We start from the raw sequence: 288358 nt of genomic DNA on the forward strand, positions 1-288358 counted from the left end.
ATGTGGCTGTAGACATGTTGACATGCAGTCCATGATGACCTATCCTGTGTAAAGAGAACATTCATATTTTTTTGCATCCCCTTTTGAGGAGCCTACGGTGGTCAGATTGATTCAGACAAACTAAAAGGGGTGCTAGAATGCACCAAGAATAAAGCTATTCAATATTTTCAATGTATCTATTTACGTTGTCCACACAGTGAAGAGGTTTGTGCACAGAGGCTTCCATAAAGATGGAATGGCAATACTGACCCCTTGTTAAAATTATATATAAAACAAAAAAATAATGACTATGAAATATGTTGCTCTGTATGCCTTTTAACTTTACCACATAGGAAGAAACTTAATTTTCTGATTTTTTTTCATAACAATCTTATTTGAGGGTGCAATGTAATCCTGATAACAAAGGTGCTTCAGCAAAGGTGCCCTAATCACAGATTCCATATTTTGTAGTCCAATACGTTGATTCATCATGGGATTTTACTTCTAGGAGAGTTGGGGTTAACACATACAAAGTCGCTCAACTATTGCCAAGCACTGACTATTGCCTCTGACAAAAAGCTACGCCCATCATCTTTGCAAATATTTGCTAAAATTGCTTTGACTACGTTTCGAGACAACAACAGTGGTAACCGACCAGTCTTTGCAATACATGTTAATTTCAGGATATACAGAATTGCCACCATTTTAGTGTTGTCTGATAATTGCAAGTCATCTTAAGTCCATGAGCTTTGCTAGAGTTCAGTGATTCTCTTATTTGCTAGTTATCAATCAATCAATCGCTCAATCAATCAATCAGTATTTATATAGTGCGGCTTATCACCCCCGGGGGGGTATCCAGGCACAGAGGTACGGTGGGTCTGAGTCGAAGAGCCAGGTCTTGAGTCCCTTTCTGAAGTCGGCGAGTGAAGGCGAGGTTCAGAGGAGGAGTGAGAGGTCGTTGCAGGACCTGGTGGCGAGGTAGGAGAAAAAAGGACCTCCACTGCGGTTCCACTAGATGCGGGTAACGTAAGCGAGGGCGAGGGAGGTGGATCGGAGTTGTCTGGTCGGCTGGTGGAATGTCAGGCAGTGGTTGATGTAGGAGGGTCTGGCATTGTGGAAGGCTGTAGGCGAGAGCCAGCAGGTTGAAATGGCATCTCTTCTGGACGCGCAGCCAGTGGAGGCTTCTGAGGTGGGGGATGATCCTGCTCTGTTTGGAGAGGTTGGTTATGGTGTTCTCGATGGTCTGTAGTTGCTTGAAGAGATGGGTGGTGGTTATGGCGTAGAGTGAATTTCCATAGTCCAGTTGGCTAATGATGAGGGCTTGAGTCACCATTCTCCTGGTGCTGACCGGGATCCACCTGAAAATCGTACAAAGCATGCAGAGGGTATGAAAGCAGGAGGAGGCTACTACGTTCACCTGGTGCTTCATGGAGAGATTACTGTCCAGGACTTTGCTGAGGTTGTGGGCGTAGTTGGGGGGAGGATGTATAGAGAAGAGAAATGAGGGAAATTATTTGTGGGACAAAGCCAAACCATTTTAAAGTATGAAAAATAAAAGACCAGTGAATGTGATCAAAGGCCTTCTCGGTGTGCTGAGTAATAGCTGCTAAAGGATCCTGTGAATGTTGAGATTGGAAAGCACGTAAAAAACGTAAGCGTGTTTATCAGTTATATAACCTCCTTTGAAAAATAAACATTGTTCTTTGCCAAGTAATTTAGGTGAAAGGGATTCCGGATGAAGAGCTAAAGTTTTAGAAAATATTTTATAATAGACATTGACAAGGGAAATGGGCCTGTAATTTTTGTGTTGATGTAAATCCCTGCCTTCCCTTGGAATGATACAAATAAGAGTGTCTGAAAAGGAGCTAGATGATTTACCTGTTTGGAGGAAGGATGTGATAAGAAGAGATAGTTGAGTAAGGAGCAATTTGGAGAAATGAATGAAAACTTCAGCAGTGAAACCATCGGGTCCTGGAGCTTTGTCCGATTTAAGGGAAGATAGAGCAGTGCAAAATTCAATTCAATTCACGGCTATATCTTTTTCTCACACTGTAAGATCTAGTGTTGTGTCAAAATATTTGTGTGACTTAGAGAAATAACTAGTAATGTCAGAGTCGGAGGTAGTGTGCGCAGGGGTGTATAATGTTTTGTAAAATTGTGCAAATTGTTCTAACATTTATGCATCTTTGTATAATAATTTAGGGCTGGGATATATGATAGTCAATATTGTTTCTATTCTTTTTAATTTTATGGTAATTGGCTGACAATTTGTCTGATCTGTTTTGGCCGCCATAATACTTGGCACTGGATTTAAGAAGAAAGGAAGACGTGATTTCAGGGAAGAATTTAGTAAACTGAAGTTTGGTGTTGATGAGTTTTTAGAGGCAACCTTTCAATTTAGAGGTGTAATAGAAGTATTGTAAGTGGCAGATATGATGAAGAATTTTAGTATTTTATTTCAGAGAAAGTTTTTTCTTTTTATAAACAAATCTGATAACAAAATCATGGGTGGAGGCTTTAAAAACATCCAAAATGAAGTGAACACCAAGCTCGTCAGTACAATTCAATTCAAAGAATTCATGGGAGAGTGATAGAAAAGCAGAAGTGAAAGATGTATCTAAAAGTAATGCATTATTGAATCTCCACCTATTAGACATAGCATTGTTGGATAAAATATCCAGATGAATAGAAACAGGAGCATGATTAGAAATTGGTACATTTTATGATACGGAGTGTGAAATAAATATCATACCAAAATTGGCTATCTGGACTGGCAGGACCATGGAGATATAAGACAGAGACTGGAACATTATTAATCAAAAAACAAGAGAGTAACCATCTCCCCTTAGAATCAAATTACTGTGAGATTAAATGTACAGTAAGCGATTTATGGCATAACGTGACAACACCATTTTTCTTGCCATTTCCTGGTGAAAAGAAAACATTACCGACCCACACTCTCTACAGTTTTATAGATTCGGTTTCTGTAAGGTGCATTTCTTAGATAAGAGCAATATCAGAACTGAGATCTGATAAATGGGCCAAAACCCGTTGACATTTAGTTGGTGAACCCTAACCCTTATCATTCCAAGATTCAATTTTTAATGACATCCAATAAAGAAATTGAAAAAGGTTATTGTAGCATGTAGGAGAAACATGTAAGGGGGACCAAGTAGGAAGCAACAGAAGACAAAAAAGGAAAGAGAAGGGAATAAGGGAAAGGCAAGAATATCTTAAAACGAGGAAGAGAAGTAGACAAAGAGAGAGAAAGGGTAGTGAATAGACTGAGGATCTCAGAAAGACAAAAGAATGAAGAAATAAAATGAAAGATGTGAGAGAGAACATACCTAAACACATTTTGATGATGGAGGAAGAGGCTCTGGGGAATTCGCAAAATAATGATTGGGAAAAAAATACCTGCAAAGAGAAATGGAAGGTAAGTATAATTAAACAATTTAGAAATAGATACTAAAGTGAAGGGAAATGACTAACGTAACATCAGATGTATAATAAACACAATAAAAACTTTAAGAAAGGGGAACAAGTTACAACAGTTATAAAACAGATAACATATCATGTCTTGGCAGATTTAGAAGTGTCCATAAACTCAACATTGTGCTCTTGAAGAAAAGTCCTCAGATGGGATGGGTCATCATAGGTATAAGTTTTGTTATAAGTGACCTTGATACAGGCCAAAATGGGCTCCAAGGGATCAAAGTGCAGGTCTCATGGAAAGACATTCTTTACATCTGTCTGCTGTATTTTTAGCGTGATCCAGGGAAAAGTATAAGTTATTGCCAGACCATAAAACCTGTTTCTTAGATCGAGCACCTGACAAAACTTTAAGTAGGTCTGCTTATTCAAGAAAGTAGAAACAATTTGAAGCCTTTTGGAGATGTATGTTCTGTGAGGTACATGTCCAAGTCTATTGGCACATTGTATATTTAAAGGAGATGATTCCAACATATGCAGCAGTTTAGGAAGAAATGTTTTGAAAAATGAGAGATGGTCTGAGGCCTCCGTTCCTTCTGGCAGACCGTAAATACGTAAGTTATTCCAGCGATTTCTATTTTATAAATCTTCAACTTGTTTTTGAAGCAAGGAAATCTGTGATTGAAGATGAGGGATTGTATGGACTGTACTAGCTCATTCAGAAAATTGTAGTACATCTGACACCATCCTTTCCTCCAATTTAGACCACTCATCATTGAGACTTTGAAGTTTCTTATTAGTTTTCTCTATGTAAGGGTTAAATGTTCTAATCTTTTACAAAATAAGATCCATTGAGACTGAAGAAGTTGGTTTAGTGGGGGAGGGGTGTCTTTTTTAACCTTTTAGTCACAGCTTTTACTGCTGCATGCTGAGGAATGAGGAATGATGCCACCTGAGGATGTAGCTGAGCAAGAACCTTGAATGGTTAAGGAAGTTGCATTCTCCATCGCAGAGTGTGATGACCGAGGCGAGAATGAAGTATGAGGTGGCTGAGAAAAGCCAGATAATGTTTAGAGTGAAGATGAAGTCCTTTTATTCTGTTTATACAACGGTTAGCATTACACAATGACACACTGACTGAATAAAGAATGACAATACTTGTAAATGCTGAAAAACAACGAGTTAAAACCCTTTTTATGGTCAAAATGAAGGCAGAAACTTTTTCTTCACAAGCTGCAGCCTTAAAGTTGAGCTAAATTGGAGGCTTACTGTTGCTCATGGAAAGAAAATCCTGAAGTGATATGTTAGGAGATGCTGAAGAGGCAAATTTACTTGCAAATGCTGAGAGACAACAAGTCTCTAATCAATATCCTTCATGGAACTGCACCACGCCTACCTGATGACTGTGAAGTTTGAGTAGTCACCGAGGGTTTCTGCTATCTGGGAATCTTCATCACCAGAGATCCAGATGGTTTTTATGCGCACAATCTTGAGCCACTGCTCGGATACTTGCGAGGGAATGTTCAACACTGAAGAGCCTTGCCTCTGTCCCTATTAGGGAAAGCTGCCCTATTCAACATGATGGCCCTCCCCCGCTTTCTGTATGCACCTCAGAACACACCTTACCCTGCCCCGCTGTCCTACTTCCAAGCAATAGACACTGCAACCCGTACGGTTCTCTGGGATGTGGGCCTCCCTCGAATAGCACTTCAGAAACTTACAAGGGGCTGGTGCATTGGAGGGATAGCTCTCCCCGATCTACAAAAGTATTACTGGGCACACAACTTATCGCCATTAACCACTGGGTTTATCTCCTGGAGGTTGAACCTGCTTACAAGATGGATAGGAGAAACATGTTACCTGGAGGCTACCTTAGGGCCATCTATGGAGGACCACCCAATATACTCCTCCCCAGCACTACTGTGGTCACACTTACCCTTTGACCCACTGCACTGAATGCCAATGGCTGGCAGTGCAAGATCACGCAAGCCACTCCCTTGTGGGATAATGCACAGTTGGGCACCCTGACCTTGCAGGGGGGCTTTGATTAACCTGTCTAAGGTGGGAGACCTGTGGAAACAGGGTGAGATACTCACATTCGCAGAGTTACAAAGAGCATACCAATTGGCAACCACTGAGACCTCCCGATATTTATTAATACGTTATGCCCTACAAAAGGTATTGCCAAGGGGCGAAAATCTCCCTGAATCCTCCCCACTTGAAGATAGGCTGTTGGATGATTACATGTCCAAAAGTAGAATATTGCTCACCTACAGACAATTGTTACATAACTCCCCTGACACTTTACCCAACTTGCGAGAGAATTGGGAGTGTGACTTTGAGAGCCTAGAGGATGATGAGTGGCCTGAGGCATTAGCGTTCCCCACGGAGGTGGCTATAACATGAGGGTTTCACCTGATACAGCTCAAAATTCTCCATAGATGCTATTATGCAGGTACAATGTTGGTTAATATGTCACTGTGCCCCAAGAAATGTGGTGAGGAGGGAACCATTTTTTATATGATAAGGAGCTGCCTGGCACTCCAGCAATATTGGGAAGCAGTGATTGCCTGTCTCCACAGTGTTTGTGGGAGTGACATGGTACCATCAGCGAAATAGTGCCTCCTAAATATCTGGGACAAAACTGATCTCACCCATGTGGACCGCCTCTTGGGTTGATGGTGGCTAAACGTGATATAGCACAATTGTGGAGGGCTAAAATAACACTGCACCTGAGCAATTGGAAGAGAGACATGGACTGGTATGTGCAGGCTGAGAGACTGGTCTATGAAAGCTGGGTTTTTTCGAACAAATGGACTAAAATATGGCAGAAATTGAATGCATATTGGGGGGGGAGCTATGTGCTCCTATCACGGGTACCAATCGAGAGGCTTTGTATCAAGGATGTCTGGACTTTGCCACTGCCCTGTGAATTGTTGGGTGGGGAGACTGGGTGTTAATGGGTTTCTAAGAACAGTTGGGAATTTGTTATTGTATGCCTGTTTTACTACTAATATATGCTGCTTAATGTCACCCCAATTCTCTTTGTTTTATATGCAATAAACAGATCTTCTAAAAACAAAATGCTGAGAGACATCAAGTTTAAACCTACGTGGTGTCCATGTTAAAGGCAGGAATATTTTCCTCACAAACATTCCATTACAACCTTTGAAATAAACTAATTTGCACGCACAATGCTATTTATGGACAGAAAAACCTGAATTGATATGGAAGGAGGCGTTTAGGAGGAAACTTAATGAGATATACTGAAAAAAGGCTGATTTTAAACTTCTGTTCTGAGAATACTAAATGCACTAAGTGGCACCACATTCCATTCCATTCCATCCTTTCTCTCTGAAGACAAGCGCTGTAAACAAGGGAAGCGTGTTGTGAGAATAAATAATGAAGCGCGTCCACAAATGACAGCAAAAGTCAGTCTAGAAATGATCCCGCTCCTCACATCGCCCCTAGAGTAGAAAACGGCAAGCGGTTTCGGAGAAAACCGCCTTCACTGCAAAAAGGTCTCCCGTTTCTCCACAGAGAGCTAGGGGGACACCATTATCTTCATTGGGCACAAGCCATGCCCCACCTTCACTAGGTATGCTTGACCAATTTATATAGACTAAATTTTGAGGGCAAAGTTATTCTGTGTCCTGCTGGAGAAGGCAACATGAAATGTTGACAGTAACTTACTATGGGCTGGAGACATGAATTGTGTGTTGGACATTCAATTGGAAAGGCACTCCCTCCCCTCTGAGATGCAACCAAACCATCCCTAGAAGAAAGACATGACAGGTGTTTATCCAACTGACTTCTGGAGAGCACTCCACTGGAGGAGAACGCCTACTGCTGCCCTTCTCCCACTACTGACACATGTAGAATACTAGACTGTTTCTTTATTAGAAAAGAAAAATACCAAACATGTAGTGGGATAGCTTACATGGCACTATACAGGATGATCACTTACAGCTGATGGTCACATATAGCAGTGCTAGACCTAGAGCTAAACCCTCTATGTGGAGTGGAGGACAGAGGCGTTGACGGACTTTGCATTTCTGGGTCTTGTGAGGGCTCAGGCAAGTGAACAGATGTGATCTTCGGGAGGTAGGATTTCAATCGATCAACAAACACTTCCAATACTTAGGACTACAGGTTTACCATAGTTCTGAAGTGGAATATGCTTTAAATAATGGCAAAACTCTAACTAGGCGTGGATCAGCTATCATTTCTGGAACACTCTTCTATTATCAATCATGGATAGAGTATCGCTTGTCAAAATGGTGCTCCAGCCCAGGTGTTTGTATAAAATTCAAGGGAATACATATCTGTTTTCACAGCATGTTTTTAAGAAATTGAAGGAACTGATGCTAAACTGTGTTTACATTCGAATGGGATCATAAGGGATAGAGTTCCCGGATTTGGAATGATATTGCATAGCACCACAGTTCCAACATGCTGTGCATTGGCATGATGCAGAGTATAATTGTGAAAAAACATTTTTATATGGGACACATGATAACCAACCCATACCAAACTTCCTAATGATGGGTGAAAATATGCCAACCGAATCCCCCTATGGAATACAACAGGCTGGGAAGATATGGGAAAGAAAAATCACAAAGGTACTTAATCGGTCACCATTTGAAAACAATATGCAAATAAGTTTACGCTCGTTCAGCCAAGTAATGTAAAACATGGCACTAAGGATTTGGAGGTCAAGTGAATGTTTGATACCATCTGACCTTTACCCAAAAGGCATATTTATTGTATACCAAGAGCCTCAATAAATGATTAGCATTGGGACGGGACAATTCCTGCAATATGCAAAGAAGTCATAAACTGCCAGAGTGATTTGGCCCACCATTGAGGAGGGTTCTGAGCCCACACACATTATAACAACATTGCTGAGTCTACTGTAACAATTTCGGCCAATTAAAACATTTCATTATGATAATGAAACTGTTATTCTCATCAGTATCATTATGTGTAGTCTATTTTTTTATTTTTTTTATTTCAGTAGTGCAACATATATGTCTTCTATTGAACCATTAAGGGAGGACAACCATACATTATATATCTCAAGACAATTCATCAAACTCATTAAAAAAGTAAGGCATAAATACATTGAATCAGATCAAATGCTATGAATCTCTGAACTCAATAATTTAAAGTATTAAAATAGTCTGTTAGAATATTCATTTTTTGGGAACAAGGCACATTTCCTCTGGTGTCTAATTTTTCAATCCTAAAATAGTGAAAAACCCAGATAACAATATACTTTTCCTGCTCAAAGGTCAACTCCTGTATACCCGCCATCAAGAAGGTCCTGTCAATTGTACTCTATGGACAGGGAAGGTAAGGACCAGCTTTAGGTCAATGCAACTGGTGCAGCCACAACTGGTGATGATCTGGAGGCACTGTGTTTAAAAATAACTTATGGGTTTAAAAACACCCTCTGCAGACTCCTTTGTGCGTGCAGCGGTTTTCAGGCAATACTTACAATGTTAATATAACTCTGCGATTAACGTAACTGCTGGTGAGAGATTGGAGTTTTTCCTAGTGGATTCTAAAGTAACACAGAAAGTTAATCTTTCTGCTGCAAAGAACGAGTACCATGCAGATCACAGAACGGAGTGTGGGTGAACTATGAGTAATTTGATAAAAAAATTACATGTATGTCAGAGAGGGACTATGGAGAGGTGAGGGGCAGTATTGTAGGGTGTCAGTGAAGGAGGCGCCTGGTGCAAATATCTTTTTTGGCACCCCCCAATGACTTCCTCCTTCACAGATCCCCTCACTACCACCCTTCAACAGTGCCCATCATCTCAGATATATATTTCATCTTTTTTATAGCCCTGCTCATAGCTCACACACACTTAGTTCTGTGATCTGCATGGTGCACGTACTTTGCAGCGGGCACATTACTCTTCTCTGCTACTTTATAATAAGTCAAAACTACCACTAGACAAAACTCCTATATTTCCCCAGCAGTAACATTGAAAGTAGAGTTATCTTGACATTTGTGTTGTTGCCTGAAAACTGCTGGACACACAAGGAACTCTGCAGCAGATGCTTTTATACCCGTATGTTATTTTGAACACCCCCCTCGGACCCCCACATCAGTGGTCGCACCTCCCTTAAGACAGCCGTGTTCAAGTTATGAGTACTTTATTTTTAGTATTCAACGTCATGTAAACAATGATCTTGGTGCATCCTCATTCTTTTTTTGACAAGTATTTTTTTGTTTAAACATGCAACCACGATTAGTTGCACTACAGATTTCTCAGCATAACACGCAAAGATGAAATGTACTGACATTCAAACAACTCAAAGCAGAGAAAAGCATTTTTTGTAACCACACAGGTGCCTTCAAACCAGGTTACGGGCCTATATAGGAAAGTTGAGGGAGTGGAGATATTTCAGAACTTAAGACTTAAAATAGAAAGAGTAGTTAAACTCCCTCCACCAACAACAATAATTGCTCTCATGCGCACTATTCTCCAGCGTCATGCAGGAATGTAATTCTACCAGTTATAGCAAAGCTCACAAAATGCTACTAAGGCTGGGTGCAAGCAGGGACGGACTGGCCGTAGTGGGCATTGGACGTTTTCTCGGGGGCTTGAAGAGTGGGGGCCGGTTCAGGAGCAGTGGGGGCCGGTTTTGTTACTGGGGCTGGTCTTGCAGCAGTGCTGCAATATTGGCCTCCTGTAACAAAAGCAGCAGTGCTGGGGGCAGGTTTAGTTTAGCAGCAGAGCTTCATGCTAGCCCCCTTGTCCACCCCCTGACACCCCACCCCTCCCCCCATCAGGGGCCGGTCCTTTAGAATTTCCAGGACTGCTTAGTGTTCTCAGTCCAGCCCTGGGCACTAGGCGGTAACCTCAATATCAGCCCTTTTCCGTTGGCTGAACAAACCACAAGCAGCGATGGGACAGGAAAAACTATGCATTTTTTCCCTCTATGTCCCAAGGATATCAACTCTTGTGAGTCTCGCCTCCTATATACAGTGGTATGGTTCACATAGACTGCATCCGCGCACCTCCAGGAACCAAGCTCTTTTTTTTCCCGCTGCAAATAGTGCCACGCGAGTGCGATCTCCAGATTCACCAAATTCATTATCAGTAATTTTTGGACACGTTGCCAGCTGAGTCATTCTGAGGAAGCTGGACGAACTATACAACATCAGTTGGGAGTAAAAGAAGGTCCTCCTATAGCCGAAGCCACCAGGGGATTCTGGGCTGTTTGCCTAATTTCTTTATCATTGGGAGAAGAGAGCTCAATAGACTCCTGATGTGGGAGGCCTTTGCAACATTCTCGAAGAATTTAATGAAGCGAGGAAACTTCTTGTAACTTCAGGATGAGTTTATTGCACACCCACCAGACAGTCCACACCAGCAGCGGACGCTACAGTTGACACTCATCATCTGAGGTCTACGCATTCCGCAGCTGACATGCCCAACATTCCCAAAAGGAACTAACCATTAAAGGGCAAGTTACAACACATCTTCCCCTTACAATGTAAAAGAATAGAGAAGGATGAAAAGGAAAAAAAAGGAAAGGGTGAAGGCAGATAAATAGTAAGGGAGGACAGTGTGTATGAGAACAAAAGAAGTACAATGGAAAACATAAGAAGGTACACAGTTAAAGGTAACATCATTACTCAAGAACAGAATCTTGGAGATGCGAATGTGGCCTCCTAGCTCTGATGGTGCGACTAGGAGAGTCAACTTGAGCCTTACCATCACAACTCCAAAAATATCCAGCACAACTCTGGAAGTGTCCAGTCTGAGACTGAAAACCCACACTACCATCCACATTCCCACATTTAGAAAGGCGGGACATGCTCCAAACATCACCACCAGAGGGCATGACAACATTTTTCATGACTTTAATGATGCCCTTGGGACCAAAGAATTTGGTCTCACCTTTGGGAGAACACACCGCCTTCTTTACAAAAACAAAATCAACCACCTTCCAATCACACTTATGTGCTCTGATTTTGGCATCAAACCTTTGTTTGTAACCCTCTTGATACCTTCTGACTCTCCAATCGTTCACGGAATTGTTACTGTCCTTAACACTCAATCACACAGGGCTGAGTTTAGAACCAGCTGCTCTGCCCCTAAGTTTTTTTAAACGGAGAGCAACCTGTAACACTGTTGGGAGTGTTCCTGTGTGCCCATAATGTTTTTCTAAGGACACACCTAAGAGGGGGCCTTGTTTCAACAGCAGTTTGGGCACAGGCTCTTACGAGCCTGTTCATGCTCTCCACTAGGCCATTGGCTTGAAGTGAGTAAAGAGCCGTACAATGATGGGTGATGCAAAGATCTTTCAGGATATCTGTCATCTCCTGAGAGGTGAATTGCACCCCGTTGTCAGACTATTAAAGGGCAAGTTACAACAGAATTCTACATTGGTCTCTATATAGCTGCATAATTGATGTTACAACACAATCCTCTAAGTTTTTGTGACTCTTAGAATCAGCCTGAGCTTCTATTACCACCATTTATATTCTGGTAAATCAACCTCAGTTTTCATGATACGCCATAGATTCCATCCCTTCCACCCTCCATGAAGGTGTCTTGGTTTTTTATTCTCTGTAAAGTGTAATGCATATCTTCCATGAGTGTCAGTAGTATGAGTATGTCAGTATTCTTCACTTCACAATTCCACAATATATTGTCAGGGTATGTAAACGAGTAGCTAAGAACCGTAAATCTGTACGTAACTATACATAGTTACCTTGATGATCTAGCAGTTGTTGATACTGTGGAGTCGATATTTTGTAGGCCAAACTAAAAAACATGATATTAAGGTAGAACACCTGCTTGCCTCAGAGAGGTCACGGAGGTCTTATGTGCTGCCCTTGGTTTTCCTGGGGTACAGAGATCTCAGCATAACGAAATGACACCTGTCTTTCACAGCCCTCTGTTATATTTCATTGTAGTTTCAGGGATGTTAGAGTGATAATGTCGGGAGGATAAGAGGGGGCAGGGAGCACCTATTGTAGGGAATGTATGACGTTACAACGCATACATTTACAATGCATGCACTTACAACGCAGTTTTTACATCGCAACATCCTTTACAATGCATACATTTACATCGCATGCCACTACAATGAATTTTTTAAAACTACATTTACAACGCATTCCATTACATCGCATTATACCTTTACAACGCATACCATTACAACGCATACCATTACATTGCATTTAAGGTAAGTGTTGAATAGTGTAGGGGTAAAAATTACTATTCTAACTTCAGGGGGTGCAACAGCAGGGTAAGGGTTGGATAGTGTATGGGCAAAAAGTATTATTCTAACTCTAGGGGTGCAACAGTGGGGTAAGTGTTGGATAGTTAGAGGTAGTGAATACTTTTACGTACCTAGGATTACATATATCTAGTGAGAATAGATGGCGCCAGCATATTGAGATTGCTACACTTAGACATAGGCAATTGTCCGGTGCCATTAGCTCAGAGCATGGAAAATCTTTGACCAAACCAGTAAAACCTGTACTCCAGGTTTACGAAGCGAAGGCTCTAGGCTCTGCACTTTATGGGGCAGAGCTATGGGGCTTCGAGAAGGTGGCTGCACTTCAAACCTCGGAAAACAAATTTCTTCGGGCAATAACCGGTGTCCCTAAAAGTACTCCGTTGTTGCCCCTCAAATGCGATCTGGGTAGAAGAGCAGTCACAGATTTGGCTAGGCTCCGTCCAATTTTGTATTGGCGAAGGCTATGGACGACACCTGTGCTCTTCCATTATGCTGAGGGGTTCCTAGATATTATTAGAACAGACGTATTCCACAAAATTGGGTGGCTTAAATCACTTAAGATAACTTTGACTGAGCTTGGTATTTGCTCGCTCTGGGAAGATCCTGTGGGAGCAACCTACCCATCCAAAAGTACCCTGAAAGAAATTTATTGGGAGATGGTAGCTTCCCGGTATTGGAGTAGTTCTAGCGCTGGATCTATGGCTGGAGGATTTTTAGAAGCCAAGATGTATCCTTGCCTGGAACCTTACTGGGATATTATAACTAGACCAGGCGAAAGAAAGCTCCTTTTCCAACTAAGAGCAGGTGCACTTTCCCTCAGTCACTTGACAGCTAAATGAGAAGGTGGATCTTGTGATAGCTGCCCTGTATGTGGCACCACTAAAGAAACAATTGGTCATTTTTTATTTTCTTGTAAAGTTTATCTGGTCCCAAGACGCATTTGGTTGTCTCCGATGTGCAAAAATCTGGGGACTACTAGTAGTATTGTTGCCCTGCGTATTATACGCACCAGCACTTTGACATGGATTTCAATAGCTCCTGCGAAGTATCTTGGATGGGCATGGTCGATTAGACAGAGACTGCTAGTCTCTTGACTATTCTCTGTTACGATACTTTGTCTATACCTCTAACTTGCACCTTTTTCTTTTAAACAAGTATTTTTAATCAAGATAATCTTAAACTTTTTATCTTTTTAACTGTCTAACAGATACTGTATGTTAGTTTTAAATTAGAACTGTCAATCAAGTTAGAAATTCCAAAAAGTATGTCTTGTATTCTGATAACACTTGGTTGTTATATCTAATTCTATTTTAAAATGTTGTATGAATTTTAAATTTTTTTTTTGTTATATGTACTCTGCTTTTATGATTGAAATTTTGAATAAAGCATACTTTGACTTGACTTGGATAGTGTAAAGGTACTATGCGTTGTAATGGTATGTGTTGTAATGACATGCAATGTAATGGCTGCGTTGTAGTGACATGCGTTGTAAAGGATGTTGCGATGTAATGACTGTGTTGCAAATGTAGTGCGATGTAATGAAATAATAAGTGCTAGGTGAGCAGGGGCAACCCTGTCGGGTACCCCTGAACACCCTAAGCTCCTCCGATTCCACCCCAAGACCCGAACAGTGGCAGCTGGTTTCCTGTATAAAGCCTGAACAGCCTTCAAAAAATCAAGAGGGAATCGCTTCCAAATAAGTACCGACCATAAATAATCCCAGGAGACCCTGTCGAATGCCTTCTCGGCATCCAACAGGGCCACTCCCATCTGAGAGTCTGTTGCCTGTGCCCAATCGAATAAGGATATGACACGTCTTATATGGTCGGTAGTGCCTCTACCAGCAATAAAGCCGTGCTGGCGTATTGAGACTATTGAGATAATAATTTTGGCAATTCTCCTAGCAAGTAATTTTGAATAGATCTTGCTATCGGAGTTAATGAAATATATAGGTCGGTATGACCCAAGCTGCCTCCCATCCTTCCCCTTCTTCTTAAAAACCACTATCGTGGTTTTAGACCACGAATCCGGGGGGTTACCTTCAAAGGTATGCTGAAATAGAGACAATAGCTCTGCCCCCAGCTCCGCCCTAAATGTGATATAGAACTCCAATGGGATCTTATCAGGACCCATCGCCTTACCTCGCGGAAGTGAAAGGAGAGCCACCTCCACTTCTTCCCATGTGATCGTCTCCGATAAGATATCTTTTTGTGCTTCTGCTAGAGAAGAGGTCGCAATCCCTGCTAAATAGCTATACGCCTTATCCGTATCCTCGTTAGAGTACAAATCCTCATAAAAAACCTTAAAGGCATTCCGCACCCCGTGAGGAGACTCCTGAACTATTCCCTGAATATCTTTGATTTTAATAATATTAGTTTGTATCTCTTTTTGGCGCAGTCAATTAGCAAGAACTCTGCCAGCCTGCTCGCCATACTCATAACACTCTTTTTTATGGAGCAGAAATTTAGCGGCAACCTCATCTGCAAACTGCTGATAAACTAAGGATCTTTTAATAGCAAGCTCTCTCAATACCAGAGTCAGATCCACTCCCTCTTTTATTTTTTTATCCAGCTCACATTCCACAATACTAAGGTCCAGGATGCGCTTTTCCATGATCTTCTTCATAGTTTTGCATTTTTGCGCCGCAAAGCTCAGGGTCTCCCCCCTGAGTCCCACCTTAAACGCATTCCAAACCACCCCTTCTGGGGCAGACTCACTATTACTCTGGAAAAATCCGGGCAGCCAATCCCTAATATGGTTACAATACTCCAAATCTAGCAATAATTTCCTATCAAAAGTCCAGTTAAAAACGTGTGGAGTAGGTTTTTCAAACTCAATCTCTAAAACTAAGGGATTATGGTCAGAGATAAACCTCAGCAGAGTAAATGTGGACACCCTTTCCAACATAGAGTAAGAAGCAAGAAAATAATCCAATCGAACCAATTTTTTATGGGGAGCTGAGAAAAAACGTATAGCCTGCCTGACCGGCATTAAGCCGGCTCAAGACTTCAAAAAATCCTTGATCCAGAACCAATCTATGGACCCTTTTATAAACTCGTGACTTCCTTCCGTAATAAGCCTGACTAAAGGTGACATCAAAATCCCCATCCAGATGTATGTTTAAATCCCCACAAATTATAAGAGGTTGAGGCCAAAGAGACAATTCTAGATTAATCTTATCAAAAAGTTCTGGGTCATCCAAGTTTGGACCATACAGAGTACAAATAGTAAACGCCTTTTTATTATTAGAAATGGCTTCTATAATGGCCCACCATCCCCACTTATCCTCATTACATTTCCTGGATGTTACTACTCCCTTCTTGCAGAGAATAGCAACACCCCTAGTATTGACAGACTGCCGTGAACATGCAAGCAGATCCATGCCCAGCGCTTTAAGCCAGCCCCTATTTGACCACGAAATATGTGTCTCTTGCAAACAGAGAAGATCCCAGGATAGAGCCTGAATTACCTTAGCCAAAACCTGTCTCTTATTTGGATTATTCAAACCTCTTATATTAAGAGTACAGACTACCAACTTGTTCATTTATATAAATAAGTCTGCCATTTCGAGTAAACCCCCACCCCTCCTCAAGTGCCTTCCCCCACTTGCACTTGCCTTTCCTCGCAGAATTGAAATCACATAGAAGGAATAGGATACTACAGTTGGATTTCGAGTTACCTCTGTAAACAAAAAAAACCTCCACACCAACACATAGAGAAATCATACAGTGCTGAATTTTTCACCCCCAAAACCCCCCTTCGCCTCCCCTCCCAGAACAACCAACCCCCACCCCGGCCAGCCCCCCCTCCCCCACCCAAACCCACCCTGCCAACCCCATGAAGCAATGGGACCATTGTTCCTTACGATGTAGAGTCAGATACCCAGCCCCCCTCCCCTCGTCTCCAAAAGATCAATGCTACCTAAATACAGCTTTCTGTAAAGACTCAAAAAAAAAAACTGTGTTACTAATCTTTCCAATGGATTGCCTAAATAAACATCAGAGCCCAGAAAGAAAAAAAAAAAAGAAGCCTACTTATCATCTTGTAAATACATTTGCTAGTTACAAGAAAAAAAAAAAGATTCGGGGCTCAAATCCAGTCTATGCACCAGCGAACAAGGCTTTAGAATCACAGTCATAAAGTCTGCAAAAATTCCTTAGCTGGCGCTTCAGCAAAAAACATGAGTTCGACCCTTTACAATAATCTTCAATTTGGCCGGATTCTGAAGATAAACCTGGGCCCCTTTTGCCTGGAACTGGGGGATTAACTGCCTTAGTCTCCAACGAAGACTAACAGTGGACTGACAGAAGTCCGGTCTAACAAAAAAATCACAACCCTTCGCATGCCCCTTCTTAGTCTGGCATGCCAGATCAAAAAGTGCCTCGCGGGCCAGAAAATTATTTAATGAAATGAGAATTGCACGTGGAAGAGGAGCAGACTGACCCACAGCCTTTCTCTGATTAGCTGGAAAACGATGAGCCCTCTGTACCTCTGTCTGCTAATCCCACTGTGAGAGCTCAGGTAAAGCCTCGCCCAGCAATTCCACTACAAACTTGCGGGGGTCAGAGCCCTCTTTACCTTCAGGAACCCCCAAAATTCTAAGATTATTACGTCTTGAGCGATTCTCTAAGTCAGACAATTTCCACTGCAAGTCATCGCGATGTGCTTTCAGAGAGACTGTGATTTCTTTCTGTGTAACAAGATCATCCTCCAGAGCAGAAATCCGGGTCTCAGCTTCATTAATTCTATTAGAGATATCAGCACACGTCTTCACCACCCACCGTATTGAATTTAGCAATTTTTTAGATGCATTCTGTGTGCGTATGCTCTCAGCCTGAGTTTCTGCCCTATGTGCCACAATTAAATCATAAATTGTTGCCAATGTTATCTCTCCATTATCACTCCTGATAGCACTGACAGGTACAGATGACTGAGAGACTAAAGGGGGAGCCATTGTATTTGGCAAGTTCTGATAATCCCAGGAAAGTGATGCATCTGACGCTGGCGGGCTTACTTCTTCCGCCAAGTTCGTGCCACTAGATACATTCTCCAGAACCCTACCAGCTAATGCCATCGAGATCTTTGCCTCATCATCCTCTTCATCTCCCTCATCGCCAGAGCTCACTCCCACAACCCAGTCTTTTACAAGGCTCTCGGCTGAGGAATGGTCTGACAAGGAGAAGAAGTCATCGGCATTAGATACTTTATCTGGTAGCTCACATAGCTATGGATAAATCTGGTCACCAGCAGCCACAGATGTCATAACGGCGCCAGCCCCTTCATTTTCGGCCATAACCATAAAGGCATAATCAGGTAAAGCAATACCATTGACGACAGCACCCGCTAGAATAACACTGGGCTGCGCCCTTGTAGTTTCCAAGGGAACTTCAACTCCCAGAGTGCCCCTGGATACGGACACAATTACAGGCTCACCACTCTGCGAAACTTCAGAATGAGGAAGAGTCATAATATAAGTACTGCCTTCTGTTACCCCCATCATTTCACTCACCCCACTGTCAGCAGGGATTGGATTTTCGATGCACCCCTGTATTGTGTCCTCCGTGTGTATAGAGAAGGGCCGTGCGCACTGAGTGTCTGAAGCATTGCCACCGTAAAGAGCCCGCGCTTCAGCCTCCTCCTGGCATTTCTTTTTATTAACTCTCGGCTTGAACATTGCCGGTACAGCCTGGGTTGCGGCTTTGAGTACTCCAGCACCGACAACCGCTGGCACCTGGTCCGCTGCAACCGGTACGAGAGCTGAGGAAGGTCGATTACACCTCTGGGCATCTTCACCAACACGCGGTGTTTTGCCTTGTAGAGCGGCAGTAGCGAGTCGAGTTTTGACCGGAGTCCCAGTCAGAGATGCAGCCGCCTTTGGTCTCAGTGAGCGAGCTGCAGCTTTGGACGCCATAGCACAGGCTCCGTACTTCCCGTACCCGAGCACCTGAAGATAGCTGCCGTCGGAGGCCGAGTGCCACAACCGATAAGGGTGCTCAGGTAGTAATAGTATCCGCCAAAGCATCAGAGTTTTATTCCGTTTCGTTTCGTTCTCCTAAGTAGACCTAGGCTGGTCGCAGCATCCCTTTAACAGAGTCGAGGAGAGGAGCAACCTGCTCAACCGGCCATCAGCGTGGCCGCCATCTTGCTTCTCATTGCTCTTTATATTGAGCCGCTAATCTTTAAATTGGAACACGACTCACTGATTATTCCAGTAAAACCCCAGTTATATGATGTTAAAGTATTGGCGTATGCTGATGATTTAGCAGTTCTCAAAAGGGATGTGACCAGGGCCCTAGGAAGAATAGAGATCTTGACTAAGCAATTTGCTGGGTTCTCAGGCTATTAAGTGAACTTAGCTAAAACTCAGATCCTACATTCAGAGAGGGGTTGTCCGGCTGATGGCAAAATAGTTGCTGAGGCTGTATATCTGGGTATAAATATCTCTGCGAAAGTACAAGAGATTCCTGTTTTAAATGCTGATCCTATTATTACAGCCTCTAATAAAACTTTGGAGAAATTAGACCATCTGCATCTGTCCCTTTTTGGAAGAAGCAATGTTATTAAAATGCTAATCTTCCCGAAATTTCTATATTTGTTTCGAGCTATTCCGCTATTGTTTCCTAATTCTTTATTTTTAAGAATAGAAAGGATGTGCTCTCGGTTTTTATAGAGCTATAAAAGGTCGAGAAGAGCCTTGAAGTGGCTCTACTTACCTAGAATTCGTGGGGGGTGGTCTATCCATAATTTTCGTCTTTATTGTTATATATCACTGTTTCAGCATATGGGTGTTTCATTCTTTGGAGAAAGAGCTGCTCTGCCGAGCTATTACAAGAAAAACAGATTTAAAATACTGTTGGCTGCGTATTTGGTTTGGAAAAAGATCTGTGTGATGTTAAAGATAAGGGATTTCAATCGATATACCCCTATTGGTTTGATGGGGGCTTTTTCCCCAGTCCTTCAGGATTCTGTCACGCGGAAGTGGCGTGCGGCCGGCATTAGGACTATTGGGGATCTCTATGAACATACCAAATCATGTTGTATGCTTTATTGAGGGAGAAATTCGATCTCGACAGGGGTGACTTCTTTAAATATTTACAGCTGCGGAGCTTCTTAGATAAAGCTATTATAAGGGGTACCTATTCATTCGAGGGGATATGTATTCTCGAGATAATAAGGGGCAGATGCAAGCTGGCGCAATTGTATCGCGAAGTTACTCGGGGACAGCACGACGACCTTTTAATTCAGGAACAAAAATGGGACAACAGGTTAGGGATCCCGAATATAGACTTACAGGAGTCTCTGGAAATGGCTAATTCTATACTGTTGACTGTAAGTCTCAAGAGTCAGTGCTACATGGCGACTTTTGATCTGTATTACATTCCTGCTAAGATCGCAAGATGAAGACTGGAAGGGGGGATAAATGCTCTCGGTGTGGAGAGGTGGCAGCGGATGCTGCACATATGTTTTTTCTATGCCCGTCTTTAGCCCCCTTCCTGTACGACCTACAGCATTTTTTTGAATTTTTCTTTAGAAATACCGGTAGTTCTTAATGTGGGTCTTGTTCTGTTTGGTACTGTATTTGGTATAACAACTAGTAAACGGGCAGTATCACAGAAGGGTTTTTTATTTTTATGTATGGCTGTGATGCGTCTCTGTATAACTTCGTTGTGGTTGAGCCTGGATCCACCTCTTTTCTCTGTATGGAGAGCTAGGATTCTCGCTCTGTATAATATGGAAATGGCTCTTTATAAACTGAAAGGCCATAGGAGAAAGACACTTTGTAAGCAATTATGGGCCCCAATAACAGGCTGGCTGTGATCAAAGGCTATAGCCAAATAACTGGATTTTAATGATTTCTTTTTGCTCTGTTTGCTGGCTCGTCCTTTCTGTGTTTGTTTCTGTATTGCAGAATGATTTGTTTGGAAAATGATAATATTGAAATCTGTCATTTGCAGAATAATAATAAAAAAATAAAATTAAAAAAATAATAATAATAAGTGCTGAGACAAGTAAATAATCAATATTTAATAATGCACCTTCATAAACAGAGCATAATTTGCCACATCCCTCACATGACACAATACCCAAAATGCTTTATGATTGCAATCACCAAAACACCTGTCGCAGATGACACTGCGAAAAACATGCTACCCTATTAATATTCTCCAATTCAACCTTTTGAACTGCACCACCAGATGACCTTCATCAGACTTCCAATATCTGAACCCCCTCTTTACTGCATGTAAGATTCTCCAACTTCTAGGTCTACTTATCCACTAAATAGGCCCTAATTAGTACTAACACTAATTTGCCATTTTCCACCAAAAACTGTAAATGCTCCTAATTAATTAAGAAGGGTTGATGGGCAAGGAAGGGAGAGTCCTGAACTTTAACACTCAGTCAAGACCATTTAGAAGGCTTTTAAAGTTCTCAATATTTGTAGATTTATTCAAATAATAGTATAATTACTGAAAGTAAAAGTTAGTTAATCAATGGAATTAACATAAAACCAAAATCATAATAATACAAAGTGACATGCCTTTAAGAAATTAAGCAAACACAGCGCAGCTGGTAAATAATCAAATTAGTAGTAAATAGTAAATAGGTCTAAATACAAAAAGGATCACAAAGATCTAGCTGCATGCAGAAAATCCTAAAAGCAAAAAATAAGCTATCTAGTTATTCCCCAAAAAGCTCATCTTTTATAAACTTCTGCCGCAAATGGTAGCATGATTTCACTTAGAAAGGCAGCACTAAAAATGTTACTTGCATAGCACCAATTACATTATTAGCTTAAAGACAACACATATTTGCACATTATTTTCATTGGCTCTTAAACACATAATTTGTTACACAGAACAAAATGTGCATTTTATTAATGCAAAAACATGAGAAACCAAAGAACTGCTTCTGCACGTTTAAAATAGCGACATGGCAATGGGCACTTAGCTCACAGCCTTGCAATGTTGCAACACAGGTACATGCCTTCCCGAGGAAGCTAGAGATAAATTACATTTGCACACAAGGACAGAGACCATGGTTTACAGCTGAATTCCGATAATTTAATGAAAACAAATAAAACACATGAATGCTTGCAGCTTGTGCACAGCAAATAAACATGCACTCTTCTGCAATGTAATAAACACTCTTGTTAATGCGACCTAGCTATGCTAACTAAACCAAACATATTTGACGCACTGTTTACCATTTGTTTGTATTCTACAATGCTATGGTGTATTTGTTAAGAGTTGATCTTTAGCACCTCTACACTATCTCCCTGAGTAGCCTGTTACTGCTCGCCATCGCTGAAACCACTGAAGGGTTTGTACCTGGCCCAGTATGCAGAGCCATAGGATGGGTCCAAGTATAGTGTTCCAAGAATGTCTCCAATATTTATAAACACAATGTGATGACCCCAATTTATCAGAGGCAAAAAGCCTCATCCCCTATGATTGAGGCTCAGTATACCCTACTTGATCCTTGGACCGAGAAATGAGACTGGCAGCAATATAGGTAAAACATTTATCATTTAAAGTTCAATTTGAGCTCAGGAATAGGGAAGAAAGTGACTAACGATTTCAAATATCAGTAATAAAGAACACACAGTATTAAAGATTGAACATGACTGCTTCTCATGACTATGAAATACTTCCCCACTACAGTCTGTTGCAAAGATGAATCCTTAATTTACACAATCCTAAAATCAAGTTTAAGGCCATTAGGTCCACTTTTTCTTTAAATGACTCAATGCCTAATTCCAAATGAAGAGCGTCCATCACTCATCTTTTTGGAAGTGCTAATGCTTTCTTCCATCACCTTCCCTCAAGTTTCAAATGGTTGAGGTAGGATTCTAGCATCATTGCAGCATAGCCATATAGAGCAGTTAGGGAATGTCTTTTCCCGGTTGCACTGCTGCAAAAGATTTGCCAATGTCTTGAGCAAGAGAGATTTTGATTAGTGACAATGACCAAATATTTATTTTGCTACACTACCAGTAGTAGCTCTCCATCAACATTACATTACAGTGAAGTCCAGTTTCCCTAACTACAACAGTCAGGATTTTGCAATTGTTAGCAATTAATAAAGTTGCAAAGTATGTCAAGATGATACAAATGTGGCTGTAGACATGTTGACATGCAGTCCATGATGACCTATCCTGTGTAAAGAGAACATTCATATTTTTCTGCATCCCCTTTTGAGGAGCCTACGGTGGTCAGATTGATTCAGACAAACTAAAAGGGGTGCTAGAATGCACCAAGAATAAAGCTATTCAATATTTTCAATTTATCTATTTACGTTGTCCACACAGTAAAGAGGTTTGTGCACAGAGGCTTCCTTAAGATGGAATGGCAATACAGACCCCTTGTTAAAATTATATATAAAACAACAAAATAATGACTATGAAATATGTTGCTGTGTATGCCTTTTAACTTTACCACATAGGAAGAAACTTAATTTTCTGATTTCTTTTCATAACAATCTTATTTGAGGGTGCAATGTAATCCTGATAACAAAGGTGCTTCAGCAAAGGTGCCCTAATCACAGATTCCATATTTTGTAGTCCAATACGTTGATTCATCATGGGATTTTATTTCTTGGAGAGTTGGGGTTAACACATACAAAGTCGCTCAACTATTGCCAAGCACTGACTATTGCCTCTGACAAAAAGCTACGCCCATCATCTTTGCAAATATTTGCTAAAATTGCTTTGACTACGTTTCGAGGCAACAACAGTGGTAACCGACCAGTCTTTGCAATACATGTTAATTTCAGGATATACAGAATTGCCACCATTTTAGTGTTGTCTGATAATTGCAAGTCATCTTAAGTCCATGAGCTTTGCTAGAGTTCAGTGATTCTCTTATTTGCTAGTTATCAATCAATCAATCGATCAATCAATCAATCAGTATTTATATAGTGCGGCTTATCACCCCCGGGGGGGTATCCAGGCACAGAGGTATGGTGGGTCTGAGTCAAAGAGCCAGGTCTTGAGTCCCTTTCTGAAGTCGGCGAGTGAAGGCGAGGTTCAGAGGAGGAGTGAGAGGTCGTTGCAGGACCTGGTGGCGAGGTAGGAGAAAAAAGGACCTCCACTGCGGTTCCACTAGATGCGGGTAACGTAAGCGAGGGCGAGGGAGGTGGATCGGAGTTGTCTGGTCGGCTGGTGGAATGTCAGGCAGTGGTTGATGTAGGAGGGTCTGGCATTGTGGAAGGCTGCAGGCGAGAGCCAGCAGGTTGAAATGGCATCTCTTCTGGACGCGCAGCCAGTGGAGGCTTCTGAGGTGGGGGATGATCCTGGTCTGTTTGGAGAGGTTGGTTATGGGGTTCTCGATGGTCTGTAGTTGCTTGAAGAGATGGGTGGTGGTTATGGCGTAGAGTGAATTTCCATAGTCCAGTTGGCTAATGATGAGGGCTTGAGTCACCATTCTCCTGGTGCTGACGGGGATCCACCTGAAAATCGTACAAAGCATGCAGAGGGTATGAAAGCAGGAGGAGGCTACTACGTTCACCTGGTGCTTCATGGAGAGATTACTGTCCAGGACTTTGCTGAGGTTGTGGGCGTAGTTGGGGGGAGGATCTATAGAGAAGAGAAATGAGGGAAATTATTTGTGGGACAAAGCCAAACCATTTTAAAGTATGAAAAATAAAAGACCAGTGAATGTGATCAAAGGCCTTCTCGGTGTGCTGAGTAATAGCTGCTAAAGGATCCTGTGAATGTTGAGATTGGAAAGCACGTAAAAAACGTAAGCGTGTTTATCAGTTATATAACCTCCTTTGAAAAATAAACATTGTTCTTTGCCAAGTAATTTAGGTGAAAGGGATTCCGGATGAAGAGCTAAAGTTTTAGAAAATATTTGATAATAGACATTGACAAGGGAAATGGGCCTGTAATTTTTGTGTTGATGTAAATCCCTGCCTTCCCTTGGAATGATACAAATAAGAGTGTCTGAAAAGGAGCTAGATGATTTACCTGTTTGGAGGAAGGATGTGATAAGAAGAGATAGTTGAGTAAGGAGCAATTTGGAGAAATTAATGAAAACTTCAGCAGTGAAACCATCGGGTCCTGGAGCTTTGTCCGATTTAAGGGAAGATAGAGCAGTGCAAAATTCAATTCAATTCACGGCTATATCTTTTTCTCACACTGTAAGATCTAGTGTTGTGTCAAAATATTTGTGTGACTTAGAGAAATAACTAGTAATGTCAGAGTCGGAGGTAGTGTGCGCAGGGGTGTATAATGTTTTGTAAAATTGTGCAAATTGTTCTAACATTTATGCATCTTTGTGTAATAATTTAGGGCTGGGATATATGATAGTCAATATTGTTTCTCTTCTTTTTAATTTTATGGTAATTGGCTGACAATTTGTCTGACCTGTTTTGGCCGCCATAAATACTTGGCACTGGATTTAAGAAGAAAGGAAGACGTGATTTCAGGGAAGAATTTAGTAAACTGAAGTTTGGTGTTGATGAGTTTTTAGAGGCAACCTTTCAATTTAGAGGTGTAATAGAAGTATTGTAAGTGGTAGATATGATGAAGAATTTTAGTATTTTATTTTAGAGAAAGTTTTTTCTTTTTATAAACAAATCTGATAACAAAATCATGGGTGGAGGCTTTAAAAACATCCAAAATGAAGTGAACACCAAGCTCGTCAGTACAATTCAATTCAAAGAATTCATGGGAGAGTGATAGAAAAGCAGAAGTGAAAGATGTATCTAAAAGTAATGCATTATTGAATCTCCACCTATTAGACATAGCATTGTTGGATAAAATATCCAGATGAATAGAAACAGGAGCATGATTAGAAATTGGTACATTTTATGATACGGAGTGTGAAATAAATATCATACCAAAATTGGCTATCTGGACTGGCAGGACCATGGAGATATAAGACAGAGATTGGAACATTATTAATCAAAAAACAAGAGAGTAACCATCTCCCCTTAGAATCAAATTACTGTGAGGTTAAATGTACATTAAGCGATTTATGGCATAACGTGACAACACCATTTTTCTTGCCATTTCCTGGTGAAAAGAAAACATTACCCACCCACACTCTCTACAGTTTTATAGATTTGGTTTCTGTAAGGTGCATATCTTGGATAAGAGCACTATCAGAATTGAGATCTGATAAATGGGTCAAAACCCGTTGACATTTAGTTGGTGAACCCTAACCCTTATCATTCCAAGATTCAATTTTTAATGACATCCAATAAAGAAATTGAAAAAGGTTATTGAAGCATGTAGGAGAAACATGTAAGGGGGACCAAGTAGGAAGCAACAGAAGACAAAAAAGGAAAGAGAAGAGAATAAGGGAAAGGCAAGAATATCTCAAAACGAGGAAGAGAAGTAGACAAAGAGAGAGAAAGGGTAGTGAATAAACTGAGGATCTCAGAAAGACAAAAGAATGAAGAAATAAAATGAAAGATGTGAGAGAGAACATACCTAAACACATTTTGATGATGGAGGAAAAGGCTCTGGGGAATTCGCAAAATAATGATTGGGAAAAAAAATACCTGTAAAGAGAAATGGAAGGTAAGTATAATTAAACAATTTAGAAATAGATACTAAAGTGAAGGGAAATGACTAACGTAACATCAGGTGTATAATAAACACAAAAAAAGCTTTAAGAAAGGGGAACAAGTTACAACAGTTATAAAACAGATAACATATCATGTCTTGGCAGATTTAGAAGTGTCCATAAACTCAACATTGCGCTCTTGAAGAAAAGTCCTCAGATGGGATGGGTCATCATAGGTATAAGTTTTGTTATAAGTGACCTTGATACAGGCCAAAATGGGCTCCAAGGGATCAAAGTGCAGGTCTCATGGAAAGACATTCTTTACATCTGTCTGCTGTATTTTTAGCGTGATCCAGGGAAAAGTATAAGTTATTGCCAGACCATAAAACCTGTTTCTTAGATCGAGCACCTGACAAAACTTTAAGTTGGTCTGCTTATTCAAGAAAGTAGAAACAATTTGAAGCCTTTTGGAGATGTATGCTCTGTGAGGTACATGTCCAAGTCTATTGGCACATTGTATATTTAAAGGAGATGATTCCAACATATGCAGCAGTTTAGGAAGAAATGTTTTGAAAAATGAGAGATGGTCTGAGGCGTCCGTTCCTTCTGGCAGACCGTAAATACGTAAGTTATTCCAGCGATTTCTATTTTATAAATCTTCAACTTGTTTTTGAAGCAAGGAAATCTGTGATTGAAGATGAGGGATTGTATGGACTGTACTAGCTCGTTCAGAAAATTGTAGTACATCTGACACCATCCTTTCCTCCAATTTAGACCACTCATCATTGAGACTTTGAAGTTTCTTATTAGTTTTCTCTATGTAAGGGTTAAATGTTCTAATCTTTTACAAAATAAGATCCATTGAGACTGAAGAAGTTGGTTTAGTGGGGGAGGGGTGTCTTTTTTAACCTTTTAGTCAAAGCTTTTACTGCTGCATGCTGAGGAATGAGGAATGATGCCACCTGAGGATGAAGCTGAGGAAGAACCTTGAATGGTTAAGGAAGTTGCATTCTCCATCGCAGAGTGTGATGACCGAGGAGAGAATGAAGTATGAGGTGGCTGAGAAAAGCCAGATAATGTTTAGAGTGAAGATGAAGTCCTTTTATTCTGTTTATACAACGGTTAGCATTACACAATGACACACTGACTGAATAAAGAATGACAATACTTGTAAATGCTGAAAAACAACGAGTTAAAACCCTTTTTATGGTCAAAATGAAGGCAGAAACTTTTTCTTCACAAGCTGCAGCCTTAAAGTTGAGCTAAATTGGAGGCTTACTGTTGTTTATGGAAAGAAAATCCTGAAGTGATATGTTAGGAGATGCTGAAGAGGTGAATTTACTTGCAAATGCTGAGAGACAACAAGTCTCTAATCACTATCCTTCATGGAACTGCACCACGCCTACCTGATGACTGTGAAGTTTGAGTAGTCACCGAGGGTTTCTGCTATCTGGGAATCTTCATCACCAGAGATCCAGATAGTTTTTATGCGCTCAATCTTGAGCCACTGCTCGGATACTTGCGAGGGAATGTTCAACACTGAAGAGCCTTGCCTCTGTCCCTATTAGGGAAAGCTGCCCTATTCAACATGATGGCCCTCCCCCGCTTTCTGTATGCACCTCAGAACATACCTTACCCTGCCCCGCTGTCCTACTTCCAAGCAATAGACACTGCAACCCGTACGGTTCTCTGGGATGTGGGCCTCCCTCGAATAGCACTTCAGAAACTTACAAGGGGCTGGTGCAATGGAGGGATAGCTCTCCCCGATCTACAAAAGTATTACTGGGCACACAACTTATCGCCATTAACCACTGGGTCTATCTCCTGGAGGTTGAACCTGCTTACAAGATGGATAGGAGAAACATGTTACCTGGAGGCTACCTTAGGGCCATCTATGGAGGACCACCCAATATACTCCTCCCCAGCACTACTGTGGTCACACTTACCCTTTGACCCACTGCACTGAATGCCAATGGCTGGCAGCGCAAGATCACGCAAGCCACTCCCTTGTGGGATAATGCACAGTTGGGCACCCTGACCTTGATTAACCTGTCTAAGGTGGGAGACCTGTGGAAACAGGGTGAGATACTCACATTCGCAGAGTTACAAAGAGAATACCAATTGGCAACCACTGAGACCTCCCGATATTTATTAATACGCTATGCCCTACAAAAGGTATTGCCAAGGGGCGAAAATCTCCCTGAATCCTCCCCACTTGAAGATAGGCTGTTGGATGATTACATGTCCAAAAGGAGAATATTGCTTACCTACAGACAATTGTTACATAACTCCCCTGACACTTTACCCAACTTGCGAGAGAGTTGGGAGTGTGACTTTGAGAGCCTAGAGGATGATGAGTGGCCTGAGGCATTAGCATTCCCCACGGAGGTGGCTATAAGATGAGGGTTTCACCTGATACAGCTCAAAATTCTCCATAGATACTATTATGCAGGTACAATGTTGGTTAATATGACACTGTGCCCCAAGAAATGTGGTGAGGAGGGAACCATTTTTTATATGATAAGGAGCTGCCTGGCACTCCAGCAATATTGGGAAGCAGTGATTGCCTGTCTCCACAGTGTTTGTGGGAGTGACATGGTACCATCAGCGAAATAGTGCCTCCTAAATATCTGGGACAAAATTGATCTCACCCATGTGGACCGCCTCTTGGGTTGATGGTGGCTAAACGTGATATAGCACAACTGTGGAGGGCTAAAATAGCACTGCACCTGAGCAATTGGAAGAGAGACATGGACTGGTATGTGCAGGCTCAGAGACTGGTCTATGAAAGCTGGGTTTTTTCGAACAAATGGACTAAAATATGGCAGAAATGGAATGCATATTGGGGGGGGAGCTATGTGCTCCTATCATGGGTACCAATCGAGAGGCTTTGTATCAAGGATGTCTGGACTTTGCCACTGCCCTGTGAATTGTTGGGTGGGGAGACTGGGTGTTAATGGGTTTCTAAGAACAGTTGGGAATTTGTTATTGTATGCCTGTTTTACTACTAATATATGCTGCTTAATGTCACCCCAATTCTCTTTGTTTTATATGCAATAAACAGATCTTCTAAAAACAAAATGCTGAGAGACATCAAGTTTAAACCTACGTGGTGTCCATGTTAAAGGCAGGAATATTTTCCTCACAAACATTCCATTACAACCTTTGAAATAAACTAATTTGCACGCACAATGCTATTTATGGACAGAAAAACCTGAAGTGATATGGAAGGAGGCGTTAAGGAGGAAACTTAATGAGATATATTGAAAAAAGGCTGATTTTAAACTTCTGTTCTGAGAATACTAAATGCACTAACTGGCACCACATTCCATTCCATTCCATCCTTTCTCTCTGAAGACAAGCGCTGTGAACAAGGGAAGCGTGTTGTGAGAATAAATAATGAAGCGCGTCCACAAACGACAGCAAAAGTCAGTCTAGAAATGATCCCGCTCCTCACATCGCCCCTAGTGTAGAAAACGGCAAGCGGTTTCGGAGAAAACCGCCTTCACTGCAAAAAGGTCTCCCGTTTCTCCACAGAGAGCTAGGGGGACACCATTATCTTCATTGGGCACAAGCCATGCCCCACCTTCAGGAGGTATGCTTGACCAATTTATATAGACTAAATTTTGAGGGCAAAGTTATTCTGTGTCCTGCTGGAGAAGGCAACATGAAATGTTGACAGTAACTTACTATGGGCTGGAAACATGAATTGTGTGCTGGACATTCAATTGGAAAGGCACTCCCTCCCCTCTGAGATGCAACCAAACCATCCCTAGAAGAAAGACATGACAGGTGTTTATCCAACTGACTTCTGGAGAGCACTCCACTGGAAGAGAACACCTACTGCTGCCGTTCTCCCACTACTGACACATGTAGAATACTAGACTGTTTCTTTATTAGAAAAGAAAAATACCAAACATGTAGTGGGATAGCTTACATGGCACTATACAGGATGATCACTTACAGCTGATGGTCACATATAGCAGTGCTAGACCTAGAGCTAAACCCTCTATGTGGAGTGGAGGACAGAGGCGTTGACTGACTTTGCATTTCTGGGTCTTGTGAGGGCTCAGGCAAGTGAACAGATGTGATCTTCGGGAGGTAAGATTTCAATCGATCAACAAACACTTCCAATACTTAGGACTACAGGTTTACCATAGTTCTGAAGTGGAATATGCTTTAAATAATGGCAAAACTCTAACTAGGCGTGGATCAGCTATCATTTCTGGAACACTCTTCTATTACCAATCATGGATAGAGTATCGCTTGTCAAAATGGGTCTCCAGCCCAGGTGTTTGTATAAAATTCAAGGGAATACATATCTGTTTTCACAGCATGTTTTTAAGAAATTGAACGAACTGATGCTAAGCTGTGTTTAAATTCGAATGGTATCATAAGGGATAGAGTTCCTGGATTTGGAATGATATTGCATAGCACCACAGTTCCAATATGCTGTGCATTGGCATGATGCAGAGTATAATTGTGAAAAAACATTTTTATATGGGACACATGATAACCAACCCATACCAAACTTCTTAATGATGGGTGAAAATATGCCAACCGAATCCCCCTATGTAATACAACAGGCTGGGAAGATATGGGAAAGAAAAATCACAAAGGTACTTAATCGGTCACCATTTGAAAACAATATGCAAATAAGTTTACGCAAGTAATGTAAAACATGGCACTAAGGATTTGGAGGTCAAGTGAATGTTTGATACCATCTGACCTGTACCCAAAAGGCATATTTATTGTATACCAAGAGCCTCAATAAATGATTAGCATTGGGACGGGACAATTCCTGCAATATGCAAAGAAGTCATAAACTGCCAGAGTGATTTGGCCCACCATTGAGGAGGGTTCTGAGCCCACACACATTATAATAACATTGCTGAGTCTACTGTAACAATTTCGGCCAATTAAAACATTTCATTATGATAATGAAACTGTTATTCTCATCAGTATCATTATGTGTAGTCTATTTTTTAATTTTTTTTATTTCCGTAGTGCAGCATATATGTCTTCTATTGAACCATTAAGGGAGGACAACCATACATTATATATCTCAAGACAATTCATCAAACTCATTAAAAAAGTAAGGCATAAATACATTGAATATGATCAAATGCTATGAATCTCTGAACTCAATAATTTAAAGTATTTAAATAGTCTGTTAGAATATTCATTTTTTTGGGAACAAGGCACATTTCCTCTGGTGTCTAATTTTTCAATCCTAAAGTAGTGAATAATCCAGATAACAATATACTTTTCCTGCTCAAAGGTCAACTCCTGTATACCCGCCATCATAGAAGGTCCTGTCAATTGTACTCTATGGACAGGGAAGGTAAGGACCAGCTTTAGGTCAATGCAACTGGTGCAGCCACACCTGGTGATGATCTGGAGGCACTGTGTTTAAAAATAACTTATGGGTTTAAAAACACCCTTTGCAGACTCCTTTGTGCGTGCAGCGGTTTTCAGGCAATACTTACAATGTTAATATAACTCTGCGATTAACGTAACTGCTGGTGAGAGATTGGAGTTTTTCCTAGTGGATTCTAAAGTAACACAGAAAGTTAATGTTTCTGCTGCAAAGAGCCTGTACCATGCAGATCACAGAACGGGGTGTGGGTGAACTATGAGTAATTCGATAAAAAAAATCACATGTATGTCAGAGAGGGACTATGGAGAGGCGAGAGGCAGTATTGTAGGGTGTCAGTGAAGGAGGCGCCTGGTGCAAATATCTTTTTTGGCACCCCCCAATGATTTCCTCCTTCACAGATCCCCTCACTACCACCCTTCAACTGTGCCCATCATCTCAGATATATATTTCATCTTTTTTATAGCCCTGCTCATAGCTCACACACACTTAGTTCTGTGATCTGCATGGTGCACGTACTTTGCAGCGGGCACATTACTCTTCTGTGCTACTTTATAATAAGTCAAAACTACCACTAGACAAAACTCCTATATTTCCCCAGCAGTAACATTGAAAGCAGAGTAATCTTGAAATTTGTGTTGTTGCCTGAAAACTGCTGGACACACAAGGAACTCTGCAGCAGATGCTTTTATACCCGTATGTTATTTTGAACACCTCCCTCGGACTCCCACATCAGTGGTCGCACCTCCCTTAAGACAGCCGTGTACAAGTTATGAGTACTTTATTTTTAGTATTCAACGTCATGTAAACAATGATCTTGGTTCATCCTCATTCTTTTTTTGACAAGTATTTTTTTGTTTAAACATGCAACCACGATTAGTTGCACTACAGATTTCTCAGCATAACGTGCAAAGATGAAATGTACTGACATTCAAACAACTCAAAGCAGTGAAAAGCATTTTTTGTAACCACACAGGTGCCTTCAAACCAGGTTACGGGCCAATATAGGAAATTTGAGGGAGTGGAGATATTTCAGAACATAAGACTTAAAATAGAAAGAGTAGTTAAACTCCCTCCACCAACAACAATAATTGCTCTCATGCGCACCATTCTCCAGCGTCATGCAGGAATGTAATTCTACCAGTTATAGCAAAGCTCACAAAATGCTACTAAGGCTGGGTGCAAGCAGGGACGGACTGGCCGTAGTGGGCATTGGGCGTTTTCTCGGGGGCTTGAAGAGTGGGGGCCGGTTCAGGAGCAGTGGGGGACGGTTTTGTTACTGGGGCTGGTCTTGCAGCAGTGCTGCAATATTGGCCTCCTGTAACAAAAGCAGCAGTGCTGGGGGCAGGTTTAGTTTAGCAGCAGAGCTTCATGCTAGCCCCCTTGTCCACCCCCGACACCCCACCCCTCCCCCATCAGGGGCCGGTCCTTTAGAATTTCCAGGACTGCTTAGTGTTCTCAGTCCAGCCCTGGGCACTAGGCGGTAACCTCAATATCAGCCCTTTTCCGTTGGCTGAACAAACCACAAGCAGCGATGGGACAGGAAAAACTATGCATTTTTTCCCTCTATGTCCCAAGGATATCAACTCTTGTGAGTCTCGCCTCCTATATACAGTGGTATGGCTCACATAGACTGCATCCGCGAACCTCCCGGAACCAAGCTCTTTTTTCCCCCGGTGCAAATAGTGCCACGCGAGTGCGATCTCCAGATTCACCAAATTCATCATCAGTAATTTTTGAACACGTTGCCAGCTGAGTCATTCTGAGGAAGCTGAACGAACTATACAACATCAGTTGGGAGTAAAAGAAGATCCTCCTATCGCCGAAGCCACCAGGGGATTCTGGGCTGTTTGCCTAATTTCTTTATCATTGGGAGAAGAGAGCTCAATAGACTCCTGATGTGGGAGGCCTTTGCAACATTCTCGAAGAATTTATTGAAGCGAGGAAACTTCTTGTAACTTCAGGATGAGTTTATTGCACACCCACCAGACAGTCCACACCAGCAGCGGACGCTACAGTTGACACTCATCATCTGAGGTCTACGCATTCCGCAGCTGACATGCCCAACATTCCCAAAAGGAACTAACCATTAAAGGGCAAGTTACAACACATCTTCCCTTTACAATGTAAAAGAATAGAGAAGGGTGAAAAGGAAAAAAAAAGGAAAGGGTGAAGGCAGATAAATAGTAAGGGAGGACAGTGTGTATGAGAACAAAAGAAGTACAATGGAAAACATAAGAAGGTACACAGTTAAAGGTAACATCATTACTCAAGAACAGAATCTTGGAGATGCGAAGGTGGCCTCCTAGCTCTGATGGTGCGACTAGGAGAGTCAACTTGAGCCTTACCATCACAACTCCAAAAATATCCAGCACAACTCTGGGAGTGTCCAGTCTGAGACTGAAAACCCACACTACCATCCACATTCCCACATTTAGAAAGGCGGGACATGCTCCAAACATCACCACCAGAGAGCATGACAACATTTTTCATGACTTTAATGATGCCCTTGGGACCAAAGAATTTGGTCTCACCTTTGGGAGACCACACCGCCTTCTTCACGAAAACAAAATCAACCACCTTCCAATCACACTTATGTCCCCTTGATTTTGGCATCAAACCTTTGTTTGTAACCCTCTTGATACCTTCTGACTCTCCAATCGTTCAGGGAATTGTTACTGTCCTTAACACTCAATCACGCAGGGCTGAGTTTAGAACCAGCTGCTCTGCCCCTAAGTTTTTTTAAACGGAGAGCAACCTGTAACACTGTTGGGAGTGTTTCTGTGTGCCCATAATGTTTCTCTAAGGACACACCTAAGAGGGGACCTTGTTTCAACAGCAGTTTGGGCACAGGCTCTTACGAGCCTGTTCATGCTCTCCACTAGGCCATTGGCTTGAAGTGAGTAAAGAGCTGTACGATGATGGGTGATGCAAAGATCTTTCAGGATATCTGTCTTCTCCTGAGAGGTGAATTGCACCCCGTTGTCAGACTATTAAAGGGCAAGTTACAACAGAATTCTACATTGGTCTCTATCTAGCTGCATAATTGATGTTACAACACAATCCTCTATTTTTGTGACTCTTAGAATCAGCCTGAGCTTCTATTACCACCATTTCTATTCTGGTAAATCAACCTCAGTTTTCATGATACGCCATAGATTCCATCCCTTCCACCCTCCATGAAGGTGTCTTGGTTTTTTATTCTCTGTAAAGTGTAATGCATATCTTCCATGAGTGTCAGTAGTATGAGTATGTCAGTATTCTTCACTTCACAATTCCACAATATATTGTCAGGGTATGTAAACGAGTAGCTAAGAACCCTAAATCTGTACGTAACTATACATAGTTACCTTGATGATCTAGCAGTTGTTGATACTGTGGAGTCGATATTTTGTAGGCCAAACTAAAAAACATGATATTAAGGTAGAACACCTGCTTGCCTCAGAGAGGTCACGGAGGTCTTATGTGCTGCCCTTGGTTTTCCTGGGGTACAGAGATCTCAGCATAACGAAATGACACCTGTCTTTCACAGCCCTCTGTTATATTTCATTGTAGTTTCAGGGATGTTAGAGTGATAATGTCGGGAGGATAAGAGGGGGCAGGGAGCACCTATTGTAGGGAATGTATGTCGTTACAACGCATACATTTACAATGCATGCATTTACAATGCAGTTTTTACATCGCAACATCCTTTACAATGCATACATTTACATCACATGCCACTACAATTAATTTTTTTAAACTACATTTACAACGCATTCCATTACATCGCATTATACCTTTACAACGCATACCATTACAACGCATACCATTACATTGCATTTAAGGTAAGTGTTGAATAGTGTAGGGGTAAAAATTACTATTCTAACTCCAGGGGGTGCAACAGTAGTATAAGTGTTGGATAGTGTAGGGGTAAAAATTACTATTCTAACTCCAGGGGGTGCAACAGTAGGATAAGTGTTGGATAGTGTAGGGGTAAAAATTACTATTCTAACTTCAGGGGGTGCAACAGCAGGGTAAGGGTTGGATAGTGTAAAGGTACTATGCGTTGTAATGGTATGTGTTGTAATGACATGCAATGTAATGGCTGCGTTGTAGTGACATGCGTTGTAAAGGATGTTGCGATGTAATGACTGTGTTGTAAATGTAGTGCGATGTAATGAATGCATTGTAAAGGTTGTTTCCCATTGTAGGTGCCAGCTGTAATGTGTCACAGCAGCTGCCTGAGTTTCTCATATTCTGTGTTATATCTGAGGGGCGGTCATAGAATGGCATAACCCTAATGTCCCTTCCTACAACAGTGTCTGTCCCCACTCCTCATGTTATGTTATGTTAAAGGCATTTGTTATAGTGCAATACAACTCTTACCCGAAGGTGTATCTCGGCGCTTGGCAACCAAAACAGCAAGTGCAGTTAGACCAGTTAAAAACCCCACATTTTTAGAATTCTTTTCATTTTGATGGATATTGGCACACCCAGATTTGCAAAGGAAGCTTGCTCCAGTGAAATGGGGCAAGATATGAAAAAAATCTGCCACCGAATTCGGAAGTGCGGAGACAATGGGTCTTTAGTACAGCTTGATTTACTGATCTAAGCAAATGCGTAGGCTCGTATTGACTGAGTCTAACATGCAAGTAAGTAGGAAGCTATTTAGTTACTGCCTTATGGGTCAGCAGAACAGTTTAAAAATGTCACGTTTACTAATTGGTAGCCAGTGAAGGTCTTTCAGAATGGCAGCAGAGGATGAACGAGAAGGGAGTTTAATTAATAAGGCTGCTGTATTCTGCACCACCTGGACCTTAGCCAGCAATGAAACGTTAGCTGTTATTAGTAGTGCATTCCTAGAGTCCAAGTGACTCGTAAACAGTGAGCCACGGAAAGGTTTCCTAAGTAAACACATGGTGGCAAATCAGGTGCCACAGGTTGAGCTGACTTGGTCCTTTATAGTAAGTGTCTGGTCCAACTTGACGCCAAGATTTTTAACCATCTATTTTGGGCAAGGGGCATGGCCTAATTGACCAGGCCATCAGCCCTCTGGGTGTTACTGCTGCAGTGAGCACTAAGGAATCTATCTTGGGTCTGGTATTCCAGAGGTCTCAGTGTTGGTCCATGCCCTCATGTCAAGGTAAAAGCAAGAACTCTACAGCAGCTGTCAGTATCAGATGAAAAGCGAGGCATCTTTGCATCTACACCTCTACCACTCATTCTGTTGAGGGGGTTTAAACACTCCTTTGGTAACCTCAGCAGGTAAAAACAACTTGCTACATACTCTCACGAGGCACTGTTTTACCCAAATTGCAATTTTACACCTGAGGCTATCTTGGCTTTGAGACAAGAAAATATGCTTTACCATATTGATAGGTAATGTAGATTTGTATGGCACAGCTAATTACCCATGAGTTTTTCCAGGTTCTGGAGGTGGTGTGTAGGTGTGGGACTAAGGTGTTGGGTTTCTGGCCTGGATAAATTAGTGTAAGAGTCCGGTCTTCAGCTTCTTGCAGAATTCAACAAGTGAGGAAGAGGAGGTTGTTCCAGGTCTTGGGTGTGATGCAAGAGAATGCTTGACCTCCCATTCTGCTCTTATGTATGAGGGTAGTGTGTGAGAGTGAGAGTGTGGCTGAGCACAGGTGTCTGGGGGTTGATGGACGGGCAGGTGGTTGTTCAGGTATGCTGGTCCGATGTTGTGCAGTGCTTTGTATGTGTGCTTTAGGAGTTTGAACTGGCTACATTTGTGGATGGGGAGCCAGTGGAGCTCTCTGAGCTGTGGTGAGATGTGGGTGTGTCATGGAAGGTTAAGGATGAATCTCGCTGTGGTGTTCTGGATGTTCTGAGGGCAGTAGAAGAGGTCGCTGGAAATCCCAGCGTAGAGTGCGTTGCATGAATCTAATCTGCAATTGATGAGAGCTTATGTGATGGTGCCGCTGGTGTTCAAGAGTAGCCATTTGAATAGCTTGCAGAGCATAGGAAGAATGCAGAAGCATGAGGAGCTGACCATGTTGCCCTGCACTGTCATGTTGAGCTTGTCATCCATGATGATTCCTAGGTTTCTAGTGTTGTCGGTCAGAATAGGTGTTAGTACCACACTGAAGACCACCAGGTGGAGACCCATTGAGAGCTCTGGTCCCCAAATATCACCATTTCCATTTTGTTAGAGTTTAGTTTCATGCAGTTAGACCTCATGCTGCTATGTTGTCAATGCAGTTGGAGAAGTTGGTTCTGGTTGTAGTGAATCGGTCTGTCAGAGTGAGGATAAGTTGGGTGTCATCAGCATAGGATATGATGATGATGCCTTTGGCTTTGATGATGTTGGTTAGCGGGTCATGTAGGGTTGGGCTGAGAGATGGACCCTGAGGGACTCCGCAGATCATTTCCTTGGATTCTGATGTTTACATTGGTAGTCTGACTCACTGTGTTCTTCCTGTCAGGAAGGAGCCTATCCAGTAGAGGGCCGATCCTTGGATGCATAATTCTGTCAATCTTCTGACAAGGTTGTGGTGGGACTGAATCGAAGAGTGTGGAGAGGTCAAGTAGGATGAGGGTTGCAGTCTCTCCCAGGTCGAGCATTGTGTAGATGTGATCTGTGGCTGTGATGAGTGCTGTTTCTGTTCTGTGGTTGCTCTAAAATCCTGATTGGGTGTGGTCCAGTAGGTTATGGTGTTTGATGTGGCTGGAGAGTTGTCTGTTGTTGGCCTTCTCCATCGTTTTGGATGAGTAAGGGAACAAAGAGATGAGACGGAAGTTGACAGATGGATTTTTGAGGAGGTTGTTGACTGCTGCATGTTTCCAGACTTCTGGGAAGGTGGCATATTTGATGGAGGTGTTGATGATGTGGAGAGTGTGCTGCTGATTGGTGCTCCTCCCATGTTGTAGATGTGGTGAGGTCATAAGTCTGTAGGTGCCCCAGAGTGCAGCATTTTCAGGATCGCTGCAGTGTCTTCTTCAGTGAGATTTTTCCATTCCCTCAGGTGTTAGTCTCAGTTTGTTGTGGTCAGGTTGGTGATGAGATCTTTGGGGTCTGATTGTTGTTCGAATTTGCTGTATATCTCTTCTATTTTGCTGTGGAAGACGTTTTATATCTTGTCTCAGACTTCTGTGAAGGGGTGATGGTGTTGGCTGCGACCTCAGAGGTGGTGAACCCTTTGATGGCTGTGAAGATCTCCTTGTAGCTGTTGGAGCTCGCTTCTATTGTTTCAGTTAGTGCTCTTCTTTTGGTGTCTCTCAGAAGTTGGTGGTAGCATCTAAGTGCGGCCTTGTAGTGGTTCTGGCATCGGCATCGTGGCTGATTCTCAATGTTCTTTCTAGCTGCTTGCAGTAGTGTTTAGACTGTTGGAAGTCCGCTATGTACCAGTTGGCTTGTTTGTTCCATTTTTCTTTTTATGTTTCTTTTGATGGATGCGAGGAAGTTTAAGCAGTTCTTGATCCATTCGTTGAAGTTGGTGATGTCATTGTCGAGGTTGTTGGTGGTGTTGGGTTAGTGTACTTTGTTCCAGCTCCCACTTAAAGTAGTGGTATTCCAGCACAGCCTAGGGGTAAGTCAAGTACCACACATGGCCCCTTGCAGATACTGCATCACACTTCCATTGAAAATACTAGAGGCAGCTGCACCCTATAAGAAAAAATGCTAAATAAATAATATTAATTAGTTGGTTGTTGGAAACGGCGCTGTTGCTGGCCATCTATACAGCCTTCCTGCCGCCGCCGCAGCTACTCTACCTCGCGGCCGCAGAGTGCAGGACTACAGCCCCCAGGAGCCTTAGCGGCGGAAGTCCGCTTTCGTAACTAACGCGCACGGAGGCGCATAAATTTGAACTTAGCCCCGGCAGAGCGGGTGACTCCAGAACCTTGTGACATCTTGCCATAACTGTGTTTCTCTGCATACCTGTCCCAGGCGCTGTTGCTGGCCATCCATACAGCCTTCCTGCCGCCGCCGCAGTTACTCTACCTCGCGGCCGCAGAGTGCAGGACTACAGCCCCCAGGAGCCTTAGCGGCGGAAGTCCGCTTTCGTAAATAACGCGCACGGAGGCGCATAAATTTGAACTTAGCCCCCGCGTCTCGGGACGCGCGGGCGGCGCCGGGAGAAGCCCGGGACAAGGGCGGGACCGTTTGTGGCCGTTGGTGGCCGGAGGAGGCTGGGCTGGGCCATCTCTCCAGGCCCTGTTTCCTCGCGCTCTATTTCTATTAGGCATTGCATCATTGGATTAACTGTACAAAGTGGGCATTGGCATACAAGTTCTGAGTAACTATATAGTGATTTGTTGATTGGTAGTTACTGATTTGCCGTTTATCCGTTGGCTGTGCAGTAGGTATGGTACTGTGATTAAGCATTATTCGGTTGTCTATTATAACAGGAATTGCAAAATGGGAAAGCGTACTACCCAAAAATCTTCACTTGTACAAAACCAAAACGTGGCCACTCCCCAACTCCCTAGTTTGACAGCGATAGACCGTATGTTGCAAAAAACCATTGGTGTTGTGGCTAATGCCATTGAAACCACGGAACGTCGCTTGTCACTTCCTATGGGTTGCCATCCCCCACTCCCTATCCCTGATATGTCAATGCTTACCACTAACTCCCAGGATTCTACCCTGCTACCGTCCTTTGCTTTGCTCCCAAGGATCCGTCAGACCCTAGATACTGAAGATGGGTCCCCTTTGGATAAGAATGTGTCCCTTGATACCTCTCCCCTATCCTCCCATGCAAGGTTATCCCAGACACCAATTATCTTATTATCCCATTTGGGTGACTCTCAACCCCCTAATAACTGCCCAAAGTCATTAAATTCGACTCGGATATCTGAGGGTGACCAAAGCATATGCTCGCCTCATGTAATTACTCGAGGCCAATCTGCTAGGCTCAGGTCTGAACCATCCTTTAGGGAAAAACACTTTGAGTTAAAACCTAGTGGTGATAGGGTACATGAAAAGAAAGGAAAGCAGTATAGATCTAAAAAGCGCAATATAGCTCTTGAAATCTCTGGTGTTAGCCATCCATCTGATGCTTCTATCATTATATCGGAAACTGATGGTATCACCCTTGGAGATCCGCTTTTACATAGACCAGAAGCCCTGGTGGAGAAATCCCCGGTGCAAACTAGCTGTGGAACAACTAACGTTGCTATTACATTATCGCAGAGTGGAAATCTAAACCAGGAAAACCTATCAAACCGCGTTCAAGAGATTCCTCTCATTGACTGCATTGAACGGACCATGAAGTCCCTTTTACTTCCGGTCAATGAGAGGCTTAAGGTTCTATCAACAAGGTTGGATAGGCTTGAACAAGACATCCTTGATAATTTTTTCTCCTTAAAACATTAATTAAGTTGCACACAAAGAACAACAGTTCTCCTTCTGCTGAACAAAAGTTGCAAGATTCATTACCAACACCTATTGCTGCCACCTTGAATAATATTGCCCCCTCTGGGAGCATGGGTAATGGCAATCCTTCAGCATCTAATATGAAAAAAGGGAGTAAAATGAGTAAATGCCTGGTAACGAAAGGAAGCGAGGTGTTAAGAGCTAGCGGAACCCCTCAATCCAAGGTTGCTATTAACACCCCTAGCAATGGAGTAATCCTTGAAAGTAAGGGAGCTAGTTCGGCCACACTCCCACAAATTCCGGGAGAGAAAATTACTCTTAGGAATGCGATGGAAATAAGAGCAGAAACGACTAATAGCCTGGATAAGATCGATAACGAACAACCTAATTTACCCAATATCGACCTACCCTTAGCTAGTATGCCCTATGTGGTAGTCTTGGTAGGTGTCCCCCAGTTGTCATCTGGCAGAACAGAATCATACTCTGAACTGAAAAACAAAACCACCCACTATCTGAATAATAGTAGACCCTTACCGAGAGAGATAGATGGGAAGGTTTTGTTTGTTAGAAGAGTTAGTTGGGTAGGCAACAGAATCAAGGACGTTCAGGGCGACTGTATCTTAGTTAATTTTCGTGATACACGAGCCGTGAAGTACATTTGCAACTATCATTATGAGTCTACCGGCAGTAAAATCAGAATAGCCAGTTTGGAATATTTCTATCCTCGCCAAATGCTTCATCCCCAATGGCCAAATCAGGGTCTCAAATTCTGGGGTCGATCTATAAATGAGTATTGCCCTTATGCTCCACTTAATTATGGTAATAGGGGGGAACTTTTTGGTCATGAATTAGGGTTTTGACGCACTCATCACTATCCATTGTGCCTACTAACTAACTCTCTGATTGACCATCTGCCCCTTGGGGTCCCCTTAATGGCCAAAGGAAGTACTCTGGACCTGGAAAAATCTTTCCAGCATATCTCCGTCTTTGATCAATCTAAAGAATTGACCAAACCTTCTGGAGATCAACTGGATTCACCAATAAGTTGCACACCTTCTACCATGGAATCATTCAAAATCATTAGTTGGAATTTGGCAGGCTTAAATAGGAAATTTGGCTTGCCTGAATGGAATTCCCTGGTAGAAGAACATAAGATCTGTATATTCCAAGAGACCTGGAGTTTGAAGCCCCTCCATAGAGTTGGGTACGTCACCTTTTTTCTGCCTGCAACATCCCCAAGTACAGGGAGGGGACGCCCCTCTGGGGGCCTTCTTATATGGGTGAGTATCGCGCTTGAAGTCATATCACCCAAAAACAGACCAATTGTCCAGATATTTTAAGAATCCTGCTGAGAGGCCCTAATAGGGGGTGAGCCCTTGAGCTATTTAATGTTTATGCAAGGGGCACAAAAAACGGTTCTCCTCCCCCCACAATAACTATTCTTGAAAATGAGCTTAGAGCCTGCAATGACGGGGTTCAAGTTCTGGTTGCGGGAGATTTCAATTGCTCTTATGAACCCCTTGCGACCGAGGACATTTTGGATTCGGTGGAAGATGACATAAAAAGGGGTATTCCAATACTGGCTATACAACCGATTAAAAAGTGGTCCCAAAGGGTGATACAGCTAAACGCATTGACTATGGAGTTCGGGTTAAGAGCTGTTAACGGCCGAACTATCTCGGACCCCATGGGTGCGGATACCTATAATAGGGTGAACCATACTTCACGGATCGATTACATTCTTCTTAATTTTACACTTTGGAGGTCGGTCCATGATATGGTGGTCTTATCCACTATTGAAAGTGACCATAACCCGCTGTCTTTAACCCTTAATAATCTGTGGCCAAGTAAAATAAATAGAATCATCCATAAGCCTGCCCCCAATGTTTGCCTATCTAATTGCGGGAGGCGTTTAAAGTGGAATAAAATAGCTCTTGATGAAGCCAAGCTTAACATTATAGATGAGAACTTATTGGCATCGCAATCAAAGCTAGATGCTATTACACAAACTCCTTTTGCATTTGGTGGGGCAACAACCGTCTTTGAAGAAACAATCAAAATCATAGGAGAACTATTCTTAGAACAAACGTGTGGGCGTAAGCCAATAATAATTTGAACACAAGTTGGTCGCACACTGCTCGTCACACCAGCAAGTTGCCCCAAAGGACTGTGGTGAATGTAGTGGCGACGGCGGGTACGCCTATGCCACGATGTGTAAAAAGAAAAAAGTATGTGTTGCATTTAGCCATCCCTGGACACGTGTTTCGAGGTAGTTGCCTCTCGTCAGCAGGGAGCAGGACAATGTAAAGGGGTGCCGAGTGGACTGCCAAAATGTAATTAAAACAGGTCAAATACCTATCATGGCGCGCAGGGCTCACATGACTGGTTTACACCTGCATGTAGACAGGCAAAAATAGCATTAATTAAGGCAATTAAAGGCAAGTCACAACCTTTGATACAGCTTGCTAGAAAGGACTATAAACGGCTCATAGCTAATGCTAAAAAGGATTGGGAGGATGAGTACTGGCATACCCTAAAAGAGGCCAGTTCGGGCAAAGATGCCAGACGATTTTGGGATACAATTAGAGCCAGGAATAGACCTGATAGTAATCATATTACTTGTAGTATTACCAGCCAAGTCTGGTTTACCCACTTCTCCCAATTGTATACCCGCCAACAAGAATCTAGCGTTGTAGCTATATTTGATCACTCTATTTTGGAGGGTGAAACTACGGAACCTGATTTTACAATTAAGGAAGTGGAGTGTGCTATCAGTGCTATCCTGCCCCAAAAAGCAGCTGGTCGTGATGGCATCCCTGGCGACCTACTTCGTCATGACATCCCAAAGTGGGGGAAGTTTATTCACTCCCTGCTTGTTGCTATTCACAAGGGTGCAGCAATCCCTGAGTCATGAAAGGGAGCAGAGGTTGTCCCCATTTTTAAAAAAGGTTTAAGGGACGATCCCTCTAACTACCGTCCCATAAGCCTACTGGATACAACCCAGAAGGTTGTTGGGAAGGTCATATTGGGGAGGATCTTACAATGGATCGAAGAAAATGGTATCCTCTCCGATTACCAAGCAGGGTTTAGAGCTGGTAGGGGTACGATAGAGCAAGTATTCAGACTAATGTTGATTTACTGGAAGGTTGTGGTCATAGGCAAAGGCAGTCTTTATCTCGCTTTCATCGACCTGAAGACTGCCTTTGACTTTGTGCCTAGGGAGATCCTATGGGAAGTCCTTTTTAAAATGGGCCTCCCACGCTATATTCTCTCGATGTTGGTGAAGCTCCATGAAGGCAATTTTGCCCAAATTAGATGGGGAACACAGGGCGAAAAAACAAACAGAATCCCGGTAGACAGAGGAGTCCGCCAGGGATGTGTTCTTGCTCCCACCCTTTTCTCCTTGTATGTTAATGGTGTGGTTGAGCACCTGCTAAAAGACCCTTCAGATGAACCATCCCTGGCGGGCGAACATGTTCCCACCCTCCTCTTTGCGGATGACACGCTCCTGTTGTCTAAGTCCCCAATGGGCCTCCAGAAGCTCCTTAATAACTTTCAGGCTTTTTGTATGGAGCGGGGTTTGGTCATTAACACCGACAAAACCAAATATTTGGTGATGAATCCCCCCAAAAAACTTGCTCGTCCCCCTGTGCTGAATTCGGTACCCTTGTGTAGGGAGAGGGTATTTGATTACTTAGGCATACGTATATCGCACACTATGCAGTGGACCCACCATCTAGCCAAATTGCTTTTAACTCATAAGAGGGTAATTGGGGCTCTTTTAAGAGAACAGCGTCTCTGTACAATAAGACCAATAGCCCCTGTCATTGATATCTACAAGGCAAGAGGAGTTAGCTCTGCCCTTTATGGGGCCGAACTATGGGGCACTTATAATATAGACGAACTGTCAAGGTCGGAAAGGAAATTTTGCAGGTCACTGATGTTACTACCCCAGGGCACGCCAATGCTACCGCTAATGCTTGACTTAGGCTGTCGCCCGATTGGTGATCTTGCTAAATTGCGACCACTGCTTTTATGGGCCCGCCTGTGGCGAGTTCCAGAATTGGCTAAATATGCCAAAGGATTGTCTGAAATTATGTCACTATCGGGTTGGCACAAGATAAAGTGGTTAAGAGATGTAAAAGCTTTACTCGGTGACCTTGGCCTAAGTGAAGCGTGGGTTAGTAGATCCTCTCCCCCAAAGGCAATACTAAAGACCATGTATTGGAATTGGCTCACGTCTCGAACCAATGCCAATCATCTCTTGGGTAAACTTTCGGAGGACTTTTTAAAGTTCAAGGATCTACCTATTTGTGAAAGCTATTTGGATCTTATTGAGAAACCGTTTGACAGAGCTCTTTATCATAAGTTTAGGGTTGGGACTCTCCCATTACGAGCCCTTAAAGCACGCTGGAAACCACCGGCCCAGACAACTGTATTTTGTCCCTTTTGTATTACCAGCCCTGAGACCATAGCACATTTTTTGTTCCAATGTCCAGAGTATATGAAACCTAGGCAAAAGTGGCTCAAAGCATTGTGTCGATTGTTAGGCACTAGGTCCCATATTGAGGCCCTGCGTATTCTAACGTCTGACTCCCGCCCAATATATGCTTGTGGCCTTTCTAAATTTCTATCATGGGCTTGGCATCTCCGAAGTAAAAGGCTTAAATGCATTGTTTTTGGTTTTAACTAATGTTTCGTATTGATCCTTTTTAACCTGTATAGAATGTATGTATTTTTTGCTATAAATCAATGAAATTAGTGATTGTTGTAAAAAAAAAATATATATTCTTTTAATTCTATTTATATTCAGCTTTTATGATATGTTTTTATCGAAATAAAGCCTTTGACTGACTGACAAATATTAATTCAACTTTTAAAATATGTGTGTGTGTGTGTGTTGTTTATTGTTAAAAATAGATATATATAATACCGTACTAATTATTTGTACTATTTTAATATTTCATAATAATCTTAATGTAAAAAACGTTTAAAATTTTAGAAAAATTTCAAATAATTTAAATTAATTCAATATGCAACTTTTAAAAAAATGTAACACATATTAAGAAAAAATAAAACCGTGACTGTGGGTAAGTGTTTTCTCAATTATTCTTTAAGAAATAAAATGTATAAATTAAATAGATGTAATTTAATGAATTAATGTGCTGTAACATTTTATTTTATTAGTTATATGTTAATAATAAATATTTTAAATTATTTGGTATTTATAGTTTATGAAAAAATACTTTTAATATTTTAAATTTTCTACAGGGAGACCACCTCCTACATGTGAAAAGTTACTGCTAGAAACGTCACACTAACAAATCCAGTGTTAGATTCCTCCACCCCCAACCCGAGGGGGTGGAAATACATGTAGCACCACATCACGGTGTAAATTGACAATCGAAAATGGTGAATAGCAAAAAAGTGTAGATTTATACCCAGATGCAGGAGTAGACTTACTCATGAGGAAATTTACATATGTATATTTGTCTTTGTGAATCAGTCCCTAAGTCACCAGTACAAACTTCTGCACTTCAGGCCAGTGAGGAGTTACAACTGCTACCAAAGTTTGAAACTTTGACAATGTATGCCTAAATGGGGCTTATGTGTTAAATAATGCATGGGTGAATGGTGCCCATTCCGTATCCCTCAACACTCCCTGAGGTTTAGTAGTTTCCCAAGACCATGCCATGCCTAAACTATGGGAACATCAGCTGGAAAGCTACTGGAGAATATTAAATACAGATGACATAAAACTACATATAGGGAGCAAGCCACTGGCTGCAAACTATAGTTTCATTGTGCTAAGACACCATGCTTCTAAAACCGCATCTACAACGCTTCCAACAAATCCGTATAATTACAGGTCTTCAAACTCACAGCATGTCTTTATTCCCATTAACTATGCGAGAGCCTTTTGGCCGATCCTGAGAAGAAGATTTCCAACATATTATCTAGCCAGAGATTGTAGAAAAAGCCCTTAATTTAGACAACCCCACAGTCCACAGCTAGGAGCCCTCTTTTGAACTAACCCATAGATTATTGCCAGTCAGAAGCAAGAAACTATTGAGCCCATCTCTTTTAGGTAACCTATCTCTTCTGCTCCCAGATCTAAGTCATAGTACCAGCTATGGTAAACCCCCAACTCACGAACCTATCAATGAGATCTGAAATCATAAGCAATTTCTGTCCAGTCTCCTGTTTCCATACCTCTAAAAATGTTCAGAAAAAACTGATAACCTACCATCTTCTGTAATTCGCTGAAGAAAACCAGATGATAGAGGCCAGTCAGGCAGGTTTTCCCCTGGGCTCCCATTCAGTCCTTGAGGTATTGTCAGTCCTGTATGATCTACCCAGGCAAACTGAGGGACAGAATAGAATCGAGATATTCTGCGTGTACACCTGTGCACGGTAATGCAGAGAGAACCATGAAGTTGTGTACTGCTTTGCCTGCGCTGGACCAAAATACCGATGGGGGGAGATTGCAGGCTTTGGTTGTGGAATCGGAATAGGCTTCTATCCCATCTCTCCCAAGGACAGAGTACGCCCTTCTAGATTATATATTCCAATCCAAAGTACCTTGTGAGGACAAGCCAGCGGAAACAGATATTTGTCTTTTTTGATGTCTTTTGAACCTTGGCCACTACACTGACCCCTTGAATTGAGGTGCCCCCCGCGCACAGACTCCTCTCAAACACTGAGGGGCAGATTTATGTTTCCTGGCGCATCCCTGCAAATCAGCAGGGATGCGCCAGGAAAGATGCGTCACGCAAGTTTACCCTTGCGCCACCACAGATGCACCGCATTTACAATGCAGCGCATCGTGGCGCAAGGCTAAACAGATGCGTGACGCATCTGATGGCATAAGGGCGGCGCATTGCTGGAGTCGTGTCGCAAGCACGATGCAACTCCAGCAATGCTCAGGGGCTGCCCATACCTAACATGCTGCGTCGTGCCTTACGCCTGCTTCAAGCAGGCGCAGGGTTTTGACGCAGTAGCGTTGGAAAAGTGACTCAGTGAAATCTTGTAGATTTCACTGCGTCACTTTTCCGAGGCTTTTTCCGACGGAACGCCCACCCTGCATACATTAAACCTGACGCAGGTTTAATGTAGCGCAGGGCTTTACAACGTGACGCATCTCCCTAGATGCGTCACGTTGTAAATAAGGCGCAACATGGCGCATGGTTTACGCCGCCGCTGCGTCACAGAAGTGACGCAACGGCGGCGTAAATGTCTCACAAGGGGCTTGTAAATCTGCCCCTGAGCTTTCTCTGAGCCTCAATATTATTTCCCACCATTGCTGTCTGTGCGTTTATACCGATTTCCTTCGATCTACACACATTAAATAAACACTTTTTTAGACACAGGCAGGGGTTCCCTTGTAAAGCAGCATGCTTATAAATGTAAATTTCCTTCAGAGGAAATACGTTTTGCAGGCTGTGTGTTCAAGGATGTGATCGCTGGACTCTGGCCCCGAGTTGAAAGAGGAAAGCGGTGCAGTCTCATAACAAAATATAATCCAGCGGCAATAAACACCCTGCAGTGAACAATAAAAGGAATATTTTGGACGGATATGAAGAGTTCTTACAAAGAACCACCTTCTCTCTGACTGCTTTAGTCTTGGGCCGAGTTACACCGCCTCATGAATGTGAGCACTCTAGTTAACCCACCCCTGGGTGTCTCTTTCAGCAAAGCAATAGCTATATTGTTTTCTTGAAGGGCTGTGTTGGTTTTGGGATTTTAGACTGAACATATAGGTAACATATTTAATAAAAGTTTGAGATTTCATTGTAAGCAGCACCAATTGATTTATTTCGTTAGGAGATTTATATAGCATTTTGCAGGTATGACTGTTACTTCATAGCGCTAATATATGAAGCACAATTCATGTTTCCATCAAGCACGCTCAGTAGGTTAATACAGTCTATAGTGTAGAGAACTATACTGCATTTAGAAAAAGTTTTAATGATTTGCGGAAAAAGATAACTTTTTTAAAATCTAGCGCTACATAGTGGATTTAAGCCACACACACTCACCTCAGACACACAAGCACACACACATACAGGCATCAGCACAAGCAGATACTCATGCATGCACAGCATTCTATACAATTGATTTGTTTTACAAATGCAACCTTCTAGCTTTGCTTTAAAAGCACATTCTCAGCCCCCCATCCCATTATTCACAAAGGGGATCCCCACCTAGTTAATATTCATTGGATAGAGATTTTGAGATTCTTTACAAAAGGCGCTGTGGATTTTTGAGAGAGCGGACACTAAGATGGCCAACCCCAGGGACACTGACTAGCTTCCCCAATGCAGGTATGATATGAATACATTTTATATGTTTCAAACAAAGAATCATTTGTGTCTTACCTTAATACAGCATACACCGGACTGCAGGAAGAAAACCTTCAAATTAAAATATGTTTTGAAGGTGTAAGAGTGGTAAATAAGATGAATCTGAGTTCTACAAGCTTATGTTCGCTTGGTTTCTTTGATGATTGTCGTTCTTGGTAGTCATTTGCTATTACATATTGACATATAGCACATAATACCTGACTTCGAAAGTCAGCGCTTTACAGTATAACAACTTTTCTGATGTGGCAAGATAATTAACTTGCCATGCTTATGAGTACCCGGTGTATTTGTAAACAGGTAAACACATTATTGTTCATAATGGGGGGGAGGGGGTCAGAACAGGAACTTGCGTTTATATAGTGATGTTCGGGTCATTGGATGATAAAAGGGACCCTATGATAACCATCAGGCATAAATGATCGGTGCTTGCCAAATTAATGTTATTGTTATTACATTTACGTGATTCATAGGTTGCTCAAGGTAAAATTGAGCTCAGATGAGTTCGATTAAACGTTTTAATTGAATGCAATCAAACATATTGCTTTCAGTCGAAATGAGGGTGAGAAAAATGAAGTACAATTTTCTCTCATCAGTTCTTCTACTTCGCAAAAAGATATCTCCTTAGCATAAGGTGAAAAGGCACCAACCCCTTAATTTGCGCTAAAAATCAGGTGTGAACAACAGACACTCACATTCTATTCATTAGACCTGCTCCAATGCTCTCATAAGATTATCTTGTCAAAGAAATCTCAATTATGTGATGTGAGGTAATCTCTGGCCTTTTGTGGAACAAGTCTGACACGAAATACTGGAAGTTATGCAAGATTACTCCCACATGAAGTAACTTGCCTGGGCCTATCATACACCTTTCATGCACATAGCAAATTAAGAAATCCACCCCTGCACTCAGTCACTCACCCCTCCATTTCTGCCTGAACTTAGTTACTCATCGATTGATTAATCAATTCACTCACTAATCTATCCATTCTGCCTCACTTTGACGCATTGTGTCAAACAACTATACAGACAAACCCGCCAATCAATGAAAAGACGCTTTATTTTGAAAAGCTATACCTTATTTTAGCTATTGGCAATGCATTGATCATTCACATTGACTTTAAAGGGTATGATCTGAAATTAAAAGAATAGAGTTGTTAATACTTCTGGGATGCTGGAAAACAGTTTGAAGAAGCATCGCGTCTGATGTTAATCTAAACTGAAGTAAATTTATTTTGGACAGGTGTGCAGCCCATCAGGGAGGACACTTGAACGCATTACCTCCACGCCCTTTTTGTTCCGGTCACAAGTCATGGGTTAGAGCCATCACATATGGACCACAACACTTTACAAAACACCTGAATATATAAATAAGACTGCAGCCCCCTCCCCCACTAGCACGCAATTAAAAAATTACCTTTGGATAAATACAGATTTGACCAAATACGTGTAAATACGAGGATTTCGTATATTTCTACTTTTAGAGAAAACATTTACGCTTGTAATTCTGACAAGGAATTCGCATTTGAAGTTTGAAATCTTCAAAATACACACATCCTGGATTCAGCTTCCACATGCCATTATTAACCTGCATGTGCTGGTTTTTTTTACAGCAGTGGGGTCTCTGCATTCTTATCAACTGTTCCCATAAAGTCCATGCTTGTTAGCATAGTAGCTTCAGTAATGTATGCCAGTACTGAGTAGGTCTGAATATATCCAGAGGACTTCAAAGGTCTTAACAGACCAAGGGCCATATGTATCAAGCTAAATTGCGTTCGCAAACGCTGAAATTAGTTTTAGTTGTGTGCTATGTAGGTAGGCAAATACCCACTCGCAAAATAAGGAATCACAAAATTGCGATTCCTTATTTTGCGCAAACATTTAGAGAATCGCAATTTGCGATTCCCTACATGCTATGCTAGTAGGCATCGCAAACTGTGATATTGCCTTAAGGAATCGCAAATTACCGCCAACTTCCAGTTGGTGGTAATTTGCAATTTCCTTTAAAAAAGCACTTTTTTGCTAAGTGCCATGTGGCACACATAAACGCACTTAGGGCATGTATGTGCGCCACATGTGCACACATGCACATTTCAGAGGTGCAACAGAATGTCCTTTTGGAACCCTTGAACCCTTGAAATTGCGCGCACAATTTGTGAGTACCTATTGGGTACTCGCATATTGCGCGCACAATTCCCATTCATTCCTATGAACCTCTTGGCCCATAGAAATGAATGGGAAGGGATTTCTTACTTGAGACTCGCAAATTTGTGAGTCTCAATTAAGGAATGCGAGGCAATCACAAAAAAATTGCTAATTTCTATCTACATATCGTTTTGCGATTCTCAAATAACAATTCTCTAAAAATCGCTATTTGAGAATCGCAAATGTATCCTTTGATACATATGCCCCCAAATGTTTTCCATGTGAAGATCAGGGGTGATAGTTTAATATAAAGTATATGATCATTCAGTTTTTTCCATGCAACTATGACAACCACCTATGATTTGAAATGCATTCCGATCATCCTGCAAGCACAGGTGGTAAGCTAGGGTGGAACAGAAATGAGGACAGGGTACCATGTCAGTGCCAGGTGAGGCTGTACAGCGAATGACCAGAGAAGCGTAGAATGAAACCAACCAACTAAGGAGTGGAGGCAATAACAGGTTTAGAATGTAGCAATCAGTGAAGGGTGAATGGCAATAAAAACAGTGATGGGGAGGGTTAAAGCTTTCTCCTTCGTGTCAACCTTTGACCCAGCAGCTACATACTGACTGTATTGATTCAACATCCTTTGAATTGACATCATTAATTTGACTCTGAACCCACAGACTCAAGATACTGTCATGTCATTTTTAGGTCTGGCTTGACAATGAGGCTGTCGCTTGCCTTATGTGATCAACCTAAAAAAGAGCTTTCAGGAGAAGTACAAAGATGGGCTTTGGCTCCGCCCACATGTTGGTGGACAATAGTACATGTTTTGATTGGGCAGAAGTTGTGTGCGTCAACATGCTTTACCTCCATGCAGATGTCATTGTTTTGTTTGTTTAGCCAGTTCATGACCCTGCAGTAGTATGGGTGCCTAGAGAAGGACCACTAACAGGCATGAAGATTCAAGCTTACACTGGGACGGAGCTTGAGCTTTCCGGGGGTCTTGCATGTACCACTGTAATGCTGTTAAAGTGTCTTAGATAAGTAGATAATTGATGGTGTTTATTTCTCTCTGGCAGCAGAACAGTTCCCTTTTCCTTTCCATCATTAACATTAGTTTTCAGAGTTCAGTTCTGTGTTTGAGAGCAGTATGGTATGCCCTAGGATATACGTGGATATCACTGTGCTAATCCTAGGCTTAAAAACTCTGCTAGTAAAACAGACATTTGAGGTGAGCAGATCTGAAGTGTCAGCGGTGTTGTAGAGTGAGCCAAATAAACAAATTGTTCTCCACCTAAACTTGGGAAAAACCTGGGATTTCCTGCTTCCTTTTTTATTTTTCACACTTTATGCAGCACTCTAAACCTGAATGGGCATTGTTTTGATTGATTGATTGATATATATATCCTCTCACAGGGATATATATATACATATATATATCCCACAGCAGTTTCTCCGTGCAGGAGCTCAACACACTTAATCCGGACAGCCTCAGTGTTGCGGGGACGGAGCTCCCTCGCTTCAATACCAGACAAACCTCTCCACCAGAAGAAGTACGCCTAACGCCATGCTTAGCAGGGATGGAGGGCACTTTATTCAAACATTTCACCGCTGCGACAAACAGATTTTCAAATTGACGTGTTTCAACTCCTGTGATGAGTCTTAATCATAGGTTAACAGTCCTTCTGAATTTAAAGTGCCCACATGTTTCAATCGAGTGGTCTGTAATATGTTTGTTGCAGTGGTGAAATGTTTGAATAAAGTGCCCTTCATCCCTGCTAGTGGTACAAAAGGGGGTGGTGACGGACGGAGCATCAGAACAAATCAAACACTCACACCCAGTCAACAGATCTGGGTTTGATCCATCACCGTTCTTTAGCCCACTCTGCCACTCCAGTTCAGACATGGCCATATGCAAATCAGTCTGACCCTGTGCCTCATGGGAACAGTCCAGCCCGAACTGCCAAGCCATGCCTTTCCTGGACCGGAAACAAGCTTTCTAGGACCGGCTTCTGGCATTTCAGCCGTCTTCAGCCAGGCGTGCTTGAATCCAGTGGCAAAGTGAGCAAGGGACTCACGTCTGAGCATGCCCTGCCAACTTATGGCGAACAAAGTGGTACAAAAGGGGGTGGTGACGGACGGAGCATCAGAACAAATCAAACACTCACACCCAGTCAACAGATCTGGGTTTGATCCATCACCGTTCTTTAGCCCACTCTGCCACCCCAGTTCAGACATGGCCATATGCAAATCAGTCTGACCCTGTGCCTCATGGGAACAGTCCAGCCCGAACTGCCAAGCCATGCCTTCCCTGGACCGGAAACAAGCTTCCTAGGACCGGTTTCTGACATTTCAGCCGTCTTCAGCCAGGCTTGCTTGAATCCAGTGGCAAAGTGAGCAAGGAACTCACGTCTGAGCATGCCCTGCCAACTTATGGCGAACAAAGTGGTACACAAGGGGGTGGTGACGGACGGAGCATCAGAACAAATCAAACACGCACACCCAGTCAACAGATCTGGGTTTGATCCATCACCGTTCTTTAGCCCACTCTGCCACCCCAGTTCAGACATGGCCATATGCAAATCAGTCTGACCCTGTGCCTCATGGGAACAGTCCAGCCCGAACTGCCAAGCCATGCCTTCCCTGGACCAGAAACAAGCTTCCTAGGACCGGTTTCTGGCATTTCAGCAGTCTTCAGCCAGGCTTGCTTGAATCCAGTGGCAAAGTGAGCAAGGGACTCACGTCTGAGCATGCCCTGCCAACTTATGGCGAACAAAGTGGTACAAAAGGGGGTGGTGACGGACGGAGCATCAGAACAAATCAAACACGCACACCCAGTCAACAGATCTGGGTTTGATCCATCACCGTTCTTTAGCCCACTCTGCCACCCCGGTTCAGACATGGCCATATGCAAATCAGTCTGACCCTGCTAAGCATCAGTCTTAAATGTGGTGGCCATGCTGGAACTTTAAAACAATGGGAGATTATGTATAACACCTCTGCAAGACGCACTCCTGCTGCTATGATTAGATTCAATATTGTAAGCATGGGCCCGCTGTGCTTAGGCCACAGTATGTTTTTTTTTCTTGTTGTGTTCTTTTAATTCATCTTGCATATGTTGAGTGCATATATTTTATTGTGGTTGTGTGAGAGGGTGAATGCAAGAATGAGTCATTGGATGGATAAAGGACGCACAAGTGCAAAGATGAGTGACAGAGTGCATGTTTGATGAACCTATTGTGTGCCTAAACATGTCAGTGACACAGAAGGCTCTTTCATTGATTCACCAGGGGCCCTATTAAACATAGGGTGCACTTTCCCGGTTTGCACCACAGTGTACCTAGAAACAGGTGCGCTGGGCGCATGCAAGAATAGTGCACCCTATTACATTGAATGCTCTGCCCCCAGGGCAGCCGCAAAGTCATGCTGCTCTGGGGGCTTTGAAGCAGCCGATCTGTATTTCACTGTGCAGGCGGTAACCCGCCCACACTTTTAAGAGGGGAGAGAGATCCCCTTGCACATGGGTGCAGTGATTGACTGCATCTGCCTGTAACAGGATGTCTGGGGGGTCCATAGGACCCTGTTTCCCCCTCTCAAGGCCTGCTATCAGGGGGCGCACTTTCAGTGTACCACCTGACAGCTTCTTTGCCTCTGAGCCCAAGCCTATAATACGGCACATGCACAGAGACAAAGAGATTCCCTCAATTGCATGAGGCCGTGCCCCCATGCAAATGAGGGAACAGCCTAGCTATGTGTGCACCAGCACTATGTGTATTACAGAAAGGGCTGCACAAGCATCTGCCACCCTTTCTGTAATACCAAAGTGCCCTGGGGGTGCTCAAAGTGGACGCACAAGCCCATTGCGCCCCAGAGCACTTTCCATAATACGGCCCAGATCAATTGCCATTACCAATGTTTGTTTTAGAAAGCATTTACATTTCTGAGACAGGATTTGTAAATTTATAAACACTTTTACATCGTATAACCTATCATTAGAGTAAACTAGCCACCCCTTTCTGTAGAGGCCCTGAGCTGCCTGTGTTCAGAAGTAGGGTCAATACAGACACTGGCTCTGCGAAGCTAATAAGTGTTGTTCATCTGTGCATGGATTATGTTCTGAAACCCTCCTCCTTATCAAATACATGTTGTTTGTTCACCGTGGTGCAGTGTTTATTCAAAAACACTAGCCCTGAGTTCATTAACGTGGTGTGAGGTTCAGGACTAGTTAATGTTCTGGACTAATACGGCACAGGAACATTGAATCCACTCCTAATCTCCTGCTGCACAGACCAATTAGGCCACTGATAATGCACGAGTTGCGAACTCCAGTACTCTTACAATTTGCGAGGACATAGTTTGTGCGTTTTGAGGAATAAATAGCAGGCAGTGGCGGCTCCTCCGCTAAGTCGGAATAGTGTCGCTCCACTCCTCAAAAGGAAAATTAAATGATAATAAGATATTGTTTTTATCATTTTATTTTCCCTATTGAAGTCAGTGGCTCTCAGGGCAGGACGGGGCTGGCCAGAGCAGGGAGAGGAGCCAGCCAAGCAGTCCTGTGCACTTTGTATCTTTCCCACGAGGCTTGCTTTACACAGTCTGATGAGGAACATGCAAAGCCTCCCAGTACCCGTCTGAGCGCCGAACCACGGCGCTCAGACCAATCACATTGCTGCATTGCAGCGTTGCGATTGGCTATGGGGAGCCTGGGTGCTTCCTGCTGCTTCCTTTTGCCGGCGGAGACAGGAAAAAGAGGACGGGAGAGAGGCGGTGTCCGGCCGGCCCAGGTAATTGTTTTTTTGTTTTCATTTTGCTACCGCACCCCCTCCTCCCGCCTCACCACTCCTGATCAGTAGCAGCCGCTACTGATTACAGGTCCTTCTAGTGTCCCAGAAAAAGGGAGTATGCATGGTACTGCCTGTCTCACATTGAACCTTCCCAATCAGCCTACCCCATCGAGGCTGGGGCCAGGGCAGTCCAGTCGGCGTGCCCCACATTTCAACAGCTTTCTTATGCAGATCCATCCCTGAAAGTCACGAGCAAGTGATGCTTTCTAGGAGTACCAGCATGCTCCCTGATAAAGCACCAGCATGATCTCTGATATAACAAAAACCTTTGCGAGCCAAGAGGGGTGCATCTAATTTTCACTTATACCCAAAGAATATTTTTGCTGCCTACTGTCATTGTGCCCTAGATGTTACTACTATGGCTATTGTCTTTGATAAATGAAAAGTGCATTAGATATTTCTCTCTGCAGTAATAGGTGATATAGAAGAAGGGTTTATAAGCACTGAGGTGTGTATGGTAACATATTTTGCCTGAAAAACGCTAAAATCTAATTAAAGAACATTCATGGAAAAGTGTTGACAATGATAACAAGCATTGGTAAAGCCAATAGTTCTCACCTACAAGAGAGCTACTGGCTCTGGCAATGTTGTTTTAGCCATGCTGTACACCAGTGGTGTGAAGTGGGGTGGGATAGATTGGAGTGGTGAAGATTGGGGTAGAGTGTAATGGGGTAGATGGGAGTTGAGTACAGTGGGGTAGATTGGGGTAGAGTGGAGTGGGGTGGAAAGGGATAGATTGGAGTAGGGTAGAGTGGGGTAGAAAGAGGTAGACTGGAGCAGGATAGATTGGGGTAGATTGGAGTGGAGTGTGTTGGATTAGAGCGGAGTAGGGTAGATTGGGGTGGAGTGAGGTAGATCGGATTGGGGTAGAGTGGAGTGAGATAGAGTAGAGTGAAGTAGGGTAGATTGGGATGGGGTGGGGTAAATCAGAGTGGGGTAGAGTCGGGTAGATTAGAGTTGGGTAGATTGAGTAGAGTAGATTGTGGCAGATTGTAGTGGGGTAGATTGTGGTGGAGTGGGATAGATTGTAGGGAACAGAGTGGGGTGAATTGGAGGGAAGTGGGTAGATAGGGTGGATTACAGTAGGGTAGGTTGGAAGGGAGTGGAGTGGGGTCAATTGAGGTAGACTGGAGTGGAGTAAAATGGGGTAGATTGGAGTTGGGTAGAGTGGAGTGGGGTAGAGTAGAGTGGGGTGAATAGTTTGGAATGGGGTGGTGTGGAGTAGGGTAGAGTGGAGTGGGGTAGAATGGGGTGGGGTGGTGTAGATTGGAGTGGGGTAGATTAGAGTGGGCAGAGTGGCATATATTAAGTTAAGTAGATTGGGGTAGATTGAGGTGGAGTGGAGTAGATTGGAGTGGGGCTGAGTGGGGTAGATTGGAGTGGGGTACAGTGGGGTTGATTGGGGTGGGGTAGCTTGGGGTAGATTGGAGTGGGGTGGATTGGGATAGAGTGGATTAGATTGGACTGGAGTGGAGTGGGGTAAATTGGAGTGGGGTAGATTGGAGTGAGGTAGATTGGAGTGTGCTAGATTGGAGTGAAGTGGGGTAGATTGGAGGGGAGAGTAGTTTGGATTGAAGTGGCTAGACTTGGGTGGAGTGGAGTAGATCTGGGTAGACTGGAGTGTTGCAGGTAGATTGTAATGAAGTGAAGTGGGGTAGATTGTGGTAGATTGGTGTGGAGTTGGATAGATTGGAGTGAAGTGGGGTAAGTGGTGTGGAGTGGAGGGGTGTAGAGTAGCATATTGTGTTGTGGATTGAATGGCATTGAGTGGCGTGGTGTGGAGTCAAATGGTAGAGTGTCTTAGAGTGGAGGAGCATAGAGGGGACTGGAGCGGTGTAGAATGGAGTAGAGGGTTGCAGAGTAGAAGGGAATAGAGTGGAGTAGAGTGTTGTAGATTGGAGTGGTGTAAAGTGGAGTGGCATGTTGTGGAGTATGCATGGTGTGGTAGCACACTGCCATTACAGACAACACATTTTCAAACGAAATGACCACTACATTTGCACTGACATACAGTTTTACTACGCTCTATCAATAATGTTGGAAATGTCATCACCTAGTGCATTGATCTATTTTGATAGCATTCAAATATTTGTTTCCACCACACTTCAGAACTACAAAATAAATGTGCTTCTTTGTACTGTCCTAATTCTGATATATTCTGAAACATCAGAACAGTTCATTTTTGTTGTGTGCTAGAAAATAATAACATCTTACACTCTCTCCTCTCACATGGGTACTCTGCAGGATTGTCACATACATTCTCTGACTATGAAGCTCCTTCTCAAGACAGAGCCTGACGTTTGACCTTTGTCTTTGAATGCACTGCAAATGTGACAATATATGAACAAGATTTAAAGACCTGTTTACAGAAAGCCAGTACTCTGAATGATATAGTAAACAAGGGATGTTCACAGGAGGGGCGAACTCAATCTTGACAGCCTAAAGCAAATAGTGAACAACTGTGTTACAAAACACAAAGCCAATAGTAAGCAATGTGCCCACAAGAAGTTGTATGCAAAGGCTTCGACCTAAAAAGTTACATCATTAGAATCAACAAATAGTGAATTTAATGTTGTGACCATTTTAGATAGTACTGTCGTACTTGAATTTGAGGTGTAACCCATCATTTTATATAAATACAATAAAACCTTTAATGAACATTAACCAAAACCTATTTTTTTGCTGTTTTTAAGCATACATTCGATACGACCCATGAAATCAGATGAAGCTGAAAATAAATCATAAATTGAGACTGCATTGTGGAACAGAAAACGAAAGCTCAGAATCAGCTATTAAACTGTACCTTTAAAGACATTCCTAAAGTAATCTGTTGAAGCACAGGGAATGTAAAGATAATCTGTGTCTCTCACTTAGTTCCTCAGTCATATTTTGTGGAAAAGATTACATGAATCAGAGTTTACTAGGTGAAGGCAGAGTGTGGGAAGAATTGAGATACGGCATGTGTGCTACTTTAGGCTCCTTATACACGGTACCACTATTTAATTTACAAATAGAAACAGAGAGGATTTCTTTTTATTCCTTTATTACATTTTTTAAATATTTAAATGTATGACCAAATTCCTCAGTTTTCTCCTTAAGATGTCTACTATAACACACAGAAAAGGTACAATTGTTAAACAGGAGTAAACATAATTCTAAGATGTCAATTAAATTACATTTCTAAAAATAACCTGATTGAAATAGTTAAACTTCATTACTTTCCGATTACTGAGTAATGAATACATTTTAACTAATCACAATCATGCCTTGGGCCATAACTAGTTTGAGCCAAGCTGCCTTAGAGAGGGTATCCTCCATAAAGAAAATTCAAAAACAATCTTTGACTTGGGCAACTCTGAGAATGAAGTAATTAGGCCAAAACGTACATCTCCCCACTCGGCACCCTGCATTACTAAAACACATATACTGTAAGTTTATGGTTTCTACGGTATAACCCTAAAATTGAATGGATGATGAGGAAGGCACCATTTTGGGTGATAAATGTGTGCATCACAATGCTGCATCATAGTTGATTACACCAAACACCTTGCTGAGGTTGGCCAGAGATGAGGCCTGTCATGACACATGAAACATGCTAGGGTGGTTCCCCTGCTAAAAAAAACAACCTGGACGTTGCCAAACCAGAGAGTTCCCACCCTATCTCCCTCCTGCCTTGGACCGCCAAGATCTCTGAGACCTACGGGTCCCTGGACGAGGGTCGTACATCGACACTGATTTTATTAGATCTCAGTGCCGCGTTCGATATGGTCTCCCACCAGATCCTGCTGAGGAGGCTGGAAGAGGTGGGCATAATGGGCTCTGCTCTGGAGTGGTTTGCTTCCTTTCTTTCTGAGAGGACCTTCCGGGTAGCTGCCCCTCCCTTTGTTTCCAAAGTCTATGCCACCAAACAGGGGGTGCCGCAGGGCTCACCTTTGAGCCCACCCTCTTCAATTTGTATGTTCATCCACTGGCGACCATGGCCAAGAACAGAGGGTTCACGGTAGTATTGTATGCAGACGATCCTCAGTTGGTAGTCAAACTCTCCGATGACACCACTCGGGACGCTTGTAAGTTTCAGAGCGATCTCGGGGCCATCGCGGTGCGGAGGACTGCCAACTGTCTCCAGCTTAACGCCAGTAAGTGTGAGGTACTGCTGTTAGGGAGAGACTCTGAGCTGTGGAGTGAGCATTGGTGGCCTGACACATTGGGGCTGGCACCTGCCCCTAAACAGGTGGTAAAAAACTTAGGTGTCTGGATCGATACCGCCCTCAGCTTTCAGACCCAAACCAAGAAGGTGGCAGGGACCTGTTTTGGGATACTGCTGGAGCCCAAACCACTGTTAGGTTTCTTTGATCCTCCTATTAGGCAGGTCATCGTCCAGGCTTTGATTTTGCCTGGACTGGACTATGCCAACTTTCTTTATCTGGTGGTTTTAGAAGTCAGAAATTGTCAGACTGCAAAGGGTCCAGAATGCGGCAGCTCGAACTCTCCTTGGCCTACCTAGGAGATGTACCACATCTAGTGCCATTCGTCGCCTTCATTGGTTGCCTGTGGCAAAATGCTTAGAGTTCAAGGCCCTATGTATTACATTTAAAATCCTGAACTTTTCATCCTCATGTTTTCTGGCCAATCTGCGTACATTTTACATCCCTTCCCGCCAACTTCGTTCTATGGGACAGCATCTAGCGATTGTGCCTCGGGTGAAGAGGGTCCGTGCTGGAGGGTGCTCCTTCCGTGTTTTGCCTTTGAAACTTTGGAATGCGCTCCCTACTTCCATCCGCAGTCTAAAGACTTATTTGGCATTCCGTAAAGCTGTCAAAACATTCCTCTTTCCTCCGTTGTAGACTATCTCCCTGCTACAAGCTGTGCAGTTTTCTGCCATCAGCGCCGGGATGCCCCTTTGCCGGGGCAGCCGTGTGCTTTACAAGTCTATATAACATAACAAGAGGGCTATTAGCATTAATGCAAATGTTTAGGAAGAAGAGGCTGCAACCTGGACAATGCAGGCATCCTACACTGAAACCAGAAACAGAAGCTAGTCAGACATGGTGGACCTGTGATGCTACTCTCACGGCTGAGTTAGGCATGCATAAAGATAGATTGTCCAGAGTAATTGGCGTTAGACCGCCCTGTCTTTGCTCACTCCTCCACAACCATGATAAACTGCAACAAAGGAGTAAGGTAGATGAATGAAGACCCAATCAACCCAAATCTGTGTGAGACCAGCAACCATGGGGGGATTTCCAAAGGACAGAAAATGGTTTACTTGGACTTCAGGGAGCAGTCAGAGGTGGCTCATAGAAATGTGAATAGGGTCCTGAAGGGAAAATTATCAAAGATGCCAGGTGAGTAGGCACCTCCTGGGAAATGCTGCAGAGCCCTAGGCCAGGAACAGAAGCTAGTAAATGCGAGTTCCAATTGGTGAGAACAAAATTACTTTCAAGCTGAGAATGCAAGGCCACCATTGAATTAGTGAGGAGCCCCACAAGGTTGCAATGAAAGGCCAGGAATAAGACAATACGAGAAACATCAAGGGGAAGGCAATATGTGGCAAAGCAAGTAAAATGAAAGAGAGCACATAAAAGCCTAAAACAAGAGAAACAGCAGGAAGCAGATAGGGGACCCTTTCATAGCACACCTCAATTTATGAAACTAGAAAAGAAGATTTCCTGATCCCATTCCCATAATGTTACATGAACCAAATAATAGCTTGTGTAAACCGGAAATGCCAAAAAACAGCAAAATCCCTTGAGATACAAAGAAGATCTGAAGATCCAGGTGAAAGGTACAAACAATTTAACCAGAGGACATAATCAAAGATCCCTGCCTACCCATTACAGCAGCCTTTAAGTGGACACACACGGGCCACAGGGTAGGCTGTGAAAAGTTACTCCAGGCTGTTCACTCTTTAAATTGCTGGATGAATGAGGAAAACTGGCCACTCTCAGAAAGTGGGTTATTATTTGGGAGAGGTTTACCACTACCATCTTATTGAACAGAATCTGGTTAGCCTAAAGCATATATATGCTCTGCTCTAACCCTGGCAGCTAAGGCACCAGTTGCATGTTAAGTTCAAACAGTACCAACAATTTTAAAGTCAGGCATATAAAACAATAAAATTGGCAAGTCAATTTAGTAAAGATAAAGACTAAAATTGAATAAGGAGAACCATAGCTATTTTTTTTTTATTTTTAGGCAAAAATGCATCTTGAAAAAGCAAAGCACTACTGAACCCTAATGAAAAATATCTCTTCGTCATTGACTGAGACTTAGGGGTGATTTCAGGCCAACTGTGAAAGAGCTTAAGTTCTTTTTACCTTGGGATTTAGTCACTTTTTTGGAGCTGAAAGTCTTCCAGTGAGGCAAGGCCCAAGACTAAAGCAAATGAGAATTCCTTGAATTTAGATATGGAGTTGTCAAGCTCATCATGAAGCTGCAGTTTTTAAGCCTAAAGCTTTAAGCAGGACAAATCTTATTTTCTTTAGCACTGAGATTGTTTGGCAGCAGGGATACATTTGCCATCTCATCCCAGTCCAAGGTTTTACCTTATGATTTAGACACTTTTTTGTTATCAAAATCCTCCAGTGAGGGAAGGCTCCTTGAGGCCATGTACTCTTTACCAAGTGGTTCAGCTCAATGCATTTTCACCAATACAAAAAAACAGAGCAGGACAAACTTGTTTTCTTACCATCTAGGGGGCATTCTCCCTGAGGACGTTTCAGTACCTTGTTCCAGTTCTCCAGGAGTGTAAACAATGAGTAAGGGCCAAATTTAGAGTTCGGTGAACAGCGCACTCTGTTGTTAACTTGATGGAATACTCTGCTACCAAACTGACTGTCTGCCTAATTTAGAGATGGGAGTACCTTACCTTTTCTTTCAGCAGAGGCTCTGGTGGCTCTTTTGACGGAATGTATCCTCCGATGGCCTGATGGAGCAGGAGCTAAAGGAGGAAGGACAGTGCAACACCCACCAACCTTGCTAAGGTGGACAAAGCAATGAGTTTTTTTTCTGTCCCTCGCCAACAGGTTAAACCCTGGCAGTGAGGGGCAGGAAAAAACATTAATAGCCTCCACACCCTGGGAGAATTCTCCCAGGGTGTGGGGGTCATTATTTTTTAATGTTTATGAACAAACTCCCGCTTTGGGAGTGTGTTTCTGAAAAACAAAAAGTTTGTAAAAGTTTGGCGGTCATACCATCAAACTGAGAGCAGCCATCCACCAAACTTCCAGTATATTGAAAGGAACTGCTGTTACAAGCAGAGGAGGCTTCTAGTCATCAGAACTCTCCACTGCTCCCGCGAAGTCCCATCCTCCAGTTCAACTGGGCCTTTTTGGAGCCAGACGCCCTTCTACTCTTTTGTGTCTGAGGCAGGCAAACAGGAGGCCAACGATTTGATCCTTGGAGAGCAAGTACAGTCCTGCAGTGCCAGCAGGGGTCAGAAATCCCTGAGTCCTTTTCTTCTAGCAGTCTCTTCTTTCTCCAGATGTTATCTTCTGTGCAGTCCTAAGTCCAAGATGTTTAACCCTGGTCTTCAATCTGGAGGGGCTTTGGTTCTCCCCTACCCAATACCCTATTGAGATAAGGTGCCTTCCCCTCTGCCAGAATCAAAAAATAATTTCCCGTCCTGCTGGATTTGGAGCCAAACAGTCTAGGGTTGCCCCAGGAATGTATGGGAGTTGTCCTCGACAGCCCTGCCAAGAAGTACTACAGCCTCGTTGTATTCTGACAACGGTTCCTGTTCTCCCTCATGTGTTTTGCTAGCATTTTCCCAAATTTCCAAAGCACTAATTTCAAAATAAGGATTTTATTTTCACTTAGGCCTGTTCATGAAAATTCCAGGCTTACTTTCACAGTGAAAGCAGGTTTGAGGTAATTTCACTGAGGCATACTATTCTCAAAATGCAGTATGCCCCATTTGTATGCATTAAGCACCCAGCCCATTGGTTTAACAAGGTATACTGTATAATTGTTCCTACTTTAGCAAATGCACTTCGACTGGTATTTGTCACTGCAATGCTTTTAACTGCAGTCCATCCAGAGCTACTGCTCCTTGCGGTAATATATGTTTGTCACTTATGTGGACACATGGCAGCCCACATATGACATTTACCTTCTGTGCAACTGATGCATTTTCAGGGCCATCTACCATGGCTTTATTAGGAAAGCTAAAAAAGTCAATTGGGTCAAACCAATTTTATTGTACCTTTTTCACACACTGGCACTGAATATCAGCGTCACCGTACATAGAGGTCTAATACCAGCAGCAATAGGTCCCTGGAAAAGGCAAAAAGATTAGGGTGACTATGCATAAAAGGCAGACTTTCTATAAACACTATATCAGATAACATGTGGAGTAGAGGGATTATTTAGAACAGCACTTGAAAGAAAAAAGTCAGTTTTAGGGAAAAGCAGTTAAAGCATAGCAAAGGGGCAGACTAATGCTGCATTTAGTGAAGTGCAAATGATGAAGGAAGACAGGGTACTGTCCCATGCAAGCTGCAGACAGGATTAAGCAGTTAAAAACAGGAAACACACTAAGGTCAGGAACTGAACAGCTTGGAAAAATATGAATAAAACAAATTAGTTCTACACTGGTGCAGAGACCTTAAAAACAATTTTTGAAGATAGCACTCATATTAAGGACTAGGGGAAGCCGGTATTCTTCGTGTTTTTGCATGAAAAGTAGTGAGTATCATGGGAGAAGAAGTACCAGATACATTTTTACTTGGCAGGGTGCAGCTCAGATGAGACCCCAGCAAGAGCTACTTAAATTATACTACCTTAAGTTAAAATAAGCATTGTTGTTGGAGCTCACAAAAAAATGGTCAGTACATTACATATTTCAAAATGTATCTATAACCTTCTATCATAAAAGACAAGCAATGCGGTCACTAAAAGACAAGGTAAAGGCTGCAGCCAAATGGTATTGTTGGTAATTCCTATTTAGTCTGCAATTAAAGTGAAAAGAGAAGTCTTACTATTTAAGTCTCTGGGAGACAGAGGAAAAACATGCAATTGCAATGAGAAACTGGTCTTGGTCCTAGAATTTAGGAAAGACACAGAAGAAGATGAGAAGTTAAAGAAGCCCCATCAGCAATGTCAGTAGCCACAATTACATAAAACCTAAAGGCGAATGGACACAGCTTAGGGACATACATGTTGGGCTCAGTGAGTGAGTTGTGACTAGACCCTCATGTCTTTAAAACTAGAAAGTAAAGTGAAAATAATTCACAGCAGGAATTGGGTGCTACATTGAGTGATTGGTGGGTGGGTTAAATAATAAATCCTGACACATACACGAGTATTACAAATAACGATGGGTCGGATTATTTTATTTAATTTGGAGTATTTATAATGCTTGAATATAGCCAGAGGGGTAACAGAGCACTGGACTCAGCAAATCAAATTAAGACAGTAGTGAAGAAATGTAAATAATAGCAAGGAAGTGGAGGTGGTCTAAGAAGATAGGAAGGTTGTGAAGAGGTACGTTTTGAGATGTGCACAATGAGGGGATAAGTCTGAGTGCAAAGGAAGGCCATTACTGGGTCTTCATAAATATAATTGAAAGGTATGAAAAAATAGCTGAAATAAAAGAAGGCAAATAAGACTTGCAAAGGATTCTGAAATTTAAGAAAATGTAAGATGGGGCATGGCATCAAAGTGAGCTAAGAAGGTGACAGCCTTGGGATTTAGTGACATGTTTCCCTTTTTGGGGTATGGGCAATGTCATTGGGACAAATTACTGACAACAGAACACTCACAACGTCTCACCCCCACTGGGCCAAAATGTTTAAGAAATCACCGACTACTGAGCTCAAAAGAAAAGTCAAATGTGACCCTTTTAAAAATATTTGATTTGGACAATGTCAGAAAGCTAAGCCAATTTACAGTACTTACTTTCCTAGACAAAATACGACAGACCTGTGACTCAGGACAACTGCAGGATTAAACTGCTGAATATCATCTCTGCTTGAATTGTTCAGTGATGTTAGTAGCCTCAATGAAAAATTAAACTTCGAAAAAAATATAGAAAACTCCATGACTTTGCTAAGAGTGAATTCAACTTGAATTGCTTCTTGTTTGAATTTCTGTGGATACACTTACAATGTTGTAACATATAATTTAATCATAAACTCCTCAGGCTAAGTGTATTATCAGTCTGTCATGTGTGTATGGTCCATGCCGTAAAAAACCTGAATAAACAAAAAATATTTAGAAAGCCTTCAGTAATACAACATTACTATTTTGCAATGATTTACATAAACCATTGAGTTCCACTGAAAGTCTCTTTGTCAAAGGGCAGTGCAGAGTCACTCTTATAGTAGAGCAAGAGAAACAAAATGGACCAATGTGCCTCCAATAACAATGCAAAACTCTTCTCTAATTTTCTAGCAAACATTTAAAATAAATTCCAACCCCCATGAAGAAATGGTTATCGGAATTTCAAAATGGATATGCATACAGAAATGGAATGTTACTCTTGTCACCCCTCAAAAGGATTAACAAATTGCTTATTCAAAATGTACGCACACCTGTGATTAAGATTATGATCCATTCATAAAAGCAATTGACAGTGTCAGCGGAAATTCTCTGGAAGACTCTTTTGAAGGCGGGGTTAATGTTGAGATACATGAAAGCAGTGAAATATCTTTTTAAAGATATACTATCTTCATAATGAAATGTAAAGCCAGTTTAAGATTTTAAGGTATGCTAAAGGAACTATACTTATAATGACATTTTTCACCAGTCGGTTTTAGGTCTCGCCTACGCAGCGCGCATGCGCTGAAAGGAGGACTTTTAGCTGTCGCACTACTCTTTTTGGAAGCACACACTCGTGCTTGTGGCGGCATCCACCTTGCGGGAGCGTGCAGCGGCACACCACAAGCTCGAGTGTAGTGCTTGAAAATGAGCAGGCTGCGCGCGCACGCACGAGTGTGCTTCAAAGCAGCTGCTGCGGGTGGCGGCGTCGGGAAATTAGCGCGATCCACTTTTCTTCGGGGTGACCAAGTCATTGCACCGCTCTTCCCCGACCCTCTCTATTACCACACTGAAGCTGATTAACAGTTCTTTCTTCACATAACAGTTCAGAAAACTCAGTTACAAAAGGAAAACAAAACAAAAACGTAGACTGGTTTCGACTGGTACCAGTGCAAAATGCGTGCTTAAAACCGAAAAGAGGATCAAAGGCATATTACAGACTTTCGTAGCTTTTGCCACGTATCAGTTATTTTATTTCCGCTTTGTGCTTCTCTGACCCCATGTTGTCAATATTTTGCTACTCTCCCCTGCAAGAGAGCCTTCTATACTGGAATATAGAGTCCCTCTTCCCACTGCTGTCCCCTCATTAGACTGCTGCGGCATGAAATACTTTGACTCAAATATTGTAGTATAGAGTTTGTGCTTGGTTTCAAAATATGATTTTACCACCGCCGAAACTAAGAGATCTGTTTCACGCGTCTTTCTCCTTTCCATCAACCAACCAGAGACAACCTGTATTTTTGTTGTAGGAGAGTAGGATCTGCACTTATGTTGCCCCCACTTTTTTTCTAATGTATACACAGGTTTCTGACTATAGTCTGGCTGGGTCCCTGCTAATCAGGGCCCCAGTCTCACTGATCTCTCTAAACAACTTGGTGTGCATATTAGATGCACTAGTGATTGGATACTGTGGTACCTTATGAGCCCCTAGTATATGGTACCTTAGGTACCTAGGGCATTGGTACTTCACAGGCCTACCAGGGGCTGCAGCATGTATTATGCCACCCCTGGGAAGCATTCACAATCTGACACCACAGGCCTGCTACTGCAGCCTGTGTGAGGTAGTGTTAGCACTCCTCACTGAGGTATAGGTTCCTATATCTCACCATGCACACACATATAAACCTATCAGTCACCCCTCTAGCAGGCCCTAACAATCCTGAGGGCAGGGTGCTTGGTTTACTATGTGAGGGGGTGCTTCTGCCTGAGCAGGACCCCTCTGCAGCTAGCAGAGTCTATTCTCTACTGCTGTTTGTGGATGCGGTTAAACCATATACTCTTAAGTGCATTATAACCTCGCGGTAAATGCTAACTTTGGAATGACTGCATCAAAACATGTTGTGTTTGGTGTCAAACAACTTGGAATCATACACCCACACCAGTAACTGGTGTGGGAGTATGATCCCACCCTTCTAGAGGGGACGACATGTACCCACTGTACTAAACAGTAGAAATCTTCTAGAGCCCTGGCATCACAAAATGGATGCCACCAGCACAGACACCGGGGTGCCCTCCTGCTGCTGACCGAAACTCGCAGTGGAGGAAGCCCAACAAAGGGTATCCTGTCACAGGGAGGTGTTACCACCTCCCAGACAGGATTTAGTGTATTGGAGCTGGGTGGGTGCACTCTTAGAGTGCCTTTGAAGTCCTGCACTGGGGGAGCAGTAGGCTCCTCTGTGCATATGCCAGCTCAAACCGGTTCAGGGGCTACCTGCCCCTGCTCTGGCACGAAACTGGACAAAGGGAAGTGGGTGTAACCACCCACTACCCTGACCCTCCTAGAGGAGTGGTCATAGAGCTAGTCCCTCCCCTATCTTCACTATAAGATACCAAGCATTGCCAATGCAATTCAGATTATACCTGGACGACCCCTACAAAGAAGAATCCTGGCCCTTTGATGTTCCACTATCTCTGGAAGACTGAAGAATCTCCCTTGGAGTCAAGGAGTGACTTCCCTGCTTGGCAGGCACCAGTAACTTGATCAACGGTTGCAAACTTCACCGCTCCCGCCGGAGTCCGAAGTCTCTGCATCCCCTGAAGCAGATTTCCTGACTTCTCGATGGCCATTTTGAGTCTCCAGTGAAGCTGTGGCATCTGGACCCCAAGAGTGACGAGGAACAGCAATACCAGGGAACCGTGCACTGATTTCAAGTGCAAACCCCAAAGAACAATCTACGAACTTGTGCTTTGGACCATCTATAGTCCGAGTCCCTAGCAGGTCTGGTACCGAAAATCAGTGGCCTACCCCATCCCGAGTGACCGTGGGCTCCTGTGGAACTTTTCCTGCAAAGGCGTCTTTGCGGTTGCTTGCCCATTGACTAGTGACTCACCCGAAGACTTTCTCATCAACTTCAAGGGCTCTTCTAGTTGCTCCAGGCCTGCCCTCGCTTACCCTTGCTGGGTAAGTCCATCAGACCTTGCTGGTCTGCATCACTGTCAATCTTCATTCCACACGAGACTTGCAGTTGCCAAAGCTTGTTGGCTCCAATCCAGTTGCCAACACCGTCATCAGCTGCAGACATTGTGGGACCCTCCGAATCCAGCTGCTGGTCATTGTCAATCTCTCCTGGACCTCGTGAGCGAAGAGACAAATCACCATCGACGGCCTGAAACGAGGCGACATCAGTGGTCATCCATCCTGCTGGCCACCGGTCACTGGCAAGTGACTTTGAACACTGTCCCCTCAATTTTCAGGTCCTCTTCAACTTCAATCCATCTCCGGATTCCAGCGGACACCTCTTAAGTCGTCTCAAGCAGCAAGTCTTCAGTGATCTCCATTGAAAACAGCATCGCGACCCGACACCAAAAGACACCTATGCACCCGGCTTCCGTGGGTGAGGTAACTCGTGCACTCCAGTGCCCAAGTGTGTGTTGGCCCTCGAAATACTTACCCTGTAAGTGGCTTGCTTGTTGACTTCTTCGAAGTGCCCTAAAACTTTAAATTACAAACCACGACTTGTGCCATTGAAACCAATAGGAAACCCGCGGCTGTGTTTAGACATTGCACTCGTCTCCAGTGGGCTGATTACTTACCTGCTAACACTGCAGAAGTAAAGCCCCAGCGATTCCCAAGGCCCTAGGCCTTTTCATTTTGCAAGTCGAGTTTGTTAAACCATTTTCTTAGTATATGGTCTGGTACGCCACTAGGGCTACAGCCATATTTGTGCTTAATTTATTGAGAAGTGTTGACATTTGAATGTGTATCTGGGTTATAATCTCATAAAGAGATTAGTAGAGTGTATCTAAGAATAAATACATATATATTTGATATATATACCTGTGTGGTGTCCTTTTCATTTGGTAATTCAAGAGATTATAAGGTAAAACAAGCTGCTTTACATTCCTCAGAGACTTAGCCTGAAGGCTGCTCTCCACAGCTACCACTAGGATAGCTTTCTTTAAAAGGTTGTCTTAAACCTATCTACCATAAGAGTCGAATTGGACTGGTGCAAGGTGGCCACTATACCTAGTGACCAGCATATGCCAGGCCAACTTCTCACATTGGTGGGCAGCGTGTGGGATTCCAGCTTGCCATTGTTTTACCAGAAAATCTCTATTTGAATTACTAACTGAAAACCACTAAAGGTACTCAAGGTACATATAAAGTCAAGCTAGTACCAATAAGTTCTACTGAACTTAGAGCTGTTTGTGAGGGGATAAGCACACCCTTGCTACAGCTCAAGCTAGGTTCAGTAGGCCTCAACTAGTGTAGGTAGTACAACACTGCACAACACTAGTATGTCTCACCAAGGTGGAGCCAGTGGGTCCACCCCATCTCAGTACAAAGATATAGCCTACACTGAACTGAAGGCCTTATGCTTTGACAGACAACTGAGGGTGGGCAGGAGTCCCTCATCACAGCACCTGATAGATCTGTTAGTAGCAGATGACCTGAGACAAGCTCTAGGAGCAAGTGGGTCTGCATCAGGGAATGGGTCAGCCATAGGCTCTGGGTCTGATGATGAAAATCAAGATGACCTGGAGTCTGTGATTGAAGGGCCAGACCCAGAAGGGTCTGAAAGGAACAGAGGAATTCTCCTTAAGAGAGCTGACAAAGTGGCAGAAAGGTCTAGGTCCCCCTCAAGGGACTCTGACCATTCATACCACTCTGGAAGAGAATCTGTTCACCAGAGGAACTCCACCTATCCCAGGGAGTCCTCCTCTGAAAGAAGGTTCAAGATGCTCCAGTATGAGGAAGCTAGGCTTGCCCTCAGAACCAAGCAATTGGCCTTAGATAGGGAAGCCTTCGAGCTCCAAAGAGCTTCTAAGAAGGAGGGGTTAGATACCCCTGGTGGCAGCAACAGTGTCCCTAGAGGCAGAGATTACATTCCAGACCATAGGAACCTGTCCAAGGTTGTTCCTCCCTACCAGAGTGGGGATGATATCCACAAATGGATAACTGCTATGGAGAGGGCCTGTAAAGTTCAACAGGTCCCCCAGACACAGTGGGCAGCAATCTTGTGGCTCTCCTTTTCAGATAAAGGTAGAGACAAGCTCCTCACTGTTAGAGAAGAGGATGCTAATGATTATGAAGCCCTGAAGAGTGCTTTGATAGATGGGTTTGGCTTAACCACTGAACAGTACAGGTTGAAGTTCAGAGACACCCAGAAAGCACAGACTCAGGATTGGACTGACTTTGTTGATTGTGCAACCAAGGCTCTAGAGGGGTGGCTGGTTGGTAGTAGAGTAACTGACTTTAAGGGATTGTATAATCTCATAATGAGAAAACAGATCCTTAATATTTGCCAGAACCAGTTGTTGCATCAGTACCTGGTGGACTCTGATCTGACCTCTCCCCAAGAATTGGGAAAGAAGGCAGACAAATGGGTCAGAACCAGGGTGAGGCAGAACAACCAGAACCAAGGTGGTGACACTAAGAAGCAATATCCTAAAGGCTCAGAGAAAGGTGGGGATAAATCTAAAGATCAGAAATTTTCACAAGGGCCCCAAAAATCTGCAACTGGTGGGGAGTCACAATCTGCAAAGGGAAAAGGCCAAAAGAAGCCCTGGTGCAAATTCTGTAAACAGAAAGGGCACTGGACTTCTGACTGTACAAAGTCCAAAGACCAAACCACCACCACTCCAGCCCCTAAGGCAACTGTTCCCCCTAGTGCAGTCATTGGTGGAGGCAATACTCAGAATAAGGGTGTAGTAGGGTTGACCCTGGGTTCTGATGTGGACTCTGGCCTAGTCAGAGTACCAACACAGGCATTGCTAGTTTGTGAGGAGACCTTGACATGTCCTTCCTAGTGAGCCCCAGTAATCTGGGCAAATACAAACAGCAGCCTATCATAAATGGCAAATAGGCTTTGGCATTTAGGGACACATGTGCTAGTGTCACCATGGTGGCAGAGGACCTAGTGGACCCTACGCAGATCATCCTGGGTGAAATGTACCAGGTAACCAATGCAAGCAACACCAGGACCAACCATAGCCTGGCAGTTGTGAATTTCTCCTGGGGAGGGGTAACTGGCCTCAAAAAGGTAGTAGTCAGTGCAGACCTCCTTGTCGAATGTTTGTTGGGCAATGATCTGGAGACTTCAGCCTGGTCTGAAGTAGAATTATGGACTCATGCTGAGATGTTGGGCATACCTGCAGAGGTATTTGCTGTGACCAGGTCACAAGCCAAAATGCATAAAGCTGAACCAGCTCTGGATCCTGAAACTATGGACCAGGTGCTACCCAAGAGGAGGAGCAGTAGGGTTAAGGCTGGGCCTTCCCCGCTGTCTCAGATCTCAGATTTCCCTCCTGAGGGAGGAGAAGCAGAGCCTGAAGAAGGAACTGCCCCAGAGGAACTTGAGCCTGGTCAGGTTGAGTTCTTGGGGGCAGGGGGACCTTCCAGGGAAGATCTGAGCAAAGAGCAACAGTGCTGCCCCACTCTTGAACCCCTCAGACAGCTGGCTGCTGCTGAGGCTGCTGGGAGTGCTAGTGGGTCCCATAAAGTTTATTGGGATGAGGGGCTCCTATATTCTGAGGCTAGAGATCCTACCCCTGGAGCCACCAGGAGGTTGGTAATTCCTCAGAAGTTTAGGAGGTTCCTCTTGACCCTAGCACATGATATCCCATTGGCAGGACACTTGGGCCAAAACAAGACCTGGGACAGGCTTGTACCACATTTTCATTGGCCACACATGTCTGAAGACACAAAGGAGTTTTGTCGCTCCTGTGTCACTTGTCAAGCCAGTGGCAAGACAGGTGGCACCACAAAGGCCCCCCTGATACCACTACCTGTGGTGGGGGTTCCCTTTGAAAGGGTAGGGATTGACATTGTTGGTCCCCTTGACCCACCAACAGCATCTGAGCACAGATTTATACTGAAGCTATATCCCTCAGGACTACCACAGCTCCTGTGGTAGCAAGAGCCCTCATTGAAGTCTTCTCCAGAGTGGGTTTCCCTAAGGAGGTCATCTCTGACAGAGGTTCTAACTCTATGTCAGGATATCTAACTGCAATGTGGAAGGAGTGTGGTGTAAACTACAAATTCACTACTCCCTATCACCCACAATGCAATGGGTTAGTTGAGAGATTCAACAAAACCCTAAAGGGAATGATTAAAGGACTCCCAGAGAAGCTTAGGCGAAAATGGGACCTTTTACTTCCCTGCCTTCTGTTTGCATACAGGGAGGTTCCTCAGAAGGGGGTTGGCTACAGCCCTTTTGAACTTCTGTTTGGGCATCCTGTTAGAGGACCATTATGTCTGGTGAAGGAGGGATGGGAGTTACCTCTCAAACCTCCCAAACAAGATGTAGAGGACTATGTACTTGGTCTCCGCTCCAGGATGGCAGAGTATATGAAGAAGGCCACTAAAAACCTTGAGGCAAGCCAAGAACTCTAAAAAGCTTGGCATGAGCAAAAGGCTGTTCTGACTGTTTACCAGCCAGGCCAGAAAAGTGTGGGTGTTAGAGCCTGTGGCCCCAGCAGCTCTCCAGGACAAATGGAGTGGCCCCCATACAATTGTTGAAAAGAAGGGAGAGGTCACCTACTTGGTAGATCTCGGCACTCCCAGGAGCCCCCTTAGGGTGCTCCATGTCAACAGACTTAAGGCATATGTGGACAGGGCTGACATGAGCTTGCTCATGGCAACTGATGAGGACCAGGAGGAGGAGAGTGACCCTCTCCCTGACCTGTTCTCACAGAACCCTGATGATGGGTCAGTTGATGGTGTTGCTTTGGCAAGCAGCCTCACTGAACATCAACAAACTGAATGTAGACAAGTGCTACATCAGTTTAGACATATGTTTAGCCTGACCCCAAGTCAGACTTACTGGTGCACCCATGAGGTGGACACTGGAAACAGTCTGCCTGTAAAGAGTAAAATCTACAGGCAACCTGACCATGTCACGGACTGTATCAGGACTGAAGTCCAGAAAATGTTTGAGCTAGGTGTTATTGAGCCCTCAGGTAGCCCTTGGGCTAGCCCAGTAGTCCTTGTCCCAAAACCTCACACCCAGGGTGGTAAGAAAGAGATGAGGTTTTGTGTTGACTACAGGGGCCTCAATGCAGTCACCAGGACTGATGCCTACCCAATACCAAGGGCAGATGAACTAATAGACACTTTGGCCTTAGCCAAGTATCTCAGTACATTTGACCTTACAGCAGGCTATTGGCAAATCAAGTTAGCTGATGATGCCAAGGGTAAATCAGCATTTTTGACCCCTGGTGGGCACTATCACTTTGTGGTAATGCCCTTTGGTTTGAAGAATGCACCTGCCACATTTCAGAGGTTGGTGAATAAAGTTCTGACTGGTATGGAAACATATTGCTCAGCTTATCTTGATGATATTGCTGTCTTTAGTTCCACCTGGCAGGATCGCCTGGTCCACCTCAGGAATGTACTGGAGGCCCTGCAGAAAGCAGGCCTCACTATCAAGGCCACTAAGTGCCAGATAGGGCAGAGTCAGGTTGTGTACCTGGGCCACCTTGTAGGTGGAGGCCAGGTTCAACCATTGCAGAGCAAGATCCAGACCATAATGGAATGGGTAGCTCCAACCACCCAGACACAGGTGAGAGCCTTCTTGGGCCTGACTGGGTATTACAGGAGGTTTGTTAAGGGATATGGATCTATAGTGACCCCCTTAAATGATCTGACCTCCAAGAAAATGCCAAAAAAGGTTCAGTGGACAGCTAGCTGTCAAAAGGCATTTGATGACCTCAAGCAGGCAATGTGCACTGCCCCCATCTTACAGAGTCCAGATTACAAAAATAGGTTCATTGTTCAAACAGATGCTCCAGAGCTGGGTGTGGGAGCTGTACTGTCTCAACTTAATGATGAAGGTCAAGACCAGCCAGTAGCTTTCATAAGCAGAAGGCTGACCCCTAGAGAGAAACGTTGGTCAGCTATTGAGAGGGAGGCTTTTGCTGTGGTGTGGGCCCTGAAGAAGCTGAGGCCATACTTGTTTGGCACTCACTCCATAGTTCAGACTGACCATAAGCCCCTCCTATCGCTCAAACAGATGAAAGGTGAAAATCCTAAACTGCTCAGGTGGTCCATTTCCCTACAGGGGATGGACTATACAGTGGAACATAGACCTGGGACCCAACATGCCAATGCAGATGCACTCTCAAGGTATTTCCACTTAGAACATGAAGACTCAACTGGTCATGGTTAGTTTAATGTCCCTGCGTTTGGGGGGGAGGGTTGTGTAGGAGAGTAGGATCTGCACTTATGTTGCCCCCACTTTTTTTCTGATGTATACACTGGTTTCTGACTATAGTCTGGCTGGGTCCCTGCTAATCAGGGCCCCAGTCTTACTGATCTCTCTAAACAACTTGGTGTACATATTAGATGCACTAGTGATTGGATACTGTGGTACCTTATGAGCCCCTAGTATATGGTACCTTAGGTACCTAGGGCATTGGTACTTCACAGGCCTACCAGGGGCTGCAGCATGTATTATGCTACCCCTGGGAAGCATTCACAATCTGACACCACAGGCCCGCTACTGCAGCCTGTGTGAGGTAGTGTTAGCACTCCTCACTGAGGTATAGGTTCCTATATCTCACCATACGCACACATATAAACCTATCAGTCACCCCTCTAGCAGGCCCTAACAATCCTGAGGGCAGGGTGCTTGGTTTACTATATGAGGGGGTGCTTCTGCCTGAGCAGGACCCCTCTGCAGCTAGCAGAGTCTATTCTCTACTGCTGTTTGTGGATGCGGTTAAACCATATACTCTTAAGTGCATTATAACCTCGCGGTAAATGCTAACTTTGGAATGACTGCATCAAAACATGTCGTGTTTGGTGTCAAACAACTTGGAATCATATGGAGTATGATCCCACCCTTCTAGAGGGGACAACATGTACCCACTGTACTAAACTGTAGAAATCTTCTAGAGCCCTGGCATCACAAAATGGATGCCACCAGCACAGACACTGGGCTGCCCTCCTGCTGCTGACCGAAACTCGCAGTGGAGGAAGCCCAACAAAGGGTATCCTGTCACAGGGAGGTGTTACCACCTTACCACCTCCCAGACAGGATTTAGTGTATTGGAGCTGGTGGGTGCACTCTTAGAGTGCCTTTGAAGTCCTGCACTGGGGGAGCAGTAGGCTCCTCTGTGCATATGCCAGCTCAAACTGGTTCAGGGGCTACCTGCCCCTGCTCTGGTGTGAAACTGGACCAAGGGAAGTGGGTGTAATCACCCACTACCCTGACCCTCCTAGAGGAGTGGTCATAGAGCTAGTCCCTCCCCTATCTTCACTATAAGATACCAAGCATTGCCAATGCAATTCAGATTATACCTGGACGACGCTCTACAAAGAAGAATCCTGGCCCTTCGACGTTCCACTATCTCTGGAAGACTGAAGAATCTCCCTTGGAGTCAAGGAGTGACTCCCCTGCTTGGCAGGCACCAGTAACTTGATCAACGGTTGCAAACTTCACCGCTCCCGCCGGAGTCCGAAGTCCCTGCATCCCCTGAAGCAGATTTCCTGACCTCTCCATGGCCATTTTGAGTCCCCAGCGAAGCTGTGGCATCTGGACCCCACGAGTAACGAGGAACAGCAATACCAGGGAACCGTGCACTGATTTCAAGTGCAAACACTAAACAACGGTCTAGGAATGTGTGCTTTGGACCATCTGTAGTCCAAATCCCTAGCAGGTCTGGTACTGAACATCAGCAGCCTACCCCGTCCCGAGTGACCGTGGGCTCCTGTGGAACTTTTCCTGCAAAGACGTCTTTGCGGTTGCTTGCCCGATGGCTAGTGACTCACCTGAAGACTTTCTCATCAACTTCAAGGGCTCTCCTGTTTGCTCCAGGCCTGCCCTCACTTACCCTCGCTGGGTAAGTCCATCAGACCTTGCTGGTCTGCATCACCGTCAAGCTTCATTCCACACGAGACTTGCAGCTGCCAAGGCTTGTTGGCTCCAATCCGGTTGCCGACACCGTCATCAGCTGCAGATGTTGTGGGACCCTCCGAATCCAGCTGCTGGTCATCGTTGATCTCTCCTGGACCTCGTGAGCGAAGAGACAAATCACCATCCTGCTGGCCACCGGTCACTGGCAAGTGACTTTGAACACTGTCCCCTCAATTTTCAGGTCCTCTTCAACTTCAATCCATCTTCGGATTCCAGCGGACACCTCTTCAGTCATCTCAAGCAGCAAGTCTTCAGTGATCTCCATTGAAAACAGCATCGCGACCCGACACCAAAAGACACCTATGCACCCAGCTTCCGTGGGTGAGGTAACTCGTGCACTCCAGTGCCCAAGTGTGTGTTGGCCCTCGAAATACTTACCCTGTAAGTGGCTTGCTTGTTGACTTCTTCGAAGTGCCCTAAAACTTTAAATTACAAACCGTGACTTGTGCCATTGAAACCAATAGGAACCCCGTGGCTGTGTTTAGACACTGCACGCGTCTCCCGTGGGCTGATTACTTACCTGCTAACACTGCAGAATTAAAGCCCCAGCGATTCCCAAGGCCCTAGGCCTTTTCATTTTGCAAGTCGAGTTTGTTAAACCATTTTCTTAGTATATGGTCTGGTACGCCCCTAGGGCTACAGCCATATTTGTGCTTAATTTATTGAGAAGTGTTGACATTTGAATGTGTATCTGGGTCCTAATCTCATAAAGAGATTAGTAGAGTGTATCTAAGAATAAATACATATATATTTGATATGTATACCTGTGTGGTGTCCTTTTCATTTGATAATTCAAGAGATTATAAGGTAAAACAAGCTGCTTTACATTCCTCAGAGACTTAGCCTGAAGGCTGCTCTCCACAGCTACCACTAGGATAGCTTTCTTTAAAAGGTTGTTTTAAGCCTATCTACCATAAGAGTCGAATTGGACTGGTGCAAGGTGGCCACTATTCCTAGTGACAAGCATATGCCAGGCCAACTTCTCACAGTTGTGACCTCTAATGGCATCCCGCAACGCTCTTGTTTGGCTTTTTCTATTCACCGGCATATTAAAGTGCATCAAATTTGATTAATTTAACGTAAAACAGGCATTTGCCTACATTTCTAGCACAGTTATGCTCCCCTAAACTTGCAGGGATGATTAGCAAGCTTCTCTGTTCTCATTCAGCACATTGAGCACATTGTTTTCCAACGAATAAAGGCTTCTTGGTTATAACCATCTTCACTCATCGCCTATTAGCCCCATCTCTCTGTGCTGCATACACCCAAGCCTCATGTCATGTCTTTATTTTCTTGCTTTAATTTACTGATGTCAGGCAGGATAATGCCAGAACTGCACAAATCCCACTGATTTTACCCCATTTTTACATTAAATCAATCGGTCCCAAAATTTAACATTTTCCTTTTTATTTGCTTCACCTCGACTTCTGGCTGAGGTTAATGGTGCCCGGCATCCTCTCCTTACATGTACTTAATTTTCTTGTATGTGCTGTATGGTTGGTTTATATGCGGGCTAGAGTATGCAAATACGTTGTATTTGATTAACAAACATCTTCTGCAAATAGGTGGGCCGTAATCCCATAATTCCCAGCGTCTGTCTTCTATGAGTGAGGCCAAAATAGCACTTGTAAATTATAGAAAACTTTGACTTACGCACCCATTTGGCTAATAAGGCAAAACGATGGTGCCAGTGAGCAACAAGCATTTGCAATGCAATAGCTGTCGCATGTACTCGAGTTTAAGCTATTGACATTGTAAATGACAATGCCTTTTATTTATGTTTTAAAAACGAAAACAAAAATAAAAGGCATTGTCATTTACAATATCAATAGCTCAAACTTGCGTAAATGTGAGACCTATTGCATTGCAAATGCTTGTTTACTTTGCAGCCAGTCACCCAGTGGATAAGAGAGTGTAGGAGATCTCTCCCTTGCTATTCAAAAATGCAATAAGAAATACAATCTGCACACAGAAGATATGATTATGCTCACATAAGGTCTGACACGTGAAACATCAGTACTGGATCATTTCATCCATGAGTTTAGTTTGGTTATTGGGAAGAAACTCATTTTTAGGTACAGTAATATGCTGAACCAAATCCTCATACTGAATATACAAAAAGCCAAAGATCTACAGGTGATAACACATGTTTGCTATTTTTGCATTTGAGTGACCACAAATCTGAAATATCTCTATTGAGATCATTGTTCAGGTTGCCTGGAGCATACCAACCAATTACTGCAATCTGAGACCAGATTATAACTAATTACAATATTGCACAAACATTTTCTGTTGATACATTTCTTGCATAGATGAATCATGTAGGTGACAAAGGTGCCACTAGAAACAGTAAATAAAACAATTGCTGAACTCTAAAGCATTCCAAACAGTTTTAAATATCCTTGGGAAGAAAAATAGAGATCATTCAGAATATTGGGTTTGGGCATTTCAAAATAGCAAGCTCTGTTTCAGGGTAATTAAACTAAAATATGTTCGTCAGTTAATAAAAGAGCAGACTAAGAGAGAAAAATATTTGATGCTAAAATACATCATATTACATGTTATGTCAAGGGCTATATCTATAAGGTCACCACTTCCTAGTTTTATATCTCTAGGCCCCAAAAAAACCTGTAGCTATTGATTGTTGAATTTCCCAGGTAATGTTGAGCTTTGTAGGGACTCTCGGAGTACAGTGTTACAAAGAGATGGACGCAAGAATCTAATACACGTAAAAGCATTAAGAACCTTCAGAAATGAAGCAGTGATCTAACTATTTGAGAGTCTGATTCACAAAACGTAGTCAGTCTTTGACCCCTGTGGGTTTGCTCCTACAGTTGGAGAACAAATGTTTCCTAACTTCTTCGAGGCATTTGGGATGGCTCAAGTTTCCAGGTATATTTGTGAGCTTATTGAGTAAACTTCATGCCTCCCATATGCGTTGCTACTAACACATGCTTAAATGTACAGATTGCAGCTTTATTCAAATGTGTCTGTCAATGGGACAGAACGAAGACAGTGTAGGAATCTGCATGGCCTGCAGCAACAGCAGAACTAGGCTAGAGCAGGGCCACCTTGAATGCCATCCATGTCGCCAAAGAGTTCAAGGCCCTGCTCTGCAATGCAACATTTCATCAACGATTGACACCCAGATGACACATCCTCAAGAATGGTCCTTTAAGTCTCCTACCACAATTCACCCCTCTCCTCTCCAGAAACCCCAATTTGTGACTCCCACCGGCCCTCTCTCAACACTTCCATCCTTCCCCTTCCATCCTATCATCACAGGAATGTATTCCTCCACTTGCCCCAATTGTTTAACACTGATCCATTGCTATGTTGCTGGGTTTGGGTTATGGCCACAAATATATACATTGATGCCTGCTAGGAGTTCACTAACAGATTCCTGAAAAAAGATACAAATGTGTGTTTGCTTTGAAGGCCCCATTGGCCACCTGCTTGCTTCTATGTTATACAGCTTTCTGCATGGGGGTGGGGGGAATAGGAGCCTGTGGCAGATGTTGTATGGCGTTTCCAGAGCATGCCTTGAAACCTGAGCCTCACACAACTTTCATGGTTCCAGGCTTGCTACAAGTAAAGTTTGTGAATGCCCAATAGTAGGAAATCTACACGTGAACATACGTATACAGTGTTTGTGAATAAGACCCACTGTTGTTCCATTTTTAAGTAGGTTAGTGCGTTCATATAGCTACGATGCATGCACTCTTTTAGAGACATCACTGTGATCAGTACAAATGCTGTTGCACAATAATCTACAGTTAGTTCATGTTGTCCTCAATGTCTCACTGCTCTACATTGCTTGAGTAAATAAGGTTGTAAACTGTAAATGATACAGACGATGGGTGAGTCAGCGCATCAGCTTTAATAACATTACTAAGAATTACTAACATTTTATGCTGGATTTGCATCACAAAAGTGGTTTAAACTGGCACAAAATGTTTATTTCGAATTTACTTTTTAAAAATGTATTTTTTATATAGCGCGAACTCGACCCGAAGGTATTGGAGAGCTGTACATGAGCACCGTATTTACATTACATATTTAGGCACAGGGAGATTAAGTGATTTGCCCAGAATTACAGGATGTGGACGCGACCCCGAGGCTCGAACCCTGGTTTCCAGCACCAAAGTCGGAAGTCTAGCCGACGGACCACATGCTCTCCCCTTGTTTTGCACTGGAAGTTGCCTCAAAGTAATGCAAACCAGCATTTTGCACCACTTGGCATTACTTGGCATCGAGGGGGGGGGGGGGGGCGCGGAGGCAGCATTCATTGGTGGTACATTGACATTCCCATGCACCCACCAATGGCTTTGGACACAAAGCCCTATCTACTAACTGTAGGAAATTTTCCTTTAAGCTGGGTCCTTCTGGATCTTTTGCTTTTTACTGGACCCTATATTTTGTTGTCTGTAGAACTCCGTGCACTTTACCCCTGCTAATCAGGCATAAAGTGCCTGTCCTCCCCTTTCAGCATGATGTAATTGACACACCCCTGATTGGCATAATTACCTTACCTGCAGGTCCCCAGTAAATGGCACAAAGGTAAGCCAGAGACTGTAAATAAATGTCACTAGTGGACTACAGCACCCATTGTGCCATCCACTACAGTGACAGTGCAAACATGACTGTAGGCCTACCATTTGTAGCCTGGTTGCTGAAGTTGTAAATTGCTAATATGATCTGCCAAATAACCCATTTTGACGGGTCAAAACCCTCCTTTTAACTACATATAAGTTACCTCATGCAGGCCTTATCACTCACAAGGCAGGGTGCATGGTATTTGAAAGTAGGACATGTAGAAATATAATGTTAACATGTCCTTACATTGACTGACACCCAAAAGCTATTTTCACTGTGGAAGGCCTAGCTGTCCCATGTAGAAAACCAGAGTACAGATTACAAATCCTAATACTGCATCATGGGAATGGGACTAGCTAGCTTAAGAAATATTAGGGTAAAGTTACTTTTAGAACATTACTTTTACCCTGCCAGAAGTTTCTGGATGCTAACTGTGCATTTGCACCCCCAATTCTGCCAGCCAGTAATTAGAATATGAATTGGTGTGAATGGGTGTGAAATGCTTCCCAGTAGCAAACAGTAGGCTGTTATGAATGGGCAGAGATGATCCTTCTAAACCTGACAGAGTGTGCAGAGTGGGACTGTGAGTATCCTATTTGACATTACAGTGTCAAAATCTGCTGCAATTACAAATCCGGGGTTTACATATAACACGTGGTACACCTACCCTGCCACATGCAAATGTTAACTGACACGTGGTCAGGGCCCTTTCCTTTGTCCCCCCAGCCAGGCAAGCTCCAATCACGGAGGGGCTCTTTTTGACATTACAGTGCCACATCCTGATCGAGTGTCAAATTCTATTAGACAGGCTGGTGGGGTTTTACATAAACACTTGGGAGACACTTCAAGGGAAGAGAACAGGATTCCAAAACTATTCTTGTGTATCCACTGTCTGGTTTCTGGATAAAATCCTGCTTTGCTCTCCCAGCCAATTGCCTAGAAGACTGGTCCTTCTCCCCCTTTTATACCGAGGACAAAGAAGTGGACTCCAAGGGCATCCTGCTAAGGCTATAGAGACACAGCCAGCTATAAGGGGCTTTATCCTGCAATTGCCCAGAAGATCAGTAGCAAAAAAACATGGACTGGACCATGCTGTTGACCTCTGCCAGGCACCCTGTGAGTCTTTAAGTGTCTTCCCCGAGGTTCCGGGGTACTTTAGAAGAGTAATCCTGTGGCACACTTAAAGAACTAAACTGAGAAGGTAAAATCTTTGGCTAGAATGAACAATGTCGATGTATAAAACCTGTGCTCCATCGTGGCCAGCATCAAATTGCATCTAGGTCTCAGTTTACCAAGACCACTTGCGCATTGTGCTTCTGGCGCTATTCCTACTTAGAAATAAAAAAAATCATGTCCCTGGTTACCCATACTGGAGTTTTATCATTTTGGTGTCATTTTGCTCTATTTTTCTAACTCTCTTTGGAATGTTATTGTTTAGCATTTCAACTTTAGTACTGTTTCTGGTCTGCATTAATACTTTCCACATTGCTCCAAGTTAAGGCTGTCTGCTCTTTCTCATAGCATCCAGCGGGGTGAGCCCGGGTTTATTTTGTGAGTTGAGGATTCACTGTGCCAGGGATTGTGATCTTTCCTTGTGGTGGATAGTCCCCCACCCCAAATAATAATACAATTTCTTTCTCTAACAATAATAGCCACAGAGGCGTGGCCATGCCGTCGACTGTAATGGCCACTGGGCTGTGCAGCTCAGTCGTCACCTGCCTGTATCGATAGGCTCCTGACCCTAGATACCGGTGGAACAGCAATGTGCCAGTAGCATCTCATAGCCTAGCACCACTTCAAGATTCTCAGGACAAGGGGGAGAGGCCTAGCCTGCCTCGGAGGCCCGATGGCGACAGGGGCCAAGGAGGGTGAGTCTTGCTTGGCTCTGCATGAACCTACAGCCTTCAATTCACATGGCTTGGTGCCTGCATTGCCCCCCCACTTCCCAGCTCACTAGCTTGCTGACTGCACCATCTTGGGGCAGGTGCTGTGTGTGCAGCCTTGCAGCCTCGGGGTGCGGCTCCGGCTGTGTCGCCCGAACCTGAGCTTGAGGCATGTCATGGTTTGGTTCCAGGTGGCACCACGTCATTACCTGCCTTGGCCTGACCGTGCTACTGGGGGCCTGGTGTCTGTATTTACTCACTGCCAAGACACCATTGGAGCACCTGCAGCCACATTGGGGCATGCCACAGCTATTGTTGTGCTTCATCCACCCTCCACAAATGGCCCAGTGCAGCGGCTGGGGCCCTCGCCCATACCATTGATTCCCACCACGGCGGGGGGGGGGGGGGTGTCCATGAGAGTGAGACTTGCATCCCCTTGACTCTTTGCATGTGGCCTCTGACTCTGCTTTCCACTATGGCTACCGTGCGGTCGCTTTGCTGTGGTCTCACCGCATGCAGGTTGGCTGTGTTTCTTGCCCGGTGCCCCCCACTGGAGCTCAGACCCCTGTGGTGGGCCCTGACATTACCTCTGTTTTGATCTAAAACACCCTGAGATCTTGCTAGCAATCTGCCTTCCTCACTATGTCATTTGCTGACCTGGTGCCGCATGGCTGGGCTGGAGCCATTCCTTCGACGCCACTCCCAGTATTGTTCTTCACACAGTACTGGCGCCTTTGGCCCGCACACCCCTTCCACTCGTTTTTTCTGCGTTGGACACCTCCTGACCCTGGCTTCGATTGCAGGTCTGTTGCCACCTCCTCTGCCATAACCATTGCATCCACGCCATTGGTGCTCCCTTCCTTGCCATTGCTGCCATTTGGGTACGCTCTAAACCTGCTCGCCATCGGTCATGGGCACTCCAAGCAACACAAGCTCACCTTCAACCATGCCAAGATGACTGGACAGTCTGACTCCCTCTCAGATGCTGAGGATGGGTATGGTGCGACTCAGTTCACTGCCCCACAGTGGGGCTCAGCTGCCATCATGGTGGAGCTCTGGACTGGTTTCTGTGCCATCAGTGCCCGTTCAGATACCCTAGCTTTGCGGCTGGACCCCAGCAGAGGTATTGACTTTTAGCAAGCAGTTCGGCTCCACTAAATCTTCCTCATCTTGCTCCACGTCAGAGTGCTCCCCTCTGGATCTCCACGTTTCAGTCAGCACTGACTTCTTCCCTACAGGGCGAACTGCTCTTTGGCTAGTCCAACAATGCTACTGCTCAATTATTGTACCTGCTGGCTGCTCTACTTTGCTAGACGCCTTCTATATTTAGCTTCCAATGACCCTCCTCATGTAACTCTAAATATGTGTACCCGTATGGGGCTTCACTCTTCAATATGGACACTGACTGCCGTTACGTTGCCGGCTCCCTCAGGAGTGTACCATTTTGTACTCATTTGGTTTTTGTTTACTGTTGGGGTATTGCTGAGATTCACTAGGCCTCTAATGCCTAGTGTGGGTGGAGGTGGTTTTTGCTGTTTTATGTGTATATTAGTTTTTGTTTTCTTTTTGTTTCTATAGTATGTTGGGGGAGACCGCTTTTAGCTCCAAACACACGCATCGACTTGTATGACCACTATTTTCATACAGATGGTTAGCAGAACTCATGTTTTTGATGTGGAATATCTGCGGTCTTAACAGTCCGTGGAAAGGTAAACAGGTGTGGTCATATCTCCTTAAACATTACATCAAGTTTGCCTATTTACAGAAAACACACCTCCCTCCCCATTCTTCCCCTACATTTGGTGCTTCCTGGGGGCCCCACAGGTATTTTGGCAGTTACAAGATGTACCCTCGTGGGGTTTGCATACTCCTTCACAAAAATATCCCCTACAGCCATCATAGCAAGATTGCAGATCAGGATGGGCGTTATCTCCTTGTGGCTGGTACATTGTTAGGATGGTGTGTCCTTCTCTTGAATGTCTGTACCCCTAATGTGGACAATCCTCTTTTCTTTCAAGAACTGTCGGCCCTACTTGGTCAAGTTGATGCAGACATAGTCTTCTTGGGAGGTGACGTGAATTGAGCCTTTGGCCCCTCATTGGACACTACTAGCGTTCATTTCCGGCAGCAAACCAGGCTCTTTGCTCATCCCCCGTGATATTATTGACACACATGCTCTTAAAGATGCAGTGTGTCTCCGTCATTCCATTACTCTGGGATACACTTTTTATTCTGCCCCCATACAGTTAGACGCCGAGGTCCGTGTCACCGCTAACGACGAAATTCTCCGTGAATTAGTGCCATACTATACGCATCTTTACACTTTGTGGTGAGATTCTGACGAGACATCGCATTTGGTCTATTTTGAAGAAATAGCTATGCTCTGGCTTACACAGGGGCCACAACACCATTTCCCTCATGATTTCGAATACTGTTGTACCTTCCCCCATAATGGCGCTGTTGGGCAATGTGGCTGATGTCCCGAAGAGTGTCCGTAGGCTCACTGCTATAGCTTTGTTCCCGCCGCGTCCTCCTCCCATTCCACCAGTCAGGACACTTACATATAGCTTGCTTTTTCCTCCGCGCCAATGCTCAATGTTGGTTGTGCCCTATTGTGAGTTTACGAAGCGATGTGTCTTGATGTTTTTTTTTCTTTATATGCAGCACTCTCCAGTATAACGTACCGACTCGGTACTATTTTTTCCTTGAAGCTACACTGTGTGTCTCATGTTGTCCATGTTCAGTGATGGAAAATGATAAATAAAGTGTTAAAGAAAAAACAATAATAGCCACGGTTGTGCACCAAAAAATAATGACTCTTTGAGGTAGGCGTTAAAAAGGAGAAATATTTTTAGTTCTCCAATTTTTTCTGACTTTATATGTGTGCTGCACTGAGCAGCACACATCCAAAGAGAGTTTTTAAAAAAATGTGTCTAGGCATAGTATTTTATGCTGGAAGGATACCTTTACAGTACAAAGCTTATACTAGACATGACACAGAAACATTTTACTTTAAGGATCAAAATTGTATGTGTGGCTCTAGAAAGCCGGATTGTGCGCCAGTACTAGGGAGCGGGACAGCACCATATCTTAGTAGATATGGCGCTGTCTTGCTCTCTCCCTCTCATGCAACAAAGCTTGGCAACTTTGGATGCTGCGTTGCGTTAGTTTTTAAATCAAATCAAATCAGCTTTATTCAATTTTTTCATACAATAAAAATCATAAAAGCACAATTAAAAGAGAAAAGGCACTTCACATTATATTGCATGATAAAAAGTCAAAAAGACAATCAGTGTATTTTCAAAGAAGCAAAAATGACATCACTTAAAAAACTTTACATAGTATTCCTATATCTAATAACAGACTTAAAAAATGAGGAGATAGCCACAATGATCTGTTGATTTTCTAAAAGTTGTAACCTCAAGAGAGCTGTTCTACATTGTTTTAGGCCCAAACTCTTCAGAATAGGGATTAAGAACCTTTTCCCTAGGTAAAGTATAATATTTACAGAATAAGATACAATGCAACGTTGATTGGGTTGAAATATCATCGCACGGACATAGGGGCAGATTTCTCGACCAATCATTGGTTTCTGGGAAGGTAATCATTCTATAAAATGACCCAAAGCGAAAGCGGGTTAAAAGCATACGACAAAAACTACCCTGAGCCTGTATCAAATAAGGTTGTATGCCTAGGCATGTTGTCATCAAGTGATTCTCCATAACTGTTATTTTCTCTCTCTCGATGAACCATCACTTATTCTCCAATTGATTCAAGCAATCTGTTTTCAAGGTTTTTCTAGATATTGTTTACATACTCTTTGGGGTGTCAAAGTATTCAGGATGGCCAATATCATGCGACAGCTTTTTTATGTAGTTTATCCATGGTATGTTAGCCACCCTGTCCGATGAAGACAATCCATGATTACATCCCGATTGAAACCTGTCTCCATGGATACCCACACCTTATGCCACAGTAAGAGGGGGTTAATTCTGATAATGTCAGAAATAAATGGAAGACCAAGTTCCCTGTCACAGCTAAAAGTAGCAGTAGAGCTGAGAACCGCCAACAAATAACGAATGAAAGCATTTTCACAACGTTGAATTTGTTGGACATCTACAAGGGGCCAGATTCCTGCCCCGTATGTCGCTGTTGATATACATTTAGATTTATAAACATCTAATAGCTCCGGCACAGGTGTACAGCCTAGTTTCCTTGAGAAATTAATAAATGCTCCTATTGATCTTGAAAACGTTAATTTTCTTGCCTGCATAGCCGCTATCCAAGAGCCAGTCCTATCAAAATTAATTCCCAAATAGGAGAACCTGTCTGTGTTCCTAGCCAATGCAGTGATTTATTGCGAAGCTCCTCCCAGAATTCGTGCTCTGGTGTATGCATTAAAGGGGCATTGGCCAGAATTAATATATATGGCGTCGTGGCTGGTGGTAAATCAAGATGATTACACACTGGAATCTCTGGGGGTACCCTTATCCCGCTTGGAAGTGCCCCTAATCTGATGTTGGATCCGTTCTTCTCAGCGCAAGACTTGTTATGATCATTATTAACTTGCAATAGATTGCTGGGAGGAATAGGTCTTTTAGGTGGCAATCTAGATGCATCATATATAGTATCTGAATTTGGCGTTTCTGTGGGTCTGGGCCTAGTGGACCCAGTAGAGTGGGTTCCTGCCTGTGGGTTTAATGGTATGCTACTTGGAAGGGTGTCATTACCTTGCGTGCTCACCCCCCCTGTAATAGCTCCATTATTTCCTCTTAGGCTCCCCTCTAGATTCGCCACTCTATCTGTTAACTTTCCCAAAGCTCCAACCATATAGTTATACAATTCATCAATTCTCCTTGAGATTTTTTCTAATACAAGGGTTTGTCCCTCAATTTGCCTATTCACAGTGGGTTTTCCAGCGCTGACAGTGTTTCTGCGTGCAGGTGTTTTTAATTGTTTGCCTGGAATTTTCCTTTTCTTTGATAACAGCTTTTTACTTGGGCTCGCCGGGCTCTTTCCCACAAACTTTGCTGTTTGTGTTCCCTCCACAGCATTCGGGTTCTTGCTGCGTTTCGAGGGTGGTTAGGGGTCTTCCTCTAGGTCACTCTCGTATAAGTGATCTGAAATCACCTTAATACACCCATTGTGAGTGCCCTGATCAAATTGGCCCTCACTTATGGAAGTAGCAGATTCTTTAGCGTGCCCCGTCTCCCTTGGGTGATAGTCTCTTCAACAGCATGAATTTACTCCTCGATGGCCCCTGTAGCACCAGTCAAGTAGGTCAACAGAGATTTTTGCCCTCCTGTTTTTAGGGCTGAGGTGGCTGTATGTCCCTTCTTCCTCTTACTCATTCTGGGCCAGATGTAAGTAAATTCAATTTAGCGAGTCCTCAATAGCGATTTTTACCGAATTGCTATTAAGGACTCGCTAAATTGAATGTAGGTAGGAATCGCTTAAATATTAGCGATTCCTTAAAATTCCTTAATAACGAATCGCAAATTGAGATTTGTTAATAAGGAATACCTACTCAGTCATTCCTATGGTCTAGGAGACCCATAGGAATGAATGGGAAGATATTCACTATTTGCGATTCGGTATTAAGGAATCGCACATAGCGGGAGCTATTTCAAGGGTGCCAGGGTGTCAAAAGGACACCCTGTTGCACCCCTGAAATGTGTATGTGTGCACATGGGGCGCACATACATGGCCTAAAGGCATGAATGTGTGCCACATGGCACTTTCAAAAAAAGCAAAAAAGTGTTTTTTTACAGGAAATCGCTAATTACCACCAACTTGAAGTTGGTGGTAATTAGCGATTCCTTAAGCCTAAAGTGCACTTTCTTTTGTGCTACCTACATTGCTTTTAAGGAATTGCAATATGAGATTCCTTAAATGCAAGAGCAAAATAAGGAATCGCAAATTTTGCGATTCCTTATTTTGCTAGTAGGTTTAAACTCACCTACATTGCTCTCAGCCACATACCGATCGCAAACGCTGAAATTCTGCGAATTTCAGTGTTAGCGATCGGTATTTGGCCACCTACATCCGGCCCTATATTACTTAAACTTAAACAACCACAAGGCTAAAAACTCACAGACTCTCTGACCCACCTTAGAAGGGTTGCCCAGCCCTGCCTCTAACGGTCTATGGTCTTCGCCCGTGCTTCGTCCGTGCGCGTCCCGCGTTGCGGGACTGGCTCTGTGCTGAAGTAGCAAGGTCCAGGGGCTGGGCGGAAGGTGCTGCGTGCTCTCCGGTCTCCCAGGCAGGGACTATCCTTAAAGTGCAGAGTGCAGTATCGGGAACGTTGCAGAGCGGTCTCCCCCCTTCCATGACTGGCTCTGTGCTGAAGTAGCGAGGTCCAGGGGCCGGGCCGAAAGTGCTGCGTGCTCTCCGGTCTCCCAGTCAGGGACTACCCTTAAAGTGCAGAGTGCAGTATCCGGAACGTTGCAGAGCGGTCTGTGAGTTTTTAGTTAATCTTCCCCAAAGTGACTTACCATTGTATGTAGCACTGTTTCTTCTTGCCTGCTGCAACTGCAGTATTTAATTTGAGCCAGCGGCTGCAGGTGGGGCCACCTTCACTAATGATTGGGGACCAGCACTTAGTTTTTTCCCATCAGACTTTGACCTAGAGCAAGAGACAAAAACACAAAAGGATGACAGAGCGAGTAAGAGAAATAGGGAAAAACAGTGCCAAAGAAAGAAAGGAGGTTTGAAAAAAACGAAACCAGGGAGCTGAAGGTGCAGGCACTGTCTGGTGGTGGGTGGAAGAGGCATGGCATGGAATCAAGAGGAAGCTGCCTTGGTATTTGACCCCTCTGACCCCTGCCATTTGACAGCGCCAGTCAAGAGCTTTTCAGCAGAACTTTGGGCCTGGGCACTTATTGTCTTACAAATTAAGCACTGTCATGTGCAGACAGGGCCGGCTTTAGGGCGGTGCGACCAGTGCCACCGCACCGGGTGCTGGCTTCCTGGGGGCCCCTGTTTGAAAGTTCATTATGCTTTTGAAGCACCTGCTGCAGCGATTAATTATCTTTCTGGAGAGAGATCAGCATTTTGTATAGTTGAGGTTTTGACTTCCGTGAAGTTAGTGCAGAGGGTTAATATGCCTGCTGCAAAGAACATGTACCAAGTAGATTACAGAGTGTGTGTGATGTAAACAGATCAGCAGGTTACTGCTTTCAAAAGAGACATTTATTTTTGCTACTTGCAATTTATAACTTAAAGTCCTAATATAGAATAGTGAGCTATTAACTTTCATCCTAGAACTGCATACACACTGCAAAGTATACATTATAGAACATTGATTAATGTTGCAAAAGGGGTTAATTTGGCTAGAAATCGATTCTTATTATTAAAGAAAACTCCCAACTATGCTGTTTTTTTTTTGACTCCGAGTTTGTGCTTCTCCACACCAAGCACTCTTAAACTATACTGCCTACCAGTATGGATGACATGTGACTCCTACACTTTTAGTCCTTTGGATTATGTAAAGTTTCCTATACACTGATTTACACATGTATGATTGATTGTCTCTGTGTAATGTGTGTGTGATGCAAAGTGCTTGGACACCCTACACTGGTATGAGTGGCGCAATATAACTAATTCAATGCATCTGAGAGAGTGTGGTTATGGAGACTTAGTCACTGTTAAAGGGTGCTAGTGAGAGAATCCGTGGTGGAGGTGGTCATTGGGGGGGCGCCAACAAACATTGTCGCACAGGGCGCCACCAGCACTAAAGCTAGCCCTGTGTGCAGATTTTGAGAAAGGGTATTTAACGTATCATTTGGCAACAGCAAACCTTTCTTTTACACAAATAGTGTTGAAACACTTTTACACCCCAACCACACCAGACACTCATAGTAACATCCTAGACAATATTGAAGTCTTCAAAGGTTTTATGTAATTGAACACGTTAGACAGAACATTTCACAACCAGGTGTTTCACAGACGTCTATAATAGCACAGCTGTGCCAGACAGCAGGCAATCAAACCTTTCAAACTGCACACACTACTTAGGGACCAATAACATCATAACCACAGTAGCACACATTGAAAAGGCATTCCATCCACAACCAGCCTGTCTCAGGCAGTCCACATGGGAAGCCGCACTCCAAGCGCACAGACTCTAACATCTGGCGATGAGTCTCAAAGTGACTTAGAGAAAGTATTTTTGGCCAACCCTGCTCTAAATTAGAATCATACATTTGAAGGTCAGGATATTAAGACACTGCCACTCAACCACCAACATAACGACACCACTTATACTCCTTCTTTGACTGATCCCAATGCTGAACTATTAGAGTAACACTATCTCAATAGGGGACCAGTTGGACGTAACATCTCAAGCTCGTAGGGGGAAAAAAGCCCAGAGGCCCGAAAGCGCTATGAAGTTATTGGAATGGCAGACATATGCTATGCAACTGCAGCTAGCATAAACATTTTACGTACTTATATTAAAAATATGTACACGCAGACATCACATGTTTGTAATGATGAGTTTCCGTCTTAAGGAAGCCCCCCCCCCCCATCCCTTTGGTAATAATAACCTTCCTATTTTACAGCTAGAAGTCAGTCATAATTCTCGCACTGCAATGAACAGACATCCCATTGCGCATGTGCAATGATGATACTGAGTTACAGCTGTGTTGCACCAAGTGTGTAATTAGCTGCTCCTCATTACACCCCAACGAGGCTTTAGTAGATGTGCATTGCATTTACATGTGCACAGGATAATCCTAGGTTTTTACAGACATTCTCTAGATAAATCTGTCGAATATATTCAGGGTCAGACATTTTTCTACTGCTCATGCAGGCGCCTGCCTATAAGAACATAGGACCTGATGTACAAAGCGATTTAGCTATTCAAAGCGCTAAACCACTTTTTCGAATGTCCTGACCCCATTTTAAGATTTTCTGAATCACAAAATGGGTTTACACACCCATACCAAATCGTAACGGCCTTGTTAATAGCATTCCCTCCGAACTGAAACTTGGTAAGTACCAATGGTTTGTAACACAATTTCGGGTCGCAAACAATTTATCTTTTACCGACTCTAAAATTGGGGTGGTAACTCATTCGCAAAGGTGAAGAGGTCCCCTTTGGAAATCGGTGGGACTGCTTCAGGGTGAATCGGTAGCGGTTGCTTGCTCTCACTGTAGTTTTCTAAGACGGAAAACATATATTTTACTTTTTAAGGCAACCCTTTAAGGAACAATGGCTGCTTTGAAAACAAGCATTGGCAAAGCCAATAGGTCTCGCAGCGGCTTTGCTTTGGCAGTGCTACGGGAATCAACCACACCCCCCAACTGTGGGGGCAAATAGAAACAAACCTTCCTTCCCTGTCCAGCACAGATGCCGCACCTGTTTCCCAGGTTGTTACGGCTGTGCGGGTCACGGGTGAGCACAGGAGGGGGTCACGGGTGAGCACAGGAGGGGGGAGGGAAGAAGGACAACACGGACAACACGGACAACGGGGGTGGGGGCAGGAACAAAGGGAATGGGGCGGACAAAAAGACAACATGGACCATGGGGGAAGGGGGTGGGAGTAAAGGTAATACTGACAATGGGACGGTAGTCGTATGTCCATTGTAGCCAATCACAGGGAGGGAAGGGGTGGGTCACAGATTGTGACCAGCCTAGTTAATATTAATTAGGCAGGTCGAGTTAATATTAATTAGGCAGGTCACTTTACAACTCCCTGGAATTCGGTATTTTGTGACCTGAGCTATTTGTACTTAAGTCGGTTAGCAAAATAAGATTGCATTCGCAATAATTCACTGCTCAATCTGCGACTTCCTTTTGCCATTGTAATCTTTGCATATCAGGCCCATAGGCCTGCTGCTGCATCAGGGCTGCTTACAGAGCTGAAAGGTCTGTGGATCCCACTGTCCGGCGGCCCACCCAGAGTGTTCCCTTGTGTTTTATATGACGGGTCCAGGCCTAGAGCCCTTTGAGAAAGACATGCTTGCTTTTTTATGTAAACCCAAATTAACCTATTGTGTAGCACTGACAATGAGTCCTCTCTTTGTGTAATCCTGCACATGGGCATTCACAGGGAGCTTGACAAGGTTTCAAGTGTAGAAGAGGAGCTTGGGTCCTATTTATCAAAATATTCTGCCATAAATAAAAGATATGCTGGTAAAGGATAGATGGATGAGGCCCTGTGGACAGATTAGTGAGTAACCAGCCCCTCGGGATGCTAAAGTGACTGGCAATGTCTTTTCAACTGATTGTTGTTCTACAGAGCGAAAGAAAATAGACTAGGCGGCCTGCAGACACGAACTCACACAGAGTATTGTCAGGGCAATTGCAAATCACCAAAATAATGTCAAATCCTTCACAGTGTGTGAGGATTCCAAGGGAGGTGGGAAAATCTGCCATCACTGTTCAGTGTGCGTAGTCATTATTTGCAGTGCCTGGAAGTGGCAAAATATACAGTATGCACTATACTGTATTGCGGATGCATTTATACAGCGCTTTATACTCCTGCCCAGGTGCCAAGGCACATTGTGGCAGCTGCGCAGCTTGCACCACCATGAGGCGGAAGAGTGCTGCATTGAGTGTGTCCTCCGAGAAAGCATTTTGGGAGTGTGACTGAGGAGTAGTGCTCTTATGCTGACTTAGGTCGCAGGGCCTACCTAGACAGGTGACAGAGCTCATACACCTTACAGTGATTTATAGCTGTGCATTATTGTAAGAGTGGGAGTAATTTGCGTGACTTACTTGGGAAGTGTTTTGGTGTCCCGTGTGACAAACCGTGGAAAATACTCCTCATATAGGCTTTTTTTTTTGTACACAGACAGACACTATCTTGAAGACTTGGCAGTATCCAGAGTCTTCCATTTGATAGAATCAGCGTTATCATATATTTGGAACAAAAATCAACATCTTTTCCGTTTGCCACAATATTATAGAAATCGGATTACCATGTTCAGAAATTTGGTTTGCTTTGTAAAAAATCAGTTGTTAGAAATGGGATCTCTGGTTGGCTAGGGCATGCAGCTAAGCCAGGCAGAAACCACCACTCTAGTCAGGGCAAGGGAGTTACACGCTGAAGATAACCCCTGCTCACCCCCTTGGTAGCTTGTCATGAACAGTCAGGCTTATCCCAGAGGCAATGTGTAAAGCGTTTGTGCAACACAAACACACACACAGCAGCAACACACTTGGCACACCACAAAAGAAACTCCACACAAGGGTATATAAAAAATAGCCTTTGTATTATCCAAAACACATTAGATCATAATCACACAATGTACAATGTGCCAACTGGCACTAGGCAATAATTCACAGGGATTTATATACATGGCAGGGCCAATCGGGCCACTGCCAAAACCATTACACAGCCCAAGTAGTAGAAATAAAACACAACCAGTTACTACTGGTACAATAATGACCTCAAGCATTATATCTAGCAACATAAACGCACTATGTCTGCATCACAATAGGCATAAAACACATTAGGTCCAACCTCATAAGTGCCCTTTATAGGCATCACATTAGCATAAACACATTATGCAATAATTCACCAGCATAAACACATTATGCAATAAATCATCCTCCAAAATGACCCCCAGGTCATCTGGCTTTTCACTGGGGCTCCTATGCCCTCTGTCCCAAATGTCAGGGAGTAATGGAGACCTTCCAGATGGCCCCCTGGCGGCCTCGGCAGCGAAAACAAAGTGCGCAGATGCGCTGGGATGGGGGTGCAGCATACCCCTTCCTCAACGAAAGAAATGGCCCCCAAACATTGCAGCTGCCCGGGTTCTCACAGGGCAGCCGGGATCAGCACAAAGAAGAACTGGCACCACTGTGCTGTGAGAGCCCCATGTCGGGACTCAGGGAACCAACCTGGCTACCAACAGGAAATCAACACTGGCACCTTGGTGCCCCAGGGAGCCCCAACATGGCTCCAGGCACTGACAATGTGCCTCGAAGGAGCCCTACCCACCGGGGCTCTTCTGGTGCTGCTCTCGGCGCCAATACTGCGCAAGTAAAGCCCCACTCACTGGGGCTGCTCTGCTGGACTCCTCCGGTCTCCTCCAACGCGGCAGGGGCAGGCACTGACAAAGTGCCTCGGTCTCTCCCCTCTGCAGCCGCCAGACTTCAGCCATATGCGGGGCTCTCTCTTGCTCACGGGAGCCCTGCTCTTCCACAGGCCATCACTTCTGCTTCCTGGCCCCGCCCACAGTCAGGCAGCTTGCCTGGCTTCCGGGTCGGCCGCGCTGCTTCTCCTCTCCTCTGGGCGAATGCGGGTTGGGCTCCCGCTATTACCAGCACAAATCCGGGGTGTGCTCCCACTAAAGAGCACGCAAATGCGGGGTGGGCACCCACTCTCAAATAAACACCAGTGCGGAGTGGGCACCCGCTCCACCTTCCGGGCATGAGCAGCGTGGCATGCGCTCGCTCTCCATGGGCATAAAAATGTGGGGTGGGCTCCCGGCACGACTTCGGGCAATGTGGGGGAATCACCACGATGTGGGCTAGCCTCCCGCTCTTCTCCAGCAGCACGGGGGGGGGGGGAATCCCCACACTGGGGTTCCCTCCCAAATCCTTCGCAGATCAGCGCTGCACGACACCAGCGCTCCTCCTGTCCTGGAACAAGGACACAGTGCTCTCATGACGTCCCAGAGCCAGAGTTGCCCCAAAAAAAAAACAAGGCTGGGCCCAGGCAGGCCAGCACACTGGGCCCTCCAGCAGAGAGGCACTCCCTTGTGGAGGTTCCTCCTGGGGCCCAGCAGCAGCAAGTCCCCAGGCACAATGAAGCACAGGAACAGCACCTTTCATGGGGTCACAACCCCAATATTTATACATCATTTTCCATTGTCTGTGATGGCACAGGGCTTGGGGGAACCAGTTCCAACTGGTTCTGGGGGGTGTTGAAGCACTTTGTGTACAGCGCTCACACCCTCCTTTGTTAGATGGGGGCTCAGTCATCAGGTCACCACGGGGGGGCAGAGCGGGCATTCACCTAGGCAGGCACAGACCTATTCAGGGACTACTCCTCCCACTACTCCAAATGCAGATCCCCTATTCAGCCTAGCGCTGACTCAACCCTGCCCTCCCTTGAGCCACACCCACCTCAACAACCCCTGTCACTCCAAAGCCAGACATGCAATCCACATCATGCAAAAGTTGGTCGCACACTGCTCGTCACACCAGCAAGTTGCCCCAAAGGACTGTGGTAAATGTAGTGGCGACGGCGGGTACGCCTATGCCACGATGTGTAAAAAGAACAGTATGTGTTGCGTTAGCCATCCCTGGACACGTGTTTCGAGGTAGTTGCCTCTCGTCAGCAGGGAGCAGGTCTGTTCTCTTTACACATCGTGGCATAGGCGTACCCGCCATCGCCACTTCATTTACCACAGTCCTTTGGGGCAACTTGCTGGTGTGACGAGCAGTGTGCGACCAATCTGTGTACAAATTATTACGGCTCCCTTGAGCTAACGGGCTGACGAGCCTTGGATCTGCACCTGCGCGCCATGAGAGGTACTTGACCTGTTTTTAATTACATTTTGGCAGTCCACGCGGCACCCCTTTACACTGTCCTACTCCCTGCTGACGAGAGGCAACTACCTCGAAACACGTGTCCAGGGATGGCTAAGTGCAACACATACTGTTCTCTTTACACATCGTGGCATAGGCGTACCCGCCGTCGCCACTTCATTTACCACAGTCCTTTGGGGCAACTTGCTGGTGTGACGAGCAGTGTGCGACCAATCTGTATGCAATCCACATCAGGCAGGCAGAAACATAGCACACAGAAATGCCAACTTCTAGAAGTGGCATTTCTAAAATAGTGATAATAAATCTGCGCACACCACTGCGCAGCATTTATTATTACTATCCAACCATACCAAACTTGACCACACTGCTCCTCTCATATCAGGAATTACCACTGAAACACTTTTCAGGGAATCCCCAATGCATTCCTATGGGAGGGCAGAATGACAGTAGTGAGAAACCAAAATGGCTGTTTGGCTGTTTGTCACTACCAGTACATGTCACACACTTAAGGTACATGTCCTACCTTTTACCTACAATGCACCCTGCCCATAGGGCTTGCTAGGGCCTATCCTAGGGGTGACGGACATGCAGTAACAGAGGGGTCATAGAAATGGCACACACTTTAGGTGCCACGCCACAGCGGCAGTAACACTGCGTGCACAGGCCCTGCAATGGCAGAGGCCTGGGATAGGTTTGCAAGGCTACTTTGGTGGGTGGTCCAATAAGCGCTGCAAGCCCACCAGTAGCATTTAATTTACCAGCCCCGGGTATATGAAATACCACTTTACAAGGGACTGACAGGTAAATTAAATATGCCAAACAGGTGTAGACCAATATTACCATATTTACTAAGCCTGGGCAAAGCACTACGCTACGCTCGCGTAGCTTGCAAAGTTCGCGCTACTTCGCACTACGCGAATTGCACGTAGCAAAGTGCGAACACGCGTAGCGTAGTGTTGCGTAGTGCTGCAGTCATTTTTTGCTTGCTCGTGGTTCTCAACGTCAAGTTGGCGACCGCGAGCAAGCAAAATGACATCCCGGCGAGACTTTTTCCTTGTTCGCGATCAGCAACATCAAGTTGGCGATCGCGAGCATGGAAAATAAACCTCCCGGCGAGATTCCCAACGCGAGGAGGTCAGGTTTCTCATTGCGAGTGGTCGCGTATGCTCGCGACCGCTCGCGATGAGAAACTACCAGTTCACGTTGAGAAAGCTGCCGCTCGAGTAAAAATCTACTCGAGCAGCAGAAAACTACAGCTCGCACTGTGCAAGATGCCATTTTCAATGATTGCACAGTGCCGGTTGCTTGTCCGCACTGTGCTATAATTGAAAACAACATCTGGCACAGTGCGAACAAGGTATTGCGTAGCTCGCGTAGTGCGAAGTGCACTTTGCGTAGCTTCGCGAAGTGCTACTTCGCGAACTACGCCCAGGGTTATATTTACCACAGAGAGCACACGCACTTTACACTGGACAGGAGTGCTAAAGTGCCCAGAGTCCTAAAACCAACAACACCAAATGTACTTAATTTAAATATGCATTTAAGCTATGAAACATACCAGATTCTAACGCTGTTGTACTCAAACTAATTGATCTTAATTATAGGATTGGCTTCCCTAGGAGATAAGAGAAGTATCCATAATTATTTGCAGCATATTCATTATTTGTTGAGAGTCTTTTTGCAGGGTGTGAGAGGAGGCCAAAACAGGGTATCTCTGCTGGGAAGAAATTGTAAGGTAACTAGTTAAGTCGGGCTGACTCAGGAGTGACTATCTGCGTCTGCAAGTACCTGCGGGAGAGCCTCCAAAGTGTGTAAATATGAGTGCTCAGGAGGTACAGACAAAACAGTACTGTGTGCATAGCAAAGAGTTTGCATGCCCTTGAGGAATCCCTATGCGACCTTGGCTCTGATTCTTAATGTGGAACCTAATCCTTTAAGGGCCCTACTGGAGTGTGGATCAGACTCTGGGGATACAAAATCTGGATGGTCTCCCAGGATGGCAGGTATCACTGTCCTTTGATGGCATGTTCCATAACAGTCTCAAGGTTAGGACGAGTACCGAAAGCCCTGTACTGAAATGGCATCATGCCTGGAAAACCAACAACAATGAATAAAAGTGAACAATAATCTTTCATACCCTTCACCGCTAGAACAGGTGGTACTCCAAGTGTCCATTCTATCTTTAACTTTAGGATCTTTGACTAAGCTTCTCAAACATGCCAACACTCCAACATCTCTTATCATCTCTATGCACATGATACAGAGCTCTATCATAAATTCTCTCTCCCCCAGGACACACTTAAGATTCGTTGAAGGTAGCTCTGCATACCACAGTGAGACTAGTGTCAGGACTGAAACGATTCAATCTCATCACCCTCTCCACAGTATCCTGAAAGGGTTTCTTAATGAGACATGGAGTGTATTCATACACATGTAGTCATCTCAGATTGAGGCAATTCTTGACGAAACTGTTAATCCATGAACCTTGAACCAGAGCTATTGAAAAACAAAGAACCATAACTCAATTATTTTCAGAAGTGCCCAATAAATGTGTTACTTGATGCCCCATGCAATATGCAAAGAGTGCTGTTTTGGAACATTCGCAAAGGAACTGAAACATCTTCTGGTCCAATTGTACCTCTACTTGGCAGCGTAAGTCTTTTGAAGGAGAATCAATCATATCATTTTCAAAGTGTATAAGTGTGTATCTTTGTATTTTTGGGCACAACCTATATTTTTGTTTCCATACCTCTTATTGTAGTATCCACTAAACATTGGAATTGTAAATGTAAAACCAACTTGCATTTTTACTTGATGTTTTGAGGTACTATCTGTATACTGAATAAATGAATGAATGAATGAATATAGTAGTTATAAAGCACAGATCCTCGCCAAATTGTCTTCGTGGCACTAATGAATTGAAAGAAAATGGTAGGTTATTGGACAGAAGTAACCTGCCATGGGTGTATCTTGGGAACAGCTCTTGAAAGAACTTTGAGCATTTCCTGTGATACACTCTGTAATAATTGCATAGGGCTTCCAACCTGATGTGCTATCTCCTGTTATGAAAACAAGGAGTGTGCAGTTCCTGTATGGGAATCTAGGTCTACCAGTAGGGTAAGTCAAGGGGAATGTTAATTTTAGGAGCAAGGGCCTTAACATCTCCGGGGGAGTTTCATGCTTCATCATCTGGCAGCTCCTCATTGGGCCAGCCTGCAATGCCCAACTGGCCCCTGGAGGGGGTTCTTTGCTAGAGTGCTTTTTTTTTGCCGGTGTGAAGCGAGAGGTTGAATGACTAGGTGTGAGTAGAATCAGAATGGAGTGTGTATTAAAAATGACTACAGGGATCCAAAGGCTATTTTAATCACTGGGTCCCTTTGTCATGGTTAAAAACGTAGGTTGAACAAGAGACAAATATAATGGTCTATTCTGGCTACAATGAATATGAGTCATGGGTCACAGTCAATGTGCGTCAATGGTCAACATGTGTCATGCCTCTTACTGTCCGAAAGGATCATGATATTTCATCAGGACCATTCAACCTTTTTCTACTTAAACAGGGCTGGACAATGAAAGTGTATACAAACCATGCCATGCATACATTACATAGATATGTAGTATACCTTCTGGGGACTCAGTGGCACAGGGGCCCCCAATCGGACCAATCATGGTGGACACTAGTGGAAATACCGACGGTTAGTAGTCAATGCACGATTCGAGCTGCCGACTGAACCCTCGCTCTGCCAGTGCGGAATTGCGAGGGGTAGTCGGCAGCCTGAATTGATTGAGGGCCCCTGTTCCACTCAGTTTAGAGCAATAATGATCCTAGACAATAACTCAATCAGATCAATGTGTAGAGATGTTGTATTGAATAGACTGAGGTAATTTCCTTCATCAATTTCCCCAATCTGTGTGAATCACAAATAATATCTTTCCTTGTAGTTCAAGTTTCCACTAATATAGTCAATAAGTCAAGCAACAATGATCCCCAAGTGGGTTGGTAGTAACAAGGAAAGGTCGGGCAACTAACCCTGGTGAGCAATGCTATTGGTGTGAGAAGCCGCTCAGGCCCGTCCGCTTCACCACAGGCAAGGCGCGTAGATGTGAAAGTTACTACCACCCCACTTGGGGATGATTGTTGCAGTCCATTGTTATGGATAATATGCGTTTGCTTTCTTCTTTGCATTCGTGTGATGCTTTTTAAGAAAGGGAAAGAAAATAAAGACAAGAACCGCATAAAGCTTACTTGTTTGATTGGGTGGTTCTCTCACATTATCTCTTTTGGGTTATTGATATGATGCACCTCTACGGTTTATATAATTACTTTCAGACTTGTCTGGGATACCCTGGACTTCCCCCTCACAGTACGAGGGGGATCCTGAACCACCCTTCTTGGAGCATGGGCATTCCCATTGGTGGAGCATGGGAACACTCATGCTACACCCATGGAACGCCTCCCAGGTTGAAATGTAACATAACGCAGTGCAAGCGGCTGTGCTGCATTAAATTGCCCCTTGCGTGGCTCTGTCAATATTACTGAAGCCTTTGCCTTGCCCTTGTGTCGCCTTGCGCAATGCAAGGACAATGCAAAGGCTTCATAAATCTGGGCCTTAGAAAATAGACAAGCCCAGGGTAGACAGGTCAGAATAAATTGAATGCTGTTAGAAAGAAGAAATTATTTGTGTTGAGTAGTATGGAAAGGCACAATGACGTAACGTGACAGTGCAAACTAAAAAACTAAACAAAATTTAGAATGTGAAGTGCTGCAACAAACTACGCCAACCTTTATGAAACAATCAATAAAACTAGTACCTCATGAATTCATGTAGCTTGACTGCTGTATGCACTGTGTTCTGTCTGTACTCCTGGATCCAGGAGACAAGGTATTTCAACTACACCCCCATGTCTACATATTCCAATCACTTTCACTCTTGTAACACAGGTGACATATTGTCTTGATGGTACGTTTGTCTTGGCAGATATAGAATGCATCTTAAAGAGGTGTGTTGCAGGTTGTACTTAGTTTGTACTGGTGAACATAACCGACACCAGTTTCTGGCACTGGAACTCTGAATATTATCTTGCGGCAGGCAGCCCCAAAGTCTGGGTCCCGATCCTGTCTGCCCTGTCCCTTGTGTAGATGATGTGACTATGTCAGACTGATCCCTTACTATCATTTTAACAGAATTCGCCAATGACCACGCTCTGTGACATCACTGTGCTCTGCCAGTCTCACCTGGGACAATTCCACTTACCCTGATGGGCTGAGGTATGCGCGATGACACCACGTATGCAACTGTGTGTGTATCCACGAAAACCAACTGACAGCTCCGCTCGACCTGTAGAAGCTCCCTCTGCATGCAGTTGTGCTCTGTCCCACTCAGATGAGTCGCGATCCTGTCTGTGGCTGATGACCAGCTGTTACGGCAGTCGCCGCGGCCGCTTGCCACAGACGGTCAATCTTCTCTACCCCTGATTTACGTTCGACTCGGACTGGCAGGGACTGGGATTGTCCCCACCGGTGCTGTGCGGTGCAGTGGGGACAATCCTAGTCCCTGTCAGTCCGAGTCCAAACCACCAGTTACCAGGGCCGTTTCTAGGCATTTTGCCGCCCTAGGTGAGAATTGAAAAATGCCACCCCCTCCCTTTTACTACCATCACTCTCTCCCCCTATCATCCAGGCTAGAAGAATTAATGCATTAGATATTCCCAAACTCATGTTTTTTGCACCCTCCCCTTTTTGCCGCCCTTGGCAGCCGCCTAGTCTTGCCTAATGGTAGAAACAGCCCAGCCAGTTACCTTACCAGCAGTGCTTAATTTGTAAAAAAACATACGTGCCAGGGCTCTCATCAGGAGGCAACTGCAGCTTTCACCACACACTGCCCCTGATGGTGCTGCCAATGATTGCTGCACGAGGGCCCGAGTGCAGAGCACAGAAGCATCGCGTCCCGAGAGAGACAAGTCCACGGACGAGCGGCATAATGCACACAATGAGACCCCCAAGCGGTTGTAAACGAGAGACGCCAGGTCGCTCAGGTACAAACCAGTTTCAGTCTCTAAGGTTCACTACCGGGGTGGCGAGGCCCGCAATACTGACTGTCTGCATGATCACAGCGGTATTTAGAAATCACCACTGGGACCGTGTAGTGCCATGAGAGTAACTGTACGACTTGACGACACCTTGCTCATCCCCTCCCTCCTCCCCCACCCCCCACTCCCAGGCATCCCCAATAAACATCGGGAATCGTTACCACCGGGCATAACAGCGCAAAAATTAAACGTATTTGCCTGATATTACACACATTAGTGACCATGTCCAAACACGATTTAAAAAAAGTCTAGGCACCCCCCCCGAGTGTGTATCAGAGAAGCTCCACGTCTCCCAATAACTGAGTGTGTATTAGAGAAGTTCCACGTCTCCTAACAACTAGATTTGGTATGCAATGCTTAGATTTATGATTTACTTTCATTTGCAAATATCATCCATAGTAATAGATTCTCATTAGCTCCCGTTTTTAATCATACAGGTACCACAAGTCCTCCCAGATAAAGACGTACCCTGATGAAGACCTTTATTATAAGAAGTGCCAATTAGAAGGTCGAAACGCGTTGGTCATATTTATTTGAGAGGCCAGCCCACAGAACCCAGCACAAACCTTTGTCCTGAACTCGGACACTATAGAGCCCACTCTGTACGGTCCTATACTAGGTTCTATACATTGGGGCGACCTCCTACTGGCACAAAACACTACTGTATTGCGAGGACATCAATGAGAGGAGTCCCCGTACTGCTATCTAAGAAAGGAGTAGGACTATTTTTTGCCTGCAGAACCGCACAGTCTTTGGTGCTTGGCAGCATCATTTTGTTTCATGTTTGTAAACTGTACAGATGTTTGTTTAATGTCAATTTTATAGATGTGTGTCTACTGTAAATATGGTTCACATGTTTTGAGTATGTTTCTCTGTATATACCCTATATACAAAACAAGGCAAGAAGTTAATTGTCTAGCAAGTCCTGCATAGGGATAACACGTCTTGGTGGAAAACAAAAAAAGTCTTTTCGTATTCAGGTACATCCCAGGGATAAATAAAAAATCCAATTGGTGTATAAGAAGATCTAGATCTATGGTGTCAGAGGTATCGTGTTTTGTATACAGTTTAGGATACCCACCTCTGCTCTCCTGAACAGAATCATTCCCCTGTTTTTTATCGGCCAATGATAGTAACAACACAATTAACCATCATACTCCTACATGTGTGACAGTTCAGATTTTTTCAGGCCTCCAATTCTATAAGAATGGTAATTTCTAAATCAGCCAGACAGTGCCACCTTGTGGCAGACTCTCACAAGCACCAGTATTGACAATGAAGTGCCGGTGCCGAGGACCGGAAACCACCTGCTCAAATTAAGCACTGCTTACCAGCTGCTGTGACTTCCCAGTGACTGTCTGCACACAGCACTGTGGCGGACTGCGGCGGTACAGCGCTGGGACTGGTCACGGCGCAAATGCAGCAGCCTCTTGGCTCTGCTGCAGTGTTTCCGGAGAGTTCACTCCACACAATTCCTGCTGTGCCAGCCATATAAATTAAGGTTTCTTTATTCTGTCTTCTTGTATTGACTCCACCCTGGAACCGGTGTTTAATGAGGCCTGCTGGGGAATGTGTAGGCGTTATAGCTACGTGTTCAGTAGTGCTAAACGCGAATTCAGGCATACTTAACGTGAGGAACTCCTGTGTCCGAGATAAGATGCCAGTGTAATGTCTGGGCCTGTTTCCCCATCAGCAGCCTTTCAGATCCTTCGCATCACCCTGCAGGGAACTAATGACTGCTTTGCTGCACGGATACATGGGTAATGTTTACAGCCTGCTGAACATTACACACCCGCTGGCAGATAATCTCTCATGCGATGAATATCAACGTCTTCTGTCACTTTAGATATGTCTCATACTTTTCTTTACAAAACCGCATTTTCATTCAAGTGTTGGATTTTTCATAGGCTCAGCGGTTAGAAGCAGTTTTGACACTAATATTCTTCTTTTCATTGTATATTTTTCAGACACACTTGTAGAAAATTGTTTGCATTCGAGCCTCACTTACATGAATAATAACAGTACACTACAGTCCTGGGCAATTGTGTCTCTTCAAAAGTCCCTTGATTCTGAAACCCTGTTGTTCTTTCTCAAGTGTAATTCTGCAGACCACTCCATTTTTCCCTATCAACCACATCCGTAATGCGAGCAGAGGAGACCACCCTTTCCTCATGGTCTACCTTTTTTTAGTGTTTCATAACAGATGGCCCAAAAGACCTCTCCCTCCACCCATTCATCCCTTGTAGTGTCACCCTGCTGCTCTCTGGTCCACGGAGACCAGATTTATGATACATATACCATAACAAAGTACTGGGTAGATGCAGGTTGGGTACCATCTACTGAGCATATTATGTGGCAGAATGTGTTGCCTTATAACTTTTCTTTGTTGGTTACCACTTTGGAGTAGGCATATGTATTTCTCACTCCTTTTCATCCCTCCACACTGTCTTTCCCTCTTCTTCAGAATCTTCTATATCTATCCCACATTCAGATGGTCTCCATTTTAGGCCTCATCCCTTGACAGAAGACTGTACCATCAGCCATGAACTGAGGGGCACCGCATATTAAAATTATTCCAAGCATGAGTAGAGGGTTCGGCCTGTAAGGAATGTATGATGTTACAACGCATACATTTACAACGCATGCACTTACAACGCAATATATACATCGCAACATCCACTACAACGCATTCCATTACATCGCATGACACTACAACGCATTTTTAAAAACTACCTTTACAACGCATTCCATTACATCGCATACTACCTTTACAACGCATACCATTACAACGCATACTGTTACATTGCATTTAAGGTAAGTATTGGATAGTATAGGGGTAAAAATTACTATTCTAACTCCAGGGGGTGCAACAGTAGGGTAAGTGTTGGATAGTGTAGGGGTTAAAAATTACTATTCTAACTCCAATGGTATGCATTGTAATGGTATGCGTTGTAATGCCTGCGTTGTAGTGACATGCGATGTAGTGTCATGCGTTGTAATGGTATGCGTTGTAATGGTATGCGTTGTAGTGTCATGCGTTGTAAAGGATGTTCCGTTGTAATGCCTGCGTTGTAAGTGTAGTGCGATGTAATAGTTGCGTTGTAAAGGTTGTTTCCCCCTGTAAGGCACTGTGATGGCATTCAGTAAGGTATGTTGTGCCTCTGTGAGGTGTGAGCAGTGGACTGTGCCTTTATGGCCAAGTGTTTGTTCTTAGTATATTATGTGAGAAATAAACCATGGGTCATTGACTGCAAAATTGTGTGCTTGCAGTCATGTGGGTGATATGTGTGTGGCATAGGTCATGTGCTCAATTTAAACATATGCCTTTTTAGCACACTTAATTGAAAATTTCGCTATAAAATCTGTTTTTTTTAGCCTGTCTCTTCATAATGTTCTCACTTGGGGAATCCTTGAATCATACTCACTCACTTTCTTCACTCGCTGCTATCCACCTCTGGGCATTGGCAAATGGTGGACATAGGTGATGTCCATGGTGAAAGTTGAAGGTACCAAAGAGGGAAGGTGATGACAGTCTCCTCAGAAACATTTTGGACATCCGCACTCATTTTTGTAAATTAAGCTCTATTTGTAGGGTTACTGACTGTTGGGTGTGCATTTCCCAGGGTAATGTAATGGGTTTCCCTACTAGGATCCCCTTAAGGCCAAGAGCCAACTAGATTGGCACGCCTTGTACCATTACGAGATTGCCCTCTCTTTCCTGTGAAGCAAAAACTCAGAGCAGTGTGATTGTGCACTGCTGTGAGTGGGTCCCTACACTTAGGGGCCGATTCCGATGACGGACGGACCTATCAGTCAGGAGCCGTAACCGACCAACCTTCTGTCGTCGGTTACGGCCCTGCAAGCACGATGCGACCGAACAGGGTTCGGTCACATTCGTATACTTCACAATGTAAGCATGCATTCCGAGCAGAATGCATGCTTGCATTGTGAAAAGCAGGGGTGCAGTTCATCCCTGCACCCTGTGGCCAGCACCCCATGGTCAAAAACCAAACAGTTCAAAAAGGAGGGTTCAAGGGACAAATTGGCCAGCACCCCATGGTGCCTGCCACCGGGTGCAGGGATCCACAGAGGGGCACCGTAGGTGCCCCAAGGCCGCCATTCGGCAGCCTCGCACCCATGGGGGCCCTACTGGGGGCCCCCAAAGAAAGTTTCTGACTGCCTTTTCATGCCAGAATGATCGGCACGAAAAGGCAGTGAAAAACTGCCATCGTACTCCCTCAGTCACAAAGAGGCGGCCGGGGGAGTACTGAGGGATTTCCGGACGGCGGACGGGCTCTCCGAGCCTGTCGTCCTCAATCTGGGAATCCGAATCGGATTCCTTTCCGACCGAGCCCATCAGAATGGCTCGGTCAGAAAGGAATCCGGCCGACACCTTCCGATTCGATCAGAATCGGCCCCTTAGCAGTTAATCTGTAGTAGGACGTCAAGTCCGCGACTGAATAATCTTACTTGTGTAGCAGTGGTTCTGCAAGGTATGTGGGATGTATGTGTAAACTCTGTCAATAGGTGTGGAGGTTGGAGGGGACAATTGTTAGAATAACCTGAAAAGTACACTCCCTTTTGAAAGAGGGGACATGTGGTAACTTTTCTTAATAAATCGGTGATCTGCTTGGGGGCCCTCCTTTGCATGTTAATCCATCATGAAAAAAGCACCCTATGCATAAGCATGCAAGCACAGATTTGCACCTGTCACATTCATATTGTAGTCGTGGATTTGCATCAGGGAAAAGAATTGTTGTAATAACCAATGTGCACCAGTTTTGCACTGAATGGAATCTACATTTAAGGCCTCTGCTGAAATATTATGTATTGTTCACTTATGAAATAGTTTTTATATTGTTCTTAGCATGGTCCCTTTTGGGCATTTTGTAGAATATTGTGACTATGGTGCCAGTTGGTTGCCCTAACTGCCCAGACGCTGAGTTGTTGGTGGTTGTATTTGTGTCTGAACAGGACAACTCACACTGATAAAGATTGTCACTGTAGTGTAACATGGTGGCTTTTGTATGGCTCCAATGTATCAGCCGGCATTACTTTAGGTGTGTAATCCATTGAGGTGGTTGACCACAACATTGATTTTGTCAGTCGATGGGTCAGGGTTCTTGAGCCTTCTCACTAGAGTTCAAAAGCCTCACCTGATAGCATGGTCTTCCATTCCACTCTGAACCTTTAGTAGTTAGGTATATTTGAGCGTCAGAGTATTGAACTGTGAAATTATGTCAGCCCTTTCTCTCACATGAGTCTTATGAAGCCAACAGATGATCTGGAGGGCAGACTCATCATGATCCCCCTTCTTGAGCACTGTTTCTGCATAATGTCAGTATATTCCTTTTTCAGAAGCCCTATGTAGAGAATGCTAGAGTTATCGAGGTGTTGCGTCAGCACAATTGTTCACGTGACTTAGCTGTGGAATCCATTGAGCAGGTTCATCAGATGTTTATCCATTCACTGCAGCATTAAAAATAGATGGGATGCAAGAAAAGGGAACTACTGGATTGGTTCTCAAATCTGTCCTCCAGTCGACATAGGATGTGCATCCTCCTCATAGACATGTAAATGTAGGTGACATTTATTTGCGATTGTTATATAGTATGCACAAGGCCCAAGTGCATGAGAGTGCTTCACAAAGAGTACAAGAGTGAGAGAATAAAAACAGTACAATCACAATATATAATACAAACTATATCAAGCTGATAAAAGAGACATTGTAAGTTATCATCAAAAAAAGTGTGAAATTATACTGTATAATAATGTAAGAGCTATGTAGAATACAGATGTTGCTTCATTGTATGTGAGTTCAGTGTAGGTAACATAGTCCTAGGGCCAGTCTCAGCTGGTAAAATTAACCTGTATCAGAGAACAAATCCTGCAACAGAGTTCACAAGCCAGAGGATAGTATGGGTGTCTAGAGTAAGGAGGGTGTGAAATGCGTTGAGTAGAAAACATTTTATGTTCTATATGAAAGTAGTCATGGATTTGTAGTGCGAATTGCAAGATGTTGGGAGTTCTAGTCTTTGGGTGATCAAATCTAGGGGGTCCATGTACTCACTGTACCCACCAAACAGCAGGGGCAAGTGGGGGTACCCAGACCATCCTCATGTCGTCTTTATGATACTGGCTTCCTACGAACTTGTTGACTTTGGTTGTTGAGAAACACCTAGGACTTTTGAGCGTAATTGGCAAATCCCATTGTTTTCGGTGGGCTGGTAATATCCGAAGATCTACTGTGTAAAAGGCTTCTGAAAAGTCCCATAGCCGCTGGCCAGTTCTTACTAGAAGGCAGAGAGGAACTGCTCAAGGATAATCATAAATACATGTGGTTCCTATCGAAATGCTATAGTTAGGGTTGGACTGTCCTCTGGGACATTCTGGAAATCCCCGAAGGGCTGGCCTCACAGATCAGTCTATAGCTGGTTTGTTGGCTGTTTGGTGGCCAACTTTTGTTTTGCTGGTGTTTCTCTGATATTACCACAAACATTACCTGCAGCAAGCACAAATGCGTGTAGTCTCCCCTATTTTGCTAAACACTTCTAATGACAGTCTTTAAAAGTTTAAAACTGGACAGATTTGCACGTGTGGAACACTTTTTTTAGCTATCTGATTTGATAAAGGGGGGCCGCGTTTCATTTGTTGCCCGGGGTCTAATTGCTATCCCAGTTCAACCCTGGGTGTGGTGTTAGTGATGAGTTGCTAGGAATCAGCTTCGCTTTCAGTTGGGAGGCGGATGCACTTAAAAGCCTTGTGAAAGCTTGGACACAGTTTTTGCAGCCTGTCTGATTGCTAAGTCTGGGTGTTTGTAAGTGTGCGGTGTGGGTCGTGATGATCTGCGCAGCTGGGATCATTGTGTAGTCAGCCCAAGAGAGATAATGTGGTGTCTAATTGAAAACGTGCCTATTAAAAGCAGAATTCCATGTTCAGTGTGTGGTTCGGCTTTGGGAGCTGCACGCATCCTTGGATTGACGTCTTCTCTGCGAGTTCTGGTGCTTTCCTTTTGTTCTAGTTCTTCCTCGTGTTGGCGTGAGTTGCAAGCATCATATCAAAAGCCTAATGAAAGTATGGATGTTTTTTTCCTTAAATGAAAACACATTTTCGTTTTCTTAAAATTACTTGCATTCTCTAATTTCCAAAGTTGTAATAAATCCTTCCCGGGTCAGAAACTTACTTGGCTTCAAGCCTGTGATTATCTGAAACGGGGCTGAGTTTCCTAGCGGGAACTGAAGTGGCTGCAAAAATGAGCAGTCATAGGAGGAAACCATTAGGGGGTGTGGAATTTCATGACTATTCTTAGGTGTGGTGCGTGAGAAGGACGATACAGATGGAGATTTCCAAGTGGCTGGAGTTCAGCATGGGAAAGAGGAAATGCTTGCATTGTGATTTTTTTCTTCTGTTTCTACATAGAGAATATACTAATAGTTTATGTTTTTATTTGTGTTTCTGCTGAAGTGTTTTGCGCTTTCCCAAAACTGATGAGATGCCACAATAGTACATGATTGGGTTATAAATGATTTACTTCTCCAACTCCAGTCTGTGTATCAGTAGAGAAGGTGTTGGGCTTAAAATCCAACACCAGTCCAACACCGCATTCTCTAAAGCCATTCATTGTAACGACTTGCGTGCTAAAGGAATGCATGGTAACGACGCAGTCATTGGGCCGAAGTGTATGGAACGAACCACAATTGACTCACTATAAGTGTGAACAAGCATTTGCAATGCAACGGTCTCGCCTTTAGGATCTTAAAAGTATTTAGCCATGCAGCACATTATCCTGGGTGTTATATTAACTCTTTTCATTTAGCCTTACACAACTGCTATAACCGGATAAAAAGAGCATTTGTTCTCAGTGGGGCACCATGGAAATGGGTTAAGGTTACTGTTAGTCCCAAACTCCCACGCCCTTAATTGCATTGAACACGCCACTTTGAAAGACCCCCCAGTTTTTTCATCCCACTTAAAGCCCTGCACGTACCTCACCTGGGCTGAGTACAGCACTCATCCTTCTATAGTCAGATATACATCTTCCGACCACCGCCATGACCTTCAGACGCTATGCCCACCCCTCAAACAAGTTAGTACTGCCAGATTGCATGCACTCTCTAGCCTCAGATGGTTGCACCCCATCACATAAGAAGTTGCCCTGGCCCCATGTCAAACGACCACTGCACCATGACAGTATTCCACAACAGCATGGTGCATATCATATGTACATGGTCTCCCATACTGGTGTGTCGATTGCAACCCCCTTCTGCATTATACACATCATTTAGGCTGCACACCCAGCTAAACTTGACTGCACTGTATTCTTAGACACATCAATTGCCCCAAACTCATGTGACGTTCTAGTGCCGTTTGTCCTGTACTGCCAACATACACGTTGACTGCACCCCATCTTGTGCAAGTTGTTGTATCCTTTGCCTCTACTTTTCGTACTCTTCCTTGGAGGAGGATGCCTATACCTCTAGGGTAGGTGAACCACTTGGCTTGTAACACCAGAGCACCCGCTCACCTGGATGGCCGGTCGTCACGGGCTCCACTCTCGTAGTATTCCTGCTCGGCTGTGGTCTCGTCGTCCTCCACTGTCACATCAGCATGTGAGCCGGGGAGGGAGCTGAGGCTACGGCTCTCGCTGGCACCTTCCCTCGGGAATGCATTGACAAGAGCTGCCGCCCAGCGCAGCAGCCAAAAGGTGAGCAGAGTCATCCGCAGCGCGGACCAGCAGCCCAGGGTCACAAAGCATGGGAGCACCTACTAGCTCCCCGAATCCAGGCGTGCGCCCGCCGCCATCAGCGGCACTTGCACAGATGCCACAAGATAGCCATGGAAGAAGGACTAGCCTGTGTCAAGCCTGATGACGTGCCGCAGCCCTTCACCGGTGGGGGGAGCTTGAAATGCAAGATTATCTAAACTAGATGTTCAACGGCAGCATAGCAAACACTGCTATAGGTATGCTAAACAACAGCTGATACTAAGATTGTATGAAAGTGCAAATGTAAAAAAATCATACTTCAAATGGAGGTATAACATTATTGGTTTTTTGCACTGAAAAAGTGAAAATATTTCAATTTTGAATCATGCCGTTTATATCTGAAATTAAAAATAAAGTATTGTTTTCTTATTGTATTTGACACCGTGTGCCTGCAAAACCACTGCTTAAGGTATCATACGCTAAAGAAGTTTTAACTATGTTTTTGTCCTTTGTTTATGTCAGAAGAGGGGCACGTAAGGTATACGCTACCAGCCGAAGCTCCGCCCTCTACACACCTGTGACCGTAGGCGAATGGAAGGCGAGCTACTCGAAACATGCGTTGGATTCAACGTTGATTTTATTCCCGGGGGTCGACTGCTTCTTTTCTATTGGCCAGGCTAGTGGACTGTCAGAAGTTCTCAAACCAATGGTGCCAGAGTGTGCGTGTCATTTAAACATGTCAACATATATTGTTCACAAGATGCGGAGACCAATCACCATGCAGCATTCTTTCTTTAGCTTATCATGGTCGAGATACATGTGAACTTCGAGTGGCAGTCGCAAGTTTTTTCTGCCGCTGCTCCTGGGCACCTCTCTCTCTAGAGTACCGGTGACAAGCGGGCAGGGAGGGGCTCTGAGAAGTTACGAGTGCAGGAGGAGGGTGGGGAGTAGGGACGGAAGACAGGGAAGAAAATAGTGCTGGAGTAAAGGGGCCGATTGCTGTGGAAGGCTACAAATGAGGACATGCTCGTCAGTAGGAGGGACTAACAATGCCTAAAACCAATAGGAAGGCAGCATTTAGGACCTAACCCAATGAAAAAGATGGGCCGGAGAGTGGGAGGAGCTTCCACAAAGCTTCCACACTAAAGTGTATACTGAATGTCTCGGAGAGACAGTGCAAGCACTGTCTAGGCGAGACCTAAAAAGGCCGCTTTATTGAAGACAGGTGCACCTTAAACAACAGAACCTTGGCCTTTGCCTTACAAAACGACATCCAACCATACAACATACATCTACGTATCCACATCCCCCCACCCTTATGTTTTCCCCAAACACAATTGCACTTTATTTAACATACCCAAATTAATCAATAACTTTCGCCCTTTTAAAAACTTTGTAACCTGCTTCTCAACTTATCTAAAGATCTACCTACTCAATCAATAACTGTTAACCCTTAAACCCCGTAACCTCTTCTCTAACTTAGTATAACCTACCTAACCTCCTTACCTACCTGTCCCCAACCAAAAATGAAACAGTAACAAACTGGCCAAAATAGGCAACCAACGCCACTCAGAAATAGTCCTCACTACATTTCTGACCCCCCCTCTAGGCCTTGTCTAGGATAATGCCTGATGTCCAATGCAGCATCTAAAACTTCCTTTATCTGAATCAGATATAACTCCATCCCGAAGCGAGACAAATGTACTCCGTCGTCCCTGAAAAAATGTTAGGCCGAATACTTGTGTTCCGGATAATCATCCGCCACATATTTTAACTCTGGGTGCCAAAACCTGTCTCTTTACAAAACACCCTCATCTCTCGGTTTATTTTCCTCCTAGCTTTATCAATGGTCACTGGCTGCTCAGCCCCTCTCCAATGTCTCCTTGGAATAAACTCATTCCAAACTCCAAAACACCCAGACCATTGACTTTTGATCTCCCTCAAATCCCTCTTCATTTGTTTCAACAGAGACAACCCTTTCCAAACCACCAAATCATTCTTCCCCAAGTGAAGAACCAGTACATCTGGGCAAATGTGACAGCACAGTAACTTCTTTAAAAGAGGGAAAAGCTCGTACCAGCGCATGCCTCCCTTCCCGTGCCAAGTAACTTTGAACAAACCCGGGTCCAAACCCAAATTTACTCCTTTGCCTTTGTTATATTCGTATCTCTCCACCCACTTTACAAAGGAATGCCCAACAATCCAGATAGCGATCGCTTCCGACTCGGGCCCAGCCACTACACCTGAAAAGACACATGCGTGAGAAAAGCTTTACATGCCATCTACTTCCCCAACCCCTCCCCCCTGCTTTATTATAGCGTTTATAACAATCTGATGACCAACGTCCCAGTTGCTTCAACCTCTCTGATCCCCACCCCAAACTTGCTGCGTCTGATGTCACCCCAATCCTAAAAGAAATAGTGCCAAAAGCCTCAGGCACCTCCCCTACTAACTGTAACGCCCGCCTCATCACGCAAAGAAGCTGTGCTGCCGTGACTTCCTGCCCTGATGACCTGTAGAAAACTGGCCCCAACTCCCTCATTGCACCTCCCCGCAAAAGGCACCCCCATCTCACCGGGCAGGTCATCGAATCCCCTCTAGCGCACAGTGTCACTGACCTCCCCATCCCCCTTTGATCTGGCTTCGAGCGCCTCAAGATGATGGATACTGCATCACTCCCTGTTTCGCACCCCTGTACTTCCTCCCACTGCAGCCCTGGGACCCCTTTCCTTCCCAATAGCTCAGACACGCGGAAAGCACCACCGTAAAGCCAAGACATTAAAGCCGAAAACAGTAACACCTCCTGCCAGCCGCAGCACACCTCTGGCAGCACTACTATCAATCTGCCTAATAGCCCAATGGTCACTGGCAGCCTAACCCCCTGTCCTCTACCCGCCTCCCTGGCCCAACCCTCTAACAACCTTTTCCCCAGCTTGCCTGCTGTTGGAGAGTAACCCCACAGTAGCTTGCCCATGAAGGATATCCCTGCCAGCTTAACCACTATGGTAACATTCGACAAACCCTTCCCAATCAAGTCCAAAATGAACTGAACAACGTCCTCTTCCCTGGCCCAAGTCCCACCTCTCCTCTTTGCACCTCCCTGCAAAAACTCCTGCCACGCGAGCACATAGGCCTTCCTCGTGGAAGGTGCTAAAGACCCTACAACCAGCTGCAGTATCCTTTCTCTCCTACGGACCACATCCTGTCGGGCACCGGCGTCCTCTGCGTTTCTGCTTCCATGGCCTGCCCATGGAACCTCTCCCACTGCAAACGAGACCAGGCATGTCATTGTCTACACCCGGTACATGCTTTGCCCTGAACTGAATGTCGTACTGCAAGCAACTCAACATGAATATGCCCAAAAGCTTTAAGACCTGCTCGTCCCTCGCACACTGCCTGTTGACTACCTGCACCACTGCCATGTTGTCCACCCTGAAAGTGACATTTTTGTGCGCAAGGCTCTGCCCACAGAGGGTGACGCGATGACAAGCGGAAACATTTCCAGGAAAACAATACTCCTGCCTCCATTTTTCCATTGATTTGGCCAGTTTTCGGCACACCATTTCCCCTGCCAATACAAGCCGAAATCTCCTGATCCTGCTGTGTCAGAGAATATCCGAGCATTCCAAACCCACTCTTCTGGAGCTGCCATGGGTATCTGTTGGAAATGGCCCTTTTTGCAGGGTTATACCTAAACTTTTTGCTTTTTCCTCCTATTTTTTCCTGACCTGTTTGTGTTGGGTTTAGGACTCTGGGCACTTTACCACTGCTGATCAGTGCTAAAGTGCATATGCTCTCTGTGTAAACTGTGTTATGGATTGATGTTTCCATGACTGGCCTATTTGATTTATGTGTCAGTCCCTAGTAAAGTGCACTGCGTGTGCCAGGGCCCATAAATCAAATGCTGTTGGTGGGCAGCAGCACTGGATTGTGCCACCCACGCAAACAGCCATAAAGGGTAACTCTGGCCTGCCAATGCAGAGTCTGTGCGCAGCCTGGGGCTGTTTTGTCGACTTGGCAAGTGCACACACTTGCCAGTCCCTAAACCTTCCCTTTTCTATATGTGAGTCTCCCCTAAGGTAGGCCCAAGGTACTCCCACGGGCAGGGTGCATTGTATGTGAAAGGTAGGACATGCCCTGGTGTGTGTGGCATGTCCTGATAGTGAATTACAGCCTACTTCGTTTTTCACTATTGCAAGGCTACCTGTTCCCCATAGGCAAGAGTGGGCAGTTTGATTATAACATCCTATAATCCTAACTGACCGAGGGAGCATGGTAGAAACAAGTCGAGTTTAGTATGCCTGAAATCAGAATGATAAAATACATCTTTTAGTGAAGTTGGTGTTAACATTGTGTGTTTGAAAATACCACTTTTAGAAAGTGGGTATTTTCTGACCTAACCATCCAGCCTGCCTCTGTTAACTTGTGTATTGTCTCTCTGGTTTGTGAGTGACAGGGGCTGGGGGAGACTCCATGAGACAGGGTGAGTCAGCACTGGTCTGATTAGACCTATCTGCACATAGATGGGTGTGAGAAGTAGCACCTGGGTCTGAATAGGGCTGTGCCTGCCTTCCACAATGCTGGCTCCACCTCCTGTGGTGCGTCTGAGGACCCTGGCCCACACTGACAAAGGAAGAAGGTCACACTGGCAGGATGTACCCACAACTGGTTTGAACTAGGTCCAGGCCCCTCTGCCTTCAGAGGACAAAGGAATTGCTGGTATAAATATTGGGACCAAAACCCCAAGACTTTAGAACTCGCTGGAATCAAGGAACCTGCCAAGAAGAAGAGCTGGAAGAGCTGTCAGGAGGAGTACTGCCCCTTTCCTGTGTTGTTGCTTTGTTGGGTTGGCCTGCAGCTGCTGCTTCTGCCTTGGGCAGTGAAAGGACTGGACAGAACTTTCTCTACTTGTGCTGAGTATCTCCAAGGGCCTGAAATCGAGCTGGCCTCCTGTTCAGGAGTCTCAGGGACTGCAAAGTCTTCACCAACCTCTGGGTACCGCTCCTGGAACCGTTGTTTCAGTTGCCACAGAGGAGAGGGATCCGCGACCGACTCTGTCAGCAACTCCATCGCTGGCCTTGTGTCCTGAAGGCACCAAAGGCCGCACCGTCCGCACCTTGCACCGCAACCCTGGTCTCACCGATGACGACGACCACCGTCGCCGCCACTGACCCGCTGCTTGCACCATAACCTGCGGACACCTCAGCCCGCACTGCCTCGGTACTGTTACTGAGTCTGTTCACGCTGTTGCTGGCCCGTACCGACGCGGTCAGCTGGAACTGCGAGACTCTGTTGTTTTCAGCATCGCGGTAGGCTCGGACCGAGCTACCGACTCGTACGAACTGTGTTTTCAACGTATTTTTGCAATTTAAAGATAATTTGTGAACTAAGTATTTTTAAAGTACTGCATTGTGGATTTTTGTCGTATTTGGTCTTGTTTTAAGTATATAAAAATATTGGCTATTTTTCTAAACTGGTGTGGTGTCCTTTTGTAGTGCTTACATTGTATTACTGTTGGTTATGTGAAAATGCTTTACACACTGCCTCTAAGACAAACCTGACTGCTTATGCCAAGCTACTAAGGAGGTGAGCAGGGGTTATTTTAGGAGTGTAACTCCCTTATCCTGACTAGGAAGAAGGGTCCCTATTTGGACAAAGATGCAAGCCCTTGCCAACTAGAGACCCCCATTTCTAATAGTATCCCATTCAAATCCTCCAAAAACATGCACAACATTCTTAATAGGGGTGGGCGAAATTTGCGCAGTCTCGCTACGCAAAGCTCCGCGAAACGGTAAAGAATCTCCGCGAGCACGCAGAAATTCCGCGAACATGTGGAATTGCTTGTTCCGCCCATTTGCGATGCTTTTTTCCTTTTCGCGAGTGCTGTTTGCATGCTCCTGGAGAAATATCTCGCGAACACGCATTTTGAAAGTGCGAACAAGCAAACAATTCCGCTAAACTGCGGATCGCGGAATTTTTGGCAATTCTGCGTTCTCCGCGGAATGCAAAATTCCGCAAATTCCACGAGCGGACCGGAATTTGCCACCCAGGCCTAAGTCTTCTTTCGTCCGTGCCGACAACTGCATATGGTTGTGTGGCAGCGTGAGGCCTGCCAGTGACCTGCCCAGCCTCCTGCTAAATGTCCGTCCCGCTCTCACCACCCTACATGCAAAATTAAAATGCCCCAGTAACACTTGGATCATTCTCACTGTCACTTTCCTCCTGGCCAGCATGTCATCTATCAAAAGTCTCATGTGCAATTTCTAATCCTCCAGCAACCTGGCCTCCATGGCCACAGATTCAAGTTCAATCCCCAGAAATGACAAAACCGTGCATGGACCCTGTGTCTTCTCCGGTGCCAAAGGGACACCCAGTGTCTCCATGAGCTTCTGGAAACTGTCCAGCTGCTGCTGGCAGTCCGTCGAATCAGGCCGGCCCACCAGGAAGAAGTCATCAAGATAGTGTGTCACCATATCTTTGCCTGTTTTCCAACAGAAAACCCACTGCAAGAATGAACTGGATTTCTCAAACAGAGCACATGATATGGTGCACCCCATAGGTAACCCTTATCCACAAAAATGTTGCCGTCGACCTGAATGCCCAGCAACTGGAAGTCCTCCGGGTGTACTGGCAAGAGCCGGAAATCGACCTTAATATTGCATTTTGCCATTTCCACCCAGCTTCCTACCTTTTCCACCAGGGACCAAGAGATGGACATCAAGCCATCATGAATGAAATCGTTTACTGACCCCCATTGCGGCCATACAAATGTTGGATCAGGTGATACTGTCCTCGCTCCTTTTTGGGAACCACCCGACTGGGGAAATAATTAAATCCCTAATCGGGCTGATCGCAAATGGCCCTTCCATGCGCCCTTCCCGTACCTCTTTTTGCAATTTCTCTCAAACAACTTTCTTGTGAGCTGCCACTGATTTAAGGTTCTCCGCCCATCCCGCTAACCTCGGTCCCTCGTAACCCAATCTAAAACCCTCTCTGAAACCTGCACTGAGAATCTGCATGTCCTGCCTGTTTGGGTAATGTGCGAGCCAGGCCTCTAAGCAATCCAAGTTAATGGGTGTTTGAGCCTTTGCCCATATAGCCTTGTGCCCCTCTACCACCCCTGCCTCCCATCCCCTGCTGCCCACTGCTGGCATTCTGTTGCTGCTGCCCCTGCCCCCCGGTGTGACCTTGTCCTGCGTATCCTGGCCCGAAGCACTGTACCAGGGGGTGTCTACCCGCGCATTTTGAGCACTCATGCCAAAATCTGCAGTAGTCTCGTGCACACGTGCCCTTGTTGTAATCCCAACAGGCCCCCGAACCACCCCCTGCGGGCCTTTGTGCGTATCCACCCCCCCCCGGGTGGGACGGTTTTGAAAGGGGCAGTAGACCAGCGGCAACCCGCTGGCCATGTAAGATGTCTTTCCAAACTTCACCGCGCCCATGGTCTGCTGGTATAGATCTGAATCGATCTCCCCCCAGTTCGCCTCCGGGTCCCAAGCGATCCTGGCACGAAATTCTTCATCATAGTGTGACCAGGCATAGCCCCCATTCATCAAAAGTGCCCTCCTTACCACATCCATGTATTTAAACAAAGCCACAGACCTATCAGGGTACTTCTCACAGTACACACTTGCAAAAATTGAAAAGGCTGCTGTCCAGTTCTTTATAGTCATTGGTACCCTGGGTCCAGCTCTTCCTCTTTTGATCGCTCCTTGGAGCGGAATTCCCTATGCAGCAACTTCAGCATATCTACATATTCGCCCTTCCATATTTTTTCTTTCGTGCTTAGCATAAGATGAACCCCTCAATGTCTTTGTCACCCCCATGTATGGCAATTTAGGCAATCTGACCTCCTTGTTTTCCTTGCCTTCCATCACCTGCCCTTCGTTTTGGTCACCTATACACTTAGCCACTTCTGCGTCCTTCTGTATCGTTTTTTCCATTGTCCCCCCTGACCTCCCGTCTTTGCCTCTATGACCATTGTCTGCCCTTCAGTACCCACCCCTGTGTCTCTAACATACCTACCCTTGTATAGTTTGACCCGCTATCTCCGTCCTCACCCCTTGCATCCTTCCCTGTGGACACCCTCCGTTTTGTGTTATCTGTACCATCCGCCCTCCTTTCTTACCTGGCGTCAAGGTCGGTGTCCTCACCGGATCCCACAGTGTCGCAGAAGGGTTGAGCCATCCGAGCCATCGTCGCGTACTCCACATCCGGTCTCGCCTCCTGTAACAGACTAGGCCCAACATTACTGGTCCCTCCCTCTGCTTCATTAAGTATCTCCCCTTCTTCCAAATTTGTCTCATCGAAATCTAGTGGTATGTCCTCCCATTCCCCCTCCTCCTCAAATCCCGTTACCCATGTGTGCCTGGCCTCTTCCAACAACCTGTCTATTGTGGCTTCCGCCTTCCGCTTCTGCCCATACTTTGTCACTGCCGCCCTGGAGGGCCCTGCCCCTCCAGGCTGTCGTCCTTTCGTGTCCATGCAAGTGTGTACCACCTGTTTTGTTACCAACTCGCACATCGGGCTGACCTCTGCAGCCTGTCCTTTTATTCTGCCCCTTGCCACCGCTGCCCTAGTGGGAGCCTGCGCCCCACTGGGCTGTCGCCCCGCCGTGACCAATGCAGACCTCTGTTCAACTTTGTCACCGTGGTCCCTCGCTGTGCTCCAGCTGGCCGCCCGGGACCCTGCCTTCACTTCCTCCCTGTAGCGAGGAGCCGCATGCAACTCGCCAGCCATATATGAGCCCCGCGCCTGCTGTACCTGCAACACAAATGGAAGGTCCGGCATGCCGTGGTTAGTGTCCTTGTCTGTCCCTACCTGCCCCTGTTCCGGGCACCACTGTCAATACCCCCCATACCTACAGCCCCTGGCGGTGCCTCTGGGAACCCTCTGCCCCCCACCCTTCCCCCTCTCCTGCCCCGCCCCTGCCAGGCCCTGCTGAGTGACCCCCTCGTTGCTGGGCCCACTCCCCTCCTGACACTACCACCCCAGTACCCCGATCTCTTCCGCACCCTCCATGCCCCCTCGTCTTCCCCCTTGCTCCATTCTAAGAGAGAAACTGGCCTCTTTCCCCCCTGCCGGCCCACTGGGGCCTCCCCTCCTCTACCCCGGTGCCCCTCCCCCTGTGGCCCTTGCACCCAACCCCCCTCCACTGACCACTTGTCCCTCACCCCACAGGGGGCCCTGTCCAACCACCCCCTAATGTCCAGAGCCGCCACCGCTGCCTCTCTGGACCTCCCCCCCTCTTCTGGACCTCCCCCCCCTCTTCCTTCCCTATAGGCACCTGGAGCAACCCAGACGACCCCTCCGAGATGACACCTGCCCCCCTTGCCACTGGGCCTCCCCTCCTCCCACCCAGAAACTGCCTTTGCAGCCCCCCGGCAAACTCTTCTGTCTCCCCACTTCAGTGGCACCTCCCACCGACCCAGGCACCCCAAAACCACAGGCATCCTCAATAACCCTGGTGGCCCCCGAAGCCCAAAGGCCTCGTTCCCCTCATTGCGCTTTCCTTTGCGCACTGCCCCACCCTTCCCCTCCAAAAATTCCAGGGAGGGGCGCTTAATAGCGCTCGTACCCTGTTTTCCCTTTTTGGCGGGGGCCTCTTGCCCCACGGCCCCCCCACGTACCTCTGTGCCCCTTCATTTGCTGCCCCCGCCTCGTGGCGGCGAACATGCGAGAATCGCGGCGGGCACGCCCCCGCCGCACGGCGCTCTCAACAGGGCCTCTTACAAGGTCCATACGACCGGCTTCAGCCATGAGCTGCATGGCCTCCTGGACCCTCGTGTCGTCTCTTGCCTTTACTGTAGTGCAGCCGGGATTCACAAAACAAACTGAAAACACCGTAAACTAACCAAAAACTGACAACAAAACTTTCCCTAACTAACGGAGGTTTCGGCAGCCGTGTCACCTTCCGAAATGGTGACACGGCTCAGAAAAGGCCGTCTATGTACCCCCCACCCTAGCCCAAAAATAGCCCAACAGCGAGCCCAATTGGGCTCGACTGCACCACCCGGCCCAAAAACCCCAGGGGTGCGAGCCTCCCTGACGGTCGGCCGCCCCCCCAAAGCCCCATTGTAGTGCCCAAGTTGTAAAGGCACTACATGGTTTAGACTGTGTGGTAAATTATGTTTTCCTTTTCAGACACAGCACTTTGCATCCCAGGACCTAAAAATTCACTTGTAACATTGTAAGCATTGGCTCAAAGACTATAAGATAAAAAGTTGTGTTTATAAAAAGCTAAGGAATTCTCAAAGTGTCGTTCATGACCTAGGGCCACTTGGAAGCTATGGTTAGCAACCTAGGAAGGAAAAGCAACTACACTGATAATTAATCATTCATTCAATCAAAAGATGTTATATGTACTTGTGGGTTTACAAGAGTGTTATTTATTATGTAGCAGACACACAGCCACCTCTTCTCATTTGTTTGCACAGGTGTGCTAAAGGATTTGGTAAACATTACATACCATGTAGGAGTAGGATTTAAGAGATATGGGGGCAGATTGTCAAAGAAGTCAGGCAAGTCAGCGCAGCAGCCAAAAACGCAGAGTTGTGTGACAGGGAGAGAGTAGGAAAGCACAATATCTACAGAGATCTGGCTCTCTCCTCCCCTCCCCACAGGCGCTGATTTCAGCTGCCGTGTGCCAGACATACACCTTAGCGTCATAGCGCTATGCCTGAGTCTCGTATAGGATTTGTACAGGAGGGGTACCCTTCCTGTACAAAATACTATGCCTGGACAAGTTCAAACACTTTTCCCACTTTGCATGCATGCTGCACAGTGCAGCACGCATGCAAAGTAGGAAAAGAAAGGAGAAATGAAAACATTTCTCCTCTTAACACCTCCTTTCAGATGACGTTAACTTTTGGCGCTAAACCCTGTCTACAATTATTTGTCGATAGGGTTTTGCATCACAAGGCATGGGTGCTTACATGGGAACTCCCATGTACCACCGATTTAACACCCTCTTGGTGCTAATTAATGCAAGGCAATGCTTCGCATTGCTTTGTGTTACTTGTAGGGTACTTTTCAACACAAAACAAGTTTTGCACTGGCATGCAAATTGGTAAAAAAACATTTTGTGCTGGTCAGCGTCTCCTTGTGAGGCGAACCCTGAGCAAAATGTTGAAAAATCTACCTCAATGTTTAAAGCAGAGACTTAGATCTGTTCTTATGTTTCGATACCTTATCAGGGGTATTTCCAAATGCAATTGCAAATCAGTCTTTTTCTTTACTCCAGACAGACAGTATGAATGGAAGAAACCACAAAGGCATTAGTAATCAAACGCTGAAATGTGCGCTACAGATGATGGAAAGATGACATGCAATTACACTCTCTAGGGCATTTTTCTTTTTTAAAGTTCAAAGAGTACCTTAGTTTATAATTCTTTTAGGTGAACAGATGTAGCTCAATAAAATAAAGATATTTTTCCAAAGATGCCACGTAGCTAGTGTGGCAACCCCGGAACTAGTCAATGAATATTCTGCTTTCTCTTTGCTACTTGCTAACTGTGGCCATAAGAAAAACATTTAGAAATATACCTAGCGAGGTTACTTGGAAAGATGGCAAAATTGTGCACAAAAATAACAAGCATTAGCATAGCCAATAGGTCTCGCATTTGGGACCTTATACGTTTTTAGCTATGCAATAGTTGATGTTATTGCACCAAGGATATTGTGCTGCATAACTAAATACTTATAAGGTCCCAAAAGCAAAACCTATTGGCTATGCCAATGCTTGTTGATGGGGGAGGTGAGGGGGAGGCTAAATACGCATGGTGCGGTGCAGGGGAGCCAAGGAACCACTCTGTGCTGGGGAGCTCTGAAAGCATGGTGCCTTGGAAGAAAACTGAAAAAAGTGCTGTGCACACAGGGTTGTGCACAAGGATATATAATATTGGCAAATTATGCTTGTATATGTAGCCTTAACACAATTGATTAATGTGGCTAGCAAACATGTGTATTGCACATGTACACCAATGGTACAGCTTGGTTCCTGCGCTGCAGTTTATTCTTCGTGCAGCAGATTCATTGTATGGGTAGAAATAACGTGCTTTATCTTAAGTGCCAGCCCCATCCCTAAATAAGTGGAGTGCTCAGACCTGCAGAAAGTCTCTACAACCAGAGAAACTACTTTATACACTGATTCATTGTTTTCTATTCTCGCCTGAATTTACCATTGAAAACAAGGAAGCTGTGAAAAAACACTTGTAAAATATTAGGACTATATTTCCAGCCTACTTCATTTTTGTATAAATATATTTTACAACTAATTCCACCACTGATATGGTGGGTGCGGGGGAAGAGGGGTGGCTTAAGAGGGGTAATGGAGGTCCCATTATTTTAGAGGATAAAAAAATCAGCAACAACAAAAACGTACATGTTTGTGTACATAATTAAATGTACACTTATGGAAGGTAAAATAATGAAAAAACTCAACTCGACACTTCGCCACCTACTGGATGAAAGAAGCAAAATGTAATTTCTGATTGCATCGAGAATTTGATACGAAAGTAGGGTCCAACAAGTTGGCCAGGGTATTCCAGTGTCTTAAACCTTCAGACAAACAGCGAAGTTTGCAAGTGTTCTGAAATTTACTACAGGCTGTAAGCAACGGATGCTCGAAGAGCTCTTTCAGTGTGACGCTGCTCTAACACAGGTCTCTTAGGGCAAACCCCGTCCAACTTATGCAAGTCGGCAGCTTTGTCACCTCAGTGAACGTTTTAGTCTGGGACTACAACCCCTTTAAACAAGCCGAGTAATGCAGTTACTAGTGAATACACACGACTGCAGCGCACAGCTTAGGAACATCTTAAACACAAGAAACTGGTAACCCAAGCTATGCAGACCCCCAACAACAATCATAATGCTGACGCAGAGGTCAGCATTCACCGGCATCATCTTGGGTCCGTACAGCATTGATGCGGGCTATGAGACGGTTTGAGTCTCCCTTTCTCCCTGTGATTAATAAAAAAAATCAATATGAATAAATGATAATCATTTGTTAAGAAAATAAAACTGGTAAATGGGAAACAAAATAATAAATGTACTATGCCTACCGCAGTACAGGAAGCAGGAAGTGGGATAAGGGAGGGGGTGGCAAATGGTGTGCACTTTTGCGGCCGCTTTGATGTTCTCAGTGGCCTCGCGGCTCACTGAGAACATCAAAGCAGGCTGCCAAATGGTGCGCGCGCCCGGCGCACATGCACTGTAGTTGACGGCCTGAAAGCACTAGTTTGCACTTTCAAATCCCCCGTTTACAAAAGCTCTCGCGAGAGCAGCGCTAAAGCGCTGGCTCAGGCGAGACCTAAAAATGGACGATTCCATCCAACCCCAAAATAGATAACATACAACAGAACGAAGGATTTGGACAGTGAACAGAAATGTAGAGAACTCGATGACTACTAGTCCACCACATCCTAGTGAATGATTTTACCATTTTTTTTTTTTTTTTTTTTTTTACAGCTCTATAAAGAGCGAAACTGGCCTGAGGGCATAATAGAGCATTACATGAGCACCAGAATGTTATAATTGTTTTAGGCACAGGGGAAATTGAGTGATTTGCCCAAAATCACAGGTTATTGAGCCTAGTTTGTCAGTTTCAATGCAACCAGCTCCATCTGCAAGACACCAAGGGGCATGTTTACAAGGCGGCGATAGAAAATTATCGCCGCTTTTGCGGCCGTTTTCAGCTGAAAAGCGGCGACAATTTCATTGCCTAATTAGCAAGGTCCATTAGCATTAGCGCAAGATTTCTTAACGCCCAGCTTTGCATCTCTAATGAGACTCAAAGTGGGTGTTCCTGACCTGACAGGAGAAATGTCGCTAAGCGACATTTCTCCTATCATCAAGCCCCACACTATGAAGCATTGCGGCAAGAAAAGTAGTGATAACCCATGTTATCGCTACTTTCCTTATGCCTGCTTCTGGACTGACTTAGCCAGGATATCCTATGGAAGGTGGATATCATGGCTAAGTTTGTGGGGCCCTATCAACAAGCTAACGCCACATTTTGTGAGATTATCGCTGGGTTTCCAGCAATAATCTCACGTTAGGCAGTTAGCGCTAGGATTTTTATCGCTTTTGAGCTAAGCATTGCTAATAGCACGCTATCTCAGCGATAAAAATTCACGTTAGCCGGCGATAATTATCCTAGCGCTAAGTGCGCTTAGCGATAATTATCGCCGGTTGTTGCTGATATGCCCCCAAATTCCCTCTCCCCTTTCCCGCTAAAGCAAGGCCAAAAAACAGCCGTGGGTGAAACATTTCATAAAGGTGATGAGACTTATTTTCAGTATGAAAATCTGAAGGTTAATTCAATTACTTAACTTATTAAGCTAGAAGCAAGTCAACAAGTGTGCACTCAGATTGGAACTCATTGCTTAATTTTCAAATGCCCACCATGGACTCCTTATGAGAAGTCTAGTATTGGACAATCCTTTGCTTGAGGCACAACAGCAGCCTTCTCTGCGACTATGACCAATAAACAATGAGTTTGCAAAAAACACCCTCGAGCAAACAAATATGCCAGAAAAACGGGAGCAACATTTCAAGTTTAAATATATTGTTTGCCCAGCAATAGTGTTAAGTGCGTGAGAAACAGAAAGGCACAAGTCACTAAGTTAAGGCAGTAAGTCTAACTAAATATCTGGACATAATCCAAGACTTTTCATTTAAACATTTACCTGTTTACCTATTATTGTGAAAACAAGAGCAAAAGCTGACCAAGAAACGAGCCCGTGGTGTTTGTGAGCTTTGGCGGCCAGGAGTTATATCGAGACACAACTTGGATAGATCTGTTTTGCATCAATAAGGCTTCTTGTTATTTCGTAATGGTCGTAGGTAACTTTTCAGAGTAAGCTATATCACTGATGCAGGTGTACTATTTGTCATATATCATCTGTGACATTGTACCTAGTTCCGTGTGGAACCTTACTATGGGGTATATCAACAACAACCGGCGATAATTATCTCTAAGCGCACTTAGCGCTAGGATAATTATCGCCGGTTAGCGTGAATTTTTATCGCTGAGATAGCGTGCTATTAGCAACGCTTATCTCAATAGCGATAAAAATCCTCACGCTAACAGGCTAACGTGATATTATCGCTGGAAACCCAGCGATAATCTCACGTTACCTTGTTGATAGGGACAGGCAAACTTAGCCATGATATCCTCCTCCCATGGGATATCATGGCTAAGTCAGAAAAATACCAGACGTAAAAAAGCAGCGTTAACCGCGGTTAGCGCTGCTTTTTTTGTCTCTAACAGGGTTAGCGATATTCTTGATAATAGGAGAAATGTCGCTTAGCGACATTTCTCCTATTATTTTACTCTGGAACGCCCCCTTTTCATCTCATTATAGATGCAAGGGGAAGCGTAGAGTAAAAGGGTGCTAACATGCAAATTTGCATGTTAGCACCCTGTTGTTGATAGGGTGCTAGTTTTATCCCTGCTTTTTTGGCTTTTAAAGCCAAAAAAGCAGAGATAAAGCCCTTGTTGATATGCCCCTATGTGTTCTAAGTAGAACCTCCCTATGTAGAGGGGGTTCTAAGTTTGTCAGTTACTTACCAGCTGCTGATGGGTGAGGTGAATAAACCGGTCCAGAGCTTAACCTGTTGAGAGTCAGTATCTTCTTTATGTGGTGAACACCACATTAATTTGGCGACGAGGGTGGTCTCACCTCAACATCAAGTGAAGTCTGCCTCTCCCATCTGCCACCTTGGCAGAGAAGTTGTGTTTAACTCTTCTCCAGCGGGGGTATCATGTTTGGATGAGAAGCTGTTCTCTACACTTCTCCAGCGGCCGATCAAAGTCTGAAGGAGGCGTCTGTTTAAACATAATTACGCCGGTGAGGAGATACGCGAGAGGGGCGTGTGGTGAAACGCATATGCGTTCCACTGCATTTGCGCGTCATCATAGCGCATGCTAGTCGGTACTTGTTTCTTCAGCTTAATGTAGGAGTGCTGGAGCGCGTTTGCGGTTCAGCGGAGGAGCTGTCTACGTGCGTCGATGTGCGTCATCACGCATGGGCGCCATCTTGGAGGACTGAGAAGCTATTGCTTAGTGTTTTTGTGTTTCTGGATGTGCGTCGTTATGCACAGGCGCCATTTTATGAAGTTTGGGAGTTTTTCAAAGGATATCGGTTCAAGCAAGTCATTCTCGCTTGCTGTGTGTTGCCTAACAACGGTGATTCTTAAAAAAGTGGTTCACGCATGCGCTGTAGTGCCTAACAATGGTGACACTCTCTCCTTCACCCAGCTTTGTTTACAGGCCGGTTGTTAATGTGTTTATCTGCGGTGATTGGCACACCCCTGTCGATCTGACGGAGTTCCCTTCCGGTTGGTGTTGAGAACAGTCATCTGCGGTGATTGGCACACCTTTGTTTCTTTTGTACATTCAATGTGCCGGTGTCAAGGAACAGCGGTGATTGGCACACCATAACTATCTCACTGGAACAGTAAGTTCATCTTCTTCACTGGCAACATTTATTTATTTATTTATACATTTATAAAGCGCTTGGTTACACCAGACGGTGTGTCCCCGCGCTAAAGAGATCACCTGAGGGGGTGGAGGAATGTCCGTACGGCTAGTTGCTTCATGAGTGGGTGCCAGGTCTATCTTGGCTACGGTTGTACAAATAGCCAGGTCTTTAATAGCTTGCGAAATCTTCTTTCGCATGGCTCTCTTCTCAATTCTAATGGGAGATTATTCCAACACTTTGCAGCTCGGTACCTAAAAGAGCGCTTCCCCATTCTCGCTCTGACAACTCTTGGTACTGTCACTAGGTCCTTGTCTAGTGATCTCAGGCTACGTCCTGGTGTGTATCTCGTGATTAAAGGTAGGAGGTAGCTAGGACCTTTCCTTTTTAGGATGCGGTGGCAGTGGCACATAGCCTTAAACCTGATTCTTTTTTCCACTGGAAGCCAGTGGAGAGCAATCAATGTTTGTTTAGTGTTGGTTCTTCTTGGCAGGCCCAGGACTAAACGTGCCGCTGCATTTTGTACTTTCTGAAGTTTAGCTAGACCTCGTGCCCAGACATAATACATTGCCATAATCCAATTGGGAGGTTATTACTGCGTGAACAATGGTTTTTCTGGCGTTGGAAGGGAGGAGATCTAGGACCTTTCTCAGAATTTTCATAGCAGAATAGCATTTCCCTGCCACCTTACGGATTTGGCTCTCAAAAGTCAATTTGGAGTCAAACCAGACCCCTAGATTTTTTACTTCTGTTTTGGGGGTCGGTATGTGGCCCAAACAGTCAGGCCACCATGCGGTCAACCAGATTGATGGAGTCTTTCCAACAATCAGCACCTCCGTTTTATTACCGTTCAATTTGAGGCAGTGATTGGACATCCACTGGGCTACCTCTTTTAGGCAATCGGAGAAGCGTGCCGCCGCTAGGTCCTTGTTTTGGGATAGCAGCACAATAAGTTGGGTATCATCTGCATAGGATACAATTGACACCTTGTGTTTCTCTACGCACTCAGCCAGTGGTCCCAGATAAATATTGAATAAGGTGGGACTTAGAATTGACCCCTGAGGTACCCCTTGGGGTAAGGGGATGATCTCTGAAGTGTAGATTTTCTGTGCGACTTGGAAGCCTCGCGAGGAGAGAAACAATGTAAACCAGCATAGAGCCAAATGCCTCACACCACACATCTCTAGCCTATGAAGGAGGAGTTTGTGAGAGACAGTATCAAACGCCGAACTGAGGTCTAGAAGAATCAGTGCGGCTGTCTGTCCATCATCTGCGTGCATTCTCAGGGTTTCAGAGGCCATAAGCAATGCTGACTCAGTTGAATGGGCCCTTCTGAAACCCGATTGTGACGGATGGAGTAGTTCATTCCTGTCTATATGTTCTACCAGCTGGTTATTTATTGCTTTCTCTGCAATTTTCGCCACGAATGGTAGTAGTGAGATGGGGCGAAGGTTTTCTAGTATGGCTAGGTCTAATGATGCTATTTTTTTTAAGAGGCTTAACAATGGCTTGTTTCCATCTGATCGGGACCGTGCCGTTTTGGAATGATCTGGAGATAAGTTCCGATATATATGGCATAATTTCCTTGGCGCCCTCCATTATTATTTCTGGTCGGGCCGGATCTGGGGGGGAGCCAGATTTGATACCTTTTGCTATGGCTGTAAGCTCATCCAATTCAGGGATCTTAAAAGCCTCTAACGTTATTCCCGTAAACATGGTATGGCTTTCAGAGGCAAGCCCTGTACCTTGTTTAGCATCTACCGGGAATGTGTCATATATTTTGATCACTTTTTTTGCGAAGAATTCGGCTATCCTGTTGCAGCTATCCGCAGATAAGGTAGAATCGTCCTTCGTTTCAAGTGTCCTGAGGGATTTTAGTATGGCAAACATTTCTTTCGATGAATTCTTGGCCCCTTCAATTCTTTCTGGGTAGACGGTACATCTTTTTTTTTTGATTAGTGTGTAATATTGTTTTAATTCCTTTTTGTAGTATTCCTTGGCTCTGCTACCATAGTCCTTCCTCCATACTCTCTCTAGCCTTTTACAGGCCTTTTTAGCTGACTTTAGCTCCACATTAAACCAGGGGGCAGTTTGATTTTGTCTCCTTGGGGTCCTAGAGCTCCAAGGTGCTGTCCTATCAAGTGCGTGAGTAATCCATGTTTCTAGTTGGCTATTAGCTAAGTTGATATCTAAATCAAGAGTAGGTCTTTCTTTTAATAGTTCACGGGTGAAGGAGGTAGAGTTAAAATTATTCCATTTCCTGGTCTGATTTTCTTGCTCTGTATTTTTGATATTTCCCTCTGGGAGGGTATCGTGAACTGAATTACGTGATGGTCCGACCATGGAATTGGCCATGGAGTTTCTACCTCTGTCTCCGTGATATTTGAAAAAATAGGGTCTAAGGTATGTCCCCCTTGGTGCGTCGGTGTCTCCACTTTTTGTACTAGGTTATGCGTCCGTAGGTCCCTACGTATCGCGTTAGTCTCTAGATTTAGTTCATTGTCGAAATGTATATTTAGGTCTCCTAGGACTAGGAGATTCTTGTGATGAAGGGCTGGATGTATTAGTTCCTCTTCTAGACTAGTAATGAATTGTGTTTGTGGTCCTGGCGGCCGGTATATCAGAAAGCCTGCAGTGGAGTGATCTTCCGTAGCTGCTAAGGAGAATAAAAGTGCCTCGCAATCTTTAATGTCGGCTTTTTTAATTGTACATTTCAGTGTTGATTTTTAAGTTATAGCGATACCGCCGCCTCTTTGACCAACTCGGTCCTGCCGTGCTATCAGATATTCATTAGGGATGGCATCCAGAGTATCAGGGGTGGAGCCTTCATGAAGCCATGTCTCAGTCAGGAAAAGAGAATCCAAATCTCGTTCTCTTAATAAGTCATGGATTTCAAATTTGTGTTTAGCTAGCGACCTGCAGTTCAATAGCGCTAGGTGTAGCTTTCCTACTGTCTTTTTATTTAGTTGGGGTGTTAGGATCAGTTGACAGTGGCTGCATTTCCATTCTCTGCTGTCAGCGATTATGTTGTGTTTACATAGAGTATTGCAGGGCCTCTCTAGTCTACGTAGTTCATCTGCTGTAAATATGATCCTGCCAATTGGACCAGGGGTTTTGGTCTCTGGGCTCGGTCGTGCGCGGACGGGCGCAGACGGGTTTGCCATTAGCGCGCCTTCGGCGCGTAGGCGGCACGCCCGTTGGGCGCGTCCGCTGCGCCTTCGCGTGCACATCGGTCTAATGAGTAGTCCCGGGTAGGAAGTACCGCCTCCTCAGACCGGAAGTGAATGCTGTTGGGGTTAGGCCTGACCTCCACACAACGGCACACAGCCGGGGTGGACCGGGGCGGGTATTACGAAAAGCGCACCTTCAATTTGCAACACAGGTCAGTGAAACATAGTGCATATCATTTTAAAAATCAAACTTGATTCGCGCCTAAATACAATGTTGGTGTTGTTCACTCAGCATTACTGCACACAAGCGCCTCCGCAATCTCAAAGAATCTCTGGCTGCGCTGCGTGCACATCGGTCTAATGAGGAGTCCTGGGTAGGAAGTCCCGCCTCCTCAGACCGGAAGTGAATGCTGTTGGGGTTAGCCCTGCCCTCCACACAACGGCACACAGCCGGGGTGGACTGGGCAGGGTATTACGAAAAGCGCACCTTCAATTTGCAACACAGGTCAGTGAAACATAGTGCATATAATTTTAAAAATCAAACTTGATTCGCGCCTAAATACAATGTTGGTGTTGTTCACTCAGCGTTACCGCACACAAGCGCCTCCGCAATCTCAAAGAATCTCTCAGTAGAAAGGCAGAGGGCCACAGTTGGGCACAGCGGCCAGCACACAGGGTCCAGTGGCGGTTCCTCCTGGCAGAGTGTCCCAGTTTTTTACGGTGATTAGCTCTCCTCCAGCAGATGCAAGAACAGTAATGATCTTTCTTTTGGTTGTCTGATTGTTGATTTGGAAAAGGTGGGGGTGTAAGTAGGAAGGTTATCCTACTTGATATTTTACCAGTAATAAGACATTTTGTTTTTTATTGTCTGTACGGCGTAAAGGGACCTTTACGTAGTTTATTTATTATGACTAAAAAAGAAATTAAATAGAGAGAGAAATGCAAAACGTGACACAATCACCCTTTTTTTGACAAGTCCAGGTGAGCCAATGATAAAGTGGCAAAAATGGAAGAAGATCTTCGTGAACTATGCAAGAGTTTGTGGGACAAACTTAAGTGCAGAACAAAAACATTCTCTGTTACTTCACTGTTTAGGGGGGAAGGACAGGAGGTACTTGATTATTTGCCCGACCTCGGTGCTGCTGATCAGAGAGCATTGAATGACTACGAGATATGCATTCTACAATTAGATTGGCACTATCTCCCTTGTTTAAGCACCATAATGGAAAGATACCGTTTTGGTTTACGCGAACAGAAGAAAGATGAGTCTGTCGAAGAGTTTGTGACGGGTTTGAGAAAACTTGCTACCTCCTGCAAGTTTGGTGGTGCTGTGGAGGAAAGAATTAGGGATCAATTAGTTTAAAAGTGTGCTCATGATCAAATTAGGGAGGAGTTATGGTTAAAGGATGAGCCCCCCCTCGATGAGGTTTTGGCAATTGCCAAACATGATGAAATATGTAGATGAGTTAAGTTATACTAAAAACAAGTTGAATGCTTTGAACACAAATGTCGATGAAGTTGTCTGTCTGGTAAAAAATAAGTTATCTGTTGATTCCGACAGTAGTAAGTCTTCTTGAGTCGCAGAAGGTGCTTCTTCACAGGACAACATTTTGTCTGTTTTAGATGTGTCAGATCAGGTCACAGAGCGAATGCTTCCTTTTGTCCAGCGCTGCAAGTCATGTGCAATGCCTGCGGGAGGAAGGGTCACTTTGCCAAATATTGTAAGAGCAAGGTGAGAAGGAGGGAACAACCACATGTTAAAGAACAACCACAGGTTAAAGAAATCATGTATCAGGTAGACAGCCTTAAAGCAAATCACCCCTCTCATGTGGTTTGTATTGAAGGCATTGAGATTGTGAAGAAGTTCGACTCATGCTCACATCTCACATGATCAGCAAAGACACATTTGAAGAGTATTTTAGAGATACAGTTACTCTCCTGACAAATGATGTCTCTCCCGTTGGTTATGGTGGTTCATCGATTAACATGCTGGGTTATTTCCTCGCTTGTATCGAAGTGAGTGGACGATTGACTGCTGGTAAAGTATATGTTGCCAAGAAAGGAGACGCACCTTTAGAGTGGCCTCATCAACGTTTGCTTGTTGTTTCTCTTAATCTCAATGCTGTGCCGCAAGTCCATGTTCAGGTGGTTAATAATCCTATTGCTGTTTTAGCTGAACGTGTTCAAAGATACATTGGGGTGTCTGAAGGGATACAAACATCATATTAAGTTGAGAGAGGGTGTGGTTCCCATTGTTGCCAAGGTTAGGAGGGTACCACATGCAACAAGGAGCTGAGAGGGGTACAGAACAGGTCGCCCCCCACTCACACAATCATAAACAACAATGGACCTGATCAGAGGGTGAACACCTAGCTCAGTGGCCCTTCCAGACAGTCACCCAACATTGTGTGACAGACCAGTGGTAATCCTTAAACCGTCTGTTCAGGAGGGACCTGGATCACCAGTTTAATATTAAAATCAGTTGTGTCTGTAAATTCTGTCTCCCAATGTCTCTCCCACCCTCTGGTGTGAAAAGACTAAACAAAAACCAATATGAAAAAAGGTGAGAAAAGGTAGGCAGTGCCTCATGGGAGTAACACCATGGGAGTCTGCAGACTGGTACTCGCCTGCATCCTCAGGTTCTCATCATTAGCAACCACCAAACCATAACATAAATTGTGATTAGTGAAACAAAGCAAAAAGACAAAGTGCTGAGTGTGGTGTCATGTGCTGCCAGTATACCAGATAGATTATCCGGGTGTACGGCAATATCAACCCTTTGAGGACTGGCGGGATCTGGACTGAAACACCGCCATTCCTAGACTAAAACCGAGCTAGACAACACTGGCTATGTAACTTTATTCCGTGCTATGTGTCTGCTCATTTACAAGCCGACATGTTTCATTGCCAGGGGGAGCTTACGGCAATTTCGTCAGGGCACGGTTCAAATTTTCCACACTGCACCAATGGTTGTCTAATTTTTATGAGTTTTATATACCTATAGGAGACAGAAACAACACAGCACAACAAATCATCAGTTAGCATCAAATGAACCGTGTGATATCTTAATAATGAAAACCACCTTCATTTCATCAATATATTTACCAGGTCGTTGCCCGTCATGGGCATACCTGTAAACCCCTTCTCTAGTGTGTGTGTACCAGTCCACAGTCACACTGGCTGTCACTTTATGCTGCAGAACATCAGTCTGTAAAGAGATATGGAGAAGAATTACCCACAAGTTTCTTATTGTGCACTTATGTTATAGGCACAATGCTTGCTCGCACTTTTATATAAAAAAACTCTGCTTACAAGCGCTGTAGATGCGCACCTATGTTCAGTGAGGCCATAGTATACCTATTCAGTCCTCCCCACTAATCAGGGTGTGCGACTAGCACTATCTCGGGTCAACTGTCTTAACCCAGGGCTTCGTATCCTCTCCCGGGGACAAATGCACAGAACCTCTCCCCACAAGCGTTTTTTTCCAACTGCTTCTTTTTGTAAAAAGGCTTGAGTAGACTAATTGCTACCCCCCGCTTGTCTAGATACTGCTTACCGTGACAGTGCTGGTGTCCGGCAATCGCTCACCACCTCGCTAGATCGGTTGGCGGAGATGCATTTAAAACCCAGACGCACCGCGTCAGTGCGTGTGCATTTCACACCTTTTTGCCGTATTGGAGGGTTAGTGCGGACGCCATTTTAAACTAGTGTTGGAGCCAGTATAGCCTCAGTGCAGTTATACATGAATACGTAAAATACAGTTTGCCAGCAATGAATAAAGTCACAATCCATATATTCTTGTGGCTGTTTCTTAATATTGAATTACCAGACGGATTCAATAACACATGGTCCATCATGATACAGACATGAGACAGAATTTACAGACACAACTGATTTTAATATTAAACTGGTGATCCAGGTCCCTCCTGAACAGACGGTTTAAGGATTACCACTGGTCTGTCACACAATGTTGGGTGACGGTCTGGAAGGGCCACTGAGCTAGGTGTTCACCCTCTGATCAGGTCCATTGTTGTTTATGAAGGTTAGGAGGGTACCTTTGAATGAGCAAGCCAGTGTGCAGAAAGAGATTGAGCATTTGGTTGAAATGGGTCTCATTGAGCCTGTTGAGGCTACTGAGTGGTTGGCTCCGATAGTCGTTGCGAAGAAGACCAGTGGAGAAATACACTTCTGTATTGATTTACGCTCACTCAACAAGGAGGTAGTTGTGCATAGGTTTCCCCTACCTAACATCGATGAGATGGTTGGCGCTTTAGCGGGTGCTAAGTACTTCACCAACCTTGATCTAGCATCTGCTTACCATCAAGTGGAGTTCAATGAGTCATCGCTAGATTTGACATACTTCATGACACCCATGGGAACTTTTAAATTCCTAAGGATGCCATTTGGGCTTGTTTCAGCTGTGTCTGTTTTTCAACGGATTATGTCTAGCGTTCTTAAAGGTCTTTCAGGGGTGAAGTGCTATCAGGATGATTTGTTGATTTATGGTAGTACTAAGGCTGAGCATTTCTCAAGGGTTTGTGCTGTTTTGGAATGTCTGAGGAAAGCTGGTTTGACGCTTAAGAAGGAGAAATGCAAGTTTGCTGCCGAAGAAGTAAACTATCTGGGTTATTCTATCTCTGGGCAGGGTGTTTTTCCAAAGAAGGAACTGGTTAGCACCATTGTGAACTTGAATGAGCCTTGTAACAAGGAGGAGTTATTGTAATTTTTAGGCATTGTCAAATTGTATTGTAAGTTCATTCCAGGGTATGCAGACAAAACACATAGTCTTAGAAGATTAACGGGAAAGAGTGTGTTTTTTTAATGGAGAACGGAGAGTGCCAGTGAATTTGTCTCTATCAAGGAAGATTTGATGAAAGCAACTTCCTTTCAAGCTTTTGTGCCAGGTGATGAGACTCTCATTTTGACCGATGCTAGTGCTAAGGGTGTAGGAGCGGTGTTGCTTCAAAGGAGCTGTGGAGTTGAACGCTTGATTGCTTATGCTTCGAGGTGTTTGAGGGGCACAGAATTGAACTACTTCGTAATCAAGAAAGAGTTGTTGGCCATCTTTTGGGCTTTGAGGAAGTTCAAGAATTTGATTTGGGGTACTAAGGTGAAAGCTCTCTCGGACTACAAGCCCTTGAAAGAAGTGTTTTCTAAGAAAGGATTAGATTCTTTTTCATCTAGGATAAGGAAGTGGAAAATTTCACTCCAAGAGTTTGACTTTGTTGTGGATTATATTCCAGGCGTAATCAACAATGCCATTGATTGCTTATCCCGATTAGTTGATGTCAACGAGGTAGATTTGGATGATGAGTGTCAGGTTTCAATTTTAAATCACTTATTCACATGCACTGTAACCATCAACCCAAACAATAGAGCTTGCTCCATCATTCATGGATTTTAGATAATACTCTAGTTTGATGATATCAAAACATCCCTGAGCTCCTCCTTCACAGTGAGGGCGTTGCAGCCCTTGGTTGCACTAGGCTTTGCAACTAAGAGGAGATCCCAGATGATGAAGCATGCCACCTCGGTGGGTGATGGGATTCTGTCCTCTTTAAAGGACTTCCCTCTCCTTTGACTGGGTCACGTAAGTGTGTACTGTTTTGTGCTTAAAGAGCTCTTTTCAAGTTCAGATAGATCCGCGATTTATTTTTGTTGATATACTGTTGACAGTGGGGATTTGACTCGCGCAGGTCTTTAAACTTGTCCCTCCGGCCCTTTGTGTTGAACCGTTATTTTTATTGCTTCTCCAGAAAGACCTTGGAGTCTTCCTGATCCCCTGATATCTTCCAGACTAGAAGTTGGAGCAAACCCGACTCTACCAGAGATGTTTCTCTCCACATGAACCTATCAACATTCCTTTGTGTAACCGAATCAACAGAGGTTCTTCTACAATCAGCTCCAACAACGATGGAAACGAAACTTGCATTACCTAAAAAGAAGTTACCAACACAATCTGAAAGTTCTGGCTCCTCACTTGGATTCACTCCCTCTGTATCATGGCAAATGATGGGAAAGCATATCTTCTTACATCCACCCAATTGTGAGTGCATCTACTGCCATTGGCCCTGGATCTGGTCACCAGTTGAAATACTTATCCCTTTAAAATGTTTAATGGGATGCAAATAAATCCACTTCTTTTGGACCTAAACATTGTAATTGTATTGTAATTGCATTTATTTAGCCCTTACTACCCCTGATGAGTCGTCGAAGATTTTTTTGGGTGAGTAGCACGCTACTCCAGAACCCATAAAGGATTAGTAGTGAATTAGTATAGTGAAAATATGTAAGTCATTTGAGCGGTGTATATGTTAGTCAGTTATTTGGATTGAGAAGGGTAGTGGAGGGATGGAAGGGAAGGATTTAGAGGTTTTTTTTGTTTTAGAGCTCATAGCAGTAGGAGGAGGCTTTGGATGAGTAAAAGGGAGGTGGAGAGGGATGCGTAAAAAGGGGGTGGAGGGGGAAGAGTCAGAGGGAGGGTTTAGAAGGGCTTGTTTTGGGGGATCGGAATAGTAAAAAGAGGTATGAGATGATGCAAGGAGGGGTGGAGTAGGGAAGAGTCTTGACAGGGTTATTTTGGGGATCATGGAGGTAATGGATATATTGATAGAGGTATAGGGCGATAAATAGGGTAGTGCATCAGAAAGATTAGTAGAAAGAGGTTTGTGATGAATCAGAGAGTTGAGCTATAGGATATATTGAGAGCGGTATAGGATGAAAAATAGTGTAGTGCATTGGATATGCTGAATTAGAGGAAAAGTAATAATTAAGTAAAAGTAATAAATATATAGTTCCAAAAGTAATATAGATATACATCCATAAATATATGGAAGGTATATAGATGCATAAAGAAAGCTAGTATATTTAGATTAAATTATATATATATAGCACTCAGACCAAAGTTAAAACTTTAAATTTTTTAATGGTACAGACAGAATCCTCCTGTCAAATTAAAAGCAGCCGCTCCGCCGCCTAACGCATTTCGAAATTCGCTTTCTTCATCAGAGGTATGGCGGAGTCCAAGTGAATTTCGAAACTCGTTAGGCGGCGGAGCGGCTGCTTTTAATTCGCCAGGAGGATTCTGTCTGTACCATAAAAAAACTTAAAGTTTTAACTTTGGTCTGAGTGCTTCCTAATAATGGGCACCCTTGGAGCTGGTATCTATCTATCTACTATCTATCTATCTATCTATCTATCTATCTATCTATCTATCTATCTATCTATCTATCTATCTATCTATCTATCTATCTATCTATCTATCTATCTATCTATCTATCTATCTATCTATCTATCTATCTATCTATCTATCTATCTATCTATCTATCTATCTATCTATCTATCTATCTATCTATCTGTCTGTCTGTCTGTCTATCTGTCTGTCTGTCTGTCTGTCTGTCTATCTGTCTGTCTGTCTGTCTGTCTGTCTGTCTGTCTGTCTGTCTATTTATCTATCTATAGAACCACAATCCTGATTGAATCTAGTCCAACGGAAATCAGGTACGAACTACAGCGTGCTTGGTTATGAAGGTGATTTATTGCGAAAAATTCACAGCATGACGCGTTTCGACCGGGTCTCCTCGGTCTTGATCACATGACGTGCTCGGACCTGTAGCAGTGCTTTATAGTGACACAGTGATTATTTAGACCCTCCCTCTGACACGATCAAGCTAAACATAATACTATATGTGTGCATACATTGATAATCAACTCAATATAGATGGATGAATGCAGCGGCTACCAGCATAAATTGTATATAAAAAACATAAATGTTTTATACAAAGCCAAGTGGCTAAATGCGGTAGTGTACTGTCAGAGCATAATACCAACACGGTAAGAACTGTAATTGATTTTAAAAAACAGTCATCCATAGTTTAGCAAATATCGCGTATGGGGAAAAAAAACAGTGCATAATAGTTAAAGTGCTAGTGCTTGAAAGAGTGCTTGTGTCATATGTAAAAACAGCTATTTAATTCATCATAGCTGAAAATGTAATACACAAACATGGATAGCCGTGCCATGCCTGTAAAAATATATTCAGTTTATAAAAGTGCTTGTGCAAATATAAATAGAACATAGTGCAAAGAATGGACATCAATGATTACCATAGTATACTGCAACATAATTAATTCTCAGCTAGCAAATAAATGAGGTGCAGATTCAAGGACTGATATCAGCTTAATGTGCAAATAGGCAGTGCAAGTAAGCAAATGTCAGACCTTACTACTAATTATTGCAGATAATGATACAGTACATTGATAATTGGGGAATCATATACAGTTTTCTAAAACCGATTAAAAACGCCAGGTAAAACCCCATATAAACCAAGTAAAGCTGATAAAAATCAGGTAAAACCAGGTTAAAACTGGGCTAAAACAAGGCTAAAAATCAACCTGATAAAAAACTGAAATATACAGATCACCACAATTCATATACATAGGGAGACGAATGCAGAACCATGTATACAATAGATTACAAGAAATTATGCAACTTAGTGCTGCCTACGTATCGTAAATGACAGGAACATTAAAGTATATACACCGCAAAATCCGTTCTGCGAGTGAACATCCCATTGATCTTAGAGGGAGTATGTTCAAATGCATCGGTGTATTCCTGTTTGTTGACCCCAAATTTGCACGCTGGACATGAGCTGCACTTGTAATGTAATGTAATGTAATTTTATTTTTGTAAAGCGCGACTTACGCTCCACGGAGCATCTTGGCGCTGACCACTCATGTCTGGGAGGTGTTTGGCCAAGGAGCTAGTGAGGCACCAGTAAGACAGTATCTGGTGTCTCTGAGGATTGGGTTTAGACTAGGGCTAAACCAGCTGTGTCTGTAAGTTTAAAAATCCATGTCTTTAGAGCCTTTCGGAAAAGGTTCTCTGACGGGATCTGGCGCAGTTGGAGTGGTAGTTTATTCCAGGCCCTAGCACCCAGTACTCCAAGGGATTTTCCTCCTTTCGTGGCTAGTCTAAATTTGGGAGTCACCAGCAGGTTCAGGTTGGAAGATCTGAGTGAGCGAGAAGGCACATATCTTCCAACCCTTTTTGACAGATAGGTGGGACCCAGCTAGTGGTAGGACCTAAAGGTGATTACTAAGATTTTAAATAGTACCCGTTTGTGGATGGGCAACCAGTGCAGGATCTTGAGTGCTGCTGATGCAGACGACTTCCTGGGCCATCTCAGCACGAGGCGGGCGGTGGCATTCTGGACCATCTGCAGTCTATGCAGTACTGCTTTACTGGAGCCTGCATATAGACTGTTGCAGTAGTCCAGGCGAGATGTAATAAGGGCCACCGCCACCGTCTTTCTGGCTGTCAGTGGGAGAAGGTCGAAGAATCTTCTGAGGCCTTTGATTATGCTAAAGCAGGACCCTGCCACAGCACCTGCTTGTTGCCTAAATGACAGGGCCTCGTCAAACCTAATCCCAAGGTTGCGGGCCGTAGTAATGGTGTTAGGGGGGACTTCTGCATCTTGTGGCCACCATGATTTGGGGGAGAAAAGGTTTTGTTGTCTGAATGGTAAAATTTCGGTCTTGCCCGAATTATATTTGAGATGATGTTTTCTCATCCAGTCGAATGTGGCGGTAAGACAATCTCTCAGATTTTCCTCTGCCTTTGTTGTATTGCTGTCTAATACGAGGATGAGCTGAGTATCATCAGCATAAGATATAATGCTGATGTTAAAAGAAGTAATAAGCTCTATCAGGGGGGTCATGTACAGGTTAAATAGTACTGGGCTTAAATTAGAGCCCTGTGGTACCCCTGTTTTTAATGCTTTCTCCTCTGAGCAGTATTTCCCTAGTACCGTGACTTGCTTCCTGTGGCTGAGGAAGTTTTTTAGCCATTCAAGAGCAACTCCTGCTATTCCTAATTCAGCTAGGCGGCCAATTAATACGGAGTGTGAGACCGTATCAAAGGCCGCCGATGGATCGAGCAGCACCAGAACAGCCTTTTTTCCTTGGTCCATGGCCGTCTTCAGGGTCTCCACCGTGTGTAGTAGTGCTGACTCTGTGGAGTGTTTAGCCCTGAACCCCGCTTGGTTGGGATGCAAGATGTCGTTCTCCTCCAGGTACCTAGTGTAAAAACCAGTCCTATTAGATAGCCAGTTTCTGGGAGCAAATACCTCAGGGCTGGTTTTAACCAGTATATCCCTCATTGAGGGTGCCCTTCTGAAAGTAATCAAGGGCAATTCTGGCAAGATCGATGATAAAGTTATGTCTGTTCTTACTATCGGCCAGTTTTTACAGATAATCCTTACTTGTTTTCCTGGCGGCTATAGGTGGTTATTAATCTAACCATGGCACTGTTTTTGTCTGGGTTGACATTCGTCTCAATTCTATTGGGAGTTTTTTCTTGGACAGCATTAGGTAAACATGTCTCACTGTTAGTGTTGTTAGCCCTAAGTAATGCCGTGTTCAAGTCTTTTATTTTATATCCCCGTGTTAAAAACCTCTGTAGTGCTTCTGCTTGGCATTTGGTAAGATCTGTGTTTGAACTGCAGATTCTTTTAATTCTTAAGAATTCTCCATACGGGATACTCTTTATAAGATGTCTGGGGTGGGAGCTGCTAGCATGTAATATTGAGTTTCCTGCTGTGCTTTCTCTGTGAAGTTTTGTCGGTATGACATTATTGTCAATATATATCTCCACATCAAGACACTCAACTCGCTGGTTGCTTATGTGGGCTGTAAATTCTAGATTTAAATCATTGTTGTCAATAGCATTAACAAAATCTTGTGCAGACCCCCTTGATCCCTGCCAAATCACACAGACTTCATCTATGAAACGCCACCATTGGAGTTGGGTGTCAAACAGATCCTTGTGAGTGTCCCTGAGGACATGCTCCTTTCACCAACCTTCGTGCAAGCACGCATAGCTGGGAGAGAAGCATGCCCCCATGGCCACCTCGCGCAACTGCTGGTGGACCTCTTTGTTTAAACAAAAAGTAATTATTCAATAAACACAGTTCAATCATTTTCAATAACGTAGCGTTGTGTTGGAAGAATTGTATGTTCCTTTTAGCTAAAAAATATTTTACAACTTCCAAACCATTGGTATGATGTATACTAGTATACAAGGAACATATATCCATGACTATAAAATGGTAGTCCTGATTCCAGGTAACTGACTGTAGTTTTGAAAGGAAGTGTCCTGTGTCTTTAATGAAAGAGGGAAGGTTTTCCACAAAGTCATGTAAATAAAAATCCACATACTTGGACATAGCTTCAAGAAGGCTTTTCTGAGCAGAAATGATGGGTCTCCCAGTTATTGGAGTGAATTTTTTGTGGACCTTAGGAATAAAATATAAGGTTAGAGTGATGGGATGATCATTTTTGAGAAAGTTATACTCATTTTTACTTAAGAGTCCTTCTCTTTTCCACTGGGCTAGTTCCTTGAACACTAGGGGCCTCATGTAGGTAAATAAATTTTACCGGTTCTTAAATACCGAGCCGTACCGAATCGGTAAATTAGAATCGGTAAGTTATATGTAGGTAAAAATTCGGTAACAGTTACCGATTCGGTAACATTCGGTAAATACGAATCGGAATTCACCGATTCGGTAAATACCGAGGTGATAATTACCGAATCGGAAAATACCGAGGTGGTATCTACCGATTCGGAAAATACCGAGGTGGTATCTACCGAATCGGAAAATACCGAATCGGTATGTACGGATTCGGTAAATAACATCACATGACTTGACGAAACAGCTAATCCTGTGCAACGACAGCCCACCCAACCAGGAACTGCCCACACCCAGGCAGGTGTACACAATTAGCCGACGTGGCCACACCCAGGCAGGTGTACATAATTAGCCGACCCTGGAGAGGCTTGGAGTGCAGAGGAGAGGCAGGGAGCAGTTGCATGTGCGAGCGGGAAACGAACAGCATGTCCAGCCAGAGAACACAGAAAGACGGAGGGGAAAGGAGGAGGAAGCTCAAATTCAGCCCCAAGGAACTCCAGGTGCTGGTGGAGGAGGTGGTGAAGCAGCACCAGAAGCTGTTTGGGAGGCAATCCCTGCAAGTGCCTGAGGCCGAAAAGCGCAACATATGGCTGGCCATCCAGGCGCAGGTCAATGCTGTGGGAGTGACCCACAGGGACATTGAGGTCCTCAAAAAGCGCTGGTATGACCTGAGGATTGTGACCAAGAGGAAGATGGGCGACATCCAGAAGGAGGCCAGCCAGACCGGAGGTGGAACCAACAGAGCACCTGCCCTCACCGAACTGGAGGAGCTGGTGGCGGCCACAATCGAGCAAGAGAGCGTCGTGGGTCTTGGGGACGCCGACAGCTCTGCCAGAGCCGCAACACACCAAGGTAAGACGAAAGCACAGCAATGTAGCCTCCCCTACCCCTATCCCACATCCCCCATTGTGAAACGAGAATCACACTGCAGTCCACACGTGTCAGTGCAGACAGGCAATGCATTCCGGGAGATGTAGTCAGGGCAACACTAACCATGACGGAAATGTCACAGGGCAACAAGGCATGTCACGCACTCGAGGCACAAGGAGACAGAGGACAGATTGGAATGTGAAATGATTTATTGTGACGCTTGCAATGCAGCCCTTCGGGGACACTGAGCCAATGTTGTTTTTCTGTCCACAGATGTGACATCATGCAGTACAGGGCATGCTGCAGGGGAGACGGCACACCGGCCACAAAAATCACCTCTAGCCAGCACGAGTTCAGACCAGGGAGCAGGCCCACTGGCAGCCGAACCACCAACACAGCCAGCCTCGCCGCACACAGAGCCAGCATCACCTCACCGAGAGCCAGCATCACCACAACCACAGCCAGCATCGCCACTCATGTTCGAATCACCGGCCACATCTCCGCTTGCAGGTGTGAGAATGAGGAGGCGTCCAGCAGCCAGGCTACGAGCCTTCGACACCTCGTCAGACGACAGCATGGGCCCAGAAGACCGCACCGGGCACCAGGAAGGGAGCCATCCCACTGTGCCCCACACCTCACAGGCAGCACAGACGGGAGCAAGAGGGTGCCGCAGGTCGCGTGTCCAGAGTCCACCAGCACCCACTGACGGCCATGGTGTCTTCTTGGGGCTCGAGGGCCAAATGTTGAAGCAACAGCGCCTGCAATCAAAGGCAGTTATGTCAGTCCAGAGGCACATGCGGGTGATGAAGACAAGCTTAGTCAACATGGACACAAACATTGGCGGCATGGCTGCGGGCATTCGGGACATGTCCCAGTCAATCCAGCAGTTGTGCAGCAAATTAGATGCTGACATCGAAGCACGGCGCCGGGAACGCCAGAGAAGGGACACTACCAGCAGGGCACTCAACCGTCTGGCAACTGCGACTTCCCTACTTTGCCGGCGCTCTGTGACGATGCAGGAGGGCCTAACACAGTGCTGCAGCGACCTGTCTCGGGGGATGGTGCAGGTGACAAGTGCACTAGGGGTGCTATTGACTAGTCAGGCGTCGACAACTGCTGCAGGGGATGCTGCGGAGAGCATCGACACCAGCAGCAGCATCACACACCCCGTCCCCGAAGCACGCAGGAGCAGCAGGCGGCTTGGGGTTGGCTCTAGTGAGGATGCACAGGCCGTGCAATCCACCACTGCAGCGCGTATGCGCAAACATTGATGTGGCCCTGCTTAGCCACTTCCCATTGGGTGACGTAACCCTGGACATACTCCTTGTATAGATGGTATATTGCCAGATTGGCCTGTTCATGTGTTCATGGCGTGGTGCCACATTAAACTACGTCATGACTTCTCACAACTCGCTGTGTCCCCTCACTTACTCAGAAATAGTTGCATGTGATCTCTGCCCGTCTCTCTCTCCCATCGATTGCAGTTGGCACTCTAGCTGCGCTGCCCTCTGGCTGGCCTGACTCATCCTCGTTGTCCTCAAAATATGTTAGTTCCACATCTGTACCTTTTTTCGTGGCAAGGTTGTGCAGCATTGCACAAGTGGCAATAATCTTGCAGCAGGTGATGGGTTTGTACTGGCGTGCGCCTCCGCTCTTGTGGAGGCAGCGGAACCTGCTCTTCAGTAGTCCAAACGTGCGCTCCACCACATTGCGTGTTGTTTTGTGTGCCACGTTGTATCGTCTCTCACTCTGGGTTGCTGGGTGTAGGTAGGGAGTGAGGATGAATGAACGGCATGCATATGCACTGTCGCCTGGATGAGTAAAAGGGAACCATCAGTTACATGCCTCTATACACTCTGATTTGCAGGTTTCAAGGGGCGTCACTGTTACTTACCCAGCAGGTATCCCTCTCCGAATTCGCCGGCACTCAGTCGTGTGTAGATCCCACTATTCTGGAAGATGTAAGAGTCGTGGGTGCTCCCAGGAAACTTTGCAACAATATCTGTGATGATGTTCCCTGCATCACAGATCACCTGCACATTGATGGAGTGGGTGGACTTCCTGTTCCTGTAGATGTGCTCTGTATCAGCTGGTGGACAGATTGGGATGTGTGTACCATCAATACAGCCGATGACATGGGGGAACTGTGCCATGTGATAAAAGTCTGTTTTTGTTTTCTGCAGTGCAGCCTGTGTGTTTGGGAAGCTTATGTAGTGGTGCATTCTCTGCATCATGGCATCCAGGAACTTCCTGAAGAAACGGGACAGGCAACTCTGGGATACACCACCCACCGCAGCTATCACCACCTGATAACTGCCGGATGCCAGTAGATGTAGGCTGCAGAGCACCTGCACATGTGGTGGTATGGCGTGCGCCCTTCTTGTTGGCTGGTCCAGGAGTGGGTGCAGGTCCCTTATCAGGTCCATGATGGTTTCGGGGTGTAGCCTGTACCTCTCATGTATCTCTGCATCAGTCAGCTGTAATAGTGTGATGCGCTGTCTGTAGATTTGTTCCTCCCGTCGCCACACCCTCAGTCCTGCTGCCTGTAGACGTAGGCGCCTTGCAATGACGTACATGGCGGCCATGTTGTCCACGCTGTTGCATTTTGGGATTGCTTATGTGCATTGTTGATGGTTACCACCTGCTTTCAATCCGTGTTAATTACCGACTCTTATTTACCGATTTTCCTGGATTTCTTAATTACCGACTGCTCCTACATGTCATTTTAAATTTTTACCACTTCATATTTACCACTTCATATTTACCGATTCGTTAATTATGTATTCGGTAAATATGAATCGGTATTTTAGAATTCGGTAACTATGAATCGGTATTTACCGCCTCATATTTACCGAAAAGTGGTTTTTGGACTCCTACATCTCACTTGTCTGAATACCGGTCGGTAACGGCATATTTACCGAAAATCGGCCGTTACCGACCGGTATTTCGCTACCTACATGAGGCCCTACATCTTTAATTAGTTTTAAATCCTGAAATGAGGCCTTTCTATAGCATGATATATCATTTAGATGTCGTTCTGCTTCCTTCATATATGAATCTCTGGGCCACAACACTATGTTTCCTCCTTTATCCGCCTTATTTACAATTACATTTCCGCTGTCCTTGATTTCGCGCATCAGTTTGGAGTACTGTATTTCTGAATATCTCCTTTGATGTTGTTTGCACAAAACATTGTGATTCAGTTTTTTCAGGTCTTCAATTACACAGTCACTGAATGTGCCTATAGAATCTTTTTGCATAAGGGGAATAAACGTTGAAGGAGGGCGGAAAGGACTACTAGCAGCACAATTGCTCTGAATACCCAACTCATGCAGTTGTTCTTGTTTATTGAAAGTGGTTTCATCATTGTTTTGGGCCAATACATACATCAATCTCAATGTAGTGATGTCTGAAGCTTGGAGGGTTTTGCTGGGCTGATTGGTTGCAATGATTGCTGAGGCAGTCTCTGTGACTTTGTTTAATTTGAAATACTTTAACAATTTCAACTTCCGTATAAATTTAAATACATCAATGCGAGATTGCACATATTTGAAACCATTTTTAGGACAGAAGGATATCCCTAATGATAACAATTGCATTTCTGCAGTACTCAAATCAATTTCAGATAGATTAAAAACAGTATTTTCAGCGCTTGATAAATTACTTATTGTTGGGACCATTGTTTTCCTTTCCCCCTCCTGCCCCTGTTGCTGCCTCCTGCATTTACGCCTTTGCTTGCGGCGTTTGTTTCTTCTGCGCCGGTTTTCTTCTGGGGAAGTCGTGGCCGCAATGTGTGGTGACAGTCTTCGATTAAAAAAAACAATTCCTCAGAGGGGGTAGCATTTGTGGGTAGCTGTATTTGCTGGTTCGATGAGCTACTTTCATCCGAGTCTGTGCTGCTGGCCATTGAACTTAAATCTGTATTGGATAGATCCATTTTCGATCGATTAGGTGCAGCAACCGCAAATTGTTTAGGGACTAATGCTTGTCTTTTCACGATGTCAATTTTTTTAGAAAATGTGAAAACTCTGCCTGTTTCATAGGCCCTTTTATCACAGGTGAACTTAAATATTTTTCGTGCTTTTCTAGTCTCTTCATGCTTGTTAAGACGTACATTGATTTCTTCTCTGCCTTTTTTGATTAATTCCTGTTGTTCAAGTGCATCCAATTTTTAATTTATTGTTTCAATTTCCTTTAACCCCTTGCATGCTTCTGACGGAACCACTCCGTCATGAGCCACGGGCGCCGTGTGCTCATGACGAAGTGGTTCCGTCATGCTGCGGCCGTTGGCGGCCGCTCCGCCCATGCGGCGCTGATTCCCCACCTGTGCGGGCGATTAGCGCAAGTGGGTGGAGTCATGACGGAACCACGCCGTCATGAGCACAGCTCGCCCGTGACTCATGACGGCGTGGTTCCGTCATGAGCATAGCGACGCCGCAAACCCCCCAAACCCCCCCAGCGCTGCGGCAGCGAAGGGGTTAAACTGTCAGTTCTATCTATCTCAGCATATTTGACTAGTATAGATACCATGTTCATGGAAGCCTCCAGGTTGTTTGCAGCCCATTCTTTCAGCATGAGAGGGTTGGGGTTCTCAAACGATGGAGCAATCAGTACCATCAACCCCAGTGGTACTCTGCCAACTTCTTTATATTTTTCAAGTGATTTTTTCTCCCACCATTTGGTTAATTCGGTACGGAGTAGTTTTTCTAGTTTTTTTAGTAGTGTTTTTGCATCATTGTTGCTTCCCGTGTTTATATTTTTGTCTATAGTTACCTCATTTATGTCCGGTAAATTTTGAAATAAGTCATCGGCCACGGCCTCCCGGTCCCGTAGCACGTCCGCTATGGATGTCATATTGACTCAATATGCAATAACTGACGTGCACAAGTGTTCCTGCCAAATGTAGGCTTAATGCAGGATCACGCCGTGTCATAAGCACAATCTCCTCACCCACAGCTTATAGCAATTATAGAGCTCATACGGCTTACCACAATGGAGCCCGCCTGGCTATATATATGTATATATATAAATATATATATATATATATATATATATATATATATATATATATATATATATATATATATATATATATATATATGTTACCTACTGGCGGTCGCCAGTAGGTAGTTATAGTTAGGACCACGTTTCCATAGGAAATCCGCAACATTCTATTTTGAATAACTTTGGCGCCGGTCGACGAATCCTCGCGAATTTTTCAAAATAGGTGGGGCGCTACGCTCCGCTCCTACCCTGAAAGTCTCGGGGGGATTTGTCAAGCGGGGGCTGAGATAAAAGGGGGGTCCCAAAACGCGTTTTTCCCATGCATTTTTCCATAGGACCTTTAGACAGGGCTACAGCCCGAACGGCTGAACAGAATTACTAGAACTTTGGCAGAGAGGTAGTCCTCAGGTCAAGGAAGTGCCTTTTGTAGGTTTGGTGTAAATCTGTTCAGTAGATTCTGAGAAAATAGCCTTTAAATCAATATATATATCTGAGCCAGCTTACGGTGCGCTTACGGTACGCTTACCGTACGCGTACGGTGGCGTGCGCGAGCGCGATTCTGATTGGCTCTTAGATCTTAGTAAACATTCGAATCGGCCGAAACCAGGAAGCGGCAGCCGCCATTTTCTCTCTCGCACTGAGAGTGATTTCTAAAATATAAAGCCCAAAAACATGTAAATGGGCTGTTTAGACAGCTCCCACACACATAGCCATGTTGAGGGAGTCCCCAAAGATCCCCCAAGGCCAAAAACGGAATTTTTATTTTTTCGGTAATTTCGCCGATTACGCTTACCGTACGCGTACGGTAAAAAATGTAAAAAAATAAAAAATTATCCACACTCTCTCCACCCCGTGTGCAATTGGTGCCCACAGGGCACCAATTGTGCATGGCTTATTAGAGTTGAGATAAACTAAACTATTTAAAAAAATAATAATAATAAAAAAAATTATCCACACTCTCTCCACCCCGTGTGCAAATGGTGCCCGAAGGGCACCATTTGTGCATGGCTTATAAAATATACGAAAAATTAAAATATTACCTTTCAAAACGAAGTGCATCATATGTCCTCCATGTGCGCACGGTGCGCGAAGCGCATCGTGCGTACATGGCCCATCTAGCGCACCGCGTGCCCACCGTGCGTGCACGGCACTTACTGCGTAAAGTGGGCGCGCGGTGCGCGAAGCGCACCGTGCGCGCATGGAACGAACTGCGTTAAGTGGGCACGCACGCCACGAATGGCGTAAAGTAACTTAGCATTTAAAAAACCGTACAAATTCACTGAAAAAACCATAGGTTTCACACACGTTATAGTTAGGAATTAGCATTTAAAAAACCTTGCAAATTCACTGAAAAAACCATAGGTTTCACACATGTTATAGTTAGCGGAAATTTTACTGATAAAAAACCAATGAAATTCCCCCGTTATAGTTAGTGCAGGCAACTATAACTCACGCGACCGCAATCTTCTGCTGATGACATATGTGTCTTTATGAAAAAAAAATATTTGTAATATATGTATAGCTAAAAATGTATGGAAGAAGACATGGGCAAATAAGTGTCTAAATACAGTATTAGCATCAGCAGAAGATTGCGGTCGCGTGAGTTATAGTTGCCTGCACTAACTATAACGGGGGAATTTCATTGGTTTTTTATCAGTAAAATTTCCGCTAACTATAACATGTGTGAAACCTATGGTTTTTTCAGTGAATATATATATATATATATATATATATTCACTGAAAAAACCATAGGTTTCAGGGACGTTATAGTTAGCTGGACTTTTCACTCGTACAAAACCATTGAAATTCCCCCGTTATAGTTAGTTCAGCTAACTATAACTCACGCGCCCGCAATGCACTGCTGATGACGTCACATATTACATCACTCATGACATGGTCAGTGACATCACTCATGACATCACTGATGACATCTCAAATGACATCATCCTGTGAATGTGTGTTTTTCTGAAAATTACATATGTTTTATATATGTATATCTCAAGGTCGATGGAAGAATAAATGGGTATATAAGTGTCTAAATGGATGATTTGTTTTTGAAAAATTGATTGTGTAACTGACTGATTAAGTGTATCTTAGTGAATACATGGCTTAGTGAGTAATGTTTAAATGTGTAAATATCTGTATCAGTCTCTCACTTTGTGTATAAGTGGCTGCATGGGTTGGTGAGTAGCTACATGAGTGTCTATATAGGTTATTAGTTGTTTTTTTGAGTATCAGTATGAGTGTCTGTATGGTTCGGTGGGGGGTATTACGTAGTGCATAGGTGCATGAATGAGTGACTCACTGTTTGTATGTGTTGAAGACAGCATGTGTGCAGGACTGTATGGGTGGATGAGTGGGTGCATGGGTGTGTTAGTGAGTGATAGACGGTCTCAATAGTGTCTTTATGAGTAACTACATATGTTTTAAACTAGTATATGTGACTATTGGTGTATATAAGTGAGTATATGTGAGAGTGAGAGATTGAAAGAGTTCCTGTATGAATAAGTATGTGTTTCTATAAGTGATTGTTTAAAAGACTAAGTATGTGGAAGTTTCTGTAGAAGTAAGTGTGGTGGTGTGTGTATAACTGTATATGCAAGTAAATTGATGTTTGATTCTTTATTAGCATGAGTGACTATGTGTGTGAGTAACTCTATGGATGAGTTGCGTTGTGTAACAGGATGTCTAGGTGTGTGAGTACATATGATGAGTGAGTACATGTATGAGTGACTGTATAGGACTGTTGGTGAATGAGTGGATGTGTATGTGGATCTTAGAATTACTGAATAGGTTGTTGTAACTGGTATTGGTATGTCCATTGTTTTGAACATTGTAGTTTCTATTTTTGAACGTGTGTATCAAAGGTTATATTAGGGGAAGAGGAGGTCTGCCACTCTATTACAAGGATGATGTCATCAGTGATGTCATTAGTGATGTCATTTGAGATGTCATCAGTGATGTCATGAGTGATGTCACTGACCATGTCATGAGTGATGTAATATGTGACGTCATCAGCAGTGCATTGCGGGCGCGCGAGTTATAGTTAGCTGAACTAACTATAACGGGGGAATTTCAATGGTTTTGTACGAGTGAAAAGTCCAGCTAACTATAACGCCCCTGAAACCTATGGTTTTTTCAGTGAATTTCTAAGGTTTTTTAAATGCTAATTCCTAACTATAACGTGCCTGAAACCTATGGTTTTTTCAGTGAATTTCAAAGGTTTTTTAAATGCTAATTTCTAACTATGCCTACAGAGATAGGACATGTGAAGAAAGAAGAAAAAACGCACAAAAAGAAATGCAGAAAGAAGCAACAGAAGTCCTCAAAGACGAAGAAAAGTGCAGGAAGAAGGATAACGTGCAGAAAGAACAAACAGAAGAGCAGAAAGAAGCCTTGTTGCAAAATCATCCTGTACCCTCAACTTTTTCAGACGGATACTGGTGGTAACTGAGTCTGACTAACCAGTCCTAGAGCCAGTGCTATGTTAAAAGACACTCAGAATACAGTGAAAACACCTACATACACTAGGGAACACTATGCGTTGGGGTCCCCCTGTGATCAGCATGACCTCCTCTGTAAGCCCCTAGTATATAATAGGGCAGGGGATTAAAACTACCTCTTAAAACGCGCCACAGGGCGTGTTTGCACACGTCACCTCAGGCCCCGTCCCCTCACTTCCCCACTGTGTAAACACGCCCTGTGGCCGTTTTAAGTTGGGAGATTAAGTCCCCTTGAATCCTGAGGGTCCCTAGGGTCCAACTAGACCACTAGGTACCTCCAGTAAGCGCCACAGAGCTGCGTTGCAGAGAGATGTAAAAAGGGGCATGGCCTAGACCACCTCTCTGCAATGCAGCGGAGTGGTGCTTACTGGAAGCACCTGGTGGGCTAGTTGGCCCCCAGGGTCCCTCAGGATTGAAGGGGAATTATTTCCCCAACTTAAAACGCGCCACAGGGCTAGTTTGCACACGTTAACTCAGGCCCCGTCCCCTCCCTTCACCACTGTGTAAACACGCCCTGTGGCCGTTTTAAGTTGGGAGATTAAGTCCCCTTGAATCCTGAGGGTCCCTAGGGTCCAACTAGCCCACTAGGTACCTCCAGTATGCGCCACAGAGCTGCGTTGCAGAGAGGTGTAAAACGTGGCACGGCCTGGACCACCTCTCTGCAACGCAGCTCAGTGGCGCTTACTGGAAGCACCTGGTGGGCTAGTTAGCCCCCAGGGGCCCTCAGGATTGAAGGGGAATTATTTCTCCAACTTAAAACGCGCCACAGGGCTTGTTTGCACACGTTAACTCAGGCACTGTCCCCTCCCTTCACCACTGTGTAAACACACCCTGTGGCCGTTTTTAGTTGGGAGATTAAGTTAATTTGAATCCTGAGGGTCCCTAGGGTACAACTAGCCCACTAGGTACCTCCAGTATGCGCCACAGAGCTGCATTGCAGAGAGGTGCAAAAAGTGGCACGGCCTGGACCACCTCTCTGCAACGCAGCTCAGTGGCGCTTACTGGAAGCACCTGGTGGGCTAGTTAGCCCCCAGGGGCCCTCAGGATTGAAAGGGAATTATTTCCCCAACTTAAAATGCGCCACAGGGCGTGTTTGCACACGTCACCTCAGGCCCCGTCCCCTCCCTTCACCACTGTGTAAACGCGCCCTGTGGCCGTTCTAAGTTGAGAGATTAAGTCCCCTTGAATCCTAAGGGTCCCTAGGGTCAAACTAGCCCACTAGGTACCTCCAGTAAGCGCCACAGAGCTGCGTTGCATAGAAGTGTAAAAAGGGGCATGGCCTCAGAACACCTGTCTGCAACGCAGCTCCCTGGCGCACACTGGAGATACCTGTTGGGCTACTTGGCCCTCAGGGACCCTCAGTATTGAAGGGGAATTAATTCCCCAACTTACAAATGGCCAGGGGGCGCGTTTGCAGAGTGCTACAAGGAGGGGGCGTGGCCTCCGGCGCGGTGCCGGTCTTTTATTTATTTTATTTTTTTAAGAAGCAGGGCTGTGTGGCCCCCCTTCTTTTTCTAATTTACTGGCCCTGGAGAACCCATCCCCCAGGGCCTGCACCCTAATTTGTCTTGTTGAAAAAAATTAATTTGGCCCTCCCAAGGCCTTAATCGCCCCGGGGACCCCAACCCCCGGGTCATGGCCTTTTTTTATTTAAATTCTTTAGGAGGGGGCTGCGTTGCCCCCCTCCTCAGGCCACTTATGGCTCCGGGGACCCCATCCCCCGGGGCCGGCCTTTGTTTTTTATTATTTTAAAAATATATATATTTATAGAAACACCTAGGACATGCAGGACAAACCGTATGTACCTATCACCATGACGATTTGCGTTATATTCATTAAAAGGCGACTATGCATAGAATGAATCCACATGGAATGTATTTACACCGTTAGTGAAGCTCTGACGTGTCTGATGCTCTACCGTGCCTAATCCCAGCGCCCCCACCGGTGGGTACTCTCCAAGTAGACACCCTTGTCGTTTATTTATACAAACATGGGTAGCTATTGACGGGCACATTTAATATACACGCACAGCAAGCCATTCAAAGGGGATTCGACAAAAATTCGACCAAACTATGCAAGAACCCCCCCTCACGGTTAATAAAAAACACATCCACCGCCGGATGTGTAATACTTTTTATTTTACTCTCTGGAAAGGAGACAAACCTCACTTGAGAGTCACAGCCTGCTCCTGGCTGAGCCCAATGCTGTGTTACACCCACCAGTGCCCGCCGATTGCCTCACACCTCTGTGTTGTATTCCACCAGCTAGTGCGTATGCTATGACACTCTCTAGCCCATGTGCACTGTAACACCACCCCGTGAATATGTCATGCCACACTTGCCTTCGCACGAGTTATATTGCCCCAGCTAACGTGCCTTCCCCGATGTGTATGTTATAACGCACAGCGCTATGCCATACATATTACAATCTGGGATCCATATCTTTGTCACAGTGCATATGCAACGTTACACTCCCCAGCACATATTTTATATTACAACTTTAGAGACTAGTTATGTTACACAACACTGCCCTGTGCATATTACACTCCAAGGCGCATATCGCATAGCACGCGCTAGTGCCTGTGCTATCTCGCGCTCTCCAATGAATCTGTCATTGCGCACAATGTATTGCATATTATATTTCACGCCCCCGTTCATCTTATATCACACTTTTTGGTGCATAGTTTATACCATATACTACATCTAGTTTTCATTTTCAATCGTGCTCTCAGGACTATGTTCTATATAACACTGCGTCCACCTACCCTTTTCACGGGCATTACATTTTGCGTTGGGGGTGGAGGGTCAGGGGGTGTTTCTGCCAAGTGAGCCCGGAGTCACAGTCACAAACGTCCTCTTCTTCCTGAATAAAAGTGAGATTATGCTGCATACTTGTTCATATTTTAAGTAGTTCGCACAGACACACATTTTAAAAACAATAAAGTTCCTAATACCCACCTTCTCTGAACAGTTAGCTTGCTGCCCCATCCACCTCCTCCCTATCCTCAGTTGTCTGAATCCATGGACTAGCCTTCTCCCTCCTGCCATGCATGGTCTGATGTGCTGCCACTGTTCTCCATTTAGCATGATGTACCAGTCCACTCCTCCTGCCCTCCATTGCCCAATTCTATGGCCCATCATTGACCTCCTGCTTAGCCTCTGTGCTTAGCTTGCTGCCCCTATTCTCCTTCCCCCTGCCCTCCGATGTCTTTGGGCATGCCCCTGCTCCATCCTTTTTGCCCACTATGTTCCATGGACCTGCCACTCCTATCTACTCTGAGTGTTCTGTTGAGCTGCCACTCCCCTCCCACCTGCCTAGCATTGTCAGATGACTGTAACCTGTCCCTGCCACCTCCACCCTGCCTGTCCACATGCCATGCCCCTATCCCCTTCCTCCTGTCCTCCATGGTCCATTTTACTGCCACACCCTTCTGCCCTCCCTGATCTGTTGTGCTGCAACTGCTCCTCCTGCCTGCCCCACGCGGTCTGTTGTGAGGCCCCTTCCCCTGAATTCTCTTGTCTGTGCCCAGGTCCTGACCCTCCCTTCTATCCTCCATGGTCCTTTGTGCATGCCCCTGCACCCTCCTTCTTGCCCATCATAGCCATTGTGCTGCCACTAACCCTCCCGCTTGCCATGCATGGTCTTCTGTGCTGCCATGGCCCCTCCCACCTTCCCTGTGTGGTCAGCTAGCTGCCCCTGACCCCCTCCCACCTTCCCTCCATGGTCTGTGTGTATGCCACCATAGACTCATTGTTGCTCTCCATGGTGTGTCTTGTTTCTAGTGCCCATCCTGCCTTTCACTTTGTTTATGTTACATGTAATTTGTGTGTAGTACATCTATGTACACAAAGCTACATTTTTATTCAAAATAAATAAAATGATTGACATTGTTATCTTTGTATGAGTACACTGATTCAATTCTTAGGTGTTTTGTTAATCTAGATTAATGTATCTTTATTCATTGCTGCCTAGGAATGTTATTTTTTCATGAGTCACTCAAATTTGCTCAAATTTTTCCTACCTCAATATTATTCTTAATGTATACCTTAAAAACATGTATACTTTCACAAAATCTATAAATTGGATTTATAATATATTTGTTTCTCAAACAAAACCACTTGAACTTGATAAATATACCAGTTGATATACTTCTCTGCAGAGAAGCAGCAAACAAAATAGGGAGACGATGGAAAGCTGCTGTGTTTTATAGACGATGTGTTTTGGATTTTTATTATGACTCAAGTAATGTCCTACTTTGGATCTTTGCTAGCCTCCTGTCTTGCCAGAAAATCAGCTGAGACACTTCGTCTGAAAGTTGATGGTTCCACCAACTCTAGTAGCATCAGCGGAACTGAGTGATTAGTAAAGAGTGAGCCACTGCCAGTTAATGGCCTAGTTCCCATTCCTCACAACCCTTAACTACTCCCTGGTAATCTTTCTGTTTGTATTGTGTAAATTAACTAATTAATGCTCTCTCTTTATAACACCTGTGTTTGATGGAAACATTTAATACATCTGGACAGCAGAATCAGTGCAGTAGGGTGTTAGAAGCTATACATAGTTGTAAGAGTGTTTTAAGAATTCACATACCACAGCATAATAGGAGGACAAACTGTCTACAATTCAACATAGACATGAAAGGTAGTGATGGTTTTTCAGGATACACATCAATTGCAGACAGTAGATTGTCTCTAAGTATCGGTATAGAACTACTAATAATGTTGCCCCTCAAGGTAACAACGACACCCCACCCCACTACCACAGGTGTCACCACACAGAGGTTCCTAAGAGCTCCTGTGCAAAACTTGACAAAACCAGTGTACCTCGGCACTCTCCAAAAGTATAACAATCATCACTAGTGTGACACAATTGAACGATCTAATTACTCACAGGAAACCAGTCCATACAATTAAGCTTCTACAAACAGTTATTTTATATCAAGTAATAATGTTTCATAAAAATGTACACAACCAATAGCCAAGGTGCAATCCAAAACACAATTATATATTTTTAACCCCTTGCATGCCCGCCCCTTTCCCCGCCCAGTGCCGCGCCTTGCATTAGCGGGCGGAGTTCATGACGAGCTGGACTCGTCATGGGCACAGCGCCACCGCAGCCCATGACGAGTCCAGCTCGTCATGGGCACTGAAGGGGTTAAACAAGAGTTTCGATATCGCTAATAAATCCACGGAGGTCAAGTTCATACGGCCTCTCTGTTGGCGAATGATGAAAGCAGCCGACACGTGTTTCGTTACTAATGTACCTTCTTCAAGGCTTTTAGTATGAGGAATTGTGTATCCAAAAAGGTATGGATTGCCCGAAATGCATATATCCTATTCTTTTGAAAAGCAGAACTAAGAGACCTTTAAAAATCGTGTTAGTCTCTGGCCAGTTGTATAACTCTGTGTTTCAGTGCAAATATGATTCATCGCTATAATTGGTGAGCTTTGCGTGTGTTTTTGGAGATTATTTTTACACTGTGATTATGATAAGTGTTTTATTTTTTTAAGTTTTAAATAGCACAAACTCGACCAGAATGTATGGGAGAGCTTTACATTAGCACTAGTTATATAACAGAAGGTCACATTAATTTTTTGGTTTTTCCTGAGACAGCGAATGTGCTTTTGGCAAAATCTTTTCTAAAGAAAAAAAAAACTTAAAACAGGCTTAGAGCCCACCCATTACTTACGATTACTTACCATTGGTTAACATTAATGACACTCTTGTTTTCTCGCTTCTTATTGGTCAGCGTCTCTTACTTGCCTCCTATTTCCTCCTAGGGTGTTGAGTGTTTCCCCGCCATGGAGCATGGACCAACTACAGCTTCCTGTCTGCTGCCAGTGTCCTTCCACTGGCCACACACTTCTGCAAGTATTTTTTTTTGCACACTCTTTATAGGTGCAAGTGTCCAAACTTAAATCTGGATGTCCAAATTTAAATCTGGAAAAGATCAAATCTCTTTGCAGAAACCTTGGAGCGGCATGCAGCTTCTGCTGTTTACCATGCGTAATTCTACACACATTATGTGAACTTTGTTTAGCACTTTGCAATATAACACACAGCATTTGAACATCGTCAAAACCATTGTTTTCCTTGCCTCTCAACAAACACCACACATATACCATCACCGGCATCATGCCAAATCTTGCTGCTATGGACCTCTTTCAAGAACTTTTGCACATTACGGTTATATCCTCTACCACAACCTACTTTCATATTGACTCCTACCTCTAAGTTTTTTATTTTACTTCAATACCGCTGATATATTTATCTCTCCATGCTTTTTCCTATTTTTAAATATAGGGCTAGATGTTCTATCGTGATTTTTGCTGCTATGATCTTACTACCTCATCTTAGTAACCTTGGCACTCTCAGCCACTTTTAGTAACTGCCGAGCACTCCTGTGTCTGCTGCTAATCTCAAGTCCTTGTTAGTGTATCAAATGAAATGTGATAATACTGTTTTAAAAGTTTTTCATAAGGTATTTTAACTACTTTTATGTGCCTGTGTTACTGAGATATTGCTTTTTAACCATGCCTCATGTATTGCTTCTGTTTAGAGAATTTGTACTGACATTGTTACGATTTTTATTAATCATACAATAAAAGTTATTGACTGACTGAGTGTCCATCTCTCCCTCGAGTGGCTTGCCTCTCCTCCTCCTGCTGTATGTTGTGTTGCTGCCCTCAGCCTCTTCCCCTTCCCATCACTCGTGTTGCTTGGCCTTCATCCTTCTCCCGTAGTCTGTTATGTTACTGCTCCCTCCCTGCTCTCCTGTCCCTCCCGCTGGTTTCCTGCCCCCACACTCCTCACACTGTCCATTATGCTGCCATCCCCCTTCATGGTTCCTCCTGCCCCTCCAATCCCCCTGTCCACCCCAAAACAAAAATTAACAAAGCCAAATACCACTTGCATATGCAAAAGGTATTTGGCATTGTCAGTGTTTTTTTAGACATATTGCACAGCGGGCTGCTGTACCACATGGCTTAGAGTAAAGGAAAAAAAAGTGCTATGATGTGATGAACGCTGGCCAAGTCATAGCATTTTTTTCTTTACATTAAATATTTTTCACAGCCGCCCACGCTGCTGTCCAACATGTCTAAAAACATAGACAAACCAATAGATCTGGCATAAACAAAATCTACTGTTTTTGCCAATGCTTGTTTCGTATTAGGAACAGGGACATTTTAAAGTGTTCTGCCCAGAATCACAGAATGTTGAACCAGCTCGGAGACTCGAACCTGGTTCCCCAGTTGCAAGGTCGGTAGTGCTGGCGTGTAACCACATCCTCTCTCCAGACCATAGTACATGACAGGTGATGTGGTTATCCTCCCAAACAAACAACGGCGACAATGTATTCATCCACCATGTTTTACCCAGAGTAGCCGTGAAATGCCTTGTGCCTAATGAAGGATTGATCACTGGACATTTGATCAGTATAAATAACTTGTATGTGTTCTTTGGTACATGATTCCCTATTGGGCGCATCAGACACCAGGACTTGGCAAACAGTATTGAAAATCAGAAATAGACACACCTTCTGTTAAACAAGTGCACTTTTGGAGATCACATTCCAAATAATCTACACACAAAAACTGCAAAAATGAGAACATCTAGTATTCATTTCAAAAGTGTTAAAAGTTTAGAAAGATTTGAAGACAACGAATTCAACAATTTTCAAAGAATGAATGAGCTGTGCAACCTATATGAGCAATGTGGGAGTTTTGGGTAGGAGGGTAGGTCGTGGAGTGAGTAGCCATAGATGCCTGTAAGTAGGACTTGAAGGGCTAAAGTATTTAATACAAGTTACTGAGATGCTCTTAGAGATGCAAGTTTTCAGTTCATATCTGAAGTGAAAGAGCCAGGGACGCAATTGGGGGGAAATCAACTAAGGGTTTCTGGCATAAAAAGACTCAAAGCTTTGTGTCGATTTATTTGCCTTTATAAAAGCCCGCGGGTGCAGCATAACATCGCGCAGTGCTGAGTGAGTGCTCTCGCAACCTTGAGCAAGTGACCCCCATTAATATGAGGTTGGATGGAGTTGGAGTTCCATATCCTGGGACATTAGCTTGAAAAGAAAGGCCACCCCATGATGCTTCCTCAATTCAAGGTATATTGGGGCACAATACAAGAATGCAGACTCTGTTGGTAGAGACCATTGTAATTATTGTAATTACAAAGGTTTCCTTTCCTGGTCTGATTCTTTAACTGTAATACTTTGTGCATCATTTAACAACGTTATTAAAAAAAGAGAGAAAATCATTTTTGAACAGTTTGTGTAAGAAAAAGTGTTGTTTGATTCGATATCTCTTGTCAGTAGATTTAAGACATCAACTCTGAATAAAGAAGCGGATAATTCGCACTCATTTGCTTAAGCAACAACAAGAAAAATAAGAAGCTGAAGGGTGATGGAGAGGAGGGTGACATGACACTGTGCACTGATATTGAACAAGAGTCTCGGATGTGGTTTGCTTCACATAGTAGAAGCTATATAGGAATTGATTCTTGTTATTTAAAAATTGACATATAACATGGCTTTGAATGGGTGTCTAGTGTTGAATGTAATCCTTCACTTTACCATGCTGACCTATTGGCATTGTCAATGGTTGTTTAGGACTCAAGCCCCGACTCAGAGTTTAATCAAAAAATGTTGAAACCGTTTTGAGGGACCTTTGTTCCATGGACTCTGAACAGGTGGACAAATGTAGGCCGAAGTGACCAATCGGTGCAGGGGCGTAGCCACTATTGGTTCAGCAGCGACGTGACCAGCGTCACGAGGGTCCTATTGAAACCTGATAATTGCTGCATTTTACTACTCCAACAACAATCAATGGGACCACTGTCCCGGCTTGCTTTAGGGCCTGCTGCAACCTTGCTACTTACTGAATCTGTATTCTAAAAGCACGGTATTCGGCCAACTCATGCTAAGGCCAGCTCAGGTACCTCGGGCGTGCGCGTGCTCTCGAGTGACGCAAACATCTGCCCCCTAGAATATTCGCGGGAGTGAGCGAAGCTGCACCGCTTTGGGGGGTTTAGAAGATACTCGCACACATTCGCCAAATAAAAAAAAGTAAATTTCAATCCAATATCGATTCTATCCTGGCTTGTTATACAGTAGCTGGGGTAAATGGGGGTCAGCAAGGACTGAGCCCCCCCCCTTCCTTCTCTTACGCCGCGAAGGCGTTGGACGTAGCTACTAGGTGCAAGGTGTACACACACCACTTTCGTGGTTATCGGGACACACCAAATTACAACACAAGGCCGGAAAATTGCGTCTTATTAGTGCACACCGAGAGCTCCATAGCCAAAATGCAACTTCTTTACCTCCAAAATTCTTGCAACGTTATTGGGAGGTGTAACAGAACTCACTCCACCGCCACCCTGTCCCAACACAAAATATGTCGGGGAGACGGGGGGCATGTAGCTGTACAAGAAAGCGCACCGAGCAGGCCCTCAAGCGCCATATGGCCTCAAGGGTGCGTTTATTTATTGCAAGCTGCACCCAGAATCGGGGTGGCGCTACCAATGCTATTTTAAGCACGTGCTTTCATTTGGACGTCAGATAAAGAGGACGTTGGGCAATAATGCCTGTGCTCGGCAGCTCCCCTCTGCAACTAAATTACAAATGGGTGTTTGTCAAGGGATAAGTAAGTCCAGCAGATCAAAGATCTTTTGCATACATGTTTTTTCTCTCGTGTTTATTTTTTGTGGACGTGACAAGCCACCTGTTTTTACCGCTGCATTTGTGACTCGGTCGGCACGCATTTCATGGTTTATTTGTTTATGAAGCGCGTTGGCTTCCCTTCTCGAGTGAACCGCGAGTGCTTCGGCCTGCCGCCTAGCGAAAACAGGCCAAAAGTAACCAGCCCTTGACAGGCCAGGATTGATGAGGAAAACGTGTCGCCCACCTGCGTCCGTGCCTCTCGCGCCAATGCACTTCAAGCGGCGGCTTCAACAATGTGCAGCATTGTCTGAGAACAGAGGGCGCGATTCACAAACCCCATGGTGAAAAAGTCAGGACCAACTTCTCTCGCAGTTTTATTCCTATGATTAGAACGGATTCAGTTTTTGATGTGCTTTTACATAGAATCCTAGGAGTACTCCAAAGCACAAAGGGGCATATTATCAAGGTCCGGCGAGAAATATCGCAAAGCGCGCTTAGCGCTTACATATTTATCGGCGGCTATTTCTGGAATTTATCGCCCGGTTAGCGAGTTATCAACAACGCGCATCGCCGAGGTGATTACAATTCCAGAGATAGTGGGGATATCGCTGTTTTCCATGGTGGAAAACTGCGATATCCTAGATGATAGGGCCTGTGGTCTTAGCCACACAATCCACACCCCATGTTAGGTATGCCTTAGTCAGGAATTTAACAGACGTTAAATTCCTGCGTTAAGGCATACTTAACGTGATTTTAAATATGGCTAGCACTCGTTGTCAATATGACGAAGCTGGGTTAGCGATAATTTCCCAAGGGAGTCTTGTCAGGTACGCTTCCTTTGTATCTCATTAACGATGTGATGGGAGGCATGCTGACAAGGGTGGCTATTGCCAGTAAACTGTCGCTAACAGCTGTTAGCGACAGCTTGCTGATAGGGCGATACAAATATCGCCGCTTTAGCGTTAAAAAGTGCCTCTAAAGTGGCGATATTGCTCTTGATTATATGCCCCAAAATGTCGGCATGCATACTTTCTATAACGATGTAAACCCTTCATGAGTACACGATGCAGAAAAGTGCATTTAACCAGGATTTAGAACTACCTAAAGTACATAATTTAATGCAAATTGACATATGAGCTTATGGTGTTGGCTGCATTTTGCTTTACACCTCTCAGGAATACCGAAAAGCCCGCCACTAAACTCGTGGATCTGCACATTGCATAAGTAAATATTCACAAATCTTGATTCAGTAAAACATACTATGAAACCTACTCTTACATATTGCTGTTTGGTGCACTTATGTGCACAGATGATTTCTGAGGTGGGCGGATGGTGCTTTCTAAAAGATCTGAACCCACCAGACCATTTTTGAGAATCACAGGATTTAAAGCTGCATTTTTTTGAAGATATGGAATAGAAACGGCACTCATCACGGCTAGGGTGACCAACTGGCATGGGCGCAAATTCAGGACGGCGAGTGTAAAAATTCAGGACAAAGGGTCAAAATTCAGGACACAAATTCAGGACAGAAGCTCAAAATTCAGGACAAAAGGTACGTTTTACAGAAACATCAGAGGAGGTCGCACAATAGTATATAAGTAAATAGACAACTAACATAAGTACAAGTCAAAAAAAGTTTATATTGTGTTGAGTCAATCATGCACCTCCTGTTTTTTTGATATGCGCGCAGCTTTCAGCAACTCTGCAGGTCTTTTTGTGGTATTTCATATGATCATCATTTATTTATATGGTTACTGCACTGGGTTGTCCAGTCTGATATTTTGTTTACAATTCATGGTCCTCAGCAGGCATGTTTGGTGAGAGAAGTGGTCTGGAAGATCTGCTCGGATTGACTTCGTTACCAGCATCTCATATCTGAGTGCCATTTTGAGATGGAAAGCAGCACGCATAGAATGTAGCTGTAGACCTGCAGTGCTGGACCAGAGTACTTTCCTCCGAGTGGAAAGCTTTATGTGTCAGATCGCTTCACGTATTCCATGTCTCTTCAGCTGGTAATGACTGGTTTAGGGCTTGTAGAGAACTGAGTGATGAATAGCAGACAGGCCTTGTGTGAGTGTAGGAGCATGAAGCAGGAAAGGGAGTTCTTAACCAGCCTGCATGAGCCATAATTGGCTGCAGACTGCTGAGTGTTATGGCATTATTGTGGGCCAGAGCGGTTAGAAAAGAGTTGACATTACTACATAATGCCCTGGCTAGCCTATTTCAGCCCTCCTTATTTTACCTGTTTATGGGAAATACGATACTGATTGGGCCATTTCATTTGTGTGAGCTGTAAACTGCAGATTATCATTGATGCACAGAAGTGTGCCACAGACTAGAAACTGCATACGCTGCTGAGGCATTATCGTAGGGCAGAAGGAGGCCCTGTCTTTTACATACAGAACATTTTCCAATGCATGGAAGCAAAAGACAACGTGCAGTTTTACTGATAAAACTATATAGCGCACAAATGATAATGTGCGGAAATGTGGTTTCAGCAAATGATTGTGCCCCTGGCGGAGCCAACTTTACTGCTGGTTCCACCCGGTGTGACAATTTTGTTGGTCCCTCCACCCCTCCAACACCAAATTCTCCAAGGATTCCCTCAGTACCACCATTCAACAGTGTCCCTCTTTTCTCCACATATCCTCTACCATGTGTATTTATTTTTTATAGTGGTACTCATCACAATGTGGTGTCAAAAGCGCTTCACATCACACACATTTTATTGAGAGACAATGACTCATAAGTGTGCAAGTCAATGTAGAGGAAATGTTACTTAAGACAATGAGGGATGCAAGATGTAGGAGTTACATGTCATTCATACAGGTACGCATAATACACAGGGCCACCGGAATTATGCAAAAGGGTTGACTAAATTATACAGCAAGTAAAAGCAAATTATGCAGCATAATGCGGCACATATTTTTTAGAATTACTTTTTATTTTGTTATTTTAATACATGGTAAATTGAAAATACTGTCTGAGCAAAGATTTCCCCTCATCAGTACCAGCTTAAAAACTAAATACATACATAAGCAACGAAAAGGTGACCATTGAAGGGCCTTCCGCTCCGCCTGAACATAATTTGCCACTCTTTTAGTAACTTGTGATCCATTTGAGCTAATATACTTTTTTTTGGTTTTAAATCTGACCATTATGCAACAGATAATGGGTTATATGGTAAATGCGACAAATCAATAATTATGAGAAAAAAACAGCGGCCGCAACAGTGCATAATTCCAGTTGCCCCAATTATATGTTAATAATGCTTGCTCTGCAGAAATACAAACTCAGGGTTTAAAACATAACATAGTGGTTGGGGGTCGTTCTTACTAATACATATTTATTATTATCCAAATGAACCCCTTGAACTATCTACATAAAAACATTTTTTGAACTGCATGTTACACTTTGTGCCTTGCCAGAGGCACATTATTCCTCTACTGTACTTTAAAACTGGGATCAGTCAAAGCTCAGATATCTCTCAATGAAATACATTAATCACCAGAGTTACATTGACATTTTTATGGTGGCATAATAATTGCAGGCTGGCACAGAAACTTAGAAGTCTTTGCCATTAGCCCTGACATCTATTTGAAAATGCAGGGCACTGGGAACCCCAAAGCATGGCACGAGATTCAGCTGCACTTAAGTTGAACTTGGTTTGTTATTTATTCGTCCTTTTGAACAGCGGACAGAATTTTACTATTAAGTATGTTAGCAAGAACGCTTCCAATATGCATGGCTCCGAAAGCTTATGGATTGCACCATAGTGGTAACTGATGTTTTTAAACGCAGATTGCAACTAAGCCTGGGCAAAGCACTACGCTACGCTCGCGTAGATTGCGAAGTTTGCGCTACTTCGCACTACGCGAATTGCACGTAGCACAGTGCAAACACGCGTAGCGTAGCGTAGTGCAGCGGTCATTTTTTGCTTGCTCGCGGTCCTCAATGTCAAGTTGGCGACCACGAGCAAGCAAAATGACATCCCGGCGAGACTTTTTCCTTGTTCGCGATCAGCAACATCAAGTTGCCGATCGCGAGCGTGGAAAATAAACCTCCCGGCGAGATTCTCAACGCGGGGAGGTCAGGTTTCTCATTGCGAGTGGTCGCGTATGCTCCCCACTGCTCGCGATGAGAAACTACCAGCCCGCGTTGAGAAAGCTGCCGCTCGAGTAAAAATCTACTCGTGCGGCAGAAAACTACAGCTCGCACTGTGCAAGATGACGTTTTCAATGATTGCACAGTGCCGGATGCTTGTCCGCACTGTGCAATAATTGAAAACAACATCTTGCACAGTGCGTACAGGGTACTACGCAGTTCGCGAAGTGCTACGTGTAGCTCGCGTAGTGCGAAGTGCACTTTGCGTAGCTACGCGTAGCGCTACTTTGCGAACTACGCCCAGGGCTATTTGCAACACAGACACACCACATGCTGTAACTTCAGCATGGCCCATTGTCATTCTGTATGAGAGAATCGCCATAGGCAGAATGACAATGGGGCTGATTGACACTCTGCAAGGTCTGGGAGGGGCTGTTGAAGCCTCCTCACTTCAAAGAAACACAAGCTGGCCCCCAACAGTGAGCGCTGTAAAACTCCTGAGGCTTCTCAAAGGGGGCATCGTAGATTCCTGCAAACCCCAGAATTACGGACAAACAGCGTCCGTAAAAAGAATTATGATGCACAACAGACTTTGCAGTGAAATGACGGACTGTTTGTGAAATTTACGGACGGTTGGTCACCCTAATCACAGCCACAGACAACATCCACATGATCCTTGACAGAGGAGACATGGCAGCCCCCATTCTCCTAGACGTCTGAGCAGCCTTTTACACAGTCTAACACCCAATCCTCATCAGGCACCAACACTAGATTGGCAGCTAAGGACCCGCTTGCCCCTGGAACAGCTCCTTCTTAATGGATGGAACACAAGCTGTAAGCCTGCCAACTTACTCCTCGGAAACCTGCAAACTCATCTGCGGGATGCCTCAAGGTTCATTGCTCAGCTCCACCCTCTTATAGGTATACACAATCCCTCTGGCCAATGTCATCTGCACACAAAACTTTAACATCCTCTCATATGCCGACAATGCGCAACTCCTACTTTCCCTCTCGGACAAGAGCCCCAACACAGGAAACAAGTTAACCACCTACATGATCAAAGTCGCTAACTGGATGAAAGTCAACTGTATCAAGCTCAAAACCGATAAGACAAAAGTAGTGATCTTCGACAAGAATAGCTCATTATGGGACACCAACTGGTGGCTGGCCAAACTCAGACACACACCCAGCACCCACTCCAGGAACCTCAGAATTATCATGAACAACAAACTGGGCACTGAGTATACAGGGGAGATTTAAGGTGATACATCGCTTCACGAGACAGTACACAAGTTATTCTAGCGTGTTATATTAATGCGACGCTAAAGGAGAAAGGATATCAACCCTGCATCCAATGAGAAACAAAATGAGAACATAAGTCTCCTAGCAAACGCAATATCATATAAACACACTTTTCTTGTATTCTTAATAATTACCACTGGGTGTTGTGTCAACCAAAAGAGAGAAATGCTCATATGATAGAAGCATGTCACATAGGTAATTAATATATACACAAATTGATATGTAGTTTGTGATAGGGTGTTTTGGTGTTAAAATATTCTAAAATACTGCCACCACTACAAATGTGTTTGGGTAACAACCTGGAAGTTATAGTGTATTAATAATTAAAAGCATCGTGCAATGGAATGAATTGTAGGATAGATTCAAATTTGATTTTCCAGCCCTGAGGAAGTCATAGGGTGACACACCCACTGATGAAACATGTGTTGTCTGGCATAAGAAATCGAATAAAAAGAAAAGAATGAAGAATACAAGAAAATTGTGTTTACATGATCTTGCTTGTGGTAGGAGACTTATGTTCTTACTGGCTTAGAGGATGTTCTACAAACATCCTCTAAGCCAGAATCACCAAGCAACTCACCAGAAGACTACTAAGTATTGAGAACTTGGCATCCGGACTTATTCTCCATCTCCCACACAGAAATCACATCACAATGCATCTAAGGGAGCTCCACTAGCCCCCCATACATAAATGCACTCATGTCAAAATCCTCACACACATATTCAAGGCACTACACAACTTAGGCCCAACCTACCTGAACAATAGTGTTTTCTTCCACTAACTACCCAGACATCTCGGCTACACAGGACTCCTACTCACACACATCCCACACATACAAGAACCAGATCAGGAGGATGGGTGTTCTCCTACATCACTCATAGAGCATGAAATGACCTCCGACCCCACATCAGAATCTCCTCCTCTCTTCTAGAATTCTGCAAGAACTTGAAGACCTGGCTTTTCAATTATCCAAACTACCATAGGTAGGGCTAGGCACACAGACCTGCTCAGCGCCAGGATACCCACATGGGTGATAGTGTGATTTACAAATACACATAACATATCACAACATATAGTGCATTGATTCCAATTTATTTAACAGATAAATAATATGCCTGCAGACTCTTCTACATTTCTCTGTGTTGCTGGTGTTGAAATGTTTAGCATTATTATTTTGCTTTCTAAGTGGATCAGACTTTTTGAGGTCCAGTTTTAATTTCTTCTAAATGACATTGTGCGATTGTTATGATTCTGCGATGTAAACTTATTCTGTAGTGCTGTCAGCGTGACATGTAAAAAGCACTGACAAAAGTATAAATTTTGCTTTTGTATAGTGAAAAATTTGTGATGCTTGCGATGACGTGAATTGGGTCTGTAGACACTATACAGCCAGGGCTTGTTTTCTATTGCTTGGTCCTTGTGAGTGTCGGATTCCTTGAAACCATCATTTATCCAATGCGAGTCCCAACTTAGGCAGGTGTCTATTGTCATTCCCATCAGGTGGTGGTTACATCAAACGGCTAAAGGTGCTCCATGGCTATCCTTTGCCTACTCCTTTCTATCCCTTTCTGATTGCTAGGTTGTTTCTTGAGTCGAATCCCTAGTTTGCCTAGACCAAGATATCAGGGCTTAGGTTTACTGACACTTTGCGCCGGTTTGTGTCACAAAAGTGAGGCAAAAGCAACACAAAATGTTCTGATGGGATTTACTTTCCAATGTAAATCAGGATTTGCATTGAAAGGTGCTTAAAGAAATACAAGTTAGTCCTATGTGTAATTTTGCTCTACTTTGCATCAAGGGGGCATCCTCTGGGTGGCACATGGGCAATCCCATTCATCTACCCATGACACAAATACTATCTACTAACATTGGTAGGCAGGAATTTGTGTCAAAAACGTTTCTATCTCCTCAAGTCAAACATAGCGGTGGAGCAAGTTTTAAAACTCTTCACAATTTTCCAACTTTGTATGTGTGCTGCACTGTGCATACATAAAAACTGGGAAAAATATTAAAACTTGGTTTTTGGATTGGAAAGGTTCCTATCCAGCACAAAACGTTTGCTTGACACAAGGCACTCCCCCTTGAAGTGGTGCATGTTAATGCAAGGAAGCCAAAAGAGCATCAGCAGACGGAGAGAGAAAACAATATGTTAGTGGATATGGTGCTGTTTTTCACTCTCCTTTGGATGCAATGCAGTGCAGTAATTTTGCCTGCGTTGTGAGTAAATGTGCTCTCTGTATCATGGCATCATGCAGGATTACCATGGTCCAAATGTCCATCACCAGTCCCCAAAATCACTAGCATATGAATGAAAAAGATATCTTGTGGTAGCCTTCCATAATAAACCAAAGAATTGGGATTTGTGGAGTGCGGCTAATCACCCTTGATGGATCCAGGCACTAGGATGCTGCTGTGCTCAGTCAAAGAGCCAGGTCGTGAGTCCCTTTCTGAATTCTGTGAGAGAGGATGCTGTTCGAGGTGGAGGGGAAGGTCGTTCCAGGCCTTGGCGGTGAGGTAGCTGAAGGAGCATCCTCAGCTGTGGCTTCGACGGATGTGGCAGTGTGAGCGAGAGTTTGAGAGGTGGAGCGCAAGTTTCTGGAGGGTTGGTGGTAGTTCAGGCAGTGGTTGATGCATGCTGGTCCTTGTCATGGAAGACCTTGTAGGCGTGTATCAGTATCAAACAATAGGTCAAATGCTCCTTCCATAATAAATAATTGGACAAATATTCACTTACCATGTGACCCTTCCTCGCAAACCATCTGATGATTCTACCTAAACCTTCCTCATTCCTTTTTACTATGGTAAACAGGGGCAGAGAAAGTGTGATTTGGGTTGCAAAATCCTAATCAGTTTATGTGAAAGATGTCATACATGTCTCATACTACAGCGCATGGTTCCTTTACAAAAACAGTGTTTTGAATACATCTGGTTATTATCCATAGTTACGTTTTGCATTCCAGCCCATAATGAGTATTGATCAGGATGAAGAGGAGAATTTTGTTTGGAATATGGGAAAGGACATTTCTTTTGTAATCAAAAAGAGAACCTTACAAACGTTAATGTGGACAAGGTAATACATTAAAATGTAAGATTTAAGACTTTATGTCAGGCCACCGGCTTAAGACCCGAAGACTTGAGCTGAATTTTCTGGTACACGCGCAGAATGGAGCACATGCTCCTGGCCAAAGGGTTTATTTGTTTATTGAATGGTAATCTGGAAGAGTGTAACCAAACACAATTTTACTGGAATGCATAATAGAAATCTAAACATTCTGGCAGTAGTACTGCTTTTCCTACGTTGGTGCAACCAGTAAATGAAAGAGGACTATTGCTCCATATTTTCACCATTGAAGTATATTGGCTTCGCAATGGATCCTAATGGCTAAATGCCATAACATATTTAGGACATGTTTAAGTGACCCCTAAATAGTCAGTTTTCCTCATGCATATAGAATCCTCAATTCTCATAATTCCACTTAAAAGTGCATAAATTACTGAGTTTAAATTAGGATTTGCAGCCAAACTGTAGTCCAATTTGCTGAAATACTTGAAGCACCAATGTGAGTACAGGGTCAACACCACCTGATCATTAACATATATTTTATGAGGCCTACTGGTGTAATGCATGGAGAGTTAATAACTGAAGAAGTAAATGTCTCCATATATAACGTTTAGATTAAGGGGGAGATGAGAGAGCCTAGAGTTCCTGGTGTATTAAAAAGTGGAAGCCCATATCTAAATATTCATACTACAACCTACAGGACTTCGTGCAAGACATGTGCCTGTCTAATATAGCTGGAGACTATATTCCTTCTAGACATAGTTGACAATAGAAATAGCCACTAAACTCTACTGAAGGCTTTTTCTTCATTAAACACTATTGCTGTTCTCTGCCCTATCTGGATTGTTGCACTGTTAGTATGGACTGTGGTACCTCTTTCCAGGACAAAGCCATGCTGACAGAAATGTATATCTTTATTATCTTAAAGAGTCTCAGATTATTTCACAACACAGCACAGAAATCAAAGTTTCTGCATTGCGCACAGGGGAAAACAGCACACAGCCATATCTATTAGGATTGGCCTGCTGCTGCTGTCATTCTCTGTGCTCTGCCTATTGTGATGCACAAGCTCGCTCAATGGTGCAGGGGGGGGCGTGTGCTGTCCAGCATGGGGTTTGCAATGGAAGCATAACTTTCATGTACAAAGCCTAGGCCTAGACAAACTCAGAAGTATCCCACACATCGGCTGTGCACTGTGTCCTGCAGCACACATCCAATGTATTGTCTCTTTTACAAAATGAACACATTCTCACTTGTTTATGCCTGCTTCAAGTATGCCTGGTCTGGCTATCTTTGTTGATCAGGCTTTGCATCAAAACCTATGTGTGTTTGTGGTGATCCTCCCCAACTAAGCACAAGTGACACTAAACGATGCAAAGCAGTGCCAAGTGTGTTACACCTGAGAAAATTGCATTTTTCTATTAACTAACGTGTTGCTTTTTCCTGTTATGTGTCACTTTCCTCCATCACAAAGCCTTACTAATCTGGCCCTTCAAGTGAAAGTTATACACCTGTTCTTGTGTTAATGATGAGCCGGGGCTTAGGAAGGTATGGAAAAGGCAGTAGAAGTGATTTGTTCCTGGTCACAGTTTTCAATCTTTTGAGGCAAGTCTGGCTCTAGGACACAAGCCACAGTAGTTTACCACAGTTCAATCCTTTAGACTCACATATCCACAGGAGTCGCAATTCAACATTATGATAAGACTCGGACTAATGAACAATTGGTTGATTAACATCTTCGTCCTTCTTTCTTTTCCAATACGTTGCACTTTTGGGGAAAAATCTAAGCATTATCACATCATTGCAAATTAAATGGCAAAGGCAACTCTGATGAATGAAGATGCTGCCATGGAAAAGATGCAAATGAGGCTTGTAGTCATGCAGTGCAACCAACAAAGCCACTGCCTTGTGAGCAGAGGTGACCGCCACAATCAACAGGAATTCGCAGTGCCAATAGGTCTTGCCTTGGGATGCCGCGGTGCATTGCTGTTCTTATTCTTTTAATTTTAGCAGTGTGTGGGGAGCTGCGGAGCTCTCATAAAAAAATCAAACATTGACAAACACAAAATTGTATGAAACTTAAGCCGAAATAAAACAGTGATTGGTTCACCATCACTGACACAGAAGTAGATTAGGCAGAAGTGCTCAAGGAAAAAGTTGTCCTAAAAATTGAACCTCCGTGCAGCTAGATGGCAATGGTTCAGCGTCTGCCACAGCGTCTCCTCCTGAAGGGGACGCCTCATAAACAATGAGTTTAAAAACTGGAGCAGGCAAGGTGTGCAGGTCAGGTGCCTCAAAGGAAGAACCATCACTCCCTTGGCCCGTAGAGGACACCTTCAATGTGACTGTCACTGTTTCCCGCCAGACAAGTGCAAGAACCCAGGACATTGGGGCTGATCAGACGAAAAGGATATAGTAGAGGATTGGGCCAAGCTCTTGCGAGTGCATCCAGTCCTAAATTAGCAGTGATGAAGACTTTATCCTGAAGGCGAAAAGAAAGCCATCCTTTGAGTCAAGCATGTCCATATAGCAGCGATTAAATTTATAATACTGAGGGAGAAAGCAACATTCTCATGCTGAAGTCTTGGTGCTATCTCTTGCGAGTTTGGTTGACATGAATATGATATGCCTATTAAAGTCTTTGCATATTTTAACACTGTGAGAATTAGGAACCGAGGCTTGCTGTCCATGTCCTTATGATCTAACTAGCTGCTGATTAAAGAGGCCCTTTGGCAGATTACTCCATTTTCCAGCCCTGTGTTTGCATTTATAGTCCCAACGCATTCTGGGCGTGGCTGCGTTAACTCTGGTCGATGAAACCATTTAGACTAACTGAACATATTACAGTTGTTTGAAAAAGCAATAACCAGGACTTGGTACAGTGTCCGAGATGGTATAAGGTGATCTGGTAACCCTATGAAATGTCCTGATGCATTGGTCCCCATTGAAGCCAATTCTGAATCAGCTTGTGCTTCTAAGTGCCCAGATGTGCACGTCCCTCACTAAAAGTAACCGACATTTTTAATGTAAATTGAGATGTCCATTTTGTATTTCATTTTGAAAATAAGACAGTACTTTGCACAACTTTAAATATGGCCGCCAGGAAACTTGCTATTGAAACCATACTATACACCAATGCTTTATTTTCATGACCTACAGGATTTGCAACTGTAGACAAAGCTTTATGGATTCATAGTTATTGCAATAGTTGCAGTTAAGGACCACGGTTGATAGAGTTCTTACACCAGCGTTCATTTACACATGAGAAAGCCTTACATCTTTAAATTGGGCATTAGCAGTTTTCTGTCTAGCGCTGTATTAAAAGGCAACACAACCTAAATGATGGACAGCAACAATGGCTTTATGCTCATCACTAGGCTACTCTCCTCCAATAAGAATGCGACATTATTGATTTAATATCATGCCATGTTATAGTTGAGCTCTGGTGTCACTAACCTGTTGTCTGTGCTATTGTTTAATACAGCACTCTGGGTAGAATTAATGCTGCTACTTAAAAATAACAAGAGATGACCAACTTTACAGGTTCAGTTACTCTGAGTTTTTATCCGGTTACACATCGAAGTGATTAGTTACTGGTGTGGCATTGTTAGTTCTTTACTATTGGGTGTACTATATGTGGTATCTGATATCCATAGGAGAGAGGAATCTACCGCCATGTTTCCACATACTTAAAATAATAACCTGGCTCTGAAAGTGCCACACACTATATTATTGGAATAAACGGCACCTTGTGTGTACTTTCACATTATGTATTCCACAATTGTTCTACATATTTCCTGTGATAAAATCTCTTGCATCAGAGAGAGGAAGATGCTAAGAAGGCCTTTTGCACCTCGGCAGGCTTGTCACCAGTGGCTGTTCCATCATATTTAAAATGTTCCACCTCTGTGGTAGGGAATTGTCACCAAAGATGTTTTTCCCAAAAGAGCAGGAGTATTTGCAGGGAAAATGCAATTTCAAGGATATCCATTTGCTAAGTGATGGCAGGCACAGAGCATTGTTTTTGTACATAAGGATAAAACATTAAGGGCCTCATGTAGGTAGCCAAATACCGGTCGGTAACGGCCGATTTTCGGTAATTATACCGTTACCGACCGGTATTTTGGCTTTTGGTATGTAGGGGGTGAATTTCTGTTTTTGGAATTTACCGAATCGGTAAAATTACCGATTCGGTAATTTTACCGAATCGGTAAATTCCGAATACAGAAATTCAGATGTAGGGGGACTGTGTGGGTGTTGTTTCGAGTCGGTATTTACCACCAACTAATAGTTGGTGGTAAATAACGTATAGATGAGTAAAAGCATTTAAAAGCGCTTAGAAGTGTGCACATGTGGCAGACATACATGCCCTTAGGGCATGTATGTGTGCCACATGTGCACACATGGCCGAATCAGGGGTGCAACAGGGTGTCAATGTGACACCCTTCCACCCTTGCATCTGCTCCCCCATTACCGAATCGGTATTTACCGATTCTGTAATGAGGCATACCTTCCCCTCAATGGGAAGGCATGCCTCATTACCGAATCGGTAAATACCGATTCGGTAATTACCGACTCACTCCGATTCGGTAACAATTACCGAATTTTTACCTACATACACTTTACCGATTCTTAAATACCGAATCGGTATGATTCGGTATTTTAGAATCGGTAAAGTGTATGCCACCTACATGAGGCCCTAAGTGAGGTTGTGTTTCAGAAAAAAAGAAAGAAGTGTGCCCCACGTGCTGGGAGGTTCCATCTGGCATGGAGGGGACAGTTCTTGTTTTTTCCTGTTTGTGATCATCATGCCTTTGACGGCGGTCGCAAACAGGAAGTAGCTGCGTAAGAAGGCCTGCATATAAAGGACTGCCTTCTGATGCTGTTGAATCAGCATCATTGTGGCAGATGGGCTGCTGGCAGGAGTATCCGATGAAGTCAACTGAGGCTCTGTCTTCCAAACTCCTCAGTTGCCTCTACCTCTGAATGAGAAATGGGCACAGAGAAGTGGGTAAGACAGGGCATACACCCAATATATAGTGAATGTCCTCTAACAACCCTCCTCCATCCCTGTAAGTATTAAGTGGAAGGGGAGTCATGGGGAGGCATGCTCTTTAAGGGATACCATGCTCCCATCATATATAGCCCGGAATTATCGAAGTCACGCGGCCTGGTTTAAATTGTCAACTCATGCAAAAACAGGCATTCACAGATTCTGTTTGCATGTGATGCAAATACAAAAGTGTGCCAGTGCTGAGTGAAATACACAGGCACTGGAATGAAGGGTGCTGGGAGTGCTGCAGCACCCCCAGAATAACCACGCTATGGAGTTCAGAAGGCAAATGAGCAATAAAGATACCTTTAAATTTTTATATTGTCACTTTTGCTGTGGTTCAAAAACAGAGGTCAAATGTCAGACTGTGCCTTCTTACAAATTGCTGCTTATTCTTTTAACATGGAGAATGGTGTTTATTTGTCTTTCTCTGATAACAAAATGAAAGGATTTTGTAAAGTGAACTAAGTGATAACCTTGCTGAGGTGCATGGAGTGTGAAAGGAAGGGATGTAGGATGTCTATTTTTTCCTAACAAATGACAACATTTAAATGCCAGTAGATGAACACGACAAATATTCCAAACTTTATCAGCATTTAGAAAATCACAAATGAAGCTCAGTTTTTTGTAACTCTGAAATGTGATGGAAACAAAGGTTTTAATATGGTCAAAACAAATCAAGACACTTTACTTGGTGATGTGCAAATGATAAATATTCGCTGAGACGCCACACATTTTCTATTGTGTGCGTCCTATATAGTTTTATCAGTAAAACTGCATGTCTGTGTAAATTTAGCAGCCATTTCAATGGAAAATGCGCTGTCTGTAAATGACAGTGCACTACCAGACCATGCATTAGTATTATATTGGCAACAGTTTGCTCCAAAATGCACTAGTGGCTTCTTACCACACCCTTACCACTCTCCTGCTGAATGGGCGAGACTCATTTCCTTCCATGTTCTTTGCATGGCGGTTGGATTTTTCACAATTCCTGTGTCTTCAGTATTGTAACATTGATGGCAGCACCCCCCCTCTGAAAATTGTTCCAGCACCACTGGAGGAATACCAAAAGTCTTGCTTTCTGTATAGAATGAATATGACGTTAAAACACAAACAATTACAATACATGCTTACAACACGGTTTTTACATCGCAACTACCATTACATCATATGATTTTACAATACACGCCATTACCACGCATTTTTAAAAACTACCATTACAAAACATTCCATTACAACGCATACCATTACAACACATACAATTACAATGCATAATATTTTTAGGGCAACAGTAGGGTAAGTGTTGGATAGTGTAGGGGTAACAATTACTATTCCTATCTAACCCAAAACCCATACCCACCCTAAAACTAAAAAATCTCCATTACTTATCTTATAATGCATTGTAATGGCATGTGTTGTAATGGTCTGCGTTGTATTGACATGCGTTGTAGTGACATGCGTTGTAATATTGGAATATTGGATGGGTATTTATAGAGCGCAAACGTTCGCTCCGAAGGGAGCATCTTGGCGCTGTGAAAACCTGGGACCAGATCAGTGGAAGGGCGGTGGAGGGTTAAATGGCTGCGTTAGTCCAGTCGTCAGAGAGATTAAAAATCCACGTTTTAAGGTGCTTCCTAAATGGTTTCTCATGCGTCTGAAGTCTAAGATGCCTTGGCGTACTGTTCCAGGCTCTAATAGCCAGGGTGCTGAGAGTTTTTCCGCCTTTGGACTTCAGGTTGAATTTAGGGGGGGGTCATGAGGTTTTCTTGAGAGGATCTGAGAATGCGACCCGGGATGTAATGAGGGAAGCGTTTCGACAGGTAGACTGGGCCGGATTTGTGGAAGGCTCGGAAGGCTACAACGAGAATTGTGAAGAGTATTCTCTTGTGCAAGGGGAGCCAATGAAGGAATCTGAGGGCAGTGGAAATAGAAGATTTGCGTGGGAGTTTTAAGACAAGACGCGCGGCAGTGTGCAGGACACTTTGCAGTTTCAGTCGGGTGGATTTCTTGGTCCCTGCCAAAAGGCCATTACAGTAGTCCACTCGAGAGAGAATGAGGGCTACCGCAATGGTCTTTCTGGAATCGAGCGGGAGAAAGTCAAAGAACTTTCTCATGGATTTTATAATGCCAAAGCATTTACCTGCTACAGTTGTGACATGGGAATCGAAAGAAAGATCGGAATCGAAGATGACTCCGAGGTTTCTGGCCGATGAAACTGTCTGGGGTGGGGCAGCAGAGTTATCAGGCCACCACAGAGCGGGACAGAAGGATGCGTTCTTTCCAATGGGCAGGATCTCGGTTTTGCTGGAGTTACAGCGAAGATGGTTGGTGTCCATCCATTGAAAGACCGCTGTGAGGCAGCATTTGAGGTTAAGTTCGGCCGAGTTGGAATTGTCGTCGAGAGGGATGACAAGCTGAGTATCGTCGGCATAAGACGTGACAATTATGCCGAACGATTCTATGAGTGAGAGCAGGGGGATGAGATATATATTGAATAGGAGGGGACTTAGAATGGAGCCCTGGGGGACTCCACACGAGATCTTTTTTTCTTTGGATTGGAAAGGGCCCAGTGAGATGGTTTGAGACCTGTCACTGAGGAAGGAACTGATCCAGGCTAGGGCTGAGTTGGTGATGCCAATGTCCATAAGTCTGTTGAGCAGTATGGAGTGGGAAATAGTGTCGAATGCCGCCGTGAGGTCAAGAAGGATCAGGATGGCCTTCTTCCTCTGATCTTGGAGGTTTTTAATGGTGTCGGTCAGCTCGATCAGGGCGGTCTCGGTAGAATGTCTAGACCGGAAACCGGATTGCTGGGGGTGAAGTAGGTTGTGGGCATCAAGGAAGGACTTGAGCTCTTTGTGGACTAATTGTTCCGTGATTTTGCCCAGTGCAGGTAGCAGGGTGATGGGACGAAGGTTAGTTAAATCAGAGGGGGGTTTGTTTGCCTTTTTCATCAGAGGTTTAACCACACCTTTTTTCCAGGCGAGCGGGACAGAGCCAGATTTGAGGGAGAGGTTAATTATTTCGTTAATGATGGGGTTTATTTCATCAATGATGGTGTGGAGGATCTTGGGGGGACAAGGGACAGAGGGAGAGCCTGATTTGCATGAGAGGATCGCTTCTCTGGTTTGAGTTAGGGTTACCGAAGAGAAATGATTGAGGCAGTTTGTAGTCGGGCGAGATTTGTCTAGCTCCGAAAATGAGAACACCGGAGGGGAAGGGGGGAAGTTGATGTGGATAGAACTAATTTTTTCCTCAAAGTAGTCGGAGATCTTATCACACAGCTCTTGGGACGGGGGGATCTCTGGTTGAAGGGCTTTTGGTTTAGTAAAAGACTTTACTATGGAGAAGAGGATTTGTTGTTTTTGACTGGCATCATTAATGGCGTTTACATAGTAGGTTCTTTTTGCTGATTTTATAGTTGAGAGGTAATTTTTTCTCTGGAGAATGTAGTTGCTACGGTCGTCATTGTCGTATGATCTACGCCATTTGCGTTCTGCTTTCCTGCAGAGTAGGTGAGCGGCGGTAAGGTCAGGCGTATACCAAGGGGCTTTGATTTTCGTTTTTTTAAGGGTGTTATCTTTTTTATTAGGTGGACATCGTTCAGAGATTTCTTGAGAAAGCCAGTTGTTAAAGGAGACTGCATCTTTATCGATGTTGCCAGAGGAAGGGGGGGCGTTAGAAGGGGAAAAGGGATGAGAGATAAGACTTGCCTGCACAGTTTTCCAATTTATGGAGTGAGTGTGTTGGCGGATTGGTTTTTTACAGTTAGGAGGGGGAACATTGAGGATATGGAAAGGGATCAAGCTGTGATCCGACCAAATTTGGGGAATGGGAGGTGAGGTGGAGATGGCTGGGAAATTAGAACAGACACCGTCCAGGGTGTGACCAAGGGAATGTGTGGGCAGCTTGACGCTTTGTTGCAGGTCAAAGGTATCCAATGTCTGCAGCAGGTTACTGGTGGAGGGGTCAACAGGTATTTCCAGATGCAGGTTAAAATCGCCCAAGAGGGTGAAATGAGGGTATCGGAGTAGAAAGTGTCCAAGTGCGTCATTGAGGGAGCCGAGGAATTTCGCAGCATTTCCAGGAGGGCGGTAGATCAGACCACCTGAAAAGGAGAGGGTTTGGCTAAGTTTGATGGAGAAACCTAGTCCCTCGGCATCAGTGAGGGGGTCGAGGCAGAAGGTGTGGCAGCTGAAGGAGTTCCTTAGAATGACCGCGACACCTCCTCCTCTACCTTTCAGTCTATCCTGTCTGTGAAAGGAGTACCCTGGGGGGAGGGCGATGGCTATGTCAAGATTACTGTCTTCAGTAAGCCAGGTCTCGGTGATCATAAGGCAGTCCAAGTTGTGGTCGATAATGAGGTCGTGGATGTCCTGACTGTGTTTGCACATGGACCTGGCGTTAATCAGACCTCCAGTGAAGTGAGGTTGTTTAAGAGGAGTTGGCTGCTTGGTGGCGAAGTTGAGAATCCAACGACAATTGTTACAACTGGTGGGACCGAATACATTAGAGAGCTCAAGTTTGCAGGGGCAGTCAGATCTGCCTTGAAGTTTGCGAAGGTAGTTGGGTGCATACCTGATGTTTGGAGGATGTTGGGCAGGGTTTCCTGCGCCGGGCGCGGTCTTGGCGCGGACGGGCGCAGACGGGCTTCCCTTAGGCGCGCCTTCGGCGCGCAAACGGCGCTCCCGCTGAGCTCGTCCGCTGCGCGTCCTATGCAAACACATTTATGTTGAAAGGTGGGGGCGTGGCCTGAAAAAGGGGCGGAGTCTGCGCGCACGCCGGTGTCTAAGGCGGCTGCAGTTGATTAGCAAAGAAGGGCGCGATGCAGCCCGAGTGATCAGCTGAGCGCGAGTGAGCGCTACGTAGTGCTTTGGTTAAAAAGCATTCAATAATGTGACAACACACGAAAATACAAGTTTTTTTAAAATATGCAGCAGAGTACCACCAGTTCCCGGCTTCCGCCTCAGGACTGGTACCAGTTTTACACGTTGCCGCTGAAGTCAGCGGTTTAAGTAGTCAGGATAAGGGGGCGTGGCCTGAAAAAGGGGCGGAGTCTGCGCACACGCCGGTGTCTAAGGCGGCTGCAGTTGATTAGCAAAGAAGGGCGCGATGCAGCCCGAGTGATCAGCTGAGCGCGAGTGAGCGCTACGTAGTGCTTTGGTTAAAAAGCATTCAATAATGTGACAACACACGAAAATACAAGTTTTTTTAAAATATGCAGCAGAGTACCACCAGTTCCCGGCTTCCGCCTCAGGACTGGGACCAGTTTTACACGTTGTCGCTGATGTCAGCGGTTTAAGTAGTCAGGATAAGGGGGCGTGGCCTGAAAAAGGGGCGGAGTCTGCGCGCACGCCGGTGTCTAAGGCGGCTGCAGTTGATTAGCAAAGAAGGGCGCGATGCAGCCCGAGTGATCAGCTGAGCGCGAGTGAGCGCTACGTAGTGCTTTGGTTAAAAAGCATTCAATAATGTGACAACACACGAAAATACAAGTTTTTTTAAAATATGCAGCAGAGTACCACCAGTTCCCGGCTTCCGCCTCAGGACTGGGACCAGTTTTACACGTTGCCGCTGATGTCAGCGGTTTAAGTAGTCAGGATAAGGGGGCGTGGCCTGAAAAAGGGGCGGAGTCTGCGCACACGCCGGTGTCTAAGGCGGCTGCAGTTGATTAGCAAAGAAGGGCGCGATGCAGCCCGAGTGATCAGCTGAGCGCGAGTGAGCGCTACGTAGTGCTTTGGTTAAAAAGCATTCAATAATGTGACAACACACGAAAATACAAGTTTTTTTAAAATATGCAGCAGAGTACCACCAGTTCCCGGCTTCCGCCTCAGGACTGGGACCAGTTTTACACGTTGCCGCTGATGTCAGCGGTTTAAGTAGTCAGGATAAGGGGGCGTGGCCTGAAAAAGGGGCGGAGTCTGCGCACACGCCGGTGTCTAAGGCGGCTGCAGTTGATTAGCAAAGAAGGGCGCGATGCAGCCCGAGTGATCAGCTGAGCGCGAGTGAGCGCTACGTAGTGCTTTGGTTAAAAAGCATTCAATAATGTGACAACACACGAAAATACAAGTTTTTTTTTAAAATATGCAGCAGAGTACCACCAGTTCCCGGCTTCCGCCTCAGGACTGGGACCAGTAATGGCATGTGTTATAATGGCATGCGATGTAAAGGCAGTTGCGTTGCAACAGTTGCATTGTAAATGCAGTGCAATGTAATGACTGTTGTAATGGATGTTTCCCGTATATAATGCATATAGGAAATAAAGAATGGACTGTGACAAACTGTGTGATGATTAAAAGCACTTTCTAGAGGGTGTAGGGAAACACTCAACAGTGAATATCATGAGATGAGAGAGAAATATACTTCTCGGTGCAGCAAACGCCCACTCTATGTATATTTTAAAGAAATGGTGACAATAAGTCAAAAGCTGCACTGTCAAGGGAAGCCTAAAAGCTGCCACGAGTCATGTCAGAGTCTCATGTTGGTTTAATATAATTGTGGTCTTTGTTCTGGTTTGTCTATATGGTCAGGAACCATGGGTCCATGAATAATAAGTGCAAAAGTGGATAAGAGTGATGGAATATTGTAAATCCCCATTGAGCTTCATGGCTCCCTTATAAGAAAACGGGGTGCAGGGTTACTCCTATTTATAGTCTCGGGACTCCTCAGTTAGTACAGCGCGTAAGGGAGGGTGAGGTACTCATACAACTAGCCCCTATTGTTTACAGATGATGATGCCCCTATTGTGTAATGATGATGATGCTGACAGCTTCGGCGGTACCACTGTACAAAGGTCGGTGACCTCTGTTGTCTCCGTTGGAGCGCATTCACCAATTATCCCCTTCACTGAAAGTTTTTTCTAGAACATTCGACACGTTGCCTTTGTTTTCTTTTTATTCGAGGAGGTGGAGGGAGGAGCCCGTTCTGTTCGATCAAATTAACCGAGCCCTGAAAAGGGTTTAGCTCTTTCTGCACCAGTATTTGGGAGCACTGAGGCGTACCAAAGAGGAGGATGGGAGGGGCGCCAGGTGTCTTTGAAAAGCCCATCAGCAGCATCTTCTGCAGTGTCCCGTGTAACGCGAGGCCCTGTGATGCGGCGGTGATGTCTCAAGGCGCAGCTGCGAGTGGTCAGGACATGTCCCTTTGTGCTCGGCGTCTTTCATTTAAGGCCGACGCAGGCTAATCTCTCACGAAACAGAGCCCTGGAACAATGGAATAGCGGGACAGAGAGAGAGAGAGCGAGAGACGGGACGACAAAGGGGGAGATGGTGTGTGGGCGCGAGTACAGGAGATGGCGTCAGCAACCGTCCTGCCCTGAAGGCGGGAGCGCATTGAACGCACTACGCTCTCACTCTGACGGTACATGATGACTAATTTGTACAAAACGAGACATTGTTTTCAGTCATCAGCCCCAACTGTACCAAGTATTGGCAAAGACAGTAGGTCTCGCTATTTGTTTTTAAAAGGAGCATTTTACTACTGGATTTCAGATACTTCATCGGTACTCGCCTGTAAACAAAATGTAATACATTTGAACATCAAGATTTATGACCCATTCAAAAAAGATGTTACAACGGTCTGACGGAGTAATTAAAAAAAAAATCTAATTCTGTGACTAGGGAATTAATTGAAATAACAACTGCCTGAGTTTGGAAATGTTAACCTTCATTTGCATGTGTCATTCATTTTCCAACTGCTTCAAAGTATATTTACTAATTATTCGATTTCTTTCCCACAGTAAACCACATTCATTTTTAGCCCACTTTTGCAACCGCATACATTAGAAAATTTCCTGAAAAATTTAATCAGGAACCTTATTGAATTATTATTGAATGTACAAACAGGAGGTATTTGTCAGAAGAGGAGGCAAAGGATAGTAATGCCCAGTGGCACCAGTACATTATGTAAAGCACCGTTCTGCATTTGCAGTGCTGCCAGCAAAGATGAGGTGTAGCCGGAAGTAACAAGGTTACTGGACATAAAGCTTATGATTATCCAGAAGTGTTTTACATCAAACATCAGCTGCTGGAAACATTGCAGGTAATGACTACAGGGTGCTTCACTAACTTTCGTCAATGCTTAAGTAGAACAGAGCACCAAAATATCTGGTTGCCAGATTACCGGATAATTTTGCCATTCTGCCTCTGGAGAGCATGAAAGCCCTTCTAAAATTTTATTTGGATTCTCTTCATTTATCCTGTATATTAACCTGTCCATTCAATGTCATATAAAACATCAATTCTCGCCCAGACGTAGCACAGTTGATCCCTAGAGCTGCTACATGGTCATTGTTAGACATGCGACCAGAACGCATGGTGGCCGCCACCGGGCTGAAAGATTTATTTGAGACAGACTGAACCAGCCTTGTAGAGGACATATCCCAACACTTGCCCTTGGGTGGCTACACCTGAACTCACCTCAGTAATTCCTGCTGAGGACACACTCTCTTCCTCCACACAAAGCCAGGTGTATGTACAGGAACATGCTACACAGGGAGGTCTGTTGGCTTATTGTTGAGGATAGGCTTACTGAAAGACAATCACAACCACAACCATGAATTGTGTCATGGGAAAACACAGAAAAAGTGACAGGTCAACCCACCCACAAGGGAAATGCGTGTTGATCCTATGAGAGCTGCAAGTGCTGTTTTGGAACAGTGAAGCGCTGATCCCTTCTTCCCGGTGTTTCTCTCTACCAATAAGCTCACTCAGGGGGCCTGCAGATTTTGGATGGAGTGGGATTGGGAGTAAAGGGGTGTGAAAAAGATATTCGACAATCTCCTTTCTAAGGATGGGCAGAAGAGATGACAGCACTGCAGTGCTTAATTTTTAAAATAATAAGTGCTTGGGCAGTAAGATTTTCTCAGTTGGTGTTCAGGGATGACACTATACAGTGCCCACCACAATCAGGCCCGTCCCAAACTCTAGATTCTATATCAGTCATTCTGCTATGCACAGAGCTCCATTGATTCCAACCAAGGTTTGTACAGTGCTTGAAACATTCTAGTGCAATTACTGCACGTTGCCTTTTGTTTTTAAAAATGTAATATTCCACATATATTCACTGGGGTTATCAGACTCCATTCAGATTGAGGAGGGGATGCAGTGCAGGTAGGAGCTACTGGGTCACAACTGTGGGTATCAAGATTGTTTGCTACTGTTGTCCGAGTTTCTGTCCTACTATGGCTCTGCAAATTACGCCAAGTATAACTCTGATTCACATGGTAGTGAGAAGCCACAGGCCTTTCAGGGAGGTAGTGAGGGGGCAAGAGTTAAGAGCTCTATAATAAATCAACAGACCCATTAGTGTATTGTCCAGCTCAGTGGTTATCTTGCAGGCAAAATAAAGTACATGCAGCAAAACGAAACACTGCACATTTAAATTGGAATGCAATACACAGCTGCAACCCAAGTCATGATTCTCCATAAGGTACTACATCCCCAGCCGGTACGCCCTCTCCCACTATTGGAGATATGTCATAACTACACTACCCAGTATATTGTCAGCATAAGCCTCAATTAAGTATAGATTACGTCATGTACTCCACTTTTTAATTATGCAACTCAGTTCCAAGTCCTTTGCCATCACTTTGCAACAAAGGGCCAAATGTATTCAATATTTCTACGGTCATAAATAGTCCAAATCACTGTTGTCAGCAGCAAAAATATACCAACTGTCAATGTTTGTTGTTATGAACTGAATCCCTTTTCAGAGTCTAAGATTTGACAGACAAAATGGGTATTGGATCCTACACTGTGTCGGCATTTGGAAGGTGCATGTTGTAGATGTCCCTTCCAAATACCAAACTGTTATCAGATGTATCAATGTTTTGTGATAAAAATCTGTTCACTATTCATTGCAAAGTTATCGACTCCAACTTGGGCACCTTACCCTTAGTACATTTCTAAAAATCTAGTAGGCCATCATGCCTGTGACGGCCACAAATCGGAGTGAGTTGCAATTTGCAACCTACCTCACTACTATTCATAAGGTAGGTTGGATAACGACCCACTCTGAATTGGGATTTTATGAAACAACCTATTACTGCGTAGCTCGGTGTATAAAATCTTTATATATTGGTTGCAAAAATACTAGTCACAATTTGCAACCAGTTTTTTGCAACCAGTGGTTGGTCCATAGGGCCCAAATCCTCAAGACGAAGCGGCCGACCCATGTGCATGTTCTTGTCTCTCGTTCTGTTTGTAAGTCAGCCCCTATTTGTACCTGCCTCTTGGAATTACCATTATAGAGGTGCTGTGGTTGAGCCCGACTATGCAGCCGTAGCTCCACTTAATCTTGGGTCGCAGCATTATCCTTGTGCTAGAATAGGGAATGCTGAACGAAGTGGGTGTGGCAGGTCTGCAGAGAGGTACTCATTTGTGGCAGTGACAGCCTCTCTGGCTGGATTCAGGCAGCAGCTTTGGACCAGCAGTTGCAGCCTGTGAGTAGACTCGTAGGCATATCGTGACTTCAGGATTTGTGGCCTCAGGGCTGATCAGGGCTGTCTGCTTCGGTGGTGACACTGCTAAGTTTATCAAGGTCAGCAGTATCAGCACCACTCTTTTGGGCTGAAAGTGAACTTCCAGGCAACTCGGAGGTGCTTTGTCTTGAAAAGATATTTGCTGAAGTTCACAGAAGAATCTCTCAGAGAGACAAGTGAAGCCCTCATAGCACGGGTCACTCCTGGCGTCACTCCCTGTAGTATTCAGCTTTCGCTGAGTGCTCCTCAAGCCAAGAAGAAGCTGGGCTTCTGATCCTGGACATTTGCTTCTCCTACAGGCCCAAGCACACTCATTCCCTCTCACAACAGGTGGGCATGATTCTAGGCACCCAGATCATCTGCTCCTCCAGCAATAATACAGACTTCAGGTGATGTTCATTAACATCAGGGAGACTGACAGCCAGGAAGACACCAGCCCTGGTTACACAGCAACTCTTCGACTACTCTGTGAAACATTCAAAGAATAACATGGAAACAGAACAAGGATCTCACTTTTCTACACATTTTTCAGACAGGGGATGTGGATTTTCTTTCTAAGGCATCAGAAATGGCTGGGTTGGGTCTCTTCCAAATCTCATTTTCTGGCTGTTCCTCAGATCCAACATTTGTGCACAGCAGTAGCTCGCACAGCAAGTAGAAATGTAGTTGGCTCCACGCAGGAGTGTCCAAAACATGATCGCAATGAAGTGTGAGATCTCTCTACTTGGCTGTCATCACCTTTTCTGAAGCAGTGATCAAAGACAGCAAATGGTCAGGACCTCTCTAGAGACCTCCTCATCCTCACCTTGAACAACAGCTACTTCAGTCCCATGCCTCGCCCTTAACATGTACCAACTGGCAATGCTCAAGAAGAACTAATCAACAACTGCTTGTTAACAAGGCCCTCATTAAATTTTAACGGAAGCCCAGTCTCCATCCTCCTCACTTCAGTCTATGGGTCTCCTCCATTCAGCCAAAGGAATGAAGACAAGACACTTACAATATTTGAAGCTACTGAAGCTGTCCTCATCCTGAATCTAGTGCCATCGATAAACAAGGGCTATCTAAAATGGAACTCTGGGCCCAGAACTCAGACTTGGGAAAGCGAATAAATTGACATGAAAAATATTATCTAGTAGTTTAATATGAAATGATCAAAATAAAAAGTGATGCCGAAAAAGGCACACATTTGAAATGTTCTGATTTACAATTGGCAGTCATAGTTACCCGTGGAGACCATAGGAAAGCTATGAAGCAATTTTCCTTTAACTAGAAGCAAAACGTAATATTGCTGAAATGTGTACAACATGAATTAGAAGCTTGACCTTAAAATGACATGCTTAGAAATGTTGTTATAACTGCAGAATGATCCAGTTTAACAAACTTGGGGGCATATTAACAAGCCAGGCGATAAAATTATCGCCGCTTTAGCGGCAGAAAACTGCCGCTACAACAGCGATAATGGGCTTGATAATATGCTCTATGGAATTCCAATTGAAGCCCATGTTAGACGTCCTTCACATCTAACATGGGTTTCAATTGGAATTCCATAGAGCATATTATCAAGCCCATTATCGCCGTTTTAGCTGCAGTTTTCTGCCGCTAAAGCGGCAATAATTTTATCGCCTGGCTTGTTAATATGCCCCATATTATCTTATAAGCAACACTTTATTAATTAAATGTCATGAACTTCCTACTTTCTCGTGTTTCATATAACATTTGAATAGAATCAATTGTGCATTTTAAACAACTATGCTTTATTCATAGTAAAAATAATGGATTACTTAACAGTGATTTTGCCTTTTAGTTAATAATTAATTATTTTTGCAGTGAAAGAAGCTTAGATGTAGAAGGTCGATCTGTGTTTAAGGCTATTGGGAACCTATACCAATGTTTCCAGAATCTAACAACGCAAGACTGATGCTAATCTTGCAATAAAGTGTAAAAGCTGCATGTATTTTCATGGGAACGGAGGAGCTGAACCTACTTATCAAAGAAGACTGCCGCTCTATTGATTCATGGAGAGAAGAAGCCTGGTACAATGTTTTTGACATGTTTTCTCTACTTTTATATTAGTGCATGTTACCAGGTAGATGTGCCACACTCACTGACTCTTTCTGACATTTGCAGAGACTCTCTTCCTCAACGCTTTTGCCCTTGACGATTGTGGCTACTGCTGTTTCCCTTTTTGCCTCACTTTGCTATTTGATTTTCAACAGATTGCTACCACATCTGTATGCTGATTTGCTTGGATTTATTAAGACTCAGCTGAGTTATGGACTACTCTTTATGGGTAGTCCTGCTACTTTAATTTTGCTTGGAAGCTTTTTGCTCGTCTGATCTCCTTCTTTTCTTCGAGTTCAAACTCTTCATGGGTTCTTCAACTTTAAATCTTTGATTCTGATTTTTGGAATAGGGAATCCATTTCTTCATGGAACACTCTTAATGCATTTTTATATTTTTGATGCTTTCTTCTAACCATTCTTTTGATAACTGTTATGTAAACGTATTTGATTTATGAACTAACTGAAATAAAGACACATAAAGAAATAACTTTACTAATCTCTTAATGAGAATAAGGTTATTGCAAAAATTATCCAAACTCCCATCATTGACTGAACTTAAAACTGTTGATACTATTTGAATTGAAAGATGTCTGATTATGCTCCTGGACTGCTAATACAACATTCCAAGATCCCTCAAGAGAAAGAAGAGATTTAAAATTTTCGGGCCCAGTCAGTGCTTCCAGTTTTCTGGTAGCAAGAGCAATGGTTCAATGTTTGGAGCAAAGATCTATAAATAATTACCCATGTTAGAATAAAATACCGAATTCTGGAATCCAATGCCTGAGCTTGAGGACCTGACTTGGAGTGATTGTCGAAGGCGGTTGCTGTTTTGGAGGTGTGAGTATTAATAGGGTGATGCGACTTCTAATGTAATTGTGTTTACCATTGTATTATTGAGTTGAGAGTACATGTTTTGATGAATGAAGATGTTTATTGTTTCTCTGTGAAGAGATTGAAGAATTCCAACTCAGCATAGTCTAAGATCCTAGGATAATAAAAGATTGGGACAAGTGTTGAAGACACTTGAATAAGCCACCGTCAAATGGTATTTCTTGTTTGCAGAGATTTTGTGGTGTAGAGTGTGAGTTCGTAATCTGATAGGTATGCTGTTGCTGAGGGAAAGGGGATGAATAATATGTAAAAGAGTCCTAACAGGTCAGGTTGTTCGTGTAACCATTGGGGTGGTTTCTTTTTGGAATTGGAGCCATCACACACTCTAAAAGATTGTCATGCTTCATCATAGTGCCTTTGTTCCTCACCAAGCTAGGCACTGCAAGGCTCGACGGGCACCCTCTAGGGGGCTGCTTGGCGGAGATCTTTTTTACAAAGCCATATGTGAAGTGCCTGTGTAGGGCCCTACGTGTAGATGTGTACAGGAAGTGTAGGCTAAGGAATGGTGAAGGTGAGTGGCTAAAAAATATCAGGTAGGACTTGAGACTAAAGACTTTTTATTCTGTGAGTCTACCTGTCTGGTTAAAATCATGGGTGCCACCCGTGGAGGTAATGATCTCTGGTGGATTATTTATTGTGAGGTCAACATGCTTCTTGCCTTATCTCGTCAATAACTTATCTATGGCAATTCTTCAGGACAAAAAAGGGAAAGTTAATTAATAAATGCATCTACACAGTAAGGGGACCCAGAAGTGTAGTTACAGTGGTTCAAGTATTAAGGTAATTTAAAAATGTTTTAATTTTGTTACCATGAAACCCTGGTTAGGCTTTCCAGTTTAGCACCTAACGAGGATGCCCAGATTTGGGTTGTGTGTGCTTTTCCAATCGTTCCATGAAATACAGATAGGAGGGGCAATGAGGATGCCTGCTGTACCTGCAAAGCATTATTAAACATCACAGATGATATGATACTCGACTATTGCAAAGGATTGTCTCATGTGGTGCGTTCTGTTTCTTACAAAAAATCAATAGGGGAATGGATCACTTGTAACCACTCTACCAGGGTTTGTTAGTTAGTGGTTCCATCTGAAAACCCCTCATACAAGTACGTAACTGGAAATGGAAAGGGGCGGTATATCTTGGTTCTCCACCTATACGTAGCGTGACAGCATAGTCATAGGGTTTGTTGGGTATGATGTCTATTAAAATTATGAAACACGCACTGAACCCAAGCCATAGAGTATTTCTTCCATGTCTAGTGAGACAATGAAACAAAAGAAGGCTTCAAGAACAACCGGCACCACCGAGGGCAGAGCAAGCACAAGCAGAGTACATCCCATGCTGCAGGTGAGAGAAGACGCCGAAGGACCGCGCTTGACATTATCAAAGTAAGGCCTTTATTAAATACCCTTTACAGAAAGCTGGGACATACTTGCCGAGCCCCGAAGATGCTGTAACGAGTGTCTTCAAAGGTAAACCAGCAACTGCATTGGGGTCTCTTTACTGAGCCGTAATTGGCACCTCTTTGAGAACCCAACTTTGTTAATTTACGATGACTGTGCCTCACTACTTTACGTGGCAATATGGATTAAGAAGTACTCTTACGATAATAATCTACACTAATTTCATGAGACCTTACGTGCCTTACAACTAACGCACGACCATCGGAAGTAATGCCATAATTTCTATGATGTGTATATGAATAGCGAAATGCGCCAGATGGCATAAAATATGAGCCTTAATTTTCTTACTATTCTGATAATAATCTGAATGTAAAGATGAAAACCCGGAATGTATCAAAGGGAGGTACTGACTTAGTTTTCTCTCCTCCTTCCTTTTTTCTCTTTTTCACAAATTACGGGTACTGTTGACCTAATCCTCACTGCGGGCTAATATTAACCCAGCTGAGAAGTGCAATAAACAAATTGTAATTGCACATATATACTCTGTCTGGTCCTGAAGAAAGCCCTCTAGACCCAGCTGGGCAAACGGGGCTGAAACATGTTGACCATATAAATGGACATTTTCAGTGCGTCAGACATGGTAACACGGTCTAAAAGCACACGCTCACCATTTTAATTTCTTTAAACTCCCACCCACCAATAAATATTTTCACTCAAGTGAGGATGTTTGAAGAATTTTAATCTCACCTTACCGCAATCATTTTTTAACTTTTTTGTCTCTGGACACTGCTGCGATACCAGTGGTTAACCTCCAGGTGGAGGTCAGTATACCCAACAAACCCTATGACTATGCTGTCACTCTATGTATAGGCGGAGAACCAAGATATTCCGCCCCTTTCCATTTCCAGTTACGTACGTGTATGAGGGTTTTTAAGAAGGAACCACTAACTAACAAACCCTGGTAGAGTAGTTACAAGTGATCCATTCCACTATTGATTTTTTGCATGAATTTTGAAAGTTGAATGGATCATCGCTTCCCTTCTCTCTCCCTCCCCTTTACATGATTGAAGCGTTCTGTTTCTTACATGTTGCAGCAGTCACTAAACATCCACACCACGACCAGTGCCACAACCTTAATCCTGGTGATTGGGTTAGGATCAAGAAGCAAGCTCTAAAGAATTGTTTGGAGCCAAGGTGGAAAGGCCCCTTCCTGGTAATTCTAGTAACCAATACTGCAGTGAAATGTGGTCGAGTTCCACATTGGGTGCTTGCATTGCACACCAAGAAGGTGAGAAATCCCAAAGAAGAGATTGTGCTCTTTTGTCCTGAACCAAGAGGATTGGTGACTGCACCACTACAAGCTGTGAGAATGAGTCGAGCAGCGATATCAGGATCCAACCAGCAGCAAGGAGAAGAAAGGGGGGAAAAACTGAAACCAATGATACCAATTTAAGTACTTGTCATTTCACCAAGTGGTACTGAAGTTTCTAACGAAGTAGAAGCAGAGACTGGACCTCAATTTGGAAACGTGACTGAAACAACATCAGTACAGCAAGAAGACCCGGGTGAAGGAACAAGCAGTGGATAGAGAAGAGTCACCCATGAAGTTGAATGGCCTCACGCTGGTAAATAACCCTGGGCGTAGTTTGCGTAGTAGTGCTACGCGAAGAGCACTTTGCACTACACACGCTACGCGTAGCTACGTGAACAGCGTAGTGCAGTAGGGAATTGCTGTCTGCACTGATTGCACAGTGCCGGATACTTGTCCGCACTGTGCAATCATTGCAAAAGGCACCTTGCACAGTGCAAGCAGTCAGTTTCTGCAGCTCGAGTAGATTTGTACTCGAGTGGCAGCTTTCTCAACGTGGACTGGTAGTTTCTCATCACGAGCGGTCGCGAGCATACGCGACCACTCGCAATGAGAAACCTGTCTTCCCCGCGTCGAGAATCTCGCCGGGAGGTTTATTTCCCACGCTCGCGATCGGCAACTTGATGTTGCTGATCGTGAACGAAGAAAAAGTCTCGCCGGGATGTTGATTTTGCTCGCTTGCGGTCGGCAACTTGACGTTGCGGACGACGAGCAAGCAAAAAATCCCCACTACGTGTTTTTGCACTGTGCTACGTGCAATTCACTGAGTGCGTAGTAGCGCAAACTATGCATGCTCCACGAGCATGGCGTAGTACAACGCCCAGGGTTACTGGTAAACAAAGAAGACTGGAACAAAGTTTATCAATTGATTGAATTCCAGTTACAATACCAGAAAAAAAAAGACAAGTGATGAAAGTGAAATAAGAGAAAATCAACAAAAGCTGAGAAGATCAAAAAGAATAAGAGTACCTTGTTAGAGGTATTGAGGACCTGAGTGGTCTTACTATTTAGATGGAGTACTAAATGCCACAACCGATGATCTGTGTGATGTGAGATCTGAACTGTTTGAACCTCCATAACACCATTGCAATAAGCATAGCTGGAGAAAGGATTTGATGAAAAAAAATTGTCCATCTACAAACTGACTGTTAAAAATTTAAAAGAACGATATACAAAAAACAAAACACTGACATTGATCATTTCTTATTTTTTTATTTTACAGAAGATCAACCTAGGCCCGAGTCTGCAGTATAAGAGTACAGTTAACCTAAATAGAAGAACATGGAGTAGGGTTAAGGATTGTCTAAAATTGCCTTGTTTAAAACAAATCATTTAAAGAGATATTTGAAAAATCTGAATATTGAACTTCAACTTGACTGCATTTAATCTGTTGCCAGAGAAAACATGTGTTACCTTAGAAATGAATTTAAATATTTAATGTGTACAGTCTTCGTAATGACAGTAATTTTGGTGACGATAGTGCTAGTAGGATTTTATTTACCACATGAGAAATATTTTAGAAAAACAAACACAACAAAATCACACATATATTTGAATGATGAAGAGCAACTGAAAGCTTTATGTGTCACCTACAACAGTGAGGATTACTCAAAAAACATTTACTCTAGATTAGTACAGGAATACAGACACGTCATGGTTGCCAAGGACTGTTATGTCTGCGCTCATCATGCATATGGCTGGGTTTTTGTGTTGCTACAGTTACCTCAAGTGAGAAGGGCCTGCCTAGGCGTGGGTCACTTGTGCTCACTATGCCATTGGTTTCCAGATAGCCTGGTTGATGAGGGGTGATACCCTGAAACCGGTCCCAGGATGCTTGTTTCCTGTCCAGGGAGGACCTGGCTTGGCAATTCGGGCTGGACTGTTCCCACAAAAAACAGGGTCAAGACTGATTTGCATATGGCTGGTTCCAAACTGGGGTGGTGTGGTGAGCAAAAGAATGATGGATTAAACCCAGATCCTCGTTACTGGGGGTGAATGTTTGCATTGTCCAGCATTCCGTCCATCAATTGTTTCTTTTGCATATGCCGCCCTAAGTGGGAAGGGTATGCCCAGACGTGGGTGCCGTGCTCACTACACCACTCGAATAAAGCTAGCCTGGCTGATGAAGGGTGGTGCACTGACACCGGTCCCAGGATGCTTGTTTCTGGTCCAGGGAGGATCTGGCTTGTCAACTCGGGCTGGACTGTTCCCCCAGGGAACAGGGTCAAGACTGATTTGCATATGGCTGGGTCCAAACTAGGGTGGTGTGGTGAGCAAAAGAATGATGGAATAAACCCAGATCCTTGTGACTGGGGTTCAATGTTTGCATTGTCCAGCATTCAGTCCATCAATTGTTTCGTTTGCATATGTCACCCTAAGTGTGAAGGGTATGCCCAGACGTGGGTGCCGTGCTCACTACACCATTGGATTCAAACTAGCTTGGCTGTTGAAGGGTGCTGCCCTGAAACCGGTCCCAAGATGCTTGTTTCCAGTCCAGGGAGGACCTGGCTTGGCAATTCGGGCTGGACTGTTCCCCCAAGGAACAGGGTCAAGACTGATTTGCATATGGCTGGGTCCAAACTGGGGTGGTGTGGTGAGCAAAATAATGATGGATTACACCCAGGTCCTTGTGACTGGGGGTGAATGTTTGTATTGTCCAGCATTCTGTCCATCAATTGTTTCTTTTGCATATGTCACCCTAAGTGGGAAGGTTGTGCCCAGATGTGGGCCTTGTGCTCACTACATCACTGGATTCACGCTAGCCTGGCTGATGAAGTGTGATACCCTGAAAGCAGTCCCAGGATGCTTGTTTCCGGTCCAGGGAGGACCTGGCTTGACAATTCGGGCTGGACTGTTTCCCCAAAGGAACAGGGTCAAGACTGTTTTGCATATGGCTAGTTCCAAACTGGGGTGGTGTGGTGAGCAAAAGAATGATGGATTAAAGCCAGATCCTTGTGACTGGGGGTGAATGTTTGCATTGTCCAGCATTCCGTCCATCAATTGTTTCTTTTGCATATGTCGCCCTAAGTGGGAAGGGTATGCCCAGACGTGGGTCCCATGCTCACTACACCACTGGATTCAAGCTAGCCTGGCTGTTGAAGGGTGCTGCCCTGAAACCGTTCCCAAGATACTTGTTTCCAGTCCAGGGAGGACCTGGCTTGGCAATTCGGGCTGAACTTAATCTTGCAATAAAGTGTAAAAGCTGCATGTATTTTCATGGGAACGGAGGAGCTGAACCTACTTATCAAAGAAGACTGCCGCTCTATTGATTCATGGAGAGAAGAAGCCTGGTACAATGTTTTTGACATGTTTTCTCTACTTTTATATTAGTGCATGTTACCAGGTAGATGTGCCCCACTCACTGACTCTTTCTGACATTTGCAGAGACTCTCTTCCTCAACGCTTTTGCCCTTGACGATTGTGGCTACTGCTGTTTCCCTTTTTGCCTCACTTTGCTATTTGATGTTCAACAGATTGCTACCACATCTGTATGCTGATTTGCTTGGATTTATTAAGACTCAGCTGAGTTATGGACTACTCTTTATGGGTAGTCCTGCTACTTTAATTTTGCTTGGAAGCTTTTTGCTCGTCTGATCTCCTTCTTTTCTTCGAGTTCAAAGTCTTCATGGGTTCTTCAACTTTAAATCTTTGATTCTGATTTTTGGAATAGGGAATCCATTTCTTCATGGAACACTCTTAATGCATTTTTATATTTTTTATGCTTTCTTCTAACCATTCTTTTGATAACTGTTATGTAAACGTATTTGATTTATGAACTAACTGAAATAAAGACACATAAAGAAATAACTTTACTAATCTCTTAATGAGAATAAGGTTATTGCAAAAATTATCCAAACTCCCATCATTGACTGAACTTAAAACTGTTGATACTATTTGAATTGAAAGATGTCTGATTATGCTCCTGGACTGCTAATACAACATTCCAAGATCCCTCAAGAGAAAGAAGAGATTTAAAATTTTCGGGCCCAGTCAGTGCTTCCAGTTTTCTGGTAGCAAGAGCAATGGTTCAATGTTTGGAGCAAAGATCTATAAATAATTACCCATGTTAGAATAAAATACCGAATTCTGGAATCCAATGCCTGAGCTTGAGGACCTAACTTGGAGTGATTGTCGAAGGCGGTTGCTGTTTTGGAGGTGTGAGTATTAATAGGGTGATGCGACTTCTAATGTAATTGTAGTTGTGTTTACCATTGTATTATTGAGTTGAGAGTACATGTTTTGATGAATGAAGATGTTTATTGTTTCTCTGTGAAGAGATTGAAGAATTCCAACTCAGCATAGTCTAAGATCCTAGGATAATAAAAGATTGGGACAAGTGTTGAAGACACTTGAATAAGCCACCGTCAAATGGTATTTCTTGTTTGCAGAGATTTTGTGGTGTAGAGTGTGAGTTCGTAATCTGATAGGTATGCTGTTGCTGAGGGAAAGGGGATGAATAATATGTAAAAGAGTCCTAACAGGTCAGGTTGTTCGTGTAACCATTGGGGTGGTTTCTTTTTGGAATTGGAGCCATCACACACTCTAAAAGATTGTCATGCTTCATCATAGTGCCTTTGTTCCTCACCAAGCTAGGCACTGCAAGGCTCGACGGGCACCCTCTAGGGGGCTGCTTGGCGGAGATCTTTTTTACAAAGCCATATGTGAAGTGCCTGTGTAGGGCCCTACGTGTAGATGTGTACAGGAAGTGTAGGCTAAGGAATGATGAAGGTGAGTGGCTAAAAAATATCAGGTAGGACTTGAGACTAAAGACTTTTTATTCTGTGAGTCTACCTGTCTGGTTAAAATCATGGGTGCCACCTGTGGAGGTAATGATCTCTGGTGGATTATTTATTGTGAGGTCAACATGCTTCTTGCCTTATCTCGTCAATAACTTATCTATGGCAATTCTTCAGGACAAAAAAGGGAAAGTTAATTAATAAATGCATCTACACAGTAAGGGGACCCAGAAGTGTAGTTACAGTGGTTCAAGTATTAAGGTAATTTAAAAATGTTTTAATTTTGTTACCATGAAACCCTGGTTAGGCTTTCCAGTTTAGCACCTAACGAGGATGCCCAGATTTGGGTTGTGTGTGCTTTTCCAATCGTTCCATGAAATACAGATAGGAGGGGCAATGAGGATGCCTGCTGTACCTGCAAAGCATTATTAAACATCACAGATGATATGATACTCGACTATTGCAAAGGATTGTCTCATGTGGTGCGTTCTGTTTCTTACAAAAAATCAATAGGGGAATGGATCACTAGTAACCACTCTACCAGGGTTTGTTAGTTAGTGGTTCCATCTGAAAACCCCTCATACAAGTACGTAACTGGAAATGGAAAGGGGCGGTATATCTTGGTTCTCCACCTATACGTAGCGTGACAGCATAGTCATAGGGTTTGTTGGGTATGATGTCTATTAAAATTATGAAACACGCACTGAACCCAAGCCATAGAGTATTTCTTCCATGTCTAGTGAGACAATGAAACAAAAGAAGGCTTCAAGAACAACCGGCACCACCGAGGGCAGAGCAAGCACAAGCAGAGTACATCCCATGCTGCAGGTGAGAGAAGACGCCGAAGGACCGCGCTTGACATTATCAAAGTAAGGCCTTTATTAAATACCCTTTACAGAAAGCTGGGACATACTTGCCGAGCCCCGAAGATGCTGTAACGAGTGTCTTCAAAGGTAAACCAGCAACTGCATTGGGGTCTCTTTACTGAGCCGTAATTGGCACCTCTTTGAGAACCCAACTTTGTTAATTTACGATGACTGTGCCTCACTACTTTACGTGGCAATATGGATTAAGAAGTACTCTTACGATAATAATCTACACTAATTTCATGAGACCTTACGTGCCTTACAACTAACGCACGACCATCGGAAGTAATGCCATAATTTCTATGATGTGTATATGAATAGCGAAATGCGCCAGATGGCATAAAATATGAGCCTTAATTTTCTTACTATTCTGATAATAATCTGAATGTAAAGATGAAAACCCGGAATGTATCAAAGGGAGGTACTGACTTAGTTTTCTCTCCTCCTTCCTTTTTTCTCTTTTTCACAAATTACGGGTACTGTTGACCTAATCCTCACTGCGGGCTAATATTAACCCAGCTGAGAAGTGCAATAAACAAATTGTAATTGCACATATATACTCTGTCTGGTCCTGAAGAAAGCCCTCTAGACCCAGCTGGGCAAACGGGGCTGAAACATGTTGACCATATAAATGGACATTTTCAGTGCGTCAGACATGGTAACACGGTCTAAAAGCACACGCTCACCATTTTAATTTCTTTAAACTCCCACCCACCAATAAATATTTTCACTCAAGTGAGGATGTTTGAAGAATTTTAATCTCACCTTACCGCAATCATTTTTTAACTTTTTTGTCTCTGGACACTGCTGCGATACCAGTGGTTAACCTCCAGGTGGAGGTCAGTATACCCAACAAACCCTATGACTATGCTGTCACTCTATGTATAGGCGGAGAACCAAGATATTCCGCCCCTTTCCATTTCCAGTTACGTACGTGTATGAGGGTTTTTAAGAAGGAACCACTAACTAACAAACCCTGGTAGAGTAGTTACAAGTGATCCATTCCACTATTGATTTTTTGCATGAATTTTGAAAGTTGAATGGATCATCGCTTCCCTTCTCTCTCCCTCCCCTTTACATGATTGAAGCGTTCTGTTTCTTACATGTTGCAGCAGTCACTAAACATCCACACCACGACCAGTGCCACAACCTTAATCCTGGTGATTGGGTTAGGATCAAGAAGCAAGCTCTAAAGAATTGTTTGGAGCCAAGGTGGAAAGGCCCCTTCCTGGTAATTCTAGTAACCAATACTGCAGTGAAATGTGTTGGAGTTCCACATTGGGTGCTTGCATTGCACACCAAGAAGGTGAGAAATCCCAAAGAAGAGATTGTGCTCTTTTGTCCTGAACCAAGAGGATTGGTGACTGCACCACTACAAGCTGTGAGAATGAGTCGAGCAGCGATATCAGGATCCAACCAGCAGCAAGGAGAAGAAAGGGGGTAAAAACTGAAACCAATGATACCAATTTAAGTACTTGTCATTTCACCAAGTGGTACTGAAGTTTCTAACGAAGTAGAAGCAGAGACTGGACCTCAATTTGGAAACGTGACTGAAACAACATCAGTACAGCAAGAAGACCCGGGTGAAGGAACAAGCAGTGGATAGAGAAGAGTCACCCATGAAGTTGAATGGCCTCACTCTGGTAAATAACCCTGGGCGTAGTTTGCGTAGTAGTGCTACGCGAAGAGCACTTTGCACTACACACGCTACGCGTAGCTACGTGAACAGCGTAGTGCAGTAGGGAATTGCTGTCTGCACTGATTGCACAGTGCCGGATACTTGTCCGCACTGTGCAATCATTGCAAAAGGCACCTTGCACAGTGCAAGCAGTCAGTTTCTGCAGCTCGAGTAGATTTGTACTCGAGTGGCAGCTTTCTCAACGTGGACTGGTAGTTTCTCATCACGAGCGGTCGCGAGCATACGCGACCACTCGCAATGAGAAACCTGTCTTCCCCGCGTCGAGAATCTCGCCGGGAGGTTTATTTCCCACGCTCGCGATCGGCAACTTGATGTTGCTGATCGTGAACGAAGAAAAAGTCTCGCCGGGATGTTGATTTTGCTCGCTTGCGGTCGGCAACTTGACGTTGCGGACGGCGAGCAAGCAAAAAATCCCCACTACGTGTTTTTGCACTGTGCTACGTGCAATTCACTGAGTGCGTAGTAGCGCAAACTATGCATGCTCCTCGAGCATAGCGTAGTACAACGCCCAGGGTTACTGGTAAACAAAGAAGACTGGAACAAAGTTTATCAATTGATTGAATTCCAGTTACAATACCAGAAAAAAAAAAGACAAGTGATGAAAGTGAAATAAGAGAAGATCAACAAAAGCTGAGAAGATCAAAAAGAATAAGAGTACCTTGTTAGAGGTATTGAGGACCTGAGTGGTCTTACTATTTAGATGGAGTACTAAATGCCACAACCGATGATCTGTGTGATGTGAGATCTGAACTGTTTGAACCTCCATAACACCATTGCAATAAGCATAGCTGGAGAAAGGATTTGATGAAAAAAAATTGTCCATCTACAAACTGACTGTTAAAAATTTAAAAGAACGATATACAAAAAACAAAACACTGACATTGATCATTTCTTATTTTTTTATTTTACAGAAGATCAACCTAGGCCCGAGTCTGCAGTATAAGAGTACAGTTAACCTAAATAGAAGAACATGGAGTAGGGTTAAGGATTGTCTAAAATTGCCTTGTTTAAAACAAATCATTTAAAGAGATATTTGAAAAATCTGAATATTGAACTTCAACTTGACTGCATTTAATCTGTTGCCAGAGAAAACATGTGTTACCTTAGAAATGAATTTAAATATTTAATGTGTACAGTCTTCGTAATGACAGTAATTTTGGTGACGATAGTGCTAGTAGGATTTTATTTACCACATGAGAAATATTTTAGAAAAACAAACACAACAAAATCACACATATATTTGAATGATGAAGAGCAACTGAAAGCTTTATGTGTCACCTACAACAGTGAGGATTACTCAAAAAACATTTACTCTAGATTAGTACAGGAATACAGACACGTCATGGTTGCCAAGGACTGTTATGTCTGCGCTCATCATGCATATGGCTGGGTTTTTGTGTTGCTACAGTTACCTCAAGTGAGAAGGGCCTGCCTAGGCGTGGGTCACTTGTGCTCACTATGCCATTGGTTTCCAGATAGCCTGGTTGATGAGGGGTGATACCCTGAAACCGGTCCCAGGATGCTTGTTTCCTGTCCAGGGAGGACCTGGCTTGGCAATTCGGGCTGGACTGTTCCCACAAGAAACAGGGTCAAGACTGATTTGCATATGGCTGGTTCCAAACTGGGGTGGTAGGGTGAGCAAAAGAATGATGGATTAAACCCAGATCCTCGTTACTGGGGGTGAATGTTTGCATTGTCCAGCATTCCGTCCATCAATTGTTTCTTTTGCATATGCCGCCCTAAGTGGGAAGGGTATGCCCAGACGTGGGTGCCGTGCTCACTACACCACTCAAATAAAGCTAGCCTGGCTGATGAAGGGTGGTGCACTGACACCGGTCCCAGGATGCTTGTTTCTGGTCCAGGGAGGATCTGGCTTGTCAACTCGGGCTGGACTGTTCCCCCAGGGAACAGGGTCAAGACTGATTTGCATATGGCTGGGTCCAAACTGGGGTGGTGTGGTGAGCAAAAGAATGATGGAATAAACCCAGATCCTTGTGACTGGGGTTGAATGTTTGCATTGTCCAGCATTCAGTCCATCAATTGTTTCGTTTGCATATGTCACCCTAAGTGTGAAGGGTATGCCCAGACGTGGGTGCCGTGCTCACTACACCATTGGATTCAAACTAGCTTGGCTGTTGAAGGGTGCTGCCCTGAAACCGGTCCCAAGATGCTTGTTTCCAGTCCAGGGAGGACCTGGCTTGGCAATTCGGGCTGGACTGTTCCCCCAAGGAACAGGGTCAAGACTGATTTGCATATGGCTGGGTCCAAACTGGGGTGGTGTGGTGAGCAAAATAATGATGGATTAAACCCAGGTCCTTGTGACTGGGGGTGAATGTTTGTATTGTCCAGCATTCTGTCCATCAATTGTTTCTTTTGCATATGTCACCCTAAGTGGGAAGGTTGTGCCCAGATGTGGGCCTTGTGCTCACTACATCACTGGATTCACGCTAGCCTGGCTGATGAAGTGTGATACCCTGAAAGCAGTCCCAGGATGCTTGTTTCCGGTCCAGGGAGGACCTGGCTTGACAATTCGGGCTGGACTGTTCCCCCAAAGGAACAGGGTCAAGACTGTTTTGCATATGGCTAGTTCCAAACTGGGGTGGTGTGGTGAGCAAAAGAATGATGGATTAAAGCCAGATCCTTGTGACTGGGGGTGAATGTTTGCATTGTCCAGCATTCCGTCCATCAATTGTTTCTTTTGCATATGTCGCCCTAAGTGGGAAGGGTATGCCCAGACGTGGGTCCCACGCTCACTACACCACTGGATTCAAGCTAGCCTGGCTGTTGAAGGGTGCTGCCCTGAAACCGTTCCCAAGATACTTGTTTCCAGTCCAGGGAGGACCTGGCTTGGCAATTCGGGCTGGACTGTTCCCACAAGGAACAGGGTCAAGACTGATTTGCATATGGCTGGGTCCACACTGGGGTGGTGTGGTGTGGTGAGCAAAAGAATGATGGATTAAACCCACATCCTTTTGACTGGGAGTGAATGTTTGCATTGTCCAGCATTCCGTCCATCAATTATTTCTTTTGCATATATCGCCCTAAGTGGGAAGCGTATGCCCAGACGTGGGTCCCGTGCTCACTACACCACTGGATTCAAGCTAGCCTGGCTGATGAAGGGTGATGCCCTGAAACTGGTCCCAGGATGCTTGTTTCCATTCCAGGGAGGACTTGGCTTGGCAACTCGGGCTGGACTGTTCCCACAAGGAACAGCGTCAAGACTGATCTGCATATGGCTAGGTCCAAACTGGGGTGGTGTGGTGAGCAAAAGAATGATGGATTAAACCCAGATCCTTGTGACTGGGGGTAAATGTTTGTATTGTCCAGCTTCCCGCCCATCAATTGTTTATTTTGCATATGTCGCCCTAAGTGGGAAGGGTATGCCCAAACGTGAGTCCGGTGCTCACTACACCACTGGATTCAAGCTAGCCTGGCTGTTGAAGGGTGCTGCCCTGAAACCGGTCCCAGGATGCTTGTTTCCGGTCCAGGGAAGACCTGGCTTGACAGTTCGGGCTGGACTGTTCCCCCAAGGAACAGGATCAAGACGGTTTTGCATATGGCTGGGTCCAAACTGGGGTGGTGTGGTGAGCAAAAGAATGATGGATTACACCCAGATCCTAGTGACTGGGAGTGAATATTTGCATTGTCCAGCATTCCGTCCATCAATTATTTCTTTTGCCTATGTCGCCCTAATTGGGAAGGGTATGCCCAGATGTGGGTCCCATGCTCTCTACACCACTGGATTCAATCTAGCCTGGCTGATGAAGGTGATGCCCTGAAACCGGTCCCAGGATGCTTGTTTCCATTCCAGGGAGGACATGGCTTGACAAATCAGGCTGGACTGTTCCCACAAGGAACAGGGTCAAGACTGACTTGCTTATGGCTGGGTCCAAACTGGGGTGGTGTGGTGAGCAAAAGAATGATGGATTAAACCCATATCCTTGTGACTGGGGATGCATCTTTGCATTGTCCAGCATTCCGTCCATCAATTGTTTCTTTTGCATATGTCGCCCAAAGTGGGAAGGGTGTGCCCAGACATGGGTCCAGTGCTCACTACACCACAGGATTCAAGCTAGCCTGGCTGTTGAAGGATGCTGCCCTGAAACCGGTCCCAGGATGCTTGTTTCCGGTCCAGGGAGGACCTGGCTTGACAGTTCGGGCTGGACTGTTCCCCCAAGGAACAGGATCAAGACGGTTTTGCATATGGCTGGGTCCAAACTGGGGTGGTGTGGTGAGCAAAAGAATGATGGATTAAACCCAGATCCTTGTGACTGGGAGTGAATATTTGCATTGTCCAGTATTCCGTCCATCAATTATTTCTTTTTCCTATGTCACCCTAATTGGGAAGGGTATGCCCAGATGTGGGTCCCCTGCTCTCTACACCACTGGATTCAATCTAGCCTGGCTGATGAAGGTGATGCCCTGAAACCGGTCCCAGGATGCTTGTTTCCATTCCAGGGAGGACATGGCTTGACAATTCGGGCTGGACTGTTTCCCCAAAGGAACAGGGTCAAGACTGTTTTGCATATGGCTAGGTCCAAACTGGGGTGGTGTGGTGAGCAAAAGAATGATGGATTAAAGCCAGATCCTTGTGACTGGGGGTGAATATTTGCATTGTCCAGCATTCCGTCCATCAATTATTTCTTTTTCCTATGTCACCCTAATTGGGAAGGGTATGCCCAGATGTGGGTCCCATGCTCTCTACACCACTGGATTCACGCTAGCCTGGCTGATGAAGTGTGATGCCCTGAAAGCAGTCCCAGGATGCTTGTTTCCGGTCCAGGGAGGACCTGGCTTGACAATTCGGGCTGGACTGTTTCCCCAAAGGAACAGGGTCAAGACTGTTTTGCATATGGCTAGGTCCAAACTGGGGTGGTGTGGTGAGCAAAAGAATGATGGATTAAAGCCAGATTCTTGTGACTGGGGGTGAATGTTTGCATTGTCCAGCATTCCGTCCATCAATTGTTTCTTTTGCATATGTCGCCCTAAGTGGGAAGGGTATGCCCAGACGTGGGTCCCATGCTCACTACACCACTGGATTCAAGCTAGCCTGGCTGTTGAAGGGTGCTGCCCTGAAACCGTTCCCAAGATACTTGTTTCCAGTCCAGGGAGGACCTGGCTTGGCAATTCGGGCTGGACTGTTCCCACAAGGAACAGGGTCAAGACTGATTTGCATATGGCTGGGTCCACACTGGGGTGGTGTGGTGAGCAAAAGAATGATGGATTAAACCCATATCCTTTTGACTGGGAGTGAATGTTTGCATTGTCCAGCATTCCGTCCATCAATTATTTCTTTTGCATATGTCGCCCTAAGTGGGAAGCGTATGCCCAGACGTGGGTCCCATGCTCACTACACCACTGGATTCAATCTAGCCTGGCTGATGAAGGTGATGCCCTGAAACCGGTCCCAGGATGCTTGTTTCCATTCCAGGGAGGACATGGCTTGACAATTCGGGCTGGACTGTTTCCCCAAAGGAACAGGGTCAAGACTGTTTTGCATATGGCTAGGTCCAAACTGGGGTGGTGTGGTGAGCAAAAGAATGATGGATTAAAGCCAGATCCTTGTGACTGGGGGTGAATATTTGCATTGTCCAGCATTCCGTCCATCAATTATTTCTTTTTCCTATGTCACCCTAATTGGGAAGGGTATGCCCAGATGTGGGTCCCATGCTCTCTACACCACTGGATTCACGCTAGCCTGGCTGATGAAGTGTGATGCCCTGAAAGCAGTCCCAGGATGCTTGTTTCCGGTCCAGGGAGGACCTGGCTTGACAATTCGGGCTGGACTGTTTCCCCAAAGGAACAGGGTCAAGACTGTTTTGCATATGGCTAGGTCCAAACTGGGGTGGTGTGGTGAGCAAAAGAATGATGGATTAAAGCCAGATTCTTGTGACTGGGGGTGAATGTTTGCATTGTCCAGCATTCTGTCCATCAATTGTTTCTTTTGCATATGTCGCCCTAAGTGGGAAGGGTATGCCCAGACGTGGGTCCCATGCTCACTACACCACTGGATTCAAGCTAGCCTGGCTGTTGAAGGGTGCTGCCCTGAAACCGTTCCCAAGATACTTGTTTCCAGTCCAGGGAGGACCTGGCTTGGCAATTCGGGCTGGACTGTTCCCACAAGGAACAGGGTCAAGACTGATTTGCATATGGCTGGGTCCACACTGGGGTGGTGTGGTGAGCAAAAGAATGATGGATTAAACCCATATCCTTTTGACTGGGAGTGAATGTTTGCATTGTCCAGCATTCCGTCCATCAATTATTTCTTTTGCATATGTCGCCCTAAGTGGGAAGCGTATGCCCAGACGTGGGTCCCGTGCTCACTACACCACTGGATTCAAGCTAGCCTGGCTGATGAAGGGTGATGCCCTGAAACTGGTCCCAGGATGCTTGTTTCCGGTCCAGGGAGGACCTGGCTTGACAGTTCGGGCTGGACTGTTCCCCCAAGGAACAGGATCAAGACGGTTTTGCATATGGCTGGGTCCAAACTGGGGTGGTGTGGTGAGCAAAAGAATGATGGATTACACCCAGATCCTTGTGACTGGGAGTGAATATTTGCATTGTCCAGCATTCCGTCCATCAATTATTTCTTTTGCCTATGTCGCCCTAATTGGGAAGGGTATGCCCAGATGTGGGTCCCATGCTCTCTACACCACTGGATTCAATCTAGCCTGGCTGATGAAGGTGATGCCCTGAAACCGGTCCCAGGATGCTTGTTTCCATTCCAGGGAGGACATGGCTTGACAATTCAAACTGGACTGTTCCCACAAGGAACAGGGTCAAGACTGACTTGCTTATGGCTGGGTCCAAACTGGGGTGGTGTGGTGAGCAAAAGAATGATGGATTAAACCCATATCCTTGTGACTGGGGATGAATCTTTGCATTGTCCAGCATTCCGTCCATCAATTGTTTCTTTTGCATATGTCGTCCAAAGTGGGAAGGGTATGCCCAGACATGGGTCCAGTGCTCACTACACCACAGGATTCAAGCTAGCCTGGCTGTTGAAGGATGCTGCCCTGAAACCGGTCCCAGGATGCTTGTTTCCGGTCCAGGGAGGACCTGGCTTGACAGTTCGGGCTGGACTGTTCCCCCAAGGAACAGGATCAAGACGGTTTTGCATATGGCTGGGTCCAAACTGGGGTGGTGTGGTGAGCAAAAGAATGATGGATTAAACCCAGATCCTTGTGACTGGGAGTGAATATTTGCATTGTCCAGCATTCCGTCCATCAATTATTTCTTTTTCCTATGTCACCCTAATTGGGAAGGGTATGCCCAGATGTGGGTCCCATGCTCTCTACACCACTGGATTCAATCTAGCCTGGCTGATGAAGGTGATGCCCTGAAACCGGTCCCAGGATGTTTGTTTCCATTCCAGGGAGGACATGGCTTGACAATTCAGGCTGGACTGTTCCCACAAGGAACAGGGTCAAGACTGACTTGCTTATGGCTGGGTCCAAACTGGGGTGGTGTGGTGAGCAAATGAATGATGGATTAAACCCATATCCTTGTGACTGGGGATGAATCTTTACATTGTCCAGCATTCCGTCCATCAATTGTTTCTTTTGCATATGTCGCCCAAAGTGGGAAGGGTATGTCCAGACATGGGTCCAGTGCTCACTACACCACAGGATTCAAGCTAGCCTGGCTGTTGAAGGATGCTGCCCTGAAACCGGTCCCAGGATGCTTGTTTCCGGTCCAGGGAGGACCTGGCTTGACAGTTCGGGCTGGACTGTTCCCCCAAGGAACAGGATCAAGACGGTTTTGCATATGGCTGGGTCCAAACTGGGGTGGTGTGGTGAGCAAAAGAATGATGGATTAAACCCAGATCCTTGTGACTGGGAGTGAATATTTGCATTGTCCAGCATTCCGTCCATCAATTATTTCTTTTTCCTATGTCACCCTAATTGGAAAGGGTATGCCCAGATGTGGGTCCCATGCTCTCTACACCACTGGATTCAATCTAGCCTGGCTGATGAAGGTGATGCCCTGAAACCGGTCCCAGGATGTTTGTTTCCATTCCAGGGAGGACATGGCTTGACAATTCAGGCTGGACTGTTCCCACAAGGAACAGGGTCAAGACTGACTTGCTTATGGCTGGGTCCAAACTGGGGTGGTGTGGTGAGCAAAAGAATGATGGATTAAACCCATATCCTTGTGACTGGGGATGAATCTTTGCATTGTCCAGCATTCCGTCCATCAATTGTTTCTTTTGCATATGTCGCCCAAAGTGGGAAGGGTATGCCCAGACATGGGTCCAGTGCTCACTACACCACAGGATTCAAGCTAGCCTGGCTGATGAAGGTGATGACCAGAAACCGGTCCCAGGATGCTTGTTTCCGGTCCAAGGAGGACCTGGCTTGGCAATTCGGGCTGGACTGTTCCCACAAGGAACAGGGTCAAGACTTATTTACATATGGCTGGGTTCAAACTGGGGTGGTGTGGTGAGCAAAAGAATGATGGATTAAACCCAGATCCTTGTGACTTGGGGTGAATGTTTGCATTGTCCAGCATTCCATCCATCAATTGTTTCTTTTGCATATGTCGCCCTAAGTGGGAAGGGTATGCCCAGATGTGGGTCCCGTGCTCACTGCACCACTGGATTCAATCTAGCCTGGCTGATGAAGGTGATGCCATGAAACCGGTCCCAGGATGCTTGTTTCCGTTACAGGCACAGAAAGAAGCAAGAGAAATGTAGAAAGAGGCAACAGAAGTCTAGAAAGAGGAAGAAATGTGCAGAAAGAAGCAAGAGATGTGCAGAAAGAACCAACAGAGATGCAGAAAGAGGCCTTGTTGCAAAGTCATCCTGTGGCCTGGGCACCCCCTAACTTTTTGCTGACTGGTATGGGTGGTAATTGACTCTGACCGACCCTGGGCTCTGCCTAACCAGGCCCTGAGCCAATGCTATGCTGAAAGACAATTAGAATACAGTGAAAACACCTACATACACTAGGGTACTCTATGGGTTGGGGTACCCCTGTGATTGGCAGGACCTCAGTAAAGGCCTCAGTACATAATAGGGCAGGGGGATTAAAACTACCACTAAGTCCCTAACATATAATAGGGCATGGCAGTTTAGAGGCCATCAGCCCTTTTCTGCACTTGCATGTGTGCACTGTTGAGCCGGAGGTCAGTTTAAAAGTAGCTCTACGTGTGCAGAAAGAGGCAAGAGATGTGCAGAAAGAAGCAAGAGAGGTGTAGAGAGAAGCAAGAGAAGTGCAGAAAGAAGCAAGAGAAGTGCAGAAAGAAGCAAAAACTGTGCAGAAAGAACCAACAGAGGTGCAGGAAGAGGCAAGAGGGATGCAGAAAGAGGCAAGAGAAGTGTAGAAAGAAGCACAAGAGGTGCAGAAAGAGGCAATAGGGGTGCAGAAAGAGGCAAGAACAGTGCAGAAAGAACCAAGAGGCGTGCAGGAAAAGGAAGAAGGGTGCAGAAAGAAGGAAGAGAAGTGCAGAAAGAGGCAAGTGAGGTGCAGAAGGAGGCATGAGAACTGCAGAAAGAGGCAAGAAAGTTGCAGAAACAGGCAAAAGGGATGCAGAAAGAGGGAACAGGTGTTCAGACAGATGCAAGAGTTGTACAGAAAGAGAGAAGACGGGTACAGAAAGAAGCAAGAGGGATGCAGAAATTTTCAACAGAGGTGCAGAAAGAAGCAAGAGCAGTGCAAAAAGAATCAGCAGAGGTGAAGAAAGAGGCAAGAGGGGTGCAGAAAGAGGCAGGAGAGGTGCACAAAGATGCAAAAGGGGTACCGAAAGAGGCAAGAGGGATGCAGAAAGAAGCAAGAGAAGTGCAGAAAGAACCAACAGAGCTGCAAAAAGAGGCAAGAGGGGTGCAGAAAGAGGAGAGAGAAGTGAAGAAAGAAGCAAAAGAGGTGCAGAAAGGGGCAAGAGGGGTGCAGAAAGAGGCAAGAGTAGTGCAGAAAGACCAAAGACGTGCAGAGATAGGCAAGAGAGGTGCAGAAAGAGGCAGGAGATGTGGAGAAAAAGGGAAGAAGGGTGCAGAAAGAAGCAAGAGAAGAGCAGAGAGAGGCAAATGGGGTGTAGAAGGAGTCAAGAGAACTGCAGAAAGAGGCAAGAGAGTTGCAGAAACAGGCAAAGTGGTGCAGAAAGAAGGTACAGGTGTGCAGACAGAGGCAAGAGGTGCAGAAAGAGAGAAGAGGCGTACAGAAAGAGGCAAGAGGGATACAGAAATTTGTAACAGAGATGCAGAAAGAAGCAAACGCAGTGCAGAAAGAACCAACAGAGCTGAAAAAAGAGGCAAGAGGGGTGCAGAAAGAGGTAGGAGAGGTGCAGAAAGAGGCAACAGAGGTGTAGAAGGAGGAAAGAGAACAGCACAAAGAGGCAAGAGAGTTGCAGAAACAGACAACAGAGGTTCAGAAAGAGGGAACAGGGGTGCAGGCAGAGGCAAGAGAATTGCAGAAAGAGGAAAGAGGGATGCAGAAAGACGCAAGAGAGGTACAGAAAGAAGCAAGAGCAGTGCATAAAGAAGCAACAGAGGCGCAGAAAGAGGCAAGAGGAGTGCAGAAAGAGGAGAAAGAAGTGCAGAAAGAAGCAAAAGAGGTGCAGAAAGAGGCAAGAGCAGTGCAGAAAGAACAACAAGATGTGCAGTAAGAGGCAAGAGAGGTGTAGAAAGAGGCACAAGATGTGCAGAAAAGGGGAAGAAGGGTGCAGAAAGAAGGAAGAGAAGTGAAGAAAGAAGCAATTGAGGTGTAGAAGGAGGCAAGAGAACTGCAGAAAGAGGAAAAATAGTTGCAGAAATAGGCAAAAGGGGTGCAGAAAGAGGGAACAGGCCTTTGCGTGTTTTTCTCTCTATTGTTCTCAGCACATTTTTGAAAAGGAAAAATAAATTCCTGCCCCCAAAAATGAGTGCTGGTGGACCCCACCGCAATCACCCACTCTAATTAAGCTCTACCTACTACCCACCAGAAGCACCAAAGATCTCACAGTGCACGATAAATAATCTTGAGAAAACCCCCAGGACTCACCAATAATATAAGTCCTGCTGCCACTCCACGAAATAAACGAGCTGGTTGGCAGGAAATATTTCAGCTTCACCTTGATTCGTATTTAAGAAGATATCTTCCTTATGAGAATATGGTGCATGGATGTTAGTGTATTTCTGTATTGGGGGAACATTTGCCGATCTGTACACTGAGTACAATTATGGCCATGCTTTACAGTGCAAGTAAACGTTTCCTACACTCAGGAATCCTTAACATACAGATGGTCTAGGTGATGTGGGAAGCATTACTTAATCTTGGGGAGGTACACCTTACAGCATGTACCCTAAATAAAATACATACACACAAGAATAGCAGTTATCTCAGAAAAGAAAAAATGAAAAGATTATACATTCTATAGACCTTGGTGTCTAATAAACACTATAAAATCCAGAAAAAAAGTTTTAAACAAAGACATTACCCAATACATGACACAATATCAACCATTAGCTTTACATGCTGGTGTACATATTCTCTAAGATGGCTTCCTAACCAGGTGCAAAAGGTAGCTTCTCACCAGTATGGTCAGCTGCAACAGTCTGTGTTCTCTTCTTCTCAGCCGCGACCTGTGCAGATAAGAGGGGTGAGGCCATATGGGGGGGATTTTGACAGACAACCACAAGGGAAAATTCATTATTTATTTAATTTTCTCTCATCATCGTCTGTCGAAATCCCTTCATAAGCAGCCCCACTGCTCTTACCTGCACGGGACAAGGTTGCTTCTTCTGAAACTTTCCTCGTTCTGTGGCATTTTTAGCTTTGTAGCACTCCTTCATTATGGCTTCCTCTTTTCATGCCCATCCTAAAACCATCCTTACCAGACTGTTTGCAGAGACAGAAACACTGCACTGCTCTGGTCACTGCTATACTGCCGGATCATCCTTCCTGATTCATCAATTTTTGAACTGCCTTCATCTGTCTGTATGACATCTATACTCCTGTTTAGGTGGAGGCCTAGCCATCTCACAGGCATTTGGTAAGCCCACCTCTTGGAAACTTGCTTATCTGTAGAACAGCTTGAACTTGTTGTAGTTGTCAAATATTTGATAAGAGGCACTGCTTTTCAATTAAGCTTGTGATAACAATGTCCAATGGCATGATAAAAGATAGTAGCAGATGTATTTAACAAACACGACCAGACCAGTGAGAGAGATGTTAAGAAGAAAACAGAACACCCAGGGAGTTTTACAAATCTTTTTATTAAATTAGCATGATTGTTAGTAAAAGAGTTGAACAATTGTTGGGAACTAATGAACCTCCTTAGAGTATTTGGAATTCAGGAGAATTAACATTGTCTCAACTGTGAAGGATTTAAAAGATAAACAAGCAAAAAACATGCGAAAATGAAGAATTTAATCAATGAGCAGAAAGAGACAAAAATGGAAGAGTTACCCAAAATGATCACAATTGTGAAAGCACAGATTTAAAAATTGAACCTGTCAAAAGCCACTAAAGCAAACTGTGTTATATTAAGATGAGGTATTAAATAAACACCATGAAGCAATACAAATCAAAAAGAAAGTTACATTTCTGAGAGATGAGCAAGACTATTAGAGTGGAAAAGTATAAACCAATACTAAAAATATGATGAGTCAATAAGGAAGAATAATATTTAATATATCTTTGGAGAAAGAAATCCCAAACTAAAGTATCATTGTACTGGATAGCCCAAGTAGCTGTTCATGCAGAGAAGGGGGGTTGGGCAGATGAAGACATTTCCAATAAACAGATCAAATCTAGTTCCTCCTCTATTTTTAGAGGCAGGAGATTTGTGGAAAGAAATAACTTGGTCAGAAAATGAGCAGAGAGAGCAATGAAACAGACAAGCAGTAAAAGGGAAGAGATTAAAACAAATCAGATAGTACAAGAAAATGCTTAAATAGGTGTAAACTCGAGGGCACAGATTTGAGCAGAAAAATCCAAGTAAAAGAAGAAGCTTTACTGGATTTTTTCAGTACACCATTAACATTAGAAGAATTGGAGGTACTAGTGAAGGGTATTTGATTTGCTCCAACTAGACCTTTAAATTTATTAGACACAAATCAGACTTGTACAAATTAGTAAGGAAACTGAAAATAATGAGGTCTTTGAGAATAACCCAAGCAAACAAAAACCTACATAAGTTACTTTGAATGTTTCAAATATATCCATCAATAGTCTTCAAATTTTAAAACAAGTATGCAGTCTTGTATCTGGGAGATAATAGAAATAGAAGATATAGCAAAATCAATGGCTACAGAAGGCACTGTACTGTCAGACAGTAGTCTCAAAGAAAAATTTAATTTGGTTTCTAATATGCCAAACAACAATGCTTTTAAAAGGATCGTATTACATTAACTTAAAAATGATCCTTTTAGCTTTATTTACAAAGTAGATACAGGTGGGAAGATAGTAGTTAGATTGTACAACGTATTGCATAAGACAGTATATGACAATGAAGTATCCTAACAAATTATATCATATTTGGAAAGCATATACTGAGAAATGCATAGGTTGAATTATACTTAAAGTTTAAAAAGTGGTCCGGTCTAGGCTTGTTAAAACATGAAGAATATTGCTATCTTGATGTTAACTTTGGCATTACACTGATTATCTATTTTCTTGAAAGTCTATGATGGAGGAAGGAATCATCCATTTGGGCCAATTCTTTCAGGAATTAGCTCATTAGCTGAGAGATTTTCTAAAATGTAAAGATACTTTGTCGCTCCACTGTTGATATAATTTTCTTAACATATTGAAGACACTAAGGATGTGTTCAATAGATTATATGACATGGTTTGGGGAGACTGCTTTATCCTCGTGACTTTGGATCTGAAAGGTTGTACACAATTATTGATCATAAGGAAGGATTAAAAGCACACAAAATATTATTTTTTTTTTTACAAAACCTAGCAGCTATTTTAGTTAAATGAAAATACATTTGGAAAAGACTAATTTTGTACTTGAACAATTGTTTTCTGTAGAAACAAGATTTACCTCAACAGATACGCGGTATTGCCTTTGAAGTATGGTTTGCTCTACTAAACTGCTAGAATCAAGCTACTACTACATTATCAGTGATCTTGCAATGGAGAGATCATTCCATGTGCTGGTAGGGTCAAGGGAAGGTTTATTTAACCACTGGGCTAAGAAATTATTTTCTGAAGGTTTTTCGAAATATTTGAGTAGTCAGGGATCTATTAAAGATGATAGCCAATGGGGTTCAAAATTACAAAGAAGGGTAGCACCCAGCCGCGGCTCATGCAGGTAAGAGCGGTGCAGCTGGGTGGGGGGGTATTTCAACAGACGACAACGAGGAAATTTTCCCTCATCGTATGGCGAAATCCCCCCCACCCTGCCCCACCACGCCCCACCACTCTTACCTACATGAGCCGTGGCTGGTAGCAACAGGTTTTATTCAGGACTTGTGAGTAGTGGAGTTTGCAGTTAAGGATTTTGGACTTTTCAGCTGGAATGGGAGTGAAGGACATGAAAAATTGTTCAACCTTGCTTAGGGTTTGAAGAGGCAAATAGTCAGGTTGAAGGGGTAAGTGCCAGTGAGAAGGCTATGGACAAGGGGCTGAGTTAGTTTTCAACTGACATTAAAGATTGCAGTCATATTTGTATTGGGATTTCTATGATGTGGATTTATGTTTGTAACATTATTGTTTTATTATCGTACACTCAGGATGATAGCAATGTGGATTTAAAGTTTGCCACAAGGAACATCCTAGTTGAGAATCATTGTCTGCTTTTCAATTATAAGGCTCTTGAAGAGGGATGGACAATTTCATGGAGGTAGAGGTAGTGAGGTAGTTTTAATTTATTTATTTATTTATTGAGTTTTACATAGCGCTAGCTAGACCCGGTATCAGAGCGCTTTACTTGAGGAAGAAACATTATTCCAGAACATGGTTATAAAGTTACATCAGCTACTGGAGCTTAGTTGCAGGAATTACATGAGTACAAAAGCCTAAACATGAGGAAAAAATAGGCAAGGGGAGAGAAGAATAGGGGAGAGAGGGAAGGAATAGGGGAGGTAGAGGAGAATAATGGGGGAAGAGGAGGGGGAGGGTATAGGAGGCACAACGGTGAGACGAGCAAAAGCAGTGTCCGACGTCCGGCTTGGTAGGTGACGGCCGAGGGGTGAACCAGAGCCAAACTCCTCTATAGCTGTGTGGGACAGCTCCACCGGTCATTGGCCAAAGGTTGCTCGGGCACCGCAGTACATCCAGAAGGGTTATAGTTTCCGCCTAGGGGGTCATAGTCCAAAAAGTTCAATCGAGTGTGCCAGTCATGGTGTACGGTGTTGTGTTCCCAGCGGTAATGGGGTAAGAACCCAGGCCTCCACTGTGTGAGACTCCCTTGTCGCTGTGGACTCTCTCAGAGGGGTGTCTGAGACTCCAGGGCATAAATGCTGGATCCCTCCCCGACAAGGGGAGAAGGAGTGCTTTGGAAAGGGGCGCACTCATGGTGGCCATTATTAGAAAATTGGTGTGTCAGATGTCCCCAGAGGAAGCCATTTAGACCTAATTTTGCTTCAATAGACCGGATAAGCTGGTTCGGCCAGGCTGAGTACTGTTGGGCTGTGTCCGTGGGCCTGTATACACCAGAAAGGCGCAGGATTTCACAAGCCTCCTTGCTTAGAGGGTGCTAACTGACAGTACGTGCCCCAGATGGCAAGCATTAAGTCAGGACATCCGCCAGTCAACTGCTCGACGAGGTGCGAGCCGCCATCTTGAGGTCAAGCAGAGTCAGGCGTGGAGTTTATGGTCATTGAACTCCCGCTCGAGTGTCCACCGGGCCGAGTCCCCTGTGGTGCCGCTACACCACATTCCCTCCAGGCTGGCCCGTTGCTGCTCCTACCTTCCTCGCCGCATTGGAAGTCCCCAAACATGTGCCTCGCGGTCCCTGCTGCATTCCTCCGAAGTCTTGCTACACCTGGAGAGGCTCACCCCGTCACAGGCATCGGCTCCGAGGGTCGTACAGGGGAGCAGTCATGCCAGTAATCTTCCCGCGGGGGGTGAGCCAGCATTCAGCAGTCATTTTGCGCTACAGACCTGGCGGCCGCCATCTTGCGTAGCAGCCAGGTCTAGGGGGAGTCTGGGGCCCAGGGGGAATCTGCTGTCGATCCCTTGTGCCCCACGGGGGCCCTCAACTCCGGCTTCCTGCAGGGTTCCATACAGCGATTGCGCAGGGCCTAAGCATCAAGGCAAGCCGAGATGTACACGGCACAGCGGGGGTAGTGAATGGTGAAGCATGCAGGGGTTATTCAAACGATTTCATATGAGATTTTAGAGCTAGAATAATGACTTCATGTTCTTTGGTTATATCTGGAGTTCAGAGGGAGTAAATCACCTCAGACAATATTAAAATGATGTGCAAAAACAAATATAAATTACTGTGTGCCATTATACACTGCAGATATTTGCCCTTCTAGGTTTGGCATATGCTAGGTTTGTGACCATCAATATGAAGGCCCTCATTCTTAGTGGCTTGGAATTCCTGTTTCGTCCACCAAGTGGAATTACAGGTTGAATCGAGAATTTTGTATTCTATCTGTGATGCTGCAGGTAGATTGCGGGGACGTTTTTTAAAGGTATGTCCCCAGAACATGCTCAGTTCTCTCGAACCATATGTGGAAGATGGTGCTGTAACACCAATTCTCACTACTGATTCCATAAGGGGATAACTCCTAATGGTGTGACAATTTTGTACAACAAAATAACAATCAGTTATCAGTAATTTTGGCTGCTTAGATGCAGAACATGGGATGATCCCCAAAGCTTGTTTCTTAAATTTGAATTTAGTTCAGTATGGCTTCATTGCCTTGCCAGCTCTAAGCAGACCAGCCAATTCATACTATTCCACGGTGTGTCTCACAATATTGCAGAGGAGGGCGCAAATGCATCTGCAGCTACGTGTAAATGAAGATGGGCTGGAAGCCTGACCTTATTTATTTGGAACGTTTCCAGGCTGATTTCATTTACATAAAAAGTGCATGGACTGTTATTCTGAGTGCCATGGGGCAGGGGCAGTGATGCAGCTGTGGAGTCATAGCTATGGCTTTGGTGTGTTCTTCAGGTTCAAATGAAAAATTAACTATATATATAGTCACATCTGACCCCAGTGCATAGCTCCTGCTGCACCAATTATCTTCTTGAAAATAGGACCCCTATATAATTTCACCCTCTTCCTCAGGGTCATCTATCTGAGGAAGTGGTTCCTGTCTATTTGTAAATACAAAAATGAACCCCCACTTATTGCCTCCTCTTCTGGACCATCTGTTTGGCACTATCCTTGGATCTACCTCCTTTCCTCTTTCTCCTGAGCCATTACTGTGAGTCAACAGTGGTCCGGAGGATAAGGACTCTGCATATGAATGCAACCTTCCTGGCCCCCTCCCTGCCACCCCAGGGACCTACCTTTTATTAACCATCCCTGAGCAGTTAGTGCTGACCTTGAGTTGCCCTTGCCTTAATACCAAGGGGAGATGTGGGTGGGGGTATCCTGTGTAGCTTTGGTTGCTGCACTGCCATGGGTCACATATTAGTAAATCTGGGACCTCATTCTTTTTGAGATGGTAAAACAATGGTGATGTCAGTGGAATTCTAGAGTGTGCTCTATTACCAGCGACAAAAATGTCTGCACTAGGTACAGTTGATTACTTTTCACTACAATGTTAATTTTTAAAGCATTTATTTATCTAAAACACTACTTAATTTTGTGGCAGCCTATCTTATAATGTGCATAGTACAATTTAGAAATAATGACTTACATATTCACAGTGCATTCTGTCACATGTTGTGACCTTCTAGTAATATAAATAAACAAGACAGTATTCGCCAAGCAGGATTTAATTCAGTGATTCTCTGGTCACACACACATCTGCAGTGATTGCATTAGTAAACTTAGATTTCAGAAAAGAGTACATTCCCCACCAATTAGTTTAGCTTGCATATGTATATATATATATATGTATACATATATATATATATATATATATTCACTGAAAAAACCATAGGTTTCACACATGTTATAGTTAGCGGAAATTTTACTGATAAAAAACCAATGAAATTGCCCCGTTATAGTTAGTGCTGGCAACTATAACTCACGCGACCGCAATCCTCTGCTGATGCTAATACTGTATTTAGACACTTATTTGCCCATGTCTTCTTCCATACATTTTTAGCTATACATATATTACAAATATTTTTTTTTTATAAAGACACATATGTCATCAGCAGAAGATTGCGGTCGCGTGAGTTATAGTTGCCAGCACTAACTATAACGGGGCAATTTCATTGGTTTTTTATCAGTAAAATTTCCGCTAACTATAACATGTGTGAAACCTATGGTTTTTTCAGTGAATTTGCAAGGTTTTTTAAATGCTAATTCCTAACTATAACGTGTGTGAAACCTATGGTTTTTTCAGTGAATTTGTACGTTTTTTTAAATGCTAAGTTACTTTACGCCATTCGAGGCGTGCGCGCCCACTTAACGCAGTTCGTTCCGTGCACGGTTTTTATCAACTTTAATAAGCCCTGTACATTTGGTGGCCTTCGGCCACCAAAAGCACAGGGGGAGGGGTCAATGTGGATAGTGTTTTTTTTATTTCGATTTTATAATTTCATGTTTTTTTTATACAGTAATAAGCCCTGTACATTTGGTGGCCTTCGGCCACCAAAACCACAGGGGGTGGGGTAAGTGTTGATAGTGTTTTCGGAATCGATAAGCCCTGTACATTTGGTGCCCTGCGGCCACCAAAAGCACAGGGGGTGGGGTAAATGTGGATAGTGTTTTTTTTATTTCTATTTCATTACCGTACACTTACGGTAAGCGTACGGTAAGCGTACTCGGCTAAATTGCCGAAAAAAAAATATAACCGTTTTTGCTCTTGGGGGATGTTTGGGGACTCCCTCAACATGACTGTGTGGGAGGGAGTTGTCAAAACAGCCCCGTAACATGTTTTTGGGCATCATGTTTGATAAATAACACTCAGTGCGAGAGACAAAATGGCGGACGCCGCTTCCTGGTTTAGACCGATTCGAATGTTTACTAAGATCTAAGAGCCAATCAGAATCGCGCTCGCGCACGCCACCGTACGCGTACGGTAAGCGTACGGTAAGCGTACCGTAAGCGGGCTCAGATATATATATTGATTTAAAGGCTATTTTCTCTGAATCTACTGAACAGATTTACACCAAACCTACAAAAGGCACTTCCTTGACCTAGGGACTACCTCTCTGCCAAATTTCTAGTAATTCTGTTCAGCCGTTCGGGCTGTAGCTCTGTCTAAAGGTCCTATGGAAAAATGCATGGGAAAAACGCGTTTTGGGACCCCCCTTTTATCTCAGCCCCCGCTTGACGAATCCCCCCGAGACTTTCAGGGTAGGAGCGGAGCGTAGCGCCCCACCTATTTTGAGAAATTCGCGAGGATTTATCGACCGGCGCCAAAGTTATTCAAAATAGAATGTTGCGGATTTCCTATGGAAAAGGGGTCCTAACTATAACTACCTACTGGCGACCGCCAGTAGGTTATATATATATATATATATATATATATATATATATATATATATATATATATATATATATATATATATATATATATATATATATATATAATATTAGCTACTGGCGGTCGCCAGTAGGTAGTTATAGTTAGGACCTATTATCCATAGGAAATCCATCTATTTGAAATAACTTTGGCGCCGGTTGACGAATCCTCGTGAAATTTTCAAAACTCGTGGCCCGCTCCAGCCCGCTCCTATCCTGAAAGTCTCGGAGTGATTCGTCAAGTGGGGGCTGAGAAAAAGGGGGGTCCCAAAACGTGTTTTCCCCATGCAATTTTCCATAGGGAACTTTAGTTGCAGCTACAGCCCGAACTGCTGAATGGAATTACACAAAATTTGGCAGAGAGGTAGACCTTGGTTCAGAGTCGTGCCTTCTGCTTAAATGGTATAAATCCGTTCAGTAGTTCCTGAGAAAATCAAAAGTAAAATCACATATATATCTGGGCGGAGCCTAAACACACATCTCATCGTGAGATCTGATTGGCTGTCAGCACTTCATCCAAGAAGTGTTGGCAGCCATCTTGAGACCAATATACATGATAGCACCTCATTAAAAAGCATTGCAGTTAATAGAAGGTTTTAAGACTTTAGTTACATTATAAATCATTTGTTGATGGTACCATACTCATTTTAGGAATTGTGGTATGCTATAAGGTGATTTTACCATGTGGAAAAGCCTTCTGCTGGGATATCATGAATCATGTTTGAGAGAAAATTATTTTCTCATGCTTTTCCCACAGAGGTTTGGAAGGAGATCTATGAGCTAAACTGAGAGCATATTTTCTGTAAACTCACATTATCTTTCTCAGTCATGTGAGAATGAAGTCTGACTTTCTCAGTAAAACATGTACATCCAACAAGGGCAGAGACTGTCAGTTGATTCTTTTGTGTTCTACTGCAGCTTCCCAGAGTGTTCCAAAGACCAACTAGAGCGCTAACAGTCTTACTTATGATAAACGTAAGGCACATCTGACGCCATCTTGATTGGAATAAAGTGGTAACTCTTAAAACATTTAATTTAAAAAGGAACAAAATGAGGGGGTTCATTTGCCATAGAAAGTATGATTAGTGCTACAGAAAGAAAAATTAGGGCACATTTTGAGGACTACTCAAATCCTCTTCTATTTCATTAAAAAATTCTGACATGCAGACTGAAACATGCAGTAGCTTTACTAAAGTGATCTAATGAGCAACTAGAGTGCTAACATTCTGAATTGATGGCAAATGTGTGACACATCTGAATGCCTTCTTGATAGAATCAAAGTAAAAAACTGAACGTATTCCTACTGAGGAGACTATAGTAAATGAGGAAATTCGGAAACATCATAACAAATAAGTCTCCCAAGATGGCCACCAGAGACAAAAGAGCCCAAATGTAGCACAAATATCACCCAGATGTAGCCCAAGTATAGCCCAATGACAGAAAGTCCCAGAGTGTTCTAAAGAACAACTAGAGCGCTAACACTCTTACTTATGACAAAAGTATTGCACACCTGAAGCCATCTTGATTGGAATAAAGTGGTAACACTTAAAACATTTAATTTGCAAAGGAACAAAATGAGGGGGTTCATTTTGCCATAGAAATTATGATTAGTGCTGCAGAAAGAAAAATAAGGGCACATTTTGACTTCTCAAATCCTCTTCTATTAATTAAAAAATTCTGACATGCAGACTGAAACATGCAGTTTGAATACCAGCAGCAGACTTCCCTGTTGAGCAGTAGCTTTACTACAGTGATCTAATGAGCAACTAGAGTGCTACCATTCAGAATTTATGGCAAATGTGTGACACATCTGAATGCCTTCTTGATGGAACCAAAGTAAACAAGCATTGAAAATGCAATAGGTCTCGCCCTCGTTTAAGTTAAAGCAATTCTGTTTGTAATTAGGTGGCTTTTTACCTTTGCTTTTATTAGTGTTTTTCAAACTTTCATGTACATAACATGCATATGCATGCATATATGTATATGTATGCATGCATTTATATTTGTATTTATATAGATATGCAGATTATATATATGTTTATATATGTATGTATATATATATTCACTGAAAAAACCATAAGTTTCACACACGTTATAGTTAGGAATTATCATTTACAAAACCTTGCAAATTCACTTAAAAAACCATAGGTTTCACACATGTTATAGTTAGCTGTACATTTCACTCGTAAAAAGCCAATGAAATTCCACGTTATAGTTAGATCAGGTAACTATAACTTGCGCACCCACAATAAACTGCTGATGACGTCACATATTACATCACTCATGACATGGTCAGTGACATCACTCATGACATCAATGATGACATCTGAAATTACTCATTGTGGATTGCGGTCGCGCAAGTTATAGTTACCTGATCTAACTATAACGTGGAATTTCATTGTTTTTTTACGAGTGAAATGTACAGCTAACTATAACATGTGTGAAACCTATGGTTTTTTAAGTGAATTTGCAAGGTTTTGTAAATGATAATTCCTAACTATAACGTGTGTGAAACCTATGGGTTTTTCAGTGAATTTGTACGGTTTTTTAAATGCTAAGTTATGTATTTATTTTGTATTTTTTTTCTGGTTTTTTACTGTGCGCACACCCTGCGCGCACGGTGCGCGGCTTCACTGTGAGCACCGAGCGCCCACGTTGCGCAGTCCATGCCGTGCGCGCCTCCCCTTTTTTTACACAGTAACATTTGGTTTTTGACTCCCTTGTGGGTCCTTTGATTTATTTAATAAATGTGATTGTTACTTCTTTATTTATTTTTTTATGTTTTTTTCCCGTGCGCGTACGGTAAGCTTACTGTACGCGCACTCCGCGATTTTTTTTAAAATTATTAAATGTATTTTTCGTACTTTTGGGTCCTTCTTGGACCCCCTGACAAACTCTAGGGGGTCTGCAACTCTCTTCGTTGCCCCCTTTTCACGTTCCCCACCTTTGTTTGTCAGTGCGAGAGACAGAAAATGGCGGCCGACACTTCCTGATTTCGACCGATTCGAATGTTTACAGTCATGTAACCACCAATCAGAATTGAGCTCGCGCACGGCACCGTACGCGTACGGTAAGCTTACGGTAAGCGCACGGAGCGCGCTTACAGATATATATATTGATTTAAATGCTATTTTCTCAGGACCTACTGAACAGATTTACACCAGACCTACAAAAGGCACATCCTTGACCTGAGGACTACCTCTCTGCCAAATTTCAAGTAATTCTGTTCAGCCGTGCGGGCTGTAGCTCGGACTAAAGGTCCTATGGGAAAATGCATGGGGAAAACGTGTTTTGGGACCCCCCTTTTTTCTCAGCCCCCGCTTGACAAATCCCCCCGAGACTTTCAGGGTAGGAGCGGAGCGTAGCGCCCCATTAGTTTTGAGAAGTTTGCGAGGATTCGTCGACCGATGCCAAAGTTATTCCAAATAGAATGTTGCGGATTTCCTATGGAAACACGGTCCTAACTATAACTATCTACTGGCGACCGCCAGTAGATAATATATACATACACATACATATATATAAATGCATATGAATATATATGCATATATATATATGTGTGCGTGTAGAGAGATGTAGAGAGGTAGAGGTGTAGAGGTAGAGAGGTAGAGGTAGAGAGGTAGAGAGTAGTATAGAGAGAGGTAGAGAGAGGTAGACAGGTAGAGAGTAGAGGATGAGTAATAGAGAGTAGAGAGTGAGTAGTAGAGCGTAGTAGAGAGAGTAGCAGAGAGTGAGTAGTAGAGAGTAGTAGAGTTACGTAGTAGAGTAAGTAGTAGAGAGTAGTAGAAAGTGAGTAGTAGAGAGTGAGTAGTAGAGAGTGAGAAGCAGAGAGAGAGTAGTAGAGAGTAGTAGAGAGTGAGTAGTAGAGTGAGTAGTAGAGAGTAGTAGAGAGTGAGTAGTAGAGAGTAGTAGAGAGTGAGTAGTAGAGAGTGAGAAGCAGAGAGAGAGTAGTAGAGAGTAGTAGAGAGTGAGTAGTAGAGTGAGTAGTAGAGAGTAGTAAAGAGACAGTAGTAGAGAGTGAGTAGTAGAGAGTAGTAGAGAGAGAGTGAGTAGTAGAGAGTAAGTACTAGAGAGAGAGTAGTAGAGAGTGAGTAGTAGAGAGAGTAGTAGGGAGTAGTAGAGTAGTAGAGAGTGAGTAGTAGAGAGTTGTGGAATAGTAGAGAGTGAGTAGTAGAGAGTAGTAGAGAGTGAGTAGTAGAGTGAGTAGTGGAGAGTGAGTAGTAGAGTGAGTAGTAGAGAGTGAGTAGTAGAGACTAGTAGAGAGAGAGTAGTAGAGAGTGAGAAGTAGAGAGTAGTAGAGAGTGAGTAGTCAAGAGCAGTAGAGAGTGAGTAGTAGAGAGAGAGCAGTAGAGAGTGCATAGTAGAGAGTAGTAGAGAGAGAGTAGTAGACAGTAGTAGAGTAGTAGAGAGTGAGTAGTAGAGAGTACTGGAGTAGTAGAGAGTAGTGGAGTAGTAGAGAGTGCGTAGTAGAGAGTAGTAGAGAGTGAGTAGTAGTAGAGAGTGAGTAGTAGAGTGAGTATTAGAGAGTAGTAGAGAGCGAGTAGTAGAGAGAGTAGTAGAGAGTGAGAAGTAGAGAGAGTAAAAGAGAGTAGTAGAGTAGTAGAGAGTGAGTAGTAGAGTGAGTAGTAGAGAGTAGTTGAGAGCGCGTAGTAGAGAGTGAGTAGTGGAGAGTGAGCAGTAGATAGTAGTAGAGAATGAGTAGAAGAGTGATTAGTAGAGAGTGAATAGTAGAGAGTATTAGAGAGTGAGTAGTAGAGAGAGAACAGTAGAGAGAGAGTAGTAGAGAGTGAGTAGTAGAGAGTAGTAGAGTGAGTAGTGGAGAGTGAGTAGTAGAGAGGGAGTAGTAGAGTAGTAGAGAGTGAGTGGCAAAGAGTAGTAGAGAGTAGTAGAGTGAGTAGTAGAGAATAGTAGAGAGTGAGTAATAGAGAGAGTAGTAGAGAGTAGTAGAGTAGTAGAGAGTGAGTAGTAGAAAGTTAGTAGTAGAGAGTGAGTAGTAGAGAGAGTAGTAGAGAGTAGTAGAATAGTAGAGAGTGAGTAGTAGAGAGTAGTAGATAGCGAGTAGTAGAGAGTGAGTAGTAGAGAGTGAGTAGTGAAGAGTGAGAAGTAGAGAATGAGTAGTAGAGAGTGAATAGTAGAGAGTGAGTAGTAGAAATAGCATAGTAGAGAGTGAGTAGTAGAGAGTAGTAGAGTGAGTAGTAGAGAGTGAGTAGTAGAGAGAGTAGTAGAGAGTGAGTAGTGGAGTAGTAGAGAGTGAGTGGTAGAGTGTAGTAGAGTGAGTAGTAGAGAGTAGTAGAGATTGAGTAGTAGAGAGTGAATAGTAGAGAGTAGTAATAGAGAGTAGTAGAGAGAGAGTAGTAGAGAGTGAGTAGTAGAGAGTGAGTAGTAGAGAGAGTAGTAGGGAGTAGTAGAGTAGTAGAGAGTTGTGGAATAGTAGAGAGTGAGTAGTAGAGAGTAGTAGAGAGTGAGTAGTAGAGTGAGTAGTAGAGAGTAGTGGAGAGTGAGTAGTGGAGTGAGTAGTAGAGAGTGAGTAGTAGAGACTAGTAGAGAGAGAGTAGTAGAGAGTGAGAAGTAGAGAGTAGTAGAGATTGAGTAGTCAAGAGCAGTAGAGAGTGAGTAGTAGAGAGAAAGCAGTAGAGAGTGCATAGTAGAGAGTAGTAGAGAGAGAGTAGTAGACAGTAGTAGAGTAGTAGAGAGTGAGTAGTAGAGAGTACTGGAGTAGTAGAGAGTAGTGGAGTAGTAGAGAGTGCGTAGTAGAGAGTAGTAGAGAGTGAGTAGTAGAGTGAGTAGTAGTAGAGAGTGAGTAGTAGAGTGAGTATTAGAGAGTAGTAGAGAGCGAGTAGTAGAGAGCAAGTAGTAGAGAGTGTGTAGTAGAGAGTAGTAGAGAGTGAATAGTAGAGAGAGTAGTAGAGAGTGAGAAGTAGAGAGAGTAAAAGAGAGTAGTAGAGTAGTAGAGAGTGAGTAGTAGAGTGAGTAGTAGAGAGTAGTTGAGAGCGAGTAGTAGAGAGTGAGTAGTGGAGAGTGAGCAGTAGAGAGTAGTAGAGAATGAGTAGAAGAGTGATTAGTAGAGAGTGAATAGTAGAGAGTATTAGAGAGTGAGTAGTAGAGAGAGAATAGTAGAGAGAGAGTAGTAGAGAGTGAGTAGTAGAGAGTAGTAGAGTGAGTAGTAGAGAGTGAGTAGTAGAGAGGGAGTAGTAGAGTAGTAGAGAGTGAGTGGCAAAGAGTAGTAGAGAGTAGTAGAGAATAGTAGAGAGTGAGTAATAGAGAGAGTAGTAGAGAGTAGTAGAGTAGTAGAGAGTGAGTAGTAGAAAGTTAGTAGTAGAGAGTGAGTAGTAGAGAGAGTAGTAGAGAGTAGTAGAGTAGTAGAGAGTGAGTAGTAGAGAGTAGTAGATAGCGAGTAGTAGATAGCGAGTAGTAGAGAGTGAGTAGTAGAGAGTGAGTAGTGAAGAGTGAGTAGTTGAGCGAGTAGTAGAGAGTGAGTAGTAGAGAGAGTAGTAGAGAGTGAGTAGTGGAGTAGTAGAGAGTGAGTGGTAGAGAGTAGTAGAGAGTAGTAGAGTGAGTAGTAGAGAGTAGTAGAGAGTGAGTAGTAGAGAGTGAATAGTAGAGAGTAGTAATAGAGAGTAGTAGAGAGAGAGTAGTAGAGAGTGAGTAGTAGAGAGTGAGTAGTAGACAGTAGTAGCGAGTGAGTAGTAGAGAGTAGTAGAGTAGTAGAGAGTGGGTAGTAGAGAGAGTAGTAGAGAGTAGTAGAGAGTGAGTAGTAGAGTAGTAGAGAGTGAGTGGTAGAGAGTAGTAGAGTGAGTAGTAGAGAGTAGTAGAGAGTGAATAGTAGAGAGCAGTAGAGAGTGAGTAGTAGAGAGAGAACAGTAAAGAGTGAGTAGTAGAGAGTGAGTAGTAGAGAGTGAGTAGTAGAGAGTGAGTAGTAGAGAGTAGTAGAGAGTGAGTAGTAGAGAGACGTAGAGTGGTAGAGAGTGAGTAGTAGAGAGTAGTGGAGAGTGAGTGGTAGAGAGTAGTAGAAAGTAGTAGAGTGAGTAGTAGAGAATAGTAGAGAGTGAGTAATAGAGAGAGTAGTAGAGAGTAGTAGAGTAATAGAGAGTGAGTAGTAGAGAGTTAGTAGTAGAGAGTGAGTAGTAGAGAGAGTAGTAGAGAGTAGTAGAGTAGTAGAGAGTGAGTAGTAGAGAGTAGTAGATAGCGAGTAGTAGAGAGTGAGTAGTAGAGAGTGAGTAGTGGAGAGTGAGAAGTAGAGAGTGAATAGTAGATAGTGAGTAGTAGAGAGAGCATAGTAGAGAGAGAGTAGTAGAGTGAGTAGTAGAGAGTGGGTAGTAGAGAGAGTAGTAGAGAGAGAGTAGTAGAGAGTGAGTGGTAGAGAGTAGTAGAGAGTAGTAGAGTGAGTAGTAGAGAGCAGTAGAGAGTGAGTAGTAGAGAGTGAATAGTAGAGAGCAGTAGAGAGTGAGTAGTAGAGAGAGAACAGTAAAGAGTGAGTAGTAGAGAGTAGTAGAGAGTGAGTAGTAGAGAGTAGTGTAGTAGAGAGTGAGTGGTAGAGAGTAGTAGAGAGTAGTAGAGTGAGTAGTAGAGAGTAGTAGAGAGTGAATAGTAGAGAGTAGTAGAGAGTGAGTAGTAGAGAGTGAGTAGTAGAGAGTAGTAGCGAGTGAGTAGTAGAGAGCGAGTAGTAGAGAGCAGTGGAGTAGTAGAGAGTGAGTTGTAGAGAGAGAGTAGTAGAGAGTAGTAGAGAGTGAGTAGTAGAGTAGTAGAGAGTGAGTGGTAGAGAGTAGTAGAGAGTAGTAAAGTGAATAGTAGAGAGTAGTAGAGAGTGAGTAGTAGAGAGTGAATAGTAGAGAGCAGTAGAGAGTGAGTAGTAGAGAGTGAGTAGTAGAGAGTAGTAGAGAGTGAGTATTAGAGAGGTAGAGAGTGAGAAGTAGTAAGTAGCAGAGAGTGAGTAGTAGAGAGAGAGAAGTAGAGAGTGAGTAGTTGAGTAGTAGAGAGTAGTCAGTCAGTGTCAGTCAGTCAGTGTCAGTCAGTCAGAGTCAGTCAGTCAGAGTCAGTAGTAGAGAGTAGTAGAGAGTGAGTAGTAGAGAGTAGTAAAGAGTGAGTAGTGAAGTAGTAGAGAGTGAGTGGTAGAGAGTAGTATATAGTAATAGAGTGAGTAGTACAGAGTAGTAGAGAGTGAGTAGTAGAGAGTAGTAGAGAGTAGTAGAGAGTGAGTAGTGGAGAGTGAGTAGTATAGAGTAGTAGCGAGTGAGTAGTAGAGAGTGAGTAGTAGAGAGTAGTAGAGTTGTAGAGAGTGAGTAGTAGAGAGACAGTAGCAGAGAGTAGTAAAGAGAGAGAGAGGTAGAGAGTGAGTGGTAGAGAGTTGTAGAGTGAATAGTAGAGAGCAGTAGAGAGTGAGTAGTAGAGAGAGAGTAGTAAAGAGTGATTAGTAGAGAGTAGTAAAGAGTGATTAGTAGAGAGTAGTAGAGAGTGAGTAGTAGAGAGTGTGTAGAGAGTGAGTAGTAGAGAGTGAGTAGTAGAGAGCAGTAGAGTGGTAGAGTGAGTAGTAGAGAGTAATAGAGAGTGAGTAGTAGAGAGTGAGTAGTAGAGAGAGAGTAGTAGAGAGTGAGTAGTAGAGTAGTAGAGAGTAGTCAGTCAGTGTCAGTCAGTCAGTGTCAGTCAGTCAAAGTCAGTGTCAGTCAGTCAGTCAGTGTCAGTCAATCAGTGTCAGTGCCAGTCAGTCAGTGTCAGTGTCAGTCAGTCAGTGTCAGTCAATTAGTGTCAGTCAGTCAGTGTCAGTCAATCAGTGTCAGTCATTGTCAGTCATTGTCAGTCAGTCAGTTTCAGTCAATCAGTGTCAGCCAGTGTCAGTGTCAGTCAGTGTCAATCAGTGTCAGTGCCAGTCAATCAGTGTCAGTCAGTGTCAATCAGTCAGTGTCAGTCAGTCAGTGTCAGTCAGTCAGTGTCAGCTAGAGCAGCTCTGCTGACCTGGTTCTCTGGCTCTAAAGCAGCTCTGCTGACCTGGTTCTCTCCCTCTAAAGCAACTCTGCTGACCTGGTTTCTCTGGCTCTACAGCAGGTTTGCTGACCTGGTTCTCTGGCTCTAGAGCAGCTCTGCTGACCTCGTTCTTAGGCTACAGAGCAGCTCTGCTGATCTGGTTCTCTGGCTCTGCAACAGCTCTGCTGACCTGGTTCTCTGGCTCTAAAGCAGCTCTGCTGACCTGGTTCTCTCCCTCTAAAGCAGCTCTACTGACCTGGTTTCTCTGGCTCTACAGCAGCTCTGCTGACCTGGTTCTCTGGCTGTAGAGCAGCTCTGCTGACCTGGTTCTTAGGATCTAGAGCAGCTCTGGTGACCCGGTTCTCTGGCTCTAAAGCAGCTCTGCTGACCTGGTTTTCTTCCTCTAAAGCAGCTCTGCTGACCTGGTTCTCTCGATCTAAAGCAGATCGACTGACCTGGTTTTTCTGGCTCTACAGCAGCTCTGCTGACCTGGTTCTCTGGATCTAGAGCAGCTCTGCTGACCTGGTTCTTAGGCTCTAGAGCAGCTCTGCTGACCTGGTTCTCTGGCTCTAAAGCAGCTCTGCTGACCTGGTTCAATGGCTCTAAAGCAGCTCTGCTGACTTGGTTCTCTGGCTCTAGAGCAGCTATGCTGACCTGGTTCTCTGGCTCTAAAGCAGCTCTGCTGACCTGGTTCTCTGTCTCTAAAGCAGCTCTCCTGGCCTGGTTCTCTAGCTCTAAAGCTGCTCTGCTGACCTGGTTCTCTCCCTCTAAAGCAGCTCTGCTGACCTGGTTTCTCTGGCTCTACAGCAGCTCTGCTGACTTGGTTCTCTGGCTGTAGAGCAGCTCTGCGGACCTAGTTCTTGGGCTCTAGAGCAGCTCTCCTGACCTGGTTCTCTGGCTCTACAACAGCTCTGCTGACCTGGTTCTCTAGCTCTAAAGCAGCTCTGCTGACCCAGTTCTATGGCTCTAAAGCAGTTCTGCTGACCTGGTTCTCTGGCACTACAGCAGCTCTGCTGACCTGGTTCTCTGGCTGTAGAGCAGCTCTGCTGACCTGGTTCTTAGGCTCTAGAGCAGCTCTGCTGACCTGGTTCTCTGGCTCTAAAGCAGCTCTGCTGACCTGGTTCTCTGGCTCTACAGCAGCTCTGCTGACCTGGTTCTCTTCCTCTAAAGCAGCTCTGCTGACCTGGTTCTCTCGCTCTAAAGCAACTCGACTGACCTGGTTTCTCTGGCTCTACAGCAGCTCTGCTGACCTGGTTCTCTGGCTCTAGAGCAACTCTGCTGACCTGGTTCTTAGGCTCTAGAGCAGCTCTGCTGACCTGGTTCTCTGGCTCTAAAGCAGCTCTGCTGACCTGGTTCAATGGCTCTAAAGCAGCTCTGCTGACTTGGTTCTCTGGCTCTAGAGCAGCTATGCTGACCTGTTTCTCTGGCTCTAAAGCAGCTCTGCTGACCTGGTTCTCTGTCTCTAAAGCAGCTCTCCTGGCCTGGTTCTCTAGCTCTAAAGCTGCTCTGCTGACCTGGTTCTCTCCCTCTAAAGCAGCTCTGCTGACCTGGTTTCTCTGGCTCTACAGCAGCTCTGCTGACCTTGTTCTCTGGCTGTAGAGCAGCTCTGCTGACCTACTTCTTGGGCTCTAGAGCAGCTCTCCTGACCTGGTTCTCTGGCTCTACAACAGCTCTGCTGACCTGGTTCTCTAGCTCTAAAGCAGCTCTGCTGACCCAGTTCTATGGCTCTAAAGCAGTTCTACTGACCTGGTACCTTGGCTCTAAAGCAGCTCTGCTGACCTGGTTCTCTTCCTCTAAAGCAGCTCTGCTGACCTGGTTCTCTCGCTCTAAAGCAGCTCGACTGACCTGGTTTCTCTGGTTCTACAGCAGCTCTGCTGACCTGGTTCTCTGGCTCTAGATCAGCTCTGCTGACCTGGTTATATGGCTCTAAAGCAGCTCTGCTGACTTGGTTCTCTGGCTCTAGAGTAGCTCTGCTGACCTGGTTCTCTGGCTCTAAAGCAGCTCTGCTGACCTGTTTCTCTGGCTCTAAAGCAGCTCTGCTGGCCTGGTTCTCTGGCTCTAAAGCTGCTTTGCTGACCTGGTTCTCTCACTCTAAAGCAGCTCTGCTGACCTGGTTTCTCTGGCTCTACAGCAGCTCTGCTGACCTGGTTCTCTGGCTCTAGAGCAGCTCTGCTGACCTAGTTCTTGGGCTCTAGAGCAGCTCTCCTGACCTGGTTCTCTGGCTCTACAACAGCTCTGCTGACCTGTTTCTCTGGCTCTAAAGCAGCTCTGCTGACCCAGTTCTATGGCTCTAAAGCAGTTCTGCTGACCTGGTTCTCTGGCTCTAGAGCAGCTCTGCTGACCTGGTCCCTTAGCTCCAAAGTAGCTCTGCTGACCTGGTTCTCTCCCTCTAAAGCCGCTCTGCTGACCTGGTTCTGTCGCTCTAAAGCAGCTCGACTGACCTGGTTTCTCTGGTTCTACAGCAGCTCTGCTGACCTGGTTCTCTGGTTCTAGAGCAGCTCTGCTGTCCCGGTTCTTAGGCTCTAGAGCAGCTCTGCTGACCTGGTTCTCTGGCTCTAAAACAGTTCTGCTGACCTGGTTCTATGGCTCTAAAGCAGCTCTGTTGGCCTGGTTCTATGGCTCTAAAGCAGCTCTGCTGACCTGGTTCTCTGGCTCTAGAGCAGCTCTGCTGACCTGGTTCTCTGGCTCTAATGCAGCTCTGCTGACCTGGTTCTCTCCCTCTAAATCAGCTCTACTCCCCTGGTTCTCTGCCTCTAGAGCAGCTCTGCTGCCCTGGTTCTATGGGACTAAAGCAGCTCTGCTGACCTGGTTCTCTGGCTCTAGAGCAGCTCTGCTGACCAGGTTCTCTGGCTCTACAGCAGTTCTGCTGACCTGGTTTTCTCCCTCTAAAGCAGCTCTGCTGACCTGGTTTCTCTGGCTCTACAGCAGCTCTGCTGACCTGGTTCTCAGCCTCTAGAGCAGCTATGCTGACCTGGGTCTCTGGCTCTAGAGCAGCTCTGTTGACCTGGGTCTCTGGTTCTAGAGCAGCTCTGCTGACCTGCTTCTTAGGCTCTAGAGCGGCTCTGCTGACCTGGTTCTCTGGCTCTACAATGGCTCTGCTGACCTGGTTTCTCTGGCTCTACAGCAACTCTGCTGACCTGGTTCTCTGCACTCAGGATGCACGCACCCGACTTTGCGAAAATATATATAAAAAAAATATAAGTTTATTATAAGTACAAATATATTATTTTTATGATAATCTCTTGCTCTAATATGTATATTAAAAACACATACATATCATTTTGGAACATAAAATTTTTGCGGGAGTCGCGCACCCAGCGCACCCCAGCACGTATATGATGTCACGCGGGATCCGCAACCGCGCAGCATCTCGTACCGTAATGCGCATGTGTTGGTTCTCTGGCTCTAGATCAGCTCTGCTGACCTGGTTCTATGGCTCTAAAGCAGCTCTGCTTACTTGGTTCTCTGGCTCTAGAGTAGCTCTGCTGACCTGGTTCTCTGGCTCTAAAGCAGCTCTGCTGACCTGTTTCTCTGGCTCTAAAGCAGCTCTGCTGGCCTGGGTCTCTGGCTCTAAAGCTGCTCTGCTGACCTGGTTCTCTCACTCTAAAGCAGCTCTGCTGACCTGGTTTCTCTGGCTCTACAGCAGCTCTGCTGACCTGGTTCTCTGGCTCTAGAGCAGCTCTGCTGACCTAGTTCTTGGGCTCTAGAGCAGCTCTCCTGACCTGGTTCTCTGGCTCTACAACAGCTCTGCTGACCTGTTTCTCTGGCTCTAAAGCAGCTCTGCTGACCCAGTTCTATGGCTCTAAAGCAGTTCTGCTGACCTGGTTCTCTTGCTCTAGAGCAGCTCTGCTGACCTGGTCCCTTAGCTCTAAAGTAGCTCTGCTGACCTGGTTCTCTCCCTCTAAAGCAGCTCTGCTGACCTGGTTCTGTCGCTCTAAAGCAGCTCGACTGACCTGGTTTCTCTGGTTCTACAGCAGCTCTGCTGACCTGGTTCTCTGGTTCTAGAGCAGCTCTGCTGTCCCGGTTCTTAGGCTCTAGAGCAGCTCTGCTGACCTGGTTCTCTGGCTCTAAAACAGTTCTGCTGACCTGGTTCTATGGCTCTAAAGCAGCTCTGTTGACCTGGTTATATGGCTCTAAAGCAGCTCTGCTGACCTGGTTCTCTGGCTCTAGAGCAGCTCTGCTGACCTGGTTCTCTGTCTCTAATGCAGCTCTGCTGACCTGGTTCTCTCCCTCTAAATCAGCTCTACTCCCCTGGTTCTCTGCCTCTAGAGCAGCTCTGCTGACCTGGTTCTATGGGTCTAAAGCAGCTCTGCTGACCTGGTTCTCTGGCTCTAGAGCAGCTCTGCTGACCAGGTTCTCTGGCTCTACAGCAGTTCTGCTGACCTGGTTTTCTCCCTCTAAAGCAGCTCTGCTGACCTGGTTTCTCTGGCTCTACAGCAGCTCTGCTGACCTGGTTCTCGGCCTCTAGAGCAGCTATGCTGACCTGGGTCTCTGGCTCTAGAGCAGCTCTGTTGACCTGGGTCTCTGGTTCTAGAGCAGCTCTGCTGACCTGCTTCTTAGGCTCTAGAGCGGTTCTGCTGACCTGGTTCTCTGGCTCTACAATGGCTCTGCTGACCTGGTTTCTCTGGCTCTACAGCAACTCTGCTGACCTGGTTCTCTGCACTCCGGATGCACGCACCCGACTTTGCGAAAATATATATAAAAAAAATATAAGTTTATTATAAGTACAAATATATTATTTTTATGATAATCTCTTGCCCTAATATGTATATTAAAAACACATACATATCATTTTGGAACATAAAATTTTTGCGGGAGTCGCGCACCCAGCGCACCCCAGCACGTATATGATGTCACGCGGGATCCGCAACCGCGCAAGCATCTCGTACCGTAATGCGCATGTGTTGGTTCTTAGGCTCTAGAGCAGCTCTGCTGACCTGCTTCTCTGGCTCTAAAACAGTTCTGCTGACCTGGTTCTATGCCTCTAGAGCAGCTCTGCTGACCTGGTTCTATGGGTCTAAAGCAGCTCTGCTGACCTGGTTCTCTGGCTCTAGAGCAGCTCTGCTGACCAGGTTCTCTGGCTCTAAAGCAGTTCTGCTGACCTGGTTTTCTCCCTCTAAAGCAGCTCTGCTGACCTGGTTTCTCTGGCTCTACAGCAGCTCTGCTGACCTGGTTCTCGGCCTCTAGAGCAGCTATGCTGACCTGGGTCTCTGGCTCTAGAGCAGCTCTGTTGACCTGGGTCTCTGGTTCTAGAGCAGCTCTGCTGACCTGCTGCTTAGGCTCTAGAGCAGCTCTGCTGACCTGGTTCTCTGGCTCTACAATGGCTCTGCTGACCTGGTTTCTCTGGCTCTACAGCAACTCTGCTGACCTGGTTCTCTGCACTCAGGATGCACGCACCCGACTTCGCGAAAATATATTTAAAAATAATATAAGTTTATTATAAGTACAAATATATTATTTTTATGATAATCTCTTGCCCTAATATGTACATTAAAGACACATACATATCATTTTGGAACATAAAATTTTTGCGGGAGTCGCGCACCCAGCGCACCCCAGCACGTATATGATGTCACGCGGGATCCGCAACCGCGCAAGCATCTCGTACCGTAATGCGCATGTGTTGGTTCTTAGGCTCTAGAGCAGCTCTGCTGACCTGGTTCTCTGGCTCTAAAACAGTTCTGCTGACCTGGTTCTATGGCTCTAAAGCAGCTCTGCTGACCTGGTTCTATGGGTCTTAAGCAGCTCTGCTGACCTGGTTCTCTGGCTCTAGAGCAGCTCTGCTGACCAGGTTCTCTGGCTCTAAAGCAGTTCTGCTGACCTGGTTTTCTCCCTCTAAAGCAGCTCTGCTGTCCTGGTTTCTCTGGCTCTACAGCAGCTCTGCTGACCTGGTTCTCAAACTCTAGAGCAGCTATGCTGACTTGGGTCTCTGGCTCTAGTGCAGCTCTGTTGACCTGGGTCTCTGGTTCTAGAGCAGCTCTGCTGACCTGCTTCTTAGGCTCTAGAGCAGCTCTGCTGACCTGGTTCTCTGGCTCTACAATGGCTCTGCTGACCTGGTTTCTCTGGCTCTACAGCAACTCTGCTGACCTGGTTCTCTGCACTCAGGATGCACACACCCGACTTCGCGAAAATATATTTAAAAATAATATAAGTTTATTATAAGTACAAATATATTATTTTTATGATAATCTCTTGCCCTAATATGTATATTAAAGACACATACATATCATTTTGGAACATAAAATTTTTGCGGGCGTCGCGCACCCAGCGCACCCCAGCACGTATATGATGTCACGCGGGATCCGCAACTGCGCAAGCATCTCGTACCGTAATGCGCATGTGTTGGTTCTTAGGCTCTAGAGCAGCTCTGCTGACCTGGTTCTCTGACTCTAAAACAGTTCTGCTGACCTGGTTCTATGGCTCTAAAGCAGCTCTGCTGACCTGGTTCTATGGGTCTAAAGCAGCTCTGCTGACCTGGTTCTCTGGCTCTAGAGCAGCTCTGCTGACCAGGTTCTCTGGCTCTAAAGCAGTTCTGCTGACCTGGTTTTCTCCCTCTAAAGCAGCTCTGCTGTCCTGGTTTCTCTGGCTCTACAGCAGCTCTGCTGACCTGGTTCTCGAACTCTAGAGCAGCTATGCTGACCTGGGTCTCTGGCTCTAGAGCAGCTCTGTTGACCTGGGTCTCTGGTTCTAGAGCAGCTCTGCTGACCTGCTTCTTAGGCTCTAGAGCAGCTCTGCTGACCTGGTTCTCTGGCTCTACAATGGCTCTGCTGACCTGGTTTCTCTGGCTCTACAGCAACTCTGCTGACCTGGTTCTCTGCACTCAGGATGCACACACCCGACTTCGCGAAAATATATTTAAAAATAATATAAGTTTATTATAAGTACAAATATATTATTTTTATGATAATCTCTTGCCCTAATATGTATATTAAAGACACATACATATCATTTTGGAACATAAAATTTTTGCGGGAGTCGCGCACCCCAGCACGTATATGATGTCACGCGGGATCCGCAACCGCGCAAGCATCTCGTACCGTAATGCGCATGTGTTGGTTCTTAGGCTCTAGAGCAGCTCTGCTGACCTGGTTCTATGGCTCTAAAGCAGCTCTGCTGACCTGGTTCTATGGGTCTAAAGCAGCTCTGCTGACCTGGTTCTCTGGCTCTAGAGCAGCTCTGCTGACCAGGTTCTCTGGCTCTAAAGCAGTTCTGCTGACCTGGTTTTCTCCCTCTAAAGCAGCTCTGCTGACCTGGTTTCTCTGGCTCTACAGCAGCTCTGCTGACCTGGTTCTTGGCCTCTAGAGCAGCTATGCTGACCTGGGTCTCTGGCTCTAGAGCAGCTCTGTTGACCTGGGTCTCTGGTTCTAGAGAAGCTCTGCTGACCTGCTTCTTAGGCTCTAGAGCAGCTCTGCTGACCTGGTTCTCTGGCTCTACAATGGCTCTGCTGACCTGGTTTCTCTGGCTCTACAGCAACTCTGCTGACCTGGTTCTCTGCACTCAGGATGCACGCACCCGACTTCGCGAAAATATATTTAAAGATAATATAAGTTTATTATAAGTACAAATATATTATTTTTATGATAATCTCTTGCCTAATATGTATATTAAAGACACATACATATCATTTTGGAACATAAACTTTTTGCGGGAGTCGCGCACCCAGCGCACCCCAGCACGTATATGATGTCACGCAGGATCCGCAACCGCGCAAGCATCTCGTACCGTAATACGCATGTGTTGGTTCTTAGGCTCTAGAGCAGCTCTGCTGACCTGGTTCTATGGCTCTAAAGCAGCTCTGCTGACCTGGTTCTATGGGTCTAAAGCAGCTCTGCTGACCTGGTTCTCTGGCTCTAGAGCAGCTCTGCTGACCAGGTTCTCTGGCTCTAAAGCAGTTCTGCTGACCTGGTTTTCTCCTTCTAAAGCAGCTCTGCTGACCTGGTTTCTCTGGCTCTACAGCAGCTCTGCTGACCTGGTTCTCGGCCTCTAGAGCAGCTATGCTGACCTGGGTCTCTGGCTCTAGAGCAGCTCTGTTGACCTGGGTCTCTGGTTCTAGAGAAGCTCTGCTGACCTGCTTCTTAGGCTCTAGAGCAGCTCTGCTGACCTGGTTCTCTGGCTCTACAATGGCTCTGCTGACCTGGTTTCTCTGGCTCTACAGCAACTCTGCTGACCTGGTTCTCTGCACTCAGGATGCACGCACCCGACTTCGCGATAATATATTTAAAGATAATATAAGTTTATTATAAGTACAAATATATTATTTTTATGATAATCTCTTGCCCTAATATGTATATTAAAGACACATACATATCATTTTGGAACATAAACTTTTTGCGGGAGTCGCGCACCCAGCGCACCCCAGCACGTATATGATGTCACGCAGGATCCGCAACCGCGCAAGCATCTCGTACCGTAATGCGCATGTGTTGGTTCTTAGGCTCTAGAGCAGCTCTGCTGACCTGGTTCTATGGCTCTAAAGCAGCTCTGCTGACCTGGTTCTATGGGTCTAAAGCAGCTCTGCTGACCTGGTTCTCTGGCTCTAGAGCAGCTCTGCTGACCAGGTTCTCTGGCTCTAAAGCAGTTCTGCTGACCTGGTTTTCTCCCTCTAAAGCAGCTCTGCTGACCTGGTTTCTCTGGCTCTACAGCAGCTCTGCTGACCTGGTTCTCGGCCTCTAGAGCAGCTATGCTGACCTGGGTCTCTGGCTCTAGAGCAGCTCTGTTGACCTGGGTCTCTGGTTCTAGAGAAGCTCTGCTGACCTGCTTCTTAGGCTCTAGAGCAGCTCTGCTGACCTGGTTCTCTGGCTCTACAATGGCTCTGCTGACCTGGTTTCTCTGGCTCTACAGCAACTCTGCTGACCTGGTTCTCTGCACTCAGGATGCACGCACCCGACTTCGCGAAAATATATTTAAAGATAATATAAGTTTATTATAAGTACAAATATATTATTTTTATGATAATCTCTTGCCCTAATATGTATATTAAAGACACATACATATCATTTTGGAACATAAACTTTTTGCGGGAGTCGCGCACCCAGCGCACCCCAGCACGTATATGATGTCACGCGGGATCCGCAATCGCGCAAGCATCTCGTACCGTAATGCGCATGTGTCGCGAATACGCGGGAGCAGGAGTCGCGGACTGGTCGCATACCAATTGCGCACATCACGTAATATTAAATGTATATGATGTAACTGAAAAACACGCAGCCGTCGCACACCGTATGCGGTTCCTTCACGTCTTGTTCTAAAATGGTGGCTAGAATGCGCGCGTCCACCGTGATGTGCACGCTTTGAGTGTGCGACTCCGAAAAAAAACTTGTATTTTTTACTTTTTTTAAAGAAGATAATATAAATATATTAAAATAAAAAATTTAAAACAACAAAAACAAACAATATTTCAGTTTGAATTTTTTTTACATTATTTTTTTGCAATTTTCAGAAAAATATATAATGTTCTTTAATGAATAAAATATTTATAAATAAACAGTTAAAAAACTGTAGAAAATCAGTACAGAAAAATAGGTATAACTACTATCACACTTAAAAATTAGCATTTAAAAAACCTTTGAAATTCACTGAAAAAAAACATAGGTTTCAGAGATGTTATAGTTAGAAATTAGCAGTTAAAAAAGCTTTGAAATTCACTGAAAAAACCATAGGTTTCAGAGACGTTATAGTTAGAATTTAGCATTTAAAAAACCTTAGAAATTCACAGAAAAAACCATAGGTTTCAGGGGTGTTATAGTTAGCTGGCCATTTCACTCGTACAAAGCCATAGAAATTCCTCCGTTATAGTTAGTTCTGCTAACTATAACTTGCGCGCCCGCAATGCACTGCTGATGATGTCACATATTGCATCATTCATGAAATGGTCAGTGACATCACTGATGACATCACTGAATTTGCAAGGTTTTTTAAATGCTAATTCCTAACTATAACGTGTGTGAAACCTATGGTTTTTTCAGTGAATTTGTACGGTTTTGTAAATGCTAAGTTATGTATGTATTATAATTTTTTTTATATATTTATTTTTCAATAAACGACGTATTAAAATTATTATTATTTTTTTAATGGTTTTTCACCATGCACGCACGGTGCGCGCACCCCCGCGATTTTTTTTAAAAAAAATGTTAATGTTTTTTTCTGCCTTCAGGGTCCTTCAGGGACCCCCTGACCAAGGCTAGGGGGTCAGGAACTCTCTACCCTTCCCCCTTTTCACGTTCGCCACCTTCTTTTTCCACTCTCGCACTGAAAACAAACAAAATGGCGGCCGACACTTCCTGATTTCGACCGATTCGAACGTTGACTGACATGTAACAACCAATCAGAATTAGGCTCGCGCACGTTAAGGTGCGCGCACGGTGCGCGCACGGTGCGCGGCTATAGATATGTATGTGCTTTTAACTGCAATTTTCTCAGGAACTACTGAACAGATTGACTCCATATATGCAAAAGGCACATCCCTGACCTGAGGACTACCTCTCTGCCAAATTTCAAGTAATTCTGTTCAGCTGTTCGGGCTGTACCTTCGACTAAAGTCCTATGGGAAAATGCATGGGGAAAACACGTTTTGGGACCCCCCTTTTTTCTCGGCCCCCGCTTGACGAATCCCCCCGAGACTTTCAGGGTAGGAGCTGAGCGGAGCGCCCCATTAGTTTAGAAAATTTCGCGAAGATTCGTCAACCGGCGCCAGTTATTCAAAATAGAATTTTGAGATTTCCTATGGAAACACGGTCCTAACTACAACTATCTACTGGCGACCGCCAGTAGTTAATATATATATATATATGAAAAAAGCAGAATCCCATAAATCCAACTTCTGAAGGAGAATAGGCACAGACCACAGTACGCTGGAAGTAGATATTAGTGCAGATTTATTCCATATGGATCTGCATGACGCGTTTCGGCCGTGTTGCCACGGCCTTGATCACATGATATCTATATATATATATATATATATATATATATCAAAACCAAGAGTTTGCCTGTTAAAGGAGGGTCCACACAAGGAGGTAAGTATCTGCCTTTAATTCACTGAAGGATGCAGCGGAACAGCAACTCGCAGTACTTCGCTTAATATTGTTCAATCCACCCGACGCGTTTCGTGCTCACACAGCACTTCATCATGGGCTGAAAGTGTTCTTGGTTAAACGGCACAGCAGTTTTTGAAGCCACCTTTTGATAATTGAAATCCCCGCCTTGATGGGCGTGACCATATTGATGTGGCGTCTTGGGACTTGTAGTGCTTCATCTCTTACCCAAGTGGGTCCCATGCCGTTCCCAGATTATGAACCAAATGTCACCACAGTGGGTTGCGATGTGATTGGGAGCTGTTGCATCGCATCCGTATATCCCTTCAGTGGCGTCCTCTTCCGTATGCCACTTCGCCGTTTGACGCTGCAGCCGGGCCACACAACAGTGTGGCGGGTCCTCTCCTGCGACTCAGGCGAGGCCGCTCAACATCAAAACCAAGAGTTTGCCTGTTAAAGGAGGGTCCACACAAGGAGGTAAGTATCTGCCTTTAATTCACTGAAGGATGCAGCGGAACAGCAACTCGCAGTACTTCGCCTAATATTGTTCAATCCACCCGACGCGTTTCGTGCTCACACAGCACTTCATCATGGGCTGAAAGTGTTCTTGGTTAAACGGCACAGCAGTTTTTGAAGCCACCTTTTGATAATTGAAATCCCCGCCTTGATGGGCGTGACCATATTGATGTGGCGTCTTGGGACTTGTAGTGCTTCATCTCTTACCCAAGTGGGTCCCATGCCGTTCCCAGATTATGAACCAAATGTCACCACAGTGGGTTGCGATGTGATTGGGAGCTGTTGCATCGCATCCGTATATCCCTTCAGTGGCGTCCTCGTCCGTATGCCACTTCGCCGTTTGACGCTGCAGCCGGGCCACACAACAGTGTAGCGGGTCCTCTCCTGCGACTCAGGCGAGGCCGCTCAACATCAAAACCAAGAGTTTGCCTGTTAAAGGAGGGTCCACACAAGGAGGTAAGTATCTGCCTTTAATTCACTGAAGGATGCAGCGGAACAGCAACTCGCAGTACTTCGCTTAATATTGTTCAATCCACCCGACGCGTTTCGTGCTCACACAGCACTTTATCATGGGCTGAAAGTGTTCTTGGTTAAACGGCACAGCAGTTTTTGAAGCCACCTTTTGATAATTGAAATCCCCGCCTTGATGGGCGTGACCATATTGATGTGGCGTCTTGGGACTTGTAGTGCTTCATCTCTTACCCAAGTGGGTCCCATGCCGTTCCCAGATTATGAACCAAATGTCACCACAGTGGGTTGCGATGTGATTGGGAGCTGTTGCATCGCATCCGTATATCCCTTCAGTGGCGTCCTCGTCCGTATGCCACTTCGCCGTTTGACGCTGCAGCCGGGCCACACAACAGTGTAGCGGGTCCTCTCCTGCGACTCAGGCGAGGCCGCTCAACATCAAAACCAAGAGTTTGCCTGTTAAAGGAGGGTCCACACAAGGAGGTAAGTATCTGCCTTTAATTCACTGAAGGATGCAGCGGAACAGCAACTCGCAGTACTTCGCTTAATATTGTTCAATCCACCCGACGCGTTTCGTGCTCACACAGCACTTCATCATGGGCTGAAAGTGTTCTTGGTTAAACGGCACAGCAGTTTTTGAAGCCACCTTTTGATAATTGAAATCCCCGCCTTGATGGGCGTGACCATATTGATGTGGCGTCTTGGGACTTGTAGTGCTTCATCTCTTACCCAAGTGGGTCCCATGCCGTTCCCAGATTATGAACCAAATGTCACCACAGTGGGTTGCGATGTGATTGGGAGCTGTTGCATCGCATCCGTATATCCCTTCAGTGGCGTCCTCTTCCGTATGCCACTTCGCCGTTTGACGCTGCAGCCGGGCCACACAACAGTGTGGCGGGTCCTCTCCTGCGACTCAGGCGAGGCCGCTCAACATCAAAACCAAGAGTTTGCCTGTTAAAGGAGGGTCCACACAAGGAGGTAAGTATCTGCCTTTAATTCACTGAAGGATGCAGCGGAACAGCAACTCGCAGTACTTCGCTTAATATTGTTCAATCCACCCGACGCGTTTCGTGCTCACACAGCACTTCATCATGGGCTGAAAGTGTTCTTGGTTAAACGGCACAGCAGTTTTTGAAGCCACCTTTTGATAATTGAAATCCCCGCCTTGATGGGCGTGACCATATTGATGTGGCGTCTTGGGACTTGTAGTGCTTCATCTCTTACCCAAGTGGGTCCCATGCCGTTCCCAGATTATGAACCAAATGTCACCACAGTGGGTTGCGATGTGATTGGGAGCTGTTGCATCGCATCCGTATATCCCTTCAGTGGCGTCCTCTTCCGTATGCCACTTCGCCGTTTGACGCTGCAGCCGGGCCACACAACAGTGTGGCGGGTCCTCTCCTGCGACTCAGGCGAGGCCGCTCAACATCAAAACCAAGAGTTTGCCTGTTAAAGGAGGGTCCACACAAGGAGGTAAGTATCTGCCTTTAATTCACTGAAGGATGCAGCGGAACAGCAACTCGCAGTACTTCGCCTAATATTGTTCAATCCACCCGACGCGTTTCGTGCTCACACAGCACTTCATCATGGGCTGAAAGTGTTCTTGGTTAAACGGCACAGCAGTTTTTGAAGCCACCTTTTGATAATTGAAATCCCCGCCTTGATGAGCGTGACCATATTGATGTGGCGTCTTGGGACTTGTAGTGCTTCATCTCTTACCCAAGTGGGTCCCATGCCGTTCCCAGATTATGAACCAAATGTCACCACAGTGGGTTGCGATGTGATTGGGAGCTGTTGCATCGCATCCGTATATCCCTTCAGTGGCGTCCTCGTCCGTATGCCACTTCGCCGTTTGACGCTGCAGCCGGGCCACACAACAGTGTAGCGGGTCCTCTCCTGCGACTCAGGCGAGGCCGCTCAACATCAAAACCAAGAGTTTGCCTGTTAAAGGAGGGTCCACACAAGGAGGTAAGTATCTGCCTTTAATTCACTGAAGGATGCAGCGGAACAGCAACTCGCAGTACTTCGCTTAATATTGTTCAATCCACCCGACGCGTTTCGTGCTCACACAGCACTTCATCATGGGCTGAAAGTGTTCTTGGTTAAACGGCACAGCAGTTTTTGAAGCCACCTTTTGATAATTGAAATCCCCGCCTTGATGGGCGTGACCATATTGATGTGGCGTCTTGGGACTTGTAGTGCTTCATCTCTTACCCAAGTGGGTCCCATGCCGTTCCCAGATTATGAACCAAATGTCACCACAGTGGGTTGCGATGTGATTGGGAGCTGTTGCATCGCATCCGTATATCCCTTCAGTGGCGTCCTCTTCCGTATGCCACTTCGCCGCTTGACGCTGCAGCCGGGCCACACAACAGTGTGGCGGGTCCTCTCCTGCGACTCAGGCGAGGCCGCTCAACATCAAAACCAAGAGTTTGCCTGTTAAAGGAGGGTCCACACAAGGAGGTAAGTATCTGCCTTTAATTCACTGAAGGATGCAGCGGAACAGCAACTCGCAGTACTTCACTTAATATTGTTCAATCCACCCGACGCGTTTCGTGCTCACACAGCACTTCATCATGGGCTGAAAGTGTTCTTGGTTAAACGGCACAGCAGTTTTTGAAGCCACCTTTTGATAATTGAAATCCCCGCCTTGATGGGCGTGACCATATTGATGTGGCGTCTTGGGACTTGTAGTGCTTCATCTCTTACCCAAGTGGGTCCCATGCCGTTCCCAGATTATGAACCAAATGTCACCACAGTGGGTTGCGATGTGATTGGGAGCTGTTGCATCGCATCCGTATATCCCTTCAGTGGCGTCCTCGTCCGTATGCCACTTCGCCGTTTGACGCTGCAGCCGGGCCACACAACAGTGTAGCGGGTCCTCTCCTGCGACTCAGGCGAGGCCGCTCAACATCAAAACCAAGAGTTTGCCTGTTAAAGGAGGGTCCACACAAGGAGGTAAGTATCTGCCTTTAATTCACTGAAGGATGCAGCGGAACAGCAACTCGCAGTACTTCGCTTAATATTGTTCAATCCACCCGACGCGTTTCGTGCTCACACAGCACTTCATCATGGGCTGAAAGTGTTCTTGGTTAAACGGCACAGCAGTTTTTGAAGCCACCTTTTGATAATTGAAATCCCCGCCTTGATGGGCGTGACCATATTGATGTGGCGTCTTGGGACTTGTAGTGCTTCATCTCTTACCCAAGTGGGTCCCATGCCGTTCCCAGATTATGAACCAAATGTCACCACAGTGGGTTGCGATGTGATTGGGAGCTGTTGCATCGCATCCGTATATCCCTTCAGTGGCGTCCTCGTCCGTATGCCACTTCGCCGTTTGACGCTGCAGCCGGGCCACACAACAGTGTAGCGGGTCCTCTCCTGCGACTCAGGCGAGGCCGCTCAACATCAAAACCAAGAGTTTGCCTGTTAAAGGAGGGTCCACACAAGGAGGTAAGTATCTGCCTTTAATTCACTGAAGGATGCAGCGGAACAGCAACTCGCAGTACTTCGCTTAATATTGTTCAATCCACCCGACGCGTTTCGTGCTCACACAGCACTTCATCATGGGCTGAAAGTGTTCTTGGTTAAACGGCACAGCAGTTTTTGAAGCCACCTTTTGATAATTGAAATCCCCGCCTTGATGGGCGTGACCATATTGATGTGGCATCTTGGGACTTGTAGTGCTTCATCTCTTACCCAAGTGGGTCCCATGCCGTTCCCAGATTATGAACCAAATGTCACCACAGTGGGTTGCGATGTGATTGGGAGCTGTTGCATCGCATCCGTATATCCCTTCAGTGGCGTCCTCGTCCGTATGCCACTTCGCCGTTTGACGCTGCAGCCGGGCCACACAACAGTGTAGCGGGTCCTCTCCTGCGACTCAGGCGAGGCCGCTCAACATCAAAACCAAGAGTTTGCCTGTTAAAGGAGGGTCCACACAAGGAGGTAAGTATCTGCCTTTAATTCACTGAAGGATGCAGCGGAACAGCAACTCGCAGTACTTCGCTTAATATTGTTCAATCCACCCGACGCGTTTCGTGCTCACACAGCACTTCATCGTGGGCTGAAAGTGTTCTTGGTTAAACGGCACAGCAGTTTTTGAAGCCACCTTTTGATAATTGAAATCCCCGCCTTGATGGGCGTGACCATATTGATGTGGCGTCTTGGGACTTGTAGTGCTTCATCTCTTACCCAAGTGGGTCCCATGCCGTTCCCAGATTATGAACCAAATGTCACCACAGTGGGTTGCGATGTGATTGGGAGCTGTTGCATCGCATCCGTATATCCCTTCAGTGGCGTCCTCGTCCGTATGCCACTTCGCCGTTTGACGCTGCAGCCGGGCCACACAACAGTGTAGCGGGTCCTCTCCTGCGACTCAGGCGAGGCCGCTCAACATCAAAACCAAGAGTTTGCCTGTTAAAGGAGGGTCCACACAAGGAGGTAAGTATCTGCCTTTAATTCACTGAAGGATGCAGCGGAACAGCAACTCGCAGTACTTCGCTTAATATTGTTCAATCCACCCGACGCGTTTCGTGCTCACACAGCACTTCATCATGGGCTGAAAGTGTTCTTGGTTAAACGGCACAGCAGTTTTTGAAGCCACCTTTTGATAATTGAAATCCCCGCCTTGATGGGCGTGACCATATTGATGTGGCGTCTTGGGACTTGTAGTGCTTCATCTCTTACCCAAGTGGGTCCCATGCCGTTCCCAGATTATGAACCAAATGTCACCACAGTGGGTTGCGATGTGATTGGGAGCTGTTGCATCGCATCCGTATATCCCTTCAGTGGCGTCCTCGTCCGTATGCCACTTCGCCGTTTGACGCTGCAGCCGGGCCACACAACAGTGTAGCGGGTCCTCTCCTGCGACTCAGGCGAGGCCGCTCAACATCAAAACCAAGAGTTTGCCTGTTAAAGGAGGGTCCACACAAGGAGGTAAGTATCTGCCTTTAATTCACTGAAGGATGCAGCGGAACAGCAACTCGCAGTACTTCGCTTAATATTGTTCAATCCACCCGACGCGTTTCGTGCTCACACAGCACTTCATCATGGGCTGAAAGTGTTCTTGGTTAAACGGCACAGCAGTTTTTGAAGCCACCTTTTGATAATTGAAATCCCCGCCTTGATGGGCGTGACCATATTGATGTGGCGTCTTGGGACTTGTAGTGCTTCATCTCTTGCCCAAGTGGGTCCCATGCCGTTCCCAGATTATGAACCAAATGTCACCACAGTGGGTTGCGATGTGATTGGGAGCTGTTGCATCGCATCCGTATATCCCTTCAGTGGCGTCCTCGTCCGTATGCCACTTCGCCGTTTGACGCTGCAGCCGGGCCACACAACAGTGTAGCGGGTCCTCTCCTGCGACTCAGGCGAGGCCGCTCAACATCAAAACCAAGAGTTTGCCTGTTAAAGGAGGGTCCACACAAGGAGGTAAGTATCTGCCTTTAATTCACTGAAGGATGCAGCGGAACAGCAACTCGCAGTACTTCGCTTAATATTGTTCAATCCACCCGACGCGTTTCGTGCTCACACAGCACTTCATCATGGGCTGAAAGTGTTCTTGGTTAAACGGCACAGCAGTTTTTGAAGCCACCTTTTGATAATTGAAATCCCCGCCTTGATGGGCGTGACCATATTGATGTGGCGTCTTGGGACTTGTAGTGCTTCATCTCTTACCCAAGTGGGTCCCATGCCGTTCCCAGATTATGAACCAAATGTCACCACAGTGGGTTGCGATGTGATTGGGAGCTGTTGCATCGCATCCGTATATCCCTTCAGTGGCGTCCTCGTCCGTATGCCACTTCGCCGTTTGACGCTGCAGCCGGGCCACACAACAGTGTAGCGGGTCCTCTCCTGCGACTCAGGCGAGGCCGCTCAACATCAAAACCAAGAGTTTGCCTGTTAAAGGAGGGTCCACACAAGGAGGTAAGTATCTGCCTTTAATTCACTGAAGGATGCAGCGGAACAGCAACTCGCAGTACTTCGCTTAATATTGTTCAATCCACCCGACGCGTTTCGTGCTCACACAGCACTTCATCATGGGCTGAAAGTGTTCTTGGTTAAACGGCACAGCAGTTTTTGAAGCCACCTTTTGATAATTGAAATCCCCGCCTTGATGGGCGTGACCATATTGATGTGGCGTCTTGGGACTTGTAGTGCTTCATCTCTTACCCAAGTGGGTCCCATGCCGTTCCCAGATTATGAACCAAATGTCACCACAGTGGGTTGCGATGTGATTGGGAGCTGTTGCATCGCATCCGTATATCCCTTCAGTGGCGTCCTCGTCCGTATGCCACTTCGCCGTTTGACGCTGCAGCCGGGCCACACAACAGTGTAGCGGGTCCTCTCCTGCGACTCAGGCGAGGCCGCTCAACATCAAAACCAAGAGTTTGCCTGTTAAAGGAGGGTCCACACAAGGAGGTAAGTATCTGCCTTTAATTCACTGAAGGATGCAGCGGAACAGCAACTCGCAGTACTTCGCTTAATATTGTTTAATCCACCCGACGCGTTTCGTGCTCACACAGCACTTCATCATGGGCTGAAAGTGTTCTTGGTTAAACGGCACAGCAGTTTTTGAAGCCACCTTTTGATAATTGAAATCCCCGCCTTGATGCTCTGCCCCACACCCCACTTGGGATTTATTTAAATAATTTTGAGAGGCAAAACGCTGCAGCTCACTGTAGCAGTACTGCACTACATCGACCAGCAGGCCATGGGTGTGGCAACGCCCATTCGGGGCGGGACTCATGACTTCAAAAGGGTGCAAAAAATGCGGTGTCTTGACCCCTCCAGTCCCTGCCTCTGAAGAAGTGGATAACACGAAACGCGTCAGGCAGCAGATTGAACTTTATTCCTGTGAGGTTTTGCTGCGTCCTCGCTACACCCTTCAATAAAATTGTTTGGCAATGGATCGACCCGGTGTGGGCTCTTTCTACAGCAGGCCCCTTTGTGTTTGGATGTTTGCGGCCCCGCCTGAGCCGCAGAAAGAGCCCCGGTGTTCTGGTGAGCACCCCAGCGACGACGCCAACCGACGCCGCTGCATATGGACTGGGTGCCAGTATTGGAGGATTGAGAGTGTTAGCGGGGGCTCAAGCTCTGCCCCACACCCCACTTGGGATTTATTTAAATAATTTTGAGAGGCAAAACGCTGCAGCTCACTGTAGCAGTACTGCACTACATCGACCAGCAGGCCATGGGTGTGGCAACGCCCATTCGGGGCGGGACTCATGACTTCAAAAGGGTGCAAAAAATGCGGTGTCTTGACCCCTCCAGTCCCTGCCTCTGAAGAAGTGGATAACACGAAACGCGTCAGGCAGCAGATTGAACTTTATTCCTGTGAGGTTTTGCTGCGTCCTCGCTACACCCTTCAATAAAATTGTTTGGCAATGGATCGACCCGGTGTGGGCTCTTTCTACAGCAGGCCCCTTTGTGTTTGGATGTTTGCGGCCCCGCCTGAGCCGCAGAAAGAGCCCCGGTGTTCTGGTGAGCACCCCAGCGACGACGCCAACCGACGCCGCTGCATATGGACTGGGTGCCAGTATTGGAGGATTGAGAGTGTTAGCGGGGGCTCAAGCTCTGCCCCACACCCCACTTGGGATTTATTTAAATAATTTTGAGAGGCAAAACGCTGCAGCTCACTGTAGCAGTACTGCACTACATCGACCAGCAGGCCATGGGTGTGGCAACGCCCATTCGGGGCGGGACTCATGACTTCAAAAGGGTGCAAAAAATGCGGTGTCTTGACCCCTCCAGTCCCTGCCTCTGAAGAAGTGGATAACACGAAACGCGTCAGGCAGCAGATTGAACTTTATTCCTGTGAGGTTTTGCTGCGTCCTCGCTACACCCTTCAATAAAATTGTTTGGCAATGGATCGACCCGGTGTGGGCTCTTTCTACAGCAGGCCCCTTTGTGTTTGGATGTTTGCGGCCCCGCCTGAGCCGCAGAAAGAGCCCCGGTGTTCTGGTGAGCACCCCAGCGACGACGCCAACCGACGCCGCTGCATATGGACTGGGTGCCAGTATTGGAGGATTGCGAGTGTTAGCGGGGGCTCAAGCTCTGCCCCACACCCCACTTGGGATTTATTTAAATAATTTTGAGAGGCAAAACGCTGCAGCTCACTGTAGCAGTACTGCACTACATCGACCAGCAGGCCATGGGTGTGGCAACGCCCATTCGGGGCGGGACTCATGACTTCAAAAGGGTGCAAAAAATGCGGTGTCTTGACCCCTCCAGTCCCTGCCTCTGAAGAAGTGGATAACACGAAACGCGTCAGGCAGCAGATTGAACTTTATTCCTGTGAGGTTTTGCTGCGTCCTCGCTACACCCTTCAATAAAATTGTTTGGCAATGGATCGACCCGGTGTGGGCTCTTTCTACAGCAGGCCCCTTTGTGTTTGGATATATATATATATATAGGATATCGCTGCTCCTTTTCCCACTATGTTGGTGCCAGCCAACGGCGACAGCAGCCGTTTTAAATTTATTTCAAACATCCAATGTTGATCTTACAAATAGCGAGGTAAAAAGAAGAGGCTGCACACCAGGGGACTGCACAAATCATTTATTGCGCACCAAGACGTCGCGTTTCGGAGTTTTAGCCTTTTTCGAGTGAATTTTTGCCAGAAATACCGGTAGATGTTCATAGGCATAGACAACATACTCCACTATGCGTGATTTTCACCACTGTGCAAATAAAGTGTTAAATAAACATGATAACACGACTGCAAATACATAGTCGGAGTGAGCTTGTGTAAATAAAATCAATCCTTTTGATGAATTATGCAATTCCACCTGCTCGTTAGATTATTCATGTTAAATATTTTGAATGAACTTTACTGAAATTAACATAACCAGATTGTTAATGTGGCGCGACAACTTGCAACCTGTTTTATTTTAACATCAAAAGGATTGATTTTATGGGCCACAGAGCTGCGTTGCGGAGAGGTGGTCCGAGGCATGCCCCTTTTTACACCTCTCTGCAATGCAGCTCTGTGGCGCTTACTGGAGGTACCTGGTGGGCTAGTTGGCCCCCAGGGACCCTCAGGAATCAAGGGGACTTAATCCCTCAATTTACAACGCGCCAGGGGGTGCGTTTGCACAGACATGTTTATAAAAATGTTTTTGCTATCACTCGTCATTGGTTTTAGGCAACAATTTGTTTTTTTAAGTAGCTTGTCAGAATTTCTAATGGCCTGCTAAGGCGATCATCACTGTGCAGCAGAGGGGAATGCAAAAGTCAGAATGTTGAATCAGTGCACAAAATCACCATGGTAGTAGGTACAAGTAAAGTCCTTACTATACAACAATTCAATTACCGTTGAGGCCCTGAGGTAGGGTACTGATAGCTTCTCTGTGCTTCCATCAAGAACAAATTCATTGTAGAATTATGGATGCTGTTCATACTGGTTTATTTTTCTACTGCTATCAAATGCAGCGGTCACACAGACACAGTTCATCGCATAGTAAAGTGTTGACCTTTACATTGTTGACAGACATTAATGAGAATCTGATCTGCGTGATATAGGTTTAGGGTGAAAAGCTATGAGGTAGATGGTACAACCCTTTAACCCCTTCGACGCTCATGACGGAACGGTTCCGTCATGAGCGTCGGTTGAGCTGTGCTCATGATGGAACCGTTCCGTCATGACCACGCCCGCGCAGGTAACGGTCAGCACAGCGGGGGAATCCGCCCCGCATGGAAGGGGTTAAGTTGTGACTAAAAAGCCCTATATTTTTGTGTCAACTATTAAGTGATAGAGGGTTTTACTTAAAACTATATTCCCACAGTGGAGAAGACAGACATAACAAGACCAAAGAACAGTCGTTAGAGGACGCCATACCAGATCTGCCAAATGTGATTTAAAATGCTTGTAAGATGGCGTAGGTAGGTGTCAATGTTGACAATTTTAAAATTAGGAAACAGTAACATTCCATGAACATCTTGTTTTTGTGGAACGTTTTCTGCAAAAAATGAATAGTACCACCTTACATCTAATAAAATTGAAAGTGCCTAGGAGACCGAGACAGTTGAGCCGAAAAAGAGATCTGATTTACTATGTATCTAAAATGCCTTTAGTGAGCATTCTATGGCGTTTGTCCATAATATCACAGATGTACACGTGAGAAATTTGACTATTCCACGTGGAAACATATTGGCCATTCTTTAACGTGTTTTAAATATGACTACTTCTATTTCCCACCAGCCCCCACCAGCACTGATACAATGCAGTCTACAGTACTTTCTGTTATCCTGTTTGTGTCTGCTCACTTGCCAATATACATTCCCATTGGATGGCTGCTCACAGAGCATCAGTTATTTGACTGGATCTAGTGGGAGCAAAGGAATGCTGGGAAAGTGAAATTGTACCACTGAGGGTTCCTGCCAGTGCACAATACCACACAGTGCAACAGGCGCTGCCAGTTTATTCTCTGGTTTGAGCCGATGATTAATTGACAGCAAAGTATGTGGAGTGGGAAAACAACTGTGAGAAAGATTATCCCTAGACCTCTGTCTCAGGCATATTTCCTCTTTTTATTTCTAGGTAGGAAAGAAAGTTTAAAACTTTGGGGCTTATTTATGAGAGGCTTGCGATGCCGTAGCATCTCTTTTTCTGACACTCCGGTGGCGCAAATCTCTCAACCCTATCTATAAGGCCACGCAAAGACACTTTGTGTGGCTTTACATGGCCTCAGAGATATGGAGTAAGACAAAGCAGCACATGTTGCTGCGTGGCCTTACTTTTCGCCAGAGATGCATTCCATGGGCGTTGCAGTGGGTTTTTCCACGCAACACCCATGGATTTTGATGCTGCCCTAGATTTACATAATCATGTAAACCTGGGGCCGCACCAAGACCTTACGCCTTCCCAGAGCAGGAGTAATGAGGAGAAATATTTTTTTTCTCCTAATTGTTTTCCTCTTCCCATGTGTGCTGCATTCTCTTGGCTCTCAGGATTGTTTTTGTGCAGGAAGGGGCCCCTTCCTCCACAAAAACAATCCTGCATACAATGCAGACTCCTTGCGCCATGGTGCAATGGTGCCTGCATTGACGCTAGGCAGCACATTTTGTGCCAGCTCAGGGGAAAAGGACAGAAATGCACCGTATTTCAGAAATACTGTGCATTCCTTCACATTAGGTAGGGCAGTGCAGCAGAGAGACTTGCGGCACTGCCATACACCAATTCCCCATAAATGAGGTCCTTTGTTTGCAAGATGGTATAGAGCTTAACAGTAGTCACCTATGATTTGAAACACTTGCACCAATGAATTTTGTTAGTTCTAATTCATGCACTAATCTAAATTCTGCCCATTTATTACATTAATTAAAACTTAAATCATCTTTGTAATCATTATTTTTGGAAAGTCAAGAAATGATTCCGTATGTTATCTTGATGCCCCAACAACAGATAGCGCACAAGTAAAGTTGTCTCTGTGTAACACCCTCCGATGTACCTATTGCATCTTTTGGCCGAGTCTGGCAAGCAAGAGCCTTGGCCTCGGTAGTAGGAGAGGTAAGAGAGTGATGCTTGCCAGTGCAGGGAGCTTGTAGGGATGGAGAGATTTACCACTTAATCACGCAGTGCAGCAGCCACAAATGCTGTGCTGCACTGCGCGAAAAGGAGAGAGGAGAAGCGCACCATCTTTACAGAAATATAGCACTCTCCTCCCCATGTCATAGCGCCGGCACTGAAATCAGCTTCCGTGCGCCACAGAGACACCTTTGCACCATAGTGCAAGGGGGTCTCCATGAGTCTAGCATAGGTTCTGTACTGTAAGGGTGCCCTTCCAGTACAAAATACTATGCATAGACTGACTTTAACCCTTTCCTTTCTTTGTATGTGTGCTGTAAACTGCAGCACATGTACAAAGTCGGAAAAGAAAGGAGAAACGAAAGCATTTCTCCTTTGTTGTGACTACTTCAAAAGGGCAACGTTTTCTGATGCTAAACCCTGTCTACTTTATTTAGTAAATAGAGTTTAGCGTCAGAAACCTCGGGTGGTTTCATGGGAATACCCATGCTCCACCCATGTTAGGCCTCCTTGGTACTAAGTAATGCAAAGCAGAGATATGCGCTGCTTTGCGTTACTTTCACGTTATTTCTAGTGCTAAACAAGTTTACCTCTGGAAAGTAAATCGGGAAAAAAAGAATTTGCGCTGATTTGCATCACTTTTGTGACGCAAACACCGCGTAAAATCTTAGTAAATCTCCCCCCCTATTCTTGTACACATACAAAGAAAGGTGGGACATGCTTCTTACCAGTATGAATGGAATGGCTGTTATCATAGCACGAGCATAGCTGGGGAGCAGCAGAGAAGCTGAGTAAAAGAGGGTGTTAATCTAGCATAATTGATGTTCCTTCCCGCAAGCAATGGCTAGAAGTCTGTACTCGCAGTCTATATTGCTTCTATATTCTCACCAGCCCGAAAATAGACTTTGTTTATGCTGTAAGAAAGAGATGAAATAAAATATTATTAAGGGTGTCAAGCAGGGCACACAGGGACTCACAGAAATCTTCAAATATCGCACAGATTTCACTCTATTTCTTGTCTCATTTCACTCAATTGAGCAGAGACATTTTAAGGCCTGGGCATAGTGGGCTGTGGCCCAGGGCCCCCTGCCTTTAAGGGGGCCCCCTGCTAGAGCAAGGTCTGTTCTGTGAGTCTTGCCAGATTGACCTTGAATAAGTGTTAATCGAATTGTTTCAAATATTGTTTTAAATACTGTTTCCTTTAATTTATTAGGTCTCGTCTGGCGTTAGCAGCGCGCATGTGCTGCTCTCGCCCTGCAAGTGCCTTTTGGAATCAATATGATTCCAGAAGTATATTTGAAGCCCCACCCCTCTTTCCATTGGCCCCGCATCATCGTTTATGTTAAACGATGGCGCATGATTGGAAAGTGGGCTTCTCGGTTACCACCTTGTCCCCTTTTAGGACGGCCCATGTGGACAAGCCATCACCATCTTTGTTTCTTGCACAGCGCACACTGCCATGCGCTCGTGAAGTCAGCCCTCCCTTCCTCTCCACGCCCACCCCGTGCCTCTCTGATCCTCCTCCACAATCCCTCACTCCGGCCTGGCACAGCGCACACTGCCATGCGCTCATGAAGTCAGACCTCCCAGGACCGGCAGTCCCATGCACTATGGCACCAGGACACCCAGCAGCGAGCCCGCCTTCATGGGCACATGGCAGCCCGAAGAGGCCAACCTGCTCTTCAGAATGTCCCAGCAGGTAAGGGGGGCTGTGATGCTCGCCGCGGAGGGAGGGTGGGGGTCTGTGTGGGTCTCTGCGCTTGAAGCCTGGTGCTGCCCTGCCTGTGCCCTGCCTGTTGCGCGCCTGGTGTACACAATTGATGGTAATGTGCCCGTGTTATGACGTTGCTTGTATTATTTTGCCGGGCCCTCATTTGATAATGTGTGTATATTATGGTGTGTGCATAATAGGGTAATCTGCATATTTTTGGGGTGATGTGTGCATGTTATAACGATGTTGAATGTTATGATGGGTGTGCATGTTATGGTAGTGTTCGCATGTTACAGTGTGGTGTGCACTCAGCGTGTCACGTAGTGCATACTCAGTACTGGGAGTTTACTCAGTATATGGGATCGCCAAGTCTGGGTCCAGAGACGCACTGAGCACGCATGCACCCCCTAACCGCAAACACACACCGGCTCTGCCTGGGCACTTATTTCTGGTAAACACCACTTTGGCACCATGAATTGGATTAAATTGATCCGGAGAAAGAGGTGTTATTTAGACATCACTGTCTCGGTGATAGATAGGCACAGCAGCTGCCCCATGAGCCGTGTTTTACCTTCAGTTATTCCTTCTTTCCCTTTTTCTCCTTCTCTGAACTTTCGATTTTCTCTACAAAAGTTTTTCTCCTTTTTTGTTGATCGCTCCCATCAGCCTCTTCCTTTATTATGTCTCTCCTTTACCAACAACAACTTGATTTTGTCTTTATAAATCGGTTCCAATTTCCGTGTTGGTGAGAACCGTGTGCGTCAGTCAGTGAGTGAATGAGTTAGGTAACTAGGGGGCATATTATCAAGCACGGCGTTAAAATGATCGCTGCTTTAGCGGCAGAAAACTGCCGCTAAAGCGGCGATAATGGGCTTGATAATATGGCGCAGAGAATTCCAATAGAAGCCCATTATCGCCGCTTTAGCATCAGTTTTCTGCTGCCAAAGCGGCGATCATTTTAACGTTGTGTCTTCATAATATGCCCCTATGTTAGCCTGGAGGGAAGAGGGAGAGAAATATAGAATGTTGAGTTGGACTGGAGACATAAGGGCCGGGATTAGGGTGGGCGGCTCTGCCAAAAAGTGGCACATTACTTCTGTGCTCCCGACCCCCCAGGAGGTGCAAGTCCCCCATCAAGTGCTGCATTAGGTGTGAGGCGCACATTCGATACCTGGGCAAACTCCTGTTGTGTCGTAGATTGGAATTCCGAGGGTTATTACTAGGTGCAGTCAGTATCACACGCCTGCAACTTTCCCGGGGTCAGTTGCGGTCAATTACGTCAGGTCAAAGCTGCCAACATGTACCATGGGAGCCTTCAGAGTAATTACTGATATGTGTGTAACTTGGTACGGTTGGCACTGATTACTACATGCTGTGCTGCGTTTTTAGGAGAAAACACAGAATAGAAGGTATTTACTGGACACAATATATACCTCGCAGCGCAGTGTCGGGACGTACAATATCTGTTAAATACCTCAATCCCACCTGGGGCATTTGTAATTGGGGCATTAGTGTGACAGTGGTAACGCGTGCGGCCTGAGGAGAGCCCTCTGTCTGACTGAGTTAACTCCATGAAAAGCCCACGTGGCAAGGGGCACCTATTTGGGGGCAAGCACAGGGCAGCGCTCTTCAGAGGGTAGATTTCTGGTGCCCACGTTTGGAGGTCTTTATTCTGCAAGCAGTGACAGGCACGGGTGGAGCAAGCTGCCTATTGCACCACTGGGGTTGGGTCAGATTTGCCACTGCAGCCTGGCCAGAAATGGGAATACACCCATGCTGAGGGGTGCAAAGTCTGTCAGGCAACCTCTAAATCAAGACAATGGTATGTTAGAACTGTTCAAATGCGTGTTTAATTATCTATAGGACCCTGAAGCCCTGTAGGTGGTGTAGTTGCAAAAACTAAACAAGCATTAAAAATGCAATAGGTCTCGCCTTTAATTAAGTTACAGCCATATGCTTTGCTATAGAATATAATTAGCAAAGCCAATGGCTTTAACTTAATAAAAGGCGTGTCCTTTTGCCTTTTCAATGCTTGTTTTTAATGTAGTTGATGTGGGAGAGTCTATAACAGCCATTTTGCAGAGAAATGTTGTTTTTATGTCATGTAATATTCATTAAAAAGTTTCTTTTAGACCAAAACAGGACCTTACATATGAGAAATAAGAGGGTATCACAGAGATTTTGCACTAGTGTTAGTGTATTTCTGTGGTGTTACAATATTGAAAACACACCTCACTATCCCCGGGTATTAGATGTAGACACATTTAGAGTTTGGATGAGTGCGCCTGTGCACTGCCAGTGACCTGGAAAAGGAGGGCATGAAAGAGCTGAAATTGGATCATAAATTCAAAGCTGTTCGGAACAGGGGCCCCCAAAATACATTTGGCCCAGGGCACCCACAATCCTTAAAACCCCTGCAATTGAGGTCTCGCTTAAAAGAAATCTCATTAGACTTCGGGGAACAAAGGGGGCAGGGTTCACAGAGAATGATTTAATAAAGTCAAACTTAAATGTATGTACTGGCTTTCATTGTTGAGAGGGCACTATTCACCGCCCTTTGTCACAATGCATACATTACTGTTTATACATATTTGTATGGTCTTTATGTTTTGTTCAGCTGCCTACATTGATTCACATCAACCCTCGCTCTTCATATCAGGATTCAGGATTTCAGTTTCCTCAAGGGGAATTTTACGATGACCAGGTCGCAGAGGCGGTTTGCGTTTTATGTTGAATTAAGTGCTCTCTGCTGAAATCGGTCTGTGCTAGAGAAGTCGCATTTTCGTATCCAATCAGCGCATACTAGGCCTTCCGTGAGCTGGAGGTTGATAAATAGAGGGGGCTTCAGTTGAGTGATAGTAACAGTTGGTATTTACGATGTTGAAAATATGTGGCAGGAGGCGCTATATATAAAATTGTTGTTATTTTTATTATTAGAAAAATTGTATTTGTTTCGGTGCACAGTTAATCCGAAGACAAAAACAGGTAAATGTACCGCACTCTAACAAGATACAGCTTTTCCCAGTATCAGCTGCAGCGTCGGTGCTGGGATTCCTGTTATTACCGAATAACACACTACATTCGTAACCTATTTTAGAGGCATGCAGTATTCCCAATAATACAAAAAGTAAAACCGTAGTCACTTATCTACCCAAGAGAGTCAGTCTGTCGCGTTACTGATAAGGAACATTGGTGCTGATAAAAGTGTACCTGTGCTGCAAGGCTACAGACTTACATCATTACAAAATCATCCCTCTGTGTGGTAATAGGGCCTGCGTTGGGCCAGAAGGTCAAGGGGTCAAGACCCTTTGTGATAATGTGTTGCTGTTTTTTCACTTACTGGTCTGTTCCTTTTCGACCAAATCTTAATTGTGCTCTTTCTGATTGCCTGGCAGCAGCAATGTGACCAACAGGAGTCAACGCGCAGCCTGTTCAGTCATCGCCCTACTGAGGGAAAGCACCTTGAAGACTGGCGGCCATTGTGTTTGATGACTATGTCACTTGTCTTACTGCCCTTTGCTGCTTGCGGGGTCGGTGACCTTTATAATCATCTACTTCTTTCATGGATATTGAGGAAGGAATACCTCCTCCTCGGCTTCTGTAATTTTACCTTTCCAGGTAGTCAGGCTTTGAATTCCAAAGGTAACTTTCTAACATCCCAGTGCGCTGCAGCCTTTGACCACCTCACCAGGCAGCCATCTTATCTCAGGGCAGTGCAAAGTGTGGCCTGGTCTGTCAACGAGCAGAAGAAGGTGATGCAATCCAGTGGAGATACTGAAACATTTCTGACCTCCATACACTACTTTGTATCCACACTATGGCAAGTCGTGCGCCTTGACATTTCTTTTAGCAGGTATGCTGTTGAGTTATCTTTCATTTTAATTCTCTTGATAACATTGACATAGTTACAATATTGACCAAACTTTGTTTAACACATACAGAGGTCTGGCAGGAATGAAGAAGTAAGTGGTCAAGTCATGTGGTCTGCCTAATTGTTTGTCCTGTGTTGCCCCTGCTATGCCTTTGTGACCTCAGCACATGGGACAGATCTAGTAGCATGTTGTCAACCTGCAGTGAACAGACAGCTATGGGTCGCAGCTATTACAATGTGGATTTGTGACTCAAAGCAGATGACTTGGCATTCACTCAGTAGTCTGGAAAGGTATGTGCCTTCTTGTTATGTTCTGTGATGACACCTTTTTCGAAGAATATAATAGGCTGAAAAGCTGGACTATGTGTCTGCGTTGCATTGACAAAGCTCTCTTTAACAAGCATGTGAGCTCGGGAGGGAGGCTTGGTCTAACAAGTGCTGTGTTTGGACATAACATCACAGGGACCTGCAAATCAGGGTTTACATCTAGTGACTGTCATGTGGAAGACTGCAGTGGTGGAAAACACAGGAAACACGAGGACCTAGGGGAGCATCAGCGGACCATTTGAACAATGGATACCATTTCCTGCATGGGGATGGAACAACAGGAAGAAGACACGATGAAGGGTATTCGGTGATAGTGCATCAATGAAACCATATGGGCAGAGACAAGTTCCCCTAGATGGAGAGGACCTGATGTGTCAGAGGTATGATCAACAGAGAATAGATTGGCAGCATCCCTGTGTCTATGTTATCTTTCATGTACATTATGGACAAAGTAGTACTTCCAAGCTGGATATGAACCATGGTGTTCCACATCAACAGCTCTTCATTGCTGGTGCTATGTCAAGCAGGTGTAATTTGTGAAGTGTTCACTGGCTCTTGTGGCTTTGGTGGGAGATTTAGTGCATCAGTTTGTATCCCTCAAGATTGGTACATATCTTGTTAGACCAAAATCTAAGAGTAGCCCTGGCCTATGGTCCGGTTCATGTGTCCCCTCACATGGGCAGTGTCCTGGCACCATGGATGAGCACAGCAACGTTGAATTAGAGAGATCAGGATGTTGCCGGCTGCATGTTCGAATCCTGAAAGAACCTACTATCGTAAGAGTGTCATGCAAGCCACATTCAGTGCTGTGATATATTATTGAAAATCAGAAAGAGCCTGAACAGCACACCCTTGAATAAAAAAATTCAGTCCAACATTAATGTAGGTTGATCACTGCATCAAAAATAACATGCACTCGTCAGTACAGTACACGTGGGAAAGATCAGTTCCATCCAAAAAACGTGTGTTTTATACCTTCGCAGGACTTTTCCACGTTCGGTTATACTCATTACCGTTCCGGGACAGCGTGTACACTCGTATCAGGGAGTTGTACCAAGAGCTGATCTAGCGTGATTGAAGCTTGTCGTTTACTATTTGGTCTACATTTCTACTCGAAACTACGATTTATTTCAAGATTCACGGTCTTCTTTAGTCAAACGTTATTTCGGTTTGACTGGACGATTTGCTTATGGTCACCTACAAGTACCAACAGAGATGGTTGTTATACACTAATCGCCTTGAAAAAGTCTTAGTAAAAGACGAAACACGTGTCGGCTAGATAGTGTGCTGGTTTTTCTGTTTTAACAATAAAGATGACAATCAACTGAAACTGAAGGGGTTTGGATTCTTTGACAATGGACACTATTGATTGATGGAACTGATCTTTCCGTCGTGTACTGATGAGTACATGTTATTTTTGAAGCAGTGATCAACCTACATTAATGTTGGACTGACATTTTTTTATACAAGGGTGTGCTGTTCAGGCTCTTTCTGATTTTCAATGTATGCATGTTTTTTAATATGCTCGTGATGTCTCTAGGTAGTAGATGCCAATATTTGCCTTGAGCACCCCGATTTAATTGTGAACAATTTAAACTATACGCCGAAAGATAACTTGTTCTAACTAATAATTTTGTGTTATATTCTGGTTTGTAAGGAGCACTACTACCTACTAGTTGTTATATATGCTGTGATATATTAGATGTGTTTACAGAGTGTTCATTCTGCCATTAGGGTGATCTTCTAATGCCATCTAGTGCCATTGGGATCTGGTACCCTACGGCACTGTCTTGCCCTTATTTTGAGGATCCCAGCATTGATTTGAGTCTGATTAGTTTTTTGAGCTGTAAAGTCGTTAGTGTATTTGTGTTTGTAGTGTTTTTAAAAAATATATATTTGTTTTAATAATTAAAAAGATCCACAGATTGCTGAGTTAAATGAGTGTGACCAGGGGTCTTGCTAAAAGTGTTTAATTAATGCCTGGATTAATTGGCATGCACCAGCAGTTGTGGCTCCCTCATTGGGGCGTAGGGCATCGCCCCACTGCTTTTTAGCAGTGCGAAAAGGCAGAAACATAAATGTAATAACTACCATTTTATGTTTCTGCTTCTCGCACTGCGAGAAAGCAGAAGTGCCTGGTTGGGGGCAGGCGGGTGGGTGGTCCTGCTCGAGAGCAGGGGGAGTGGCTTGCCCACTGTTGTGGGTACTGACTGTTTGGTCGGCCCTCGGTCCGACCAAACAGTCACTACCCACAACAGTGGGCAAGCCACCCCCCCTGCCCTCGAGCAGGACCGCCCATGGACTAGGTGACAACGGTAGGTGTGTGACAGGTGTGAGCAGGAGAGCTGCGTAATGAACTGTGGGAATGGAGCTGGGTAACAAGAGCTGCGTGGCAGGTGCGAAGGGACAAGAACTGCCGGAAGTAGCAGTTACCAGAAGCTAGGGTGAGAGTTGTAGGACAGGCGATGTGGGCAGGAGATACGAGGCAGGGGTTTTGTATCAGGAGTCATCGTGGGGCAGGAGCCACAGCTTGGGTGACACGAGCTTTGGGTGCAGGACGTGGGGCTGGTGCCGTGGGTCGGTGATCTCCGTGCAGCTGTAAGAAAGTAGGTTTTGGACAGGCGTAGGTGGGGCAGGAGACGTGGAGCTGGGACTGAGTTACAGTAGTTGTGCAGCAGGGGTTAAGAGACAGGAGCGTCCTAACGAGATATGATGTTGGCAGAAGTTGTGGTCCATGAGATGCATGCAGGTGCCGTGGGGCAGTGACTGCATGGTAAGAGTCATGCGACAGGAATGGTGGGTATATGCATTTGGGGCAGGAACCCTAGCACAGGAATCTAGGCATGAGACGGTGAGTGACAGTGTCTGCATGACAGGATCAGGAGCAAAGGAGCTTGACTTGTGACAGGTAACGTAGTGTATTTTAAAATGTATATAGCGCTTACTATGACTCGGTGGGCTGCTGAAGCGCATGCCTTGGCAGGTAACCCGCTACACCCTGTAGGGTGTGATTTGAACTGGTACTGAGAGGTATTGGGAGTAGAAGCTGTGGAGCACGACGAGCTGGGGGGCAGGAGATATGTGGCGAAAGCTCATTTGCAACGAGTGCTGTATGTTGGCGCTACTTTAAAAAGTGCTTGGAATTGGCACTGGGCAGCAAGAGCTGAGTGTTGGCCACAATATCTGGAGGTGTGTGCAGGCGCTGGCCAATGCTAGCTGTGTGTTGACTTTGGGTGTAAAGAGTTGTGTGTTGGCGACGGATGACGAGAGGTGCGTGATGCCGCTAGGTGCCAAGAGTGGTGTGTTTGAGCTAGGTGACAAGGGCTTTGTGTAGGCACTGGCCCTGGGTGAGAAAAGCTACGGGCAGAAGACGTGTATGTGCTCGTCGGAGAGCACGGAGCCGGGCGATTTTTTATCACGGCTTGACTTGCAGATAATAGTATTTCCAAGGCATTTAGATGATAAATTGTCATTGCCGGTGCGGGCATTCCAAGGGAGTTCGATTGCCAGTTACTGTAAGAGAAAGGGGCCTGGCTCTCTAAATATGGACACACGGGGGCAGATTTATGAGGCCCGTTGCGCCATTGGAACGTCACTTTTTGTGACGTTCCGTGGCGCAGAAGCCTGCGTGATATTTATCAGGCAGCACTGAGCCACTTTTTTTGGCTTAATGCTGCCTCATAAATATCAGTCCCTTTAACGCAGTGTTCTGCGTTAAAGGGGCGTGCAATGGGTGTTGCTGGGGGCGTTCCCAGCAACACCCATGGCCTTTTGACACTGCCCCAGATTTACGAGAAATCGTAAATCTGAGGCAGCGCCAAAAGCTTCCGCCTCCCCAGGGGAGGCGTAAGGGAGGTGCAACGGGGAGAAATATCTTTATTTCTCCTCGTTTTTCCTTTTTCTATGTGTGCTGCATTCTGCAGCACCCATACAAAGAGGAAAAACCTCTTGTGATTATTTTTGTACAGAAAGGTTTCCCTTCCTGTACAAAAATATTCATCTCCGCAACGCAGGCACCCTTGCACCATGGTGCAGAGGTGCATGCATTGGCGGAGGCAGCCCATTGTGCGCCGGCGCAGGGGAAAAGGACAGGAATGCGCCGCATTTTATAGATACGGCGCATCCCTGCCCTTTTCTTTTGCCGTAGGGAAGCGCAGCAGGAAGGCCTGCTGCACTTCCCTACGGCAAAACCTCATAAATCTGCCCCACGGTATTTAGTGATGCAGGTACAGTCTAGCAGAAGCTACAGTGGGCGGTACAAAGGGCTTTCGGCAAAACACATCGCATTAATGTGGTAGGCGCCATGGTGAAATCACGGAGAGGGTCTCTCTAGGACAGAAATGAACAAGCGTTGCTAGGGACAGTGGGTTAATTTCCGGAAGAAAGAAAGAAGGAATAAGAAATTACATGTTACATCGAGCATAGAGATTGATGGAAAACATTTGTTGAGGAAAGGTAGAATACTGCAATTTTTGCTGTCATGTTTGTTCGACACCCAAAACTTCACCATGGTGAAATATATCAACTTCGAAGTGTTTTTGGAACACTTACTTGGGCAGTCCTAAAAAACAATAATGGGACTAATTAGCTCAGGCAATTCGGAATGATATCCCAGCAAGTGACATCAGAGGAAATGATATCAATAATCGAGAGCATCTCTCACTTAAAAGGGAATTGGCTATTTTGCAAGTCAAATTTGAATTACCGTCTTTACTATTTATAATATATAAATGTAAACAAGTGTATGGTATGTATGTACATATTCATGTCAACAAAATGTACATGTATATCTGTTTATTGTCTGTGAAAATAAAGCAGTGAATATTTTAGACAATGCGAGTCTATATTTAAATCGTAGCCTATGCATTTATAAACATTAATCAATTGTGTAGTTTAAAATATGGACTAATGTATACTTATCGGTTGAGGAAAAAATATACATTAAAGAATGCAGTTATTCATTAAAAAGCTGCATGGACTTTTTAAGGAGTCCCTGGTCAGCAGAGGTTACTGGCCTCAGATCAGTATGGCGCTTTCTGCCACGCGGAAGCGTTGGATGGTCAAGAAGTGCAGGGGTGTGTGCAGTGTGTGCAATGTGGGTGAATCTGCTGTTTGAATACCTGCACTGTCACTTCAATCCTGCAGTGTGGCTTGGAGCCGCATATTGTGCTGGGATCCGCGCAGTGCGGCGCAATATAAATACAATTCCAATACAACTGTGCAGCGTGGCTTGGATCAGCGCAGTATACTTTGACTCTATGCAGTGTGGCTTGAACCTGCGTGCCTGTGTCGTAGGGAAAGGAGCTGGTATATTGTGTTTGAGGCATTACATTTTATGTGCGTGTGTTTCCTTGGGTCTCCTCGTCCCTATAAAAAACAAGCATTTGCAATGCAATAGGTCTCGCATTCACACGAGTTTAAGCTATTAGAATTGTAATTGAGAATGCCTTTTATTTATGTTTTAAAACCCAAAACATAAATAAAAGTCATTGTCCTTTACAATGCTAATAACTTATTTTATTTTTATAGCACGCATTTGCAATGTAATACGTCTTGCATTTGCAAGATATTAAGCTATTGTCATTGTAAATGACAATGCCTTTCATTTACCCGTTTTAAAAACAACATATAAATAAAAGGCATTGTCATTTACAATGCCAATAGCTCAAACTCTCATAAATGCAAGACCTAATGCATTGTAAATGCTTGTTCTGTTTTTTTTCACCTTCTTGACCCCTTATACTCACTGAACTGCCGTTGTGCTGTATGTGTTCAGTGGGTGAGGGACGCTTGCACTGTTAGTGACGCATAAAAAAAACACTCTCACTTAAAAAAAAAGGAAATACTATTACCTTTGTCAATGCTTGTTTGTTAAACAGCTGACTGCAACTGCGAGGTGCGATGCAATGAAACGTACACATCTTAGTCTGCGCCCGGGGGGCACTCTGTAATTCCCTGACACTGGGTTTGCACCACTCGTCACACACAAGGGGACAGCCTGGGGAGGGTGGGGGGGTTTGCAGATCAGAAATACTGTGCAGATTTCCAGACTGATTACCGCCCTCTTCGTTCGAACAAAAATACTTCAGATGTGCAATGGTATTGTTTTTTTAGTTTTGTATTTATTAGTGTATGTTTTTGATGTATATATATGCATATATGTGTATATATATTTTTCTATGCATATATATGTATGCATTTATATTTGGAAATATATATATATGCATAGATCTATGTATATATATGCATATATATGTATGCATATTTATAAATATGCACTAATATATACACACATATATATATACACATACATATGTATGTACACATCTGCATATATGTATGCATATATATATTTATTAGCATATATATGTGTAAATATTTATGTATGCATACATATGTATTAATATATATTTGTAAATATATATATATATATATATATATATATATATATATATATATATATATATATATATATATATATATATTTGCATATATATGCGGACATATATAATATATATGTATAGTTATATGTACACATTCACTTTCTTTTAGCGACTGCTAGTTTCAATTTGCTCTTATATGAAATAGTGGAAATCCCCGTCTTTTTTTCAAAAACATATACAAAATGAATTATTCCACTGCAAAACATTTAATAGTCAGCAGGAGTTTCCCCCTGGGTTCCTGTTAAGCGCCACAGACGGTGTCAACATCGTTTCTATCCTTAATTAAAAGGACTAATCTATCCTGGCCAGTAGCTTCTGTTTGCACAATTTCTCAGTATCTCCCGATCTCCAAGCTGCACAACAATCTTAAAAGCCTTCATGCGAATTAAAAAAGAAATATGTGCCAACGCAAATCAAACAACATAGCTTTCCCGGAAACAACCCGAAGTGTAGTTTTGTTTCTCTCTTGACAAACGCTGTACTGCAATTGCGTCATCTCAATGAAGTCATAAAAAGAGGCTTGAGAAATCTATTCATACCAAACACTGGAGAACTAGAAATCTTTGCAGCACTGCGGCGCTCTGAAATAAAAACCTAGGCGCGCAAGAGGTGATGGGTTAGATGGAATGGACCTGTGGAAATGTGGATTCTCCTGACCAGTTATGTCCCCTATCTTGGACCCCAACGGTTCTATATGCATGTCACAAGTACATGTATGTTTCCCTCCAGTTCCAGTTATGAAGACGCAAATACATGTGCGTCCACCGTCAACATGTCCTCTGTCAGATCCGCCATGAATGGGCTGGATATTCGATTCCTAAGTATGAAAGGCCACCGACTTTTTATGGCTAAGTTACTCCATTTTTGCAGTTCAGGCAGAGTAGGCCCGATTCTGTCCTCAAAGCCTTTCCCTGCTCTCTGCCTCTGACAGCTTCAGCTTGAGCTCGCATCTGTATCCATGAACTTTGTCCTACTCCCTGTGCGGCTAACGGTGCCTGCCTCGGCCAGTTTTGCCTGCCTGCCAAGAACTGTATTTCACCTTCGAATTATCTGCTTCCCCCTCAGCCGATGCATTCCTGCCTAGTAGTTTAAGTAAACATTCTTCCAGTTACCAAGCAAAAGGCCCGGCTTCTCTGTCCTCATGCAAGTAATTCATAGCCCTGTTACCATGGAATATTCCTACCCCCTCGCATTTAGTGTAGACACTTAGACGCTTGTGCACGCACACACAGTCAGTATAGAATAGATTCTGTCCGAGAGCCCTTCCCTTGTGGATAACATAGTTCTTTAAACATAGGATATTAGATATGATTTGGGATTAGGTTGACATAACCCCAGACTTTTTGTCTCCACATGTAGAGCTAAATGTCAAGTCCCCTTCACCCTCTAGTTGCGCGTCAATCACACGTCATGCTGCTGCGCGCGCATCTCTGCCAAGTATTTCTGCTGACATTGCGAAATCATCTCCAGGTATCCACCCACACATGACAATTTACCCATTATCATCAAGTGGACGCCCACATGGACGCCCACCTTCACGCCTACTTACACGCCCACATGCTCTTATCTCATTCTCTCTTGCTCTCTTGCTTACGTACAATTGAGAAATGTATATATACTGTACTCTGTGAATAATGTTTTGAGAATATTGAGAATACTTTTCAGCCCCGTCCAGATCCTTTTTTGGTGATGGAGATATTCTCCCTTTGACTCGAGTTATTGGAATAAAGCCCTTTATGAATCTGATACCACAGACTCAGCCTCTTGCTTTATGCATGATCTTATTGATATCTGAAAAATTATGACAGCGTGATATTTTATTTACCACAGACCTAACTACTAATCCGAGTTTGAGAGTGGAGATGAGAGGGACCAGTGATTAAAGGTGGGCGAGCTGACCTTTGACCCCAGAAGAGGCTCCGTCTGTGGTGGCGGGCACTCGCCCAGTCGCCCACAGTCGTCATTAGCTTACACACAGCAGTTCCCTAATTTCACTCCTCAGTAGTTTAGTTAGGTGTCAATAAAGGCCTCTGTGTGGTTTGGGGTGCCCCTGCATCCTTAAAAGGGGTCACATCTGTTTGCACAGTGGGCATGGAGCATATACGTCGGCCTGAACCCCCTCAATTCTCCGACCAACTTACAGGGCCCGCGTGGGCTTGTGTTTGAAAACCGTTTTGATATTATCGAAGGGACCATCAGGGGGCAGCTGTGACCAAAAAGCGAGGAAGAAAATCCTAGAAAAGGCGCCGAGAAATACTGACGCCAAGGGAACAAACAGCAGCGCATTATAGAGCCGGTATAGCGAAACAGAAGTACACACCCGACTTCACAGGAGAGGAGAAGACGGGAGCCACACGAAGAGCACACATTTCAAAGAAGACCGCAGAGCAACGGCACACAAGGGGAACGGCGATGACAATTAATATTCATTAATTAAATATGAAAATAAATGAAAGGTCAATGATTAAATACAAATTTGAAAAAGTAGGACGTAAAGGAAGATTGTTTTTCGTGTGAGGTAAAGTTACAAGCGGTTTGGTAAGCCTACACACGCAATCTTAAAAACAAAAACGCCACAAGCCCCACGCGCCGATAATAGATTAAGGTAAACGTGAACAATAGAAGGGAATGCATCCTACACGCAAGACGCATGCAATAGTAAAAAAAAAAAAAACTGCAGAGGGAAGAGCATATGACAAAGAGAACAAGTACAGGCTATGCCAAGCGGAAGTGATCGCGTTTGCGATCAAACATCAAAGCGGCAAAAGTGAAAGTAATCGAGCAGAGCATCAAAGGGCTGGGTGAGAAGGGAGGGGGGAATGCAATGAGCAGAGGAGCAGCTGTGCATGTGCATGTGATCGTGCACTCAAGGTTTAGGCCAGCCAAAAGACTGTGGGTAGCACTTTGAAAATCCCACATATAAAATGTCTCTTCGAGCCTTTGGCTCGCGAGACCTTAACAGGGCAATGTGCGAATGTACATTTTTAACAGGATACTGAATGTGCACCGCTTTGTTTCCAGAAAGCGCGTATTTTAAACCCATGCTCAGGAATATCCCAGTTAGCCACTCCCAATGGCTTCATATGTAGGCCTAGAAGACATTCTCCGCCAGATCTTAAAATCCTGAGTGGGTGGACGGGTGTCCGCACAGTGCCCGCTCCAAGGCCCTCGGCTCGGATTACAAGGTACTGTGTAAACTGTAGAAGACAGCAGCATCGCACATGCTGGCGTGCCCTCTTACACGATTTTGTTTTTTGAGAATGTCAGAATTTAGCTCTCTGAAGTGGCCGCAAAGTGACTTTTCAGAGCTATACCAAAGGCCTTGAGTAAATAATGCAGCAATTTAGGAACAAAAGTTATAGGTCGGAGACACCCCTGCATGTGTGTGCCACAACTGGAATCACTTCACGCTGCCTATCAGCATGTCACAAGTCTAGAGGCCAAGCACCCAACCAGGAATCTTGGCTCTTTATACTAAACGTCATGATCTTGGACTTATTCCTCCACATGCCGCAATCTATGTTATCCGACAAAAAAAGAAACTCCCAGAGGAGAGTTAGTTTGACCTATACATTAAAAACAATTAACAAGCGATAGACAGTTTTGCCAGTCACTGTCTTTGTTAGAACAGATTCACAGTTGTTTTATTAACCTTCCTGCTTTCTCAAATTTGCTGGCAAAGGCACCTTTTGCCCACTCTTTTTCAAATTTTTCTTGGGGGGAGAACCCACCCAAATCCCCCGTAGTGGATATCAATGTCCTGGTGTGTGTGTATTGAGTTCTGTTTAACATGTTCTGTTGATTGTTTCACGTGGGATGCTTTGGGTAAAGCGTGTGCTGATGTAACTATGGAAATACCCACCTTTGTTTATCAGATGTGTGTAGGATTTTCTGCCTTTTTTGTTGGTTTGTATGTTTGTGTGAATTGATTGAAGTGGTTTGTCCTGTTGGGATTACCTTGATAGTCAACAAGATTGCACAATTGGGCAGCGTTGGATACTTGTGCAGTGTTCTTCTAAAGTAGCATTTAGATATTTGGGTTGGATTGTAGTGCTAATCGTGGCAACTTGGCAGCAATTTATGTGGCACATCTTTGGTATGTTGGATGTAAGTGAAGTGTTCTGATTTATTGCCTGCTTCAGCTTTCGATCGATGCAGCGTGGACTTGCTATATTGCTTGATTTGCTTTTATTATGGTCTTAATGTTGATAATCCATCGCTCAGACACCGTTTCTGTGGGAAAAGATGCAGAAGGCTATAATGAGGCTTTTCCGTTTAGCATTCTGTGGATGCATTCCTTTATACTTTACAAAGAGAGGGACATGGTCATAAGTATTTTGCCTCAATAATTAGAACTGTGTCCTACTCTGTGCGCAGCATTTTCATCAGTTTGGGAAATACATGAGGGAACTGAGCATTACCGGAACTGCAGATTTTCTGCATTTCTTGTAATTTCCAATTAAATCAAAAAATACTGTTTCCAGCTGAATCAGGAATTACATGTAAAGGGGAGTGGATATGCAGATATTTAGGCTTATTGTTCGTAACTATATCCTTTTATTTGTGCTTCATAAATGGTTCAAGATGTCCCAGACCTCAGTTGTAAGTCCATGTAACTTGTGCATATCTCCACTGTTATAACAGTAATAGAATATCCGGTAACCGGGGCACTGTGAACTGATCGTCAACCTCCTCTGGTCAGGGAGCTACTCCGTCCTCCTGGACATCAGGCTCTGTATGACCAAGATTCCCCAATTGCTAGGCAGCTGTCTTCTATTGAGGTGGTGTAAGAAATTAGGTTATTAGTGGTGAGGGGTGGAAGCCACATACACAATCCTTGTCAGGATAAACCACATAATCACTAAATAAACTTTTGCTTAACCCTCTGGTCTTTTGGCACATAAGCAATCAGACTTAACTTAGAGACAATATGGAAAGTTATTATGCAGTACTCAAAAAGTTAAAACACAACATAAGAAAATCCCAAAACAATTTAGAAAAATAAAGCAGAATGTATTTAATGAAACAATACCAAACTGGCAAACATGCAATCAGTAGAACTGGAGTCATGGATTTGTAAGTTTTCCGGTGAAAATAGCACCTAAAAGCACAAATCACCAATTGTTGTTATCTGGTTGCACTGGACCAGGTCAAAGCCACAAGTTCAGGCTGAATGCTATGGAGCGTAGGTTGGATATAAGGACTAGGTTCATCCTGGTGTGCTGCTTTATCTTCTTTGATTACAAGTCCATGTGGGGAGCTGCAGGGGAGCTTTGCATTGGCAGTCAATGCAAGGACATCACTTTTGGAGCAAGGAGCACTTTAGACGTTGCAGATGGTCGCTGTTTGGCACAGAGATTTGCTCGTCACTGGAGCTTCACATTGACAGAAGATGCAGACTGTCACCTTGTCACTGGTTCTCAAAGCAGACGCAAGGAGCAGGTTGTTGCTGGAGATTCACGTTGGCGGGCATTGTGGTTGGTCATCAGGTGACATGTGGGGCACTTTTGTGGTCATGAAGAGCCCAAAAAACTCTAATAATCACCTGGAACTCATTGCATACAGCGTTGAGGCAGGAGGAGTACACTCCAATGCCAGCCAATAGCCCAGGTAATTGGGGTGAACCTCATGTGGATCAAGTCTCACTCTAGCTGAGGCCAGCTGCGAGGTTCAGGTAGGTCCAGTTGGCACTGGTCAGCTGGGCAGTTGCAGGGATGCCTCTGGAAACTTGTTGTGTCCCTGTAGCTCAAGCAGGTCAGCCAACTGACCCTAGGACCCACTTCTTCAGACAGCAGGACAGTCTTCCTTCTGAATCTTTCACACATCCATGAAAGTTCTGCTGAGAGGTTCTGAATGTGCTACATTTATATTTGGCGCCAACTTTAGTATGCGGTAATTCCCTGGCCTACCCTCAAAACTGGTCTAGTTAGCTCTTTTCCTGGGGTTGGCTCAAAACTACCTAGGGTAACAGAGGCTGGGCAGGTTCCTTTGAGTGTGCTGCAGGCAGGGTCCTTTGAAGTGTAATCAAGGCAGGGCACAACTTCCAGCCTCCTGTCAGAAAGACACTCTCCTTCCACATCTGGGCCTCTTTTGTCCCCATGTCTGGAAGGAATACACAAAACAAAGGCGAGCTAATCACAGTCATGTGACCCAGAACGCTAGCAGAATGCCACATGTGTTTTAGGCAGAAAAATGTTGACTTTCTAAAAGTGGAATAGTAGCTTAAAATCTGACCTTTCCTTTAAAGAGGGTTTTAAATAACAATTCAAATGAGTATAGGACCATTTCTGTATCTGTTCCATAAACTAAAGTTATCACTTAAGTGTAATACGGTAACCCATTGTAAGTATGCAGGAGAGATAGCCTTACAAAGAGTGAAAAACAACTTTAGGAGTTTTAACTTCCAGGACATGCAAAATGTAAGTACTCATGCCCTACATTTTGCCTTATCAGCCTTTAGGGCCTACCTTAAGGGTGATGTATAACTATTAAAAAGGAAGGTTTAAACCTGGCAAAAGGAGGAGGTCCAGTCCTTCAGCGCTCCTCTCAGGTAACAGACAATAGTTCGAGTCATCTTCTGCAGGCCCCTAAAGTGTTCTGAATTGGGTGCCTGTAGGTGCCACATTCATACCTGGTACCAGCTTGTGAGTGGGGATGACTTCTTGGTACTCCCTAAGCAATGAGGTGAACGTTCGCAGGGCCAACCGCTTAAGTAATTCTTGTGTGCCTTACTGCAAACAGAACCAAAAGTTCATGCGTCTGGGTATTTTCAAAATGGCGAAAGTCTTCAACCACTCTAACCTTTGGATCTTAGGGCTGGGCATGGGTGTGGGAGAGTCATGGGGAAATCATCAGTGCTCTCCCTCATCTAACACTAAAATCCAGTTTGAGGCAGGCATTGTACGTACCCACTTCAAACCCTGAGACAGACGTTTGGTAGACAAAAGCAAGGCCCTACAGCAACCACACAGGGAATACACAAGAATTAGTTTGGCATCCCCCAAAGTGTTTTATGTGGCTCAAGAGACCTATCAAGCATTATTGGAGAGTGTGGTGTTACAGGATGCCAACACCCCCAGTGCTAATATTCAGTTGAGTACAGATAAGTCATCTCTGCCATTTCAAGTCAGCTGATTGTTTGCTCCTGGGAGGCATTTAACACCTCATTCAAACCATATTCAGGTCAAGTACAGGTTGGGAGAAACTGGAGAGCTAATAGGGCTAATGCTCAGGCAGGTAAAGGGTAGCTTTCTAAAAGCTACTTTTCCTTAATATTTGTAAAAAATGCAACTTCACTATTGAATTTAGTTTTACATAACTATTAAAATAGTGGTTTAATTATTTCTCTCTGCTGGTCCATTGGCTGAGTTGGCAGTATTAGTATTGTAATCCTCTCTCTGGTTTTCTACAGAGGACTGCTACGCCTGCCACAATAAAAAAAATAGTGCTTTGGGTCTTTTCACTGTAGAGATGTGGGATTCAAGTCAGTATGTGAAGCTAGCATAACGTATCTTGGGCTGTATCTCTACGCCATATGTATCGAGAACTGCTTTATAAGGTGGCCCATTTGGTCTCCGTGCCTGGTATGATAGAAAGGGCCGAAAAGCCATACTGCGGCCATCTTGGATCATGACCAGTCGTGCCTCAGATCACGTGGTTCTCTCTGAACACCGTCTGTATGATTTAGCTTGTACCAGCCTAGAGACAGGGTGAATTGTATTTACGGCTGAGGCCCAAGGTCACATCTGCAGTAGGGAGTATTAAGCGAAATTCCTCTGTGCCCGAGACGAAAGGGAGTCACCCTGCCGACCTTCTCTGTAGAAGATAGTAACCTTATGTGTGCAAATGGTATGAGCTCATTTAGGAGCTCTAGGGCTAACTGGTGTTTTTCCACTTACAATGCTTTGTATGCTGAGTCTGTTATGTATATAAGTATAATCCTGTCAAGGGGCCAACAGTCTTCCTCAGCGCACCTGATGGGTGAAGATCGATGAGGCTCCTCTATGTAGAGTTCTGCTGTGGCCAATAAACGCTTGAACCTTCTACGTTGCCAACTGCTTATTATTGACTTAGTATTGCGGGCCACTGGTAAGTGTGGCTCTTGGGATTACTATTTAGATTACTTCAGTTGGCGACCACGAAGGGACCCCGTGATAGGGTCTTTCCTACCCCGTATTCTCAAGGGCGTCTTGGCCGGGTGGGTGGAGGGGAGCTCGACGTCCACGCCGTGCTCCCGATCGGGGTGCCCTCTGCTGCTAGCCGCCCTTCACCGGGGTCCTACGGGCTTAAACCCAGGAGCTGACCGTGTTGGTTGTAAGAGGTTGGCAGCAGAGAACGGAAATTCGTACCTGGGTGCACCCGGTGAGTAATTTTTTTGTTTGAAGCATGCGCTGTTGAGCGGTGCATTTGTTTGAAGCACGCGCTGCTAAGCGGTGCATTTGGAACAGTCAACTGTATTTGATTTGAGGGGTCGTGAGTACCCTAGGAGAATTACAGAGGTCTTGCAGGGTGGTCCGGTAGGGACTGACTGTAGAGACTCCGCGGATCTTTTGTGATATTTTGAGGTACTGATCAGATGCCTAGTTGTTACCTGTGAGTAATACACGGCTGGATTGCGCTCGGAAAAGCCTGTGGCTGTAACTGGGTAGCCATGAGACATATCTGAAGTACGGCTTGGACTACATCAGAACAGTCTCAGTGGTGAACCAGGGAGGTCATGGGATGGTCCGTAGTCCAGTCTGTGGTTACCCCTGTCTGACAGCCCCTTGCCAGTCTGTTGGGAGACTGCTTGTTGTGATTCTGTTGATCCTTTTGAATAATTCTCCATCAACGGGAGTCGACGGGCTCGGTTCGTTTGTTTGGATGCATCAAGTTTGGATAGATTGAACTGCAGAGAGTAATGTCGACATACATGTTACCTGTGGTGTAAAGTCTGTTATATGTTATTTGTGTCTGTCTGCTAACCAACATGTCGTGTTTTAGCAAATTGAATTGTTTTGGTTGTTGTTGCTGGACCAGCGACTCTCATTTGGCTGAGAGTCAGCCTGCTCCTCCTGAGGGCAGCCCTAGTCATTTCATGTATGTGAAGCATGGAATTGCTCCCATATTGTTCAACACCTTGTGGCATAAGTATACTAAAGGTAATGAAGAGTTACAGTGGCCAAAGACTGGTTCATTTGATGAAAAGAAAATTGCCTTTTTACAGGAACAACTATTTTCTAGGCGCAGTAGGCAATCTATGTTTGATGCCTTAAACGCCTGGCAGAAAGAAGCCAAGCAAAGACGGATGAGGGGGGAGAAACTAGCGAGAGCTAAGGCTGGCCAGACCATAACTCAGAAAGCTGTAGCCCATGACAGGGCTAGGGCAGAGAAAGGGGTCGATTGTATGAATCGGGAGTTTAGATTGAAGGTCGATAAAAGTTACGTGGCTCGACCTAATGCGGAGGATGAAATAGAAGACCTGTTGGACATGCGGCCACCGCCCCCTTATGTCCCGCAACGATTATATCCGGAGGCATCCACGACTAGTGTATCGGCGGTGGCAGGGACAGTCGCCCCTACTCCGGCTCTAGTTGCCTCCACAGCAACTCCGGTTGCATCGGCGCCTCAGTCTCCCTCCCTCACACCTGTCACTGATCTTTCTTGGCTGACTTCCTCTGTCTCGGAAGTTATAGCTTTACTACCCAATTTGTTGTCAGCCACAGCAGCTGTCCATAGTTGACACCGGGGGCCATACATTCTCCCTCTGCCTTGACCTCCTCTTCCGCGAGTGCAACTCCTTTTGCAGCTGTTTCAACTCCAGTACATCCGGCCAGCTCATTAGACGGCAAGAGGCTGTTCACTCGATCAGCTTTAGGGGCAGAGGAGAAGGAAACCATTGCGGCACAGGCATCCCAATGGATGCGGCAAACTATTTATACCCTGTCTGACATATGGAGCACTAAGACAGATTACGAACCAGTGATGCAGCAGCACGCGTTAGCACACATGGCTGGATGCCTCATCTCACTGTGGGAGCAAGTTTATAACAGGGAAAAGGCCCTGACTATACTATATGACATTCATACCCAGGCACACAAGTCTCAGTTAAGTCCAGACGAGGTGTATAGGAATGTGAGAACTTTGGTCAGTTACCAAACACGCCTACAAGCAGCTAGTCCCGCTGGGGTACAGCAGTTCCCAATGTGTGGGGTGCATCCCATTTATCACCCAGAAGTAACTGAGATAGTAGACGCCCAGGGGACGGTTACCCGCCCGAGAGTAGATGCCCGTTTTCAGGAGCAATGGGTATACACCCCGTGGAAACGCAGCGAGGTACTTTCACTAAAAACCCAGTTGCCTGACCCCAGAAAGAATCCTACAGCATACTATAAGGAACTAACGGAAGCCGCCTCCTCGGCGGTAATGACACTGGCTGATATCGAGCTGTTTTTTGCTCTATTGGTGCCGGTGGACATATGGCGACAGGTGCATGACCAGGACCATGTGACTGAGTTTTAGGGAACCTGGGAGCAATTAAGGGACTGGGATAGGGATCGGAAGCCAGGGGATAAGCCTAGAACTGAAATACTGGCCCTGCCGGACAAAATCATAACTTATATGCATTCACTAATCCCTCCCAGGAAAGTAGACTGGGATAAATTGACCGCGTGTAAACAAAAGAAGGATGAGAGCGTGTCCGATTTCTTCACGAGGTTTGAAGGGGTTTTCATTGACTTTAGCAGGCAGGATCTGTCCAAAGAGGGTGGCATACGCTTGTTTGTTAATAGGTTTGTAACTAATCTATTACCCGAGATATCAGCCCGACTTCAGGCTGCGGAGAGTACATGGACTACCTCTACCCCTTCAACTATCTTACGTATGGCTCAATACTATGAGCATCGGGAGAACGAAAGTAAGGAAAAAACAGAAAAGAGATCGAAGGATTTGAAGACTAGAGTCCTGTTACAGCAAGTTGATAGAGGCCGAGGGAGGGGTCGGGGAACGCAGAACTTCGCCCCACGAGGGGCGGGTCCCGGGCAGGGTGGTGGACGAACAGATTTGGGAATAAATCAGTGCGCATTCTGTAAGCAGGAGGGGCATTGGCGAGCTCAGTGTCCGTTGTTACAGGCGCAAAACGGTGTCCCGAGGGGCCAAGGGAGAGGCCGTGCTGGTGGTCATCGAGGTGGGCATACGAGACAGGAAGGTGTCGGGCAAGGTGAGAATAGCCCGAATTATTTTGACCATGGTCAGGGGAAGCAGTACTACAATGAAGGGTGTGTAAGTAACGACTCGGCGGGCTATTCTGAGGCATAGGAGAGCCGAGGACAGAGTGGGGGACGTGTGTCAATTCCAGTAGATCTAAACGGACCTTATGTGCATGCCCGTTTAATGGATACACAAGGTAAGTTTTTAGTTGACACAGGGGCTATGAATAGTTCTGTTTCACATGCCCTTGTCCCTGGGGCTGCTCTGTCCGGCCAGAATAATGTGTCTGTAGGATTCTCTGGAACCCCGGTGGTTAGCCCCATCTCCCAACCTCTTTCTCTTACTTTGGGACCGATTTCAATTGATTCACCCTTCCTTCTAACTTCACAGTGTGGTGAGAATCTCTCAGGGATGGACATACTGAAGAGGCTATATGCCCGTATCCATTGCTCTCCAGACGGTGTTTATTTGACTATCAAGAAACCCTTTCCTCCATCAGCGCAATGTTTTTCCAAGACGGACACTCTTCCCCCTGAACTTGCAAAGATTCCACAGAGTCTTTGGGCTACCGGGGATACTGATGTGGGTTTGTTGCACATCCCACCCATTTCGATTACCCTGAAACAAAATGCCCGATTACCCAGAATTCCGCAGTATAAGATCGCTCCCGCGGGTGAGCGGGCATTATTGTCCATCGTTCATGATTTGATCCGCACCGGTGTAGTGGAGGAGACAGCTTCCAATACGTGCAACAGCCCTATTCTCCCTATTCTTAAACGAGCCCCAATAGATCAAAGCCCTGATTATGCTGACACATATCGTTTTGTGATTGACCTGCGCGAAATAAACAAGATTGTAGTGCCCCAATATCCCGTGGTACCTGACATCACTACTATTTTGACAATGATTCCTCCGACTGCTAGGTTCTTCTCTGTCATTGATCTGAAAAATGCTTTCTTTAGTATTCCCATTCATCAAGATAGCCGTTATCTTTTCGGCTTCTCATTAGGAGGCCGCAGCTTCAGATTTTGTCGCGCCCCACAGGGCTATACGGAAAGTCCGAGTATTTACAGCCAAGCGCTTAAAACGTTATTAGATACACTGACTTTGCCACCCGGTAACGTTCTGGTGCAGTATGTAGACGATCTCCTCGTGGCCTCTGATACCGAGCACGGTTGCCGAGCGGCGACGACTGCGTTGTTGCAGCATTTGGCAGACCATGGTAATAAAGTCTTGTTGTCTAAATTTCAATATTGTCGACCGGAGGTGACCTATCTAGGTCATCTCCTGTCGAAGGAGGGACGACGACTGACTCCTGATCGTATCATAACTATATCTAACATGCCTGTTCCCCGCACGCAACGTGATGTTCGCGCTTTGCTTGGCATAACTTCTTACTGTCGCCAGTGGATCCCTAACTATTCCCTATTGACTAAACCTTTCTTGCATCTAACGACTAAAGATGTGCATGAGCCTTTACCTTGGACAGCTGAATGTCAGAATGCTTTTGTTTCTTTGAAATCTGCTCTTTGCTCTGCTCCCGTGCTTGGCACCCCTGATTACCGGAAGCCTTTTGTACTCTACGTGCATGAGGTGGACGGTTGCTCGCTTTCAGTGTTAACACAAGGATTTGGTAGTAAGCAAAGACCTTGTGCGTACTTCTCGGCGGTATTGGACAATGTCGCCAGAGCACTTCCCAGTTGTCTGAGAGCCACGGCTGCGGTTGCGGTGGCGATCCGACAATCGGAAGGGCTCATCCTGAATACGGACCTGACAGTGATGGTGCCTCACGCTGTGGAGGTATTGTTGAACAGGACGCAGACCCAGCACTTAACTAGTGCGTGTCTTACAGGGTATGAGTTGACCCTGTTTGCACCACACATCACCATCAAACGATGTGTCACCCTGAACCCTGCTACGTTACTACCTCTCCCTCTGGAAGACCACAGTCGAGATATACATGATTGCATATTTCGGACAGAAGAGGAAACAAAAGGGCGGATAGATTTGACAGACATTCCTTTATCTGACCCTGAAGGGGAATTGTATGTCGATGGCTCGTGTTTTAGGTTACCTAACGGCACTACAACCGCTGCTTATGCGATCACCACATTGCAAACAGTAGTTGAGACTGCCAAGGTATCTTATCGATCGGCCCAGGCTACCGAGTTGGTCGCACTACTAAGGGCTTGTGAATTAGGTGAAGGGTTAAGGATAAATGTCTACACCGATAGCCAGTATGCTTTTGGCATAGCACATAGCTTTGGGAGGTTGTGGGCAGAGAGAGGTTTCCTCACTTCCCATGGTCAGAAAATAAAGAATGGTCAGTTGGTTCTGAGATTGTTGGCCGCCCTGACCTTGCCCCGAGCCATAGCCGTTGTAAAATGTAGTGCTCATTAGGCAGTAGTTGATGATGTAGGAAAGGGAAATTCCTTCGCAGACAGAATCGCTAAAGAAACTGCCCAATCCAGTACCACCTCCATGTTTGTAGCGAGCCTGCATAAAGGGATGGTAGAAACAGAGATATTCAATAACACTATAGATAGTGTGAAAGAATTGTAATCAGAAGCAACCCCTGAAGAACTAAAGTACTGGCAAGAACAGATAGGGAAGCTGGATGACAATGGATGTTGGATTGACCTATCAGAAAGATGTAGATGGCTTCTGCCGAATGCATTTGTGAATGCGGTAGTGTCCATGGCACACGGTCCCGCACATGTGGGGATACAAGGTATTTGTGCAATACTAGATCCCGTATGGTATAATACCAACATCCATAGAACGGCAAAGCAACTGGTTCAGAACTGTATGATTTGTCTACAGCATAATCCAGGGGGTAGCATCCCTGTTCTGACCGGTAGCTTCGCGCCGCCCACCCTACCTTTTGAGGTATTACAAATGGATTTTATTCAGTTGGAGCGGGTTAACAATCTCAAATATGTCTTGGTGGTGGTTTGTACGTTCAGCAAGTGGGTGGAGGTGTACCCTACCAAGGAAAATACTGCCCTAGCCACCGCAAAGGCCCTAGTAAAGGAGTTCTTTCCCCGCTATGGGTTACCACGGGTGATCTGGAGTGATAATGGGAAACATTTCAATGCTGACCTTGTCGAACATGTTTGCAAGGGCCTGTCGATACAGCAGAAGTTCCATGCTGCCCGTCACCCCCAATCAGCAGGGCTGGTGGAAAAATATAATGGGATCTTGAAATTGAAATTAGCTAAGCTACAGGCTACCACAGGACTGAAATGGCCTGATCTCTTACCCCTGGCCTTACTGTCTGTAAGAACCACTCCCCACTCCCGCAGTGGAATATCGCCGTATGAGGTGATACTTGGTAGGCCCGCTAATGTATGGGGTGTGCCACGACCAAAATCCCTTAGAGACATTGAGTACCCTATGTTGGCAGACTACCTTTATGCATTGACTAAAGATCTTCGTTCTATTCATCAGCAGATATCAGCAGTACTGCAGCCTCTGCCGGAGGGCCCTGGACACAGCCTGGAGCCTGGACAGTGGGTCCTGGTTCGGAACTACCAACGGAAATCGAATCTAGACCCACGTTGGACCAAGCCCTTTCAAATACTCTTGGCTACGAGGATGGCTGTAAAAGTTGAAGGGAAGCGGCATTGGATCCACGTATCACATCTGAAAAGGGTCCCACTTCCTTTGCCGGATGATCAGAGGGACCTGAGTGAGGTATTGAGGCACGAAAGTAATAAACCTACCGAAAAGTCACCCTCCCCAGAAGCCCAAGGAGAAACGGATGGGCGAGAGGAGGGTGTCGTGAGTTCGGCGACATCTGCGACAGGTAATTTGATGCCTGGGGATGCAATACGTGACAGAGAAAGTCACACACCCAGTCCTTTACCTGACCCCACTGTGCCTATTCTTTTCATTAATCCTGAAATACCGGGTCATGTTCGCTACAACCTGCGGCCCGACAGAAACCAAAGATCCCAGGTTCAGCCTATAGAATGAGAATGAAGGTCTGAGTAAAATCCTGGAAAAGGTAAAAACACTGGACTGAACTAGTTGAGAGCTTGGAACTTTTGATAATGCTCTGTTCAGAAAGAAGATAGAGACACTGATTAGTTGGCAGGGGCCCAGGTGGAGTTTTTCTTGACAGCAAGAGTTGTGTCAAGTGCAACTTCAACGTGAGAAGTTTTTGCGCCCTTCTTCCTTTTTTTATGTTGCATGGAACAATAGGAGTCTGCCTGTGAGGCTCTAATACGGACACAGGAAAGAAGCACCCTCCGGCAGGTTGGACTGCTTGTAGACCCCCCCCTTTTTCCCAAGGTTATAACTGGACTTTTAGTGAAAATGTACCCTTTTTCCCGATTTGTCCCTGAAGAGGAGCGTCCCATAGTGCACCGCCCTTTGTATTCACATCTGCCAATGTTCTCGACTTGGAGTTTGCATGCCAAGATTGTTTTTGTTGTTATAATAGTTGTCTCATTAATGCTATGCTTAGGAATGTTCATCTATCTAGAATTCCGCCATCCTGTGCACACCCTGATAGCTACCACCCCCGCTCCCGATGAGCACCGTTTTCAGACTTTTGCCCCACATAAAGAGAGGCATCGTCAGACTTATGTGAATAATGCTTTTATTGAAATGTTACATCAGACCCATAGTTCAACGAATGTCACCAATTGCTGGGTATGTGGCCTTCTTCCGTCTGTAATGCACAAGCATGATGTATTCATTTCAATGCCCTTGTTATATTTAGGCAGTTGTGAAGCTCGGTTCAAATTGTTGTCAATGATGTATGAACATTATACTGTTGATGAGCACCGATTTTCAGAGAAAGATTACGAACTGATTCTGGCCTATATAGAAAGGCACCAGGGATTCACCCCAAATGCTGAAGGTACGGATGGTACTCTGGATCCTACCACCTGTATGAATGTGTATACGGAACATGAAAATGACACCTGGTTGAGAGACGAAGTGTTAGATTTTGTGTCCTTCAATTTTACCGAGTATTTCAGATATTTCCATGAACGAAATGTATCGAATTATAGGATCATTCCGGTCCCTGTGTTGAACACCTCGTCCTCCTTTTGCTTACATGGTATTGGCCATCTACCTGTTGGATTTAGTAAATGTAACTATACCTATAGATTACAAACCTTTAGTAGCCCGCCCATACTCACTCCTCCAAATGTATATTTTGTGTGCGGAGAAAACGCTTATACCGGCTCCCCAGAGGGTGGTCAGGTAAATGCTACTTATCCTTCCTATACCCTCCCGTCTATATAGCCCCTTCCGACTATCATAGATCCCACTCACTGAACCGACGGAGTTTAGAATCAGGAAACACTGATAGGGATGCCACAGACAAGACTGATACTCCTGCCCAGCATTTTGTCGATGTTATAAAAGGGGTCCTGCCTATATGGGGGCCCATTATAACCAGTAAGGAGATTAGGAGATTGTCCAGGGTAGTAGAGGGAGTAGTGAATACCACCGCGGGGATATTGACTAATATAACTGTTGAGCTTCAAGCGACCAGACTTGTGACCCTCCAAAACCGTCTTGTTTTAGACGTTATCCTCGCTGATCGCGGGGGAGCATGTAGAGTGATTGGCAGCTCCTGCTGCGTATATATACCTGACTCCGCCCCTTCGGTTCATCTGGCCATTCAGAAGTTGCATCGATTAGCATCTGAAATACATAAGGAGACAGGTACCTGGTCCATTTCAGGGTGGTTTTGGGGTCTCTTTACCACCTGGGGTTGGAAAATATTCATGGTCCTCTTGGGAATAGGGGGCTTCCTTTTTACTTGTTGCATCTGTATCCAGTGTGGGCCCGCCTGTTGCTCCTATTGTGCCGCCCACGTTCGTCTTGCTTTACCTAAACCTGAAGCAAGCTCTGCCAGGGTGAGCGCTCAATTAGTGCAGAAAGAGATACATGACATAATGCAGATAGACGAGGGTATTTTCGAAGAGTAGTTTGAAGAATAGCTACATTATGCTAAAAAGGGCCGTTCTGTGGGATTCAGTCAGTATGTGAAGTTAGCATAACGTATCTTGGGCTGTATCTCTACGCCATATGTATCGAGAACTGCTTTATAAGGTGGCCCATTTGGTCTCCGTGCCTGGTATGATAGAAAGGGCCGAAAAGCCATACTGCGGCCATCTTGGATCATGACCAGTCGTGCCTCAGATCACGTGGTTCTCTCTGAACACCGTCTGTATGATTTAGCTCGTACCAGCCTAGAGACAGGGTGAATTGTATTTACGGCTGAGGCCCAAGGTCACATCTGCAGTAGGGAGTATTAAGCGAAATTCCTCTGTGCCCGAGATGAAAGGGAGTCACCCTGCCGACCTTCTCTGTAGAAGATAGTAACCTTATGTGTGCAAATGGTATGAGCTCATTTAGGAGCTCTAGGGCTAACTGGTGTTTTTCCACTTACAATGCTTTGTATGCTGAGTCTGTTATGTATATAAGTGTGATCCTGTCAAGGGGCCAACAGTCTTCCTCGGCGCACCTGATGGGTGAAGATCGATGAGGCTCCTCTATGAAGAGTTCTGTTGTGGCCAATAAACGCTTGAACCTTCTACGTTGCCAACTGCTTATTATTGACTTAGTATTGCGGGCCACTGGTAAGTGTGGCCCTTGGGATTACTATTTAGTTTACTTCAGAGACATGGCTATATTATTATTCTACATGTCCCACCTTTAAATACAATGCACTCTGCCTTGTGGGCTACAAGGCTTACACAGGGGTGATTTACTAATATGTAAAAAGGAGGTTTACCCTGGTCGCACTGCAGATTTGATAGTACAGCAGTAAGGCTATAATGGTAAGCCTGAAGCCATGTTTCTTTTGTCACTCTAGTGGATGGCACAATAAGTGCTGCAGTCCACAGGTGACAGTTAACTTTTCATGCCATTGGTACATTTCTTCAACATATCCTGTATCCTTATAGACAAGTTAAATACCACAATCAGGGAGTAGCTAATTTCTGCATGTTTTAGAGGTCAGAGCACATACACTGGAGAACAGTGCCCCAGTGTGCAAAGTCTAAAAACCAGCAATAACATGCGGCCCAGCAAAAGGTTAAAAATCAGGGGTGCCCATGCAAAACATGCAGGTTTCTTTCAGGGTATACCTGGTTGACTGAATGATGGAGTCCATTGGACTCAGTGTGTGAGGTGACAGACAAGGCAAGGTTGCCCAAGATCCACGAAGATCCATGAATGACAGGGTTGCTTTTACATTTACAGTCTCTGATTGCCACCTGGAAATAGATGGTGAAAGTAGACATCAGCCACCTTAGGAGTAGCTGCATTTTGCTCTGCCTGAGCAAAGCAGCCCTTCTCTTCTTTCTGCCTATGATCTTCATAATTTTGTGATATGGCCTCATGTCTGGGGCTAATACACATTCTCTCTGGACCAGCTTAAACCATCCCAGAAGAAGCTCTAGAAGACAGGAGCCCTGCATGCAATCATCAGTGGTCATGCCCCTCAAGGATTAGCGGAGACCACAAGATTTAGAGGGTGCACATGCTCTGATGCCAAGTGTATCTATGAGTACTGGGTCCCTTGCGCTGTACATGGTGCCACATTTTTCCGATGTCTGAAGAGGAGCTGCACCCCATTGTAGCTGAGAAGAACTTGTGATGCAGAGAGAAGACCTTGCCAGTGGCTATCCTCCTACTAGACTGGACACATTCCTGGGTTAAGCCTGAGGAACCCACTATTTTGATTGACACATCCGAGGAGGAAGATCTGCCTGCCTTAGAAAAAGCTGTAGTATATCTTTTAGGAGGAGTGACCACCAGCCAGAGAATTACAGAGCCCACCAGCCTCAGAGGACCCCTGAGAGACAGCCTGTTGTATTACGCTAGATCCAGAGGTTTTGAGAGTTGGTCAATTTCAACCACTAGCCACCAAATTAGCAAGAATGTGAAAAAACTGGAATTTTCGTTTTGCCCTAAAATGTTCTAAATTAACATCATTTGAACCTATCGGTCAGAAGATTTGTTAGCTCACCAAGTATTGTGTGCCACCATCCATCTGAATGCCCTCCTCTGCAATTTCCTGACTGTGACTGGTTTCAAGATAGAAGCCCCCAACGTTTTCTGCCATCTGCATGGGCATCTAGGTGAACTGGTACATAGAGCATCTATTATGCCTTATGCCAATGAAAGTGGACCAGTAGGAGTTCAGAACACTGTGCCCTCTCACAGGGCACTGGACACCATCTCTGTATACACAATTGGACTTGTTGCTTGCTATGACCAGATGGACACTCTTTGGGTGAGGGTTCACAGGCAGTGTGCTGGTCCATCAAAGTTATGCCAGTTTACTGAAAAACTGCATTAGCATTGATTCACTGAAAACTGAAAACATAATTGCAGGTTAAATATAGTACTAGTATTTCCCTTCAAACACTAGCAACATAAACTCTTACCCATTGAAGTGTGGTATGTGAGACTGTGATTTGGTGGTACTGTTTTTAGGCTCGCAATATTGTGTGGTGCTTCGCAAACACTTTTCATTGGATAGTACCAGCCATGGTTCCCATGTTAAATATCGTCTGGTACTACTGTGTGAACTGTATTCTTAATGTCCAAACCTACCGTTCTTCTTTGAGTAGGGCTTGGACTGCTTGCCCCGTTACACTGAGAGGATTACGTTCAGTAAAAGTGCAGATTCCAGGTTCCTTCAAGACTTGACCTCTCTGAAGAAACTCTCAACTGACAAGCTGAGTATCAAGGCATGAGGTGGCTTTTGGGAAAATAAAATGAAAATGCACATTGAAATAACGTGATAGTCACATACAAATCTACTAAAGAAAGTGTCGCTGTTAACATGGAAAGCTAAAGTACAGTGGAGAGGGTTGGTGGTTGATGAACATGCAGAGAAAATTGCTAAGGAGTTGGAAGAAGAGTGCACGAGAGCGAACATTTTTAATACTAAATTTCCAAAGAATATTAGGTGCTTCGGATGTTTTAGGGACATGCATTTCTCTTTCCAGGAACTAATGTAGCAAAAATCTATTAGTGTAGGGAGCTGGAGAAAAGTACATTGCCACAAGAGTATCAGGAAAGAGGAGAGGAATAAGGACGTTTCACGCCATCAACGGATGCAACACCTCCCTGACACCAATGACCAGACTTGACTCACTTTATCATCTGATGTGCGTATTTAACAGAGCGCAAGATGAAATCCATTTTGGCTTCCAACCTAAAATGGTGGAGGGCTTTGTGCAAAGCTCCTCATGTCTCTGCTGACATGGGAGCGTCTTCTTTTATATGAGTTTCGTCCCTTGCTTCTTTGGAAAGTGAAACAGCGCTCTAGGGTACAAGGCTTTCACCCTTTGAAGATGCTGCAGTGCCTCTACCAGAGTACTCCCAACAGCTAACACTCTTCCTCCCTGTTCAACATCTCCGTGAGATGTGGTCTGCCGTCTCGGACCGAACAAACATTTCACCTGGGACGGCTGAGATAAGCCAAAGGTGGACCATTACCCATTTAAAAAGTATTTTATGCTCTGAAACTGGCTACTGCTTAGGCTTTGGATCCTTGTGGAAGGAGTGCTGGTAACTCTGATACCCCTTACTTGTGATCATGCACTGAGTCACCTCCAGGTGTCTGGGTGAGCTCAGGTTGTAGGTGGGTGTTTATGACAGGGCACGACTGAGAGATCTTGAGCTCATGCGAAGGCAGTGCAAGCTTCTCACAGTGCTTATCAGCGGCTCATAAAACTATTCAGACCACCACACACTCAATCCTTAGCTTCTCTATAGAAAGCAGAGAGCGATGGTGGCATATGTGCCAATTGTAATTGTGGAAAAGTGTGTGGAGAAGGTTCACAGCTCTCGAAATATGGACAGTTTCAAAGAAAAATAAAATACAGTCCTTGAATGTGAGTGGGTGGGTTGGGTGCATGTGGGTGTGGTGAAATGGAGGAAATTAAAGGAAGTGCAGAAGGAGAGAGTGAAAAAACAGTGCTTAGGAGGAAAGAGATGACATTTGTGACATACAGACAAAGGATTTCAGAAATATGAAGGAACAAAAGGGTGTAAGTGCCTAACGGTGTGAGGGACTGTGAAGGAAGGTGGAGTGAAGGGAAACAGGATTGACAGAGACACTCCAAAAGCCACTACCCCCGTTGCAGACCTTAGTAATGTTTAATTCACAGTCTCATAGTTTCAAAATTGTAGCCTTTTCAATTTCAATTGTTCACGTCAAAACCATTGTTGGCTCTCTTTTCATTGATGCTGCTAACAGGCATTATCAAAGTGAATAAAGAGGTCCGGCTTGTTTTAGGTGTAGGTCCGTCGTTGTGTTATATGTCTGGATGAAATACCAGAATACTCACAGAGAGTCACCTAAACACTGGTCAGGTGACATGCAGTGTCACTCACTGACATTATTCCACATGTTGTACACCATGCCCTTAATTCCATAGCCCACACCGCTTAGAAAAGGTTCTTAGTTAAGCTTCTTTGGCCGTGTCCCTTTTAAAAAACCCAACCTTTTCATCTCACTTACAGCACTAGATCAGTTTAATGGTTAGGCTACCGGGTATAAAAGCAATGACAGATTTTGGTTATATTTACAAAAAAAGCATTACATCCACACAAACCTTCTACCCCACCCCTGTCTTGCTCCTCTTCAGTGTCCCTTGTTCCTTTAAAGGCACTGAAGAGCTCCAGGTTTTATTCAGCAATGATAACTGTGCACTTCCCGGGTCCTCAGAGTAAAATGCTCAGCAGCAATTTTCGGCTCCTGTCACTAAACTAGATCCATCTACGGTCAATTTACATTTTTGGCGACCTTGCTTCCCTTATGAATCAACCTTAGACATTCCACATCCCAGATTTTCCCTTGGTCCTGAGACAGATATTCCAAGGTCCTCAAAGCAAATCATTCAGCAGCAATCTGGGGCTCCTGTCACTAAGCAGTTGTCTGATATAGTATTAAAGCTAAAAATACAGTATGGACAGAATATCATGTCAAAAATAATGAAGACCAAAATATTGAGAAGGTAAGTGCAAATAGGTAAGTATAGTTTTACTATTCTTAACTCCACATCTACATACCTTGAAGATCAAAATGAAGACCACCCAGTAAAAGTAACCCGGAATACCTTGGGTCCCCAAATAGAAAGAAAACCGCAGTTGTAGCCAGCAATGCCACGGACACTTGAAGGACGGGTCCTCTTAACGCGTCCTGGCATGCATGTAAATATCACAACGAAGACCACTCAGTAAAAGTAATCAGAGGACACAGTGGGGAATTACAGGGAATCCCTTTAATTGATCACTCTCGGCATAATGCATTTCGGCGTAGCATGCCTTCCTCAGATGCCATTAACACCCCGGTTACGCCCCCACCCTGCTATGTAAGTCCTGTGGCACTCCCATTGGTGGGAGTTCAACTGGCTCCACCTCGTTGTTTAAAGCCTCAGCTATAGTCCAAGTCCACCGACTACAGCTCCCAGCACACAGTTCGGCCAGGTAAGTGCTTGTGGTGGAGCCTAATATTCCCTAACTGGGCGTTGTTTGTTCTGGGCAAAGCAGGGCTCTGTGTTGATGGTAAAGCCCGGTTGAAGCAGTGACCCGGAATTCCTTGGGTCTCCAAGGTCTGCCCCAAATATGAGAGTAAGCCGGGCCATGAAACTCCGATGCAATGATTTCGTTTCCCCATGCAGTCACGGGCTGCTCCTGGAAGTGGCCGCTTACTTGGCCCTATCTCAAGGCGGTCCGTGGCTGTTCTAATACCTTGGAGAAAGAAAGAAAACCACAGTTTTAGCCAGCAATGCCACGAACACTTGAAGGACGGGTCCTCTTAACGCGCTCCTGGCATGCGCGTGAATTATCACAACGAAGACCACTCAGTAAAAGTAATCAGAGGACACAGCGAGGAATTACAGGGAATCCCTTTAATTGATCACTCTGGGCATAATGCATTTCGGCGTAACAAGCCTTCCTCAGATGCCATTAACACCGGGGTTACGCCCCCGCCCTGCTATTTAAGTCCTGTGGCACTCCCATTGGTGGAAGTTCAGCTCGCTCCCACTCGTTGTTTAAAGCCCCAGCTATAGTCCAAGTCCATCGACTACAGCTCCCAGCACACAGTTCGGCCGGGTAAGTGCTTGTTGCGGAGCCCAATATTCCCTAACTAGAACTGGGCGCTGTTTGTTCCCGGCAAAGCAGGGCTTCGTGTCGATGGTAAAGCCCGGTTGAAGGAGTGACCCGGAATTCCTTGGGTCCCCAACGTCCTGCTATACATATATCATCAAGGTGAAGTTAAGTATAGAAAAACTTCCCTTACTAATAGAAATGTAACTTCACGATATTTTAGTCCTCGATATTCTTGACATTATATATTGTCCATGCGATATTTTTGCCTAAATATTTTGTCCAAACACCCACTTAGCTAGCTCCACCAAAAGTTCCATTTACATTTTTGGCGACCTTGCTTCCTTTAAGCACCAACCAAAGACATTCAACATCCCAGATTTTCCCTTGGTCCTGATACAGATATTTTTCAGACCTGCTCGCAAGATATTTGGGCCCACCCTTATTAAATTTTCATGCAAAGCTGCACAGCATGCAAACACACAGCTCTGCAAGGCAAAAAAGTGAAAGTATGGCAGAAAGGAACATCTGCAAAGTTTAGCATACTGCTCATGTCATCCACTGTGCTGGTGCTCAAGCAGGCTGCCTTGGGCCATTAATAACTTCATGCCATGGCAGAGAGGCGATTGGGCGCTGTCTAGCATAGGATATGGAGTAGAGGCATTTGCTTTCATTACAAAGTCTGAAGCATAGAGTAGCACAGAGGGGTCTGATGCCCTGGGTGTGTAATTTATACTGCAACACACATGCAGGGCATTGGTTTCTGCATGAAATCATTGCATTTCTGCTGGTTGGTGGATGCTTACACTTGGCATTAGTTTTTGACGCAAAGTCCATCAGGCTACCTTAATAGAAGTCTTTACTTCAAATGTATGGGTGTTTTTGCAATTCCTCCCATAGTAATGTGCCAATGACACAAAAGAGTACAAGTTGGATTTGGCATTGTGGAAAGTGCACCTTTCCAGCGCAAATTTTTTTTGTGCTGGAGAGTAAAATCGCTGCTGCTACTTTGCGTCTCATTGTGACACACTGGCACAAAGCATTAGTAAATCTGGGCCTTGGTCTCCAATGATTTATTCCTGGTGAAAGCATTGTATTTGACACTGATATGAGTCAAATGCTGTTTGATAATGTACAGCAACATATTCAGATATACCAGGCAGTTTGCACTCTCCCTCATTCATCTTTCATGTTTTTTTCCATTTGTATTCACATTGTTTTGTTTCTGTCTGTTATTACACAAACAAGACATAGCTAGTTATGCGCTCGCTGATGATATATCACATCTGTTTCACACAGGAAATGGATGAAACAAACACTATCAAAAGTTATAGGTCTCACTTTGTCTTAAGAGTGAAAA

Source organism: Triturus cristatus, chromosome 4_1, assembly GCF_964204655.1.
Source record: "Triturus cristatus chromosome 4_1, aTriCri1.1, whole genome shotgun sequence".
Lineage (NCBI taxonomy): Eukaryota > Metazoa > Chordata > Amphibia > Caudata > Salamandridae > Triturus > Triturus cristatus.